The sequence below is a fragment of the Lutjanus erythropterus genome, chromosome 8 (genome assembly GCF_056507025.1).
Source record: "Lutjanus erythropterus isolate fLutEry1 chromosome 8, fLutEry1.hap2, whole genome shotgun sequence".
NCBI lineage: Eukaryota > Metazoa > Chordata > Actinopteri > Lutjaniformes > Lutjanidae > Lutjanus > Lutjanus erythropterus.
The window spans coordinates 2,068,953-2,357,310 of record NC_139324.1 but is presented as its reverse complement, the minus strand read 5'-3'; the positions used below and the strand labels follow the sequence as shown (position 1 = coordinate 2,357,310).

The 288,358-nt window shown below is 38.7% G+C and overlaps 2 protein-coding genes and 1 long non-coding RNA gene across 6 annotated transcripts; 2 read left to right on the top strand and 1 right to left on the bottom strand.

Annotated features, from left to right (window-relative positions):
- The first annotated feature begins 54,977 nt into the window (after window positions 1-54,977).
- gulp1a (GULP PTB domain containing engulfment adaptor 1a) lies at window positions 54,978-191,957 on the top strand. 4 transcript variants are annotated; one of them, XM_084724233.1, is made up of 13 exons: window positions 54,978-55,144; window positions 111,420-111,505; window positions 146,218-146,298; window positions 166,345-166,406; window positions 175,351-175,422; window positions 180,659-180,757; window positions 180,908-181,045; window positions 181,218-181,334; window positions 182,513-182,599; window positions 184,634-184,864; window positions 185,910-186,048; window positions 187,063-187,157; window positions 191,474-191,957. In XM_084724233.1, exons 3-13 carry the CDS (start codon window positions 146,271-146,273, stop codon window positions 191,543-191,545), a joined length of 1,140 nt encoding a protein of 379 aa, XP_084580359.1. In that variant the 5' UTR covers window positions 54,978-55,144; window positions 111,420-111,505; window positions 146,218-146,270; the 3' UTR covers window positions 191,546-191,957. The 4 variants fall into 4 exon arrangements, with proteins under 4 accessions (XP_084580359.1, XP_084580361.1, XP_084580362.1 ...); XM_084724235.1 differs by lacking the exon at window positions 184,634-184,864 and having other exon boundaries at window positions 54,991-55,144; XM_084724236.1 differs by lacking the exons at window positions 54,978-55,144; window positions 111,420-111,505 and adding an exon at window positions 139,252-139,426.
- A 2,498-nt stretch (window positions 191,958-194,455) lies between these two features.
- col5a2a (collagen, type V, alpha 2a) lies at window positions 194,456-268,642 on the bottom strand. Its single transcript, XM_084724232.1, has 54 exons — window positions 268,384-268,642; window positions 234,911-235,171; window positions 233,367-233,386; window positions 233,233-233,265; window positions 233,097-233,129; window positions 232,787-232,840; window positions 230,442-230,534; window positions 229,988-230,059; window positions 227,525-227,569; window positions 227,332-227,385; window positions 227,082-227,135; window positions 226,511-226,564; window positions 226,324-226,377; window positions 225,857-225,910; window positions 223,008-223,052; window positions 222,675-222,728; window positions 222,476-222,520; window positions 221,824-221,877; window positions 220,616-220,714; window positions 220,358-220,402; window positions 220,174-220,272; window positions 220,011-220,064; window positions 219,700-219,807; window positions 217,981-218,034; window positions 217,678-217,776; window positions 217,511-217,564; window positions 217,298-217,396; window positions 217,153-217,206; window positions 215,667-215,720; window positions 215,524-215,577; window positions 215,323-215,376; window positions 214,467-214,511; window positions 214,278-214,376; window positions 212,697-212,804; window positions 212,308-212,361; window positions 212,010-212,063; window positions 210,788-210,841; window positions 210,621-210,674; window positions 210,406-210,513; window positions 209,715-209,768; window positions 209,500-209,553; window positions 208,450-208,611; window positions 205,464-205,571; window positions 205,195-205,302; window positions 203,418-203,471; window positions 203,230-203,337; window positions 202,925-202,978; window positions 202,666-202,773; window positions 200,911-200,964; window positions 200,602-200,709; window positions 200,086-200,395; window positions 198,603-198,784; window positions 198,079-198,321; window positions 194,456-195,674 (listed from the first exon to the last, which is right to left on the bottom strand). Exons 1-54 carry the CDS (start codon window positions 268,472-268,474, stop codon window positions 195,528-195,530), a joined length of 4,527 nt encoding a protein of 1,508 aa, XP_084580358.1. The 5' UTR covers window positions 268,475-268,642; the 3' UTR covers window positions 194,456-195,527.
- A 3,284-nt stretch (window positions 268,643-271,926) lies between these two features.
- Window positions 271,927-272,676, top strand: LOC146322291 (uncharacterized). The gene is made up of 2 exons (XR_014771260.1): window positions 271,927-272,157; window positions 272,521-272,676. It is a non-coding gene; the product is annotated as an uncharacterized LOC146322291 (long non-coding RNA).
- Window positions 272,677-288,358: the final 15,682 nt, after the last annotated feature.

The following is a 288,358-nucleotide window of genomic DNA, read 5'->3' as shown; positions in this document are numbered from 1 at the left end:
ATGCAGCCAGCAGAGTCTTTTAGTTCAATTATTAAACCCTGATTCGGGCCACATTGAGGCCAGTTTCTCTGCAGTTTGTCAATAGTTTTCACTTTGTGCTGTACTGCAGATCGATGGAAATTCCAAACCTGAGCGATTTGCCTTTTAAAACACAAAAATGCAGTTACTTGTTTTTGACTTTGCACAGCAGCGCCTTGCTCTGTCTGCCATATGTTTGTCTTTGTAGTTCCGCACAATCAAATCGAAGGGTTCCCTCAAACATATTTATTTGCTGAGTGGCTCTCTTCATTTATTCATCATATGTCAAGTAAAAACAGTTCACCGTCTTTGTTGTCTCAGGCTTGCCAGTAACAACAAAGAAGACCTTATTCCCTCAGAAGAATCTGTCTGGAATCAGGGTGTGCCCCAAGTGGCTTATGACAACACTTTGAATACCTGCTCGTCAGCTCAGGATACAGAATGCTCTTGTCAAAAAGATGACAATAGAAGATGTCACAGCATACAGTCGCAGTGTTTAGTACGGCACGCCAACGTACCTGCTGCCCAAGGCAAGACAGAGACGCAGGGGGGAGACGGGGAGAAAAAGACTTGGCATGGAAATCTTACCAGATGCTCTGGCTCTGTGTGGCAGTGGCAGTCGGCTCTGCAGGCAGGCTGCAGGGAGGGAGGTATTGTTTTTATATATTTATTCATTTATATAGGTGTAGGGGTGGGCGATATGGCAAAAATATCATATCACGATTTTTTTGTTATAAAATCACGATTTCGATTTTATCACGATCTTACATGTATTTATATTATGTATTATGCTATGTATTTAGATTTACATTTACTGTTTTTACTTTACTTTCTACTTTTCTTTTCAAGCACAAAGGTAAAAGTAAAGGTAGTAATGTCTGCAGAAACCACAAACAGAAGATGTTACTAACTCTTTTAACTGAAATAGTCACCAGAATGTTTTGTTCACATGTTAAAATCACAACATTTTTCTTCTGGAGCAGGACAGACACTCCCAGACCCCCAACAGGGGATTGGTTTACCAACATGCCACCTTTTTCTCCTCTTATGAGTTTGCAGGTCTATATTTAGTCATCAAAAATACCAACAAGAATACCATTAAAGCACAACAACAGCAATAAAAATGTTAATTTTTCAAACAAGGAAACAATAACATGCAAGATTTTTAAACTGTAATTAAGTAAAAACACTAATACCACAATGTAAAAATACCTAAGTAAAGAATGTGAGTATTTTTTCCATCACAGCAGGTCAGTGATCAGTGTTTCAGTGACTCTCTGTGGATCAGTGAATAGTGTTTTATTTATGGCGGCCCGCCACATTAAAAACATCGACACCACGACATGATTTTCTATTTTTGGAGCTGCGCACCTTTTTCAGTCGTGTCTAGAAGGTAACTCTTTATTTGCGCAACTCTTGCGAGATTTGTGTTTGTTATTTTTTACTAAAATAATCAAACTCGCGCGATCTTTCGCAGGTCTAGGGTTCCCTTCTAGACACGACCCTCTCTGTCTCTCTGTCAAACTACAGACAGCAGACTGTCTGTAAACAGCATGATGTTACACTCTGCAGTGTTTCACACAGACTTTATTTGTGTGGACATCCAGGTTTGGTTTGTCACCAATTTTGGCATTTTTATTTTTTTATAATCAGTCCGAGAGGACGACGGTATCAGTGATTGATTAGTGATCAGTCTGCCCTCCTCTCCTCCCTCACCTGTTCACTCTGCTGTGAGAAGATCTGAAAGTTTCTCACAGAGAAACAGACTCTCCTGTTTTACGTTAAGGCCTCCTTATACAGTTGTTTCATTTTATAAGTGCATCTGGTTGGTGATGATGTCATTAACCATCACGTTAGTTTGTGTTGTAATAAACTCCGTCATTAACAACAGTCTCCTCCACACGCAGCTTCTCTGCAGTTGGTCTGTGCATATCTGATCAGATAAACCAGCGCCGGAAAGACTAGAAAAGTTGCGCCAGTTAAAATAGAAGCGTCCCGTCAAAATTTAAAATCTCTTAATAATTTATTGGTTATAGGTCCAGGTCCGTATAGGACGGCGTGTGGGTCCAAACTCGGACACCTGACCTAGACGATCCATACGATCTCCTCACTTTGGCAGATCGTCTACACATTCTAATCCTTCACGATCTAATATCGTCATATCGTACACCCCTATATAGGTGGATATCGGGTGCATTGGACTGCAGTCGTGCTTATTACCCCTGAGTCTATGGATTTTGTTACAATGCAAAAACACCCTATGAATATACCTACACCACAGAATACATATTGCAGAACCTATCTTTATACTGCACTCAATATAGCAAACATTTTAGCTCGTGCTCACCAGACAAAATGCTCTATTGCTTGTCCATGCAAACAGCCAATTACAACCCATAGTTAGGTTTATTTTCAGGCATCAATCTCTAGTGGCCATCATGACAGGACCAGTACAAAAAGAGATAAAGTCAATGTATGGACAAAGAGGGGTGGATGGATGACTCAAACAAACACAGGGAGACTGCAGCTCACATCTAATGCGGACTTATGTTAAGTTTTCAGTCATACGTGAACTTCATCATTTACATCACGACTTGCGTAACATAACTGTTGTTACTGTTCAGAATACTGAACAATAGCTTTTAAATGTATGTGAGATTCTGTTGTTACTTATTGATGTTTTCACTCTATGCTGCTTATGCATTTATGTAGTGTTCTTATTTATGAGTTTTAAGGGCTGAGAGAGAGCCAGGGCAGAATGCATTTCATTGCATTGATTGTACACTGTAGTTTTAATGTGTGTGACAATAAATTTGAACTTGAACTTAACTCAAAGGGATAGTTGACCTAAAAATGAAAATTCAGTCATTATCTGCTCACTGTCGTGGCGATTGTGGGTTGGATTTATTTTGTTAATTGGTAAAACACTGCTGGAGTTTCACAGGAAAACAGTGTTGCAGAATCTCCCAAACAATGGAAGTGAATGGTGACCAATTTTCACACGTAAGAAACAACTGGAAAAAAAAAAAAGATGAAATGTCTCTATACTGCCTCTCTGGCATGATTCAAGTCTTCTTAAGTCCTGACATGTCATTTGCACACCGTCACAACACGCACAATAACATTTTTTTCAGTCAAAGTCAAACTGGCATGTTGGGGCTTTAGGAGACAAGCAGTATTGAGGCATTTTATGTTTCATGTGAACTTTCTTGCTCTTTTTACTTCTGTCATAATTACTTCACCACTAAAGGTCACCACCAAACAATAAACTTAAATATTTGTCGTAATAAGCTTGCACAGACAACCTGCACATTCATTTTTTGTTTTGTTTTTTTGTGAGGACGAGCTGAGTTTGTTTGTCCGTCTTTCAATACTTTCTGATTTCCCAAGCCTGTCTGTGGCATTCACCACCAGTTACTCAAACTAGAGTAAACAGTGCATTTGTTGGGGGACTATTTTCAGCTGTGGGGTGTATTTATAGCGGCAGGGCCTTGTATGAGAGGTTTACTCAGAATAAACTACAGTGTGTGTTTGTTCATGGTAATGATGGAACATGTCACCCAGTGCAACAGTGTGGCTCATTGATGTGTTTTTAGTAGTTCAGGACAACAGTGGAGCTCTGTGGTACAGAAGAAGGGAATACATCAGGCTTTGGATACACACACCATCAGGCTTGGGGAGTAACAGAATTTTGTAAACTGGATACAAAAAAGGTAAAGAGGTAATCAGATTACAGATACATGTAGATAAAAGGGGGATTATTTGTGGATTACAATTTTTAAATAAACAACAATACAATACATAGTGCATACACAGTTGCCAATTCATTATCATGACCTTTAATGGAAAAAAAAATGCATCAGTGGGTGGACATTTCACCATTTTTGTCTTTAAATCAGTCAATCAATCAATAGCAGAGAAACAGCTGGACAAACTACTAAACCTTACAATGATCATAAAACACTTAGAGTCACAATGATGCATCTGTTATTGTTCAACTATTAATTAATCTGCATCTATCACTGGAACAATCCGTAGTGGCTCTCCGCTTCAAATACGTGCCGAGTCTATTTTTGATAGATGCTGCGTCAGTTAGCACAGAGCAGATCGAACGGGAAGGAGGTCAAACACAGAAAAGGCAGGGAGAATCTGGTTCATTTTCAAAATAAAAGACCCCACGCAGACTCACAATCATCAAGACAGACAGAAAAGAAACCATTTAACCATGTAGTCTGCTTAACCATGGTAGAAGCACAAAGAGCAAGGAAAGGACCTAATCAGCAAAATCTGAGATAGTAAACATAATCAGACGGGCAAAACACTCCACCTCTGAAACGCTTCTGAAACACTGCTGGTGGGGTTTGCAGCCGGGCAGAGGATGGATCAGAACTGTGGTGCAGATGCGCTGTGTTTGGTGGAATCAACTGGTTCTTCCTCCATGACAGTAAACTGAATATTTTTTAGTTGTGGACAAAACAGAGTTTGGGAAACACTGATCAACTTTTTTCACTGACTAATTAACTTATGGAGAAAACGATCAACAGATTAATCAATAATGAAAATTATCATTACAGGAAAGACTTGAAAAATAGGTCCATACATATGGAGCTGCATGTTTGAGCCTATTTATCTACTGACAAGGTTGTGACAGGATAAATTAATCCATAATCTTTTATTTCAATTTTTTAATATAAAAAAGTCCAAATTCTCTGATTTTAGCTTCTTAAATGTGAATATTTTCTGGTTTCTTTACTCCTCACTGATAGTAAACTGAATATCTTTGGACAAAACAAGACATTTGAGGACGTCATCTTGAGCTACAACTAATCGATTACTTGAAAAAATATGAAAATAATTGATGATTGCAGCCCTAAAAACACTATTTTAAGCTAAACAATTTCATCATATTTTATACTGAGTTAATCCAAAAGTAATGAAAAGTAGTCAAGTTTTCAGGTACTTGGATTAGGTTACTGATTCCATTTTTAACAGATAATTAGTAACTGCATTGGAATACATTTTAAAAGTAACCCTGTCAACCATGCGCACACAATACATAGTAGTAGGATACATTCATTTTTAGATTGGGTCGTTTCATGGGATTCTTTGATAATAAAAAAAAAATCTTCAGTTTAAGTGTAAAAGATTTCGACATAAATTCATGTGTATTATTTGATGGAGCTGAAGAGCAATTTTAGATTTAATCAAGCAGCATGATAATAAAAGGATTACTGAATGTGCATTTTGAATCACATTAATCATGTCCTGCAAAGCGATGAGATGCATCTCAGCTCTGTGTAGAGCCCCTAATGAGCGGCCCGCCACTGTGTCCTCACTGAGAATGCATGCACTGTGTATCATTTCCAGCCGTGCACACTGATAATAAGCACTGTGCTTTTCACTTGAGGCGTGGAGAGGGGGCTGATTGCTGGACCACACTAAAACCCTGAATGCTTCATTCACCCAGACCACGTTGGCCTAAAAAAAAAAAACAAAAAAACAAAAAAACAAAACTGGACCTTGCACTGGACTGCTCGGCTTTGGAGAGAAGGAAACAGACAGATCACCACTCTTTTGTTCCGTTAGTGGGTCGTTCCACCGGGGACATGCTCGGCTGGTGGGTTGCCATGATTCATTAAAGCCCTGCCCCACATTCTTGCATATTCTTTTGAACATTAGCAGCTTTGTTTTTGTTTAGCACGTTTGTTCTTTTCCTCTCTTTTATCTTCATCAGCTCCTCTCGGCCTTCATCAGGCTCTTTCTTTCCATCTCTCTTTGCAGCTAACGTGCTCTCTGACACTTAGGCCAAAGGATGTGGTCTCAGCACATTGAAAAATGGAGGAAGTGTTGATAGAGCAGAAAATTGCCCTTGTTGGTCCCTTAAGTGAAGCTGCGAAATTAGGTAGCCATGGTGATATACCTCCATAGCTGCCACAGAGCCTCCATTTAGCAGCTTACCACACTGGGCAGGTATCGACCATTCCCCTTTGGGCACCAGACGCACCTCAGCCTCTGCCTTCTGATAAAAAAATCAAAATGCATTAGGGCTCAGGGCATAATAGGGGGTAAGCAGTGGGCCAAATCCAGCAGGACTCTGGAAGAATGAATGACAGCTGTGATAAGTGTTTTTCTATTTGTTTTCTAACCACTTTTTCAAGTTTTCGCTGACATAGCCATAGGGTGAAAAACCCTCACTGAGGAAATATGTTGAAAAATATCTCTAGATGTGTTCTTCATCCACTGCATTGTCATTTCATTCCCCCGAAAGCTGTGTTTCCGCTGGCCAGTGTGATATTGCTGCAGGCCACTTCCACTCGTACTGAACAGCTTGGGCTGGCTTTCCAACAGTATGATGGGCTGTCACAGAGTCGTCACTATCACGGAGCTTAGACTGTCCAGTATGTTGTTTAGCCAACAAAGCCATTATTTTTTCACCCATTTTTCAAAGCACTTATATCTAGAGATGGGGACTCAAGTCCCCAGGAAATAATCAAGGAAATTATTGTTTTATTATAATTGTTATCATGTTTAACTTAATGGATCTAAGCTGCAGTATCATCACATAGCAAGGATGCCTGCAGCTGCTGTGCCATCTGTCACAGCCTTTGACTTTAATAAGTTTGCACAAGGCTCAAACAAAAGAATCACTAAATGCAACTTCTGCTGGGAAAAAGTCTGCAAGATCAACCAAATCAAACTTTATCAGGCTCCTGGAAACTCATCTGGACAGATGAGTCACTTTGTAACTTAATGTGAAAGCGTACATTAGCGAGGGTGATTAGCAACTCAGTAACAGGCTGGTGATGGGGAAAAAAATGTCCATCAACTCATCAAAGCATCATCATTAATGTAAACACAACGGTCCCCCTTCCCCTTGTCCTTCCAGAATCTTATGTGTTGCATCCTCTCAGCTCAGAGTACGATCCCCCTGTCAAGTGCAACAGCTTGATCCATGATTTTGTGGAGCAGTTCTATCTGTCTGCCCACAACAGTCTCTGTTTTCCCGTTGTTTGGCGTGCCTGAGACCCATTTCTTTTTCCTAATCAGACATTAGCGAGGAGCACCTCCTCTCCTCCTGTGGTGGTCCGCATCTGTGCAACCAACTGGTCATTTTCAACTGGATTTGCAGTCATCTCTGGGTCCGCTGCTCTTTAATCCAAACTTCATGCTTGTTTTTCCCAATGATTATGAGTGTATTTCTGACATAGGTGGTATGTTTTCAGCAATAAAACAAAAAAAAAAAATCAAAAAGTAAAAAAGTAAAAAAAAAAAAAAAGTAGCAAAGCTTGAAGGAACTACTGTCTGGACCATCTACATGCACAGTCATTGCCAGAACAAATCTGAAAATATTTAACTTATTGTGGAGTTCCTCCCCCAATGGGTTGAAGAGAACTGATTCATTTTGCTTTTTTAACGTTTTAACTACTGTGTAGTTGCCTTGTGGCATTAACTCAGCATCAACTATCTAATGCCACACTTCATATAGAATGCTGTTATGTAAAATAATTTAATCTTCCACAGCTTTGCAGTTTCTTAGTCTTCTCTGTGCTCTTTCACTAACTTTTATCTGTGGTATGACTTCAGTTTTTCTGTTGCACACTCTGTACAGAATGTTTTGTGATTGAGATGATTTGGTTGTGCACTCTCCCTCCTGCCTCTCAGCACACAGAGAGCTGTGTTTCTCCCTCATATAAAATTTGACAAACAGATAAACTCTGTTGTGAAGGGTTGTTTTTTCCAGCTCCGAAATATTGCCAAAATCAAGCCATTTCTCTCCTTCAATTGTTACGGTTTACTTAGGAGGAGGACCCAAATGCAGACACAGGAGGCAGAGGGTAGAGTTCAAAAGGTATTTAATTAACAAAAAGACCCAAAAACGAAACTTACGAGTGACGAGGGAGAATCCAAAAACAGGCAGGGAGAAAAAAACAAAAATCCACATACAGGAGAACACTAGGAAACACTGACCAAGACGGAGACGAGACGAGAGAGTGAGAGTGAATGAACCAACAAAGGAAAGAGGACAAGACACAGGATTAAATACACTAGGAAGGGGAAGGAAAACAAGACACAGGTGAGGGCAGTCAGACAGGTGAAAATCATTAGTGAACACAAAGGGCGGGAAAACAGAACAAAGACAGGAAGTAAAAACAGGACACATGAGGGAGGACTAGAAACTACCAAAATAAAACAGGAAATAAACCAACAAAATCCAACACCGTGACATCAATAACCTCATGATAGTCACAAATTCCTTAATTTCGTCTCGACAGTAAAATACAGAATAGATTTTAAGGTTCTCCTATTTGTGTTTAGAGCTCTGCATGGTCTGGCACCCCTTTACTTGTCCGAGCTCCTCTGCCCCCTTTCCAACCCCAAATCACTCAGATCCTCGGACCAGCTGCTTCTAGCTGTCCCGTATTCTGGACTGAAGGGGAAAGGTGATCAGGCTTTTGCTATAGCTGCCCCAAAGCTCTGGAACAGCCTACCCTTTTCAATAAAGTGTTCCCCCTCTGTTGATATTTTCAAAGCAAAACCTAAGACTCACATGTTCTGTCAGGCTTTTGAGTGAGAGAGTTGTACTCTTACTTTTATTTATGCATTTTTATTTTATTATTACCATCATTATTATGATTATTATTTTCTGTTTATTTGTGTTTCATATTTTATCTGTTCCTCTATTTATCTACTTGTGTCTGGGTGGCATTTTTATGTCATTTCTGCTGCCCTTGTTGTTTTTACCATTTGTATTTCTTATATTCCTTATTTCATCGTAATGCACTTTGGTCAGCCTCAGTTGTTTTTAATGTGCTTTATAAATAAACTTACTTGACTTGACTTGATATTCTCTTTGCTGGACGTAACCACAGTTTCCTTTTTCTCAGAGTTATATGCTTTATTTGTTCCCAGGAGAACGTTAGTGACATTATGTTAGATATTCTACTTTGCTGCATGACGAGGACACATTTCATTGCTGTGATGCGTCATTATGCAAGACGCTGTGGCTGGGCACAATATCATCCTGGAATGCAATAGCCTGTGTAAATCAATGCTAATATTGTATGCTAATATAGTGGTTCTCAACCTTTTTGAGTTGCAACCCCCCAGAATAATCAGGTTGGTCATTACAACCATCACCCCTGTCTGCCGGAGAAACTCAAACACAAAGACCATTGCTTTTACTCTAACAGACACATTATCTATATAAAATCTATTCTAAGGCAAATGATACCATTGGTACAGCCACCAGTGTAAAACAGGCCACATTTCCCATCATGCTTAGTGCTGGATAGAGTAGTTTGTCAAATTTTTCTATTTTATGTTACAAAATGCAAATGTTACTTTTTATTAGTGTCTGTGTCTGTTCAGAAATTCAATAATTGTCAGCTTTTTGCTGGTTTATAGTTTTAACTATTACTGAGGTGGCTGTTAGATTTTTTGAGTCAGGTGTGTTTTCCATGTTTTTGAGTGCTTGTCCTTTACGCTGAGTGACTTCAAGAGGGTGATATCAGAGTTGCTTCCTGGCTCTTATTCTGTGCTGCTTGCCACAATGTTATTTTATTTTTTCACCACAGCCATCTGGCAACATCCAAAAATGATCTTGCAACCCCCTGGGGGGTCCCGACCCCCGGTTTGAGAACCACAGTGCTAGATAAAGGAATGATGATATTCCAGTATGTTCTGAATTCCTAAGCAGATGGGACAGCATGCAGCAGACGACACAACACTCATTACAAGTAGAGACTTGAGACGTGACCTGGACTTGTGACCAAAGACTTGTGACTTGACTTGCACTTGCAAAAAATTATTTGTGAGCATCTCTGCATGAAACTCGACAACATTTGGCAAAGAAAACATCCTTCATTCTCCTGCGGTCTTCCTCTCTCTGCTGATAGTGCTTTAAAAATACTCAAGTGAATTAATTGCTGCACACACACTTACACACACACACACACACACACACACATGCATCACAAGCTCATTGACCTGAAATAATATGCATCAAATAAACATTTTGGCTGCTTCATCACACTTCATAAATTGGGTGACAGGTGGGAAACATAATGTAATTTTATTATGCTGATTCTATTGAGCGCGTCTGATGGCGGCGACCAACAGATATGTGTGTTCACTGAAAAGCCGCTTTATGTATTTTATGCACTTTTCCCCACCAGAGGGAATCTTAATGATCTGACTGCAAATTTGGTTTTGATGAAGTCTTATATGGTGTGATTACTCTTAATGAGCCAATCTGCTGGCACCCTGCTGTAAAATCTTGCTCATGATAGTGTTAACGTGTCCTAATACGGACCACATTGCTTCTCACCTTGTGTGAGACCACACTACAAAATAAGAGCCCCTAATGGAGCCCTGATACGATATGGCTAATGATATGGCTCTTCTGAATTCTGCACGGTTTGGGTTTTGATTGATTAAGCTGTGATATATTTTGGAATTTCACAGTCACGGCTATATGTGGATAGATTCCAAAAGAGCAGAATTGCACATGATGTATGAGCTGTTTTATTTCTAGAAATTTCAGGATATTTATTGCACTTGTTGCAGTCTAGGAAAAATACCCAACACAGCCTCTTTGAAATAAGCAAAGACCAAAAGTTCCTCATATTAAGGCCAGCAATGTTTAGGAGAGCCAACTCTCTTTGCCTCCGAGCACAAAGTATTGTCATGATAAAATGTCCTTCAAGTTCCCTCTGAATGCTGGCAATCTATCTTGAAAGCTGTTCATATTTTTTTTTCTAGGCGGGAGAAAAATCAATGGCTAAGCTAAGTAATGAATTCCTATTGGCCTGAAGCAGTGAATGCACTGGCACTGCCTGCTGTGCATCTTGGGTAGTGAGTGTCTCCAAATAAGAGACTCCAAATAATGTGCAGGAAAACAATTTCACTTCTCACGGATGAGCCATAATTCACCCTTTAAAGACCCCTCTCACCATGACATCCTTATCAATACAAGCATGCTCCCACTGGCTAATGCCTGCCTGATTTGGCTCTGGACAAATTAATTTTTCTTGCAGTGCAATTCATCATTTCCTCTGCAGCATCACAGGGAAACATTTCACCACTGACAAGAGGAACACATTCTTTCCTGAGACACACTCTCAACTGTCGCCCTGTTTACTTTGTCTTATACACAGCCTTTTCTTAACCCTCCGTTTTCAGATATTATTTAAGGGCTGTTAAGTAAAGTATTGAGCTGGTTCCTCTGATTGGGTAATTCTTAAAGTTTTTTGAAGCCAGTGATCTATGATCTTGATCTAACCTTTTAAAACAGGAAAGTCACGTAATATCAAAGACGACCTGACTGATCAAAGCAGCAATAGACCATCAACTCTTGTGTTCTCTGTGTTAAAATGATTGTTTCTGTCTGGTTGCTTTGGAAGTTGCAACATAATGGCTTATTTAATGGTGGTTTCCCGTGTGAAAAGGCCATCTGACAAGCAAGCAAGGCGGCAAAGTTTTTTTTTTTAAATATAACATACATTTACATTTATGGTGGCTAAAATAGGTTTTGCTGCTGACCCTGTCAGTTGCAAGACCTACAGTTCATTGCTTAGCTTCCATACTGGTACTCGTCTCTGCTTCTCCAAACTGGGACCCATCGAGCACTATCCACTATGGGTAAAGCACTACAAAAAAGGTACATCATCCAACCCCACTTCAAAAAAGCCAAACTATCCCTTTAACCAACACAAAAAGCAAAACAAAAAGCACACAAGCAGTTTTGTGCACAACTGTGATTCTGTCGATGTCGGAAGCCAACACAGCAAGCAGCCAAGTCTTACCCTGACTCTGGGCACACAGCTTGCAAGCCAAGGAACAGGAACCTGCAGCCCAGACCAATCAAATTCAGTCACAGTAGTAGCCAGTAACTCAACTTGCCAGGAATTCATTTCAAATTCATTTTTCCTATTGAAATCTTTTTTTTATTTGTTGTTTTTGAAGGGAAATATGTCCTCCTATCCTTCTTTTGTTCATTTGGCATGAATGCAGTTTGTCACAGTGCATAACAATGCAGTTTGCCATATTGTTCTACTAGAACTATCTTAAAGTAACTTCTAATTCAAGTTTCAGATTTTCATTTTTAGTCAGAAATGTGTTTGTATGCCCTCTGAACATTCAAATTAGCAAATGCATGGCATTACCATTGTTTTGGTGCCTTTTGGCACAGACAAAGTTGGGGACCAACTGCTGGAGCATTGAGCTGCACAGGAGTTAGTGCAGACCAAAACAGACAGAGGAGTGAACTTGCTCTCATCGGGTGGAAACTCCTCATGAATTCCCACATTGCTGTGTGCCTGCCTTTATACAATTGTTTACCATTAATCAAGGAATCAAGGTAATTTATTTTCATTATACAACACAGGGTTGTACGACGAAATTAGAATTATGGCTCCTTTGTGCTACACACAAAATGTAATATATAGATATAGAACGTTTTTGATAAATAATTAAAATAAAATTTCAGAATGGAATAGGATAAAATGTAAATCCAAATGTAACAATATGTACAGTTATTTACAACCAGGAAATAATTGTGTAATGGACTTTTTAAATTTTAAATCAGGTTGAATGTGAACAGCAGAAAAAAGACAATGAAGAATTATGGTCAACACATTAAAAGTTTGACATCTTGGAAACTCTGTTTCAGCTCAACTCAACTGAGTTTAAGTACAGGCGCAACAGCTTGATCCGCAATGTTGTGTTTAACCAGCCTGAATCCCATTTTGACATTCCGTTTCTTCCCATTTCAGCCTCCAGTCCCAGCTATAGCATGGCTCTTATCCCCGCTCACCTCCTCTCCTCCTGGGGTTGTCCACAGCGGTGTGTCCAGCTGTTCTGACTGCATGTTCGAAAGATGCCGACTGCTTTTTGTTGATCGTCTCTGGGTCCACTGCTCTTTAATACAATCCCCATGCTTCATTTTCCAATGACAAGGAGTGTATTTCTGTTGTAGGTGATGCGCATTTTGGCAATAAAAATGAAAAAATAACAGTAAAGTAGCAAAGTTACAAAGAGCTATGAGCCACTGCATCTGCATGTGCAGCTGTTGCCATAGCAAATTTGAAAATGTTGTGGTTGTTTTGGAGCTCTGCCCTTAATGGGCCGAAGAGAACTGATTATTCTGCTTTTTTCACTTTTTTTAACCATACTGTAGTTGCCTTGTGGCATTACATGTTAAACATATTGAATATTTGAGTGCAATCTATGGTGTTGCACAAACAGGTGTTAACTGCAATGATTAGAAAATGAGACACACAAAATTGCCAGGGTAAGTAACTCATATGCCATTCAAAGCACAGATAACACAGCACTCAGCTCATCCACAGAACACAAGCCAAGCAGCAGGCAGCATCACCCACACCACAATTTATGGACACAGTGCTGTGGCTTGGCTGTAATCATGTAGCTGGGACAGTTTGTCATGAACAATGATGATGGAGGGAAACCATCTGCAATCCTCTCCCACTTTGCAGATCATGGACCTGAAACAGCAGCTAGGAGGTAGGAGGGCAAAATCTTGGCAATCTTGTTTTATTTTGGTGCAATATTTCAGCGCGCAGTGTTTATTTTCAAACTAAATAGGATTTGTTGTGTTGCATATGCAGCTCTACTCACTTTCCAACTGCAGCCCAATCCTTGCCCTGAAAGGCGGAAAAATGTTGAGGTGTGAAATTGGGAATCACTTGGAGCGCTATGCGCTCATCTCTCTTATCAGCTGACCTATTTTTAATGGGATTTCCAATTCCATGTGTTCTGTGCTTGTGGGTGCCATTCTGTGTGGTGAAAACATTTGGTCATTGCCCACTGAGAGAGAGATTTAAGGCTCACATCAGCCCACCATCCACACACATATTCATTTCTGCTATGCATGTGTACATATATAACCAACAAAAACACAACATCTACACATGTAGATGCGGATATTAATTCTCTATAACAGTCAGTAGATGCCAATTTATAGATGTGCCTGTGGAAAATTGTCATTATCAGCCTAAGATGGATGAGAAAATGCACAGACACACACATACACACACTCAAGATGTGCATGTCATAACTTTAATTTACAAGATGCACAAGCAATATCATATTTTTTATTCCATCAACAATTCTCATTATCTCATTGCAACATACTTTGTCATTATAATTAACATGGCCAGTGTCAGGCACTCCCTGAACGTCAGCAAGCTACCAACACGGTGTGAATAAGGGACTACTTCCCTGAGCATCCTCAGTGGCAGTGGTGTCTGCACAACACAGAGTACAGTGGTTTCAGACTACACTATGTGGGCCACTTTCTTGTAATTAAAGACACCCACTGCAATGGTATGGCTTGTTAATATGTATTTGACCAGTTTCATAAAACAAAAGGTTTTTCTGATGCCAGCTTTTTCCTCACAGTTTTTGGTTGTGTATTTTGTGTTGTCCTAAGCTAGTGCAAGCCAGGAGCTCAGTGTGGATAAGCTGAGGTCATGTACATCCTGAGCTATGTTTCAATTTTGCATAACATGATTGTATTTCATTGTATGTCCATATATGTATACAGTAAAATTCTTCTCTGTCAAACTGTCATCTTTTGTGGATATAACCTCAATTACTACTGGACCAATCAGGCTAATTTACTGTGATTGAGAACTCTGGAGAAACTTTGAAAAAACCTTTTTAGTATTCAGCGTCAGTAACAGCTGTGGCCAGAGGCATTATGTGCTTGGGTCATCCCATTCAGGTGAACATGACATCTCAAGAACACCTTGAATTTCTTCAAACTTGGTACAAATGACTACTTGAATGCAAGGATGAGCTGATTCGATTTTGGTGGTCGAAAGTCAAAGGTGATAGTGACCACACTAAATACATTTTTGGGTAGGGACAACATATGTGGAGATCATGTTAATGCCGGCGGAACTTTGCAAGTCTTTGATGGTTGCATCTGGCACTTGTGGTGGCACTGCAGTATGTGACATCCCGGGGTTTGGTGCAACCTCTCTAAGGCCTCTTGACTTTGAGCATGGTGTGCTGAAACTTTATTATGTCAAACCAGAACTTGAGCAAAAACATGAGAAAAGATTTCTGCTCTGGTCACTTTGGGTCAATTTTGGAATCCCAAAGGTTGAATTAACTGTGTGAACTGTGTGACGTAATAGTAATGGTACACAAGGGATGTGCATATGAATGTCTTATGCTTTGACACATTATAATTAGTGAATAGTTACTGTCAAATTTTAAACACAATAAAGGATCAATCAGTTTTGAAATACTCAAATGCCTGTGTGATGACTGGGATGGGAGACAGAGGAGCCGGCTTGATTGTCTGGTTCCATTTTCCTGTCATTTTGCATGAATGACGTGTTTTGATGTAACTGGACACATCACTGTTCACCCGAGGGCAAAAGAAATGCTTGCAATTTGTGCAACTTACAGACCCTCAAATGCCCCAACTAATTGTGCAACGCTCTCGGGATCTCTTCACGAAATGTGGACGAGATGATAACTTGGAAAAGCAGGATTACTTACAAAATTTTACCCATGTGGCACCCAATTTCTCACCAAAAACCCGTCCTGAAGCAAATACCCCTGCAAGGCGGTCTTCACATTAACATCTGAAAGCACTCTGTCAAACACCTCACTAAGCATAGGATCAGTCCACAGCTCTGCTTCCAGGTCAAGAAACAGACAAGAGAGAGTCAGGTACAGACGCAGAAAAAGCCCCACCCTGCCCTGTGCTATTCTGCTCAAGTTCAGGTTCTGCCTTCTCAAAGCTGAAAAGCTGTGAAAACCCCAGGAAAACACTGTGTACTCTCATCAGGCAACTCAGTAACAAAGGGTGAGGATGTTACCTCAATATCAGCCCACACATGGCTGCCAGCCACATCGCGCTCCAGGATGACATCCAGGCTTTGGACTGGTAGTACAAGATTCACGCCCGTGGCCAGCTCGCCTTAGACATGGTCAAGCTCCAATTTGTGCACTGGAACAGGCAACACATTTAAACTGTTTACTGAGATAATAAATCAAGTGAGAAGTAGGGTCATTCTGACATAGACTTTAATGCATTCAGACTTCTTTTTGAAACCAGTGGAGTCGCCCCCTGCTGGCAATTAGAAAGAATACAGATTTAAGGCACTTCTGCATTGGCTTCACTTTTCAGATACAGTCTATGGTTTCCAGTGCTTCCCTGTCTGTCTCTCTCTGTGTATGTGTCTGCAGATGTATGGGCATGGTCCATCCTTGTCTATCCACCCACCTGCCTTTGATCACATTATCTACCTGCAGTATATTCAAGGATTGAAGGTCATTTATCCTCATTATGCAACACACGGTTCATTTATTCATTATCTGTAACCACCGATCCTTAAAGGGTGATGGGGAACTTAGGTATATCCCAGACGATGTTGGGCAAGAGGTGGGGTACACCCTGAGCAAGTCACTAGTTCATCACAGGGCTGATCACAAGGTTGTACAACAAAATTAGAGGTGCAGTTCCATTCACATAAGTAGATAAATTCAGAATGGATTAGGATAAAATGCTTAAAAGATAAAATAAAACATGCCTCTAATGTAAAGAGCAACAAGATGGTGATGACAGCATTGACAATATCTCCATTTTCATGTGAGAAGTTGCGAAGCATCATCAGTGGTAACCCAGTCCTTCTTCCCTTGTTCCCCTTGAGTCTTGCGTGTTGCTTCTTGTCAGTTTGGATGCCATCCTCCTGCAACACCTTGCTCCTGGATGTTGTGAAGCACGGCGGCCTCTGGTTTCCGGTTTGCTTGACCAGCTCAGCCATTTTATTTTCCTGACCAGACACTATCCAGGAACAGCCTCAAGTCCCAGCTCTAGAATGGTAGTGGTGCGTCCCTCCCCATGCTTAATTTCCTAAATACCTACAAGCCGAAAAACAGTTTAAAAGAGAAAAGTAGCAGAGCTGGAAGACGCTACAGGCTGCTGCATTTAGCCATTGCCAACTTGACTACAGCCACTTTTGTTTGTTGTTTCAGCCTCAGTGGAGGCTACCCTCTTGGCTTACGCAGTTTTCAAGTCTGTGGTACCTCGGTTTCTTTCTATTTCATGCCTCTGTCTCCAGCCACTTCCTAGCCTCCACGCTGATCCCTGCCAGCCACACTTCGCCTCAATCCCTCTGCCCACACCAGCCGCACCATCTCCGTACTCACTCGTACTGTCATTGGATCCCCTTTCCCATGGTCATCTCCTCAGAGACAACAAGGACTCTTTTCTTATCACCGTCACTCTGTTCGTGTTCTGCGTTTGGGTCCCACCTGAGTTTGTAACAATAATGTGCGCTTGCTTGTAATTAACTGGCCAGTGTCTTACCAGATGATGCTGTGCTGCAGCAAAAGTTCAGCCAGGTTAAATTCTTTAGCCAGGTGACCCTTCTGGCACCTGGCCAACTGCATGGCTCCAGGGCTTCATGTTTTCATGCAGGGTTCAAGTTGCTCTGAGCACAGTCTATAACTATTAGCTAACCTTTTGACCTGCAGTGTACTTACTAACTTTTCTATTAACTCAACAAAAGCCCACAACCTATCATCATGCTTTCTTCTATCACCTTTCTAACCTTGTGATTACTATTGATTTACTATTTACTTTTCAACGTCTATATGACAACAACCTTTATTGTAATATTGACTTGGAGTTTGGTTTATTGAGCCTCATGCAAGAACATGTCATATTCTTATCTTAACTTTCTCTTACCTTTTTCATATGGTGGGCTTTTACAAGTGTTAGCAAATGCTCCTTACTTCAAATAACTGTGTAAATGACACATGTAATCATGATGAATTTGATGTATTTGAGCACTCGTTCATGAAAATTGTAAATGAGCATAATTAACAACCCAGTGATATAATTTAAGCATATGTGTGCTGCTTCATATGTCAGAGGTGTTTGTTCATAAAAATGGCATCAAAAAGTAAAAAGAGAGAGAGGTCATGCTTTAAGAGATCCGTAAAAGAGATCCCTAAAAGAAGGCCTGTTATTTTAGCAGCGTTAGCAGTAGAAGTACTGATGCTAAAGCCAAGGAATGGGAAAAAATAACAAGCAATGTTAATGCCATGCCTGAGAGTCAATATGAAAATGGCTTAAAAAAAAAGTCTCACCACAGCAAGGCGATCAATGACTGCAACAGGGGGAGGGGGTCAAGGGGAAGTCTCCATCATGGAGATGGATTACAGAATACGTGCCATAATAGATGAGGTTGCACTGTCAGGCAATTGCAACAGAAGATGTTCCTCAGGACTGCGACTTGCATAAACCTGCATGTGAAGATTAGGCCAATATACCTGACAGTAATGGTTAAATTCCTATTTAAATTAATGATGGTATTATTATGCTATGTGAACAAATTTTTGATTTATTTTATAATTATAACTGAGAGAACTGCAGAGTCAAACAAGAACATATAAACTCAAATTTGCAAAAAAATTATGAAATATACAAACCTAGGTTTGGATAACAGTGGACTAACTGCATATGACTCTTACAACAGGTCTGAATCACTTGTATATTGTGTTTGTGAATAAGAGAAAAATCCAAATACAAGAATATTGCTTAATATAGCAAACTCTCCTGAATCACTCAGAAAAAAACACTTCTTGAATATATTTATGTTAATAAATCATAAAATACCATGATGTGTCATCAGAGATCAAGGAAACATCCATCCATTGTCTGTAACCGCTTATCCTGACGGGTCGCAGGCAGCCTGGAGTCTATCCCAGCTGACATTGGCCGAGAGGCGGGGTACAACCTGGACAAGTTGCCAGTTTATCACAGGGCTGACACATAGACAGTCAACCATTCACTCTCACATTCACACCTATGGGCAACTTAGAGTTTACCAATTAACCTATTATACTGCATGTCTTGGGACTGTGGGAGGAAGCTGGAGTACCCGGAAAGAACCCACATGGACAAGCAGAGAACATGCAAATTCTGCAGAGAAAGGTCCTTCCTAAGCCACAAACTCCCCAGCCCCACAGCTGGCTGGGAGATTCGAATTCAGAACCTTCTCGCAACAGTGCTTACCACTGCACCACCATGCCACCCTTCAAGGAAACATGTTAAGTTGAAATACTTGCTTCTCTGACAACGTCACAACCACAGTGTTCCCATTTGAAATTTCTATTCCAGGCCGAAACAACTGTTTTATTTTGCTCATTTCATGTTAATTAGAGTTCTAATTAATGCAAAATGTTTCCAGAATGAATTAGTGTCTATTTATGAGTTGTAAGAAATAATTAATAATCTTTTAGAAGGAGTAGATGTCTATAACGGTTAAATTGAGCAAAATGTTAATGGAGTCTGGCAGGCAGTGACACAGGCAGCCACTTAACTGCAGTCAAGAGTGTGTATTTTCAGAGCAGTGGGCGTTTGTTTTCAGGATAACAGGCTTAACTTGAAATTAACAGACAACTGACAGTTATAAACAGTTGATCGACAACAGGGGGCGACTCATGAGGAGGGCGCAGGAGAAGCTTCAGCCTACTTAATATAAAGTTTATGGCTCAAACTTGGTATTTAGGCTAACAAACTTATTGTTATGTATTGCTTCTTTAAAAACAAATCTGTACAGTTGGTTCTTGCTTGAGGCCCGTTGTCAGTTAGAATAGAATCGAAATAGAATAGAAATTAGAATCACTTTTGTTAAAGTTACAAATGGAACAATCACACACACACACACACACACACACACACACACACACACACACACACACACAAGTATAAACCTCTCCTTTGTGATGTACCCAAGGAGTAAGTGCTAAATGTTGTGTCTTAAATCATTGATTCTACAGTCGCCTACATCTATAAACTCCACACTCTTATATTTTATTTAAGGCTTTCCTGGGTGAAAATAAACCATGCAGGAGTGTTCAGCGTGCACACACACACGCACACTCCGATGCTGACTCTGTAGCAGCTACTCACCATTACCAAGATGAAAAGTCGTCTCTTTGTGGCCTTTGATCTTCTGTTCTCCACATCCTGTTGGTGCACAGGGCTGGATAATGAATCAGCGACGACACTCTTGAATAATATATCTTTGCATGGATTCAATCATTTTATTTCAAAGCAATGCCTCGGATTCGTCACACAAACAACAAGCCGCGGCAGCCAGGTTGAAACGGCTTGACCGATGGATCTGCGACTGCATTTGTGTATAAATCAGCTTCAAAGTCACCACTGGGCTCCACATATGACCTTGTTAGTGAAATCAAGCCATGCAGAAACACATTTTATACACCATGACTGAGATAATTCAGTTTACCAAGAAAGTCACGGTCAGTGCAGTGTTAACATAGCTGTGTACATTGCAGCGTGATGCTATAGATGACATTAAGTGGACAGTGAGAGACTGAACAGTGCAGTGGTAGCTTATAGGCTGTCATAAGGCAACGAACCATGATGCCCTTCAGGCTGATCCCAGTGGAGTACTTTACTCTCTAGAGTGGGCAGTATACCAGAGAAAAGTAGCAAAGCATAGCAAAGTGCTATAGAGGTACAGCAATATTCAAGTTCTTCATCCTATACTTTTTCCATAATACAGCAAGAAAAGGCAAAATTGGAAATGCTTCCACAATCCCTTCCAGGCATTGTGAGTATGCAACCAGACCTTTGAAACTGATGTTTATGAGAAACCAAGACACTCATTTAAAGGTCATACGTGTAAAGCAACAATAAATGTGTGTTCAGAGTTTATCACACCACAGAAATATGTTATTACTATACTGGGGGCATGTCCACTCTGCTGTCTCAGTGTCAAACACGACGGCAACCTGAAAACAACCTGAAACACGGACAGTCCATCTAGCAGTCATGTTGGACATGTCCAGACATGTTTGAGCCACCAGAGCCAGAGGACGGTGACAGGATGGTTTTCTTTTTTGTTTGTTTGTTTGTTTGTTTATCACCAAAGGTACGTTCTTAACTGATCATTGGGAGGGTGAAGGGAGGGGAAGGTGGTGTCATTTGCATGTCAGTTTGTTGGACTTATATAGTGTTGGGTAGGGGTGTGTATCTCACTGACTGAGACGATTTGATATAAATTCTCAATGCATGTTCAACGATATATATCTTAGAAATTTTGAAATTAGAACTTAGTGTTTCTCATCTTTCTTATAAAACCCAAAACTTATTCTACACTTGCGCATTATGAAGGTTTGGTGGTGCAACATCAGTTCTTTCACTGTCTGCTTTGAGGAAATGAAGGGGAGAGACATGAGAGGAGGCAGGGAGCGCTTGTTTTGTGTGAGCGAGGCAGCAGGTGTTCAAGAGCGGTGCAGGCAGAGGCTGGGGGGAGAGAGAAAATGGAGGAAAGTTACAGTGGCAGTTCATCAATGCCAAAAATGAAACATATGTGCGTTCACATGAGTTGTATCGATACGCTAGTGCTGCATTGATTTCTGATTCACGTTCAGCTTTTTACTGATACAGGCCGTCTGAACCTGCACTTGTATCTCACACATTAAAGCCCGATGCATCGGATGCATGAGTGAATCGTTACACACCTAGCGTTGGGGGACTATGGCTCCAATACATATTTCAGGTCGGCCCAAAAAATCCTGAACATCAGACAATGGTCTAACTCCACACTTCAGTATTACAGTTATCAGTCTTTTTTCATGTGCTGCTGTGGCTGCAACTGTAACTAGAGCTACTAGAGCTTTGTTGTTGCTGAAGCCACCTTCAACCGCCGCGAGGTCCTGTGGCAGATTTGATTTTGACGCCTCTGACAGCATTCAAGGCAATTATTATCCAGCTGCTATGAGTCCTGAGCTGCACTACTGCACTGAGAATCAAAGGAAACACAGTTTGCTGCTGAATATCACAAGAGACAAGCTGTAACGAGTGGGAAAGCAGTCAGCGTGGACAGGAAAATCAAGACCTGTATCGATGAAGACATCCCACTCCACCCACACACACACACACACACAGACACACACCATACCCTGCCCAGTATCACTCCAGTCAGTAATCAGATTTATTTTCTAATTACACTTCTAGTTTCCTATTAGACCTTTGAAACATATGAAATGTTGTCATAATTACCGTATTAAGTCTTGCGCTATAGCCAAAAACGTGTTTTGTGAGGTGACAGAGACCTTTGATTACCAAAATCTAATCAGTTCATTCTTGAGTCTAAGTGGATATTTGTGCAAAGTTTAAAGAAATTCCCTCAAGGAGTTCTTGAGATATCACATTCACAAGAATTCCAGTGCCTGAAATGGGCAAAAATGTGGAGCTGAGTCAGCTGAATGAAACAGCTGCCATCTATGAAAATTATATAAAAATTCACCTCCCATACACCTGGGAAATTAACTGTAGAGCCCCAAACCATTTTTATACCAGGCTGTAAACATGATTATTTCTGCTTTAAATACATTTTAATGTGTGGGTCTGTGAGGACTTACTTGCTTTTGGAGTCGCCCCCCCAGTGGCCAGTGGAGGAACTGCAGTTGTTAGCTTCATTTTTCAGAGCTGGAGGATGGCCTGGAGGCAATTACCTTAGTTTCTTACCTCGCAGCTGTTTGCCAAGAAATACAAAACATGTAACTGCTCAGAAATATGTTGTTGTTTTTGTCTGTGTAGAGTTAAAAGATAAATTAGATAAAAGAGAGGTTTAAATGTGTACTTTGGAACTTTAGATAGAGCCATGCTAGTGCCTTTGCTTCCGGTGTTTATGCTAAACTAAGCTAATCGCTTCTTTGCTTGAAGCTTCATGCTTATCACAGAAACATAGCAGGGATATTGAACCTCATGTCTAACTCTTGGCAAATGCTGATATTATGAAGCATTCTAAGCCAGCACCAACACATTTTGCGCATTTTACATCCTTCCATTGTTCAAGTTTGTCACAGAAACTTAAACTGATGGGGTCATGTTAAGTTATTAGTAACGCTGAATTAATTTTATCTGACATTAGCTAAAAACATGTCAGACGCAGAAAGATCAAGAGATGCGGCATCAAATCAGGAGCTGACTTAGAAGACACTAGAGCAAAACATGCTTTTTCACCACAGGGATTTCATGGATATGATTCGACAGGGCAAGTTTCTCATTTATCAACAGATTTCCTGGCTTCTATCTTTTCAATTCCAGACCACAGCAATTAGCTCACTTTTCCACCACATTGCTCCAGAGAATAGAAAAAAAGGGTTCTCCAAATATACTCTTAAAGGTTGCAGTCACAGCTGGATGCTTTAGTTCTTCAGTAAAATGGTGTCACGTGGCCACACAGAGCTGCAAGGACTCAAAGCTGTTGCTGCTGGGATCAAGAACAGAACCTGGTACACGCACCGAAACAAAATGACAGTGAGCTCCTCTAATCCTCTGCTCTAATCCACTTCTACTAAAGGCAACTTGCCCGCTTTTAGCAGAGGTGCACTGCTCGCCAGAACACCTGATTCAGCAGGCACGGTAGCCAAATGGCTGAAATCTACAGAATACAATTTGGGGAACATCCTATTATCATAATGTGATAATAAAAGAAAGAAACTGGTTCCAGGAGCATGCACACATGCTCTGTGTTCAGTGACAGCTTTGTGGGCCATTTTTAGTCGCATCAGACTGTTCAGAATATCTCTATTTTCTGTGGAATTTGTTCTGTGGTAAAGCAAATATTTGTGCTCACAGTTTTCGCTAGAGCACCGTAAAGGCTTTATATACAGGTCACAAAATGTCATAGCCAGTGTTCTGTTTTAGCAGTCTTTTTCACTGTCTGCCTCCTCTTTTTCCCACTTGACATTTCAGCACTACATCCCAATTACAGGTGGGGAGTGAATCAGTTTTCCATTCAGCGACATAATCTCTGCTCTAAATGTATTGCATGTTTGGGATTATCTTAGATTTACTTATTACATTCGGTTTTTATTCCCAGCATTATCGTGCTGACTGATGGAGAACGGTCTCACTCTCCTGAGGAAAGTCTCGGGCCTGCAGGCCTCTGATAACAAGAGCGCAAATTGGCAATGTCTTTAAACAGAGTCGATTGAAATTAAGGGATGGGTATTCTAAATTAGTCTCTGGGAGAGAGGGCTTGTAATTTGATTGATGGCTTTCGCTGAATGTCTAGTTATGACTCATTTGTGTAGACATAATCTGTCATCTGAAGTGTAACAAAGCAGATCCTTACAAAAGAAAGCTAAAAAATAGGATCAGGACATGTCTTTTCTTTTTTTAAAAAAGCATTTGATATGATGAAAAATAACATGAGCTGAGCATAAATCTGTCTGCCTGTCTGATCTTAAAGACGTTAAATTGGAATGGTGCACGTGGGACCTTTGCTTGGGATTATAAATTGAAGTCTACAGAGTGCACTGTAAAAAAAAATCATATAGGGTATACCGAATTTGAGAGATCTTCAAACTGAGAAAATATAAAAGGAAATCCAATTAGTTTATAATGTTTGTCAGTGTGACGGAAGAGCTGTTGTTTCAACCTGATACTGCTGCTTTGTTCCAAGGCGTCCCCCAGGTGTCAGTGCTTGGTCCTCTCCTTCATCGTCCACATCCTTCCTCTTATCATACGCCATCATGGTCTCCGCTTTCACTGCTACGCTAATGATGTCAAGCTCTACCTCTCCACCAAATCCATCACAATCAACCTTTCGCTAAGCCCCACCTCCAACAGCAACTGTCCAATCATAGCTTAGCATCTGTAACTAGAGCTGACAAGCTTTCCATTTCTCTGCATATTGACGTGGTGAACAGGAGGCTCAGAGAGGACACTCAGTGTTTCATGAGTTTGGAGGGTGACGTCTTTTCTGTAGTCTCTCAAAAACATGAAACACAAGAACACACGTGTGGTAAATGGATTAAACTCTGTATTCATCTGCTCTAACATAAAGCTGCAAACTTTAGCATGTCCAGCTAACTAAGACGAGCTTACTAGCTGTAGTAACTTTACCTCCAGCCACCCTTGTTAGATACCACTGCTTGTGCTTTTGTTATGTGAGAGTTTGAGTAGGAAGATGTGGGCTGATGTGGAAACAAAAGTCTAAGCCAAGTTAGCTTAGCTCCTAGTCCTAGCTTCTCAGTCTTTTAGCGCTAACATTATACCATGTGCACAGCTCTCAGGTAACTTTACATTTACACACCGCGTTCTTGTTTTAAAATGTGTCAAATGTAAAAACAGACTGATTAAAACTTTTTGGCTGAGTCAAGGAGTTAGCAGTGGCTCACATCAGCCAGGTACACTTATGAAATCTGCTTATGAGTCATTATTTTAGCTAACAAAGTTCATTGTTGTTAGCTAGAAATGAGAAGCTGCTTTTGTTTACATCTCTGAGTACTCAAAGACCTTGTGTTTCAACAGTTACCCCCAATTTTGATGTCATATCTGCCAGCATTTTCACTATAAACTGCATAAATGGAGCAAGAGAATAGAAAGTATGACAGGCGTAGCAACAGTAATTAAGTAGGGTGGAGCTTAACAAAGGGTCAGTTGCAGTTCACTGCACACTGACCAACTGTCTCACCCAAATTAAATCATGGAGGCAAGCAAACTTCCTCCAACTCAACTGTGACAAATCTGACATCATCATCAGCCCCACCCCACACCATCGATAACTCCAGTCTGTTTTGATCCACAAAAGTCTGCAGCCTCTGGAGTAACCGCTCCTTCAAACACCACATTAATCAGATCACCAAAACTGCATTTTCCCTCCCTAAAAAACATAGCTTGTCTCCGTCCATCTCTCTTCCGCTGAAATTGATCGATGCCTTTATTGCATTAAGAATCGATTACAGCAATAGCATTCTCTACAGCACATCATCCAAAGTCCTCAATAAGCTCTCAATAAAATCTGCTGCTCGCCTGCTCACTCACACCTGCTCCCATGACCATATCACCCCTGTCCTCCAGAACCTCCACTGGCCCCCTGTCCCACATCGGATCCAATTCAAAATCCTCCTCCTTACTCGCAAAGCCCTCCATAACCTGGCCCCCTCCTGCCTCACTAACACGCTCCACTCCACATTCCCTCCCTCTGCTCCTCTGGAACCTTCTCTCTACACCACACAAGGACTAGGCACCTGACCTGGGGAGGCAGAGATCCTACGCCACAGCTGCCCCCTCCGTCTGTAAATCTCTCCTTCAAACAACTCAGAGACTGCACAAACCTGTGCACTTTCAAATCACTGCTCAAAACTCACCTATTCAGAATTACTATTATTATCTTGAGGTTATTGATGTTTTCTCCAGTCCAACTGAATTAATATCAAGTTTGTTTGACTTGAAATCTTTTCAAATTAAGTCGCCTTACAAATTTAAGGCAGCTGAGATACTACATTCTTAAAGTTAAAATAAATATTTTCTTTTTACAGTGTTGCTCGCCTTTTACCAATGACTATTTTCAGTCCCCCATTTAAAGAGGTTCACTACATCTGACACATTGGCTTTGGCTGTTACGTCAGACAGAAAATAAGATTCAAAAGCTCCAGCTTGTTCCCTTTTGCACAATAATGAGGGTAATAACATCTGCAACACATGGACTCTTCAACTCGGTAATGGAGATTTGATTTACTTGTATCTGCCCTCTGGGTCTGAGTTGCCTGAGGCTGCAATCACGCTCAAAGCTTTCATCCTCAGCTCTGCAAATGGCTTCTCACATCTCTTTTAGTATTTTATTGTGTTTTTGGTTGGCTGTAAATTTCTATTACTTGACGTAACATGTATTGAATACATTCTTGCACCAAACTGCACAGGGGAACGTAATTACTGTTTATTTATGAGACCTGTTGATAAGAGTAAGGGGAAACTAGGTCATTTTTAAGATATCAGCTTGCATACTGCAAATTTGATGAGATGAGCCCGAGATCAGAATTGAAAATGCATGACTCTGTGCAGCTCTGACTGCTCAGACAGATTAGACAACTGTGGTCATCATGTGTCAAAGTAAAAACTCAAGAAACTTCTGGCCGCAGTGTGAACACAACCTAAAATAACTCACCATCGGCACCTTCGAGGGGGATGCTGGAGTTAGGAGTGCAAAGAGAAACTCTTTCTTATGTGGACTGTTGCAACGGCATATTAGACCATCGTAGAGGGAAAAAGTACAGTGTCAATATTATGAAAAATATTTCCAAGATTAAAGTTGTAAATTTAGGAGAAAAAAACTTGGATGTTCTCTGAGATTAAAGTGGTAAATTCATGAGAAAAAAATCACAAGTTTACTAGAAGTTTGTCACTTTGCAAGATTTTGGTCCGACCTTAATAGTACCTGGTGCGACCTTATGGCTTGCGGATGCGTGTCAAGCTGCACAGAGCAGATCAAGCAGACAGGAAGTCAATCACTGAAACACGATGGAAGATCCGGTCAGTTTTCAAAATAAAAGACCCTGTGCAGAGTCACAATCATAAAGAGGGACAAAAAATAAACTATTTAATAACTACTTTGCCTATTTCCCCATGGTAGAAGAACAAAAAGCAAAGAAAGAGGCCCAAATCAACAAAATCTGAGCAACTCAACATAATCAGGCAGGAGAGGCATTTCTGAAATGCTGCTGCAGACGTGTGGAGGATGGATCAAAACCGTGGTGTAGACCCACGTACAGTGGAATCAACAGGTTAGTAATTCTTGATATCACCTCATCCAAATCAGTATCTTGTTTTGCATGTAGCACAGCTGATTTGGATGTGGTGATAACTGTATTGCATCAGGAACTAAAACACAATGGACAAATGCACATATGTTGTTAATAACTAGTACATATAAGTTATTCTGGCCCTGACAAAAGATGATGTATAAATAAAGGGTTTTCTCATATTTTTGCCACTTTAATCTCAGAAATTGTTTTTTTTTTTGTCCCCTTCCAAGCTCTGTTTTTTTCACTTAATAACCCTAATATGCTGTCATAAGGCTGCAGTCTTGCACTGTTATGAATTAGCTACTACATGTGGCTGGATTGACTCTGCTGTCTTTCATAAGGTCTTTGGCCAAGAAACTATACAAGCACCGCCATCTTACACTGGTGACATCTTTAGGATTCATAGTCTGCTCAGAAGTGGCCAGTGATGAAATTCCTGCCCACATTGCTCAATTTAACTAAATAAGGTATTAAACCATTTTTAGGGCATCAAATAACTAATTAAAACAGTGTCATCAGAAAAAAATAAAAAAATAAAAAAATAAATTTATATATTTATATATATATATATATATATATATATATATATATATATATATACACACACATATATATATATATATATATATATATAATTCATTTTTATTTATTTATTTTTTCCAATGTGTGTGTGATTTTTGATTTTTGATCTATACTGCAGCCCACCATCAGGGGGCGATCAATATGTTTTGGCTTCAATTTTAGGGAGCTGTCATGTTGTCCATTTTTATGTTGTTTTGGCTGAAACTGAGTCATGCCCCCAGAGATACAGAGACACAACAGCCTCAGTTTTGTGGTGTAAAGTAGGAAAATCCCAGCATTGTTTTGCAACAAACGATGCAACAACTGTCACTTCCTCAAAAGAAACAATAACAGACAAATGGGCTACTTTTGTTAGCAAAGAAAATTAAAGAAAATACAAATCTTTGCCAAACACTGACAGCAGATTATTATAATGCCAGATAGTAGCTCAACAAAAAGTTGCTCCTGATAGTGTCAGTTTCTTTTAGACCATGACCATGACTGTGCTGCAAACTTAACCAAGTAGTTATTTTAACCCCAAACCATGATCTTCACTCATCACAGCCAGGTCACCTAACAAAAACTAAACCATGGCCGTGTCAGATTAGGAAAGAGGAGTGATTTGCTGGAGTGTCTGATCAGAGAGGTGTCTGATCAGAAAATACTGAGTTGATTTTGCTTAGTTATTTGTAATCTGTTGTCAGTTGCTAGGAAGAGATCATTCAGTGTGCTGTCTGTGTGCGCTTGACAGATGGTGTTAGAGCAGCAAGGTTACTATAGTTCACTAGTACTAAACTAAAAACTAAAACTAGGTGTGGAAACACAAAAGCATTTAGTTGGACTGGCAACTTGTCCAGGGTGTACCCCACCTCTTGCCCAGTGTTAGCTGAGAAAGGTTCCAGCCTGCATGTGACCCGTCAATATAAGCAGTCACAGACAATAAATGGATGGACTTAACTATAATACAAATAAAACCTAGACTTGACTTGAGAAAACTATGAAAAACAACTGGAAATAATACAGTATTGTGTTGTTGCAAAACTTTCTAAAATAAAATGTTCATATGCAGCAAATGTCTTTGGTTAGTTAGTACAGCTGTTCTTTTAAATGGCAGAACGCACACTAAAAGCATTTTGAGGTGTGTCAAACTATCTTGACGCCTCGACTCCGACCTTGTTTTGATTTTGGAGCATCAAATGAGGACCAGAGCTTTTTCCTGCAGCTGCGGCACCTGTTTAGAGACAGCTAAAAGGAATAAAGAAAAGACATCAACATGAGAAGTGGGTGCTGACAGGGTTGCAGCACCAACTAAAACCAGGTTAAAAAATAGGCCTGTAAACATACAAAGAGAGGGAGGGAATGTGTGTGAATATGCAAAGGTATGGTGATGTGATATAAAAACTTTTTATGATAATGAATCCTGTTACTGTGCAGTTCTGTGGTATGTGATTTTGTTTTTCCCAAATCCTATTTGTGTACTTTTAAATACTCAAATGCTTCATGCTAATTCATCAGAAATAATTGCAAAGGAAGAGAGAAAGGCAGGAGAGGGAGGCAGTGTGTGTGTGATGTGTCAACATGGTAAAAAAAACTTTTTTTGCACTCATGAATCCTGATGTTACTGTACAGCTGTGTGGTTAATACACTGCAGACTAGAGTCTCTGGGCCCTATCTCACGCTGATCTAAAGCGCAAGTGGAAAGCGTGAGGCGTAATGGATTTAATTTATTCAAGGTGTGTCCAAATCCACCTTTGCCGTCCTGTGCCAGTGATATTTTGCCCTGTCCTGCCCTTTGCGCTACCAGCACAAAGCAGGATACACCAATCAGATGTGCCCAAGTGCCCTCATTAATTCACGGGTGAGTTTAGGTCAAACATGCAATAAACCAATCAGAAAGTCAGCTCTCATCACCTTTAAGAGGCAGGTGTGCAAGCTGTGCAAGCGGAGGCAGCATGACGGCGGATTTACCAGGAGGAAACAAAGAGAAAAGATTTTTAAAGTGAGAAGACAAATCTCCTGGTTCAAGGAGTGAAAGAGTGGAAGTGCGCAATATATGGAGACAGCAGGACGTCTCCAAAACAGCTTCATGTCGAAATACATTACTGCCTGAAAAAACCAATACAATAAATGAACCGCAAATGTCATGGAGATATGTAACTGCTTATATTTTAAGCTGAAGCACGTTGAAAGTATGTTGTATTTAATTTGTTTATAATTAATTATTAGCATCATCATCATTATTAATTTTACTGGCTGAGGAGAGGGGAGAGAGATGGTGCAGTAGAGAGGGGAGGCGAACAGATCCAGTCTAGCCGCAAAACTGCCCGGTTCCGCTGGCCCACCTGAGCCAGGTGGAGGAGCAGATACACGGCTGTCCGTGCTCCTCCTTCTTCTCCTCTCCCACCTAATCATCTCCTCCTCCCATCCTCACTCCTCTGTCCTGCTGTGAAATAATCAGAAATGAGCTTCTGAAGTTTGCAGTGCGCAAAATTACACACAGATATATCCAACTAGCTATGATAGAAGCACACATAACTTTTTCTCTCTGGGTCAGGTCGGACTCGTTCAGTCAAATATAGTGTCTTGTATATTTTATGTTATAGATCATAATTGTTTAAACATTGTTTTTCTGGATCATAACAAACATGCAGACACAAACACTACAGCTGCTCCACCTGTCATGCTGACTCATCTGATAAAGACGATCTGACAGCTGTGATCCCGTCCTGTGTGCACTTTGCAGGTCTGTTTAGATTTATTAGGCTTTATAATCAAAAAATAATTTCCTCTTCCTTATTAGTGAGTTTATTTTCAAAGACACACATGCGCACACAGCTGTTTAACATTAATTAAAAGTTTTCTGTGATTGTGGGGACGTGCGCCTCAGCCAAGAGTGAGACACACACACACACTTTTAACTTCAATATTTACACTTTATTGCTGATAGAAAATATGTTCAAATAACACTTAACTAATCCACACTCTGAGGAAGAGAATGACCATAAATTAGGTTTGTTGTGATTGTGAAGACGTGTGTGTTTCAGCCAAGCCCACTGGGTGCTATCTTGTGCTTTGCACTTCAACCAGGTTTTAAAACACAGCGCAAGCAGTTTTACTCCGATAAGATAGCAAATGCGCCGAGCCACGCCTTCGTTTTGCCTTCATGTTTAGACCTCCCACCCACAGCGGCACAGACCAGGCGCATGACATGACAAAAAGACAGACAAACATGGCAAAAATAGTACTTGCGCTGGTGTAAGCTAGCAAAATCACTTGTGCCAGCAGTGCAACAGCTTTGCGCCAGGTGTAAGATAGGGCTGTCTGTCTCAGTGACAAACAGACAAAGGCTCTACTCGTCCATGAAACGTCTGCATTATTGGAAGTCATGATGAACTAAACTATCCAGGTGCTGTCTCTCCCTCTTCAGTTACTCAGTGTATGTTGATGTTGAAGTTTGCTGTCTGCTGCAATGTAAAATGTCTTCACTGATCTCAGAGTCAGAGTGAAACTGATGTAAAATATCCTGGCTGACCTAACATAAAAACACAAATATCACACACCATTTAGATATTATATACACTGAACTGAAAATATTTTAGTAAAGAAATAAACTTTTATTATTATTAATAATTGTATTTAATTATATAATTGCTACTTTTCCCAGAGTACTGCTGGTTCTGTGCTGTTGTTATTTCAAATCCGATGCCTGCAGTGCACCAAAGGAGCACCAACTGGTGCATAATTATGGCTTTTAGTGTGTTTGGGCCTTTAGTCTTTGTCAATTTGGTGAAATTTGTCAACACAACAAGCAAGAAAAGGCGTTCACATTGCCTTCACAATTTGTGTGGTGTTGTCACACCACATAAATTTATTTAAGGTAAAAGAAGGGCACGCCCTGGTAGCAATTGGCAAGTGGCCCATGTACAGTGGCTGTCAGTCTTTAGCAGTAGCCAAAGGTTTCAAAATCCCACCTGTGGCCCTTTGCTGCACCTCTTCCTGTCTGTATCAAGCCGTTCTGTCAATAAAGGCTTAAAAGCCAAAAAAATGATCTAAAAAGTAAAAAAGGGTAAAAGAAGAGTGCCTAACTGAAATGCCTAACATTAGTGGCAGTGCAATATGACATCAGAGGGAGTGCTGTTGTTCTGAATATCATCACAGCTGTGATTTGGTCGTAGATATGAGGCATTTTTGAAAGCAAACGACCCAGAGGATTTTACAATAGCAGGTATGTTATTCTATCTGATTTAAGAAGCTAAACTACTAATAAATGTATCTGTTGATCAAGAAAATTGTGCAAGGAACAATCTTAAAATGTATGTGTTTTAGTCATGTACAGACTATGTCTATGCAAATCACTTCATAACAATGGTAACACATATGCACATAAGCGTGGGAATTTTCCCTGATCAAAAAATTTTTAAACTGCTGTTTTTGTTTCCTACTCTGTGTACTTGGTCAGATTAAACATTGTGTGACAGTGAGCCCACAATAATAAACCCTTGATCGTGCACCAGACGCCTCCTGTCTCCTCCTGTCTCTATGGTCTGTGTCTGTTCATCATTGTAACATCAGTGTTATTAGAACACTGTAAAGCGGAGAGATTAAAAATCCCAGTGCTCTGTGTCAGCACTCATGGAATGTCTCTTGTCTAATCAAATTTCTTTTAACTATTTGATGTATAATATTGGTTTTCAAACAATGATAATACTTATTACCTGACAAAATTAACTTTTTTATGTATTTCTGAGGTCTTCTGCCAAATTCAGTGCTGACTTAATAAAGCAGCTGTAATAAAATTGTGTTATCTGGGAAACATAACATTTATTCACTCTGCATGGAGCTAAAATTAAAACAGAATTATATTGAATATCATATTAATCTGAGGGGTGGAAGTAACAAAAGTTAATTGAAAAAATGGTGATGAAGATGCATGTGAACAGAAAACAGAAGGGTAAAATGGAGGTGAAGTGAAAAATGGAGTAGTAAATTATCGAGTGATTTGATTAAATTGAAGCTGATTTGATTAAAACTGTCGTGTTATGATGAAAACAGAGTCATATTTCATCATTACCCCTATCTTACATTCACAAGACAAAAGTCCCATTTATCATTTAAGGTAAGAGTCCTAAGGGATGGAAGTGAGAAAATAATTGAAAAAAAAAAAGGAACTGATGAAAATGTTAATAAATTAAAGCTGCACTGCCACTTAAAAATATTTTTTGCCACTTTATAGCATTTTGTGACTCGTCACTGAGGTTTAAAAAATAAACTCCATCCCTGTTTGATAAAACAAACAGTCTTTATAGAGATGCTGTCAAGAAGAAGGACATCTAGGATTCAGTCAGAGTCAACCTTAGAACCACTGACAGGAGATGAAGAGAGAAATAGCTAACGCTAGCTCCTCATGTAATAAGTATTACATCAGGAAGCTAATGACAACTGTCTCATCACCTTTGAGGAGAATTAACCCAAAGTTGCTATATTAATTTTCCAACAATATTTCTTAAATCATACACAGGTGAAAACAAATACAAAGCACTTGCATTATACCAGTGTTAACTGGACTAGCCAGGGTTTCATTTCTAATGGCTTTGCTGATGGCACTCTAATCATTCTTCAGTGGACCTGGCGTGTACAGAGAGTGCAGCCGTGCCCACATGGCATCACAATATTTCTTCTGTTCCTGTTCCCTCAGTGGCTGATTCAAGCTGTCTGAGGGGCTGAAGCGAAAAAATAAAAATGGCTCCAGCTGCATGTGTTGGCTCACCACTGCAGCAATGGGCGTGATTTATTTATGGTGACACTTCCAGTCCCTAGTTTGGTGAAATTGTTTTATTACATGACTAAAGGTCCCGACACATGATCAGCAGTAAAAACGCTTTGCGCTGGCTGTCCCATTGTTTTCCTGTGGAGAGAGGGGTGTTGCTACCCACAGTGTGGCGCACCGCTCAGATCTGCCACTGACCGCTGCACACAAAGTACAAATACCTCATTTGACCTTTCATAGCACAACCAATGAGATAACAGCTGAACATGATGGCGCAGGCAGAAGAGAACGCAAATGTGTTGACGTGACACAAGACAGTGACTGATGGTCGAGTCTTGACAGGAACCCCAGAACCGTGGAAGATCTCGCCAGAGTGATCATTGTAACATTACAATGAAGGGATGACACTTTGCAAATCAAGGGTTTCCTTCCAGACACGACCTAATAAAAGTGTTTCAGGGCTCCCCAAACTCTGTAACACAACTTTAAAAACAGACTATGATCTCGCCAGTAAACGCTTGGCGAAACGTAAACAGTCAGGTTGGGTTATAGGATTTCTGAATCATATAGTTTATGAACTTAGCTACATCCCGAGATAAAGTTAGCGCAGCCGTTTGTATACCAGGCAGACAGCCTCTCTGCGCCCTTCCTCACAGTGAGTCCAGAACAAATTTCTTATCATGTGAAGGCCCCTTAAGAGTACAACTACTACACCTCTGTAATAAAAACACAAAGAAGTAAATATTTAACTGTCCTGCCCCTCATCTGAGTCTACGAGTGAATCCCCTGTTGCTAAGTACATAAGAAGAAAAGTAATGTTAGTTTGCAGCTGACTATTTTGTTTCATTAACCTTTTGTAATATTATTCAACTGAATTTAGTAATCATTAATTCCGCCTGTCCAGATTGATTGATTAATTAACCCCCAGAGTTGTTCATGTCATGTCCCATTAATTTATGTGAAAATACCACCTTCTGACCTCTACATGGTGCATGTTACTGCAGAATATGATTTAAACAAAGATCAGGTTCAGTCCAGATCTTCTGGAGTGACAGTGTTCAGTTAGGATGCTGTGACGGGTGTTCTTGGGACCCAATAGCAGTATGCAGAAAACCTGGGGCAGTTGGAATGACCTTTATTTTAACAGAACAGGAACTCAAGCAGACGAGGAAACACAGGAAACAGTAGTTCTTCAGGCTTGGGGCCCACACAAAGTCTCTGGGTTTCAGGATCGGGGATTGGGTCGAGCTGAGCCTGAACGCGGAACCGAGGGGGAGGACGTGAACCCTTGGACCCATACAGTTCCGTAACACAGCAGGCAGGAGTGACAGAGAGGGGCTTACAAGAGACGAGGTCGACAAGCCGAGGAGTCCAGAACCAGAAGTGCAGGCTGAGATGCAGCAGAGCAGACTGGGGATGAGCAGCAGGGAAGTTGGAACCAGGTGGAGAAGTAATGACAGGCGGACTCACCAGCAGCCACAGGGACAGGCAGGCAAAACAAGGAACGTAGAGACAGATCTCACAGTCAGGAACAGAAGGCTGTGGTGAATATCTGGGAACCAGGCAAGGCAGGAGAGTCAGGCAGGCAGGGTAAGCAAACCAGAAAACCATCCAGAAGAAAGGGCTGGAGAGTCTTACAGGGGATATTGAAGAACAGTCTGGCAAAGAGTGAGAGTGCAGGAGAGGCTTATAAGCTGGGCTGATTGTGGATGAGCTGCAGCCATGCCAGCAGGTGAGTGGAGTTGAGCTGATGAGGTGGGAGTGGCTGACAGGTAGAGTGGAGCAGAGGCAGAGAGAGTGGAAATCCACCGGGGCAGAGGGACAGGAGGGAAACTGGGAGAAAGGGGAACAGGTCAAGGGAAACTGGGCAGAACTGTGACAGGATGCCATCGAGGAGCTTGATTTCAGGGACATTTTTCTACAAAGTTATGTTGCAGCAGTGCTTATAATATTGGTTTATGACTGTAATCTAATTGATGGATGGTCTAACACATTACACCAAAGAGCATTTAATCTGAGACATGGTGCTGAACAGTCTTTGGTACTGATGGGGTCTGTCCTTACTGATGTCCTCTTCCATGATCATCACAACATCATCAAACTGGTGTTGACTCATACAAAAGTATGAACAAAATTTGTCTTCAAAAGATGATAGTGTTGGATTCTCCCGACTTCTCTCATCTTTGAAGAATTTTGTGGACACGTGTTTTTGTTTTTTTCTTTCTGAATACTGATTCATTTTCCTAAGCTGCCAACACAGCTGGAGTCCGTTCATCAGTGTGGACATTCACATCGTTAAAGTTATTGTTCTTGGTGTATTTCTTGGAAAATATGACATCTCACTCCGCTGTTATACAGACAATACACAAGTCTACCTGCATTTTTCACCGGAAGGCAAAGATGCAAACTCTGTAGCCAGTGTCGGACAACAAAGCTTGGATGGCTGTAAACATTTTAATCTTTATTGAGAGTAAAACTGAAGTCCTTATATTTGAACCATGTGATGTCCCTCATATTGACATGTGTTCCCTGAAACCATAATAGATACTGCTAAAAATCTGTGTGTGATTTTAAATTGGACAAGCAGTTAAACTCAGTAATAAGATCTAGCTTTTTCAAGTTTAGTGATTTTACATGCTTTTATCTCAACCCAACTTGACTACAGTGTAATGTACTTTATGATGATGTTAAACAGGCCTCCATTTCACACGCAGCTCTCCTTTTAACAGGTAAACACAGGTGAGGGCACATTTCCATTGCGCTTAAGTATCTCTCTGCACATTTTCATTTGATTTTAAAATTCTGTTGTTGTCCTAGTAATCATTACATGGGTTACTTACTTACTACATCCTATCTCTCTAACCTTTAACAAACTCTTTGTCGTTCCACAATCAAGGCTGCAGCAGAGAGGAGATAGTCCCAGTTGTTTCCTCTGCATGTCAGGCTGACCCCAGCACTGCCTTTTTGTAAATCCTCTCTTAAAACAGATCTTTACTACGTTTTATGGTTTTGGTTTTATAGATTTTATTGTCTTTGTTGTGCTGTTTTATGATTCTACTTTTAATGGTTTTTATGTTTGTTTTTATCGTGTTATTTTAATGTGTTGTTTTTATGGTTTTTATTTTAGATTTTATTGTACAGCAGGTGGTCGACTTTTTAAAAATGTGTTCTTTTAAATAATTTGGATTGGATTATTGGTGCTTAGTATATAAATATGTTGTGTATTAGTATTAGCAGGGTATCTGCAGGGTCTTCTAAGTATTTAAAAAGTATTCAATTTAATAATCTAAACTTAAGGCCTTAAAAGTGTTGAATTTCATTTACAAAGTCTTGAATCTCATAAACAAAGGTTTTAATTTTTCTTGTCCTTTCATAGGATTTTATAACTGTAACATCATAAACTAGAAGAGAGCACTCAGTAGAGTCAAATTTGATCATTTCTAGTAAAGTGAGCTGTGTATGAGACAAAGCTGCCCCTCCTCTCTCTGCCAGCAGTACCTGCAGGCAGTGAATCACATCAGAGGAGGACAGAGGACAGAGGACAGTGACTGATGTCTGTGTTCTTCATTCTTTATAAACTTCACTCAGTATTTTGATTTCAAGATTATGATTTATTTTATTAACATGTTAGATTTGTTTCCAAATCGTTGAATACCAAATTGTTCTTTGAGATATATTGACTTTATATATAGACTTTTCTGTGGTAAACATTACTGTTATTACTGCTCTAGAAACAAAATTTAGTTACATTTGAAATATTCACTTCTAATCTTATTCTGAATGTATATTTCTTGAAAACAAAACATGTTTTAAAACATAATTATTTTGTAATGAAAAAGAACTGGCTAAATTTCGGGGTGTGCAGCTGTGCAGAGGATGGATCAGAACAGTGGCACAGACGTGCTGTGCTTGGTGAAATCAAAAATGCTTTTTAAAATGTGGCAGCAGAATCCAAAATATGAGTAACTTAAGCCTATTCCAGGCAATATGAATGTATTATGTATTATAATCATTTACTTTTACTTTATATAATGATTTACTTTTGATTTTCCATTATATCTGTAATACTTCAGCCAGTGTGGTCTTAAAGTTAGCATTATATTTCAGTCCAAGTGGTATTAAAAAGGTCTTAAAAAGTCTTGAATTTGACTTGGAGAACCTTGGAGGTACCCTGATTAGGAAGCTGGATGTTTTCTGTATTTAACCATGACAATCATCTTTCCCTGACCTTAGCCAAGCGCTGAGAGTTGATATGACCAAAGTTTAATAATGCAGTAGTCACTGCAGGCAGATACTGAATTGCAATATCAGAAATGTTTGGGAGAAAAAAAAGGAAATAGCCATGTTGTCAGTGAACATTTCACTAATACATAATACATTGTGTGTTGGCACTAGCTGAAGCAGCTGATCACTTGCCATCAAACCTCTGACCAAAATCATCCTTCATCCTTGAGTCCAAGTGAATATTTGTGACAAATTTGAAGAAATTCCCTCAAGGCATTTTTGAGATATGGTGTTCATAAGAATGAAATGTCCTGAAAACATAATGCTTGTGTCCCTGGCTGTCACCAGTGTGGAGCCATATAAAAGGTCTCTCAAGGTTTTTCAAAAATTGTCAATCACAGAGGTCCTTCAGCATACAGTCATGAAAGAGCACAAAAAGATTTAGGCTGATCGGTCCAGTAGTATTCAAGAATAGCCGCAAACAAGCTGCAGGTCTGTTGATCACACATGCACACACACAAGCGATGGCATGATGGGATATTAACTGAAAATGGCACAGCCATGCCCGTGACACCTGTGAGTCAGCTGCAGAGGGTCAGAAAGCCTGCATAAAAAGTGTGATTTTAGACTCTCAGAAGCTTTCAAATATTCTGAAAATATGCATGAATTTGAACAAATGATTGACCCTGAGAATAATTTCTTCAACAACATAAACAATAAAGACTGTTACTTCACAGTTTAACATGAAGGTTAGGCCATTATTCACTTTAATAGTAGAAGTTCATAGTACAAACATTCAAAAATTCAAAGAATGTTTAAGAGAGACTGAGTCAACTCTTTGAGTTGTGTGGATTTAGGGTTGAATGGATGTCGATGAGTTACATGAATGGCAAACAAAAGTGGAATGGCTCTGTATGTGGATAAAAGCTTGAATTATGACATACTATTGATGATGTGCTGGAATGTATCATCATTGAAATCTGTGTGGAAAAAAGAAAAATTGAACTGTTAGAACACCTGAATCTAATTTGAGGATATTTTGGAAGAAATGTTTGCCAGGATAAATCAGAGAGTTATGTTCATTTCTGGGCATTTAAATATAGATCTGTTAAATCCTAATAAAAGTATAGAAAGCAGAAAATGATTAATGAGCTTCTTGATTCTATTGATAATATGAGCTTGTATGGATGACTTTAGCGACCATTTGCGTTTTTGTTTTTGTGATCCACGACTGTGATTATGGGAGTTATAATGCTGCCAATAAATTTAAATACAGGTGAGTGGGAACAGAAAATCCATGAAGGCATTTAGACATTAATCAGTAACCAAAAACTGGGAAAGAGCATATAAAAATATGATGTTGACTCATCCGATGAATCCTTCCTTAAACATTAAAATTACTATATGACAAGAACTGACTGACTGAATATAATAATACAATAGAAAGCAAAATTATTCAGATATGCTATGGATCACAAAGGTACAAGAAAACATCATCAAATATAGAAGAAAATGTAAATGGCTCAGAAAGAAACCTCAGCATTTAATTGACAACAACAAGAATATAAACAATATAAATGATGTGGGAAAAATTATATATAATGATATGAGTTTTTAAATGTACAGAGATGAAGAAGAAAAGTGCAACACAGGTTGACAATGTTGTTGAATTGTGTTATTTTATTATATTAATTGTGTTATTTGCTCTCTCTGTACTGGAATATGCTGGATGGATAAATACATGTTTATTATGTATGCATAAAGAGGATAAACATAGAGTATGTAAACATAAACTAGCTGCACATAGAGTATGTATGCATAAATAGGATGCTCATATATGTATGTATGAAGCGGATGGACATAGAAGTAATTATTCAAGTTGTGTATGATGGACACTGGGGTAGGTGTAAGGAATATTTATGGCAAACAGTAAGGGCCCTTTTGAGATGATCTATAGCATGTGGACCAAAGTGCATGGTACACATGCATTTCAGGCATGACCAACTCCATTTCCCTATGTAAACAGGCCATAATCTGGGCACTAAGTAAGGTGCAAGATGCAAAGGAATGGTATTTAGTCTCTTAATTAATCATAGGTGTGTTTTGGGCAGAGAAAATGCCTCTGGCGCATTGCTATTTAAATAATTGGGCTCAGCAAGTTGGAGAGGCAAACAGAGATTTTGAAAGACTGACCCACTTGTAGAAATGCAGGCACTGTGGTTAACCTGTGGGTCAGGTGGGCAGGATCATAAATTAGTTACCATTGTGATTAATAAAGGATGGGTTGCAGGTGGGTGCAAACAGAGTGAAGCATTTCCCTGTGTCCTAACTGTGTCATCTCCACCAAGACAGTCTCCACTGCCACCCACTCAACCCTGACAAACTGCGTCACTGAAATAAAATCCTGACTTCAAACCAGTTTCCTCAAACTAAACTGCAAACTAAGTCAGAAATGTTCATCACTGGACCAACCAGCACTCACCAAATCCACCCATAACTTCACTCTCAACATCGACGGCTCTTTAGTTTCAACCTCCCTTCACATCCGAAATCTTGGCGTCATTCTCGATCAAACCCTCTCCCTCGACCAGCATATTAAACACATCACCAAAATGGCCTTCTTTCACCTCGCCTCCATCCATCCCTCTCCTCCACAGCTGCAGAAACCCTCATCCACACCTTCATCACCTCCTGTCTGGACTCCTGCAACAGTCTCCTCTATGGCTCACCATCAAAACCTCTCGATCAGCTCCAGTACACCCAGAACTCTGCTGCCCGACTACTCACACGCTCGCACCAATGTCCACATCACCCCCGTCCTCCATAAACTTCACTGGCTCCCCATCCCCCAGAGAATTAATTACAAAATCCTCCTCATCACATACAAAGCCCTAAATAACCTGGCCCCACCCTACCTGTCTGAACTCCTTCATCAACACACTCCCACCCACACACTCCACTCTGCTGACGCTTATACGATTTATACAGCTGCTCTTATCCAGTTTCAACTTATGAACTTTGACTGTGTGTAAGACATGTCGGATATGAAAAAGGACACAGAGCATTAATTAATGTTAGATCTTGACCGATTCTGTCTGAAGTTACAGCTGCTGTGCGTAAATATTCACAGCATCTCTATGACACACACACACACCATCGTCTTATTTCAGGCACCTGCAATCACTTTTAATCAGAATGTTAATTTTTGTGACCCGTGGATTAACTGCAGTCCTCTAAAGCTCTATGTGCAGGCACATCTTTCTATCTAATTAATGTGTCATTTAAATAGCAGAAAAAAAGGGTGTGCTGCTGACTTTAGACAAGGTTTTTGTTGGTCACCATCACTTTCTGCTGCCTCAAGATAGCACTGCACGTAACCACGCCTCATTTTAAGACCAACCAACCTGTTCTCCCAAGTTGTCATATTCCAAAAAAAAAATGTCACTGCCCCCTGGTACCCTTTGGCTGCTATATCTCTCACAGACACAAAACAGTTTGTTAACATATCTTTAATACTGTGAAATGGTCGCAGTTTGGTTAGTTTTAGGATAAAGTCATGTTTGGGGTAACCATGAAGATGAAAGTCTGATAAAATTTTGGACACGTACCCTGGTCTTCTGGGTCAAAGCCCCCCCTCCCAACTTGCTCCATGTTTCTCTTTTTGTACTACATCAACTGCCTCGGGGCGTCTTATACAGCAGCGGATGGGTTGACATTAGAGTCACTTGAAAATGAATGAAATGAAACTGGCCATTCTGAGCAGTGAATACTTTTACTTTTGGTATCTTGAGTATACTCTGATGCTAACAGTTTACTTTTATATTGCTGCTTTTAAGCTCAGATCACTTCTTCCACCACTGGGCAGCACCATTAGCACCATCACTTCAGACTGTCGTCCCCTAAGACAGCTTCAACGTTGTGTCTTTGTGATGAACCTTGCTTGCATCATAATGGTCTGAAAAACAACCATTTCTGTATGATTTAGTTAAACCATAGGAGAAAAACAGAACTGAAAATGGCTGATAATGATGATGACTTAATCACGTGATGGTATTGCATCACAGAGCTACATGTTCATGCAATAACACTGATTGTGACACACAGTGAAGAAACCTGCTAGTTGGGTACTGAGTTTTATGATGCTGTTTACCCAGCTTCCATCAAATGTCCTCAGTCTTCTATTTTGTTGCTGCCATTGTGTTCTAACTCTCCTTTCTTTAATGATTCATAAGAGCCCATTTCCTTGCCTACTGAAGCTATTATGGATTTTGCCACCAGGCTGGGTATGTGGCTCTACACTTGTCTTGCTGTCTATAAAGAGACTCATATTACCACCTCTGATTTTAATAACTCTGATCAGCAAATTTGCAGCACAGGGTGAAGTCTAACCTGCAGCTCCAGACTGAAGAGAGCATGATGTGAATTCCCATCATGTTGAGATTTCATTATTGCAGTGATAGCCATTTATATTCGAGACGTCTTTAACAGTTGCCATGCTGTGACTATTTATAAATGCTTCTGTATTATTGTCAGATTTGCTCCCAGACTCACCCCTCTGTCTGGATCCTGAACACCCAGAGAGGGAACAGAGAAGAGGGAGTAATTGATGGGAGTTAGGCATGACAATGCATGCAATCCTGGTTGAAATTTTTAGCCAATAACAACACACAAAAGCGGGTACAGACTGCCGAAGCACAGTTCTCTAATGGCTGCTTTATATGACATCAATACTCTCATCTTCTCATGAGATCGGATATACAGGGTTTAACGCTCTACTTTTGAAACAACCCCGAGCTCACAATGCTGTCGCATGGATTTCAAATCCAATTATTACCGCAGCAGATCACAGGACAGCTGAATCTGAAATACCCTGAGCATAAAATGTAGAGGTGACTCGGTGTACTTCTGGTACAATGCACAGGAAGAAGAGCTGCAGAAAAGTACTTTTTGTTCTTTTTAACAATTTTAAAGGGATAGTACCACACATTTCTGCATCGTGTGTGACCATAGATGGGCAGTATTTCAATTAAATGTATTTAAAATATGTATTTAATTACTTTTTAGTATTTTGTAATTTGAATATTTCTGATTAGAGGAGAATAAGTACATGTATTTTTGTATCAGGATACTAAAAAAATACATTTTTATTATTGCATTTTATTCTCAGATAAGACACATTTTTATCCTCAGGTTCAGTGGGAAAAACATTGTGCAACTAGAGAAACATTTTGGTTGGTTACATATTTTTTGTCAGTAATTGTAACAGATTAAGGTTACTTTTATTTTGTAATTTATTATATGTATGGTGAGGTCACAATGACCTGTGACCTTGAGTCCAAGTGGTCATTTGTGCCAAGTCTGAGGAAATGTCCCCGCTACCAGGTATCGCGTTAATGCCTTTGGCCACAGCTGTGGTCAGTGTGGAGGCATAATTTTTTTTTTTTCAAATTCTGAATCACAGCATACCGTCATGAATGTGCACAAGATTTGATGCGGACAAGCTCCAGGTCCATTGATCACGCACATGCAAGTGATCGCATGATCCCATCCAAGCTTACACCTGGCAGAGATAACAGTTAGCCTGGCCTACAGTCTTTGGCTAAATGCAAGTGCCCACATGACATGTCTTGTCAGGTCCAGCAATGCGCTCATTGTGAACAACCATATGTCATTTGTGTTACTTGTGACCAGAGCTTGAGGAAAGAAGCTGCTTTGATGTTTGGTGCAAATTTCACAGATCAGATAAAGGTATGTAAACTCTAATCAAATATTGTATGCTAAGCCAGGCTTACTGAATGACACTAAAATACAACAGGAGAAAGAGACAATCAGCAAACATGTGCTCTAGAACTGACAAATATAGTACTTAAAAGTGGGTTTCTGCACTGTAGATGTCTGTATGGTTGCCCTCTGATGGTACTGCTTTTTATCATTGTGCTTATGAAGTTGGTGATCTTATAAATTTACTTTCTGCACTGCACTTACATTCATCACTCTTGAAAAAGGGATCTGCTAAATGTCCAGTCTTACTGTCAGAAAGAACTGGTGCATGCAATATAGCCTAACTGTTCAGTCAGTGGTGACTTTGACTGACAGAAAGCACCCAGCATGCCCAATTTACCCTCCAATAGCCAATATAATCTGACCGGTCACTTAAAATCTGGGAAATTACAAGAGCTCATCAGGGAGTTAAAGGTGCAGTAGGTAAGAATTGGCCAATTGTCAAACTCATACTGCAGGAGGGCAGCGTATCACCAGAGTAACAGCTAACTGTAGCTGCCAGCTAGTAGATTCAGCAGCATACCACTGAGTGCAGTTGGACCAGGACCGAACAAAGCGTCCAAGACTGACAGAGGCCAGTTTAACAGGTGGAAATACAGTACAGAACTCTGACTCTCTGGACTCTGGACTGTGTTTGACGCATAAGTCTTTGGTATTGAAAGCAAATCTTTCACTGTGTCATACCAGAAGAATTTACAGAAACACTTTGAAGTTCTTTGAAGACAATGAGAGTCTCTCTCAATCAAAAAAAGCATATATGTTCAAGGATCTAAGCAATATAGGAACTCAGTAAACAAAGCACTCTCATTCAAAGAGACATCAAGGAGACACAGAAACAAAACCTGCATACCAGATAGAACTGAAGCCTTCAAATGTTGTGCTATGCCACTGAAGTGGATGTTAGTGTGAATGCTGGCAATTAGGGCTCTCATTTTCTTCATTTTAATTCCAATAAAACAGATCATTTTCTTATCATCTGGTTTTTATATTGAAAAGAAAGCACGGCATGTCTCTGCTTGTGCACCTTTTTGCATTAATCATTCCTGTCCTGACGGCCGTGCTGATGACCTGCAACGATGATGGATATGTAGATCTGTCTTTAGCTCTGCTCTAAATGTGCGGCCTCATCTCGCCGGCCGAAAATGGAAAGATCTGAGGTGTTGATGATGAGCGTTTTCTGAAAGGAGACCCCCGTTATGGACTGAGAATGGGATCGCAAATTGCATTATGAACTAGAGGTAGCTCGAAAAAGGTGAGGCAGCGCAGACCCCCACTTTCATATCTCTGTCTGTATCAGAATTAATGCGCAGCACGGAGATGGTGTGAATTTCCACTCTTTACCTGTGAATAGCTGTGAAGCTGACTGTACACAAAAACATGTCAAAAACAATCAACCAGCAGGGTTCTGCACGCAGCTAAAAATCAGCAGGCTTTGACATTATACAGAGGAGACAGCATCTCTAATGCAGGGAGCTCTTTTGAAAACGCATATTCTCTCTTCCACACACTGTGGAACAGGTAAGCTAGCTGACGAAAAGAACAGTAAATTGGGAGAAAGTGGATGATGCTGTTTCCAGCTTTGCCCCGCAAATCAGCAGCACTGGGTGTTTTCTCTACATCACTCTACCTACAGCGGTATACTACATGACTGCAAGTGCCACCAGCCTATATCACTTATAAATAAGCCGGATCTCTAATTTACATGCCTAATATAGTATAGCATATGTGGGTATTTGCCTGCCTTGGGGCTTTGTTCTCGGAATATATTGTTGGAGGCAGCTGCGGGGTGGCAGCAGATCTCTCAATCAGACAAAGACACTTTTGCCATAGTAATAAGGAGTCACTAACCTAAAAAAAAAAAAAAAAAAATCTTGTTGTTTGATTGTTGTTTGTTGATTACCCTTTGATCTCCATAGACATGTATTCTGCATCCTGATCAAAAGCACAAAGGACCAAAGCTTGTTATCCAAACCAGAAATCTCCTTTTTATATCAGTAATTGGCAATGTCCTCTGAACTACATTTTTTAATTATACCATTACATAACATAAAGAGGAACTGTCAAGTCACGAAAGTTACATGCTGCTTGCAACTTATATAACATCTTAAAAAAAAAAAGTCAGCACTGATATTTTTCACAGGGGACATGAATCCAAGTGTCCTGGGTGTATGCAGCCTTTCTCAATCTATATACTATGTCAATTCACTTCATCAAAACTTGCGTCAGAGTTTGAAGCACAGGGGCACTGATCAAGTTGCAAAGCAGCAGCCAGCTCACAGTTAAATGTAAGCTGTATTGCTACCAGTTCACACTCTGCCAGCACGTGATACGGTTGTTGGAAGTGACTGAATTTCCATCATCAGTTCCCGGCTGGATGACTGCCGTCTCCAGCGGGCAGTGGTAGACTCGAAGAGAGGGTGGGGATTCTTTGAAGAAATGCCACAAAAATGCTCTCATCGATGCCCCTATGGTAGATAAAACATGATACAGTGCCTTTGAGAGTAGCCATGCAGATGAAATATGGTAAAGTGCCCTCTAGAGCAGTGTTTCCTAAACTTTTTTTTTTTTTTTTCTGGGGACCCACTTTTTAAAAACGACAAACCATTGCAACCCAAGTTACAATAAGGCTTATCAGTGAATTATGAATGAAGACTTAATTTGTGCATACTGTAAATAAACATTCCTGACAATTTTCTGCCATTTCTGCATCACTCTGTATCATCTTGATGCTTCATAAACATGATAAAAATTTAGAAATGAGAAATATATTCATGTAACTGAATAAACAGGCCATCTCATTTATTTCCTCTTATCAGGAAAACAACATAGGAAATTTTAAATGTTTTATAAAAAAGGTGTACTGCAAATATAACCCTTAAATTTGCAGAGTTTCTACCACAGTCTATTATTTATTTGGGGAACCAAATAAAATCTCCCATGACCCACTTGTGGGTCTTTGGGAACGACTGCTCTAGAGTGGCCATCCACTGAACGAAACGTGATAAAGTGCCCTTTAGAGTTCTCCTTCCACTGGATGCAACATGATAAAGTCCCCTCCAGGGAGCCCTTCCACTGGACAAAAGGTGGTAAAGTGCATCATGACTTTCAGTGCACAGGTGGCATTATTATTTTTTCATCCCTGCCCCTCTGACAGGCCTGAGAACTGGCTGCTTTGGGTTGCATTATGCTTGTTAAAATGGGCTTGGGCGGGTGGATTAAACTTGGGCTGGTTTTACCGTGAGCTGCCACATTTTTAAATGCATTAAAAATAACTGTATATTAAAAATATATTCATAAATTGTTTTCTGTTATTTGAACACATCCAGTCCCTCATCATGACTTTGATTTGACATAAATCTTATTTATTCTGCAGAGAGGAGATCTGTGGCTATCAAATTTGCATATTCATTACAACAGAAACTGCTTGCAAAATTACAACCTCATTATTTATTTCGCTTTTTGACATCATGGGATTCGCGTGTACTTTTCTTTCACCCTCTTCATGCATGCGTACATGTGGGTACACTTTAATTTGACCAAGTTAGATCACACTTATTTTTTTTGTTATTTCAGCTGTCCCTTTATTTTTTCTTTATTTTTAGTGCAGAGGACAGAATGTAACCTATCTGCGTTCTAGCCTACTTGTGAGCACTTTAAATGTTACTTAAATATAAAGTCATCTTGAAAAATTGTTACAAACTACAATGCTATTGCTATTGTTTATGGATTCATTTGTATTGTTGATTCTAGGTCATTTTTGGACAGTTTTTCATCAATTTTGGTGGATTTTGAGCAATTACTGGGCTGGAAGACATTAAACCAAATCTGGTCACACTGTCCCCAAACAGCCATGCTCCTTCCCCATGCTGGGAGATGTATATATATACAGTCTGTGCAGTTAAAGGGAGGCTTTAACGAAGACTTAACAACACTTATGCAAGATAGGAATGCTAATTAAAGGAAGGCCATCTATAAAATATAATTCAGACATTCATATTATGTATCATCATGGACAGTTTAATCCATCATTGTAGGATGGGAGAACATTGTGGTCCCTAACCTAAAATCTGGAAGCCACGGCACATACTGTATCTGCAATGTCATCAAAAGAGCCTCTGAAGTTGGTCAGAGAGGGAGAGACTGTAAATACTGTGACAGCACCTGGGGTGATTCTGCTGTGATATTGATACTTTTTTAGCAAACGGGAGACAGGGAAAGTCATTTGAATCTGAGTGTCTGCCAACTCCTTTGAGATCAGGCTCCATAATCCTCTGTGAAATATCTGAGCCAGACTGGCTGACATGAAATAAACTTAATTTTCTTGCAAACGCTTCAAACAAGAGCCTACATTTGGAATTGCAAAGCCAATCACTCTGTCATCGTGACCTATTTGGATTTTATTTTGGGCATTATTGCCTTAGAATCCTTTAGAAATGGGTTTAAATTTTTGTGTAGTGCAATATGTCACTGATCCTTGTAATATATTGTCTTTTTGCATTCCTCAAAGGCTCAAGCTGTCGATTATAATTATTATATAACAAGAAAAAGTATTGTTATAACAAGCAAGATTTCTTGTTACAAAATGATAACTTTGTTGTCACAATAACATGAAAATATCTTGTTACACCCATACACTTTCCACATTGTATTTTTGTAAAACTGCAGTATATAATAGTTTGGGTATGTCTAATTTACTAATGCAGACATTACCAGTTGCTCAACTATTAGTGATGCAATGTGTGTTCCTGTTTTCAAAACTCACAGTACTTCTCACTTCACCTACTTATGTTTCTCCATTTTTGTCTAGTGTGAGTGGATGAACGTGTGTTTGGGGAACACTGAACTCGTCAGACCTGCAGTTAGGGTATAGTGTGTGTAGCACACAAAGTGCTCTCTTGGATGTTCCTATAGAAGATAAAACACGATGAATGCCCTCCAGAGTGGACCAGTGTCCAAATTAATGTGATAAAATGCCCTCTAAGGTGACAAAAGACAGTGAAGTGCTCCCTGGAGTGCCCTTACAGTGGAGAAAATGTGGTAAAGCAGCCTCTAGAGTGGCATTCCTGTCGATGGAAGGTGTAAAGTGCCTCCTAAAGTGCCGTTCCTGTAGATGAAACACAGTAAAGTGCCCTCGAATGTGACCTTCCAGTGGATGAAATGTGATAAAGTGCCCTCTAGAGTGCCATAGAAATGGAGGAAATACAGTAAAGTGCCCTTTAGAGTGCCCTTACAGTGGACAAAATGTGGTAAAATGCCCCCCGGAGTGCCTTTTCAATGGATGAAATGCAGTAAAGTGCCCTCTAGTGTGTCCTTCCAGTGGACAAAAAGTGGTAAAATGCCCCCTAGAGTGCCCTTCCAGTAGATGAAATGTAGTAAAATGTCCTCTAGAGTGCCCTCCCAGTCGACAAAATGTGGTAAAATGCCCCTTAGAGTGCCCTTCCAGTAGATGAAATGCAGTAAAGTGTTCTCTGGTGTGCCCTTCCAGTGGGTGAAACCTGGTAAAGTGACTAAATGTGTTGAAGTGGCCTCCAGAGTGGCCTTCTTTTCAATGAAAGGTGGTAAAATGCCCCCTATAGTGTCCTTCCAGTCGACAAAATGTGGTAAAGTGCATCATGACTTGCAACGTGCTGGTGCCACAGGGCATACATTTCTTGACCCTGCCCCTCAGACAGCCTGAGTCCGCCACTGTGTGGCATTCAAATAAAAAAGACACCTTTTTGTCACATAGCTGTTTATATAGTGAGGCAGCACTGGAGTCATAAATAATGATTTGATCAGCTCTCTGTAGCCTACATTGCTGGTTTATTGGTATTAATTATAACACAGAGAGTAGGTTAGAAGAGACACCTCGTTGTGGGTGTCGTCCCACTTACAGGCCACCAACAGATCTTCATGGACTGATGTTTTTTCTCATCCAGTTTATTAGATAAAAGCTATGCTTCTTTCAAAGTAACCCTTCCCTTCATTTATAAACTTCTAAAACAAAATGCATAACTACACAGTAACTGCTTTCTGACTTTAAGTGGTTAAAGTCAAAAGTACACTGTTACAGAATAAGAGTCTCATCCCTTTCAGGCCAAATGACATTGAAATATAGCTCTTACTGTTCCACCTTTCTAACTAATGTATCAATAGGCTAAGTCACACAAGGCCACAGTGACTTCACAGAGCTAGAAGCAGCATGTGTTCTGCCACAATGTCTTGCTTTATACTTCACCTAGATGTCACAGTAACACTCAAGTACTACGCAAAGACTCATAATTGATTAGAAAATTACACAATAAGCATCGTGACTTTGAGTGTGTGAGATGCTAGTAGCTCTGAACAGCAGCAACAGATGTAGGTGTTAAGGCTGTGGCTCCATCACAAGAAAATTACTTAGCAAAGATCCTCATGTTTTTCACTTCGTTCCAATCTTGGTTCAGCTGCCATTACCAACATTCATACACACCCCAAGGTCTCAGTTTCTCAAACTGTGGTTACAACTTACAACCCCTATTCCCAAAAGCTGTGTAAATATGAATAAAACAATGCAATGATTTGCACAAAAGATATTTAACAATACAAGATATTTAATGTTCAAACTGATTAACTATTGGTGTTGTAAATGTATACTCATTCCAATTACAATTTAAACATTGAAACAGGTCTGGACTGCAGGCAGGTCAGTCTAGGACCTGAACTCTTGTACTACAAAGCCACGATGTTGTACCACTCGCAGAATGTTTCTTAGCACCATCTTGCTGAAATAAGCAGGGACCTCTCTGACAAAGACGTCTGGATGGCAGCATGTTGCTCCAAAACCTGTATGTACCTTTCAGCATTAATGGGGTCTTCAACATATGTGACAGTTACCCATGATGCCATGAACACTAACACACCTTCATATCATCACGTTTAGCTCTGGTAACAATATTCACTTCTTTCCTCTTTAGCCTGGAGGACTCAAAATCCATGATTTCTGAAAACAATCTGAAATCTGGACTCATCAGGCAACAGAACACCTTTTCACTTTGTGTCAGTCCATCTCAGATGATCCTGGGGCCCCAATATATAGGGTATATGGCTTATTTTTGCGTGGTAGAATCTTTACTTGCATTTGTAGATGCAGGAACAAACTGTGTTTACTGACAGTTTCCCAAAGTGTTCCCAAGCCCATGTAGCTTTATACAGTTATGTAGGTGTTTAATGTGGTGCCATCTGGGGGGGGGTGGGGGGGGGTCAAAGGTCACAGACATTCAGTGTTGGGAAACGATGCACCCATTACCAGTTAACCTGTTTACCTTTTGACTGTTCCAAACTGATGCTTTTTGAGCATTCGACAGCTGTCCCAGTCTTTTGTTGCCCCTGTCCCAACTTTTTTGAAATATGTTGCAGGTATCAAATTCAGAATGAGTGTTGACAATTTATCAGCTTAAACATTAAATACCTTGTTCTTTTCCTGTCTGCAACAAAAACTGAAGTCGAAAATTATTTGAAAATCATTGCATTCTGTTTTTATTTGCATTTTACACAATGTCTCAACTTTTTTGGAACTGAGGTTGTAGTTGCACCCACACTAACTGATCCTACAATGTCTTTGTGGGCATAAACAGCTTTAAATAAGGATTTAACTACCTTTATAGTAAGAAATAGTTTAATCTTTTGCAAAACTTTGTAATGAGTGTGGGCTGTACACCCGTTTCATTTTTCTAGATTACACAAATCAGTCCCTTGATTTTGCCACTCTCACTCAAGTTTTGTGTGGAAAGGAGAACTTGGCATCAAAAGAGTAAATGACAAATGAGAACATATGCTCCACTTAGAGTACTCTTTTTCAGCACTGAATGATAAGATTTAATCTAAAATTTGTTACTCCAATGCCAAATTGGAAAAAAAAGTCTCTTAATCATGACAATGCTTGTATCAGATGCAACAGCTCCATCACCAATGCACTTGCTTGGGTCAGGTCAGCAATTATTTGACTATTGGACCAAAGACATTTGAAATGTTGGCAAATTCTTTTAACACAATTATTTACGTATAACCCAACAATTATTCACAACCCGTTTACAGCAATCCTGGCATTCCCCATGATTTTAACCTTACTGTTACATTGCAATAGGTCTCAGCTTTCACCACTGTAAAGACGGCTGGACATTGTGTCATTTTGAAATTGAAATATGCTTCACCTCCTAAATTTGAAGGTCAAATTCAGATTTAGTCCACTGAACTATAACAACCTTCTCAAAATGAGATACTTTACTGTGAACTTTCCATACAAGTTGGAGATATGAAAAACAGATACTTTATAGGACCTTCGTGTAGGATTTTGTGGCATCTAACAGTGATTAGTGTATAATCACTCGAAAATAAGAAGTGTGTTTTCATTCCTTTGTAATGAGCCCTTTATATCAACAGAGGGAGCAGGTCTTCTTCCACAGAGTCCGCCATGTTGCACCCTGAACACTGGCTCTAGATATGGCCCTTCGCATTTTGCATAAATTTGCGACCACCATAGGTTCTGCGATGGGCTTGGAAGGGGAGGGTGAGGCAAACGGTAAGTTGGTTTCCAATATACAACCTCACTGCTAGATGGTCCAATCTGGTGGACTCAGGGAGGTGGCATTACCCCCCTAGTGCCAAATGGCTGCCCTATATGCTAGAAATTTAGCTGCATCGAAATGATTAACTTGTTAGCTCCCTATATATTTTCATTACAAAAGTGTAGTCATACTTTAAATCTGAGTCACATAATGAAAATTTAATGTTAACCAGGCTTTGGAAGTGTTTTACCATAAATGCATTAAGACTTTTTGTGCACTTGTGCTGCCCCGCATACAGCTGGTGCCCTTTATATTTTTTTTTTACCCCTGCCCCTCAGACAGCCTGAATCCAACCTGGAGTGGTCATAGTTTTTGATTTCAGATCCCAAATTAATTTTTGTCTCATGATAATGGGTAAATTATCTTGCTTTCTCTATATATTGAAAATGACATTGAAATGTGGAAGTATGGCCATTCTAAAGCTAAAATACAATAAAATAATAATAATGAAATATAAATAGATAAAACGAGACAAAACAAAATATATTTTTTTATTATTTTCATTTAGTTGGGGGGTAACTAATTACAAATACTCAAATTACTGTAATTAAGTAATTTCTTGGATATTGTACTTTTATGAGTAGATTTTCAAGTCTGTACATTTACTGGTACTTAAGTATGCACTGCAAGATGTAATCAACTTAGTTTCTTTTAAAATCATAGTGGTATACTGAGTACAATTTGAATTAATGTCAAAACCTTTTATCTGGATTTTAGTAGCCAATAAAGTGATCTGATCACAAACAAGCCAATGAAAACAAAGACTGTGGCAGCACACATTTGAAGTAAGGATGTTAATGATTAAGTATTAATTAATTACTTGCTGTTAAAAATTTGACCAATTAAAAATGTATTCATGGATATTTAGTCACTTGACATGGCAGTAATGGCACCATTGCACCCATTCTTAGAAAAAAATGACAAAAAATGACCAAAAAAAAAAACCCAGAACAAAACTGAAAATGGGAAATGTTGTTGTCGTTGTTGTTTTATTTTGTATTTTATACATTATTGATGATTAATAAATTATCAGCCTTTTCAACTATTGGTTAATGAAAATGTACAAAACACAACCCTAGTTTGGAGAGGTGACTGTGATGTCAACAATTAAAAGTAACAAATTCTCTGTGTAATTTTTACATCGAATACTTTGTACTTAAGTATTTTTCTAACATCAGTAATTTTACTTGGTATCTTAGTAATGTTAAAGCACTTGTACTTGAGTACAGATTTTCAGTACTCTTTCTACCACTGGAAATTCATGTTTCACATGACAATATGCATGGATTTCACATATTACATCACAAAAATGTTCCAAAACCATGTTTCCCATGTGCAAAGACAACATTTAACATGTCAATAATACATGGTCCACATGAATTTCACATGCAATTTTTCACATGTGAAATTCATGTGTTTTTTCTGTAAGAGAATTAATATTTTAATTTTAAAATCTAAAACAGTTCATAGATTAGGGTCTAATCACCCTATGGCAGAGGTGGGCAATTATTTTTCATGGGGGGTCACATGGGAAGATGATCAGGCTGCTGTGGGACAGACATGAATGATGTAAGGTCCAAATAATGGCCAAATCTCTAATAATGGATTGGTCTATACAGGGGCATTCTAATGTTGGTCACCCTTTCTGAACTGCCATGTGATGAATTGTGGGCTAAATTTTGTCCAAAACCTGATGCTTTACAGTGGACCATGCATGCTGCAAACAGGTCGCAACAACAGCAGCAAAAGTAGAAGAACAACATAAACAACATGGATTTACAACACAAATGAATAATAATAATAACAATAATAATAATAATGATAATTATAATAATAATGTTTTCTAATAATAAAAAAATGTTCTTTTTAAGATATTTTAATAGACCAATTTTAAGTGTTTATATATATATATATACATATATTCCATATTATTTAAAATAATTAGAATCCACATTTTATTTTCTGTATGTACTAAGTGAGAGACAGACTCTTTGTATTAGTTCAAGTGAGACAAAATACGTCAAATGACTGCAGAGGACATATATGATGGGGGTCCTCGGTATGTTACTTAAAGACAGCCTCTGCCTCTGTCTAAACAGGCAAAGAGGCTGCCTGCCCCGTAACTTTCTTTAGCAGGGCAAAGATTTGTGTGTCAATGAGATTTACTTACTCTTTTTTTAAGTCTTCATGGAAATGTATGCATTATGTCGACTCAATTCAGATTTTTTTCTTCTCCTTATTAAAAAAAATGAAAGTACCCATTGTCGTGAAAGGGTAGCCTCTAATGTGGTCCCTGCCTCCCCGATTCTTTCCGCTCGCGTCTGGTCTCTCCCCTCCTCTTCCATGTATTATTCAAGTTGCGACCACAGAGCTCCGCCGGTTGAGACCGAGTGCTTGTTGACGTCAGCAAACTTCTCCAGCAGCTGTAGAGGCGGCGAGCTGAGGAGGAGGAGGAGGAGGAGGAGGAGGAGAGGGAATGAAGACTGCTGGATGTGGAGCTCTGGCTGTCTGTGGAGCGCTGAGGACCGTGTACCTGCTTTTTTTCTTGCTACGGGACCGTTCGGACTTCTTCTTCTTCTTCTTCAGTGTGAGTAAAGGCGTTAGTCTTTTTCTTTCCTGCTCGAGTGTGTGTGTGTGTGTGTGTGTGTGTGTGCAGAGTTAGCTGTGGACTTTCTCGGCTTTCTTTTGTGTAACGGTGCAGCCGTGCTCACCCGAGCGATGTGTTGTCTGCCGAAGTTGACATCGCTGCTGTGTGGAACTTAGCGGAGTGTTTACATGTTGTATGAAGTTAGCAAACATGCTACATTTGTGTTTCCGTGTTGAAAACACTCCTGACCTAACGGGAAACTTTGTTGCGCAAGTCCGTGCAAGGTGGTCGAGTACGTCCGTTCCTCGATCTTTCTTGGTCGAAAATCTTTTTCTTTTTTTTCCAGTTGTCACTTTTAAGCAAAAACACGGTGAATATTTGGGTGCTATCTCCTCATTTTGACCTCGTTGTTGTCAGTCGTCTCTTTTTTAGCGTTTCGTGTCTAAAACTAGCGCTGTCATTTTTATTTTGCTGACGTTTAAGGTATTTTTAATCAGTGATGGAGGTGCAATAAGATATATCTACTTCTTACACTGTCTACATCGAGAAAGCACTTCAAAAACATCTATTTTCAGATGTGACCAAATATAAAATGTCCTCTGAGGCACTATTTCGGAGTTTTGCTCATTTTCTGTGTATATCTGTAGCCTTCATTTGGATTTTGCACGCGTGTGTCGCTTTTATTATGTTCTCAGACGGAGCATACTGAGATGAGTGACACTCAACCTTCACAATGAACAATGATCTACAAATGGCATTTACCTTTCATCCTCACTTGTCAGATATTCTGCCCACGCTGTTATTTTCCATTGTGTGCTGTGACTGTGAGATATTAACAACTTAAAGGGATAGTTCACCCAAAAATGAAAATTCAGCCATTATCTACTCACCCTCCTGTCGATTGAAGGTTGGATTTTATTCATTTTTTTTAGTCCCCAAAACACTGCTGGTATTTAACAGGTAAACCTCCAAAACAATTTGAGTGACTGGTGACCAGTTTTCAAGCAAAAATAAAAAACAAAAATCACACAATGCTTCCATATATCTCATTTGGTATAACCCAAGTCTCCTAAAGCCATTTCATTTACACCATGATTTTTAGCTAAAATTCTCACCGTAGATCCTTAGCTTGGTGCATGGCAAGTGAACAGCATGTTGGGAGACTTGGATTACTCCAGATAAGCAGTATAGATGCATTTAATGTTTTTTTTGGCTGTTTTTTTATGTTCTCAAACCATTCACTTCAATTGTTTGTTTCTGCAATGCTGCTTTCCTGTGAAACTGCAGTAGTGTTTTATAGACTAAAAAACTAAATCCGACCTTAAATCAGCATAAGGACTAATATGAATATGAGTAGATAATGACTGAATCTTCATGTTTGGGTGAACTATCCCTTTAATGATGGAGATACAATAAGAAATATCTACTTCTTAGACTGACATAAATGAGAAAGCACAACTCAGGTGGAGTTGCTTCACATCAGAAACATCTATTTTTAGGCAGTGACCAAATATAAAATGTCTTCTCAGGCACTGTTTCAGACTTTAGCTTATTTTCTGAATGAAGTCTTCATGTGGAACGTGCATGCGTGTGTGGCGCTTTTATTATTTTCTCTGAGGGAGTATACTAAGATGAGTGACACTCAACTTTTACAATGAACAAGGATCTACAAATGACATTAGGGCTGCACAGTTTATCTCAATCACAATAAAATCACAATATGGCCAAGAGTAATATCTGAAGTGTAAATTACATTTTTTTGGAAAAGGAAAAAATGTACGAGAAAATGGCATCACAATAATGCACTGTAATGCTACTAAAAATCTTGTTCTCTGATGAAAGAAAACATGTTTATTTGGTACAGACCTCAAACAATATCACATCATCACATAGTTTTTTTTTAGTGAATATGAAAATCGTATTACAAAACTGATCATTTCCACAAATTGTATCACAATTTCAGCAAAAATAATCACAACTTTTTTACCAAATCATGCAGTCTTAGCTGGCATTTATCTTTCATACTTACTCGTCAGATATTCTGCCCATATTATTGTTTTCCATCATGTTCCATCTGCGACTGTGAGATATTAATAACTTAAAATACCGGATGCACCCATTATTACCTCGAGGATGGATAAGCATCTTACTACTTCTAGTTTCTGTCTTACACTTCTCATTTCATGGCTGAGGACTCACCATTTTCTGTGGTTGTGAAATAGAGGCTTTTGCAGACTTGTTGTAGTCAGCGATAACCGTTATTTCACAAATGCTCATTTCAAATTTCCAGCCTGCCTTTTTAACAGGTTGATGGTGTAACCTCCACAGAACGAGCTCTGGATGTTTTGTAGCCGCTGGTAGCAGTAATTGAATAGCTGCTCTGCAAGTGGCTCATATGGTATGCTGTGAAAATCAGCATGAATTAGCCTTGAGGCTTTGACAAATTGCAATTCAGGACAGCAGTTTTTCATACTCCAAGTAGTCTGCCAGGACTATAACAAGGTGGTCATGGAGATCTGATTTCAATCAGAGTTAAATAAAGGTCGTTTAAATTAAATGACAGTAGTTATTAAACAGTCTTGGGCCCCTCCTTGAGTTTTACTGTGCTTGATGAGTTTTCTTCCCACCATAAAGCATTAGAATGTGGTTGAAATACATCAGCAGTGTGATATTGACTTTTTTGTAAACAAGTCTGCTGTCATTTTGGTCCAGATGCCATCAATCCAGGTGCATTTGAAAGATTGTGCACCTGCTGCTTCATTGTAGAGCTGAACAGTGCTCCAGATACTAAAACTGGGAATTGCTGGCAATGTTTTAACGCTGGGAATGCTCAAGAAGCAGTAAAAATATCTCCTGCCAAATTCCTGTAAGTCACCATTGTTTGAGAATAATAATAAACACAAACAGCACAGGTTTAGATTTCACAGTATGCTGTTGCAGTGGTGCAGATACTAGTGGAAAGGGACATATTTTTGGTCCATTTAAGGTCCCTCTGGTATCAGTCGCAATATTGTGTTTTGTTGTAACGTACTGATTCTCAAAAACACTGTGTGTGATATCATGATATGTGCAAAGATTGGTGGCAGTGGTTCATTCTATATTATGTTTAAACCCTTGACCACTAGGTAGCAGTGTTGTTATCTAGCTTCACTGTTCTGATTGCATAAAAAAGTAAGCTTTTTCAGCTCAAATATAATGTGCGTGGCATTTTGTTCTGTATAGGATGACAGTTTGCCTAAAATCAGATTAAAAAACAGCAATATTTCACCTTGCTTACAGTACTGCAGTATATTGCAATATATTTAATCGGGACCTCTAGTCTAGAGCTGCAACTATTTTCATAGTTGATCATTTTCTCGATTAATCCATTACTGGTTGTTTGCCTATAAAATATCAGAAAATGGTGAAAAGTGTTCATCAGTATTTTCCAAAGCGATGTCCTGAAATATGTTGTTTAGCCAACAACCCTGAAAATAATCTCAGAAAAAACTCAAACAGATTAAGTGATCATCAGAAAAGTTGGCGATTAATTTAGTAATTGTTCAACAATTGATTAAGTGCTGCAGCTCTAGTAACCTCTGTATCATGATATGTGTCATATTGCAAGATTCTTGACATACACAGCCCCAGTGTAAGATGATTGTTAACCCTTTGAACTTCAGTTTTGTCTTTATTAATTCACAGGCTTTTGGCATTGTGAAAAAAGGTCTTTGCTAAACATGTCAAATATTGTTATTTTCAGCCATCATTTAGTTTGTTAATGGCACTTGATATATTCTGGGATTGTCCACAGTTTGAAATTATTTGGATTGTTTTTTGCTTCTGAAGATTTTCAATACATGATTAATCTGTATTGAATGGAGCAGAGTTTCAGTGATCAAGGGATTTAAGAACCATTTTTGATGGGGCATTCTGTGCTTTAGTGTTGCCAAATTGTGCTAATATTGTATGTACAATTCAGAGCAGGAATTTCACTGTGCTCCCGACGGCTGTGGCTACTGTGCCCTCTCACTTTGGCCTTATGCCCCACAAAAAAATTGTATGCCCTGTGGTGACAGTGGCCTTGATGCACCACCTGCACTGCTCCAGCTGATTTCACCGTTTTCAGCTCAGCCTCTTTCTTGTCAATATGGTCTTTTGTTGAGATTCTGATGCAACATCAAGTGAAAGGCTGCACAGATAACCAGTGGTGGGTTAGATTTTAAGCCTGCAGTGTTTCCCCTAGCCTTTTTGCTCTGGCAGGGGTCCCTGGGCTGGAATGAGCGTGGACCCTCTCGCCAAAGGACCCCATTGCCGCGTGCTCTCTCTCTCCTGTTAAAAGTCATTGTAGCTCACCCATTATTCTGATCGCTTAGTTTCTCTCTCTTCTTACAATCAATTTAAAGAGTAATCCAGCCAGATCAAATGAAAATGCATTAAAAGGAATAAAATGACAGTTTTCTTAATGAATTGATATACTGATCCATAGTGAAAACTTAGATAAGGAGATATTCTGTGCCATTTGAAATAAATATAAACTGCAGACTGAAACTGTTCAAAAGATTTTAAAAGTGTCATAATCAACTGGAAGTGCTCGTCGCCATCCACAGTATGATACCAGTGATTTTTGTTAAAGTGAGATTATCAGTTGGAAACAGTGTTAACTTTTGTAATTAAAAGGCCCATCCGAAGTTACCGTGGCCCACCCAAAATTAAAATCCTGGCGCCGTGCTGCCATCCATCCATCCATCCATCCATCCATCCATCCATCATCCATCCATCCACATTAATCAATGGACTCACCAAGTTCGCTCTTGTACAGCCATGCGGAGTATCTACAGTCTGACAGCCATGCTGGATCAAAGCCAGACTGACGGTGGTGACCCGTCTGCAGCTTTTTACTGCGTGCTTCGGTTGGAGGGCTGAACAGGTGTGTTTGGGTCTAGTTGTGGTGACGTTAACAGGGGCAGGAGATTAACAAGTGCTGTGGTTGGGGCTGGGAGAGATGCTCTCATTTTGGCTAACACTGGCTGCAGAGCTACCTGTGCTCCCCGCCTCACCATGTATGGTTCGTTTAAAAAAATGCCGATATTTTTGCGAACATTTGGGGAACCTCCAGTCGTCCATTTACAATTTTTGTTTGTTTGTTGGTGTTTTTTTACCTTAACGATCTGAAACTCTCTCTCCTCCGCTCTCTGAGTGTGGGTGGGTGTGTCTGTTCCAGTGCATCGGTGTGTGCTGTGAGAGAGGAGCGAGGGGGGTGACCCGCCCGGAGAAATGCGTTGTAATGAATGTAATGAAACAATAGTAACGCATCCGACTCTGAAATTGCACAAATTAGAGTTAGCTTTTTTATTTGATAAAAAGAACACAAGTTATAGGTCCTTTTAAAATATAAATTAAACAATGGAATTAAAAAAAAATCTACAGCTTGAATTTCTGTGTGGGCGTCACGTTGGCAGGGCGGGGGCGTCTGTTGGGAGGGCGGGGCGCTCTGCCAAATACACTATAGGGGAAACACTGGCCTGGTATAGACTGCTGGAAAACTGTGTTGTCTAAGTGTGATGACTCGCAGAATGACAGCAGAAAGAGAGAAATCTAATGGTACTCTACAGTTTATCCATTTCTCTACAATTTACTGGCCAGCATCACATTTCTGATTCTGTACCAATCAAATTCACACACATGCTATGCTCGATGGTCACCTCATGCACGCAGCGACACAGACAGTAACATCGCTGGTCACAGACACACACACACACACTCAGATGCTTGCTTGCATGAAGTCGGCATTATTGATAGATTCCAAGAACAGGACAAAGAGAAGACAGACGATATACAAAAAGCTGAGCAGCTGACAGTGTCTTCCAACAATGGTAAACTTCCTACCCCCTCAGGCTAATGTTAGCCAGCAGCAGACAGTTAAAATCTCACCTCCTGTTCTGGCTCAAGAATAAACAACCCTCAAACATTTTCTCATCCAGACTCATTTAGCTTCTGCTTCTGTTTTTCTCACCGCAAGGCTTTACTACAACAAACTGTTGCACCATACTTGTCTTCTACCTGCTACCACATGAGATCACGTGAAATCATGTTCACTCTGAGATCTTGTGCGATCATGCTCCCTCTGGTACATATTCTTAATACAATAATAATATAATAATAATAATAAGGTCTGGCTGTAACCTAGAACACTTCTGCAGAAAATGTAAAAGTTATTTGCCAGTGTTTTATTATGAACCTTGAATTTAATTTTCCATTAAAGAAATGTTAGAAAAAAGTTTGTATATTCTGTCAATTCTAGTTCTTAAAAAGACTAAAAATCTGAATCTTTTAATGTACAAACATGTACAAACAGGATTACTTTTGATTTTGATTTCATCAGAGTACTGCAAAGAACAAGAGAGTAGGTTGTGAGTCCACGTGTGTTCTTATATTTGACCACATTATGACCTGGAGGACAGGAGGTGCACAGTGTATCTGTATGTCTTTGACAGACATGTGTACACAGATTCTGGCTTAAAGTGACATGTAGTAGGAATTCTCCCAGGAAATTGGTTATTGGAGGTGTTGAACACAATCAGTCACCTGCTGAGCTGAATCAGACACATACTGACACGTCTTGTTATCAGTGTTGGTACTGGATGATGCTTTGAATAAGAGCCTCTCTCATTAATTACTGTGGCCTTTGCCATGTGATGTAGTGTCTGTTATTTTTCCTGAAGCTTAATAAGTGTATTATTTAGAGCAAAAACCAGTAGTCGATTAATGAATCTGTTTCGATAATATTTCAATCATTTTTCAAGCAACAAATAGTGAAAAAAGCCATAAATTCTGTAGGTTTAATTTGTGAGATTCAAGGATTTGCTGACATTTTAAACAGTTATTCCCTTCATTGAAAATTTAATTATTAATTAATCATAATTAATAGATCCATTCTGATATTAATTTCTGCAGACACAACTGGAGGTTATTTCAGGCAAGGCAGGGTACGTCCACTATAAGATGCTGCAGGAAATTTTGTGTTACACACCTGGATGAAGTGTGCTCCTACAAGGGAGAGGGGTTGAACATGATTGTTCAAAGGCTATTATGGTGTGTTTATTTGTGCTGGACTGTCACAGTGCAGTACACATAACCGCACACAGACTACAAGGTATGTAGATTAGATTAATCTCTGTGGTTCAAGGTTGCTGTTTGTACTTTCAGGTATGTGCCTGTCTTGCGTTAGCTTTTAGCTAATAGGAGTCGTGTAAAGTTACCATTGATGAAAACAACATTTCCTGATTTTGCTGCTTCGTAATAATATACATCATTCAGTGGCTTGTCTAAATACGAGCCCTTCCTCAGTAAATAGACACCTTCAAGCAGCTGTAAACTCTGTACTGTACTGAGCTGCAGCACTGAGTCAAACTGAGTCAAGCAGCAGATGAAAAAAAGAGCAGAAGAGGTGACAAGCCTTAACTGCTGAAAATGGATGAAAATAGTGTGCCCATCCGAGTGTCTTGTTAACATTCCTGCCGATTGGAGCTGGAGACGATAAGTACCAGCGTCATCTGCAGAGTCATTTGACCTGGGACTGAATGCCGATTGTCCCCTTTGCCTTTGACGAAAAGATGTGAGCAGGCGGTGGTGGGTTTTTTTGTCTTGTGTAAAAGGGGCTCAAGGGTGAAGGGAAGAATTGATTCTTAAATGTATTGCAATTCTCTCTTGAAAGATTATGAACTGATGCAGAAAAGTCAGTAATTGGGAATATAAAACCCAATTCGCTAATGTAATGTAATGTAATAATTGGCTGTATGTTCCTTACTGCTGTGAAATGTAACAGACATAAACATGTGCCATGTTTTCACATTCATCTTTTGAGTTTTGATGAAGATGGCTGCACATGCTCAAATGTCAGTCTGACCATCTTAACATTTAATTGCGTCAAGATGCATTGATAATAATTTTCTAATCTGATCGTACCCCTCAGAATTGGAATCCAATCGTGAGGTGAGAGATTCCCACCCCCTAGTGATTACAATAATGAAGTTCACACTAGGGTTGGATGATGAATGGATGATGCTGTCGTCCATTGCAGATGGCTGACAGTCATGGATCACTGAGCCTTCTACCATCCTAACATCACGTAATTTAAAAGCCTTCCATATTTCAGGTAGTGTGTCCCCTCAGAGTCACAAGGCAGGAGTTTAGTTCCATTTTTGACATGTGGGAGAGTAAATAAAAAGAAGCTGCTGCTGATGATTATTTTCCGCTTCCTATTATTTTTTAGGAGAACCCAAACCAGTTACATTAATTGGCAGCTGGGTTTATTTTCTGCAGGTGACTGTTAGTGTGTTTCTTTCAGTCATGCTGCTGTTATTTGTTGGAAGTTGCCATTGTAGCAATGGTGCAGTGTCTGGCGAGCAAGTTGGCTTTCTGCTGTGGGGCACCCCCCCACCCACAAAACCCCAGTAATATCATAATCCATCTGTGATGTATCACTGTGGACATCATTATGAGCAATTTTGGTAGACATTGACTAACTCTGCTTCACACAGTGATGGATGATATCTGAGAAATTACTTTATTTCAGCACATTAGGTAGGTAGTTAAGAAAATCAGCCTTTTGCTACGGTAATGTTGACAGCTCTCATGTTTACCACTCACTGACTGCCTTCAGACGGCTCAGCAGACACTTCATCTATCAGTGCTAGATCACACAGTGACTGATAACATCATTACTATCAGTCCATGCTCCCCGTTCCTCACTGTCACCAAAAACTCTATTACAACAAGCCCATCTTTCCACCCAGAGCTGCTTGTTGTCAGATTGCTGGAAAGCTTAAGTGACTTCAGCCTCATACCTGGAAACATCAAACAGCTTTTCATCCACCAGGACTATTGCCGCTGTTACCTCTGGAATCAAAACTGAGCAGGAAGATTACGTGGCTGCTTATTGCTGGCTCAGTTTTCTTATCATCATCATGTCTGTGTCAAAACAAAATCCTTCTTATAGGTTAAAACCACACCAGTGACTCGCCTAAGTCAAGATAATTGATATTTTTGTCTTGCTTGGCTAAGGTGTTGACTCCCACAAATGTCAAAGCCTTCTGTCTCGCCATCTCTGTGATGGAATTAATCCTCTCAGCATTTATTATACATCTCAATTAATCATGGGCTTTTGCAAATGAGACAGCTGAGGGAGCCTTGGGTCTGTGCATGTAACTGCCTGTTTTCCATACACGTGCCTCACTTCTTTTGTCTTGTTCTTTCTTGGAGGAGACTGGTTTTGTCTCGTTAAATAGAGGCTCCTTTCTAGTGCTAATGGATCCTCTTTGTTGCACATATCATGTGCCACTCTCAAAGTATGTTAAGACACGTAAAGAGAAAAAAAATAATTAAAATAGCCACTGGCGCTTAAAAAGGTATATTTTACATCCAGTGCTTTGATGTTTGAGATGAGAATAACACTTCAGGGCCACTTTCTTCTTTCTTTCAAAACACTCACACAGCAAACTTAAAAGATATTGTAGTAATGCATGATGGCTGAACATTTTTTTAAGCATTACTGGACAGTTGATTCAGTTCTATTTCAATAGACTGTACAATGCAGTGTGTAGCTGTATAAATGAATCTAAACACTTTTATTTATTGACCTAACATTTAGTTTGAATTCTTTTGACAAACAGACAAAGCACACAAGACCTGAAACATAGTCTATTAGTTGGGATGTACTGACACCAAGTCCCAGTCCAATAATAGTACTATACTTTTTGCTAAATTTCCAACACTTTATACCTCCCAGTGTGGAACTAATTGGATATATATAAAGTTGGCAAAGTTGGCAGCCCAATATGACTAAATGAATGTATACTAACAGATAGCAGAAACACTGAATTTTGCAATAACACTGCAAAGAAAAAAAAAAAACTCCCATCATTGACTCATCATTATGAAGTTAGAGTCGATTGCACAGTGAGATATATAATAATACCATCCACATTTAGATTGGTTCCCAATAAGCCTAACTTTTACTGTGTAATTCTTTCAGGCACAATATTCCCTGAGAAAATGATGTCTCCATTAAAGACTAAATGAATGAATGAAGTCACGCTTTTTCTCTTGATGTTTTACTCTCCCCTCCACTCCGATGCTGTTTGCATGAAACTATAGAGGTTACTCAAACTATGTTACTGCTGTGCAGTGCACATCAGTACACTAACTTATGCCTGTTCCCAAATTAAATTCTGTATTTGTGTGATCGGTGCACCTCTGTCTATATTTAGTTGATCAACATAAACTGATTTTGAAATTATTTTGATAATTGACCAAAAATCCCAACATTAACTAGAGCAACCTTCTAAATTGTGTCATGCTTTTTTTTGTTCATGTAATTGTTAACTGAATATCTTCGGGTTTTGGTCCATAAGTTGGATAAAACAAGCTGTTTAAAGTTGTCATCTTCAGCTTTAGGAAATTTTAATCTTTTCTTTATTTCCTGAGATTTGATGGAGCAAATTAAATAAAATATTAGTTTAGACCCTGAAGTAGTTCAGCATAGTCTTAATTTAGTCTAGTTTTTGAGATGGGCAAGATACAGGGACTTCTGCTGTGTTTTCATGGGCTAACTGTACATTTACTGCCACTCAACAACTTTATTGTGCAACCATGTACACCATGTTGATGGAAAAATTGATCAGGAATATTCAGGAAAACTGTATATTGTTTGGCTGCTCCTTTGCTGCTGGACGCTTTGAAATGCGTGTAAAATATGAAGCCCACATAGATGGACGCTTCTATGTGGTGTGAACGCTGTCGTCACAAGAGCGTGACGCTGACTTGACATTTGCAGTCTAGTCAAGGGGTCAGTCACGGACAAAGTATTGGACAAAGCACACCCCCATGGAAGGTGCGACGGCTCTATCAAAGTAAGTGAAGTGTTTTCTGTAGTCCTTTAAAAACTGGTAGGCCTGTTATCTCAATACAAGGTTGATGTCCACTTATAGAAAATGGGAATGCATAAAATATACCTGAAGACAAGATAAAGTGATGCTGTGTCATGGGCGTTTTCTTGTCTGGACAGACTGTTTACAGCAGTTGGACCTCCTCCTTTAAAAAGCCAAATGAGTCAAAGGTAAATAAATCTGCCGAATAAGTGAATGGAACAAGGCGCTGGTCCTAATGAAAACTTTCAGGTTGATAAATGAACCGCCTTATTGGCCTTGCTCCTTGGATGCCACATTACGGACCAGGATGGAAATGGCTTTTCTGTAAAATACTCCCGATAGTTGTGGTTAAAGTGTACAGGATCAGCATATACTTCCTCAGTAATTAAATACCACTCCAGCAGTGTTTCCGATATGTTTTTAGAGTTTTGATCCAATTGATTTCTTCACAGTTCCTGCTTCCTAAAATATTCAGTCAGTCTCATTGAAAGGAATTTGAAAGGTTGCTGTGAATATGGTCAAAGTTGAAATATGCTGGGTGGCAAACTGAATCCTCAAGGGTAGTGCTGACACAAAGGTAGACAGCAGCCTTGGGGGAAGTGCGGATGTGTTTTGCCATTGATCAGGTGTCCAAGCCTTCACAGACATATGCTTGATAGAGAGTGTCTTCAATGTGTAATGTGGGGGAACTCACTTGTTTACATAGATTTGAACAAAGCTGTTAGTTACACATATTGATTTTCTGAAATCAAACTGTCAGAGCAGTCTTCTAATCACGGACTGATGCACAGTTATATTAATCTAAGTTTGAAAGGCAATCTATGAATGATTTATTTAACACACTGCATCTGACCTTACAGTGTTAATATTTTTAAGTAATGTATTGGTGTACAAAAAGATACTAAGCCATTTTATTTGTAAGATGTTTGAGCATGGCCTCTGTGGCCTGTTGCCAAACCCCCCCTGGGATTTTACTGTGGTTATACTTATGAACTATGTTGACACAAGGAATCACTTTCCATGCGTTTTGTTGTTGTTCTCTGTGAGTGGAGGGAAAAGGCTGGCAAACATCATTAAGCTGAAACAACGTCTGAACCCATTACCAGCTTTGCTTGCATCTTGTCACCCTCCATGTACACACAAGTTGAGACATGCATGCCAGATACACAACAATGCCACAATGAATAAACCTTATTGCAGGAGAATAGCAGTTGAATTGTGCCTGCAGTTTTTTTCATGGATTTGTAAAGCACGTCTGCATGCAGTGTTAATTCACTTGTATGGTCTTCCTTGTGCGGTGATATTGATAATATGGCTGCACAATTAATTGAAATATAATTGAAACTGCAATATGGCCAAGTGTATTATCCAAGAATAAAAAGGTGTGGGGGGTCAGGGAGGGATAGAGCCACTGCACGAAGGCCATAGAGCGAAGCAAAATTAAATGAACATGATTTATGTAGGGTAAATAAACAAATGAGTTTGCTGATGCTGTAATGCTCACCTTTATTTCACTACAGTTCAGCTGCTTCCCCAGTTACTGTGAATGATCGATAATAACTGTGGGGTGGTGGGGGAGCGTGAACTTCTTCGGCTTTGGCGTGTCAGAAACCTATATGGGCCTGGTCACACATGCGCAATGTTGCTTCCTTTCTTTGTGTCGAGTTCAACTTTGGTGAGTTTTTAGAGGGTGGAGTCACAGCCTTAACCAATAGGAAAGAAGTGTGTGTCATTGGCCACTGCTCTTAATTCATGTTGATATGTTTAGCCTATCTTATGAAATAATGGTAAGAAAACAAAACACCTAATACAGTCTTTTGGCTAGACCACAGAAAAATGGGGCATGTAGTTGCTGGAGTTGCACTGAGTGAATGAATAAGTTTCAGCATTGGTCTGTCAAGTGATAGAGTTTCTCCATTGGCCCTTGATTATTCATGTAACTAACAGTTAGTGAAGAGCGCTATCTGTTATCATATTCTCTCAAACACCAGGAGGCATACAAACAAAACATTCAGGGAAGCAAAAAGAAGCAAAAAGTAAATGAATGTTGTCATTTTAATCAATGCATCCTTTTTTAGAACTGTCAAAAATAGACAAATGCCATCATTTATTGATTTATTTTTTTAAACCAAAGTGACAAAAGTCAGTATTCTTTACCAGAAGACTCTGATGATGTAGATGGTGCCATTTCTGGAGAAATAACAAGCAACTACATGACTGGGATGAAAATTACCTTCCTATTGGTCAAGCGATTGCCCAGTCATTTCACACTTCAACATTGTTAGAATGCAGCTAATGTTACCCGGCCAGTCAGCATCACATATCTGATTCTTTGCCGGTCATATTCACACACATGTTCTGCACGATGGTCACATCATGCATGCAACAGACAAACTGACCATAACGTCACACACACAACAGCGCTGATCACAGACACACACACTTAGACACATGCTTGCATGAAGTCGGTGTTAGTGACCGATTCCAACAACAGGAAAAAGACAAAACAGACTGTCTACAAGGAGACGCAGCAGCTGAGCAAGTAGCAAGCATTGCCAAACAGCAATAAACTTTATAGCTGTTCAGGCTAATGTTAGCCAGCAGCAGTCTGCTAAAATAAAATCTCACCTCCTGTTCTGGCTGAAGAATAAATAACCCATGTTCATGTGTCTCCTCAAACATTTCATTTCACATTCTGCTTCTGTTTTTCTCAATGCAAAGGTTTACTACAGCAAACTGTTGCACCACGTCTGTCTGCTTCCACATGAGATCATGTGAAATCACATCCCATGAAATTCTGCGAGACCTTGAGATCTTAATATAATACTACCATAAGGCCTGGCTGTAACCTGGAGGACTTCTGGAGAATATATGTAAAATAGTATTTAATAAATGTTTTATCATTTTAGTGTTTAATTATGAACATCCAATTTATTTTTACAAGAAAAGTTGCAAAAAGGTTTTTGAATGCTGTCAATTATGGGTCTTGGAAAAACTGAAAATCGGAATCAGCCAAAATTGGAATTGGCAGATTAGACCCTTACAAAAATTGGAATTGGCCAAGAAAATTGGAATCGGTGCATCTCTATTTATTATAGATCTGCCCATTAATATTTGGGCTTATAAGATGTCAGAAAATAATAAAGTTGTGCCCACCACAGGTTCATAGAGCCCATGGTGGTGGTGTCTTCAAATTGCACCTTTTGTATATTCAGTTTTGAATGATATAAAACAAAGAAAGGCATCAGTTAATGTAAGAAAGAAACAAACAACCCAGGAATGTTTGTATCTTACCTTTGTCATAGGAGTACTTGTTTATTGTTGCAGATGGGTTTTCTGATGAATTGGCTGTTTTACTTTGAAATTTCAAACTGGTATTTGGAAGTAATTTAGAATAAAACATGATTCAGCATCTATAATCATTCCCACAGCTCTTTAAATGTTAGTTGCTCAGACAGACAAGAAAAGGTGAATGAATACAAAAAGGTGCTTTTGTATTCCTCACCATCTGTTGTCCATTGACATTTTGGAGGAAATGTCTTTCACTGTCTCTGGGATAGGTCAGATTGATCTCATAAGTAAATTACAACTGAGACAAGGGAAGCCGATGACGACGGAGGAAAATGAGCGGGCGGGCTTGATGAGGAGAAAGCTGCCATCAGCCTCATTATATTATTGCTTTCACACTGTGACTTTAGACTTCCTTTGATTTGAGGCAAATCACAACTGCTGATTTGATTTAATGTGGTCTACATCTTTGGCTCTGTGTGCGGCACCACTTGCTGTGTGCTGTATCTGTCTCTCTCTGTTAGACTTTCATCCCTTTAACATCTGAATCCAGTGCATGGCATTTGTAAAGCTGAAATGCCCTCATCCATTTGCAAATATTTCTATTTATTCTCATTATTCTCATAGCATGTAATTCCGCTGTTCATTTTTTGAAGAGTGCGTGTCTTTGTTGACACTGTGATGTTTAAATTTAGATGAACTTGTGACCATGTTTTTGTGTCATTGAGGGATAGGTCACAGCTGAATGTCAATGAGGATTGCTTGTCATAGCACATTTTGATTAATGAAAGTCTCTCTGCAATGTAATTTCCTGATGAATGTGCGTATGACTTTGTAAGAGATAAGCTAATGGGATGGGAAACATGGCCTCTCACAATTAGCGCTCATAGCCATCAAAATTTGATAGCAATGGCAACTGTAGCTAGACACAGCAGACACGTGGACTGAATGCCAAACTGTTTTGCAGTTTTGAATCATTCCTCACACCTCCGTCCTTTTCTTGACAGTGAGCTCCCATACATGTTCCCAGGACATGACCTTTAATTTGTTGGGGGAATCGAAGTTGTTAAACTCACCACAGGGTGATGCATATTGTTCCTTAGCAGTAAATTTGTATTCCTGCAGTTCTGTGTGCAATCAAGACCCCATGGCAGCTTATTTGACTCACGGCTTACCCATACTATAGTGCAGAATAAGTGCTCCACTCAGACGAGAAAGACCAACGCCACTCTTCCACTTTGCTCAAATATTCAATGAAAACACTTGCTGGCTAAAAAGAAAACACACTGCCAAGTAAGTAAGTAAAAACCATTTAAAATGAAAGGGCTGCACAAAACATATGAAGAACAACTATGATATATCCAGTTAGCATTTAAGCTACCAACATTTTTTTTTTGTCATTACTCAGTTGTCAGCACACACACACAGGACAGTACTCCATCAGAAAGCTAAAGCTTACCCTACAGCTGTAATGAAGTAGGCTACATATAGAAAGTATCCCAGACTCCCATTCTCTTTATTTATGTGGTTTTAGAAGGTTTTAGCACAGGGGTCTGCAACCTTTATTATCAAAGGGGCCATTTTTGGCCAAAAAAGAAAAAAAAGCCTGTCTGGAGCCACAACTATAAAATCCTCTATTTTGCTCTGAGACTTTTCTTTTTTGGGATCTGGCATCCATAGCTAGACTAGGAAGACTCAAGAATAGCCACCAGCCACCAGGAAAAGTAAACAACCTAACTTTGCACAATACTCCAGAATTCAGAAATGTCTTGAAGAAAAGCTAAAATTCTTTTTCATATATGGAGCATATGTGCACATGAGAGTATAAGGATGTCCTAAACTTGTCACAGTACTGTTACAATATTTAAATATTATATTAGGACTTAGAGATATATCACTTATATTTGAGTATGTATTAAGATATAGCAGATAACCATATTCATTCAAGTTTTCAGTGTTTCCTCTGGTAGCTGCTGAGGGGCAGTAACTTCAAAAATCCTGAAAGTATGTAGATCAACTCAGATCGTGGTGTAACAGTTACTGAAAGGCTGTGTGTTGCGTTTGCGGCAACAGAATAGAAATTAAGAAGTACCTGTTTATGTAACGTTACTACTAGTTAGCAGCAGCAATTGTGATTTGGAGGACCTCCAATTTTAGGCTGTTTAATTGTCTTTAGCCTGGCTCATAGCAGCTAACTAGCTAGCTCACTTCCTTAAACGGGAAGGCTTGGCTGGTAACACACAGGTTCAGTGGGTGCATAATTGAAGTCCAATATTTAAGCACCCCACACTGAAAATACTTCACTACAAGTAAAAGTTCTGGATTCTTAAATTTGCTAAGGAAAAAGTTTGTAAGTATTACAGCAAAATTTACTGAAAGTGTTGCAGTGCTCTACTATTATTTCTGGTGTTTTTGGATTAATATTACTGCTGTGTATATATATTGAGATATATAAATATTATATTATATATCACGAAATAGCCTAAAAATATCAACATATATTATTTTCAAGCCATATCACCCAGCCCTTTATCATATCACATATAATTAATCTACTTGTGTTAAAAATGATCCATGCTCTATTTAAAGACTGTTTTGCAGCCATACAGCAGGGGTTATTGCTTACTACCAGAACTGCTGTCCTAGACAGAAGTTGTGCCAAGCGAGGACAGTGTTCGCCCTTAACCCAGCTGTACCTCCACTTTGATTGACTCAGTGTGTGGTAATCAGGCAACTAGAGTATCAAGAACAAGACTGCTGACTGTGTTCAGCTTTCAGAAGTGAAACCAGAGAGTCGCTGTGTTTCTGCCCTCACCTCCATCTAACAGACGGCATCCTCACTGTTGTCTGTGTTCCTCTGCTGGAACTCTGACAAAGTCTGTTGCTGTGTTTTTAGCTGTAATGTGAAACAAACACCTTCTGCTGCTTTTCATGTGAAATGTAGGCCTTAACCAACGCATGCAGCAATATTATCTGTTAAATGCATTAAAAATATGTTGGACGTCATTTAGAAACAGTGTTGCCATCACACATTCAGTTGATCAGCTCTGACAGGTTTATTTTTCAACTTTAAACAGTCTAACATCCTTTCTGATTTGCTGTTTAAGTCAGATGGCATAGTATAAAAAGTGAGAAAATCTGCATATGGAGGACGTGGGGAGGATGGATGGGTCGAACAAACACAGGACTTTCACCCGTAAGATCGGGGTCATGTCCTGTGTGAAACATTGACTTCTTTTTAACTAGTAACTTACATAACTTTCGTACATAACATACATTAACTTACTTTAACTTTCTTAAACTACATCATGTCCATTAACTTAGATAGCTAATTTACTTTTTTTTAATAATCTTTTCCTGAAGCTAACCAAGTAGTTTTGGCATTGTGTTTAGTTATGCTCCTGCAAAACTGACATGACAGGGGTACATAACAGCATCATAGTTTGAAGTGTTGGGCCACTGACCAAGTTGCTGTGTTTGATGAGTTGGGAGTTATTTTTAACATGTTGACTCATAAATCATCAGTGTGGAAGATGAATAAAGGGCACTTGTAATGTGGATGTCCAGTCTCCTGCTCGCAGTGCCTACATGTACCAGGATGCATTGCACGTAAGCCTCTGAAACCAGCTCTCATGTAGCCATATCTCACTGTCCTAGCCTATAGCTTTTAGTTGATCCGCCATAGCATAGTGTTAGATGACAGAAATACTCATTAGCACATCCTCTGGCTACCCAGGGGCAGAGACTAGTAATCCAAGCTGATAAAGCCTGTGGTTCTTCCTTAACATGAACAACATCACTGTGACATCTCTGGATGCAGTAAGAACATCAAATTTTACACCAGAAGAACTCACCTTTCTCTGTCTGTATATCACACTGAAAAATTTACTGCTTCAATTAAATATGAATCAACTAGAGATGCAGTGATTGGAATTTTCTTGGTCCATTCCAATCTCTGATATTTTGAAAGTCTGACCTGCAGATTCTGATTTAGAATAACTATAATTGGCACAATACACTAACATTTTAGTAACATTCCTTTAATGGAAAATTAAATTGTATGTTCATGATAAAAGACAGACTATTGAACAACTTTTACATTTTCTCCAAAAGTGCTGAGGTTACTGCAAGGCATTATTATATTATGAAGAGTATGTACCAGAGGGAGCATGCATGTAAATCTGACCTTCACAGATCCAGATATGTGACACTGATCATGGCCTCTCAAACTGATTTTTCAACCGATTTCGGTCTTAGGTTGGTCCATCAGTGCATCCAGATTGGCAACACTCACTGGACACCCACATGAAAAGTGCAGAATTTTTCCTTTAGTTTATATGCCTCATATTGAAACAAAGTGTCTCACAGTTCAAGAGAAAATGAAAGAAGATGATAGAATTCATCACTCATATGTAATTTAAAAGTTTAGAAAAGTACCTCTGAGTAACATTTTACAGAATTAATGTTTTGCGAACAACATTATATTTGATGACCATCTCATCATTATCACCTACCATTATCACCAGCTATATGTTAAAAATCATGTGTATGCCTTGCCTGAAGCATGTGCAAGTCATTCTTCTTTTATAAATATCAGTCTATGTGTGGGAACTGGCTTATGCATGGTGTCTGTGTGTGCACATATTTCAGTTTCCGTTATAGTGTATTTGGGAGGGCGCCCCCGCCCCCCCCAACAGACGCCCCCGCCCTGCCAACAGGACCCCCACCCAGAAATTCAAGTTGTAGATTTTTTTTAAATTCCACTATTTAATTTTTTTTTTAATTAAAAGGGCCTATAACAGGTGTTCTTTTTTATCAAATGAAAAAAGCTAACTCTAATTTGTGCAATTTCAGAGTCGGATGCGTTGCTGTCATTCCATTACATTCATTACAATGCATTTCTCCTCTCCTCTGCGACGGGCGGGTCTCCCCCCTCGCTCCTCATCCATGCACCGGAGCAGACGCACCCACCCACACTCAGAGAGCGGAGGAGAGAGAGTTTCCGACCGTTATGGTAAAAAAACAACAACAAATAAACAAAAATTGTAAATGGAGGTTCCCCAACCGTTTGCCCTGGCAAGCAAAAATATCGGCGTACATGGCGAGGCGGGAAGCACAGGTAGCTCTGCAGCCAGTGTTAGCCAAAATGAGAGCATCTCTCCCAGCCCTGACCACAGCGCTTGCCAATCTCCTGCCCCTGTTAACGTCGCCACGACTAGACCCAAACACACCTGTTCAGCTGTTAACACTGTTTCCAACTGATAATCTCACTTTAACAAAAATCACTGGTATCATACTGTGGATGGCGACTTGCACTTCCAGTTGATTATGACACTTTTAAAATCTTTTGAACAGTTTCAGTCTGCAGTTTATATTTATTTGAGACGGCACAGGATATCTCCTTATCTATGTTTTCACTATGGATCAAGTAGATCAGTATATCAGTTCATTAAGAAAACTGTCATTTTAATGCATTTTCATTTGATCTGTCTGGATTACTCTTTAAATTGATTGTAAGAAGAGAGAGAAACTAAGCGATCAGAATAATGGGTGACTTACAATGACTTTTAACAGGAGAGAGAGCGTGGTGTGATGCGCTGTTCATTCATAAACTTAACTATCTGTGCTGTGAAGGTCATCTGAAGACATCAAGTCAAGCAGCAATATTCAGCTCTACCTCCTGTATCGTCTACATTTTATTGACGTTCTAGTTTTGATGAAAAATGCATCTGCAGGTATAAAATAAAACAATGATAAGCTTTCCTCAGTACACCGATCATCACTTCTGCTGAACAACCGCCATAGTGTGACATGCATGTACAAGTGTAACATATCCATAATCTCAAAAGATCATGCAGGGCAGCGGAAAGAAAGTGGAGAAAAACAAGACTAGAGGTCCATCATATCATCTACAAAGAATGCATGGTAACTTACAATAGCACTGTTCGCACTGCCAGAAGGGCGTACTTCTCCAAGATCATCACTGAAAACAAAAATAACTCTAGAACACTCTTTTCCACTATTGACAGACTATTAAATCCGGCACCCAGCACTGACTTCCTAAGCCATGCCTCCACTTCAAAATGTGAGGAATTTGCAAGGTTCTTCAACAATAAAATCTCAGCAATCAGAGCCAGTATTCCTAGAACTCCAGCTTACCCCATCATTCAACCTCAGGAAAATTGGGCAACCATGTGCAACTTCAACAGCATATCAATCACCAACCTCTGTAAGATTGTCACCCAGAGCAAACCATCGTCCTGTTGCCTTGACCCAGCCCCCTCCTCACTCCTTAAGAGTGCTTTCAACAGTATGTCAAAGTCTGTTCTCAAAATTATTAACACATCCCTTGAGACTGGAATCTGCCCTGAGGCTTTTAAAACTGCTGTTGTGAAACCTCTACTGAAAAAGCCTAATCTAGATCCTACTGTGCTGAGCAATTACAGGCCCATATCAAATCTTCCATTCCTAAGCAAGGTTCTAGAAAAAGTTGTTTTCCACCAGATTAATAACTTTCTTAACGAACACAATATTTTAGAGGAATTTCAGTCAGGTTTAAAAACTAACCATAGTACAGAAACTGCCCTTACAAAGTTAGTCAGTGACCTGAGACTTAGTGCCGATGCTGGCAAGGTCTCAGTCCTAGTTCTCCTTGATCTAAGCACTGCATTTGACACAGTTGACCAGAAAATTCTCATAAACCGCCTTGAGCACTATGTTGGACTCTCTAATTCGGTCTTAATCTGGCTCCGAACATACATTACAGGAAGAAAATTTTTCGTTTGTCTTGGGAACCATTCATCAGGGAGTTAAGACATAACTTCTGGTGTTGCACAAGGAAGCTGCCTCGGCCCTCTGCTGTTCTCCCTATACATGCTCCCTCTCGGTAATATCATTAGGAAATACAATGTTGATTTTCAAAACTACGCTGATGACACACAACTGTATATATCTGTAGAGCCAAATGACATAGATGCTGTACGCTCCCTCACTACCTGCCTCTCAGCAATAAATAACTGGATGAGCAATAATTTTCTAAAATTAAATGAGGACAAGACAGAAATTCTATTAGTCGGCCCCTTATCAAAAAGGAAGGACTTGCTGGAAAAAACTGGCCATTTGTCCTCCTGGGTAAAACCAGAAGTAACGAGTCTGGGGGTTATCTTAGACTCTGAACTAAGTTTTACCCCCCACATAAATAAACTGACCAAGGTGGCATTCTTCCACCTCAGAAACATTGCCAAGGTACGGCCATTCCTGAGTCAGCAAGATACTGAAAAACTAATCCATGCTTTTGTGTCAAGCAGATTGGACTATTGCAACGCACTATTTACTGGTCTTCCAAAAAAGTCCATTGACAGGCTACAACTAATTCAAAATTCGGCTGCTAGATTACTGACCAAAACAAAGAAGAGAGAACATATTTTACAGTTCTAGCCACATTGCACTGGCTTCCTGTGTCTGCCAGAATTGACTTTAAAGTGTCCCTGCTTGTATACAAAGCTCTCAATGGCCTAGGACCATCCTACATTAGAGACTCTCTGCTGTTCTATGCTCCATTAAGACCTCTCAGGTCCTCCACTGCTGGGTTTTTAGACACCCAAAACTATAACAAAAAGAAAATTGGAGATGCAGCTTTTTTCAGCTATGCTCCCAAACTGTGGAACAACCTACCCAAACACATCAGAGAGGCAGGCTCTGTTGAGATGTTCAAACGGCAGCTAAAGACACATCTTTTCAACCTAGCCTTCACAGTAGTTTGAAAGTAGTAGAAAGGCTAAGTTAGTTAGTTCCTCTCTTCTTTTTTTTTTTTTTTTTTTTTAAATTTATTTATTTTATTTTATTTTTACTCCATGCCCGATGGCTTTTTCTAAATTGTCATTTTATACTATCTTTAGTATCATCATTATGTGTATGTTGTATGTATGCATTGCATATGTGTGTATGTGTGTGTATATATGTATATATGTATATATATGCACATATATATTCTTTTTAATCTTCTTCAAATTGTGCTATTCTTGCTAAATTTTTATTGTATGTATATACATATATTTGTATTTTTTACTCCTATTCTTCATAGTCTCTATTATGTGAAGCACTTTGAGCTGCATGCTTTGTATGAAAGGTGCTATATAAATAAAGCTTATTATTATTATATTATTATTATATCTGGTGCAACGAATTATGGCCCATTGTGATTGTTTCAGACCTCATGTGATAATAGCCGAATAAATGTTGTCTTTTTGTCAAATGGAAACTTTTTTGTCTTAAGGCTGTATTAAAATGCAGATTTTAATAATTAAAAATAAAAGTTAAGAAAATATATGTTCTCCCAGGCATTTAAGGTGGGCCAGTTGTATAAGTGGGTGGGCCCAGGCCTGTTAGGCCCACCCATAACACCACGACTGATGGATAGATGCATAAATAAAAGAATTAATAAATGAATAAATAAATAAAAACAGTGTTCCATTCCATCATAAAAAAATGTGAACACAAATCATTGTTAACTGTTTATTCAGGTCCAAATGCTCTGTAATCATGGTAATGGGGTCCTTTGACGAGAGGGCCCAGGCACACCCCCTCCCTCCCAAAGCAAAAAAGCTAGGGGAAACACTGCATTTCATACATATAACTGGGCCCTGGTTGAAGTAGATGATCAGAATCAAAACGTGGAGATTTTCTGTACACTCTGTTGACAGTGGACCAGATTTAAATATTGCAAGACTGGAATGCACAAGCAGATGCTGCCACAGCGAACTGGATAGATGAAGAGTTGAAGGTGACAGGCACATAATGCATTTTATGCAAACATTATCTGGTGACATTTCTGTTTTATGAAGAAGCACTTGGGCACAAAGCCTGGGTATCTCAACCATATAGATGTTTTGGCACATCTGGCCCCTGCATGCGCTGCCCTGCCTCTCTTGTTCGGTCCCATTACTGAAAAGCACAGTGCAGATGCACAGTGCAGATGAAGGCATCAGATATCTGCACTTCATCCTATCATCACGGATTGTGTTCAGCATTTACGGAGCTGACAAACGGCATTTAGAGCTGATGGCTCAGAGCAAATCAGACAGGGTGACAGACTAACACTGTCGCTATTGGTGTTCCAATTTGGCCGAGGCTTTAGAACGCATGTCTGCTTGATCCAACACCTCCAAAGAAATCACTGGCATACGCCTGTCCAAGTCGTCCCCAGTTAATTCAAGAAGTCATCCCGTTGTGGGCGAAAACAGACCGCTTTTTATGGCTCTTTTATTTCTTCATGAGTGCCATTAATTTCAATGGGCAGGCCTCAGTGCTTTGCAGCTGCCTTTTTTTTATCCGCTTGAGACAACATGACTGCATTATCCTCCTTGTGGTAATGAATTGGCAGGAGTTATGTGTGTTTTATTGGTATTGTTTAGCACTTTAGTTGGGAGGCTGATTTCTCTGTTCATTCTCTGAGTATACTACATATCTCATCCTTGCAGGCCTGAACGGCTATTTATGTGTGGTAGATGTTTTGCCAAGGCTGCAGTCTGAAGTAAATACTTATCCTTCTCAAGTACATTATTTATTTTCTTCCACACTATCAGCCTGGAAGCTTCCTCCATAAAGATCACTCACATTAAAACTAATTAGATTTATTTGGGCTCATTACAATGCTGCCTGCCTGTGCAAACAGTCGGGATTTCAGTGTTGTTCTACTGCTGTTGTTTGTGCTCTAAGTTGACTACAGCATAAACCTTTTTTTAATCACTTTGACATATACTTGGCTGTCTCAGCTCATTCACTTCCCAGCATTATTGCAGTTTGTTCACAGAAACAAAAAAAAGCAAAGAATTGTTTTACCATGTCAGATCTATGTACAGTTTTTCTTCGCAGGAGTGAAACAGCAGTTCTCTGAAAACAATCTTCCCCTCAATTTTGTAAATAGCCTCTTTTAGTTCTTCTCCCATTTAAGTCCTTTCATTTCTACATTTTTTATAGCCAAAACACAATTAGAAGAAGAAAAAAACATCAGCACCCATGTGCTACCCAATGAGCTGAACCAATATTAACCATCTAATAAAATATATCCTCTTTGGGCTTGCATCTAAAGCAAACAAGCAAAAACTGAGATAACTTTGAAACAGAATTATCACATCTTCGGCACAAGTTCAACCAGTTGCTTCTCATAACTTGTTCTTCCGGAATTTTGTTGAGGACAGTATGGTTGAGCACTGTTTTAAGTGGGTTACAGCCTTTTGTTTTACTGTCAATTAAAACTTTACACAACAAGGCCTGCGGGCTGAATACGGCTTAGGACCTTTGTATTTTGCAGCCTGCAAGAGTGAGCAAAGAATATGATTTGCACCATACAGTTCTGTGTCCATAAACTACATGTCCCAGAATGCAACCTGATTTTTTTGTCTGTGCACTGAAGATGTTTAGCTGCTAGATGTAATGATATGCTAGATAGCGTCTCAATATCAAATAGTTGTTTCCAGCAGTGGTACTCTAGCCAAGTGGTTTTAGGTAGTAGCATGAAACTAGCAGTCTAGAAAAATGTCCAAGAAAAGAAAAGTTGACACAAAGGAAAGCAGATTAATGTGTGAAATCAAATACATTTTTGTGCTTAATGGATTGTTTGGGATTTATCTGATACCAGTATTAAAATGATTCTTTTAAAATGGTAACAGTGTCCCAAATGGTGCCTGTCTTGATGCTTTTTTTAAAAAGAAGCACAGAATGACGGCCAATGACATTAAAGAACTTTTCAAATTGCTAAGATGACTTTAGACTTGAAATTGACCAATATATTAACTATTAACAGTTCAGTTAAATATATATAAATATAAATACATAAAAATGTATATAATAAATAAAACCGAACTTACTATAACTCACAGTTGCAGCACTAATAAGAGCAAAATAAATAAAAACTCCAGCTTCAGACTTTAACAGTGTTTTTGCAGAAATCTAGTCATATTTGCTAAACTGAGGAAGGGCTGTTGTTGTCATCATCAGTGGTCTCCACATTGTAGGCAGAAATGTTGAGTCATTATTACACATCACTTGTTTTATTCCACTGCTCCTTATTCTCGGGGCCAGGGACTCCAACACTGTCAGCTGATGCGTTTGGCATGGGGTCACACAAGCAGTAGTCTGGCATAGCCAGGCCCATCTTCACGGTGCTCACACAAGCAGTCGGGCACTTTGCACCCCTCTACTGTCAGGTGCACTCCCGTACCCCCCCCTTCACACACAGTTGTGAATCCCACCCAGGGATTGGAATCCTTTCAAGTGAAATATAGCTAGCAAAAGGCAAGCTGCTGCCAGAGCTGTGTACTGTGTGCGTTTAGTGATATATCTTTAACATTCACCACAGAGGGCAACCATTTCAATCAACAGCTCTGGCGTGTGGCACCATAATTTCTGTTGTGATTCGGTCCAGTAGGTACTGGACATACATGAACCAGTGCCATTTTGGTAGCGGGTCTCAGTACCCAACCCTAGAGACAAGCCGGTATAACTTTTTTTTTTTTGGCTTCTTTTAATTTTTTGATAAGTTGTATGAGACTAGACTTCTGCTTTCAGAGCTACTTATCAATTATTAAGTTGTTACGAAAACCAATAATAATTTAATGCAGAGGAAATAATGTGATATGACAGCCATAATGCTGATGCAGCCCAGGATGAAATTGACTTTCACACTCCTGCTTCATACAGTCTAAATGTGTCCAACTTTACCAGGATGACACTAGGCTGAGATAAGATGTATTCTGAATTTCTCCCAATCAGGTCTGCAGATTTGACTGCTGGCCACCAGTTAGACTTAGGTCCTTTGAATGATGCAAATCATTTATGGCACAGGCATGACCAGAGCTCATGATTAATGTTGACATGGAAATATTTTTGTCACACAGCACATTTCATGTTACTGACAAAACCACAAGTTTCATATTTACTGTGTATAGAGTACAGTACTTCTCTGGTAAATTATGAAGAAGTGATGATGGACACCAGCACAGTGTTCTGGAATGTGTCTTTAAACCTGCATTTACTGACTTTTTGTGGGAGAAGGAAGGGCTGCACAGCTCTGATGTCTGATCTGACAAGTGCTCTTTAGCGAGGCAGCTAAAAGTACAAAAAGACGACAAGGTCCAGGAAGTGCTGCTGAATGTTAAAGTGTGCAGACAACCTTGGAGGAAAAAACTAAGGCACTTTGTCTTCTGGTGAAATTATACTTGAAATTTACTCCTCAAGCAAAAGCAAATAAACAGACCTTTGCATGTTGACTCTAGGTCTTCATCAGGGCAAGGACTTCTTGTGACCATGGTGACAGCAGAAACATACTACAAACACAAAACGGACAGTCCTTTATTGAACTTGGTAGCAAACAGTTGCACATTTACACATCTAACAGACACAGCAACATAAACATTCATTTGATCTTGTGTTTGGCTCTCAGTCCACTTTTAACTTTCCTTTTAGCTCTGCTGTTACCGTTACCAATTCCTTAGGGAAATATCGGTCTCTTTAGACTGCTCAATATTCACCAGCTTGTCGCTAACTTCTTCTGTCCGCTGTTTGATGCAGGGCAGGTAGTGAACAGTGTGTTTTTGGAGAGTACTGGTAGTAGTATTTAAATGAGGCTGAAACTGAACTTCAGTCTGGAAAGCTTGTGTCATTTGTGTAATGTAACTTATATAATGCCGTCTTTCAAGTCATTAAAGGGCGCTGTAGAACTCTGGCATGTGATATTCACATGTACAGAGAGACAGCCCTCACTTGCATAATTCCCCATGATGCATTGCTCTGAGTTTAAATTTCCTCTTTATGTTTCAAAATGCAAATGTTACTGTTTGTTAGTGTTTTAATGTGTTTATAGTGCATTTGTCAGAACATGGTGGCTTACGTTGGTAATTGTCATTTTTGTGTGGGTTTATTATTACACTGAGTGAGGTCGACAGTACATTTCTTCACTCAAGCTGTTTTGTACCATACTAATCTCAGTTTGCACTGCTAAGGGTTGGGTTTACAAATAGATAACACATGGAATGTTGAATTTGGATTGGAATGTGGATTCAGTTTTGTGAGTCTGATACTCGATGACTGCCTTATGTCAATAAACAAAAACAATGAGCTCTAAGACATTTTAAAGTTCAGCTGAGCAGAGTTGAGTGATAAACCTCTGTGGGTTCATCATGTTTGTGATGTACTGTCATAGCAAACTACTACATTGTGTTTTTCAGCAGTGCACCTAAAAATACTGCAGCAATACTGTACATCCATAAAACCAGCATGAATATGAGTAGCAAAACCTCAACAGTCCCTGTGAGAAAATTAAACAGCATGACCTCTCAGTACCTTATTAGTGGCAATCAAATGCATAATTTACCAAAAATGAATAAGAATCTGTAATTATTTGAAAATAATATTGTAAATTGGAGAAGCACAATGCAAAAATCAAGCCTGTCCAGAGTCAAGAGCTCCTCAGCCAGTTTCAGCTAAAGAGCCCAGCTAATGTGGGATTCATCCAGAGTAACACAATTACTAATAAAACATTTAAATCTTAACATCATCAGTTCAGAGTCTATTTTTTAGGATAATGGACAAAGTGAGTCATACTTTATGACAGTGTGTCTGTAGGCCCATTTTAATTCCCCACACATCTTCAAAGAAACCAGCATCCCCTGTTTTAAACAGCGATTGTCTTCAGTCTCTTCCCAGTCATTTCTTGCTGTATCCAGATCACCAGCTTGGTTGGTGGTTGCTTGGAAAGCTTGTCTGGCAGTATGGCCAAAAAATTAGGCCAGTGAGGAAATCTAGTGTGTAATTGCGGGACTAACAGCAGTCCAGGTTAGCTCTTTGTGCAGGGGCTGAGATACAGACCTGGAGGGTGACTCTTCAGAGACTGTTGATGCAAGCTTGGCTGGAGAGAGACTCTGTGGCCCTCCGCCACAGCAGCTTTAAGACCATTCTCCAGAAAGAATTATAAAATGAAATTTGTGACTGAATTATGTGCTTTGCCTCCCTCACACTCTCGACTCAAGATATAATTACTTCTCCCCTGTTCGATTTTGTCTCCATCTTAGTCAGTGCTCACCTAATTCAAGCTACCAGTCTTTTTTTCTGAGAGAAGAGACTGTGCTGCAAACTGTGCGTCAGCCATAATCATCGCTTCCATGGAGCCCTGTCAGATCAAACTTCCACACTTGGCCTCTGCACAATTTTGTCTGTTATAGATCCACAGCGAGCAGCTGATAGTGTGTTAACAGAGCATCATTGTCGGGCAGAAACATGACCAAAACTGCTACTTTTCAGGGATTGGAAAAAAAAGTAAGTTGTAAGTTGGTTGTAGTTTACTTGTGCAGTGTATAAGTATATAAAAAAGACAATAATATAATACAAATTTAGAGCATTGTGCAGCAGAGGTTGGAAGCCAGAAAAGGCTTATGAAAATACTTTCCCTGTATAAATAACAGTAGTCATACTCAAAGTGTCAAGACTTTGCATTAAAGCAATTACACACCACATTGCCAAAGTTGGTATTATTTTTTAAATATTTTTCATTGATTAGACAGATGTAAAGGGTGACCAGTAGCACTGGTTTATGCAACAAGATGAAAGGTTTCCACCCAACAGTGACAACTAATAGTGTATGTAATGATGTGTGTTATTTGGCAGCTTTTTGACAACTGTATCTAAATCTCTCAACAACATATTTGCTATCATTTGTCATCTTGAACCTTGCATCTATATGTATGTGTTGTCATTAGACAGCTGTCATTTTTCAAAGTAGATTTATTGTTCCTCCTGTGCCAGAGTTCATGTTCACATCTTAAATAGCCAGCCCTATCTCCACTGTTATAGAGCTATGTCAGGGCAGGAGACAGGGGGAAGAAATGCTTGTTTGTATTTTTATAAACTGAGGGTTCTCGAAGTTTCGATGACCTAGCTCCAAGTTTTGATGACAGAGTGCCAATTTAGGGAGACAGCATATGACAGAGGGCCACACAGGAAAACCCATGACCTCTCATAATGGCACAGGGTTGAAGAACAACTGATTAATCATCAGTTATTAGATATCATTTTTTTGTTTCTATTTTTTTTCCCTCGTTTTCATTTTTGCTCATTTTAAGTTTAAGTTTCCTCATTCAACAAATAGCTCTGTCAGACAAAACAGTGTCAAATGAGGCACAATTACTACCATTCCAATACTATTGATTAATTAACAATCAATGTACATTTTACAAACAGTTAAATGCTTAACAGTAATTAATTGTTTAATGATTAATCATTAACACTTTAAATTTGTTGGCAACAGGCTTCACCTGTTTGCAGATGTAGCAGATCACTGTATCTGTCTCCTGAGGTGTGAAGAAAGAGTTGGTCCATTTTTCCTGAAACTTCCATTTAGCCTCAACCACCACGGCACAGTTTGACACAGTACCAAGTAGTGTATTAATAGCAAGCTAGTATTGAAATGGCCTGATTAAATATAATGCATGCATTTCATGTCACATTTTTGTGAGTGCTGCCACTTTGAGAATCTTTTCTTTAAGCTTGTCACAGTCACAATCTTGGGCGGCAATAAGATGCAGCAATGATGATCACACAAAATAGTCTCAGGGGAAACTTGTTTTGGTGCAAAATTTGCACATGGGAGATTAGAATGGTTAAATCTCTCTGAAGGAACTAAGCAGACCTGTCTTACTGCAAGATCCAAATCTTCATCAAAGCTGGCTATTTTCAGCATAATCAGAATAATGCAGATTGAAATAGTCGGCCAATGACAGGCTTATACCAGCAGCCTACTTCCTGTGTGTCAGACTAACATGCATATGACTGTACAAATAATTTTCACCTGCTTCTGCAGACCTCTAGATGCTCTTGTTCAAGTGCCACTACACCATCTCTTTGTTCATTATTCACATAATAATTTCTGTCATTTTTTTTGTGTACTAATGCATGTAACCCCAGGCCTCTGTGGAGAGACTGCCTTGTTGTTGTCCCTCTCTATGAAAGCTGGCTTTTCACCTTGCCTTTGTTGTAAATTATAGTGTGGTGTGTGCAGTTCACATTAGATCATCCTCATAATTAGTTTTTTGGATTGAGGTCACTGTTGTGTGCAAACATAACATTGCACATAGATGATGCTAATCCACATACTGTGGATTGGACTCATCAACATGCAAGTAAATACACTTTACGGCAGATGGAAGAGAAAGAAATGTCAGTCAGCAGACAGGAAAAGAGACAACAGAACAGTGTTCCTATTTTACTGGCCGTTCATGTCTGATGCTATTGAACCACTGTAGCCAACTTTGTTGGCTTGTGCAATTGTATTTTAAATTGAGAAACCTCACATGTGCTGTGCTTCCTTTCCTTCATTTTGGGGGGTTGACCCCCCATATTATTTTATTTTATGTTGTGAATTCTTGTTCAGAGACTTTTAATTCTGAAATTTTACTTCAGAAGTGTGTGTTTGTTTCTGCTTCCTGTCGCTATGTTTCTGCCTTTGATGTGGAGCAGAAATGTGCTGTCAGGCTGATGTGGAACAATAACTCTCTCTCAGTTGTCTATGATGTTGCACTGTCTAGTTGATGTCAATTGTGTTCATGGTCCTGCCGTAATATCGGTAAAGACTTATTTCAGTAATTTGCCTGTTAAAACATTGGCCTCAACAAGTGATAAGCTAACCAGCTTGCCAGCAGGATCACAAGTTTCCTGGTCTGACTCACTGGATGCACACTGCAGGTATAAGTGCTGTCTTTTGTCACTTGCTTCAAGCGGCATCTTGGCATCCACTATCTATGTTTTCAAAGTCCCCGGGACTCAAGAACAACCTCCAGTCTGCGATCTACATGCTGAAAATGGCAAATTAGCACCTGGGATACTAATAGTACAAATGTAATCAAGCTAACAGATGTTACCTTTTCTTTTGCAGTGATGTAGTCATGTAGTCAGTTATGCCAGAGTTCGCCTCCCAACATGCAAACAAGTTCCTCGTCCACACTATTTATGCCCCCGCCTGCCGAAGGTGCCGGGCCGGAGGCATACTGTTCTCCGGTTGTCCGGCTGTATGTGAGTCCATGAGTCCGTGCGTCTGTCCTTCTGTCCGTCAGTCCGTCTTTCCATCTGTCCGTCACAGATTTTTGTTTGTGCGATAGCTTTTGAACGCACCAAATCTTGTGTGCTAACACTCTATAACAGGTACATGAACTGATTAAATTTTGGAGACCAACGCTTTCAAGATGGCCGCAAAATGGCCGCCTGACAGACCTGTCTCCAAAAACACACTTATGCCAATAACTTGGTCAATTTTTTACATTTGATATATTTTTGAGTGTTGGATACTATTAGGTAATAAAGGTAATAGCTCTTTCCTTGCAATCTTTTCTCATTAACTGTATACTGTATCAATAGAAACATAATTCTCAAACTCCTGGGACACTTGCAAATAGGATTTATAATGAATAAATGGTTTCAGTCAGGTGTAGGGAACACAAAAAGTCACAGTTGTATGAAACTGTTGCAGGCGGAGGCATCAGAATCAGCGCTTTAGCGTCAACTTCTACCCGTTTTCATTTGCAGCAGCACTGTTGAGGCATGCTGGATTTAGCACCGCCCAAGATGTTTGTGATTGGTTTAAAGATATGTAAAGATAGCAGAATGTGTATGTGTGGAGCCAGACGCTGAGCGCTGTGGAGGGAAGTCTAGCTATGCAAGACTCCAACTCCCCAAAAGTGAATCCAAAGCATCTCTGTTGCCCCCTGGTGGTTGGCTGCAGTACAAGTCATAAATCCTGCCTCCCAGTGTTAATAGGTGGGACATGGGCCAAGCTAAAACATCAAAGGACATGTCAAATAAAATATTCCAAATATGGTTTCTGTCAATTTAGCTTGTTCTTATCACATTAATGTAAAAAAACAACCTGTTTTTAATATCTTCAGACAGCTAAGCTCTGCTCATGATTGATTCCGCAGGACAGGAGCTCGATACTGGCTCCAACACTGGTCACTACTGTGCACACTCTCGCTCCAGATGATGTCAGCAGTGCAAGATGGCAGCGCTCGTATCTGGGATATTTTGGCTACAGCTTTGTACAATGGGAGGAAGTGGAGAAGTGTTGTCCATCTTTATTTATAGTCATTGGAACACACAGTTAATGTGGTTACTGCAGCATTTGTTTAATATTCACACAGTCCAGCAGAGAGTACGTTGACCTTTTTTTTTTTACAGTGCTTTTACTTAATGCTGGATATCAGTAACACATCATATAGCAGTATAGACTGCATATATGTTGAGCTGAAATCCAACTGATGACTGTGTTCTCTGAGCCATGTGGTGGTCAACCCCTTTCCACCACCTTGCAGCATTTCATTGTAATACGATACATAAATCGTATCAAGGTTTGTAGTAGGCAACTGGACTTGATAGAGTTCTTGAAGACGTTTCGCCTCTCATCCAAGAAGCTTCTCCAGGTGGAGGTTAATACCTGTACTCCCAAACCAGTTAGTCAGAACTGAAGAGGCTTTTTGGATGAGAGGCGAAACGTCTTCAAGAACTCTATCAAGTCCAGTTGCCTACTACAAACCTTGATACGAATACCATGACCTGGATTATTGAGAATGTTCACAGACATACCATATATAACAAAAACATATTGGAGAAGTACCTAATTTTGGTAAACTGAGCAGTACTTCTTGATAACATGACATAATAGAAGAATATTTTGGGTAGATCAAACACACTGTAAGCTTTTTATATTGCCACTGTTACTTTGACTTGTAATTCTTAATTACATACTGGCAGAGTAGTCGGTTTCAGCGAATGAAAAAAGGGCAACAGTAACAAATGGAGCGCTTGCAGTTTTTGTCTTTTTATAATGGACTGTCATTTACCAGAAGCAGCCCAGCCTTTAAATCACTTTAGAAACCCCAAAAACACTGCCTTGAAACTTCCATTATCATAAGGGAAAATTAGAAGTGAGAAATTCCAGACACTTAGCTGAGGCCTTTTAGTCACACTATTGTGACCAAAGGAGTGCCGCAACTTGGGAGGGAAACAAAATATGAGGGAATGGGTACGCTCTGCAGCCCTGCTTTCAGTGCAAATGCCCTCTATTTGCATTGGCATATTGTTTGATAACTCTGCTGACCGTGCTGTTGTTCTTCTGTCACATTTAGATGCATTGTAGTCCGTGTTAAGATGTGGGGATGCCCTCCAGACTGATGTTTGTCTTCACTGACAGATTATCATAATAAGCCTATATTAAAATTCCTCCTGTACCATACAGTCCACGGGTTTTACTAATGCACCTGCTCAAGCTCTCCCGCACACAAACAATTGGTACTCAGACTTCTGTCATCCTCACAAAGCACACATTTTTCCCATCCTCTTCTTGACCTTTAAAAGTCGATGTCCCAACTTTGTCATTCATTTCACCGGAGCCAGGCTCATGTCCTCCTCCCTCCCAGGCTTCTTTCTCCTGCCATGCTTTGCTGTTTCACCCCTGATTGTGCCTCCTTCATCTGTCACAGCTCTCTCGCTGTCTGAGAGGAACCGACAGTGATGGATGCTAATCACTTTGCCTGTGTGCCCGTCCACCCCACCTCCTCGACAACAAGCTCAGCCAAGGCTTTCCCCCTTCTAGCCTATGAATAAATGAGCAGCCTTCCTCCTTTCTAACACTATTGACACTTTCACAAATATACCTGTACCCCTTTATTGATCAATAATAATAATGCACACATTAACATGTGAAAGAGATGTCATGTTTAACATGTATTCCTACATTTTCTAAGTCACAACCTGAAACTCCTCAAACTAAAAATGCATATTTATTGTATTCCTTGAGCTATTTCTCTGATGTAAAATACTAAGTGAACTTTCACTGGCCCCTTATCTGCTTCACTGTTCATAAAAGTCTTAGTAAAAAGCAGGAAATGAAACACTTTACAGAGCCGAGACAGTCAGAAATATCCAACATTTACGTTTTTTGGCTTGGAACCATTTATTTCCTTAGCTTCTAGATGAGGTGCTGGCTAGGAGAGGTCTCCCGATAAAGCTACCTCAAAATAACCACTTTGATCACGGCAGGCCTCATGTCATGTTTGTTTGCACAGATGGCTTTGTTGTGTTTATTGCTGTGGTTTGTTGCTTATGATAATGGTTTGGAATATTTCTTGGCGGATGATTATAATTCATTTCATTTCATTCATTTCACAACTGTTGAAATTGGATCCACCTAACCCCCGATTCACAGCACCTTCTGTAACATTAACTTAGGATCATTTGGTGAAAGTACCTGATTTCCGGTATGGCATGCTGGATCCTGAGTGTATCTCTGAAATGTTAATGTTGACATTTGCTTTGTGGTGTCCTTGGCAAAATCCTAAACAGGAGCAAGCTTGTTTCACACTCTTAAACAATATGTTGTGTTTGAGAAGTTCTCTTGTGCTGGTTTGAAATTCAGAAATCCATTTCCAGTAATGAGCTGCTGAAGTCCTTTGTCAGGAAATATTTCAAGCAATTAAATATTGATGGAAATCACCCACATGGCAGTATATGAAGGAGAACATCAACGCTCTCAATGATGACTGATTGCCATAGTCTTGAGGAAACTTTGTGGAAATACAAAGTGAGGCAACAAGATTTGTCCTCTTATTCTTAAAGACCAAAACAATTCTCCTGAGTGGTGGTGAGTTCCAAAACCTTTCACATTTTTTGTTCAGCCTGTCCTCACCAGAAAAATGGTCATATTGTGTTGTCTGTGCAAGCAGCTTTTTACAGCCCATACTTATATTTATTATTGAGTGGCAATCTCTAGTTATGAGAGAGAAGTATAAAGAGCGAGACTGTCCGCCTGTGGAGTTGAAGTGGATGAAAGGGTCAAATGGGACAAATCACAAGACTTTCACCCAGGAGGCTGCAGTTAATGTCCAGTGTGAAACCCAAAGTTAAAGTTGACTTGTTTAAAGTTTTAAGTTTTGTAAGAGGTGTAAGGGGTGAAAATATTGATAAACTTGAGTATCCCAATATTATGTATGGTCATACTATTGATTCTCAGAATCACAATAGCATGACACATGAAATAGGGTTGTGCCAATGGATGATGCCATGGCTATATAGGAGTGTTGTTCTAGGTCTTCACTGTTCTGATGGCATAAAAAAGAAATATTACTTTAACACAAACCATGGTGTTTTCTTAAACCTAACAAAGGAGGTTTGTTGCCCAAGTCTAGACTGCAACCATTTTTAAAATGTTAGCCACATGTTAAACACTAACCCAGACAGACAAGCAAGTCATTTGACTTATGTAATATAATATACTTATTTTAGCTTTAACCACAGTCTCTAGCCAAAGCTTAACTCAGTAGTTTTGAAGCCTTATTCTAACCAAATTGTGACTGAACATCATGTGATTATGTAAAATGGTCCAGTACTGCCTGTCTACAAAGGTCTAATGTTGTTTTGGAGATCATTATTAATGAATCTGCTGTTATCTTAATTAATCACTTCTTCTATAAAATGGGCAGTGAAACAGTGAAAAATGCAATTTTATAGTTTCCTAAATCCCAAGATGGTGTCAGACATTTGATAGTGAATCTGTCCGTATTTAATATCATACAAGACATTAAATGTGGCTGATCCTCCCATTTAAGAAACAGGAGTATTTAACATCTTTTTGCTGGTAAAAAAAAAATAAGACAGATTTTACCACCTTACTCCACCCCTAGAGCAACTGACATGTCCATAATGGATTAGTGTATATTTAGAGGCTGTGAGGTATACAGTTATGCCCCACACATTTGTTTGGAGTTGTGGTTGGTTACGACATATTTAGTCCCTGAACTGTGTGAACTGTGGCTTGTGTCTTGTCTTTTTTCAGGAGCCATGAGTTGGCAAATGTGGAGCTCACTGAGTCTGATGGTGACCAGGTTTACAGTGAAGGCAGTGAAGTGTACTGACCTGAAACTTACTCTATAGTAGAGCTTCACATGGATTCAGTGGGCACCACCCTTGTGGAAAAGTGCCACTGTTACTTGCAATCTTTTATTCCTGAAGGCTGATTCATTTTGGCCTCAAAATGAAAAGTGATGTATATGATGTGGCAGCGCTGTAAAACGGCTTTGGCTTTTTTAAATTTGTTTTTATGTTGATTGGACTAGAATAATGTTAAAACTGTAATGAGTTTGCCACACATTTTTTTAAATAGAGGGCACTTTTAAGTCACAATGTGAACAACCACATTATTCTCACAAGCGCATTCAGTTATCTGTATTATCTACCACCAATGTAACACTTGTCAGAAACACACAAGTCAAGATTTTCTATTTCGGGAGACTCTTGCCTAAAGGGGTCTTAACTACCATGCTGTCTTCACTAAAATAGCCATATAGGTCATCTGTGCAAGCAGCTTATTATGACCCATATTTACATTGATTGTTAGGCGGTGACCTCTAGTGGCTGTAGTAATTATGACGAGAGCAAAAGAGGAAGTTAGGTCAAAGTCTGCCTAGAGAGGAGCTTGGGAGTTTGATGCATAGGTCAAAGACACCCAGACTTTCATGAAGGAGACCATGTTCATGTTCCACATGAGAAGTGATAAGTCACTGATGACTTATTTTAAGTTACAGAAGTAAGTTTCATGGAACACTTAACTTAAATCATACATAATAAGTTATGTAATTAACCTACTTATTTTAACCCAAACTATAAACTTGTCTTAAACCTAACTGAGAAGCTTTGGTGCCTAAACCTCATCAAGCAGTTTTGGTACCTGAACTAGAGATGCACTGATCGACTGGCCAGAGACAGTGTCACATATCCGATTCTGTGCCCGTCATTGCCACACACAAGTTCTGCATGATGGTCACGTCATGTGTGCAGCAGACAAACTGACCGTGATATCAACATAGCGCTGATAACAGCTACACACACTCTGACACATGCTTGCTTGAAGGTGGTGTTAGCTACAGATTCCAAGAACAGAATAAAGAGAAGACAGACAGTCTACAACGAGACAGAGCAGCTGACAATGTCGCAGAACAGCCATAAACTTGTAGCTCTTCAGGCTAATGTTAGCCAGCAGCAGACTGCTGTTCACAGAGGGACAGTCAAAATCTCACCTCCTGTTCTGGCTGAAGAAAAAACAACCTGTGTTGATGTGTCTCCTCAAACATTTTCTCACCCAGACTCGTTTAACTTCTGTGTCTGTTTTTCACACGGCAAAGTTTTACTGCAGCAAACTGTTGCACAGTGTCCGTCTCTGGTTTGTTTACATCTGCTTCCACAGGAGATCACCTGAAATCACGTCCTGCGAAATCCCGCAACATTCCATGATCTTGCGAGATCACATTCAGCTGATTCATAATCTTAACGTAAAACTATAATAAGCCCTGGCTGTAACCTGGAGGACTTTGGAGAAAATTTAAATAGTATTTAATGAATATTTATTAGTCAGTGTCTTATTATGAACATCTAATTTAATTTTTACAAGAAAAGTTGCAGAAATGTTTGTGAATGCTGTCAATTACAGTTCTTGGAAAGACTGAAAATCAGAATCGACCAAAATCGGAATCGGCTGGTCAGACCCTTATAAAAATCGGAAATCGGAATCAGCTAAGAAAATTGCAATCGCTGCATCTCTAACCTAACCTAAACCTAACCTACTTGTTTTGCTACTTTAAACCTAACCAACTAGCTTTGGTGCCTAAACCTAACTTTCTAGTTTAGCTACCCAAACCTAACCTACTAGGTCTGGTGCCTAAACCTAACTTACTAGTTTTGGTACCTACACCAAACCGACTTGTTTTGGTGCTTATAACTTAACCTACTACATTTGATGCCTAAACCTAGCCAACTAGTTTTGTTACTTAAACATAACCTACTAGTTTTGGTACCTAAACTAACATATTAGGTTTAGTGCCTAAACCCAGCCAACTAGTTTTGATGTCTAAACCCTATCAATCAGTCTTGGTGTATAAACTTAATCAAACAAGTAAGTCATGCTGATTAATAACAAAAGTGAGAATGTATTTTAAATGATCTCTGTTATAAAGCTATGAAATGTTTTGCAAAAACAGAAATATGTCATTTTGTTATCGAGTTTCCTGCCATGACATTGCACATTTAATTAGCTGCTCACCTGAAAGGCCCAGTGGGGAGGCTACATTTAGTGCAAGGACACAAAATCTGTTCAGTTTTTTCAGTTTTCTGATCACAGCTACTGTACACTGTTAGTTGGGCAGCTGTCCTTTACAGACTGTGGCAAGGTTATCTAGAGTGTGATAAATACTGTGTATCATAATGAATTATGTAGTCAACCCACCTATGCTTAATGCTTGCATGCACCAGAAAAAATATGTGTGCAAGAGATAACAATTTCTTCCCAAGTGGGATTTTAATATTCGCTCAATGGTGGAAGAATCATTTTCACTTGGTTTAGATGCTCTTATTCTGCCCCACAGGGAATTTGAGCTCCCCATAAGAACTGAGGAATCCTGACCTCTGAGCTGAACTGCTAAATCAAGATGAGCTGGAAGAAGTCTGAAGATGTGTTTCGCTTGCTTAGTTACCCTCAAGGCTATTTCCTGTCACAGCTACTCTGTACACTGACAGAGAAGGATAGCCCCTTGGCAGATTGTTTTGGCCACTGGCCCATACATGCATTGAACTTTAAAAGTTGGCATCAGGTCTGTCTTTCTTTGTGTGTGAGTGGAATCCACTCCAGTGAAGCTCAGTTCATGAGCCTTCCATGCTGGGTGGAAATATACTAAATATATAAGCTGATAATATGATGTTTTCAACCCTGTAATTTAAATCATGTCAGTATATTTAGACAGACTAATTGTAGCTAACCCCTTTTATGCACCTGAGTGTAGAGCAACCAGTCACATCTAATCCACAGTGCAAACTGCTATCACTGTCAGTCAACATGTTATTAACTTTAGTTTCCAGTCTATCTTGAAACAGAGAAGATGACTCAAATGCCAAAGAAACTACAGGTGGGGTTTAGGTAAACTTGACACACAAAATAATTAAGCTTAATACAGATATAAGGTAAAGGCAAGAAATTACTCAGTTGACCAGGACAATATTCAGACAAAGCTCTCTATTGCTTTAGTGTTTGCTAACAACAAACCATAACCTAAAATAGCTCCCAGATGGAATAAATGAAGCATTTATGGTATTATTGTAATATTCTTAAATATTTTAATTTAAGTCGACAATAAATTTTGTATTTGCAGAAAGTGTGACACACTGTTCACTATGTTTCTTCTATTGTAGCACACAAATGCCTTAAGGGTTCTTGGCCTCACCAGAGCGCATTTGTATGGTAGTGAACTTCTAGTGGCTATAATAATTATGATGGGAGCAAGTGGGGACATTAGAATATATAATATAAAGTATATATCAGGGGAGGAGGTCAGTGTGGATAGATGGGTCCAAGGTGGATCAAACACACCCACACTTTTAACCAGGAGACCACTGTGACAGTGTAACAGTGTGCAATGAGAAGACAGTGTAGTAGGTTTGGTGCCTAAACCTTAGCAAGTAGTTTTGATGCCTAAAGTTGACCAAACAGTCTTGGTGCCTAAACTTAAGCAAGTAGTTTCGGTGCTTGAACCCAACCTTCTAGATTTGGTGCCTAGATCTGACTAAGTAATCTCAGTGCCTAAACTTAACCAAGTAGTTTTGGTGTCTAAACCTAACCTACTAGTTTTGTTCCCCAGACCTAACTATATAGTGTTGGTACTTAGACTTAACCAAGTAGTTTAGGTGCCTAAACCTAACCCATGAGGTCTGATGCCTAGGCCTAACTAAGTAGCCTTGTTGCCTAAACTTCACCAAAGTTGTCTCTTGATTTTGATGCTTAAAGCTAAACAAGTAGTTTTGGTGCCTAAACCTAAACTAGTAGTTTCTGTAACCTAAACCTGACCTATTAGATTTGATGCTCAAACATAAACAGGTTGTTTTGATAACCTAAACCTAACTAACTAGTTCTGGGTGTGCAGCAATGCTGTGTCTGTTTTGAGTCTTAGATGTTGTTTTGGAAGTCATTCTTAAACAACCTATTCTGGAAGCAGTTTAGTAAAAATACCAAAGTACTGTAATCCATCTTATCATCTTCCCTTGTCCCACTTCTGAGTTTCCACACACTTGTGTTGCATCCGTAGTCTACAGTAATAGAGTTGCTCTGCATAATTTCCCATTGTCATCTATCTTTAGAGTGGCACACTTTACACCGTCCTGCTCTCTCCTACAGTGTCAACAGCACAGATAATGAAAAGTTATGATTCCCCATCACAGTGGCTTAGACCTATCATCTAACACGTTCTTGTCAAATCCAAAATCAAAACTGAAGTCGGCTGTCAACAAATCACAGCAGCTGCAATGCTCACAAAGGTCATCGGATTGAAAAGGTCACTTTTCCCAGAATAGGTTTTGAATATTTTGAGTAAAAGCAGTTTAACCTCAAGAGGGACCAGTAAGTGTAAATGTAGAAGTCTTCAGAGTGAATAATGCGAGGGTGTTAAAAATGCAGCTTAGCCTCTCTGTGACACTGTGCTGATTCGACTCACTGAAGTGTACTTTTCACTTTTTTTATAGCAAGTTTATAGCACTAAATTGAGTCAAAACACTGTGGGGTTTTGTGAAGATAAAATAATGAAATGAATATGTATATTTTAGTTTCACAGATCTCATGATTTAGGTTGTCTTAAGCAACTGTGACATTTTCCCTGAGTGCTTCTAAGAGAGCAGGTAACATTAGCGGACCTGTCTGACTCTTGGGCATCACCAATTCTGAGTTTCCCTCCAGTCTTTTGAAGTGATCAAATCTTCCACTTTACATTGCTCAATATCAGAAGTATGCTGCCATCAACGATCAATAATTCAACAAACCTTTATTGAAACAAGTATAAAATCCCATTCATAAAGCTGGGAGACTGTTGCACAGGAGTGCTGCAAAAGAATGTTCTGGGCTGAGCTGAGAGGATTTTCAGGAAGCAGGGATGACCATAGTAGAACCCTTGAGGTGCTGGATTGGCCACCGGACCCCAGGAGACATGTGGGGAAATGGAGAGACTTTGACTTAAAGACATGCTAAGTCCAGCAGCAGCAGAAGTGTACGATTTTTCAATCCAATTCAGTGCAAAAGAACGTGTTAGCATAGAGGCATTTGATTAGTATGTGAGCATGAGTGCAAGCAAATCTTCATGTATAAAGTACACTTTTTTCAAGAGAAATGCAACTTCACAGAAAAGTACAGACTGTGTTTTTTTGTGCTAATTAAACCAACCAAGTAAAAACAATAAAACACATCCAGCACAAAACAAAGTTAATGAAATGTGCTGGAGAAAAAAAAGAAAGTGAGGTTTAGTTTTGCTTTTAGTTTGCTTTTAAACTATGTTAACTTCAGAGCAAGTGTAATTCACATTTAATATACATCTAATTTAGCGGAGTATACCAACAACTAAGGCCATTAAAAGTAAAAGCAGCTTTGCTGACTTTTGATGAAACCCTCTAAACACTCGAAACACTTGAAAATCCTGTCCTAGAAGATCTAAGAGGTCTGACTCATCTCTGAGAAGCCTATCTGAGATACTATGGTGCAAGGCCTTGCAAGGCTTTTTGGAATCAATTTTAAAATTACCAGGCAGTCAGTGCCATGATCTGAGGCCAGGTTTGACGTACTCAGATGATGATTTCCTTCTTGTTAAACCTCTGGCCGTGGCATTCTGAATTAACTCATCACCCAGACTTTTTGAAGGAGAGAGAGTGCAGTGTGGAGGACATGACAATAATCTAATCTACTAGAGATGAATGCGTGTTCCTGTTTTTTTTTGTTTTTGTTGTATTTTCTCCGCAGCCACTGAGAACAGGGCTGATTTTCGCACAGCCAGTCCTCTGAGCAGGAATTGGGCAACATAAACTAAATAAATGTTCCTGGCTCAAAATTGTCTCAGCTAGAGTCTCAAAATCCTGTCAGAGCTCAACGGATTATCTAAGACTTTGGTTGTTAGCACCTACATAGACAATTACATCATGGGCAGCTGGATGGCTTTTGTAAGCCTCAGACCAGACTGAATAGCCAATCAGCAGTGACTCACCTAACTGTCCTGTCAATGTAATTTTCAGTCAGTATATGCAGTTAGTAGTAGGGGCAGACAGAGCAATCACTGTTGAGGAAATTGCAGATTTAATAGTTGTTATCTCTGGAGGTCGACTTGTGTAGCTCTGCAAATCTCACCCATGCTTGTTACCATGTTTGAATATTAATACTTTTGCTCTGGCGCATGAAGATGACACATTCAATGGATGAATGGATCAGGCTTGATTCTGGAGATATCAGACTCACAGGCCATTGTGGTAAAATCATGAATGTAACTCTAACTATGAATAGACGCCTGAGCAAACAAGCAAACCAACCAGTGACAGATGCACATGGGTTTTTTGTGTGTTTCCATGGAAGACGTGATGATTCAGAAGCAAGTTGCACCGAGACTTTCTCCTGTCTCTGTGAACCATTAGTATGAATAAAAAACACCTTTTGGTTTTTCAGTTTTTATATTTTACAGTCCAGAAAACTAAAAGACTCATGCATCTTCAATTAACCTTAAACTGACAAACCAAAAAGAAATGATCAAATTGATTCAAATAAAAATACTAGTTTGTAATCTGATAAGTATTCCACAGACATGTAAACTCTGATGCTTTTTTTAATATAAAGAAAATCTTGTTGAGAATACACGGGACAGATTGTAAAGGTATATGATAATGTCAGTGCAAAAGAAAGACACTGAAAAAGAAGCCCCCTCAAAAAAAAAAAACAAGACAAAACAAAACCTAAAGAAAACCTATACCAAACTAGTACCAGTTCCTGTACTCAGATATTGATAAGCTCCTGGACAAAAAATACTGCTATCAGTATTTATGTAATGTGACATTAACAGCTGACTGAGCAAAATGTTCAAAAGTGAAATGAAAATGCAGCTAAACACAACAACTTGGGAAACATTTTATCTTATTTCTGCAAAAAAGTTCTGATAAAATAATTTTCCATGTATTTCCATGTCAAGTCTTTATGTTTTGCATCCAGTAATTGTGAATAGTATTGGGAAGAGTATCAATAAGTATCGGTTCCAAAATTGGTATCAATTAAATCTAAGTGATACCCTAGACCAACTGATTTCAAATTGTCTGATCCATTGGAATCATATGACTCTGACCTTGTCATTTCCTTTTATAGCTGCTGGCATGTTTTTCTGAAAACTGTGCCATGCAAAATAGTAATGTCAAACTCATGCATCTATGTATGAGTTTCAACAGCAACAGGAAGGAATCATGGCAGAGAGAAATACATGGTCAAAAAGTGTGGCTTAATTTCATGAAGAACTATGTCAACAATATGAATGTCTGAAACATTAAAATTTCAGGTAAGCAAATATGGGCTTAAATTCTTGGAAGGCCAGGTATTTGACACTCCATGCACGAGTGCCACTGCTTCCCAACCGAGCAGCACAATCTGTTACAGAGGGTAAATATAATAACATTAGGCAGGCTTTGCAGATTTTTGTCTTCGACTAGGAAAACCTAAATGAAAATGAATTCTGTACAGACATTCTCTGACTTTATTCATTTCAGATGATGACAGACAGACAGTTGCTACAACTCGCTCTCTGAGAACTGGTTCCAAATCAAACAGGGAGTAACCACAGAGCTTTAGCACACCTTTTGCACATGTGTACCTTTTTTTCTATACAAACTCAGACACAATGGTGCTGAAGACCTGTGCAGGCCTCCTTTTTTTCCACACAGAGGACTGATCGGGAATCAATAAGGGAATCTATAAAGACTCTGATGAATAATCAGAATTGATAATGGCATTGGTATCAGTAAAATCCTATCAATTCCCATCCCTACTTTCCTGTTGTTTTGACTTGTTCAGGTATCTGCTTGAGCAAGAGTCAACACTAGGACAAAAAAGGAGAAAATCTCTCCTCAGCTTTGAGTGTAATGCTCAGCCGGGGGTATTTGTTATCTGTTGAAACTCTCAAACCACATGAGAAAACAGTAGAATTCCCTTACACACTTTGGAAGTAAAATGTTTATTGTACATGGTTAGCCTGGCTCAGCAGAACAGCAAGAACCAGGGATTGTGAAGTGTTTTTGTGTTTATTCCAGAAATCGAGGAGGTGTGCTGGTAATGTTTCATCAATAATACAAGTCCCCTTGTTGCATTTGCTTGTCAGCCAGCGGTCTTGGTGTGTGCACACTGGGGGGGACCTGATTAATTCTGCCTCACTCACATGGAATTACAGTTCAACCTAGCTTGACTGAAGTTGACATGGAATATCAGTTAGTGTTTAAACTGGGTTGGGTTGTACATTAAAGTTCCATTTTCTTTTAAAGCGCAGCAAAGGTGATGCAGTAAGGTTTTGCTGCATCGTATTCTCTGTAGTGTGTGCGGGTGTGTCTGTTGGGTGTATTGCTGGCAGTATTTCTAGTCTTCTGAGCTGCAGTTTATGACATGAGAATAAATGGTGTTTGCACTTCCTACATATTCCTCAGCTTTTCAATAGACTTTTTCAGACCTTATTTTATTCATTAGATGTCCAACTCCATTTTCCTCCCTCTGTGCTTATAGACTGAAGGACGCCTGCCTCTCAGCTCCAAACTCTCATTTTTAAAAAATGTTTTTGCAGTCTGTCTAAGAACATTTTTGTCAAAATCTGTATTGCTGGGATCTGGAGATGCAGACAAATAGCAAAAGTTGACAAAAATGATTTTTAAACCACAACACAGGGATTAAGGAATGGTGCTATTCAAAATATATAGTGTCTCTTTGAGTCTCCTCTCAGACCTCATACTGGATATTATAACTTTAAAATATAGACCAAAATCTCTCATAGTTTATATTAAATGACCGCCAGGAAAAGCCCTGTGGAAAGGCCAAGTATTATTTTCTTGTCTGTGTCAGACTTCTCATTTACAAACAGAGTTACTTGCTCTGTCTTGGCTCGTCAGAGTCCTTGACCTGTTCAGAATTAACCTGTTCTCTATAATATTAATTCTCTTCTATGTTTGTTTGTGTTGCCTAAATGAAAGTTTACCTGTCTGCATCCATGTCATGTTAAAGAACGCAAAGCATGACAAAAAATAATGCCACTTGTAACACAGTGAAATAAACAATTGAGCATAATATGAAACAGTAGATGTTTTTCTATTTTCAGATGGCATATATGCGTTCATGCTTTCACCTCTGAACATCTGGGTACATAGATACATGTTTGCAATGTGCAGGATGTTGGTTTGCAGAGTGTATTATCTGCAGATGCTTAAGTGCAAATAATTACTGTATGTAAAATGCCTGCTGCACACATGACTGCCTACTAGTGTCATAGTTCTACAATGTGAAAAAAAAAACGACACAGCTTACATATAACGTGGCTCTTGTCCAGTTCGCTTCCACCATCGATGTTGTAGAAGCCGAAGTGTTTCCACACATCTGCTTTTAAATTAGAAGGAGCTGTTCGTATCTCATGGTGAGGTGGCTGGCGGTCAGCCATGTTTGTTTTCTTCTGTGTGCGTGTCGGCGTGTCTGCTCCAGGTGTGCATCCCAAAGTGTCCCGGAGATGACGCGTACCGTGCTTCTTAGTTCCGCATTATCTTGAACCTTCTGTATTACTTTAATTAACATATTTTAATAATCGAAATTTGGACGTTTGTGAATCAATTCAGATTCGTCCACATCCGAATGGTGGTGCATCTAAGAATCGGAAATTTCCCCCACCCCTAGTTGTTGCAGAGGATTTGTAACAAAAGTGTATTATTCCTCTCACCTTTAGATCTATTTATTAGAGCTGCACCATATGGTAAAAAAAAGTCATATATATTATATTATTACAAGATTAATAATATTATAACTATTAAAATCATGATGAAGTGAAATTTATTGAGATCTGTACTGTAGATGTTTTTCTTTCATCTGGATTTTTAGATTTTTAGGCCAGGTCATCTGTTCAGCACTACAGTGCCTCATTGTGATGCTGTTTTTTTGCATACATTTTTCCTTTTTCAAAAAACTGCAATGTGGTTCAGGCTCTGCATTTGGCCATGTTTCGATTTTATTGCCAAGGCAATTAATTGTGCAGCCCTACTATTTATTTGTCTAGATTGCTGAATTTTGGAGATATCTGTCATAGAGATGTCTGCCTTCTCTTTAGTATAATGGAACTAGAGTGCCAAGATAATCCACTGATCTTGTTGTGAAGAACTATTTTTCATTCAAGGACTCAACCATTTATTGCAACAAATGGAAATACGATTATGCTTTGTATTGATTGCTCCTCTCCTCAGAATCTCCTCGGATTAGCAAAGCAGCATGCTAAACCAAAACACAACGCAAAACCTCCCTAGATAAGCAAGACATGAACACATTTTAATCTTTGAGCCATGTTAGGACTCAACTAGAACCACACAGAAGGAAGTGTGCATCTGCTCATGGACAAGAGGCTCATGCTCGTGACAGGATGTAAACATTAATGGTGTCCTACTCGATTGAGGGGTAACCTCTTGTCCCTGAGTAGATGCACGCTTCTTTCTGTCTGGTGATACAGTTGGTAGGTGTAGTTAGGGGGAAAGAAAATAGTTCTTACGTACTCACAACAAAGTCTGGGGATTACCTTGAGTAACTGGGTCATGATTTCTGGAAAAAGAGTTTTTGAAACATATTTATTTTGGTGCATTGAGCACCACAAGCCAAGTCCCATTTAATCCCATTATATCAGAGAAAAGGCTGACAACTCACAACTCAAAACAAAATAATCTAAATGGATAAGTAGCTCTTCAGATTAGAGGGAAAAATCAGCATTTTGAACGTATTGTACTCTTAAGGGTTACTATAATTTTCTGTGATTTCACCTTAGTTTTTAATTGTACTTAAGAGGTCCTGATGAGGATATGTCTGACTGTTCCTGTTGCTTCTCCACTTCACAAGTGAATCCAGCAGAGTTACTACACCCACAAATGTCAGCTATAAATCCAATTAATAAAACAGTCAACATGAATGATGGGCCAATTAAAAGAAAGGGAAAAAAAAGATCCAGGTAATATTCCATTTCTAGGAATATCAGTGATAGAGTAGTTAAAGTTTAAAAATAAGAGTTATTATTAGGTTTAAATCTCCAGTACAAGATTCCTCAAAAGCTGCACTTGATATACTGTACAATTCAGGGTGGTGTTATTTAAAGCACACATGTATAATCTTTCCCCATTGTCATTTAATGCTGTAAGAGCACTAATGTACCATGAAGGATGAGCTATTTAGGAAGCCAAGGAGTCACAAAGTCTCTGCTTGTTATTTTGAGCAGCCCGTGTTCTCAGATATTTCAAAGCTGATGTATTTTGTCAGTGTAGGTCAGGACACTGCAGGTTTTAAGATGCCAGCTTGTACCTTCTGTACACAGAACTCGACATCTGCCCGATGCAGGCAGAGTCCCCCCCCCCCCCCCCGAGGAAGCAAGATGGGTCGGAGCCAGACTGGCGCTATCTGTGTGTCCCCTGCCTCTTATCTACCGCTGCCAGCATGTTACGTACTGGATGTGTGCTGCTGCCCACATCATGGTGTTTTGTTATCAGGAAACTCATGCCTTAGAGCCCGGGGGTGAAGTTAAAGGTTCAAGATCTTTGGAAAACTTCATTTTTTTAATGAGGATTATGATATGAGACAGTGTGATGGAAGGTTGTGCCCATCATGACCTCATCCATTAAAACTCATTTAACTCCTCACAACCGCTCCATCCACCGATTCTACCCTTTGACCTCTGCTTTGTGGACCTGAAGCATTGTAAAGAACTGATTTCAGTATGTGCTTCCTTCATTGAACGTATATCTTGGACTGATGTCTAATATTAGATTCACTACATTAGTATTTGACTAGGACTGGGCAAAATGGACAAAATCAAATATCACATTTACTTTGACAAATATTGATATTCATCAACATCATGACAATATTGAAGAGGTGACTATTGGTGCTTTATCAAAACATTGCCACAGTGAGATTTTTAATGAATAATATTCAGTAATGTGGATAGGATGACTAAGTGGGTACAGGCAAATAACACAACAGCTAAAACAGTCTGATAAGTTTGGAAAATAACATCATTTTAGTGAAATGCATCCTTTAAAACCAGGAAAAGACAACAGTTGGAGGCAAACAAAGGATAAACTGGAGGCAAACATGAATCAGCTGAGACTACTAGGACACATAACCACTGGAAAATGTCATCTTGTTGTGTTGTTGGGTGCCAGAATCGAGTAGTGATGTCTCAAAAAATGAAGTTTTATCGCATACCAGCTGCCGCTAGTGACAAAACTGAAGACTGAAGACACTGGTTGAATGCGATAAGATGAAGGCTGGGAGACATGTGTGAGGCATGAGAAAACAAACAAAATGAACCCACATCGTTTAAACTCGACAAACAGAAACATAATAAAACTCACCAGAATTGTTTTGTCCAGCTTTTCCACCATTATAACAATCACCAAGTCTGGTTTGGCAGAAATAAAACCTTAATTGACCGTGTTAGATGTGAAAATTGTCTGGCTTTACAAGCTGTTTTCCTCTCACTTGTCCTGTGACCAGCCGGGTGCACTGTCCTGAGCTGGAGCACCACCTGTCACTCTGCAGACCATTAAATTAGCTAAATAAAATCTGGGCTTGTGTTTTGGGCCCTTCAAGTTATATTTGATACTGGGCCACACAAATGAACCCGACTTGACTGGGAATACCACATCAAGGCCCGTTTCTTTGAGTTTGTTTTGGAGTCGACTTTCTTACTGCCTAGCTGTCACAACTTGCCTAAGAAGATTAATCCAGTAGACCTCCTGCCTTCGTAGTAACCCACCCCTGTCCCAGGGACTTCAAGCTTCTCATTGCCAGTGTATCTTAATTATGAGTTTTGGGTGATTGGCTTCCACTAATGAGGAGGAACAGGATAAATTAATTTCAACTGAATGGTGCTGTGATCCCCTGACATTTTCTTTCACATGTTCTTCCAACGTGCAGTTATAACAGGGATAAGTAATGCACCATAAATTGAAGCCTTTTACAGAGGGGTTGGTTTCTCATAGACCAAACTATTTTCTTCCATGGTTTTTATATTACCACTAATTTAAATAATGGAATTGTTAACATTTAAACCCTGTAATGAGATTATGTTTCTCAATGTGCATAGCATCCCTAACACCTGTTTTCCTTTTCAGATTCAGCTCTCTATTTTGTAAAACCACATTTTGAAACCTAAACTCATTGCTTGAGGGGAGATTAAAATGACAGTTGCTTGTTTATCTATTCTCCTACATTATTCACTATAATATATGTGAGGAGATGCCAAAAAGCACCCACTTGAACACATCTAAGCCTTAGAGAAAATCCATTCTACATAATTCCTCAGCTGGAGATAGATGGCAGAAATTTTATCATGTCAGCTTTGTTTTTGCTGAGATTGAAATTACATTATAGGAAAGGACATGATTTGAGTTTTGGAGGATATTTATTCTCAAGAAATAATAAAAAAGTAGGTTCAGTATTCTAGATTTGCATTAGTATGGCTTAATTGAGAACAGCTGGCCTTACAGCAATTACTTTTTAATGCTGTCGTCTCGATCATGAGCTTTGTTGTCTTGATATAACAAGATAATCAACCCATTATCTTGGGAAAACAAAAGGTTATTTTTTCTTATTACTAATTATGTTATCAGAGATCAGGAGTACCATGCTGACATGCAGACTGCATCTTGACATCTGTAACAACAGATCTAAGGTGAAAATGTCAGATCAAGGAGCACCTTGATCATTATCATTAATCAACGCATCAGGCTGCTCTACAATTTTGGCATTAACTACAGCCCATCGTCCCGTTGTCATGACAAAAAGTCTCAGAATTTAGGCCAGTGTGGTCTGGACTTAAAGCCACAACACTTTATTTAGCTTGCTGGGAAAATCAATCATCAAACGTATTTCAAAGTCCAAACCAGCATCTAAGAAAGTATCACTGGGGAGAGACAAGTTCTGCCATACAAAGTTTATTGATCTCTGATTTAACAAAAATCAATAAGCTTGAGTCAATCCTGGGGTTAGACTGATTAAAGGGACTCTATGCACCTTGTTTTATACTATTTGGAGACTCTAGATAGTCTCCTCCTTCTTTTGATATTTCAGCTCACATCCAAACATACCTGTGTATCGTTTTCCTCTGTCCCTTAGCCTTCTCATAGTCTACAGTACAGCAAAAATCTACTTCCCTTAAGTTTGTGTGGTTTAATTAACTCTTTTTTAAGAATAATATAAATCAAATGCCTCATAAGGTTGTTCAACAAATTCCCCCAAGCAGTCGGCTTCCTGTGTGCCACCTGATCCTGCTTTAGGTTTTGCTGAATGTGTCCAGTTGAAAATACCCAGATGTAGGGCTGCACGGTATACACGGTATGACGGTAGAAACAATATAAATTTGGCCATGGTAGAGATTTGTGCTCTGCCGTCATACCGTCGATGACGTCATCGCACCTGCCTCTGTGTAAGAATGCCTGCAAGCACAGTAACAGTGGAGAAGAAGGGGCTGGTAAAAAAAATAAAAAATAAAAAAAAATGGTGTTACATCCATGATTTGGACGTGGTTCGGGTTTTTAAAGTTGGATGTTGAGTAGAAAAATGTCATCTGCAAGATGTGTGGAGTAACTGTGACCGCCAACAAAGCTAACATGAGCAATTTATTTTCTCATTTCAAATCAAAACATGTACTCGAGTATGCAGAGAGCCAGAGCCTGCGCTCGGCTCAAACACCGGCTCAGTCTACGACAGGGGTCCCTAACAGGCGGACCGCGGTCTGAGTCCGGACCCAGACGCTGTCCTATATGGACCCAGACCTATAACCAATAAATTATTATTAGATTTTATTTTAGATAGATTTTAATAGCTTCTATTTTAACTGGCACAACTTTTCTAGTCTTTCTGCCGCTGGTTTAGCTGATGAGGAAACGCACAGACCAACTGCAGAGAAGCCGCGTGTGGAGGAGACTGTTGTTAATGACGGAGTTTATTACAACAGAAACTAACGTGATGGTTAATGACATCGACACCAACCAGATGCACTTATGAAATTAAACAACTGTATAAGGAGGCCTATACGTAAAACAGGAGAGTCTGTGTTTCTCTGTGAGAAACTTTCAGACCTTCTCACAGCAGTGAACAGGTGAGGGAGGAGAGGAGGGCAGACTGATCACTAATCAATCACTGATACCGTCGTCCTCTCAGACTGATTAAAAAAAATAAAAATCCCAAAATTGGTGACAAACCAAACCTGGGTGTCCACACAAATCAAGTCTTTGTGTGAAACACTGCAGAGTGTAACATCGTGCTGTTTACAGACAGTCTGCTGTCATTAGTTTGACAGAGACAAATCTCGCGAGAGTTGTGCAAATAAAGAGTTACCTTCTAGACACGACCGAAAAAGGTGTGACCACTGAATATTCCATGTAAGTTGCATCCCCATACTGCAAGTCCTCACCAACACAATGGTAGCCATCTGTTAGTAGTTTAGCTCAACATTCTATGAAAGCAGCAGTATTCGACGGTACAGTACTGATGTCATGGCAACTGAAGTATGGGTTTACTAAGTGAACTCAAACTGCTAATGCAGTCCTAACAGAATAACCAGAAACTCAAAAGGCAGACAATAAAAGCAGACAACAGAAACAAAGATGTTTAAGTGGCTAGAATGTGTCACATCTATGGATAAACTGCAGTGTGTGCAGCCAGCTTCCTCAATTAGTTAAGAAGTGTGGCTCGACTTGCATTGGAAACAAGGCCTTGAGGAAACACCACATCTCACATCAAAAGTGGAGAACACAATTGTTGCAGTTAAGGAAGGCTGTGTTGCATTGCTTTATCTTTTCTGCACAGTTTTTACTCAAGTTTACATTTGGGCCACCAAAAATTTACTTGAGCCACCAAATTTAGGGGCTTGGTGGCTCATGGGGCAAGTGCTTTGAAATTTTAGCATCTATCCCTGAAGTGCATTGTTATTTCTGATAGAGAGAACATTCAGATCAGTCCTTATCATTTAAGGAGAAAACTAGCCTGGCTGCAGCGTGCTTTAGTGATTGTTGTCTTGTGATAAGTTATCTCAAGAAATTTGCCCCACAATATAATGAGATAAAATAACCCATTGTCACAAGAAAACAAGCTTTGTTATCTTAAGATAAAAATAATTAAGTTATGATCTTGAGATAACAGGGCTCGGCTTCCGGAGAATTAAAAATAGTTACTTAACACACTTATCGTTATTAACTCTGCCAAGGTTTTTGGTGCTGTTTGTTTCTGTTTGTCTTTCAGCAGGAAAAAAAAAAATTACTTGCGTGATTTTCATGAAACTAGGTGGACGGATGTTACATGGGCCAAAGAAGAACACATTACAGTTTGGAGCAGATCGGAATCCCAGGGCTGGTACACAAGTTATTTTTCACTTTCATTAACATTTCAAGATCGGGCATTTGGCCTTGACGGACATCTGTGCTCTCTGAGTGCCCCTCTAGTTTTATGATAAATTTCATTGTCCCTTTCCACACAGTTGCTGTACAACTGTAACCTTGCACTGCTAATAGTGTTTTCTTTGGATGCTAGTATCAGACTCCAGTTTGACTATTTTAAAGGTCCAGTGTGTCAGATTCATGGGAATTTGTTGGCAGACAATGCCAGAAATTTAATATAATAGTCATAAGTATGTTTTCATTACCACCATAGGTTCTTCTAAATACTCGTAAGGGGAGATTGAGTAGATGTTGACAATCTGAAAGCTCACTACAAGATGCCACTAAATCCTACACTCTGGTCCTTACTAGTACCATGAACCTGCAGGTCAAAGCAAAAAAAAAAAAAATCATTAACTCAAAATCCCTGTGAACTCTGCACTGACAACTTTTGTGTACGTTATCGTTTGTTTTCTCTAATGCCTCGCATTTTAAAAATTCATGATTTGTGTGTGGGGGGTTGATATTCAGCAGAGTATATCGACAAAATCTTGCATAGCCCACAGTCCGTACTCAGCCCTTATTAATGCACACTCTCTACCCTTTACATCTATCTCTGAATGTCATTTCCCACTAATTCCTCAGGCAGCCACTCTCATGATAACTATGTAACACTACAGGGCAACACGTAATAGAAAACTTTGGCCCTCATTTATCAAGTGAGCACAACCACTTTAATCTAGACAGGAGGGTTTCCTTTTTTAAAGTATGAACTTAAACCAAGAGTCATGTGGGTAGAAACCTTGAGGGGCTGAAGGTCTAATAAAGACAAAAGAGACATAAGGTTCTAGGAAATGGGCCTGAATGCTTTTTGATTTCAGATTTGCCAGAGAAGCATTTCATTGATTTTGCAACATTGTGTTTTTGAGTTTTTGATTGATCAGTGTGTTTGTTTGCTTTCTTTAAACCATTAATAAACACTGACAGCTCACAAATCTATCTGACACTGTGCTATAAATTTCATAGCTTATATGAGTGAAAACACTATAGAGCATTGGACAGAAGGCACAGTTTATGATGCGTGATAAAAAAAAGTTTGTGTGTCGTCAAGTTTTTCATTTTCTTCAGCCATCAAGAACACACTGGTTGAATATATTCTTAGTGTATTGTTTTTCACACAAAGGACCTCATTCACCATCATCACTTTTACTTTTGTAAGTATTTTCTTAAATTTGTTCTTGAGGAAGGTCCTAAGAAAAGTCTGTCAGATTCATTGTGTGTTCTTAAACCGAAATTGTTCAAGTTTTTATAATCATGAATTTCATTGTCATTAAAATTGGCAGTATGTTGTCCCTAATTAGCATGGCTAAACCCCCCACCAATCTCCATATAAGGTCATGAGACTACAGGACCGTTTGCACATGCAGAAACCACACACAGAAATGATAAAGAAAAGTTCAGAGACAGGTCAAGAAATCCCAAATGAAAATCTAAAGGGTGGAGCACCAACCTCCAAATGTAAGAAAAAACTGCAGTAGATCTGAAGTGGAGTCTCTGCTGCTGGAAACAAACAGCAAACAAGCTGTCATATTTAGTATCATGAGTGGTGGTTATGAAATAACAACAACAAAAAAAAAAAAAAAATGTCTCTCACTTCCTCTCCTCGTGGGGTGGTCAGCAGATCTCACTGCGTATTTGAAACATGCCGACTGTATTGGTTGATGGTCTCAGGGTTTGCTGCTCTTTAATCCAAACCTCATGCTTCCTTTTTCCAGTGACAATGAGTGTTTTATTGTCATAGGTGATACATGTTTAAGCAAGAAAACAGGAAAAAGTAACAGTCTAAATGAGTAAATGTAGCATTTGTAGCGGAGTTTGAATTAGTTACCAGCCACTGTATCTAAATGGGGAGCTGTATTATGGTCAAAGGGCATAATATAATATAAGATAAGGTGACTAATAAAATGATCAGAAATGATGATGATGACGTATATTATTATATTTTAAGTCCTCAAATACTATACAACTATAAAATTGAAGAAAATTCAATAATTACTTACTTATAACTTACTAGGGATTAATATTTTTCCTGAAAATTAGACTTTTTCTATCCCAGGAAATAAAGCCAGTTTTCCTGGGAATTCGGGGAAGTAAACTTTTTTTTGTTTGTTTTTTGTTTTTGTTTTTTTGTTTATTTTTTAAAGGCATAACTTAAGCTAAGCCCTCGTCATTTCAAGCAACACAAAAAGCAACAACAAGAATTTCGCCTATATATGTTCCTAACCTGACCTTTTTTGTGTATTATTTTGATCATTATTGAGGCAAAAGTTTATGTTCACCAACGTTAGAGTTTATAAAAGTTTTGCATCCAGCTTGAACTTCATTAAATCTGCTGCTCAACTGCAACTGCCAGAATTTTGAAATGCCAAGTTTATTGTCTGTGATTTATCTTCTGAGAATAACAACCTCATGAAATTGATATTTTAGAGATCTTCATTATATAAACAAAAACAAAATTCATTAAAGCAAGTTTTTTGGTGTTTTCTAATCCATGCGAGTGTGACCTACCTGCAACAGATGAATTCAGTGAGCCAACCATATTAACTATGGTACTGGTGCAAGCACAAGAGGTCGGCCTGCAATAGAATGAATCTGATGGGCCAAAAGTGGTTACCGTACTTCTTACAATAGAGGGGCAATCCCACAAGGTCAGACTCGGAACATGCATGTGCTTTTTAATCATAGCACTTTGTGTTAATTAATAGGCTGTCTTGTGTTTTACCAGCGCACTGCACACACACACACACACACACTGATATCTGCTGCATGTTTTATGACTGTAAACTGTCGGCCTGCATTTTTCTGAATATATTTTAATATGTTCTGTGTTTAAAAAAGATAAATAAATAAAACATTTTTTTCCCCATTTCCTGTCATTGTATTTCCCAGGAAACAGGAAGTGGTCTTGATTAGATTTCCCAGGAATCCCTGCAATTAAACCCTAGTTCTTACCCAAGAATAGATCCCAAATTAGAGGACTTTGAGGAACGTCAGAAATGTCTTGAAAAAGTAGCGTAAGCAGGTTTTGAGAAGAAATTCGTTCTGATGAATAGATGAGGCTCAATGTTCATCTGCGCATGGTACACTTTTGTACTCTTGAAGTCTGTTGACGGGATTGACAGGGGATGTGTATCACCTAGTAAGCTTAGACCTCCCCCTTCTTCCACTTATCAGTCTGAGGTCGACATAGCTGAGTAGAGAAATCTCTGTATATCGCTCTGATGGTGTAAACACAGAAAAACCAAAAACCTGCTTTTCATTTTGCAGCCTATTTGTCACAGCCTTAAAGATGACTGAAAGACTTTAAATCAAACAAATGAATTTTCTCACACTAAATGAAATTAATAAATAGCTTTTAGACAGATAAATAACTGTGCAGATTGTATTGAATTGCTTTGTGTAATCACTACAGAGCGTAGACGTGCATTAGTGCTCATTCAGCTCTAAAAGCTTCATTGTTAAGTGTCTTTTCTTTTCTCGTCTTTTCCTGCCCACAGAAGATGCAGCACTAATGAGCAGCCAGCTGCCTTTAGATGAGTGAGGCACAACAAAGAAACCTGAACATCAACAGTCCACAGTGACAGTAAGGCTCCATATCTTCTTTTTTACACACTCCAGAGATGTCTGTGAAGTCATCATTATATATCATTATCATCATTATATAGTTAGACCTCCTACTTCAGATCCCCCGCAAGCCAAGAATCTCCTAATGCATATCAACCTGCTTATTGTTGCGAGGAGTGTTTAAGGGAGCAGCTAGTGGAAACATCTCTACCACAATATTCAGCTGTTTATTAATGTCAGGGTTTCTTTGCTTTGTCATATACCACTGACAGGAGGGAGGTGACATTTTGATGCCATCCTGTTTATTTATTATACAGCACTGGTAAATATCACAGCACATAAAAGACACTTTAATTCTGTTTTCAATATGCCTTCAGTCAGTGATTCCCAAGCCATGAAGCACCATCTTTGTGAGTTTGTTTACATCACAGCACCCCTCCATTTTCATCTCTACACATCATATGTCAGATAGGATACATGTGAACTAATATCAATATTAAAGGGACAGCTCACCCCAAAATATAAAGTACATATTTTTCCCCTGGTCTGTCTTGCTATTCATCTGTTGAAATTTTATTGGTGTGAGTTGCAGAGTTTTGGCGTTATCAGCTGTAGGAATGTTTGCCTTCTCTCCAATATAAGGGGACAAATTGACTCTGGTTGTTGCGCTTAAAGCACCAAAGAAATGCAGTTGTCAAATTCAAAACTGATGTCATTTCAAAAAATCATGACCCAGTTACTCAAGGTAGTCCAGACACCTTGTTCCAGGTAGTTTCATGTAGGAACTACTTTATTTCTAGTAAAAAGAAAGTTTTCGTGGTAGATTCTTCTGCAGAAAGAAAGTAATTTTCACATGAAGCTACTCACATTATCCTGAGTAACTGGGTTATAGTCTCTGATTTTGAATTTTTCAAATATATATATATATATATTGGTGCTTTGAGCACCACAGGCTGAGTGCCATTTAGTTCCATTATACTGGAGAGAATGTAGAATTCTCTATGGCTGATATCGCCAAAACTTAACAACCAAATAAATCCAGATGGATAAATAGCATTACAAGCCAGAGTGGAAATGTGTATTTTTGATTTTGATGTGAACTGTCCCTTTAAGTGAAATAACAGGCATATTCTGAATCAAAAAATGAATTGGTTGTTTTATGTTTCTGTGCTGATTTGCAGATAATTATTCAACTTAAAATAAACACTGAATAAAGATTATCTATGCTAATTGATAAAATACTGTTGTTCAGCTCAAATGTGAAATTAGCTCACATTTCCAGCTTTCAAGGACAAAAAACATTCATACATGCCAGCATCATGCATCTACTCTTCACTCATTTCACTGATTAAAATATTCAATATCTTTGCAGGCTAAAGGGGTCTCAACATGTCTCTTGAGCTTTAACAGCATCATTGTTTCATTGGATAGCTTTTCCCTGCCAATGAGCCATTCCAGTGTTGGACAACTTGACAGCTGCCCCTGTCCACACAGATCCATGAGTAGCTCTCACTGCCAGCTAACGTTTGGGTACATCAGACTGTGTTGAGGGCTGAGATGTACCTGTTTCTTTGAATTCTGTTTACAAAGACAGATATTTCCGTCACTTGTTCACTTGTCACTATTTCTGGCTGCTGTGCACCTGGAAAACTCATATGCCAGAAATGTCTTGAGTTACCATGACAACTGGCAACAATGAGCTGTTGTCACCAGTTTCAGTTGCAGCATAACTGCCATCTTAACAATTTTTAATATGATGTTTTGTGATTATTGCAAATTTCTTTGATATTGATAGGTGTGAAAATGTAATAAAAAAAAAAAAAGGTGGACGGAGCTTTAGGATCTGAAAAGTGAAGCCAATGCTGAAGTGCCTTTAACCTGCGTTCTTTCTAATGGACAGCAGGGGGCGACTCCACTGGTTGCCTGAAGAAGTGAGATTGTATGTACCCTTATGATAAAATTACCCTACTTCTCATTTGATTTATGACCTCAGTAAACAGTTTCGTAATGAGTTTATGGTCTCAATCGCTAGTTTCAAGTCGTCGTCTATACAGCATGATGTCCATTTTGTATATCATGCTCCCATTTAAAGTAAAACAGACAATAACACAGGGTATGTTTTAGGACGGGGCTACAGTGTGACTGACAAACGATTCTCTGAGAGTCCCCAGTGAAACACACAGGGCTCATGATACTCAAATCAAACTGTCAAACTAGACAGGGCTGGTCAAATATGAATCGAGATTCTGTAATTGTCTATTTCTCACTTAACTGTTTTTAGAAACATTTTAATGTACTGTATAGCTGTTGGTGTTTCCAGTATACAATGGAGCCTCCCAAAACTCAGATCAAACTGTAAAAGTGCTGAAAATGTTTTCATGTTTTAGTGGTGCCGTTTTGTGTTTTGTTTAGCTGTAATGTGAGAAAGATCAAAATCTTACCAACAGCCATTATTTCCTGCTGAACAGATGTTGTTCCAGTACCCATCCTGCCATACTGTTTAGTGTGCCAGAAAAATATTTAGCGTGTCTCGATACGTAGTATGTCAAAGACCAGGATATCCTACTGCATCTGGTCAAATTTTGCAGTATGCAATCCAGCATGCTTTTTTGGCTGTTCTCACCAACAAGCCTTTGTGATGGGTGTATGAGCAAAGTTCAAGGTGCACTGTTATGAGGAGGTAGTAGTAGTGTCGCCTAATTGCACACATACTGCATGCAACAGTACATATTTTGTACGGGCAGCCACAGTACATACTAAAAGTAAAAAGAACAAGGATGCAGTGTGGTGTCTGGCTGCAATACACCAAGATGGCAACTCCTGTAATGGCACCCTTGCTCTGTCCTTTATGTTGAGCAGCCTGTTGAACCAGCTGTGTGTAATTTCTTAGTCTACTTATAATGTAAATCATTAGTAAGTTGTAATTAAATAAACATAAAAATGGTTGAGATAAATTATAGCTTAAGTCTAAGTAACAACTAAATAGTTAAGCATGCTCCTAGGATAATTGTAAATCATAAAATACTACTTTTTTTTCATTAATAGACCTTTACTGATATTATATTTCAATATCGATCAAGTTTTTTATGATGTGCTGCGATGCCAAGTGGCCTGTGGCAGCCAGAAAGCTAATGTGCATGGTAATCATGACAGTGGAACTCTATAATTGATCGGCCACTTAGTTCTGAGTTAAGACGGCTGCTGTGAATATTTATTTTTTTTTTATTATTATTATTTTTTTTAAAACACAGCAGCTACAGTGATATGAAATATCAAAGTAGATTAAAATATCAAATCAAAAAATTAGCAAGGTGCAAAATGACATGACTGAGTTTGCAAATTTTGGCTGCAGCCCCCCACTTTAAATCATGGACGTAGGTTATGCTCCAGAAGTTACCAGGGTGCAAGCAATATTAGTCAAGATTTAGTTAGACACTAACAACAAGCCTTGAGTGGCGACTTAACACCCTAACTTGTGCATCACAGTGCAGGTGTCATGGTTTCAGGTGCTCTATATCACAGGTTCTTAATTTTTTTTTTCAGCCAAGGATACCTTATAAGAAAGAAAATGTATATTTGACCCCCTGGTGTTGTTACAATGGTTCAGGAATAGTCAGGGTTGGACCCAAATGCAGACCATGCAGACAGAGGGTAGCAGTTCAAAAAGATATTTAATAAACAAAGAGAACAACAGAAGCTTACATGGATAATGCAGGTGAGTCCTAAATCCAGGGGAGGACCAAAAATCCATCCAAGGGAGAACCAAAAACACGAGGAAACAGAATACCAGGAAGAAACACTGAGAAAAGATGCGTTTGAACCAACAACTAAGGAGGACAAGACACAGGATTAAATACACTGGGGAGGGGGAAGATAACAAGGCACAGGTGAGGGCAGTCAGTGACAGGTGAAAATAGTTAGTGATCAAAAAGTGCAGGGAAACAGACAAAGACAGGAAGTAAAAACAAAACACACAAGGGAGAACCAAGACTACAAAATAAAACAGGAAGTGACCAACAAAATTACCAAACCATAACAGGTGTCTGTGCCTTGGGATAATTTAAGACTTTTATTTACATGTGTAGTTAGTTATGTGAAAGAACAACACAGGAGAAATGTATAAGAGATTAAACATTTATTAAAATCACAGAATACCTATAAAAAACATTTATTAAGAGTTATAGATTGTGATATTAGAAAGAAATCTGTGAACTATTTCAGATTTATAAAGATATTTTTTGAACTTGAAACCTTTTTTAGAATAAATATAATTTTAGCATTGTAATAATTTAAACGAATGAATTCACAGACCCCTTGGAAGAGTGCCATGGATCCCTGGGGGTCCCCGGACCCTTGTTTGAGAAACACTGCTCTCTGTTTTATCATATAGGCATAAATAAGTTAAAGAGATACTGATTTTAATACTTCAGGAAGACAGTTTGTTAAAATGTGTCTGTTGCATATCATCGAACCACTCTAAATTTGGTGATTTTGATTTTTTTGATATAACTGAAGGAAGGAGTGCTCTTGTATGAGCAGAGACAATTCTCCCATTTCACAAACAAACCATTTACAAGGCTGCCTGATCATATGAAAAAAGCACTGCCTCAAAGCTGAAAACATGGCTTTCTTAGCTCTTGGAAGATGGGTGATGAAAAGGAAAACATCACATGTCACGGTCCAAACTTCTTCACTCTTTGTGTCCTAGTTTATAAAGACATGTTTTTTGTTTTTTTTTTCAGGCAGAAAGTCCAAATGACATAATGCGCGCGCATGCATGTGTGTGTGTCTGTCTGTCGTCTTCAATTTGAGGCATTATTTCAGAGGCGCAGTCGGGACAGAGAGTGATAAAGAGGCGGAGAAAAGGAGAGCTGCATGCTCTAAAGTTGAAGCTTTGATCACATTTTCTACGACACCACCATTCTCAATGCAAGAAAACATCAAAGTTCTTTTTTTTCTTCTTCTTCTTTTGGCTGGACTTCAGATAGAGTTTTGTGCTTCTGTAGCAGCACCTTGCTTACCATTTGAAGGAGAGCAGTTTGTATGGCAGCAGGGGGTCTTTTATCATGCAAGTCCCATCTGAGCTTCTGTGGACCTTTTGGGCTTTTGAGCGCCTTGTCTGCTTCTCAAGCACTTCATGTATAATTGAGTGTCAGTAAGAGTAAACATGACCTGAAAAGTCTTTTTATAGTAGTTTGAAAATAGAGCTCGCCAGTGTAGTCAGAACTGTACATGTAAAACAGTCGCTGACAGTAAAATATGGCCTCGTGTAAATGGCTTTGGCCGGATTTTATGTTGAAGCTAGGGGATGTCTTATCATGCAGAAACAGGAGTGTAGATTGGAAGTAAATTATTAAGGTAGATTTGGGTCATAAATGGACCATTGAAATCTTCCTTTAAGATTTATGAGAGTGTTACTTCAGTTAAAGCTGCATTTTTATTCCCCATGAAACATGTCCACAATCCTGAAGCAATTACAAATGTAATAAGCACCTGCTATCATGCACTTTATTACACAGTTTTGATTTCTGTCTTACTGATGCTAAAGGTTTTCATTCCTTTTCTTTTTAGAAACTACCCTGTCTACAACTTGAATCCTTAGTGTGTTATGCCTCCGTTGTGGCTGGAGACATTATGTTTTTGGGTTGTCTGTCTGGCTGTTCTTGTGAATGAGATATTTCAGGAATGTCATGAGGGAATTTCTTAAAACTTTCCAAAATGTCCTTTTGGACTCAAGAATTAACTGATTAATATGGTAATTCTGACAAGATTTCACACACACACACACACACACACACACACACACACACACACACACACACACACACACACACACACACACTATCTGCACATCTAATAGGATAAAATGATGAAGTGATGACATTTTTGATGCAAAAGGTCAATGATCAACTGTGATATAATATTCTGCAAAAACACTAATATTATTATTATTATTCAACACCATAACTCGGGAACAGAAGCAGCAATTGTGAACAGATTACACACTTGGTTAGATACTGAATTGACGACACTAATAGAGTGGTGTAAAACTATGCATGTATAGATCATCTGTGCTGCCAGGTTGTAGATGAAGTATCTACATTTTAGAATTTGTAACGTCCATATATAAAGCATTGTAGTCCACCCAACACATCCTCATCCCAGCTCTTCACATAACAATGATTTGTCATCACCCACTGCCATCTGATACTGAAGCTAAAGGTATGGGCTTTCGGGGCTGCATCCGACATGGGCAGAAAACCTTTTTAATATGCAGTTAATGCTGTGAAACAGCCTTTTAACATGTGAGTAATACTGCAAAAGGTCACAGTTTGGTTAGACTTAGACTAAGGTTGCAAATTGTAAATATTTTCCTCAAAAGATCATTGGTAACATTAACAATCATTTTAATTGTATTTTTAAGAAACAACATGAAGAAATTCCTTATAGGGATGCACCAATCAACCGGCCAAAGACTGGAATCGGTCAGTTTTCAGCGTGACGGGCCCTGATCGGTGACCAGTTAGCATTACATATCCGATTCTTTGCTGGCCATATTCACACACATGCTCTGCACGATGGTCACATCATGGGTGCAGCACACTCTGACCTAACGTAACACCCACAAAAGCTCTGATCACAGCAACACACACTCTCTCAGTGTTAGTGACAGATTCCAAGAACAGGATAAAGAGGAGACGCAACAGCTGAGCAGCCGCAAACTTTCTAGCCCTTCATGCTAATGTTAGCCAGCAGCAGACTGCTGTTCACAGAGGGACAGTTCAAATCTCACCTCCTGTTCTGGCTGAAGATTAAACAACCTGTGTTGATGCGTCTCCTCAAACATTTTCTCATCCAGACTCGTTTAACTTTAAATTCTGTTTTACTCACTGCAAAGCCATTACGGCAAACTGCTGCATTTGTTTACATCTGCTTCCACATGAAATCACAGGAAATTGTGTCCCGTGAAATCCCGCAAGGTTCCATAATATCTCACAAGACTGTGCTCCCTCTAGTACATAATCTTAATATAATAATATAATAAGGCCTGGCTGCAACCTAGAGGAATTTTGGAGAAAGAAAGAAAGAATCAGAAGAATCACATGACAAAAGTCGTGTGTCACTGAAGCAACCCATTAAAGGAAAGTCATGTGATGCACCTAACATTACATACCTTACAAATTTAAATAAGGTTTTGGTTTCACACAGGACATTAACCCCAGTCGCCTGGGTGAAAGTCCTGATTTTGTTTGAGCCATCCATCCATGCCACATCCTCCATGTGTGGACTTTCTCCCTCTTTTTAGTACATGTGCAGCCTGGGGCGTCTTATACAGCTGCAGAGGGGTTTACACTGAAGTCGCTTGAAAAGCCTGGTGCATCTCTGTCAGATCCAAACAGGTAACATCTGTGTCTGTTTGAGTCGTGGAGGGACGATGACAAATTGTTGGTATGTGAAGAGTTGGGATGGCTCGCCAGATGCCACAAGTAGGCGGGGTGGAGAGAAAAACAAATACTGGGAAAACTGCTGATGTTGCCATTCATTTCTTGAAATTGAAAGCTTATTTCAATCGATTTTTGATTTAATATTGAAATTGTGACACCCCCACTGCACATATTAAGCGAGTCTGGGCAGACATGGATGGACATGGAATTGACTGTTTGGCACAAAGCACTAATTCTAGTTTAATGAGTTTCACAGTCATAAATGGTTTATTCTTGAGGGATTCAAGGAGAAATCACTTATAAATAACAGTGGTTTTGAGAGGGTACTGGGCATATTTGTTGCTGGCTGCAATCCAGCATCCATTCATAATGGCTTTAGATGATGGCCCTTGACAAATCTGAGCAGTCTTTATCCAAACACTTTGGAGAAGCTGCCGTGCCCCTCCAGATATGCTGTGCTTGGTCAGCTGTTTCCTCCCTCTCCAGGAATTCATATGGTTCCGTCCAGAACCAGACTTCTCCATCACAACTTCATCTGGACTACTGTGACACTAATGATGAGTCTCGTACCCAAATCAGTGATGCATTATTTTATGAAAAGAGACTCTCTCGTGTTGACCGCTGACTTGTAAGTTATGCATGTGTTCTTAAAAGAAGAAGGAAAGAATCTTACCTATTTGCCTGGTCGAGGTTTTTCAATTTTATGCTTCACAAACACAGTGAGGTTAAACAAAAAAAAAAAAACAGTAGTGTCTTGGTAGACACATTTTTAGGAAATAGTTTCAGCCTCATGTAATTGCCAAATAATGTTTAGCCTTGCAGTTAAGATTCCACTTATTAGGGTTGGGATGCTTTGAATGTGGAAACCACACCACTGAAAAGGTCTTTATTGCAGTAACTGTAATGGGATTTCTCTTTATGAAGCCTTCTTCCAGTTCTCCTCTTCTTTTTCTCAATAGTATTCTTTATTTTTTTTCCTCTTGATTGAGGTACTTATCTTAATTGGGTTTTGGTGGCAGATTCTCCGGAGACTCTGAGGCTGTTTTTTCAAAATTTCAGTATTGTGAGGCCGTCTTAGCCTGTGAATGTGATCGGGAGGAGGATAAATAAGCTTGAGTCATTATGTTTTGGTTTAAGATTCATCAGCGTGTAGTAACTGTCTTTATGAAGTTGTCAAGATTCAACATTGTCCAATGGTATATACCATGGGGCAAAATAGAGGAGTTACCTGTGAGGAAAATGAGATGTGTAACATTGGGTTGTCTTGTTTTTAGGGATCCTTTGTCCAAAAAAAGAGAGAAAAAAAAAACAAAAGAAACAACCTTGCTTGCTTACATGCACATATGTTGTTGTTGTGTACACACATATATATATATTTTATATCAGTGCGTATTGGACAGCATATATGCCAATACCGATGTAGACGGATATAACTATGATAGACCAATGTCGGGCTGAATATCTATGTGTAATATAGAGGAAAGTGGGACCAGTGAACACAGTTTTAGTGCAACCAAACTGGCAGTTAGTGGTTTAGCTCTACAACCCAGACAACTGAAGGACATGTCCACTTCCATGCTGCCATCAGAACACATTTGTTACAAGCTGGTCTGGTTCAGATTAAGATTTTACAAGACGAAGGAAATCGCTTGAGACTTTGGTGTAGTATTCTATGAGAGATAAAAGAAAAGTTATGACCTATATGGATGCTGCTTGCAAATACAGTGGGTGGAAATTCAGTTTATACACAGATCTGTGGCAGTATCACACTTTTGCCTCAAATGTTTGTGACTGCAGCTCCCTGGTACTTGCTGGTAAATGATAAATCTCTTCAGGATATGTGATGCAAGTCTGAACATTTCAAAGATCGCAGCACTTTAGTGCATCCTTCAGATGCTTCTCCAGATGGAGGGGCATCAGCAGGGGTAGAAATGTCTTTTGAGTGGCACACATGAAATATGTTTCAGCCTGTTCTCACTGACATGTTTACCCCGATGGGATCTTTGTGTAGTCTTGTTTTCAAGTGCTTAGTCATTTTTATGGTAGTTATTATTACAAGCATGCATCGCACCACAGGCTCTGCCTAATCAATTCTCTTTCACAGTCCGTAGTTAAAAATCATATGCAGCCAAACCTTGAACAGCATATGAATTGTGGTGCACCTTACTTCTATTAGCAGAGGAAAATTCTCCCACAGCAAGCGTTTATTCAGCAGTTTTTAAACCTTACAGAGGGATTCTTTCATTTAATGCTTAAAATTACTTTAATCTGTTTTTAATATCGCATTCTGATTTCCATACTTGTAAGATATATCAGAACAGTCCCGAGGAACTGTGCTGAAAGTTGTGCTAAAAATAGTCCCAGTTATTAGAACTGACACCTTGTAGTCGGTTGGTCGATTGGTTGGTTGTTATGCTCTTATGTACTGGCTCCACACATGCACACACACACACACACACACACACACACACACACATATCGTGATATATAGCTCTACTGTATCTGTGTGTTTTTATAGTTACTTGTAGTTCAAGAATGATAGCAACTATTTCATCATGGTTGGCAGAATGCTCTCACTTCACCCCTCCGAAACGTCTGATTTTGTGCATGACTGATTTTAGAGTGTTTCACAAGTGGATCATTCAGTCAGAGAAAGCAGAGATTCAGAAAAGAGATGTGTGGAAATTAATCTTTTAACCATGAAGTTTTGTGTAACAAAAATAATAATAATAATAATAATAATGATAATAATAATAATAATAATAATAATAATAATAATAATAATAATAATAATAATTCAAACACATTTACTTCACTTTTGGTTGTCTGTTTTTTAATTCTCTCTCCCACATACCACACACACACACACACACACACACACACACAACCAGTCAAGCAGTGGTGCAGTGTAGTCTGTAGATCCATTTTAAGTCAGAACTCAAAGTTCTGAGTTAACGTCTGATGTTAGAACACTAACCATCTAACAAAAAGTACAGGGAGCTCTCAGCGGTATTTTTTTATATATATATAGTTATATAAATATTTCTCATAGTTATAGTTGTTTCTTATAGTTACATTAATTTAACTGGAAATTTAAATAGATAAACAAAAGAGCTGACCAAAGTTTTATTTATTAAAAATAAATGAAACTTGTAAAGCAAAGTCCTCAGTTAGTAGTTGGGTTTCATCAGCAGTGGGTTTGTGGTACAGACAGCAAAGCTGCTCTGCAGCTGCAGTGAGACTGATTCTGTTCTTTTCATAAATTGCAGAAACTTCACTGAAGACATGTTCACTCAGAACAGATAAAGGACATTAATTAACTGTATATCGCTGTGACAAAGTACATTATTGTATTTAATGTATGTCACTGCAACACAATGCATTGAGTGAAGGACTGAGTGAAATCCTGTAGGCTGTAGGAATTTTCAGCTGTGTAACTGGGAAACTGTGCATGCTGTCTAGATGCGATTTCAGACAACGCGATCACGTGATCGCCAAAGCCGCGGTTTTTTGCAGTGCTCCTGAGGGCTGTACTACGAAGCAAGCTCAACACAGAGCACAACTCACTTTCTTAATCCAGGCTTTCGTCTTCAAACTCTGTGCGCGCTCACATAAAAGGGGCGTTTGTTGCGTCATTTCACTCTTCTTCCGCATGAAATGAAGCGATCGCGAGCCACTTACTTGAAGCAAAATGATCAAGTTGTTATAATTACGAGCTGTGGAAAGTATACTAAATACATTACGGCAAAAAGCAACATTGTTGCTGCAAATAAAGCAGGAGAAGAAGAATGATGTCAGAAAATTACTGATGGACTAAATGTGGTCTTAATGCTGCGGTTTATTCTAACATGAAAACTGCTTATTAAACAATAAAACTCCATACAGCAGATTTAAACATGATAAAGTCTGTCTGACACTGTCCTATGATGACAGAGACGTGGACATCACTTAAGTTTTTGGCTAAACGAACGTAAAATGAGTGTAACTGATTTAAGATTGTCCGTGATAAATGATGATGAATTTTCTTATCAGTGATCTGAGCTGCAATATCACGGAGACAAAACAGATAACAGTAAAAAGTATTCAAAGTGTCTGTAGTTGTTTCATCATTATTTTAGTGTGTGGATTTTATACGATGTCAATTTAAAGTGTTAATATGATCTGGAGCAAACGGGAATAATGACTCTGCATCACCAAACGGAGGTTACCATCATGACAGCGCGCTGCAGACAGTTTGTGCCGCTGTTTCATTTTTACATTATATGGGTTCGTTCGGTGATATAACGAACATACAGCTCAGCAGCTTTTCATTTTTACATTATATGGGTTCGTTCGGTGATATTACAAACATACAGCTCAGCAGCTTTTCATTTTTAATGTCTTCCCTCAGTTTAAAAGCTATATCGCTCATAAACAACCTTGTTAGGACAATTATAAGTTAAAGAACGGCGCGTTTTACAGACGATTTAATCTGAAACTCTTAACATAACCTGCTGCCGACCAGGTTATGAGTTTAGCATAAATTACCACGGTGATCTAGCAGGTTAAAAGAGAGCCACTTTCGTGACACTGAAAACCCTGGATTTAGACTCAACATAGCTCGCTAACACATTTATCTCGCTTCGTAGTTACACTCCTCTGACGTGCATCATAACCAACAATGCAGCAAACATCATATGGAACTTAATGAATGGACCAGAACTGTGTGTGTGTGTGTGTGTGTGCGTGTGCACACACACACACACAGTCAGTAGTCAGTAGTTTTTCTCTTAATGTTATTTTTCTTTAAGCCCTCACAAATACCTAGTTTGAATAATTAATAATGATTGTAAATGTTACTATACATTGTGAATATTGCACTGAAGCTTGATTTGAAGAAAAAAAATCGTGAATCGAATTGAAATCGCAATATCTGCCAGAAAAATCACAATTAGATCTTTTCCTAAAATCGTTCAGCCCTAATGCTGTCATCATAGAAATAATAATAAACATATGATTTTGACATTTATTGTATCTGTCGGCTTTCCCTCGACACAGCTAAAGCCTGGTCACCAGAGTAGCTCCAGTTTCTGGGGACCCGCCATGTCTGTTCGCCTGTCTGTTACACAGCAGCCTTCACTGTTGATTGGCTGTTACTGTTGTGTAACCAATCAAATTATGCCATGGGTGGGACATTGAGCATGCTAGTCACAATCAGACAGACAGGGCTACATAAAGCCATAGTGGTGCATTTAAAATGAATATGTTTTATCGCTCCTCTTTGTTTACCCACCACTGTGGCAAGTAGGTTGACCACCTGATAGGCTCAAAAATTCACCCACGTTTAGGGATGGCGGGTTTTAATTTCCAGCCCTGTTTGAGACACTTCATGAGCATTTCAACAACACATCTTCCATTGAAAAGTATAGATTATTGACAGCCACACACAATTTTTCATGACTTTCCTTGCTCTCCAGTTGTGCTGACCAATATACTTTGTTTTCATCATCATTGCAATTAGTCTGGGCAGTAAACACATTACAAAAGATTGCTCAAAATCTAATGAATGAGAAGAATCTTTGTTTTTGATTTACACATGGCTTACATTCACACTTGCATGCAAATATTTGACCTATCAGATGAAGTCCTGGATTCACGGGCTATGCATCCAAACCATTTGGCTAATCAGTTGAACCCTCAGCTAGCCATCAACTTTATTTATTATTATTATTTATTGATGTGAATTTGATGGTAACTGTGAGGTTGGCTAGCATGATGGCTGAGGAAGGAGAGACAAGCGGAGAAAATTTGGTTTTAAATAGACAGCACTTGTGCTGTTTATGAATTATTTTGAATTCAGGAGAGACAACATGTTACAAACACAGGTACTGTGTAAAACTTGAACTGTTGTTGCAACTTTCAGAAACAAACTGTGCACAGTGACATTATTATTGCTTTAATCGTCTCAATATAATATTATCTCCCAATTAAGTTTGGATTTAAAGAAATTTTAAAATGTCTGAAGCATAGATTTATGTATTTCTGTGTGTGTATATAAGCATGTATCCATGCACATGTGTCTAAATGTATGTAATCTATATACTGTGGGCATCTGTTCACTATTGTTTCTGCAGCCTTTTAAGTCAGACATTGTATCATAACTCTTTTAGTTTTCATGTAATTTGGATTAATCAATTACAATTCTCTGTTTTCCTTTATGAAGTTACACTGATCATCCTTAAGGGTTTAATACTACTGCATATAAACAATGAAATGAACATGAAGCTGATGCTCTTTAAAGATATGGCACCTTGTTAGAATAGTGAACCCATTATCCTGAGACCAACAACATGATGATAGTAGTCTGGTGTTGGTAGTCTTCTCTGGAAAGAGAGTCAGTGTTTAAATGTCCAAAGTACAGATTTGCTTTTCACACCATGCTGGCAGGTTTCTGATCTGTGAATTCAACATATTGCAATAAACTGCAATCCTGTTAGCATGGTGATATATTGCTGTGTCTCTGTTTATCTAATTTTAGGAAAACTGTCATAGTAGAAAGAACCCACCACCATATGTATAAAAGTTAAAAAAGTTTACTTTTTCAATCAGAACAACAAAGATAGATAAGAACGCTACTATCTATTTTGTGGCTCAGGTTTTAAACAACACAAAATGAACCACTGCAAAGAATCTTTGTATGTATCACATTACAGTGTTTTTGAGAATCAATACAGTATCACAATACATAATGTAGTCATACTCAAGTGTATTGGTATTTTCTTACACCCCTAATATTGAGTAACTGCAGTATTTCCTTCAGAGCATAAATACATGTTTCAATGCCATGTTTTCTTTTAAAGCCATACTGATAATGGGTGGTGAGAACCAACATTTCCAGCCTTGTTAGTATGAGTGTTTCCAGCACTTTAGAGAGAATACTGGCAAGGGCAGTAGGTCTATAATTATCCATGCTATCTAGTTTACCAGCCTTGTCATTAATGACAAGGTGCTAATGATGCAGAGGTGATAGAATCTGGAAGGTCACAATGAAGTAAAAAACATGTAAAACACAAAGCAGAGGACAAAATCTATGACTGGCAGTCTTTAAGTTTTCTGCAGTAATATAATCCACACTGTGCCTCAAGCCTCATTATCATCTAGCATCAGAATCTCATCATTTACAATTACAATTAACACTTCATCTCGAATCATCCGCATGGACTCCAATTTTTTCAGAAAGATCACAGTTTTCAAATACATGTACACTGCATTTTTTCCACAGTGCACATGCAACATCTCAGCTGTTTTGTCTGCGACACATGCACCCTCAGTATTGGATTGTAAGGAGGTTTTACAGTCATTCATAACTCTGACCTCTCTTCAGAGCTGTGTTATACACACACACACAGGGTTTTGATGGAATCAGGAAGAATCTTTTCCATTGTAACTCGAAATATAGATCTGCTTTGTGCAAATACCACAGAAATATGTCATCCACATTCAAGATGGTAAACATCGAACTCATCAGCTGAAATGACCACTGCAGATTTTTTTAAGTTGTAGTTCATTAATACTAATTCTGTGAGTTGACTAAACTACAAAACTGATCTCTTTGCTAAATGTAGAGACAGTGTGCATCATATGTACTTGGCCAAGAAGATTTCCCAGAGAAACATCACAAAGCCTTGACATTTAAAACGTTAGAGAATATGTTCTAACTAAATCTGCTGGCCTTTAAACTCATTCCGATGTTTGACTCGTGCTTTATGGCTGAACACATGGACTGAGCCAGCAAGCGCACCCTGCAGAGGCCTTGAACCATCTGATAATGCTCTGAGCTTCTGTTCCATTGACTGGGGTAAAATGTGGGAGTATTTGAAGAAAAGATGATGTGGATTCAGAAGACCTCAGTGCATCAGGTGGGTTAAACTTCAAAGATAAATGCCGGTTTTTCTTTGGCTGCAAAAACATGTTTGTTTTAATCCTTGGAAATGTATGTAATGAATGCTGAGGGAAGTCTGGACCTCGCTGAAATATTCAAGGCTTTACAGCAAGAGAAATTTAAAAACTGTATTGTTGTATCTTGTATTTTTGGTTAGAATATCAGCTATAGAGCAAGGCTGCATTTTATGAGGGATCTAAGATGTGAGATCTGTTAAGCTACAACTGTAAGATACAGCAGCTCACAGCAACTTGACAGGACAACATAGTTTAACAAAAAAGCAATAAACAGCTCTGATAACCCCATTAAGACCCATCAGTATCAAGTTTGCTGTGGCCACAACTTATTAGGGATTTAAATGGCTGTATTTTCTTTGAAATCCTGATGGGCAATTACTGTATGGCCTTTTTTCCTCTTCTTTATGATTATTGTTCGGGCTCTTTAGCCTTTATTCAATATGACAGCTCCAGACAGGAAAATGGGGAGAGTGGGAGGAAGACAGGCGGCATAGTGCCACCAGCTGGAATCTAAACCACAGCTGCTGCTGAGGACTCTGTTCATGGCCACACTGTCTACCGAGTGAGCTACCGTGGTGCCCAACAATTATTCTATGACCTTTCATAAACAAGTTTTGTCTCATTCTACGCAGAGGCTTTTAAAAGCTTTGCCAGAAAAAAATGGAAAATTGAAGCTGAATTAATTGGTTTTGTTAACATGCATAAAGACACTAAGAACACAACATAATTATCTTGCAAAACCACAGAGCAGCATGTCATGGTCGTGTCCACCTGATGAATGTAACTTATTATATTTATTCTCTTTTAGCTCTGTTTTTGGTCTCTACCATCTCCTGAGGGAAATGTTAGCTGTTTAGCTGCTAGATACTCCGCTGTGTTCACCAGCTATACAAGGCTGGTAAAAGCTTTACGGGAAGAGAAAATTAAAACATTGAACTTAAAGAGGATGAAGCATTCTGTGAACTGCAGAACTGAAAAGAGGATAAAGAGTTTTTTGACTGTTACAAAATTAACTGCACCAAGTAGGCTGACATGATACAAGACATTTAGTAGTTGATACCATTGAATTTCCGTCCATCTATCCATTGTCTGTAACCGCGTATCCTGACAGGTTGCAGGCAGCCTGGGGTCTATCCCAGCTGACATTGGGCGAGAGGTGGGGTACAACGTGTACAAGTCGCCAGTTCATCGCAGGGCTGACAAATAGAGACAGACAACCATTCACTCTCACACCTAAGGGCATTTTAGAGTCACCATTTAACCTATTATGCTGCATGTCTTTGGACTGTGGGAGGAAGCCGGAGTAGCCGGAGAGAACCCATGCTGAGAACATGCAGACTCCGCTCAGAAAGGCCCTGCCACAGTCACGCAAACTCCCCGGCCCCCGAGCCGGCTGGGGGATTCGAACTCAGGACCATGCTGTCCTAATAGTTGATACCTTTGAATTTCCATGATTCTCAATAGCCAGCCTGAGAGCACAGTCAAAAAAACTCAAAGAAGAGTCATAAAATTCAGCCTTTTTTTGCCATCTGAAAAAAAAAAACAAAACAAAAAAAAACTCTTTTGAGATTCTAGGACAAAAGACTGAGTGGGATATTTACCAGGCCTGATGCATCAGGGAAGCAGGTTGCCTGTGTCTGGAAAGTAATGCAGAAGAGCAAAAGTGATTTTCTTCTTGAGTCCACAGTTGGAGTATTTTAACTGTTTTGTTGCCCTTTGAGACCGATCAGGTGTGCACTGGATGCACTGCTGTGTGCATCGGTGAAGGCAGCACGTATATGTGTGAGAAAGAGGGAGACAGAAAGGGATGAATGAAGGTGGAAGGAGGACTACTAAATACAATGTTTCTGGGTGTCTTTGATACTTACCACATACCACTGCTTTGCCTCTTGACTTTTCTAGACAGTGGATCGAAACCTGCCTGCCCGATGGGCAAACCAACCCACTTGTAAACACATATACTGTCCCTGTTATGTCCAGGAGAATTGCATCTCTGGGACCTTAAAAAAAATGAGTACTGCCACATTTTCAAAATTTTGGCATTGTCTTGTTACCAATGTATCAGTTTTCCTGATATCCCTAAAGAGGACTAGTCAAGTTTTGATTAATTCCAGCCACTTATTAAAAATAAATCAAATGAAAGAACAAGAGAAAAAAAGACAACACAGGCAATTTATTGCAAAACTGAAACAGTTCAACTCTTTAATAATGGAATAATTATTTCAGTAATTTTCAAGCAAAATATGTCTTAAATAACCTTACATTAAAGTAAATGTTTGAGTCTTGGGTATTTGGACTGTTGGTTGAACAAAACAACCAATATAAATATGCCATTTTGGGTTCTGGGAAATAGGGATAAGCATGTTTTGCCTTTTTATAGACTAAATGACTCATCAAGTAATCGTGTAAATAATTAGTAGCTTATTCCATAGCAAAAATAATAATTAGTTGCAGCTGTAATCCATCATGGACATGAATCTTCCTGAAAATACTGTTCTGCACTCTCTCACAACCAAACTGAGTAGCCTACCTACACTTTAGAGTTCCTAATTCCCTCTGAGCCTGAGATTCCTGCTGCTGAGACAGAAGGTGAATTACGACAACAGCTGAATGAAAACAGGAAAAGTTCATTTATTCATATCAGTAGTACAGTGTAACAGCAGACATAACATGACCTTTTGAGCCGTCCAAAGCAAGTGTGTAGCTCTGCTCTGACAAGGGGAACATTAGCAGTAGACACCTTCCTGCTTTTACCATGTAGTCATGATATTGCATGGCTTGTCTCTTTTAATTAGCTTCCTGGTGTAGATTCAGCAGAAAAAAGGTCAGTTCACGACCCTATTGAGTTTGCCTGTTGTACAGTTTGCACCTTTTTTTCCTTTGGAATGTTAATGCACTTTGAGGTTTGCTATTGCCTCCCAACAACTTTTGGTATGATACTTTAATTTGACAAAGTACACAGACTATGATACAAACACTTAAGTTTTAACAGTCTCTGATCTGTTAATCAGGGAAATACACACACTTAGGTTCATATGTGTGACCATTGTTACAACATAATTTGCAGTAATATACACATTGCTTGTATGATGGCTTCCTGAATAGATTTCACTATCAGCAGATGGATTTATTAATAGTTCAGCTTTTAAAAACCTGCCAAAGTCACATATCTGTCATCATAAAATTCTGTGGTCTGTAAATTTGCTTTTAGACCACAAACAAACTGCATCAGAGTCCTCTCGGAAGCAGACCGAGTGTGACCTTTTCAGGTGGCCTTGATCTGGTTGTTTGGTCCATGTCTGAAAAATATCCATATGGACATTCAGTCAAAAATAGTGAGGTGAATACAGTCTTGAGGCAGTTTAATGGATCCATCCGATAACTAAAGGGGAAATCTGTTGCAGCCTTGTGCCTACAGTCAAATCACAGCTGTGCTGATATTCAGTACAACAGCACTCCCTCTATTGTGATATTGCTTTAATATATATTTCTCATACTTCACACATAAAAAAACATTTGCTGACTGGGAAACATTGTGCATCAGTTTTAACTTTTGAACACCAAGCATCATCAGTCTAAACACAGAGTCCTCCTCCCCTTGTCTTGTCGGAGTCTTGCATATTGCGTCCCATCAACTCAGAACTGGTCCGCCTGTGAAGTGCCAACAGCTTGGTCAGGGATTTTGTTGTAGAGCAGGTCTCTGTGTGTGCAGTCACAGTCTCTGATTTCCTGTTGCTTGACGAACCTGAATCCCATTTTGTCCATTTCAAGCTAGGTTAACTTAGCTCTTGTCTTCAGCAATGCATGCAGCTGATCTGGCTGGTGTTTGAAAGATGCAATGCAGTGTTGGGCAAGTTACTCAGGAAGTGTAATAAGTTACTTATTACTCCTATGAAAAGTAATACTATTAATTTTTAAAAGGTGCTTGTTATGAAATGTAATTTGTTATAGTACTTGTTTAATACTGTATTACCTTTATACCTTGTTTGCAGCCTTGTTGCACTCCAAAGTTGTACTGCTGATCCAGTGAACTGTGAACACCCAGGCAGTTTTTGTTGTTGGCTGTCCAGATGTCAGCTGTCGTGGAAACAAAGTGAGTCTGTCTTTCAGATGAGACTCCATCACCCCATACTCTGTCTTGAGGAGCCAAACAAACTCAAAGCAATGACAATACTTCTACCCGTGTTTGCCCCTCTCCCTCATGCTGCATCCTTTGTTTTTTAGCTAGCAGCTGACGTGACCTGCCCAGACTACCACATGTACATGCCATCGTAAGATAGTTTACCCATGACAAAGAGTAACTCAGTAGAGTTACTTAGATTAGTGACTGTGCTATAATTACTGTTTTGGAAACTGTAATCCCTTACACTACTACATAAAAATAACAGATTAAAACAGAAGTGTAGCTACTGATCAATGCGTGCCCCACTGTTGCCATGGAGATTAAATAGATGATTTAATAGATCAGACATAACTTGCTAAGGGGGCATGGTAGTTTATATTGTTGCAGTTGTAACTCACATGTGAGAGTGTGTACTTGTAGGCTTACTACACTTGTACCTGCAGGCAGCCCCTTGATGTACATATACGGCTCCTCCCACTCTCACCACAGAGGCATGATAAACATCCATGAAAAGAGGTCATGTGGAACCATCTGCATGAAGATTGAATGGATGGAGTATGCTTGTATAAGGAGCTGCTTTATTCATTATGAGCCCAACACATGCCTACTTTCTAGCTGGCTCTGCATCACCACATGTTACTAAGGTTTCCAGCAAGTAGCTGCTGTCTAACCATATGTGCAATTGCAAAGAAATTGCTTTTTCACTACTAAATATTTAAGATCCAGCTTGATTGAATATTCTAGTTGTTTCAGTTGCAGCTGAGAGTGTGGCATCTTGTACAATTTTTTTATTGGCTTTGTATTTTTAAAAAAAAAGAATTTGGGGGCGCTTTTAAATTACTTCAATCCAATATACAATCTTGTAACCCTCTAGTGGCTGTCAGAGGGACTACAGACACATGTGTGCATCTTCCACTCTTAGTTTCTTTTTCAAAAAATGCCAAACATTCACTGGTTCTAGCATTTTATTTTGCCTTATTTGACAGGAAGCTGAATATTTTTAGGTTTTGGAGCATTGGTCTAGGGAGCATTTTCACAAGATTCTGCTGTTTTATAGACTAGTATTATTGATTAATCGAGACACTAAACAGCAGATTAATCAGTAATAAAAATCATCTGTACTTGCAGCCCAAAAAGAAACCAGCCAAAGTACTCTGCAGATGTTTCTTTCTACAGTTACCAAACTGTTAAAAATAATGTGAGAGGTTACATCATGCAAATACAGAGAGGTAATGTCAGGAGTCTGTCACTTGCCCAGGCAGCTCTCTGCAGCATAGAGCTGACACTTGGTGACAGTAATAATAAATAATAAATGCAATTTATTTCTGTAAATTTAGTGCACTTAAACACTGTCATAAAGTCAGAGGATGGTTATTATAGTAGGTTGCACTTACAGTTTTTTTTTCATTACTGGTACCTGGAGGAGGAATAAGGATGAATTTTGGAACAGGTAATTACAGCTGTGGTGTGAACGCAGTACAAATTTGAAAAGAAAAAAGAAAAAAGGCTGATATGCCAAAATGATAAAGCAGTGATAAACATATAACATAACATATAACATAAACATAAATAATAATAATAATTTACAGTGACTTTTTGTCCTGCAGTTCTCATAGGCTGCCATCAATTCTGACATTTTAGCATCAGTTATGAAATATCTCAACAACGACTGGACAGATTGCCATTCTGTGCACTCGTTCCCCAGACGATGAATCCATAATGAAAACCACAATTGTCACAGAAGTAGTAATAAAGCATTTCAGTAATTAATAACTAATTTTACAATAAATTACATTTACAAGAAATTATTATTGTTGTTGTTGTTGTTGTTAATAATAAATAAACTAAATTACAATATTTTAATGGGCAATAATAAGTGGAATTATAAAAAGTATTTATAACTGTACAAAATTAATACTATGCTACAATATTAATTTATCAGTAATATTTCAAATTTAAGAAAATTGTTTAAAATACATGAGTGAATTCATTGCTGAATATTTGAACTGAAAAATCTATTTGAAAATGCAGTTTAAAAGAGAAATAAATAACTGGATTTCCAAATTAAATCAAGAGTATAGGTTTTAATTAAGCATTCATACAGGCAATTTCCTTTTACCATTTGCATTTCCATTTCCCCACTGCTTTTTCTTTTCTTATTATTGATTCGATTCATCATTTAGCTTCTCTGTTTAGCCTTTCAGTGATAATTCTTTTTATAATTCCTCTTGTATTGCCTATTAAAATAGCAAAAAAAAAAATTAGATTTCAATACATTCATTTGTAAACAGTTGTATTAAGTCTTCTTTCACTTTTTGATTTTATTATACAGTTAGTCATTATTCAATGAAATACTTAATTGGTATTTCCCTGACATTTGTGGTCCTCTAGTCCATCATTAGGTCAAAATTTCAATTTATAAAACTTTCTTTAATTAGTAAACCTGAAAAACATTAACATTCCCATCAGCCTCAGCTGTACTTTGTGATTGGTGCTAATTATCAACTGTTAGCATGCTAACAGGCTAAACTGAGACAGTGGCTGTGGAGAGCATTACACCCACTAAACATATTCATGTTAACATTGTCAGTGTGTGCATGTTGATACACCACAGCCTCGCAGAGCTGATAGTCCTGTTTATGTTGAATGGGACTGGCAGTTACTTACAAATCCTGCCTTTATATTTGAATTTGATAATCTCAGGTTTGAATGATTTGATAACAAGCTTTGAGAGACCACTTATCCGGGGATTACACTGCTTGTTTTCCGCCATATTACAAAAATTCACCGCCTGTGTTGATGTTGATTCATGTAAGAGGACAGCGCTTCTGAAGCTTTCATGTCTGGTTTTTAAAAACTTGCTGCTGCTATGTTTATGCTATTGGCCAACTAAAACATCAGTTCTCCTTTAATTTTGCAGTCTAGCCAAAAACCCATTTCCTGACTGCGATATTAGGCTTCAAATCAAGGACAGGTTGGACATAAATCATTTCAACTTGAAATCTGCTGGTGTTAATGTTGGTAAGATTGGGCGCTGTGCAGTAGCTGTGGATGGAAATGATTGCTTTCATCCTTGGCTGTAGTCATCATAATTTCTGGTGCGGCGAATGGTACAGGACCGTCCACCAGCCATGTCAACAGAAAATACACAGCGCCGCCATCACACACTTCTACTTTGCATTACTGCTTAGATGGAACACAAATCATGTGGAGGCTGCAAATCTCAATGAAAATCCACTGAGATGCTTCTCATTGAGATGCACATTCCTGCATCTCCACCCACTCCCCACTCCCACAAACACACACACATCCCAAGCGAGGAGTGAAATAATTGGACTCTGAACGTGTATAAACCATAAGGACTGTAAACAGTGGTGCTGAAAAAGTTGTCAGCAAGATGAAGAGGATTTAAACCCTGTGTATATGTAGTTGTTATGCTGTTTACTTTTGTCCAACAGGATTTTTCTTTTTGTGCATTTTGGTACTGAACGTGAAATGTGGAAGAAAAAAAAGGTATGCGTGCAGCAGCCTAGTTACTAAACAAAATCTGAAAAGATGACTCATTGGTATTGTTTTCAACCGCTGACCTAGATGCATTTGAGTTGTTGTGTCTGTCATGCTTCTTTGCTGCTTTGTTGAACTTCTTTGCTTCTCAACATGGTTACGTTTCATCAAAATGATCACAGAGTTCTTTTTTTAAAACAAGCATTCTGGCCTCTTCTGAACATGCTCTAGCAAGTGAATTTTCCCTCTTGCCGTCAGGGTGCCATTGTATTTTACCTACCTGTAAAAATAACTGCTATAAATCATTCATTACCTCTGTAATCTGATTACTAAATGCTCTGTAGGTCTTTTAACCATTGTCATAGTTGTTAGATGCTATTAGATATAAATTATCTTGGACTCGATTAAAAAATATATAACTGGACAGACAAATATCAGGCCAATAATTATCAGCTCCAATATTCCCTACATTTTGCTCATAAATTTAATCTTGGACTATTAACCCCCTCCTTCTATTGACCCCAATACAACTTTATAAGAAAAGTCTTTGTAAAGTTTTTTTTTTTCCAATTGTTTCTTTATTTATTTTTATAATTTAACAAACATACCAGAACAATATATGTTCATAAGGTCCATATCCCTGATGTGCTGATACGGTAATATATCAAGAGGCAAAATGCACATCTTTGCTATATGTTATGGTATGATGTAGCATTATGCCAGTCCTCTTCACAGACATGGGGTTCAACGTCCTGTCCTGAGAGCCACCGTACTGATGTATTGTCCAGCGTAATTTCCAAAATCCAGGCATTCAAGTCAGTATCCCCTTCCAAAAGTGTTTTAATTTTTTGTATTTTTTTTAGAAAATATGGATGATTGTTCCTGTACATGTATCATGACAATGACGTGGTGAATATAAGTTAGGATACATCTGCATCCTGTGCATGAATTTATAATTCTGTTAAATTATTTAATCATAAGACAGTGATGTAAAAACATTCTGACATGGCGTCCCACTGGTCATCACTAAAATTGCATCACAGGTCTTTTTGCCATGCATTCTTAAGTGTGGTCAACAGAGCACTGCAGATCAAAGAGAGTGTCCCTGTCAATGATGTGGTATCCTGTTTGTTTCAGAGTAGTAATTACTTTAACGTTTTTCAAGTATTTGTAAAGTTATTTGATGAACTTAACTACAAAAACAAATGATTGCTTAAAGAGTCAGAATTTCTTTTTTTTATTTTTTTATTTTGTTGTAATAATGGTGTAATAGTTTGGTCAGATCTGTGGAATATTACTACATCACTATATCTGAGCCTTTTTTACTCCGAGATGTGAATAAGCAGGTAATTATCAATGATTTTATTGGTTGAAAAAATCCATCTTGTGCATCCTTAGGGTTTTTTTTTTTTTTTTTTTTTTTTTGTGACTGTTTATCCAGCTGGTCCAGCAACTTTATGCCAGAGGGATTAATACAATTGTATTGTATTGCTGTATCATTGTATAGACATGAGTGGAAAAGAAAAGTGTTAGAAATAACATCAATTATAGCTTCAACCTTTCCATTACATCTGTATAATGGAGCATTTTTCCGTACAGATTTACATGAGCCTGTGTAGCATAAAGGGCCCCACTTTCCTGGAAAGTGTCTGGCCCAGCCACTTCCCTTACCCCACCACAGCTGTTCACACAAGATGCTAACATGAAATGATACAGGGCAGAGCAAAGAAAAACCCTAGAAAAATAAAGTGTGAACAGAACAGCCCAAATCCTGAGACCCTCCCTGTTTTAAATGCTCTCTCAGGCAGAAACCAAAGGTCTGCCGGCCAGCAAAAACACACCACCACCCAAGGCCCTGACCGAGCTGAATCTCTAACCAGATACCATTAAAAGAACAAGAAATGCCTTCCATGAATTTGAGTGACCTTTGTAAATTGGCTGGCAAGTGTTTGTGACCTTTTTTAGTCTTTTGATTTGTGTTTTTTTTAATGCTGATTATTTTCCAAAACATAGATCCTCCAAAGCTACTTTTCCTCTGAGTTGCTACGCAACATTTTACAGCAGCTCTTTGAAGTCTGTGTGCAACGCGCACTTATGCATTCACATCAGTGCTAATACAGTCATGAATTCATCTGGGTCCAAAGTAAACTCATTATATTTGGATGAATGTCTCCATTGTTGTGAAAGCAGCTAAAGCCCAATATTTAAAATTCACTTTAGCTCTTCACCACTGACAGCTGTGCATCTTTGACATTTTAATAAAGACATGATCAATTTCTGTATTAGAGTTTACATTAATTTCCTTTTCATCTTTTCTTAAAGTGGACTTATTATGCATTTTTTTTTATTTTGTTACATATATAATGTTACAACATTGGATGTTCATATTAAACATGACCAAAGTGTCAAATAATGAGGTAAACATATGTAGAAGTAATTCCTGTGAGCCAAACACTCAGGTTTCAGACTGGTCATTGTTAGGTTTTCAACAGTTTTTTCTTCTTTTGGCAACCGACTGATGTTGGCTCGCTGTGTATGTCACCTGCTTCTGTTCTCCAAGTTTTTGACGTCTGCTTTGGAGTCCTGTTCAGTTTGTCTCACAGAAAGGGCTTTTTCAGTTGTCAGTTTTTTCTCTGATGCCATGCTACTGCTCAAGGGCTAGGGTTAGGGTTAGTGTTAGGGTTAGGGTTGGAGTTAGTTAGCCTGCGCTCCCCTGGTGTTTTCAGCTCCCAGTGTGAGCAGAGTCAATTGCATGTAGGCTAACTGAGATAACTAGCAGTTAACTGTTGAAGTAGCTAACCGCTAACGACAAGTAAGCCTGTGCTCATCAAGAAACTCACTGAAAGCTGAGGCGGAGCAGCCGGAGGACATCATAGGGAAATCCATAAAATATGATTCACTTTCACCAAAATTGGTGAATAAAGCTGTGTTTGTGTACAGTAATCAGTCCTTAGAAACACTCAGCTCTGGCTGCCTCTGTTGATTTTCCAATCTAATCCTTGTCTCATTTGTGGTCTCATAAAAAGTAAATGAATCGAATTATTTCCCCTCTGTCCCTATTTTCCATGCCGAGGTTGTGCTCAGAAGCACTGGGTGTTGTAGTTTCACATAACCAGACCTATCTCAGAGCTGCCTAGGCAACTAGCAGCTAAAGTAAAATGTGTAAAACTTGTCTAACAATCAGAAAACTTTGTAACATAAATTGCCCAAAGTTGAGGCAGAGCAGCCAGAGGACATCATAGGGAAGACCAGGAAATATGTTCTCTATGAAATATACTTCAGTTTCACCAAATGCAGTGAATGATGTTGTGTTTTGTACAGTAGTTAGTGAGGGTCAGCAACCTACACTCTGCTATGCGGTGTCTGTCGCTCACATGGCTCATGAGCGGAGGGTCCTGTCCCTGCCTGTGTAAAATATTTACTAAATAACAAAGTACTAGTATTGCAAAACTAGCATGTTACATTGCTCGTTACAGCAAAAAAGTCTGTGTATAAAAAAATCTGTCATTTTAAATGTATGCTATATTTACAATATTTTACCCACTGCACTGTGACGTCAATCAGCCTTTCAGAACAGGAGACCATTTCTTTACAAGCTAAATATCACTCAACCAAACTCCTTAAGGAAAATCAGTAATTTTATCTCACAGAACATGCAGGTTGATGCCTCAATCAGTTAGTGAGTTTGTGTTATTGTGCAACTTGTGTTTAAAAGGTTGTTCAGATTTACCAAAGTCACACACACAAACAACGTAACCTTTCAAGGCAGTGGTAGACCAGCAACTCTGTGTTCTGCAAGGTAAAATTACTGTTTTTCCTTGAGGATAGAGCAATATGTTATTTATTCTTTTTTTTTTTTTGTAAAATGGCAGGTTCCCATCGAAAAAGGCTGTCTGACTGCAAGAAAAAAATAATTAAAATATTCTAAATATAGTGTACATTTGAAGAGATATTGATTTTTTTGGATGGCTAAAATATGTTTTGCTGCTGACCCTGTCTACAGCAGAACATAGCCTTGCCTCCGTGCTGGTACTCCTCTTGGCTTCTCAGAACTATCCCTTGAAGTAGTAGTTCTTTATTGAGCACACTAAAGATGCTGCAAAGAATGCCGTATCAGACAGACACTTTCCTGATCAGACCCCAAGGAGACGACATGTGAATGAGGTTTCAGGTGCAGAGAAAAATGAAACGAACATGCGTCTCTTTGCCGCGCTCTCAACAAGCAGAGTAATTGGGCTTCTCTTTCAGGTGTTTGTCAGGTTTGTGCTTTTTTGAGCTCTGCCTGCCTTCTGCTCTTTACTTTGAGGCTATCACAGACCGCTCATCTCTATGTGATAAAAAAAGCACAATCGAATTTTAAACACAATTTCAGCTGCCAGGATTCACACCTTTTGAGCCTTAAATGTTTCTGGAGTGCGGTAGAAAAAGGAAAGGGTATTATTAAGTTGACATAATCTCACTGGGAGGCTTTTAGGGCTTTGTGTTGGAAAAATACTTTGACTTTTACTTCATAATGTTTTGGCCATACTGCTGTTTTGATCGATGCCAAGGTGTTGACCTGAGGCCGTTGCCAGTGCACATAGTGAGGTGATGAATCACATGCTGCAGCAAAAGGGTCAGACTGCAGCCTCTTGCATGTTGGCTTTTATAGGTCATCCGTGGTATGCCACGATGCATCACTGTGAAACCATTCCCGTCGAAAGGGGTCTCTTTTTTGCACTCCTAAAGGATCCTTTTGGACAAACTGTGGGCGGAGGAAGTTTGGTTTGAATGTCAAGTATCGTGTGTCTAGGCAAACGCTTCTTGTTGAGTTTGCAAACCCCATCATCTCTCCTTACTGCAGCCTTTAGTGTACCACCATCTGGCCCACAGCTGAAAACTATTAAGATCTGCTGGAACTTCCTCCTCACTATTCCTCCCCAGTTTGAAGGCAAGTAAGCAGCTTTTATCTCAGCTCTCTTGTTGTTTGCATGTTTCTCTCCATAGATCTTTTTTTTCTTCTTCTTTTTCTTCTCCCTGAAAAAGTAGCGTTGCTTTTCCTTGATAAACTGTGTCAGGGTGCTGCATTTGATCCACAGGAGTTAAAGTGCCTGGCTGTGAGAGAGCAAGCCTGGATTTTAGATTAGACACCAAGACACCACGGCTGATTCAACCGAGGAATTCTGGGACTAAATTCATAAACAGATTGTAGTTGCGATGCTGTATGTGCTGCGCTTAGCCAGCAAGATTCCAGAGCTGGGGTGAGAGCAAAGTGAGCAAAACAAAGGATCTTTGTTGATTTTCTTTTCCGAGGCATTATGTTGGGACCACAGTGCATGCTCTGCTTCTAGTCAATGTTAAAAGCCTGCTGCCTTTTTAGTGCATATGGGTCACATTAGTGCCTGGCTGAGAGGCATTCATAAATGGGACATCAACTTTGCTTTCTTTCTTTCTTTTGTTCTTTCTTTTTTTCCTTTTAAATCAGTGTTTTTTAACCTTTTGTCAAACTTCTGCATCTGGATTCATTTTTTAGTTTGTTGTTTAGGATCGAGAGAGGAGTCCACAGGGTCAAAGTAGGTCGCACTTCTTCCAGAAAGAGTCTTTCCCAAGTTAAATTCCAAATGTTTGAGTCACTTGAAGGTGAATTGTTAGGCTCTGGACATGGTTTTTGCCGTCTGTTTTGGAGGATGATAATCTGAGTAAGTGAAGTGTTGGCTCACATTTTCCACTGTTTTTACAACAAGTTCAGAAACTCACTTCAGACTATATATTGTCTATATAAAAGAGATTTATATTCATTGTGTGTGTTTTTGAAATACTTTCATGAGTAGGCTTTTCTTTTTAGTCTCTTGGTCAGACTGTGTCTAAGACTGTAACTGCATTATGTAATTTTAATTACCATTTAATTGAGGTTGTGTTGTGTTGTGTGGTCATTTACTTTTGGTACAAGGCCTAATTATGTTGGAGTATTCATAACAATGGAACATGAATGTGATAGTCAGTCAATTAAGTATTCTGCAAGACAGATATGTGCTTGTGTGCAGTATATGCGTGTGTTCTTGCATGTAGGGCTGCAACTAACAATTATTTTCATTAACAATTAATCTGCAGACTATTTTCAAAATGCTTATCACAATTTCCAAAAGCCCAAAGTGACATTTTCAAATAGCTCTTCTGTCAAAGCAACAGTCCAAAACCCAAATGCTCTTCATTTATTGGCATAAATGACAAAGGAAAGCAGAAAATCACTGGCTGGAACCAGCAAATGTTTGACATTTTTGCTTGGAAAAATTAATCGGCCATCAAAATTGTTGGCAACTAATTTTCGTTCGATTGACACATCGATTAATCGACTAATCATTGCAGCTCTACTTGCACATCTGCCTGAAGACACACACTCTCATGGTCCTGGTGAGGATATGAGCAGATTTTACCTGCGGCTTCCACTGCAGCTGGTAAACATCGAAGAGAGACTGAGGAAGTTTGCAGCTCAGTGTTAAATCTGTGTGTGTGCGTGTGTGTGCGTGTGTCTCAGGGTCGACATTTCTCCCAAGGGGGTGCTGTTGAATCACCAGACAGGAAGCTATTAAATCAGGCCGAACACTGCAGCTGTCAATCAAAATGAGTGACATCACAGTCAGGTGTCAGGCAAGGCATCGAATTACACTTCTATATGTCACAAACAAACAAAAAGGTAGCCAGGCTTTGTCTGCTGCCAGACCTTCTCCTCAGACCAGTTTTTGCTTTAAGAATTTAAAGCTCTCAATAGTGAGAGCCAACCCACAGGATCAGGACTCAAGCCAATTTAGGCATTATCAGTATGGGATATAAAAAAGTCTGATCAATTTCCAATCCCTTGTTTGTTGTCACCCATTTTACTGTGAGAGTGCCAGCTGTCAACCATACCTCATTGTCCTTTTTTAGAAACAGTGGAACATAGTTCCAGCAGGATTTCATTTTAAACAGATCTATTTTACCACCTTCCTCAGGTATACCGTACCTCTAGAGGGCTGAGTTTGGTTAAAAAAAATGTTTTATGTTCTTAATGGGAGCTGTCAAAATCACCTCCATATTTTCTGCCACAAAAGATCCCCACTGACGCATCTCCCTCCCCAAACACAATGATTTCATACAAAAAGCCAGAAACCATTAAAAGGAAGCTGTATTTTCTTAATGCACTGCTATTTTGCAGAAAAAAAAAATATCTAACTTGCTTTGAGGAAGTACGGCTACCATGCACTTAAATCTAAAAGGCTTGTTCTCTGAAATTTTAAGATTAAAGATAACCTCCACACAACACTGCATTTTTCTAATGTGTATGTCGCCTACAATGTCTGACCTTGACTAAACTGAGTTGTATCTATGCAAAGTTTGCATAGATGCAACACAAGAGAGGTGTTTTCACATTCCTCTGCTAAAGGGGGAGCTGTCTGTACACTTTCGTAACATTGGAGAGCCATACATACTGTGGGCGAGTTAGATTTGGTAACAAACCCAATCTCTGTCTAATATACTTTATTCAGGAAAAGAAACCAGCCCATTCTCAAGTCGTCTAACAGACGTTTTGTCACAGCTTCAGGTGACTCATTCAAGCAGCTGTATGAGATGCACTGGGCTCTCAGGTTTGTCAGTGCAGAGAGTGAGAGTTAGCATTAGCGTGTCAGCTTACAAGCTAACAAACAACATAAACCATTCTGATATGTCTGTTGTGAGTTGTAGATTTTGCTTACACTGTGTAACACTCTTTTACAGATCAACTTCCCACATGCAAGGCGCAAGGCTAGAACCAGAATTTTTCAGTAAGGGGAAAAAGAATAGTTGTGCCTCCAGCACCTTTTCAGAGTTTTAAAGAACTTTGTAAGCGGTAAACAAAATATTAATCATGGCATAAAGTAGAATACTTAAAAGCTTGTCTGGAGGTGAACTTTGAGTACCAAGGCCACCACTGCCAAGGTTTTCATTTAGCGACCCAGATACTGCAGAATTGTCTGATGTTGACATCTGCAGAATCTGCTCTTCCTGTCTTTGGCGAAATGTAAACAGTAGTAGCGTCCTTGGTCATTTGCCCACGAGATGTTTTCAACATCGACCTACTAGACCTGTAAAAAAGGTCAAAACAAGTTGTCTTTTTCAGCTGCAAAGATATTCTGTTTTGCAGACTGAGGAATGTCCCAGTCCCCACCCTGAAGCTTGTTCCATTTAAAATTTCTCCAGCCCTTTCCTGGGCCTCTGTTGCAGTAAAATATCCCCTTACTGTGAGAACCCACATACATTGTATTTGCCTCTGCAAGCTAGAGTTCCCTCAATTATATACCGTATATCATTATGTGCCTTTATTATGTACAGTCTGCAGCTAAGGGCTTTTCATTTTTCTGTTTAAGGAGACAGTTGCTTATCACCGCAGAGTCTTCTCAATGCAAATTTGGTAATAATTGGAGCTCTGTCATAGATGTGTCTTTTTTAAGGATGCTGTTTTTGTTTGTCACCAGCTCCTCCCAGCAGCAGTAAAGCATAACTCCATCATTTAGCAGCGGCACCTTACTGCTATTTAGTCAAAGCTAATGACCCATTAACCTCCCATGTTACAGTGATCGATTTGTTTTCACATAGTTCAGTTTTTATCTTATTTCTCAGCCCCAAGGCGTCCTGATTGATAGTGTCTTTTACATAAAAGTTCATTTTCTGAATGGCATCATTTGTGTCAGACTAATAATTGGTGTTTGTGGTTAATACAAGGTAATACACAGCCAAACAAGCCAACAGCATGAAAGTGCTGAGATGTGTAGTAGATATGTGTAATAGAAGTCATGGAGGTCATATACACTACAGTGCACATAAGCAGGGGTCTTCACGGGTCCTCCTAGTGACTAAGACCTGACGTGGTACCACAGTTGGACTGAATCCAAAGTATATTCACTTAAATCTGGTCAGGTGCCATCCTGCTGTATTGTTCCAGGTCTCAGGTGTGTGCATCAATATGTGTAATACCTGAGGTTATCTGAGCTGTGATCACGTGGTGTCTGAAAGTCATTACAGATGAAAAATGACTGTCTCTACTCTTTCGACCCTGGCTGCTTGTTAATTTGTATCACGTCAAAACGCTGCAAGAGTTTTAAGGTGTCGACCACATCAGCATCGATCAGGTCTCATTGTCCTCAGGTGTGAGGTCTGGCTGGCCTTGGGTATGCTTAATTGGATTATGAAAATTAATGCATGCTCACAAAGTTTACTTTGTTTTTTTCTCTGCTGTATTTCAGATGAGGCCCCAGATTTTGAGTTGATGATGACCTCTTATCCATGCATGCCTTTGTTGTTGTGAAGCTGTCATGATTTCTGTATGCAGAATGTATCTCCCTTGCTACAGCTTTTACTTTTTAAATAACCTGGTACATGGTATATTGTTGGCATAATTACATAGGGCAGAAATATTTACTTACTTATATTTTTTTCTGTGACTACTCAGATTCAATCATCCCGATGTTCCTATATAGCTATCATAGTCCCAACACATCCTCATACCTCAACGATGGAGTAGGTCCAATGACTCCCAAGACAACGTATATGAACAATGTAAAGTACCAGCGAAATTGACCTGTAGAGGACATTGATAATACATTGAAAAATGTATGGAAAACATCAGCCATGCAGCTTTCATCTTTTTATCCAAGGTGCCTGGGATGTTAAATGTCTTTTGTGCCTGCCTGGTATGCATACACTGGTGAGAATTATGATGATAGGCCAGCAAGCACAACAGTGCATCATAACGCTCACCAGCTGTCAAAAGTTCTGAGCTGATATATCTCCAGGCATTGTTCCTTCTTTTGCTGTAAGAACTTGAAGGGTGGTACAGCTCCAAGTATCCCTGAACTACATTAGTTAGCTGTTCTTCCATCTTCAGTTTGGCTGGAAAGGGTAAAGCAAATTCTGTGGGGCTGATTGGTTAATTCTTGTCACATGACCTGTGGTGCATTTAATAAATTCAAAAAGGGTGAGATTTTTCCATCTCTGTGTGTTTAGGATGTACCAGAAAAGAACAAGCGTGTCGCAATGAGCATGTGGCACAACTGCATCACTATAGGTTTTGACTGCCCTGGTCACGTCTCAGTTTGAATTAATGGATGTGGCAGAATACAACATCAGAATGGCCCCTAAATGTGTTACTTAACTTCAAGTCATACAACATTAAACATGTAGTTAGCTAGTGAAACAGCAGCAGTTTGGTTAAATATAGGAAAAGACAGGGTTTTAAGTCAAAATAAGCGATGAAAGTTCCAAAAGTCATGGGATGGAGGTTTCAGGATGGAACAGAACAGAATGCAAGTGTTTTACCATCCATCCAACCCAACCCCTTCCTTATACAGACTTTCTGGCTCTTTATATTACATCACCTGACTTCCTCCTTTGCTCCTGTCAAACTAAACAAGCTAGAAGTTGCTGCCTAACAATAAATGTGGATATGGCTCGTAATAAGTTGCCAGTACAGACGATCTATACTGCTGTTGTTCTGGTAAGGACGGGCTGTAGTTTTCATACATCAGACCTTGTTCTAAAATTGTAGCAATTTGTTGTAGGATACAGTATGTTAGAAGTTTGGTTCCAATGCTTGAGAAAGATTTATTTTTCCCTTCACTAAAAACTTATAATAGCTCAGGCTTTCCTCAATAAATGGAAAATGCCCAAGAAGGAAAAATTCAATTCATTTTCTAAATTGCCCAAGCACAAGTTAATTTGCTTGCAAAGGCAAGGATTGAAATGGCTGTTATGCGGCAGGCCTTGCATATTTTCCCACAGTAAAAGAGTAAAGAATATTGATTGTGCAGCAGGCTGACAGCTACCTAGTCCTGGGCTGTTTGTCCTTGCAGTCCTCTAGATTGCTGAGCTCTCATGGGGAATTGATGCAAAGGTCTGAAAGCAGTCAAGGCAAAGTGTCAGACTTTAGGAACACTGGACGTTTGCATTTATAAAAGAAATGACTGCTTTTTCTGTAACACATTAATGCACCGTACCGGTTTGTGTGTTTGGGTATAACTTGGCTGCACTGCTACGACTACAGCAAGTTTCAAGGAAAGAAGAAAACAACCCACATTCATCTCCAGACTAAATCGGTACAAGCGGAATAATGATATATACCCGTGCTGTTTTTTGTATGATGATTTTATTACTGAGACAAATATGGAGATGATTAGAAACTGAAGGTCTATGCTGGAATCTCTCTTGATGACTAAGCTTCATGGATTTAGTTTCAGGTTTTGTGAGTGTTGTGTGTGTAGCTGAATGTGTGCTGGTGATACAGTTGGACGCATAGCACATAGAGAGAAAAATATGCCCTAGTTCTGTTGGAAAGATTAGGAAATAATGCCAGGGACTTCAGCCGGGGATCATTGTAAACAATGCTACATTTTATTGTGCAGCACTAATACTTGCCTTTGATAGAAAATCACCATTCTTAGAGACATTCAGTGCTGTAGGACACTAAGTGTGTTATTATCAACCCCACAAGATTAGAATTACGGCCTCCTCATAATGATGAATATGATGTGGCCCAGTGGTAGACAAATGTAATGCAGATGGACTGGGTTTTCAATTTAAACATATTCTGACAGCTAAACATTGCCTCACTCTCAGTGGGTGGGGATTTTTTGCAGAAAAAAAAAAGAGTGTTTGTTTTCAGGCTTTCTGCTTTTTAGTGAAGGCTTGAGGTCGAAGCCATTTTTAACTCACTTCTCCCTGCTGCTTTTCCAGGTGGAATATTGTCAGATACTCAGGAGGGACCTTGGAAACGCACATTTTCCACTATGAACCGCGCCTTCAACAGGAAAAAAGGTGAGCAAAAAACATGCTCAAGTAGCTTATGGACTGTAGTGAAGCCAATTTTAGCTACAATGGTGCCACAGGCTGCACAGACGTTTTTTTTTAATGTCTGAGAGAGGAACACAGTTGTGTTGGAGGACCCAGATCTCTCAATGTCATGGGACCTTTTGACTGTTACAACACAAGAATGATCTGAAGTTACTTTATCACTTAGGAAGTGTTTGTACAAATCTTTAAACTTTGAGAAATGCTTAATTTTAGTTATCAGGGTTAGTAATGTAATTCAATTAGAATATTCATTCATTCATTTTCTGTAACTGTTTATTCCGTAAGGGTCGCGGGCTGCTGGAGCCTATCCCAGCTGACATTGGGCGAGAGGCGGGGTTCACAAGTTGCCAGTTCATCACAGGGCTGACACATAGAGACAAACAACCACTGACACTCACATTCACACCTACAGGCAATTTAGAATCACCAGTTAACCTAGCATGCATGTCTTTGGACTGTGGGAGGAAGCCGGAGAAGCCGGAGAGAACCCACGCAGACACAAGGAGAACATGCAAACTCCACACAGAAAGGCCCTGCCCCAGCAAGCCGGGGGATCAAACTCAGGACCTTCTTGCTGTGAGGTGGCATTGCTAACCACTGCACCACCATCCCGCCCTCAATTTTCACCATATATGGTGTTTCTTTACACCATCACTTTAGCTCGATAGCTTTATGGTTACTTGTTAGTGAAGGAGCTAACTGTAGCTGTTAGCTGGCATTAGCAGGCAAAGGAACCAGACTCAGGAGCCTCACAGGCTTAACATGGTTGCCCAGGACCAAACAAAACCTCGAGCCTGAGAGGGAATACAGTACAGTCATTAACAGAGTTTCCTGATGAAAAGATAGCTTTACATGTTGCTAACATAAACTTAGCTTACTGTTAATGAGATAACAGCATTTGCCATCAGCTCCACCGTGACTCAGCCACAGGGTGCCATGAGCCAAACCAAAAAAAAAAAAAATAAAAAATAGAATGCTCAGGACTGTAGCCTTTTCACTGTCAATCCACTGGTCTCAGAGTTATTTTTGAGTTAGCTGGTAGGACTGTTCTCCTACATCCATGGATCACTACAGATAGTAGGGGTCAGGGTAGCCAACATCACATTCAGCTGTATTGTATAAGCAATAAGCAGTCTGCTTGCTGTTTCATGGAAACATTAAATAATCATGATCAAAACACAGAATGAAAGTTATTACGAGAAGCTCGTAAAATAAACAAAGTGACATTATATATGTATATTGTTATGGGTATTAAAAAAAAAAATGTTGTTTTTATAGAAATAATTTAGATGTGATTATTAACCTTCAAAGAGTCTGGAAATTTTCAGTTTAGTTACCTTGAAAGTGCTTGAATAGGTCTTAAATTTTACTCATAAAAAGCTGTAAGAACCCTGCCCGGCCACTTTTTGCTGGGCTTGAACAACCATGGACACTCCTACGTAGTAGATACTACAGTTCTACCTCATACGTATCAGTTTAAAGGGGTGCTTCAGCTTATTTGAAGTGAGGGTGTATGAGGGTATCTATAGTCAGTGGGTTACATACAGTAGATGGTGACGGCTCACACCCAGTTTGGAGAAGCAGAGAGGTGGACCAGTAGCAAAATGTGTATTATCCACTTAAAAAGATCAATATCGCTTTGAGTGTATGTTTTCACCATTTTTCCTTGCTGTCAGACAGACTTTTCCGATGGAATGAGTAATTTAACCATCTGAACTTTAAAGTCACACAATAACACAAACAAACTAACAGATGGAGGTAATAGTTGACCAGCAACTCATCTGTTCTGTGAGGTAAAATGACTGATTTTGCCAGAGGAGTCTGGTTGAGCAAGAGAGCATTATTTGACTTACATAACAGTGGTTGCTCATCAGAAATGACAAAGCAATGATAATTATCTAACTATAGCGTACGTTTCAACATATAGGTGTACCTAGATGGCTAAAATATGTTTTGCAGCTGCAGTACACTGCTTAGCTTACTCCTCTGCTTCTCTAAACAGGGGTCATGTCAGCCACCATCTATTGTAGGTAATACACTACTACACTAATACACAGTGGATAAATACCTCATACAACCTCACACATTAATTATAGTTTTCTTGTCACTTGTCACACTGTGTTACTGGGGCACCCCTTAAGATATTTTTATTTCTGACCACAAACTTGTAAAGAAATTAGGTGAAATGTCAGTACATGTCAGGGCAAAGAGAGAGGGCGACATGTCTGAAGAACCTTGTTTGGATAAATCCCTGCTGGTATTCTCATATCCTCATCAAGATTAGTTTTGTTTTGTTTCCTTAGAAAAGTGTACATATCTTTTTACTTTTTATGTTTTATGAATCTGCCACATGTGCTCGAGGACTGGAATTCAGATGCACATTCATTAATTTGGCAGAACTATAAAGTGTTCACCTATGAAAGCTCCAAGTGATAAACAAAAAAAAAAAACAAAAAAACTCTGTGATGTTTATTATTTTCACTCATGAAAGGATTCTGTTTTTTTAGATTAAAAAAAAAAAAAAACTCTTCTGATGCAATTCCAGAGACTGTTTGACTGGCACTGGTCACATCATAACAGCCCAAATATGAAATTATTCATTCCCATAAAGCTATGGAGGGCAACAAAACTGTATATACAGAATACAGTAGGCAGCCGCAACAGTATATACAGCCTTCCATGCATTGAAGTGAGTGAGATGGTGAAGGTGGTTGTGCACCAGTCTTGAGGTGACCCTTACCTAATGCCGAGGAAGGGATATTTGAGCGTGCAGTTTGCAAAACAGCTTGATGTGTTTACCACCATCTGTCCAACTCCCTCTGGTGTGAATCAGCAGACCTGAAGAAGCCTCGGACAGTGTTGGGGAGAGTGTCCGGGGCCCAGGTGGTGCGCCGGGCTTTAATGATATTTGGGTGTTATAATTCACTTTTTTCCCATTAGGTCTGCTATGTTAGGAGCTTAAGATGGTAATCAGGGAGGGCAGCGCCTCACATTAAATTCCCCCTTGGACATTCAGCTCCATTCCTTTCATTTTAACTGGGATTTCATTTCTTTGAATTTCTGCTGTACTTGAGCATGTGCCCATGCCGGGGCCTATACTGTGGGGGCATGATGGAAAAAGTAAATTACAGCTGAAACAAGGCACAATCTTACAGTTGGCTGTGGCAGCAGACAGATAATGACAGCCCTGTCAAAAAGCACAGTTAAACAGACAGTAAACAAATGCCCCCGGACAGGCTAGCACACACTGTCCGTTTCTTTGCAGCTGTGAGGAATTGCAGACGGTGCATCCAGCCACCCATCTGCCATACAGGCTTTTTCACCGAGCGAAGGACAACAGTTTCCTGAAATCTAGCATGTGCCGTCACATCTAAACGCCACCAGACGTCTGACCCTTAGGCTACTCTCTAGATTTCATTTCTGCAAATGTTCCAGTCAGTCTGTGGCAAATGGTGCCAAAAGCACCACAACAGATAGTATATTAAAAGCCTTTTCCTCCCAGAAGAATAAAACCTTTTTATTTGAGAGCATGAACCATCACATAGAAGAATACGTGGAACCATTCATGTGTATATAGACTGTATTTTGCTATTTGCATACATGCTCAGTGGAGCTCAATATTCCAAGTTTCCTGTTGCAAAACATAGTGAATGTTGATGAACAGATTAAATGTCCCTTCAGAGTTTATCCACCGGAGATTTTAATACAAAAGTCTGAATGAAGGCCTTTATATGAGGTTTGAATTGCTGTTAGAATTAGCCAGTATTTTGAACTGTTTTTAATGAAAATGCTATCATGAGGGAAGATAAGGAGACACACAGTGCATTATTGCTCCTCTGGGTTAGACTGTGAACCATATACAAACAGATTTAGACCAGCCTTGTCTCATTCTGCAGCGATTTGATTGTTTTGAAAACATGACTTTTTTCAATTTCTTACCAAATTTGACTTTAGTTGTGGATGAAATGTCCCCATCAATTGGAAAAAGCTATCTGATAAGAAACATTTCATTTGCAGCTCCAGCCTCCCACATGGGTTGAACAAAGGTTTACTTGCCAATGATTTCACATCAGAGTCAGCCTCAGCCTTTGCTGAGCTCCTAATATGTCTAAAAGAAGATAATTGCCTTGTGTTGCTGATGTTGTCAACATTACTCCCTTTAATTACCAGTTTGAAACTTAGTTGATTTATGTCCGTACACAAGGGTGTTTTTGAACAGGCCACAGGATGGTTAAAGCTTGTCTCTCATGGTTTTCTGTGACTTCTTAATTGAAAATTATTATACTTTAGGGTGTAATTCTGGTATTTTTACAGATGGGCCCTATTCTTTTATATATACTGGGGTAGAGCTGCACAATATATCATTTGAGCATTGTCATTGCAATGTACGTGTGCGCAATAGTCACATTGCAGGTCCTGCAATGTAGGAGGCAAATGAACTAAACGTGTTCTCATCTAATGTCAAGGGTACCTGACACACACTGCGTGCAGCGATCCAACAATCACAAGCGTTCTTAATCAGTTTGCCAAAGCAGACCACGCCCCTGTATATGGAGTGAGTTGCAAGATCAGTGCAGATTAACTGTCCACAAGATGGCAGCAGAAACATAAAGTGCTGTTCAAGTCATCTGGTGAAAATTCCTGTATTTTTTCATATCGCAATATATATCGCAGGGTTAAAAAAAATCGCAATGTCAGTTTTTTTCCAATATCATGCAGCCCTATACTGGGGCCTAAATGTAGCCTGGAAACCAGACAAATCTGCTGAGTTCATGTTTTCATTTGCTCTGGCAGAAATCTCCTGCCTCCCCCTTTCATATTCAGACAGAATTCCACCAGGCTCAGATCTGGTTGGGCTAATCACAGCTGTGTGTTCAATATTGGGTGGGTTCTATACAATGACTGACAGGGAAGCGTCACATCACGTCACATGTTTTGATTGGTTGTAGGTCTTTCCAGTTGCATCCAGGCAGCAGGTCCATCCAGCACAAGACCTCGGGCTCCCGAAACACAGATCAAACTCTAAAAATAGGCAGTGCAGATCAAATGTGAAACAAGATTATGTCACTACATTGCCTATTTCTTGCCTCAGATGTTTTTAGAAACTATTTTAGTGCTCTGTTTAGCTAACTTTGAAGTTAGTAGTAGTAGGAAATAGTAGTAGCAAGACTACTTTATCACCCTACACAGGTTTCAGACTTAAACGTTTTTTTTTCTTTTTTTGAAATCAACAGCCTCTAAATGGACATATACATGGCTCATTTTAACAGATGACAATAAATAAATAAGTGAATAAATAAATAAATAAAAAGGCTTAGTGGAGGTCATGTTTTGTTGCTCTGATTGGTTGTAGGTCTGTCAAATTGCATCCAGACACATTTTGAGTACTGTCTGTTGAAAGTGCCGCTTGGAAATCAAAAATGAACTGAAAGGCTAGTCTGAATGACTAATGGTACAAAAATGTTGGAATTTGTCCAGCAGATGGCCTTAGCTGGCAGCAGCAACATGGACTGTGATGGCTACAGCATAATCCATGGGAGCAAATTAACTTGTCAAAATACATCCACAAAAAGTGCTTGTTTTTGCCACCGACAGGCTCAGATTTATATTCTAAGTGTCTCGCACATCAGAGAACCAATTCCAAAACTTTAATTTATCATTTAGACTCCAAAATATCTAAAAATGTGGCCCCGTTTTAAAAAATACTGCAGTTACCATTTAAAGAGCCATCTGCATAGTAGAGAAAGAGTCCAACATGTTTATAAGTTTTCTTTCTGTGTAATTTTTTTGTACCTGCTTCTGCTTCTTTTGGCTGCGAGAGTGACGGCTGGCACTGACAAGCAGCCCACTCCACTGATTTACCTCGCCCCTTTATCTCTGGCTCTGGCTGTGTTTTGTGGACTTGATCACGTCTAGCAGGTAATGCCAACAGGGATCTTGATCATTTTTATCTTCTATGTTTATTGCCCCGTGCTCTTGGACGTGACCGGCACTAAATAGCTGGACTCTACAGAATTCATGTGCACCTTTTCGGTGAGCCACAGAGCAGCAGTTTAGAAAACATAACTCATCCAACGTATTATGTACCGTATCAGTAATGTAACCTATGCTGACTGACCTTGGGAATACTCTACAGCGTTTACACTCAGTTGCCAGTTTATTATGTATATCAGCAAAAGCTGCAATCTAAGAAAACAGTCCTGCAGTAAATCCTTCCTCCATGAAGGTTATCATGTTCCCTTTCTGTTTTAGTGAGGTGTTCATTCAACTTAATAGTAATTTTGTAGGCTGTAGTTTGTGGTGCCACTGAACTGTATTGAGTTATAATTAGGTTTGAAGAATGATTTAAAGTATAAGGCTGCATTAGGAGTACCTCATAATCTGGTAACTGAGTGTATTTCATTATTTCCAGCCCTTGTTCCACTCTGACTGACTCACAATGTTACCTTGACTCAAATAGCAAATATACTGTATTTTTCTGTTGTACCTACAAAGCATCAACAGTCCTACATTTGTAAGATTGTCTTTGTATGGTCTAGATTTGCTTACTTATCAGCTAAACATCGAAATACCAATGAAATCACCACGAACGACAAAACGACCAATGGAAGTGGAGAAGAGTGACAGAAACAAAGTGCAGGCAATGTGAGGTGAAGTGAGGTGAGGTCGTGAGGTGTTGTCAGAAACTTCACACCTGACTGTGTGAAAATCGAATGTTTTCCCATCAAAGAAAGTCTTACTGGTAATTCACAGCCACGTAGGCTGATGCAGGAGTTTACTGCGTGGTACTGACCTGGAAAGAAAGAACAAACTGTCAAATGTTCGTATTGTATGGCCAAATCTGATTTGACCAGAGAGACTCTTAGTCGGGGACAGCCCTGAGGTGATCTGCGAATAAGCTCACTCAGAACCCCCCCTACCTAGTGGATGAACGTGAAAACAGCCCGGTCATGTCAAACTCTGCACAGACGTCATTTATCACAGTGAGGTCAAACGTCCATGTACAAAAATACAAAGCAAAGTGAGCGAAGGGGACATTGACAATATAGCAATTATACCATGTTTAGAGCTGCATTTCCCAAACTTAGAGTTGTGACCAAAAATGGGTCATGGGCATGATTATACTGTCATAAACTGTCAGAGTAAAATGTGTACCGTATTTCCTCAAATAGTGACAGGGGCAACTATTTACCTCAGCTAAAAAAATGTAACATGCCTTTAACTGAAGGAGACTTGTATTAGAAGCAGACATTTATTTCTAAATTCTGCTGTTAAATACGTGTAATTACTATGATTGTGGCAGACAGGAAGTAGCTCTCAGCAGTGTCAACCCTCTTGACATTCAAAACAGGGAACGGGAACTCTAAATTACAAATCCAGCTGAGGTCAAGAAACAGAATAGCCACGTCACTAATGGTTAAAACTATAAACCCACACAAAAAATGACAATCAGGCTACTAACATAAACCACCAGGTTCAGAGCAGACACATTACAAACTTTAACAAAAAATGTACATTTTGGAACATAAAACACCTAACCTGACAGACTACTCAGTCCTGGCATGATGGGAAATGTGGCCATCACTATGATATTTGAGTATGTGGTTTAGTTTAGTATGCCTCAATGTGACCTTCTCACTATTACCCTGTTAGTTAGTGCTTTATGCTGTTAATTAACTCCATACTTCCTGTATCAAATTAAAAGCCCTCTAGCATTACAGTGGACAGTGCAAATTTGTTATGAGGAGGTGAGAAACTTTAGTTATTACTTTGATGTACTTTACAATGAAATAAAGACATTTCATGATAATTTTATTGTTCTTCATCAGTTTATAAATGTAGATGTATATTATCTTGTATGTTTTTTCCCTGAGTGGCCACTACGTTTCTCTTTTGGCTCTCAGGCTGAAAAAGCTTTGGATCCCTGGTGCCAACGATCAAAGGTTACAGAGTAGCTGCAGACCTTTACAGTTAGAAAATGAATGAACTAACATTTGTTACAGTGTCACAATGTCCTGGTGATATATTAACAAACTCACAGTCGTATTCATTTCAGCAGCGATTGGAAACACACGCACACATGCTGAATCAACAGTGTGAGTTTTGAATCTGGGTTAATACTGCAGGTCACTGTAATGTGCTGCATCATGTCTGAGCTGATTGACTGCAGTATTCAATATATTACAATTTTTCCATACCAACAGATGGTAGCTGAAGATTAGTCATGTCCATGCAAAAGAATAATGGTCCAATACACTGTGATTATACAGTAGATGAGGACAGGACATCGTTTGCCCCAGATTTTCTTACAGCAGTGGGAAGCAGAGCTGCTAAGGTATTTTGGTGACACACATTTTCTCAAGTTTACTTATAATTATACGTACAGTCTTGGTGAATCTGTCTTTATTTTTGTGTGTTTCAACTGCTGGAACAAAATAAAGGGCAGATTCTCCATCTTGATTTTCTCAAATCTAACACCAAATAGGATCTGTGTCTGGACACGTTTACTGGATAATAAATGATCCAATCTTGGCTTTGCGTTTAGACATGGTATGTTTAATGTGTTCCCGTTATCCTCATTGAGATAGAGAGTCAAGGCCATGCCACTTCTGCTCGAAAACCATGGGACCTTACTTCAGAAAAAACATGAACTGTAGTCAGCAGTGGTGGAAAGAGTACTGAAAATCTGTACTCAAGTACAAGTACTGCTACATTGCTAACAAGTTACAAGTAAAAGTAGAAATATACTTAAGTAAAAATACAAAAACTGCTCATAATATTAGTTACTTTTAGCCATTTATGTCACTGTCACCTCTTCAAACTAGGGTTGCAAATTTTGTGTGTTTTCTTTGAAGTTGAAAATTCTAACAATTAATTAATAATGATTATGGAAAATTATTATTTTCAGTTTTTCATTTGCATGTCATTGTTTTCATTGGCCAATTTGTGATCAGATCACCTTATTGGCTACTAAAATGCAGATGAAAGGTTTGGATATTAATTCAAATTGTACTCAGTACTCAACTATAATTTTAAAAGTAACTAAGTGTATTTTATCTTGTAATGAATACTTAGGTAGAAATAAAAGTGCAGACTTGAAAATGTGCTGTATCCCAAAAAACTAGTTGATTACAGTAATTTGAGTATTTATAATTAGTTACTTCCACCCCTGATAGTCGGTGGCGAGAAACAAATTATTTTTGTCAAAGTCAAAAAAGTTGCTTTTTGTCATAAAAGTGTTGAAATACAAGATGGTGAAGATGGATCAAAAGATCTGATTGTAGATCTGTTTTAGGCACTTAAATATCTCAACTGTCATATTCACAACATTTTGAAAGAAGAAATAATTAACCCTGACAGCAAGCATTTAAAATAGTTACTGCAATCCAAATTCAAAGTATTGGCGAGAGCTGTCTCCCTCCGCCCATCTTCCCCAGACCTGAAGCTCGGGCTAGCTGCCAGGGACACTGAACTAAGACAAGCGCAAGATGAGGTCAACGTTATTAAGCGACAACAAGACCCGGGGCCTCATTTATAAAAAAATGTTATTTAATTTGTACTTGAACGACTCTTAGGATATTTTCTGACAGTGAGCTTAAATTCAATTCATAAAAGATACTGAGCATAAAAAACCTTGCTTACGCAGGTTCTTAGAAATAAAAACTGACGTCATATGCCTTACAATCAGTGACTTCCTCTTATATAATACAGCACAAATGAGAGCTTCGTCAGGAATTGCTGTGGACCAATAGAGAAAAGAAAACCTTTAAGGAGACAAGATCATGGCAGTGTTACAGGAGATTGAAGCCAGGCAACACACATTATTCAGAGGATTAAATAGCGGATTGACAAACTAAGACAAACACGTAGCTTGGGAGTGTGTTTCTATTGATTCCTCACACCTTTAACTGATAATTCCTATCACATTCATAAAGCTGATGCAAAGTTCACCACAGGCTTGAGTGCTTATGTGTCCTAAACTGCAACACCCCAACATAACTAGCAGGAAACTCTTTTAAGTCAAGTCTAGACTTTGCATAGAGATAAGATTAATTTAATTCTGTTTTTTTTCAATAACTACTTATATGTGGTTTTCTGCTTAAGTCATGCTTAAAATCAAATTGATCAAAAGTTTATAAATGAGGCCTTTGCACTGTAGTTTGATCAGCTAATGTATATGTTTGCAATTTATGTATTGTTTCCAAGTTATAAATCAGCTCATGTGGATTTTTTTTATACCTGTGTCAGTTTTCTGCCAATGTAACGCTAAGACAGTTACCCTGGAAACAAAAGCCCACTGCTTTGGAGTTGGAGTTCAGTGACTGTACGCCTTACTACTTTCCAGACTCTGCCAATGTAACACATACTCCATTCAGCAAACATTTATCATAATTTGGTGTTATTTTGCTTCACTTAAAGTGAATAAATCTCAAACAGCCAGTGTGGGTAATCACTCAGGCCAAAACAAAAACAGACTTTCCACACAGAAAAGGAGAACATGCTGGCAGAGAAACATGTCTTCCATTCATCTCTGATGACATATCGTGGTCATTTTATGATACAATACAGTAAATATATTACTTAATTCCCCTTTAAGTGGTTGCTTTAATCATTGAGGTCAGATGTCCTCTACCCATCATTATGATTTAATCAACAAGAAGCATTCATACAGAAAATTAAATACTGAAGACACAAAAGCTTTATAATTTTCATGGCCATGTTGGCTGAATTACTGGTGAATATAAACACCACTCCAACATAAGTGATGCTCTGTTCAGACGTGTCCTGGAATGATTACACAAGCCGTCATTATTAATGGTTTGTAATATGATCGGAGAACAAATACATGTAATTGATGCAAGTCTGGTCCTCTTGTACTGGAAGGACACAGTGATGCAAAAGTTCAGAGCTTTACAGCATGTGTCATTGCCTCATTGCCCGCGCTGACCATGACGGTTTATAAAGCCATATGACCATGTCCATGATCCTTAAGCATTTCCTTTTTTGGCTCGATGTAATCCGTATTGACCCTGAATGGACTCTGAATTTCTTGCAGCAGTATTTTCTGCATTTGACATTCACATTACAGAGAGTGAACCCTTTCAAGGGCTTTTTTGTCGTAATATAATAGCATTACATAAAAATACAAGCATATGACACATAAAAAGTATGAATATTTGTGCAGTATTTAATTAAATGCATTAACCCAGCGATCAGCACTACTATCGTTAACCTTGCAATATTCAGTTTTTACTGTCAGAGAGGCTCAATCTGTCAGGCAGTACATGTAGATTGTTTTGTATTGAATTGCTCTAAATCATAAGGAGCTTGTAATATTTTTTGTCCTTTTCCCCCAATGTACTGCATGTGTTGCAGACAAAACCTCAAGTGAGACTCCCTCAAAGGACACACTGTCACTATTTCTGTCATTGCAACGTTTTGCTCAGCCTTCTGTGCTTTTCAGCCCGGTGTCATCCTTTATGTGAAACAGCTTCTGACGTATGGAGCCAGACAGATTTTTGTGCCCAGGCGGCCGCACAGTTTAAAATACTTTATCTCAAAGTAACACTGTCCTACTGGGGCTCGGCGGAGGTGTGGTTTAGGTCCTCTCTGCTTGGAAGCCATTTGAAGTTGTCTTTTGCATGATGGAGAACTGTGCATACCCAGCAAATTCATTGTGTGTCATTGATTGAGCACTGCAGTGAATTAGGCTATTGCCTGCCCACTGCTTGTGGTCCTATAGAAAAATTGTGCACTTACAGCGCGGCACTCAAGCTCTAAAAGGCTTGGAGGATGTTAAGGAGGGATGACTGCAACACTTGACTCCAACAATATGGGTTAAAAAAAGATAACGTTCTTGTGTACATAACAGTCCTGTCTGCTGTAACCTTTACTTGTTTAGCTTTTGTTGCTTTTTTTTTTCTTAGCTCTGATGTCTATTCTATTCCTGTGTGAGAACACTGACAGCAGTGGAAGTGGAAATTCATTGTATCTGTACACATACTACTGAAAATACCATTATAGGTTGTATGTTTACAACTTCTATTGTTAAATCATCCTCTGTGCAATACAGTATCAAACAGTAAATCATCACTGTGGGATTTTTGCTGCCTATATTCTGTGCAATCCAATCTGTTTCTCTATAAAATCTTCCTTTACAAGGCAACACAGTATTTTTCTCTTAATTATAATGCTACACACCATGTGTATATTACAACTTGCAATGAGCTCTTGTCCTGTACAGTTATCCATATATACCCCTATATCCAAAAATCTCCATATACCCGCATAAGTGAAAGTATTCCATTATCACTCACCCCTTTTTCTACCTGTACTTTTTGAGCTGCTGTAACATGAATTTCCCCAGTGTGGGATAAATACATCTTATCTTATCTTATCCCTCGTCTCGTCTCGTCTGCTTCTGACAATATTTTCCTTTCCTTTCCTTATTGTTTTTGTCAGTAGTGGTAGTCAACATAATAATATTATATTACTATTAATACAGTGGAAACCTCCTGTAACAATAATGTCTGGCTTGGTCAAATTAATCACTATAAGCAGATGTTTACTACAACCGAAATGTTTCCTTGGCAGATCACCATCTAGTTGACACTTATGTATTTATCACATGAATATAAAGGAACTAAACAGACAGCTTGACTATTTTTCCATCACCAAAAGGCTAGCTCAAGTGGCTGAAAAGTCAGCCACTTTTCTGTCTCCATCAGTAGCACATGGTTTCTTCTTGTTAAGAGACTCCAGGTAGTCTGTGGAACACAGGTTTCCCTGCTGAACTGGTTCATTTTTGTGAGTTTGTCATAAGCTTCAAGAAGAGTATGTTTCTCAAGAGAAAATGACTCTTTTTCCCGTCATGATTTTCAGTGCCCACCCGCTACCAGCCCCAGGTAGCCAGCTGGAAGGAGACAAGTTTCTCTGAGGCAAATTATCATGGGAGTAAAGTTTAAAAAAGTGCACTTACTGTAGTTTTCAAATTGTTTTCCATATGTTATGTATGAAAAGACCCAAAATGGACACTATAAATGGACTACTTCATTACTGCAAGCAAATTATTTGAACGGCATTTGTAGGAATTATGTAAGCAGCTTTATTTGTACTTCATCTATATTCTTTGTATTGTTTTTCACAAGTGCTGTACATAATGAGGTAAAAAACTGCAAAGTGCTACATGGAAAGCAGCCACAAATGGAAAACATGAGGCAGTAGACAAAAAAGTTGTTTTAATTTGGTTGTTAATTTAGAGGATGCCAAACACTTTTCCTTACAGCAGGCAATTAGTTGCAAAATGTAGCTGCTCTGAGAGCACAGGTGCTCATGTCCTGTCTTGTCTTCTGGCTTCTTCTATTTATTTATTTATTTATTTATTTCATCTTTGTTGCATGTTTTATAGAAAAAAAATCTCCTTAACCTTACTTACAATATATCTAAAGGTGAAGGATATGATAAAGTGGAGGACTTTAGAAAACTGTTCTCCAGTTTTCTTTGAATGTACACAATATCTCCTTAACATCAAAGCCTGTGAAGAGCCTTTATCAGCCCAGTGGCTGGATTCACACAAGGAAAAGAAGAGATAAAGAAGAGTGAGATAAAAGGAAATACATCTGTTAGCTTGTAGATAAGGAGAGATAGTTTGTGATAAAGGTCTAATAGATCAGGCCATCAATAAATCCACACATTACCACAGTGTGCTGGACATTTGTCTGTGCATAATGCTGGGCCCTTTTCCTCCAGTGCTCTCCAATACAAATTACAGAATAATATTTGGTCTGTAATGCTGTTTTTTACACTACAAAATGTTCATTTAAAAGAAACAGTATCGAAGGCAGCATTGCCAGTGTCTGAGTCATAACTTCAACTTACTTAATTTTGTAATTAGCTGCTCATATGGACTGCTCGCCATGAGATGTGAATTCAGTAATGTGTTACAGCTTTTGTTTAATCTGCAGCTGAGGCAGATAAGAGCCAACACTTCTCCAGAGACTTTTTTTTATTTGTATTGCTGACGAGTGAGGCAATATTCTTAACTAAAGGTACACATTGTTTCTTTTTCTTTCTTTTTCTGTTCTCCCATGCCAAACGATTAACCATTTATATCTGTCTACTCTCTTTAATTAGAGCAGGTATCTTTGGGCTGTGGTCCACACACTTGCCAATAGATCAGGTTGCATTTTAAATGAGGCAAATGTTACGATTCAAGCTGGAAAACAAGAGCATAGTGTTAAACATCAGAATCTAACCCTGCCTCCTAGAAATTATGTTTATATTTTACTAAATTTACTAAACTTTTCTTTAAAGGTGGTGCTTACGGGCAGGAATTGGATACCGCAGCCCGGGGTTCACATCCAAACTCCTGCAACAAAAGCACTGTAAGGTTAGGAAAAGATGGTCATTTCAGTTAAATATGACTTGGAAAGAATCTCCACAAGTTTATCAACTCAATTCAGACATTTAAATAATGTTTTAATCATTAGGAATGTGCTTGGTTATTTGACTGTATGATTAATTGTCGCCACCCTCACCAGCTGGTACCAGAAATACTAGTCAGTTAACCCATTTATTGATATTTTTAAGTTAACTTGTGCCACTAAAATGTTGTGCTGCTGCCCATCGAAGCTGTAGCCCCATTGAACGGCAGCCCTTGCTAATGCCTGTTTGGCGTGTGTAACCACATTCTGCACAGATGTGGACATTTTCCTGCAAGAAGAGCAGGCTGCTGTTGCTGCACTGCTAACGTTACCGGGTAAACACTGTTGTTTTTCAAAGCTCAGGTTGAAAAGATAATGCATTTAGTGATTTGTCGTCATGTTTTGTAAGATAATTTGTGATGTTCATAATGCACGATGTACAGTGACACATTTCAGCAGCATTTTTAATACAATTTGGTTACTAAAAAAAGCCATTAATGCCTTCAAATCAATCTCAGTACATGCAATATTTTTGGGGGGCAGTGCAAAATAAATGGTGCTCAGTTTTAATTTTTAAGGTTTTGTGGGCATTTTCTTACTTTTAGGCCAGTCGACTTGCCTAGATTAAAATTTATTCTTGATCAACAGGGGAATTAGTCACCAAGAACATCCCTAATAGTCACTACAACTCAATAGTGTATTGCAATATTGCCTGTTGTGGGGGAAAACGTTGTCAGTGAACACAACTGATGCGTTCAGTATTTGCCTTTTTGAGACTTGTCATTCATAGAATTTAACAAAATTTCCTCATTATGTGAAAACGTATTTCAGTCGGCATTATGTAATTTGTAGGAGACAGGGCTGCAGGATCAATATTAGATGACTTTTGGGTTGAGGGGTGCTTTGCCTCAATGCTTTGTAATCAAGACCCAACCCTGATGTGACAGGAGAAATATGAAGGCAGCTTTTGCTATTAGTTGCTGGAGTGTAACATGCATGAAGGACTCATGACCTTTATAATTTCACATGTGCTAAGCACTTCTGCAAGAGACCGAAAAGCACTGAGAGGCAAAGCACTGTCTGTCTCCAGAGAGCAGTATGCAGTAGACTGCAGTGTGACAGAGATGCATTGACACTTTTCAGGCTGTCATCTCTTGAATCTTCATCCAACACCTGACAACTCAACCACACAGAATGACCTTCAGACATCACATCTCATCCTCACACCCCAACAGTTAATCCTCCCTTTTTGCAACCCGCAAAGCCACTTTTTGCCACTTTTGGTGTGCTCACGTAGTTGCCATTTTATCCAGCAAAGAGAAAGAAAGAAGCATGCCCCCCCACCTTCCCTCGTTTAATCAGAACAGTGTGTGCTGACGCCTTGAAAAAATGTCAGCCTACCTGCCATGCCGCTGTGTCAGCCCTCACCTCCTCCTTCCTTCCTCCTTCCAGTCCTTCTTGAAATTTACAGTCTCTAACCCTCCTTAGCTGCGCAAGGAAGGAGCAGATACATTGTCCTTTTATCAACTTTCATTCAAGAGTCCCACCAGGAAATTGATTGCACTTTGGAGGAGACTGTTGCAAGGTGCAAGCAGGGGATAATCTCATTGCGCAGCTGTTGAGTAAACTTAAAAGGAGGACAATTTAAGTAGAGGGAAAGTCTGCACTTTAGTATGCAGTGTCTGAAAACTTTCTCTGCATCATTTATTTATTATTAAGTCAAGAACTGGTTTCCATGTAAGTAATAAGGTAGATTAGCAAATATAAGCAATCACAATTAAACAAATGCTGGAGAACCAAATTACACTAATTAGAATAGACTTTGAATTCATCAAGCCACTTAACCAGCAACATCAATGTAAACAAAGTCATTAGCATACTTATGCAGAGGACATGCTAAAGTAGATTCATGTCGTTTGCACCTTGCATGTCTTGATTAACGCAATCAGTCTTCAGAAGTTGAGTGCCCCAAGGTCACAGTCATGCATCTTTTGTCACAGGATTCATTAACAGGGTGATAAGCCGTTTATGAATGGGAAATGAAGAAAGAAAAGGATCCTTAATCAGCGGATGATTAAGAAATGCTGAAAACCATCAATGAACGGGTCATTGATCTCTGATCCACTGCTCATTTTGTGTTGGTGTATTCGTCAAAGGCTGTCTCTAATTTTTATTAAGTTATTAACCAGACATTCAGCAATGTGTGATATATTTAAAATATGTTATCTCTGATTATATTAATTCTGTGAAAAAGTTTTGAAAAACCTCTTGTCTGCCATTGTTATTTTATCAGTTTTAACAGTAAAGTCAACTAATCGGGGTCCTCTAAGATCCAAAGTCTACTAACTCTAGATCTGATAGGCCGACATTAGCCAATTCAATTTAAATGTGTTTGATTAATAGTCCTGCAATAAAATAATGAAGCCCGCATAAAATTAGTGGACCGTCTTTAATTTTCTGCAAGAAAAACTGCATCTGACAGATGCACTTTAAAAGCCATCTGTTAAACAGAGCTTAAAAACAGCTACAAAAAGGTTCTAAATCTACTCTTAATTACGCTTTCTGTCACTGGATTAATTGTGTATGTGTATCGATTTTAACAGCTGAGGGCTGTTTGTTTTATCAATGGTACAGTTTACACGCTGATGACAATGGCAGCTGTTATAGCTGAAACTCATTAAGTTAAGTTTGTGCAAGCAGCTTATTACAACCCATGTTTACATTTATTGTTAGGAGGTGACTTCTAGTGGCAGTAGAAATAATGACAGGATGAGTATGAAGAGCGACAGTCTGCACAGAGAGGGAGTTGAGGTGAATAGATGTTGTCTAGTGGTAGTGAATGTACAGTTTGCACATGAATAAACACTGCAGAAGAAGTCCACGAAGTTCCTGTCTTGCGTCTTAGCTGCTGGGTGAAGTGACGGCAGAGTCTGTGGCATTAAACCAGAGCAGAGTGAGCTGGAGCACACTCTGCTTCACCTAAGTTACAAAATGTGGATAAAAGACATTTTCAGTGCCTTTTTATTTTCCACCATTCTTGCCTTTGTGCATGTATTTTTCAAAAAAATTAAATTTGGGTCATGTTTATGCTCGTCAGATGCAGCTGGGACACGAGACGCACAGAGCTGGTGTGGACAGCTGCATAGATCAAAATGAGAGTGTTTCTGTTGTGTGAGCAACTTGCAAGTGAAAAATGCGTCTGGCTCGCTAGCGGTCTAGACAGGGGGTTAGTCTCCATTTATTACGTACAAATTTTACTGCTAGACTCTGTGCAATAAGTGTGTGTTAGCTGTAATCAGTCGGTGTTACTGTATGTCTTTCTAATCAGGCATCCATGCTGAATTATAGCTGCCCCAAAAGGTTTTATTAGACTAAAGAAGGTGATAACCTGCTGGAGTTAGAATTTGTTGTTGCCTTACACCTGACCTGAGCAGAGAATGGGATGTGCACATTACCACCTCCCTGTGTGTTTGTGTGACAACTCAGATTCTCACTGATCTCAAAACTTTCTAGGGAGCTCAGTCCAGCCTTTGTTATTCTTTTTTCTTTTGTCAGCCTTTTGATTTTGAGTTTTCATCTCCACCTTAAAGTTGCCCTGTTTGAGTTTTCTTTTAAATAAAACAAAGTCAGTTTACAGTGTTTCTTACCAAAAACATCCACAAACATGTTGAGTTCCTTACTTATAAAATCTCTTCTTTTTTTTTTTGAATACTTCAAATTTTGCAATATGGTGTTTTTCTCTCTCTCTTGGCCTAATTTTTGAAAGAATCTTAACATTCTCTAAATTGTGCAATTGTCACAGCTGTTTCATGGGACATCACAACTCTGTTCACCCAAAATGTTTCATCAATGCTTCAAAATCTAGTTTTTATGTCTGTAAATTAATTAATCTTTCAAATCTTTCAAATTAATCTTTTGTTGTTACTGTGTGAGCTGTACTGCCCAAAATGTTTAGGTGTTTTTTCACCAACTCAACTCTGGAAATGTTTCTTATATACACAGTTTTGTTCTACTTTTTTGTTGACACTGCTTCCTGTGCTATACAAGAATGTCAGTCGGCTGAATTCCTGTTGTGAATCACGCTGAGCTTTTTAAATTCAGATTTCAAGGAAAAAGTTTACTGAGGAAAGTCAACGTTGCACAATACTGTAGCACACAGAAAACTGACATGCACGCTTGTATATCTGCGAAGGAATGTGCTACATGTACTGTAAACAGAAAGTCACTTTTTCATGTTTTCTTATATGTAAAGTCACATATAGAAAAATTGCCACAAAATGCACCCATGTGATTCCTAGTTCATTACTGTCATCTGGCAGGTCAATTTAGCAGACATCAGAAACTTCAGGCATTTGTGGAATATACATGTATTCTGACAGATTGTGATAACTGAATGGATCATTTTGCATGTGATGGCTCAAACAATGAAGGAACGTTTAGAAGTTGTGAAGATTTTGACAATTTCAGTGAGAATAGACTCATCAGTTTTGATCAGCAAATCATGTGCAAGTGTGTAAACTGTAAACAATTTTTTGCACTCCTGTGTCAAAACACGTGCGGCTGACCCTTTCCAAGTCCCGCCTCTTTTCTCTCTATGCTCCAGTGACAGCTGAGCAAGCTTGGTACATCAGTCAACTTTTCCCCTTCCTTTTTTGTCTTCGCTATGTGCTCGGATCTTTAATGTTGGAAAGAAAAACAAATTTTGAAGGTGGTTCAAAGATGTTGTATTGGGACCTGTAAAAGCAACATATATTCACATCTTAAATTAGCTGATTTTAGCATAATGCAAGCTAACTAGATAGCTAATCAGTATCAGTCATTAGGTTCCAAGTTTGCCCACCTGTTATTTATTAGAACACATAGAACAAAAAGAGGCGGCACTTAGGAAGGGTCAGTTTGCTTGAATGAATGAGAAATTCGAATCTGTTGCAAGTGAATTGTTCAGAGATTTGACTTAATGATGTAGTTCTCATCTAAGAACTGAGCTAAAGTGAATGAGCGAAAACTACAATAGCTTGCAGACTTCTTTTTCACTACCTTTGTGGAGTCATTGTCATGCTTCTTTGCATGTCACTGCCACCAACTGTCAATCAGTGGAATTGCGCTGCATGTGTCATTGTGCATGTGCAATCTTTTTATTCTCAAATTTGTCCTGCACTCAGCCTGATTACACTTTTAGACAAGTGGACTCGTGACTACAAGGCCACAGGTTCAATTACTGGACCTGTATGATAAATATAGGTGAAGAAGTGACATTGCCCTTGTGTACGGACCTCCAGCTGTTCCAGTCGAGCTGCTCAGTGACCAACAAGTCAGACTGTGGTTGTATAAAAAATGCTTTGATCAAACCAAATGTGATCTGTCTCCTTGGTTCTTGATCCAAATTCATGTGGCTGTTTTTATATCGAGCTCTTCCTTTTTCTGTGATGTCAAAGTTTAGTTCTTTGTTGTGTATTTTCACTCCTCACACTTTCACTTGTGAGAGATTTAACCACCTTTGTAGTTGCTTGTACCTCTGCCGTACTTAATTGTGTGAAACCATTGATTTAGAATCTTTTTATTGAGTGAGGTGTTTGTGTCATTTCAGATAAATCATGGATGCACACCCCGGAGGCACTGGCCAAGCATTACATACCCTACAACGCCAAGGTATGTTTCACCATCACACTGTTGTGTTGCAGGGACCATAGTGTCCAAACTGACACAGAAATAAAACAAAATCCCTCCTTCTGTGGTCGGGCCTAACAAACCGACACCTCCAGGCCAGGCGTTCCATGATGCATTTCTCCCGAGACAGCCAGGCCTTTCACTGAGGGCAGTGTTTTGTTTTTCCTGTTTGCACATGATGAAGCCACCAGCATTGCCCCAACACCTTCTACCCCTTTACATCATCCATTTTATTTTCCAAGTCACCTCATTTCAAGGGATGGTTCAGATGATTTGAAAAGGGTCAGATTCAGCAGCAAAACATATTTTACCTATTTAATAAAAGAGGCACCCAAAAATTTATAATATAAATTTAGAATATTTTCACCACTTTACTTTGCCATCAAACAGTCTTTTACCTTTTCTTTTTTTCCTTTTCCTGATGGAAATCTGAGCCAAATATTGCTCTCTCAAGAGTAACTTTAAGAGTGACTCCTTTACCACACAGAATACAGTAGTTGGGCATCCAATGCAGTCCTCAGTCTGTTAGTTTGTTATATCATTGTGTGAATGCTGTGAATCCAAACTATACTTTTATAACCCGGAAAGCACACAACAATGCAAACAAAGATCAAGGCAGCATTGGACCAGCAACTCCTGAGGTGTCAGAGGTAAAATTACTGGTTTCTTTGGAGAGAGCAATATAACAAAGCCCTGACAGCTAAAATCTGTTTTGATGCAGACCCCGTCCACAGCAGGATATTGCTTAGCTTCCTACATCGATAGTCGTGCTGCTTCCCTAAATTGGATGCATGTTTACTGCTTATTGATAAGTACCTCCCACAACCTCACTTTAAATAATCCAAACTATCCCTTTAAGAAGTACATGTCAACAGTAATTTGGATATTTAATGGTGGATGATTTAATTTGAATGTCACGACAGCTTCGATATGAACTGACAATCTACTCTATGTATATTCTAGTATTTATCTTCCTGAGCAGCTGTTTTCCCTCAGTGCTGTGATGGGGGGAGATCTTCCTCGTCAAACTTTAATTTGAAAGTTTTCTTGCTGTGTTTTAGCCTTCCTGATTTCTTCATTCATTAATGAGTGTTTATGTAAAGTGACTCGTGCGTCTGTCGAAACCAGCAGAAGCTCCTGGCCCTGACTAAGAATAATTTAAAGAGGTTTTCCAGAGATTTTCTTTCATTTTGTGTTCCAGAGAGATTATTGAGGTCCTCCAAATATTCCTTATGTGTCCCATAAAAGTACTGTGGGGCTGCCTTCATTTTGCCTTTCTGCTCCTAAACTTTAGGAGAATGTGTCAAACTCAAGGCCTCAAGATTCAATTATATACAGCCCGCGAGATAATTTCATGTGTCTATTATGAATGGCCCATTCGTAAATAGCACTCCCACCACTCACTCAGTCCCACAATGCACTGCGTCAGCTGCCGCGCAACTCGAGAAATAAATCAGCTCGCAGTCGTGAAGACACGAGCTTCTGTCAAACGACAATGTAAACAGGTTTGTCTGTTTAGGCAACTGACTCAGTGCAAAGAAACACAAGTATATGAGGAGGGAGATGAGCTGCAGCTCCACCTGAAACCAGGTAAAAATAAAAATAAGACTGACCCACAGCAGAGAGAGAGAGAGAGAGAGAGAGAGAGAGAGAGAGAGAGAGGGAGAGAGAGAGAGAGAGAGATAAAAAACTTTATGATCATGAATCATAATATTAATGTACACTTCTGTGGTGCACGACTTTTTTACTCCAAGTCTGATTTGTGTACTTTTAAATACTTAATTGCTGCATTATTGTAAGTCATGATGAAGAGTCCAGACTCTGTCTCTCCTCTTCATCTCCTCAGTGTGTCAGTGTGCAGTTTAACCTTTTCCTAAAATACTGCTGGTTCTGTGGTGTTACATTTTAAATCTGAAGCCTGCAGTGCACCATAGAAGCTACAGTTGACTTTTCTGTTGAAGATCTCAGTGTGTTTTGGCCTTAATGTTAAATTCAGCAGGTTAATATGTTCATCTGTACCTGATGGGCTGATGGGTTTGTAATATTATTATATGAGCATATAATGCAGTGCCATTGAGGGTTTGCATGATTAAAGTGTGCGATATCTTGTGTGCAGACAAAAAGAAAGCATTTTGAAATGTAACCCCCACCTGGATATATGAGTTTAAATATTCTGAGCTGAAATATTCTCGTTTTCTTTTGTTATTGTTGAAGGAAAAAAAAATATTTTAAATCTTATTTATTTTATTGAGGAAAACGTTGTTGCAGTCTGGCTGTTCAAATTCATATTTCTGAATAAAACATAGTCAGTTTTAGACAGTTTAATAAATGTTAATCCTGTTTGGCCCGTGACTGTATTACATTTTGGCCCCTTCTGTGATTGAGTTTGACACCCCTGTCCTAAAGTACAGAACTAACTGCTTCTGGGTATTATTATTTTTAAAAGGAAATTCAAGACCTGTCTTTTTAATCTGTCTTTTAAGTTGGAGTAATGTTATAAGCTTAGATTTTAAGTTTTAATCTTTTTTTTTTTTTTACACTACCTTCTCCCTGTTGTTGATTTTATTTTATTGTATCGACTTTTTATTGATTTTTAAGATATTATTGTTTTATTTTTAGTCCTTTTTTTAATTTATTTTTTAAAGATGAGATAAGATAAGATGAACTTTATTGATCCCACACCAGGGAAATTCACTTGTCACAGTAGCTCAAGCAGTACAGATAGAAAGTGACAATAAATACTTATAAAAATTAAGATAAAAAGTAGAAAATATGTATATACATATCAGATTAAGAAAATATAAAATCTAAGGAATATAAAATGTAAAGAACTAAATACAGGGCTGTACACACAAGACTATTTTCAATATATACACCTTTCACTTGGATATATTCTCTTTACTTTTTTCTTTGTTGTTTAAAATTTTGCTATGTTAGGCACTTTAGGCTGCACATGTGTATGAAAGGTGCAGAATAAAAAGTGCTGCTGACTTAAGATGAAAAAGAAATGGTGCATTTGGTCCTGGCTTTAAAATACTTCCCAAAAAAAAAGTCCAAACAAACACATCTTGCAGGAGGACTGTCTCACTCAGGGAGCACCTCCCTGTCAGACTCGTTTTCTCTTCCTCTGCTCTGAAGCACTGAATGTGTCAGCCTGCATCCTGAGCTTCAGAAATGTAAGGATGAAACTGAGGTGGAACTCCGAAAACTACCACATCCTCCAAACCGCTGAAGTTCCCTCACTGTAACGCAGCAGAGAGAGCGGGGGATGTGACAGAGAACACTTCTCTAAAATCAAAGCATATTGTCAGCTTTCACTGATGAGTTGCCTGTCTGGCTGAATTTGCTGAGATCCGAGTGCACCGCTCATCACTGAAGGAATTGGAGGGAATGAGACAGCCAAAGTGCTGAGACTGTTCTTGGCTTATTCTCCCTGGTTTAAAGGGCTCAGAATTGTTGAAAATCAACTCAGTTGGCAATTTACTGTACAACCTTCTAGCTAGTCAGAATAGAGGATCCCTTTTTTGCCTCAAAAGTACTAGATTTAATTTTTTGATCCATTGATTCAACAAGATCATAAAATAGTATGTGCCTTAAAACATTTTGGTTTGCAGGACTAAACCATGTGCAATATTTTCTTTATTTTCTTGAGCCCAAGTTTTTCGCTCCAGGCTTTTCTATGACAGAGTACAGTCCTATAGTAGGAAGCAGGGCTTGGGCTGTTGCAGCTATTGAGAAGCTAAGCTCTTGTCTTTTCTATTTTTTATTTTTATTTGTTGCCAACTTGGGTACAATCTACAGTTAAAACTTTCTATTTATGTTTAGACTTGTCTTGTGTAACTTTGACTTCTTCCAAACCATCCAGAACAAGACACAAGCAAAGCATTCAGTCTTTCAAAACTAGTTTTATTCATATAAACAGCTTGTTCTCACGTTAGGAAGTTCAGCTTTTAGGACAACAATTTATGATTGTTTCATTACAGGTTAATCTGGGAATTATTTTATCAATTAACTAATTCATTATTTAGTCTGTAAATGTCAGAGCCCAGGGTGATGTCTTGTTTCTGAGAAAAGACATGAATCATGACAGATGTTGCAATTTTTGGACAATCACAGAAAGAACTGTGTAATTGAGGGAACAGAGAGTTACAATTCTGAGACTTTTATTTTTGTCTGAGTTCATAAAAAGTTATTGATTTCCTTTCCTTGAAAGAACAGCTCCATTATAAATTAAACCTGCGGGAAATGTAATTCAGCTGAATAAATCATATACTGTATGAAAGATAAAAAAAAAACTGGAGTGGTTTGAATGTGGGGACTGTCGACATCAGTACTTATCATTTATAATCTTTGCCATTGCTCTGCTTCAGAGTGTCTCTTTCACAGAGAATAGATTATCCAGGTGCCCTGCTGTGATGCTACAGTGATACTAAAGCTGCTACAGTTAGTTCATTAATTGATTACTCTACTGACAGAAAATTATTTGGCAGCTCTTTTGATAACTGTTTAATCATTTTACATGCAAATTTGCCAAACATTCTCTGGTGTCATCTTCTCAAATGTGAAGATTTGCTGCTTCTCTTTGTCATATATGATAATATACTGAATATCTTTGTTCTTGCAGTGTAAGTCAACAAAACAAACAATTTCAAGATGTCACCTTGGGCTCTGGGAAACTATAATGAGTGTTTTTCACTACTTTCTGACTTTTATAGACTAAACTACTAATTGATTAAAGCTTCAACAAGGAACTTGTTGAAGGCAGTGTTTCCACCATTATAACCAAAAACTATGAAGTTAAAGATAAAAATCTCCTCCTGTTTCTTTTTAACTGGCTAACCTACTACTGTCTGTAACTTTGCCTTTGAAAATGTAAACACAGGCTCGTTTCATCTGATTTCACAGAGAATCCAACTTATTGGAAATCATTCACAGTAACTATATAGAAGTAGCCAATCTTCTCACGGATGGTCTGGTTAACTTATGTAAGTCATATAGAGGTATCAGAAATACATTCAGATAGTTTCAAAATCACTTAAAAATTCATTGCAGCCACAGATTAAAGGTAGTAGGATTTTTCCAAGCTGTTTGCATCAGGACATCAAATACCAACATTTTGGGTTGGTGAAATGTCCCGAGCACAACAAAACAATAAGGAAATTCAGACAGAGAGCTTTTAATAAAATAAAATAAACTATTTGAATACCTTTCTATGGGCTGTGAGGAATTCTAACAGGCATTTTTCACCATTTATTAACATTTTATCAACAAAACGATGAGAGCTGCAACGATTTATCAATTATTAATCAATTATTAAATTAATCACCAACTAATTGATAATCAGTCAAATCAAAATTCTTAAATGTGAATATTTTATATAATTTTGTAATTATATGGTTTCTTCTCCTTTATGACAATAAACTGAATATCTTTGGGCTTCAGGAAAAACAACTCATTTGAGGATCATCTCAGACTTTGGGAAACACTGATCAACAATTTTCTGATATTTTATAGACCAGAGAACTAATGGATTAATCAAGAAAATAATCAACAGATTATTCAACAATGAAAAAATGCAGCCCAAAAAATAATTGTTTGTTGCAGCTCAGATTTTAAACATGACAGCATACTTGTGTATCAAGAAACTTTCTAACACCACCAGCCTGTACATTCACTGAAGCAAGACAGATGTGCAGTTTAATGTCGATGCCAAATTTTTACCGTGTTGTCAACAAGTCACCACAGCAATCAGGATTTGTCAGTCCAGGCGGCATTTTCCTGTTTTGAATTTGATTATCTTTATATTCTGTTGACATGACAATAGACACCGTCCGCTGCTTCTGCGTCCCATCTGTTTCAGTGCTCCATCACTTCTCTTCACTTGCTCTGAGATGTCAACTTGCCTTTGGCTGTTGTGAAAAGCTGCTATTGGTGCTTTTATGGGTGCAGCTTCAATGAGTCTCTGCTGACTCCTGTAATCAACAAGTGTCATTGATCTATGGACTGCAGAAAGCAAGAAAACATTGAGCGGTGCACGCCAGAGCTGCCGGGTTCATCTTGTCTGACATCAACAATCATATCACATTCAGAAGCCACCTAAATTGCTCATGACACACATCCTGCCCTTTCTAGATTTGACTGCAGCTTTCACTCGTGTCATCTCAGTGAACTTTTCAGAGCTGCCAGGGGGTTGAAATATTTGTGCATATTTTGTTTGATTTTTGCATTTGGGTGTGCACAGTCCCTTTAAGCTTAAGGGCGAACCCTCACCGTGGGGAATGAGGGGCAGGGGTGGTTCGTTTTTCAGCTGCATGCACCAGTTGATGGATGAGCCTCCAGGCTTGGTCTGCTCTGTGAAACCTCCCCAGTCGCAGCCCAGAATGCACTGGTCAGGAACAAGAGCTTCTCCATTCTATTCTGGGCATCTGTCAGCGGTGCTCTCAGACATGTCCTTAAGTGTGTAGAGTACATTTGTCACACCAGCACAGAGTGCTGACACATCCATATGAAGCCTCAGTCTGTTTTCTGACTTAACTGAGAAGTGCCATTTTGGTATTTTTCATTTAGACACTAGACTGTTTTAATATTTGTAAAAAAAAAAATTGCATGTTTAATTTCTTACATGTGTTAAATATAAACTAATTTTATTCTTTAACTGTTTTTATATTTCTTTTAAAGATTATTAAAGTGATTTTTTAATATAGCATGAATGAGAATAGCATCAGAATAATCATAACCAATTACCAAGTCCATTTAAAGGTGCAGTAAGCAGTTCTGGAGAAAGTTAGTTGATTGCTGAATTTCAATCCCTTGGATCGCCACCAACCCAAAGCATCAGTATTTGCTGACCTGGGAATAAGACTCAACAATCCATTATCTTACTGACCTGTGATTGGCCAAAGTTTCCTGTCACGGGCTAGATTATATAACGCCTGAAATCAGAGAAAAGAGGAGGAGCAGAAGTCTAGTTTTCTCTCAGACCACTTGGATTGTCAGACTAAAGGTTCCATTAAGAACAATTTTCATCCAAAGAACCCTTTTGGGACGAAGAATTCTTCAATAATTGTTGAAATCCTTTGTACTGTAATATAAAAGGGTTCTAGATAAAACCTTTTGAATATAAAAAGGTTCTTGGTACAACCCTCCGGGTGGGTTCTTATTCATACCCTTAGAAGGTGGAAACATTCTTGATGTAACTCTGGGCCTTTTTCCACCACATGGAACCACCTTTGTTCTGTGAAAGCACCTACTTTTGAACCACACTGAGCATTTCCACAAAGAAACTGGTTCAGAACCTAAAAGGTTGGTTGCCAGTTGGAACCAAAAACAGTTTTCCTTGTTAACCAATATGACCATGTCATATTCTACAGGTTGTTTTGCATCGTGTTCTCTTTAAGAACCTCTCATTGGGTGCTCTAGGTGAAATCTTTCACTCATAGTTCCTGATATAACTCTTTATGTTGGACTCTAGGTAGAACTCTCTGAAAGGGTACCGAGTGGCAAGGTTCTACCGAGACCCACAAGCTTCATGATTCTAGTTATCACTTTTATTTCTAAGAGTGCATATAAGCTACAAGGACAGCAGATATTGTCAAAAGTCAAGTCATGGAAAGCTCCTCACAGATTTTGTGTCATGGAGACAATCCATGTCTGTCTGAGCTGTCTGCTGGGTTCCAGTGGGAGACGTTGTTATTTTGTTTTTTCCAACCTTTAAGAAGCTGACACCAGTGTTTATGAAGTCTGATATTGGAACAGGCTACACACATTAAGCTCCGGAGGCACTGGAGCAGTGTGTGTGACTGGAACAATTACTGCTGCTGCTGCCAGATGGAAAACACCATGTTCAGGCACAAAGGTTAATGGCTCCATCTGTTGGAGAACGGCAGAAGTGCCGGCACAAATGTGTGCATGTCTGTCTATGTGTTTGTTTGTGCATTTCATTAATCACATTCCACACATGCATAAGGCGAGGGAAATTGTATAAGATGGTATGTCTCTAAAAGATGTGAGCATGAACAATTTGATCATAATGATATCGAAATTCATTTAAACTTTGAATAATAAATGCCAGATGATATTATCGCAAATGTCACCTGTGATTGGTATGTTAATATGAAGGAGTTCATTCTTCATGCAGATAGAAATCTGCTCATCTACACTTTAAAACCAAAGGACTCTTCCACAGTTTACTCCAAGTGGCCTGGTGTATGAAATAATTGTGATTGCACTTTATTGTAAATTCCAGTAGTAAAACACAACAAGCTGTATTTTGTTTCAAATTAGACAAAAACTAGAAATTGTATGTTCTTTATTAGACAGTACACCATAAGTAGACACCATATACTTAATGATATGCTGCATAACTGTACTGTAAACTTAAGTGTATCATTTCCGACTGATAGACCCTTATTAGAGTGTGCAGTCACCCACAGACAAAATATTCTTCTACCTCTAAAACTTTGGCTTTTATTTAGCAGAACTGGTTTGATGTTGTTTTTAAATGGAAAAGTAGCCGATGTGTCACTTCACTTTGCAGAGTTACGGTACAGATCTGTTGTAATGTGTCCCTGAATATCCTACAACAAAGTCTTATAAGGGTCTAACAGTGGGAAACAATACACTTACAGTTCTGTTGTAATGTGTCCCTAATTATCCTCATATAAAGTCTAATTAGAGCCTAACAGCTGAAAACAACACACTTAAGTTTACGATACAATTCTGCTGTAATGTGTCCCAAATTAAGGAGCTAATAAAGGACCTAATACTGTCTAATAAAGAATAGATTATTATTAATTTTTGTCTAATTTGATATAAAGTACAGCTTGTTGTGTCTTGTTACACTTGCTTATATACAGTGTATTGTATGTCTCTGTTGTGTTACTGTCAAATCACTGATGTGTGCTTGCCCTCTTTTGTTCTCTTTCAGTTCCTTGGCAACACAGAGGTTGAAGGCCCAAAAGGCACGGAAGTTGTAAAGGATGCAGTCAGAAAGCTCAAGGTAAATCCAGTCCTCAGAGTAAGCTGTAGCCTGAAGGATAGAAGAATGTTCTTGAGTGACTGGATTGGATTAGATACTCGGAGCAAGGCGGGGTGGGAGTGAGTGACAATGCTCCCCTCCCTCATCAGTTACCAGCAAGGTGCCCTTGGAGTTTTTCAGCTCCCGAGCGTGGATGCCTATAACTGCTGGATAAGCACAGCAGTTTGCTCAGTCAACCCTTCACCGGGTAGATGTACAATTCAATAAACCGGATATTTATCTGCTGTGGAACCTGTTGTTTTCTTACCCCGAGCTCGAATCCTCCAACCATAACATTTTTTAAAATACAGACACACCATTTTTTTTTAAGAAGTCACTTTATTAAAGCACAGGTGCTTTAATAACCCAGACAGAACTCAGTGACACATCATAAAAACCTTAACTTAATATTCTCCACCACTGGCTCCTCGTATGAAGTACATGATCTAATTAGCTGCTGCAGTCTAAGTTTGCATATTAATAAGGGGGATAAAAGATTTCTTGAAACAATATAATTCTTTAATATAAAGTTACACTGTTAGTGTTAATGCCATTCAAACAAACACAAATATGCAATAATAAGATTTGTTAATTAATGCGTTGAGTAAAGCCCACTAATCATGTATTAACATTGGTTTAAATTGCTATACGTGGTGTAAAAAGTGCTGTTTGTAGTAACTAACTTACAGAGAATCATCACCATCTCTGTAGTTCCACACAACCCTGTGGAGTGTTTTAGGCTTTTGGTCTTTTGGCCCTCAGATTCCTCTTTCATAACCTGTGTTTCCTGCACTGAAGCCCCAATAACCCTAACTGCACGCTACAGAGCTGAAAGGAGTGAATATTTAATAGAAACTTAAAATGAATGCTGATGTTCCTCTGTTTGCTATAGCAACCCAAATGGCCATAAAATGAATTATTGCAGTTTTTACTTTGCTTCAGACTTGCATTAATTGATTTTTTTGGTCACTTGGCAGTGTAACAATCTGTGAACACTTACATGTTATCACATTACAACGCTGATGGGGAGAAACTTGTCAGCCAACTCTGCTTTTACCTCTGTTTTGGTCTCCACCAACTCCTGAGGGAAATACCTGGCTCTTTGGCAGATAAATGTTCCACTGTGTTCACCAGCAACTTCGTCTGCCATTTAGTGCTGACTGGTTAGGTGCTTTCACATCAGGGACCTGGGCCCAGATCCATGAACACTTGACCCCAGAGTTCAGTTTGTTTGATTGGTGTGAACAGTGTGTATCGGGTCCACTTGAAAAGGTGGTCTTGAGTATAGTTCCTCAAATCAGGTGTGAAAACTGCACTACCAAAACAAGGAAGCAGAGTGCTAATGGGATTTTATGACTGGTAGACTTTATACACTATAGCAACAACATACTGTAAAAAAAAGGTGCAGAATAATAATATGAAAGCTGAACAGCAGGGCAATGATTTCACAACATTAAGACATAACAACAACATTTCACAGCATGTAGACAAAGATATTTAGATCAAGTTCCCAAGCTCCCATGGCTCTACTGTATAATCCATCCATGATCTGATGTAACTCCCCTCACATTAATACATGAAACTAACAGTCTGTTTTTTGACTTTTTGAGGTTCTTCTAATCCTATATTGTTGCGCCCACTTCTTCTGCAATTTTACAATGTTTTTTTCCGACTGGACTGTTGGCACCACATACTGCTTAGCGGACAGAAACATTCATTTGCATTCTCTTTTGCAGATTTATTTGAAAGTGTTTTAGCATTTGCAGTATATTTGGATATTCAGTATCACTTGCATCCAGCATACCATGAATAAAAAATGTTACATGCTTACATAACTCAGGTCTCTAGTGACTAGAACATAGTTAAAATCAAATATGACAGAGCTGAGTAACTGAAAGAAGTGAATTTGACAGATGTAATATAGTTAAGCTTATAGTCAAAGGCAAAGGGGGCACAAAGGGTTTCGGCACCAGAGACCAGGATTCATGTTCCACTGCATTACCAGCAATCAGTGTTGTTTTTCTTCAACCAGGACAAAGATCTTTCCTTAACTAAGTCTGCCAGAAAATGCTCAGTGGGTCATTTTGGAAAGCTCTGACAAACAGGCTTATTTGTTTTTTAGGCTCAAGTTTTTTTTTATATAATCAGGCACAGTTTCATTAAACTTCCACAGTGAATGACACTTAACCTGAGTTCCCTCTTCAACATTCATCAAGTTTAACTTAACTAGCAGCGCTAGTCTTTATGCATGGGAAACACAACCCAGAGAAGCTCTGCTTTCTCACAGCTTCTTGGTAATGTGGCTGTGCTCGCTGCCTGCTGGCCTCTCCTCTGTCTTCTCCTGCCAAGAGTTGAATCTGTGAGGCCACTTGTAGGGGAGGACTGTTTTCCCAAACCCATACCTCTAATGTTACGTTACATTTAATCTTGAAAGCCTGTTTGGAGTCCAAGGCTCCATGGTTACTCTCCTAGATACAGTGGAAATTCGGACAGGATTGTGGTTCCAAAGGAAAAGAAATTGTTGGTTGTGCAAAAATGAGGATTGAGAGGCTGTCCTGGAAGGCCCACAGTTTAGGTCAAATACTATACTCTCACATCAGTTAGAACATAAATGCCTGCATCTTTTTACTCAAGCAAGATAAATCTCCCCGTAACTCACACTGACTGTTGTCTCTCCCGGTCTATTCATGCTCGTGTCTGCAGGCTCCTGAAAAGTAAATGTCTTAAATTTTAGAAGCTTTACTCAAGGACTTACAAGGGCTTGATTACAGCTGAATGTTTCATTTAAGTGCCATAATGTAGAGGCTATAAAAATACTGTGGTATCTTGTAGGCATACTGATACACACACTGTCTTGGTCTTTACAAGGTTTCACATTGGAGAGTGAAATTGGATAAACGATGGGACTGTAGTATCAATCTTCTCTTATTCTTATAGCTATAGTGGACACTTCCTAAACATTTATAGTGTACTGCACAGTGGTATCAGCTTCCTGCACATGTCCTTACAAGTAATAATACAGTGTCTCCTCAGCCAACAGTATTCACTTCCCTTTTAGCAGACATTTTCTTGGTCATTGACCTAAATGCACTGCCAAGTCAGTTAATTTTTATGTAACTTGGCAAAATAACTGTGAAAGACTGAAATTGTTTTTTGGCAGTGCTTGAAAGAGTGACACATTGGATGAATCACAGATTTGTTTAATGTCCTCTTTAATCTTCTGTAAAACACTTAACCTTAAGGGTAATAATTTCTTAAACAAATCCTCATCTGCTTTTAAAGATAACCAACTCATTCTCATCCCAGGTCATCAGGTACCAACATGTTTGTCACAGCCCTCAGTGTCTCATACAGATGCACCTATAAGGTGTTGCCAGAAAGCCATTTCAAAATATAGTTAACATTGTGAAATAGGCTTGGGCAGTATGTTAAAATTTTCCAGCCAACCATCATCAGCCCATCCATTGGCGATCGCCGATATCTTGATGGAACCGTTGATGGATTCAGCCCATCGTCGATAGGCAATAGATTCATCCAGTTGTCCAACCCTATTGTGATACAGTCACAGTTTGGTCAGTTTTTGGAAAATATCATGGTCTGGGTTAAAATAAGTATGTTACATTACGTATATCACATTACTTAAGTGAAGTAAGTCATGTGATGCATATGAAGTTGAGTTAAATGCTCTACGTCACCTGACATAGATGAGTTTACATTGAAGGTACTTGAAAGCTCAGTGAATGTTATACAGATGCTAAGAGGTAAATTGTGTGATTGTATGAGACCCTGTGGGGTGTGACATAGACTCACAGGTTAGTCTCTAAACACACTTAAGCCCTAAACACTTTGCTCAATAGAGACTGAGAGCAATCTCACAGTTTTCATTGTTAAAACTGGGTGGAACAATTAAGAGAGTCAAAAAAACAAAAACTTCCATTGTCGAATCAAGCCTTTAGAGCTGCCCTTCATATTGGGGTGGTGACATTGTGTACTTGCTACTGAGGAAAATGGGGAGAATGCATCATGTCCGGTAAAGTGTGTCCTTCAAAAAATATAAGTGGTGTAGGTTTGTTAGCACTTGTACTTCAAGCAGCTACCTTGCATTGAGAGATCCCCAGACAATCGGGAGACGGCGAGATCTCTGATTGTCTGGCATTATGAAACTAGCCACGGCAAAACTTTGATATCTGACAACCTGGAAATGAGAACAGTCTTTAATAACATGCTGCTGTTTTATTCCCACGAATGTCTGTCTGTGTCTGGAACTTTTTAAATTTTTATTGTAGCAAATCTAACCTCAAGGTGCAAAATGTAATTACATTACAGTAGCATTTTCAACTGCAGCAGGCAGCTGTTTTCACTGCAAAAAGCTGCAATGAACCTGCTTCACATTACCTGCTCAGCATCAAATAGCAGGCAGACAACACAAGTGACTATCTGGTGAACATATCGGAGCACTTAGCAGCTAAAGAACCAGATATTTTTCACAGGAGATGGTGGAGACCAAAACAGAGCTAAATGAAGAGTGAGTAATGGACTTGCTTTTTGATTGCTGGTGCATTCATTATAACAACTTTATGAAGTGACAATATTGTGTTACTCCTTGAAAATTAGCAGCTTTTAAGGGTGTGTACAACCGGAATTCCAAAAAATAATAATAATATGATAATAAAGCTTGATAATTCAGTTGATTATAGTACAGAGACAAGATATTAGTGTTCAAAGTGTTAAACTTTATTGTTTTGTTGTAAATAAACACTTATACCACTTATACCGTATACCACTTTATCTACTGTTGCCTGAGGCTGAGGGTTGATGTATCAGTCTATGTTAGGTCGGGGTGAGAAAGGAGTATTCTAACTTCCTGTCTTATAATCTGTTACATTAGGATTATAAAAACAGAAAGGAATTTATAGAATAAAATTTATTTAGATATGATTGTTATACATAATCAATATTATTTCAAACACAATATAGCCTGTCACTCAAAAATGAAATACATCAGGTCTGCATGTGTCCCTCCTGCCTCCCAGGATAATAGATTAAGAAGCTCTTTTCTCCTTGTGTTAGCACCACCAGCAATTGTCCAATCAGTGAGAAATTGGTCAGACAAGAGCATATCGACCAACCAGCTGAGCCCAGATGGGGTTGGACCTGTTTTTTACTGTTGTATGTCAGTGCATTATTTTTTCTTTTGGTGATTTCTCTTATTTGGCAGTTTCAGAGACACATCAAGAAGTCAGAGGGACAGAAGATCCCGAAGGTGGAGTTGCAGATCTCCATTTATGGTGTGAAGATACTAGACCCCAAGACAAAAGTGAGTCCAAATCGTTGAATTTTCTTGTTCAGCAGGTGTGCTGAAACTGCAGCTACATGACACCTGTGGTTATCCTGATAACAAACACCGTGTAGACAAAGAATGGTTTTGAAGTCAGTAAATAATGAATGTATTGTGTTTGTTTTCCAGGATGTGCAGCATAACTGTCAGTTACACCGGATATCCTTCTGTGCAGATGACAAGACAGATAAAAGGATATTCACTTTTATCTGCAAAGACTCGGAATCCAACAAACACCTCTGCTATGTGTTTGACAGTGAAAAGTGTGTAAGTGTCATCTGCTTCCTTGTCTTCTGTGAAACAAACACATTAGGCAGAATGTAGAATCACTGTATATGTTTTATATATTGATACTGTGCTTTAATTGCTCTCATTGTGATTGGTATTCTTATATCTTTTATATAATTATGATGATTAAGTCTTTCCTCCTGTGCTGCAGGCAGAAGAGATAACTCTAACGATTGGTCAGGCCTTTGACTTGGCCTACAAGAAGTTCCTGGAGTCTGGAGGCAAAGACGTGGAAACCAGGAAACAGATTGGGAGCCTACAGAAAAGAGTACGTCTCACATCCAGTTGATTCAGCTTGTTTACCTTAACAAAGACTTTAATTTACTTTGAAAACTTGTACCACCATGCTGACACATTGGTATTTTTTATTAATTAATGCAGAGCTTGTTTCTATTGATTGTTTTAAATGATCCAGTGTGGACAATTAAGCCATGTTGATGAAAAATGTCAGTAATGAATATTAATGATAGTAAGCACTATTGGTACAGAACCAATTTTAAATTGAATTATTATTCATCCTACCGAAACTGTGGTGCTTTCCCAGTGGTTTTATTTAAATAGTGACTTATTAAGACATTATTATGAAATTGATTAAATGACTGACAGGGTGTGGTGGCTAACCACCAGTGTGACATGTAATCACAATAATCTTAAAGTGTAATGACTGGAGACTTTGGTCAATCGCAGGTCAGAAAGACTTCTATTTGGTGTTTTAGGTAACTTAACACATTTCAAAGGATGTGTATAACACTTTTTGACAGGTGAATGTTTATTACTGTTGTCATTCGGACAGTTCTGTCATTTTTCATGCACAATTGAAATTGTATGAGATGTCAGCCTCTAGAAGGTATAATGGTCTCATGATAACCAGTGTCAAAACCAACCAGATATGACTGTTCAGTGTAATCTTGACACATAGAGCTCAGTAGTTTCTTTAAGCTTGAGATGTAGGCCTGCTATGGCATATTTATATTGTCATAACATAGACATTAATATGTTGTGTTGACAGGTTATGTTGTGTTGGCTTATGTCAAGTCATCATAACAAGAACATTGACAGGTTATGTCAGTATCCAGTCCAGTGACAACCGTGTCTGATGAAGGATTAAACATTCATTCATGGTGTTAGAAAATCCCATAACTTCTGGACCTGAACAAACCATTTAAACACAAATTAGATGATCTTAAAAAAGAGTATCATCATAAATCTGAAAACAGACCTGTTATATTATCAAATAATTTTTGGATTCTTGGTTTTCACAGGATATTGAAAATAGAAGATAGAGTATCATGTCAAAATGTTGCCTGTCTTCATAATTGTCATAATTTCTTTAAAATTCCGCAGTTAATTTGGTTGTTCATGGTATCAGACACCGTACTGCAGTTGATTTGGCTTTGATTGACTGCTGGTATGTAAAATGACTGAACTGCTCTTGCTTTTCTGCAGATTCAAGAACTGGAAACGGAAAACTCTGAGCTAAAGCAACAACTTCAAGATCTTGAAGAACAGCTGATGATCGCTCATGTGCCACCAGTAAGAACACACACCTCCTCAATGTAGAGATTGAAATGATTGAAAATTTGGATTCTTCATATTAAAGCAAGTTTATGCAACTTCTTCAATAGCAGCTACTGTGGCCACAATTGAGGGAAAATGTTATATACTTAAACATTAGGTGACATCAGCCATCATAAGCTGCTGGTCTGTCCAGATCAAACATGGCTGAAGCAGCAGAACCCTTTAGTGTACTGAATTGAGCAAGTGTGTGTTTAATTGATTATGAATTAAGCTTTTTTATTGAACTTTTTATTGATTAAGATTTGTTTCTGATCTCAGAAATCAGTCTTACTTTAACTGCAACTTCAGCAAAAAACTAAAACAGCTTGTCATGTAATGTGACGCTCAAACCATTTGGAATCAATTTATCACCACAACCATCTTTAAATTAGAAAAGATGATCACATTTAAAGGGTAACTTTGTTATTTTTCAGCCTGTGCCATATTTTCCAATGCCTTTGTGTCTAAGTGAGTAATAGGGACAACAATTTTTTTTTTAAATTGGTTCAGTGTTGAGCGAAACCGCTGAGGCTGTCAGCTGTGAAATAGGCTGCAAAGTAATCCTTATGGCCAATTGTGCACCGTCGATGGATGTCCAGTAAAATTGCTTGTTTTTGCCACTGACAGGCACAGATTGTTATTCTAAGTGTCTCACAAAATTATAGAAATGATCTCTACAGAGATAGACCTTTTTGTTTAAGAAGGAAATATGTTTTGTTTAACCAGTAACAGCTGTTTTATCATGCTCGCCAAAGCCACCAGGCTCCATTTACAGAAACATCAAAAAACACACTTAATTCAAACCTGACAGCAACAAAATAAAACGCACCAGAACAAGCTTGGTTTGTTTAGGAGTGGGACAGAAGAACTATTCTTTTTTTATGATTTCTGAGTCGATTTTTACACACACACACATATATAAAATTAACTAGCACTTAGTCTACTAATTATATGCTAACACATCATAGAAATTCCCATTGACATGCTAATAGAAATTAGCATTATGATCATTGTAATATTATCAAAACAAACGGATCCATTTTACTACACATGCTTATCATAAACAGGCATGTGCTTATACCTTCAGCCATGTATTTTCTTTGCTGCATTAAAACAAATTAATAACGATAATGATGACTCCTCATTGCTAACTCAGTCTATTACTGTGGCTTGAACACTACACACTGACCAGTTACAGCAACCTGAAGGGGTCAAAACTTCCAGCCATTTTGGCCTAACATCTTATTTTACATAGGCTTTATCAGATAAATATATCACTTAACTTCAAAAGTGTTTAATTTATTACTTTTATGAGCTGTAAAGCAATGATGCTGCTGATAAAAAATGCAAAGACTGACTGTCATGTAATGAGGGTTGTTTTTGGAAGTATTAGTCCTGATATACGGTGTACTAATACATATTGAATCAGCACCCAGGTATTGTGTTTGTATAAAATTGGGAGGTAAGTTTATCATCCCAGCCTTAGGTTTGTCTTTCCATTGCTCCAACAATCACTAACTCTAGTTTATTCAAAATAAAATAAAATAGAATATATTAAATTACTCATTAAAATCCTTAAAACATTGTGTCCTGTTGCCAGGTGCAGCGCTCTTGCTCAATTCTGGACCGGTTTCAAAAATTGTTGTCCCCATTAGTCCAGATTAAAAAAATATTGAAGTTTCCCTTTAAGCTTCCAACTTTTTAAACAGTTTTTAAGGACAGCTGGGTTTGCTGATTCTGCTTCTGTGATTAAATGCATGACCTCAACCTCCAGTTTGGAATGACCAAACCTATCTGGAAGGAGTTGTGGAGTTCTAAGCTGTGTCTGAAGCGAAGCAATTACACACCTGATTGGTCTGATGAGGAATGTGATACATTCACCATCTAATTGGGCCAAATGCCAGTACCTGTGACAGCCTCCTGTGCATGCAATTACCCACACCTCTCCAGCTATACAAGGCTGAATAATATTGTCTCTCTGGTCATTTTCTGTCTGCGATCTCTTCTCAGCCGCTGCACATAAACGCAGCTAATGAAGCGTACATGCTGCAGAGGCCCTCCTCTCTCTTCTGGTGTCACAGCATCAAGTCGCTCTCCTGTCTGGAAATCTCCTCTGTCACGCTCACTCCTATGAGCTCGCCGGAGTCCAACCTGTCTGCCGGGCTACTAACTCCTCCGCCTGCCAAACCCGCTCTCCTTCCTCCTAAGCCTACTGAGGGATGCAGCATCCCGCGGCCTCGCGTAAACACTCTATGCTTTTTTCTTTCTTTTCTGCTTTGTGCTCTGTTGCTGCCCCTGAGGCCTCACTATCTTCTGCTTTTGTCTTTCTGCTGTTTGTGCTTCTTCTATTGCTTTTGTATAAAAATAGTTGTGTAATTTGTCTGTGTGAAAGCTTACACAAGTCTGACTTTGGCTTAAAGGGATAGTATGGATTATTTGAAGAGGGTTATATGAGCTACTTATCTGTAGTCAGTGTGTTAATTACAGTAGATGTTGGTCGGCACGCTGCCAGTTTGGAGAAGCAGTAGGATTACTGGTGTAGGAAACTATGCAGCAAAGCAGCAAAACTTATTTTAGCCCCCTAAAAAACATCAATGTAAGTGTAACAACAGCTGTACATTATATTTACATATGTACATTATAACTAGATTTAGATATTTTCACCACTTTACTTTGCTGTCAAACAGCTTTTTCTGATGGGAAACCACCAGTATTAAGCCAAATGATGCTCTCATCAAACCATCCAGACTCCGTTTGGAGTCAAAACCATTCACTGAATTTATTGGTTTGTTTATGTTATTGTATGACTTAAGTGTTTTAAAGGGATAGTTCGGGTTCACCAAAATCACATAATAGCACAACCTAACTGATCAAGGCAACAATAATCCAGCAACTGTTCTGTAAGGTAAAATTACTTATTTTGCCTTTGGAGTTTGGTTGGTTTTGAGACAGAGATATTGGCTACTATGACATCAGTTTCCCTTTGAAAAAGGCTGCTTGATCGCAAAGTGAAGCACTGGAAATATTGTAAAGACAAGCAAACACTTCACCTGATTTGATTCGGGTTTTTCTTAGGTGGCTAAAATACATTTTGTTGCTAACCCTGTCTACAGCAGTACATTAGCTTAGCGTCTGTGCTGGTACTCCTATCTGCTTCTCCAAAATAGGGGCGTGCTGATCAACATCTACTGTAGTTAATACATTGACCATGGATAAGTACTTAATGCGGCCCCATATCAAATAATCCAAACTTCACTTTTAAGAATTTCCACCATTTCATATACAGGCTGGGAGCATCTCCATGAAACCACAGTCTACAGATGTTTTCGACATGGTTCCCTTCTCCCCTGTGACACCGCTGGTGCCCACACAGGCCAGTAATGGCTGCCCACCACCACCACCAACCACATTACCACCAGATATAAGTAAGTAGTCCTCTTTTTACATCACTTTCAGAACACAAAATATATGTAGGATTGAGTCAATAAATTTGGGCTTAGGTTATACATATTGTATGGATATTTTCATTTGTCGCTTTTGCCCACATAATGCACATCTCCAGAAAAAGGAAAAATCTATAATTTGTTCACAATCACTCCAGAAATCTATTTGCACATCTCATGAATGAAAAGGAAAGGAGTTAAATCTTATTTGACCTGCTGAAATAAAAGGACAATTCTGACATGACAACAAAGTCCTGAAACAGCATTCAGCACTTTTCTTCTCCTATTTTTTATCTTTAAGATCTAGAAAATGCCATCACAGAAAAAAAACATCAGCACAGGCACTTGGGAAATATTTGTATTGCAGATGAAAGTATCAAAACACCTTTGTATTCATAAAAATAAACACATCTCAAAAACTAGAAACTTATGGAGTATTAAGAAATATTTTATTCATGTTTCTGGATTTAGAAACCTTTTGGATCAATCATTTTTGAGTGTTTATTTAGTAAAATCTGATGAAAAAACATGTACGATGTTTGTATATTTTAAATTTATGACACAATGTCACTACTATAGCATAGACTGTACAGATGTTAAAGATATGAAGCACTTTAGGATAATCTTGGAAATGTCTGAATGAAACTATCAAAATGTCTTTGCACTCTGATCATTAAAATGAACACATCTCAGAAAAAAAACATGTCCAATATTTGTATTTTTTCTAATTTATGATCATTTCAATACTTTTAACAATTATGATGTTTTACTGACATATAAAATCCTAGCTTAGGTTGTTCAGATTGAGTGATATTAATCATTTGAAGATACTCAAATAAAAAACATGACAAAAATACTAATAATGAGGCATTGATGGATCATTTCTATTGCAGAGTTCAGTTGATAGCCATGGTATAATACTTTACTACACTGCCTGGTGAAGCTGTTTTCTTCTCTTCAGTCGGTGTGATGTTTGTCTGCTGTCTGTGTTTATAGGGAAAGACCTGTTTGGTGCTGAGCCATTTGATCCGTTCACCTGCGGGGCAGCTGACTTCCCTCCAGACATTCAGTCAAAGCTGGATGAGATGCAGGTGAGCGCCCGTTGCTGTCTTATTCCTCTGCTCCGTGTTTGAAAGAACTGCAGGGATGCGGGTTAAACTGTGAAACCCAGCCTGTCTTATTATCAGCATCAGCACTTTGAAGGTTCAAATTTCCTCTAGTTTGTCTGAACAAAGGCTTCGTGCATCATGGGTGATGCCTCAGAGGTGGGCTGAATCCTTACTGGACAGTTTGGTCCTAATTGACCTGTAAGCAAGCTCTAACAGCCAGTTATTAAAATGATTCATTTTAGAATAGTTCTAGTTTGTTGTAGAATCGTGCACAAACAGGAAAACAAGCAGATGTGAGGGATTACCTAATTCTATATTTCTGTTTATGTTCTGTCTGAAAAAGCTGAGCACAGAGGATTTTAATGAAGTCCTCAGCTGACTCAGTGGTGAACATGACTCACTTCTTTATATAAATGTATCAGGGACAACAAACGTTGAAGTTCCACATTCATTTAGAAACACATAATAAAAAAGTCTTCTGTCTCTCACTTTCTGGTTTCATGTTCCTTTATGCATTTCAAATGAAAAGAAATAACGTGAAAACTTTTTAATATTGCAGTGAAACAGTTTTATGTAAGCGTATTTGAGGTCTGGTGGAGCAGTAAATGTACTGAGGAGTTTAACTTTTTATTCATTATAAGGAAATAATAGAAAATGAATGGTTGTGGCTTTTAAATAATTCATAATTAGCCCCTGCTGTCTGGAATGAAAAGTCAATCAATAGTATTTCACTGTGGTGACTCATCCATCTTTCTCTACTGCCGTCAGATATCATTGCTGAGTCTGTAGCTCAGTGGTGCTCAAGCTGGGGGGCTGGTCTGTCTGGGGGGGATGTCAGGTCATTGCAAAGGGGCCGAAGGAAATGTCACAAAATGTTGAAATAAAGATAATCCAATGAATGTGGTCAGAACAATCAAACAGAAGTTCATGACGAGGCTATCATGATAACGAGTAAGACATATAGAAGTCAAGGTTAATAAAGTTTGAGGAATGTTCTCATGTTGCTCTCAGATTCTTTCTTTTGGCAGCTTGGACTATATTTACTCAACAGAAACTCCTAGTCAGCTGAATAGAATGAAATAATTTTCAGCAGGAGTTGTTTTGTTATACTGTGAAACATTTTTAGCAGATTCAACTTAAAAATATAAGTTCTCCTGCTCAGTTAACTGAGTTAAAGCTACTACAAGGAACTTTCATGTTTTGTTGAACAATAACATCAAAAATACAGTGATCATAGAAAGAATATCCTCCTCCTTCATTTAACTGGTTAACTTACCACTCTCTGTAGCTGTACCTGGGAAAATGTAAACAGAGGCTGTCTCATCTGATAGATGGAGAATCCAACCCGGTGGCAGCCATTAAGAACGACTTCACAGAAATATTATAATAAATATAAATCTTCTTGCTGATGGTCTCATTAATTTATGTGGGTTGTACAGAGGCATGAGTAATAAATTGAGACTGTTTCATGATCAGTTAAAATCTCCTTGGAGTAGCTTTAAATTTTTTATAATGTAAAACTAACTGATGTAAATTAACATCTAATTAACCACACTGGCACACAGCTAATTTGACTTATCATTTAGATTTTCTGAAGTTTTAAGTGGCAGCTACTAACACTTTATAGCTGCGGCTGCTGCTTTTGGTCACTGACCTTGTTAAAGGGACAGTTCACCGCAAAATCAAAAATGTATATTTTCCTCTGGTCTGTACTTTTTACCCATCTAGATAGTTTTGGTGTGAGTTGAAGGCTTTTGGAGATATCACCCACAGAGATGTCTGCCTTCTCTCCAGAATAATGGGACTAAATGGCACTTGGCTAGTGGTGCTCAAAGCACCAAAAATACACTTGAGAAACTCATCAGCAGTGTCTCTTTCCAGAAATCATGACTTGGTTGCTCCTGATAATCCACAGACCTTGTTGTGAGCAGTTTCATAAACCTTCCATCAGAATTAACTACATGAAACTGCCCACAACAAGGTCTGTGTCTTAAGTAACCGTGTCATGATTTCTTAGAGTGAAAAAATATGTGTTTTGGATTTTGGGGTGAACTGTCCCTTTAAATTAAGTATTCAATAGTAGGTTATTAATAAATGTCAATTACATTAGATTCCTGTAGGATTTTTTACAGTGCACTAATTGACAAATGTTGTGAATGGTTGAGAAGAGGTTAGGTTGGTATTAAAGAACGTAGCTTTTTCTTTCTGATTCTTAAAGGGAGTTAGTGCTCCACTGCTGGAGCTTGACTTGACTTGCACACAAATCATCAGACAAATCATTACAGTTTTTCCATATCTACAGCAGCCACTCCTCTGTGAGTCTGTGTAAAACATTAAATTGCAAGGTTTTGAATTACAGTATGAACAGAAAATAATGAGTTCTGGAACTGAAAATCAGCTGCAGCGTCTGTCTTTCTGTCTGCAGAATAACTGCTGAGCTTTAGCAGGGAGCTGCCAGTAGGAGGCGATGTTGCACCAACTCGCTTTAGTTTTTAGTGCACTTAAACTTCCTCAGCTTCCTCTTCTTCTCAATTATTAACATCTGGATTCATCTCTTGTCTTTCCCTCTTGTAGCGTCAGAGATGGTTTGTACTTTTTGTTAGCTCCTCTGTCTGTGGTGTGTCTGTGGTTTGCATGTCTGGAGGATGTTGCATGCTCTCACAAATCCAGTGTGATTTTATTTTAACTTTTCCATCCTATCTGGAAAATTTTCTCTCAGAAGGTATCAATTGAAAATTAATACATAAGTCATTACTGATGCGTCATTATTGGTTTTCATAATGTTTATTACTGACAAAGCAGACTTTTTGTATACTACTGAGGTCTTTTGCTAAATTTGGCATCAAGTTTCACTCGTTAAAGCTTTGATTTAAGGCAGGGTGAGCTCAGTATGCTGTCAAAAAAAAATCTGACTTTCTCTTTTCTTTGTTCTCTTTGAAATTTAATTTGAAAACCTTTGCAAACCTATAATCTTTAGTTTTCTTCTTCAACTTGAATGATTGTGTTTTATTTATTTTGGTTACAGTGTGCTGTGAACCTTATTTGACTTTGAGTGTCTGAAAATTAAATGTTTTTTGTTGAAAATATTAAATCACTTCTTCTCTGCCAGGCGACCTGAAAAGAATATTTGGATGCAACCTCTTTGTAATCCCCAACATTTTGATTAGTATCTGTAATTTAATTACATCGATTTTTTATCAGTAACTGTAACAGATTAGTGACTTGTATTTCGTAATTTAATTACATGCAGCTAGTTACTCTCCAAGGCTGCCAGTAGGCAAGCTTTGGTTGCTGTTGTTAATGATGTGCAGCCTCTACCGACTTGTTAGGAGGAATGAGGAGTCAGCAGTCAGCACAGGTTATATACAGTTTTGAAAAATGTTTTTGAATTTTTCTCAAAAAAAGACCACCGCAATCGCAAGAGCTCTTTGAGCATGCAGTCATAAATGTGAACAAAAACATTTTAGACTGAGGGCTCCAGTATGTCAGAGCTTACCCGGCAGAGATGATGAATCAGCAGTTCTAAAAGTGTGTAAACTGCATCGTCAAGTGAAGGCAGACGAGCATTAAGTGGGAGATATCACATGTATTTACTCTATATGGAACCCTGAATTTCTGTTTTGTCTGTTTTCATGATTGAGAGTCTACACAGGGTCTTTTATATTGACAGATTCTCTCTGCTGTTTCTCAGTCTGACTTCCTGCCCTCTTGATCTGCTCTGTTCACACTGACACAGAATCCTTCAAAAATAGACTTGGTACATTTTCTCCACCCAGCAAAGCAGAGGGGTGTTTTTGGGACGCGCTGCAGTGCTGCTGGTGGAATCACAGGCACTGTGTGGAATGGCTGACAACTATTCGGTCTTGTCTTACTACTCATCAGGGCATAACGAACAGAGATTTGGTCGGAATTTGTGTTGTCAGTTTTTTTAAATTTACCTCTTGGTCACAATTATGCAACAAGTCATGACATGAAAGGGCAAGAAATACTTGTCATCAAATTTCTTTAAACAAAATTAACACTAAGAACAGTAGAGCTAAATTTTCACCAGATATTCACAGTGAAAATTAAAATTGTGCTTTCTGCTGTGCTTCTCCCATTAGTTGCATGCCTTGTTACTGCTTGACTTTATGATCTTCCACTTAATGTATGTTGGAACATCTGTGTTTTGTTTAGCATTTCATTCTTTTTCACCCTCAAAAAGACTTTTTCCCCATTGCCTCTAATCTAAACATCTCTCCAAACTTTTGTTCATCCAGCAACATGTAATCTCTGGTGTCCTCTGGCTTGTCTTCCAGGAGGGGTTCAAAATGGGACTAACCTTAGAGGGCACCGTCTTCTCTCTGGACCCGCTAGACAGCCGCTGCTGATGCCAAGAAGATGCTCTTTGTCGCGTACTTTTAACTCGTTTGTATGAAGAAGTGCCAAAACCCACTCCACGGTCGAGTCAAGATGTCACACTTTTCATCTTGAGGTTTATATGCATTTGCATTTAGATTGGTTTTTCGATATTTCAAGGTAAACTCAGATCCATTATAGAGAAGAGCTATTTTTGTAAAAGAAAACAAAACTTATGGAAGGAGTTGTTTTGAGTACCTTTGCTTGCACAGGCAATGAGAGATGTAAATAGTCGAATATGTCCAATGGTACACAGAATTTTCATATGAGACAGTTTGTGTGTATGCACCATTTGAATTCTGTATTGTTAACACATTCCTGTTTGTATGCCAAACACAAGCTGGCGAAGAAAATAAATGGAATCTGTAGCGTATCATTAACTCAGCTTGCCCATAACATCATATAGCTTATTTTACTCATAATTTTTTCACACATGAATTAATCCAGTCTATTTTTGTGGCTTTTACTTTTTCTGTTTTCGACATTGAGTTGTTTATTTTGTTTTTTGCATTTCATGTGTTTTATTTGCCATTTCAGTATTTACTTGTCATATTTTTACTTTGTCATCATTTTAGTCTGCTTTTCTTGCACCAGAGGGCACTTTGTTTGGACAGCCTCTGTCCATTAACAGTACAGTACTATTTCCTTTATGTTACTTTTGGTTGCATTGACTTTGCTGTTACAGTTATTAAAGAAAATCTTAACTGCAGAACTTATTGATTCTGTTAGCTTTTGTGTGTAGTTGTTGTGTTTGAAATGTTTTCTCTTCAAGTCAAAGATTTTATTATTATTAGTTGCGCTGTTTGCTCTGTGGATGAGAGCTTTGATCAATTGGTCCACTTTGGTCCAGACTGAATATATTTGAACATATTTTGTGAACAATTATGGGATGTATAGGTATGAAATCTGGTGCACACACATATGTTACCCCCCAAGATGAATTCTAATAACTTTGTGGATGCTGTGACTTTTTATCAACTTTTTATCATTTGGTCAAAAATTAAATTTTTTCACTACTTCGGTTTAGGAACAAATAGCAGGTTTTACACCTGTAATCAGTGTTGCCAGGTAGAAAATAGAATATCATACTGTTATTAATAATTACTTATCAATTTATTATTTTCAAATAATTATAGCGACAAAAACTAACTATCTAGGTCTATACTGATCCAACCTGAGAAGGGGCCTGGACACATTGAATGGCAAAATGATGCCATGTGCCACATGCATCTCTGCTTCACCAACTACTGATCAGGGTGGTGCTGATATGATGGTGAGTTCTGAGGCGACTGGTTGCTCTCAAATCACAAACAAGGTTGAAGGTTGATTGAACAAGGTTGACTGAAGTGTCAAAATGATCATACATGTGGTTTTATTCAGAATTATTGATTATGTAATCATCCAGTTGTTAGAATTATGGTACGCATACAGTAATTATCGCAAATGTGACTTCACTGCCTGTAATGCGTTTTTTTGTATAGTTTTTGTTGTTATTTTTTGGTTTGATGAAGTAGTTTGTCCCCCACTGAGTTTTTTGCAAAGGCCTGTTTATTTTGGGGAAAGTTTTGGGTGACCTTTCTGACTGGTTTACAGTGCAAAAATCGGTAAAAGAAGTTGCAGCAACTCTCAATACATCACCGAACAAGGACCACCGGACCACAGTGGATCATCAAACAGTGAGTACAAACCAAAGGACAGAGCGTTGATCACGTGCATGGTGTCTGTGGATGGCTTGTTTAACATTAGGAATACTCATGTTAGCATGTCGTTCAAAGCATTGTTATGCAGCTTTATAGAGGTGCTAACACGGCTGCACTGACGTGGGTCTTGAACAGGGGGCCCTCAGAGTTCAAGCCAAGTTATTGTTTGACAATTACTGTTTATACAGGGTTTTTTTGTTTGTTTGTTTAAAAATGAATATATGTCTAAAAATATACATGAACATTTTTTTTTGGCAAAGATAAATCGGCCTAAAAAATTTCATTTATAAAGCGCTGACAAAAGGGTCCTGAATCTTTCATGAGAGCAAGCTAACCAACTAAATTGCTGTGGCATTGTTCCATAAGAACAAACCATTTAGCTACTTATTACTGAAATATTTTGGCCAATTAGTTTTATTATTATTGTTCCAAATGTATTGATACTCAGACTCTGACTTATCCTCCACCTTAGAAACCACCAGAGAAAGTGCAGAAGGTGAAGCTAACGCGGCTAACATTAGCCATGCTGCAACTGCGGCTGACTCAGCAGGTATTGGTGAGAGCAAATGAGTGAAAAAGAAGTAAAACTAGTAGTAGTAGTAGTAGTAAAGTTTCAGGAGCAGGTCACTCTGCCATTGTCCTACTTCATTAGTTACATGTGAGTTAACTTTGTAGTCTGATGTCACATTTTCCTGCCTTCATCTCATAATTTTTCTGTTTTGTTTTTTTTTGCCTCTGGATTTCACACCCTCATGAGGCTGAAATGAATCGTTCATGGTACAAAGTTTTTAAGGGAGCGGAAGAACTTCTAAAAAAACAGGCAGAGAGAAGTATTTTCAATATTTATTTTCAAAGGATGAAACGCATCTGCTTCCAGTGTGGAAAGCCCCTTCTCCTCCTCCTCCTCCTCCTCCTCCTCCTCCTCTCTGCCTTGGGGGTGTTAGCAGGCAGCCGAGCCTTGCAAAACTCACAAATCTATAATAAATATACTCAAATATGAACCAAACGGTCACAACAGAATTACTTGAAGGCACATTCATGAAAATTGTAAACAAACAGCTTATATTTGAAACAACTGAATGTTAAATACATAAATGATTTTTAAACTACAAAATGTCTAAAAAAAACAGTCTGTGTGAAACATAAAGGACCTAACTACACCTGAATTAATATGACAACAGCTTGGGGGGATTAACAAGCAGTTTGTTTAATTTGTTGCATAGCAAGAAATACAAAGCAAACAGGCACTCACAGCCACCTTATTTCTATAAAAGTGAGTATAAAAAGGATTTCAAGAGCATATAAGTCCAGGATACTGAAAAGGGGGAACTGACATGCATAAAAATAGAATATGCTGTGCTACTTTTTTATTGTATTGAAATTGAAGGGAAAAAAAAGTTACAAATCACCACACACCACTCACACAACACCTCATTCATCTCTCCATCGTTGACAGAAAGATCTTTATTGGTATCCCCAAACCCTGCCCTACCGCACCGCACAGCCGGGAGAAGTGCACAAGGATCACACTACTTACAAAACAGCACCTGTGAAAACAAGATTTACATGTAGTGTCATCGTTTTCTCAGTTCCGGTGACGAGGTAGCTAACACTGAGGAAATCGACAGTCTTAATGTGTCTTTAATGTTTGTACGTGATCGGTACAGAGTTTAAAATAACTGGATACAGACATTGTTTCATCAGAACTGTCTTGAGAAAATACCTGCGCCGGCAAACACGTCATCGGCTGTATTTGTTTCCTCAATAGCACCACAATGTTGTTTTATATTCAAACACTTAAAACAAAGAAATGAATAGACAAATCTGTAAAAAATAGTAGTGGAAGGACATTTGATGTAGCTTCAGTGGGATTTTTCTGGGCCTATAAACAGCAGTTATAATAACTTTAAAGCTTTCATATTAATAAATCTTTGGCAATTTTGTGAAATAAAATTAAAGATCTTTGGAAGAAACTACACCGCAGCGTGCCTCGAAATGCACCGAGCTTTGAGTCAAACATACACAAGACAGAGGAATGATTCAGATTTTTAACCAATTTCTTTTTATGCAAATTCCAAACATTCATTCTAACTTACAAATCTTCGATGTCTTAAACTGGGTCGAAAGGCACAATAAATATCTTGCCACAGGGCCACAATAGTCCTCAGTACTCGTTATGTACAATGTGGCTGATCGTGTCAGCTGTCAGTTCAATAGTCTCGGGATTCTCCCCGATGCATCCCTGCTGACGGTTTTACAAGAAGCACACGGGCCCGATGTCGATGCCGAACTCTTGATCTGGGCCACCAATGTCCACAGGGGCAATGTCCACAATAGGAAGTCTTGCTGTTTTCTGTGTCCTGTACTCAAACACTGTCTTGCCCCAGTTGCCATTTGGTTGCTGTAAAAGAAAGACAAATAGGTCAGTGAGTAACTTCATGTTTCTCTACAATGAAAGTCTTTTAATGACTTTGGTATGTGCTGTTTTCAGGGGACACTTCAACCCAAAATCAAAAATACATTCCCCCTGGCCTGATGTTCTGTTTGTCCGGCTAGATTTTTTTGGTGTGAGTTGCAGAGTTTTGGAGATATCAGCTGTAGAGATGTCTGCCCTTTCTCAAGTATAATGGGACTAAATGGCACCTGTCTTGTGCTGCTCAAAGCAACAAAAGAATACATTTGAAAAATTCAAAACCAGCGTCTTTTTCAAAGAATCATGACCCACTTACATAAGAGAATTCATCAATGTGTTGCAGTTTCATTTTGGAACTATTTTTTTCTATCAGAAAGAAAGTAGTTCCAGTAGATTGTACTGCAGAAAGAAAATAGTTCCTGCATAAAAACTGCTCACAACAAGGTCTTGGGATTATTTGGAGCAACTGGGTAATGATTTCTGACAAGAGGCATTGCTGTTCAGTTTTTCAGATTTATTTTTTGTCACTTTGAGCACCACAGGACTAGCGCCAGCCATCTAGTTCCATTATATTGTCCCTTTAACGTCATCTTGGCACTGACTTCAGAGATCAGTCAACATTTGTTTTATATTTTTATTCTTGTAGTCAACAAATGCAACGAAAATGCCAAAACCAGTAATGAAGTGATCCTACTAACAAGTATAATTTGTGTATCAAAGCCAGATAGATCTTCCTCTGTGCCGTGGAGCTCCACTGTTGTCCAAAAACACATCAGTGAACCACACTGTTGCACTGGGTGACCCGTTCCTTCATTAACATGAACACACACTGTAGTGTAATTTGACTCAGTGCCACGTACACTGTCCCGCTACTAAAACCGCTCAGTAGTCCACCAAGTATGTATTATTCCACAGCTGAAAATATTTCCCTATGCACAAGGCTGCATGGCCATTTGGGGGCAGCACAACTAGCTGCAAACACTGACATCACCTAATTAAGTCGTTGTGAGGGACTTCTTAAAGGGACAGTTCACTCCAAAACAAAAAGCACTTTTTTCTCTGGCCTGTAGTGGTTTATCCATCTACAGTGTTTTGGTGTGAGTTACAGAATTTTTGAGATATCAGCCGTCGGCCATGGACCCATTGATATGTACATCCTGCGCTGTCACGAGCATAAGCCAGTAGATGCACGCTTCATTCTGCACAATCATTGGCAAACAGTAGAAAGAAAATAGTTATTTCATGAAACAGCTCACAACAAGGTCTGTGAAATATCTTGAGTAAAGGGGTCATGACTTCTGGAAGGGGACACTGCTGCTGAGAAGGTAGACAGCTCTTTGGCCAATATCTCCAAAACTCATACCAAAAAGAATAGATGGATAATTAGCACTACAGGAAAAATGTGTACGTTTGATTCATTTAATTGAACTGTCCCTTTAACAAATATCCAGCATCCAGCAGACACAGACAACATTGATCACATTCAAACACAACTTCTGTAAGTGTTGAATGTAATTACAAGATTCACTCCCCTTTTGAAGGAAACGTCTGGCTCTCACTATGTTCACCGGCTAATTGCCAACTTTGCTGCCTGCCATTTAGTGCTGGTAAGGTAGGGTACAGTCAGTTCATCATATTTTTTTGTTTCTTAAAATAACTGCTCACTGCTGGAAATAATGCCAGTGAGAGTGGTGAGAGAAAACAGCAACGCTGTGGGCCATAAAATCAAAACAATGAACTAAAAGATGCTAAATGCATCGTAGAGCTGAGAAGAACTACAGTTCACTACGCTGCCTCAGTTGGTCATATTGTTTGCATTATTGTGTTTTAAAAGGATAGTTTGGATTCACCAAAGTCACACAATAACACAAACACACTAAGAGATTGAGGCAGCTATAGACCTGCAACTCCTGCTTCATGCAAGGTAAAATTACTGCTTTCACCTATGGAGTTTGGTAGATTTGGAGAGAGCGACATTTGGCTTTTATAACGGCAGTTCCCCATCAGAAAAGGCTGTCTGATGGCAAAGCAAAGCAGAAGAGATATTCTAAACATAGTGTACACTCAAATGGATTTTGATTTTGTATTTTCATGCTGGCCCTTTCCACAGCAGTTCATTGCTTAGTTTCCATGCTCATATGACCCCACTTCAAATAAAGCAAACTATCCCTTTAACCCTGTTAATGTCAAAAAAATATTCAAGGAGCTTTGATGGCTAAATCCTACATCCATGATTTACATTTTGGAAGGTCTTGAGGAACAGACTAACTCATTGTTGGTTTTGGTCATTTCATAGGATTTGCTGAGAGTAAGAAAAACATAGAATAATGCTAGCCTTTGATAGAGTTATAATTAATGACTATGTAAGAGCTGTCAAAATGTGGGAACTTACTGAGCAGGAGTCCTCCACCACTGTGTATCTGAAGCGGTTGTTTCCCTCTGCTTTGAGTTCCAGATCGTTGGAGCCTTTGAGGATCACAGCTTTCTTATAGTTGCCCAGCCTCTCGTCCTTGTAGCCCACAGAGTTCTTGCAGTGGTAGGTGATGGTCTGGGAGGCCTCTTTGGAGAGCAGGCGGATGAAAGTCATCTGAACTGTGACGGAGTTTGCCGGCTGATCTTTGTTGCCATAAGCAAACTAAAGAAACAAATAAAGGATTTAATACAGAGGCTCAAAAAGACTCAGTCAGTCAGTCAGTCAGTAAGCTGAGATGCACAACTAAAAAATTGTTTTTTTCCACGAACACTTGGTATTTCTAAACCCTTTTTGAAAACATCTTTCTCTCTCAGTCTGTAGTCGTTTTATTCTTTCAATTCCAAGAACATATTCTTTACAAGATTCTTTCTCTATAAATTCTTAAACAACTTCTCCTTTCCTGCTTCCCTCCTCCTGCCATCATCAAAAATGTAACTGCTCACATGTGTTCCTCGGTTGATGTCGGCTCCAAACCACACAGGTTTGTTCCTGGAAGAGCTCCACCACGCTTTACGAGGTATGCTGGACGGGTTGGCAGAGATGCAGGTCTCTCCGGTGTCCATGTTGCAGTGTACTTTAATGGCGTCCTCCACACTGCCTTGGTTTGGATCCACCCAGTACTCCCCTACACAACAAAATGATCAGGAGGTGATTGATTTATTCTACAGCTGCTAGAACAGTAAAAAAAAAATCTGTTATACTGCGTGCGAGCAGGTTTGGTTCATCATGTTCTGACAATATTTGTAGATTAATCATGTTAGAGAGAAGTACTGTGAAGATGAACAGGAAACAACTAAGATAAGAGCATAATAAACTAGAGGACAAAAAGAAGAAAGATGTAGTCTGTGCAAAATATTGTCCTGACAAACATTTTTATGACACTTTGCATTGTAGGTAAAATAAAATAAATAAATAAATCTGGATTTCCAAGATAAAAGTTACAATCTTTTAGAAAGATTGATATTTTCTGAGATTCCAGTGTTAAATTAATGTAATATTCTCTCCATTATAAAGTCAAGAACTGTGAGATATACTTTGACATAAAAGTGGTAGATTTATGAGAGAAAGAAATGAATATTCCCTGAGATTATAAAGTCAAAAATTTGCAGGAAGAATTTAGATATTCTCTGAGATCAAAGTCACAAATTTGTGAGGAAAAAATTCACAAATGTACAAGCAAAAACTTTAATATTCTCTGAGACTATTAAATAACAGATTTATGAGAAAAATACTCACAAAATTAAAGGAAAACCCAGCAATATTTTCTGACTTGAGAACACTCAAGTCAGATTTTATGAGGAAAAAAGACAAATTTACAAGAAAAAAATGTAATATTCTCTGATATTGTGAAGTCCCAAATTTAAGAGAAAAGAACAGCAGTATTCTCTGGGATTATAAAGTCATAAATTTGTAAGAAAACCATTATTTTATGGGAAAAACCTCACAAATTTATGATAAAAAACAGCAATGTTCTTTGGGATTATAATTCATAAAGTTGTGAGACAACACTCAGAAATTCTCTGAGATTAAAGTCACAAATTTACAAGAAAAAACTCACAAATTTACGAGACAAAAAATATTCTCTAGGATTATAAAATCACACCTTTACGAGAAAAACTTGACAGGATTTGTTTTGTTTTGTTTTATGTCAAGGAACAATGTCGCTTAACTTTATCATCTCAGACAATATCCAAGTTTTTTTCTCATAAATGTGTGATTTTTTTTGTCTCGTTAACATTATCTCTTTAACATCAGAGAATATCCCTTTTTTCCCAGAAATTAGTTTTTTTTCTGTTACTATAACCTCTCTTCCTCAGCTCTGTATTTTTTTCAGCCTACAATGACCCTAATAACCGTTATCCATTTTCCGCTTCTTGCAGCTGTGTAAAATCTTCCTCTCACTCAGCAATTTTCCTCGACACTCACCACTCTTCTTCAAGGGGTAGCATCTCTTCAGGTCGTCACAGGTGCGGGCAGGATGTTTTCTGCTGCCGTCGGGGCTCTTCATGCTGTCAATCTGGCTGCTGAGGGCCTTCAGGGTGGCCTGGACGCTGGGGTCCACTGGCACGATGGTGGACGCATTGCTGTTGGGCAGAGCCTCGTCCTCACTAAACTCTGGAGGAGGAGGAGGGCCGGAGTCGTAATCCTGAGGGCCGCCGAAGAGGTCATCCATAGCAGCCATGGGAGGACCTGGGGGACCTGGTAGGCCTGGGGGTCCAGGCTCTCCTGGAGGGCCCTATGGATTTAGGAATGGTGTTTTTATCTACATTTTTTTGTGTGTGTTTTTATTTAAATCATAAGTCCCGTGTTTCCCACTAAACAAACATCTGCTGAAAACATGTCTGTTTAACAGCTGGCTGTTTTAACCACATTTGCTGTAATCTTTTTATTAGTTCAACTGGCTTACAGTAAGAACTTCCTCTTTGTATAACGAGACAATACCTCTGGTCCAATTTCTCCACTGAGTCCACGAGTTCCAGGAGGTCCCATCGGTCCTGGCTGTCCAATGTATCCTTCCTTTCCAGAGGGCCCAATAGGTCCAGGAGGCCCCTGAATCACATTCCAGTAAAGACAGTTAGCCTCAAACCTTAAAGTTTAAGAGTTTGGGTCAAAACTGAATGCTGGCATGAAATTAAATGAATACTGTATTGTGTTTCTTCCCTGACAAGCTCATTATATTTTTACAAAAGACAAAAGAAAGTTCAGGAAGCCATGTTTTCCTCCTGAAACAAATGGAACTGTAGCATTTACCCTTGGTCCGCTTGGTCCAATGATTCCTGGAGCTCCCTGCTCACCTGTTGTACCCTAAAAGCAGGAGGCAAATAACAATAACATCTTAATAATTTACACATTAAATGTCAGATTTTTCCAGAATACACAGATGCACCTGTGCCTGATGGCTGTGACCCTCTGGATGATACTGAAGTATCTGTACTTCTACTTGAGTAAATGCATGTACTTTTTGCACCGGTGCTATTAATTCTTTTTAAACCAGATATTTCTGCACAGTTTCAAATCCAAATTAGGCTACACTAATATTATTATTATTACACTCTGTGTAGACTTCAGTTCCAGTGGTGGCTGTGTAGGATTGTTTTAGACTCATGAGCCAAACATTTCCAATAACTCCAGAGTACTGTCAGGTCCAAAAGTCAAAATTTATTGAGAAAAGACAGACAATGAGCTGCTTTTATCTAACAAAATATTCTGTTTCAATCCATATCTGTTGATGTTCAGCCTTTCAAACACAATATTTTCACTGTGGTCAAAAAACCGTTTGCTTTCCTGCTTGTTTCACACAAAAACAGGTATGTGCCTTCTTTAACAGGGCAGCAAGCAGCAGTCTAAAAGTTCCATAAATTACACTTATGTTGACAAAACAGAAGATGATATTCATTAAAGAAAGTTGATTTTTTTTAAAGGACATGAATCACTTTAATCATATTGGGGATTTTGTTAGAGGATTTTTTAGGGTGATGACTTAAAATTTGACAACAATTGAAGCTTTGTGCAAAAAATTTTAATAGTAGCTAAGAATGTAAAAAAATGAAATTTGGCACAACACTAACATAATGTGTTTTCTCTTCTATTTATCAAAACGAAAAGACCAGTTTTGAGAATGACACAAACCCTTTTTTCCAGTTTGGAGGAGAGATAATGCATGTCCCAAAATGTTTTGTGACCAGGTTAAAGGAGCAATGTGTAACAATTGTGTGTCCAAAAAGCACTGCAGTCCAAATAGCAAGTTGGAACCGTAGACAGTGTTTTTAATGAGCTGAAATCCTGTTTAACATACCGTCTATGATTGAAGCAAATTGTTTCCCTCCACCCCCTCCTCCATAGACTGAAGTTCATGCTGGCTGCAGGAACTTTGCAGGAGTGCAAGACGAGTCTAACATTGTACACTGACAATAACAAGCTACGACGAGTCCTCCACTGTGAGTTGATCAGCTGTTTATAACTGTCACTAGTCTGTCAATGTAAAGCTAAGTCTGTTATCCTGCAAACAAAAGCCCACAGCTCTGAAAATACACACTCTGGACTTTGAGTTAAGTGGCTGCCTGCCTCCCTGCCTGCCAAACTCCATTAAAATATTGCTGAATTTAACCATTATAAACATCTACACCTTCTGAGAGTTTATTAATGATCTCTCATGACTCATAAACGACACCAACTTGTTTGTCGGAACATTCGGCATAAATTTGAACTCTAATTAGTGTAAAACAGACACACAACAACACAAATTTTGTGTCAGAATAGAAATAAGCATGTTTCCTTAATCTCTGTTGACATATTGTGGTCATTTTATGATTTATTTCAGTAAATATAAAACACATTCCACCTTGAAAAGAACTAGAAAACATTAATACTTATGTGAATGCTTTTCCTATTTGCACTTTTAGAACAGTGTTGGCCAAAGTGAATTTGAATAATATAGTAAAACAGAGTGTATTACTCACTGGGCTTAAAGGACTGATTGGATTACTGAACACCACTTTGACTTACTGGAGGTCCAGGGAGACCCTGCAAACCAGTGAATCCTCGATGTCCCTTCTGTCCTCTCTCTCCATGATCACCCAGGTCACCCTTATCTCCTCTTGGTCCTTGGGGTCCCTGAATTAGAGCGATTTAACACATTTCATGAGAACTGGAGCTGAGATTGTGGTTCTGGGCTTATATCAGCTGTAATGTTTGACTAAATCTATCAGAAAAAGTGAGCTGCAAAAATCTAAACTGTGTCAGTGGACTGTATAAGGAGACTCACCACTAATCCTCTCTTTCCAGCTGAGCCAGGCGGGCCAACAGGTCCTCTTGATCCCTGAAAATAGGTCAAATCGTCAGAGGGCCCTCAGGGAATACAGACCTCTGCCAGCACTGCAAAACTCTCCAACTTCTTGTTACACCCAAACACATCGTTGCTCTCATCTAATATTAACTCCACTCACGCTCTGATATGCCCTCTGGCTTTAAATCAAATCATATGTTCATGTGAGAATCTGTCAGCACAGGCTTGCACCCTGCTGATGGACTGACAGACACATAGAACAGTGATTAAAAATGTCCACTCACAGCGTCTCCTCTCCTTCCAGCACCACCCGGAGCACCAACAGGACCTGGAGGGCCAGGAAGTCCCTGAGGACCAACCAAACCCTCTGGGCCAGGGTCTCCTCTGTCTCCCTAGAAAAGTAACACCCGTCAGTCACTTTCAACATGTAAAACAACACATAGGTCAAGTGTTCATTGTCTTTGTCTCTCACCCTCTGTCCAAGAAGACCGTCTTTGCCTGGTGGGCCGTCAGATCCTGCAGGGCCCTGAGGACCACAAAGAGAACATTAAGAACTGTAAACAGTGGAGACACACTTGAACAATATCTTTAAAGGAGAAATATGCAAGACTCTAGTGTTCAAAAATTAGCACTGAAGACCAAATAGTGAATTGGAGCCATAAAAGGTATGTTAAGTAGGTTGAATCCCCAACCCCAAAATCAAAAACATATATATATATATATATATATATATATATATATATATATATGTGTGTGTGTGTGTGTGCTATTTATGAATACAACAGGACAAGATGGTACTCGGTTTGTGGTGCTTAAAGTACCAAAAATTATATTTGAAAAACTGAACAGTACAACAACAACAATAATTATTACTAATATTATAATAAAGATGCTAATATACTGCCAGGCCAAAAAAAGTCACCACCTGGATTTAACTAAGCAAATAGTTAAGAGCCTTCCATTGGATAATTCCTGCAGTGATTAATATGTTTCAGCTGGTAAAAGTTATTTAACTGATGCAGTGAGCAGCTTCTCATTTCTTAAACAACCATGTCAGAAGACATTTCCTGTGGTCGTGGAAAAGATGTTATTCTGTTTCAAAAGGGTCAAATTATTGACCTGCATCAAGCAAAGAAAACAACTGAGGAGATTGATGAAACTATTAAAACTGAGTTAAGAACTGTCCAACACATTAATAAAACCTGGAAGTAGAGTGGTGAAGCATCATCCTCAAGGAAGAAAAGTGGTCGGAAAAAAATCTTGAATATCATGATCAGAGATCAATTAAAGGTTTGGTGAAATCAAATCAGAAAAAAATCAACAGTAGAACTCACAGCTATGTTTAATAGTGAAAGTAAGAACATTTCCACACAATGAGAAGAGAACTCAAGGGATTGGGACTAAACAGCTGCGTAGGACTGTGGATCAATGGAAAAAGTTCATGTGGTCTGATGAGTCCAGATTTACCCTGTTCCAGAGTGATGGGGGCATCAGGGTAAGAAGAGAGGCAGATGAAGTGATGCTCCCATCATGCCTAGTGCCTACAGTACAAGCCTGTGGGGACAGTGTTATGATCTGGGGTTGCTTCAGTTGCTCAGGTCGAGGTTCAGAGACGTTATGTGTCCAAAAACTGAGGTCAGCTCACTACCTGAATATACTGAATGAACAGGTTTTTACATCAATGGATTTTTTTCTTCCCTGATGACACGAACATATTCCAAGATGATAATGTCAGGATTCATGGAGCTCAGATAGTGAAAGAGTGGTTCAGGGAGCAGGAGACATCATTTTCACACCACAGAGTCCAGACCTTAACCCCACTGAGAATCTTTGGGATGTGCTGAAGAAGACTTTACACAGCGGTCTGACTCTCCCATCATCAATACAAGATCCTGGTGAAGAACTAATGCAACTCTGGACAGAATAAATGTTGTGACATTGCACAAGCTTATTGAAATGATGCCATGGTGAATGTGTGCCATAATCAAAGCTAAGAGCGGTCCAACGAAAAATTGGAGTGTGTGACTTTTTTTTGGCCAGGCAGTGTAGTAATAAAAAAAATAATGATGGCATCCTCCTCAGCTGAGCTGTAACCTCTCACCCATGCTTCCTTGTGCAGTGATAAGGTTGGTGGGCGTTCAGAAAAAAAGAAAATAGTTTCAACATGAGACTGGAAAAATATGTATTTTTGATTTTGGGGATGAACTGTCCCATTAAAGAACTACAAACAATATAGAAATTGTACTTACATCAGGACCAGGATCACCACGAGGTCCGTTAGCACCAGGAACACCGACAGGACCTGGCGGGCCTTTATCTCCAGGTTGTCCTGCGGACCCCTGTTTTCCTGGTGGACCCTAAAAGAAAAAAAAAGGAAACAGGCAACTCACAATGCAGCACTAAAGGACCATCAACGATCGACAGTGTCGAAGCAGTGAAACAAACTTACTGATTAAAGAAGTTACAGGTTTAATGTGATTCAGTTTCAAACTCTCAGGCTGATATTAATGATACAGACCGCAGGTCCTGGAAGGCCTGGCATCCCGCGCTCTCCCCTCTGACCAGGAAGACCCACAATGCCTCTCTGTCCTGTAGTTCCAGCTGGGCCTGGAGGACCATCAGGACCCTAAATCCAACAACACCACACACAGGAAATGAATATCACAACTACTCCCATTACTGTAATTAAGTCTTTTCAGGGGGTGTACTTATTCTTTCATGAGTATTTTTTTCAAGTCTGTAATTTTATCTTACTTAATTAAGCATTACATTATGTAATCTACTCACTTACTACTTTTGAAATCATCATTAACAACTGAGCAAGCCTACAATTTGAACTAATATCCAAACATTTCATCTGCATTTTTGTCACCAGTAAGGCTATCAAATTGCAAATGGACCAGAGAAAACCATGACATACAGATGAAAAAAAAGAGCTCTGCAGCAGGCGCAGGTCTGGAGAAGTGAAGTGAGCGTGAGCACTGAGCAGAGCAGCTCAGGAGTTCATTAGCAGTTGATTAGTTGGGAGTAATAAAGACTGAAGGTTTGCAGATTTGGATTGAATGGATGCATTAAGCATCAACAGATAAAGGTGACTAATAGTCCCAGTTGTGTTTGAGAAGAATACTTGGTAACACTTTACATTTCTGGTCCACTGATATACATTAATTAATGCTTAACTAATGCACTGATCACCATGAGTTAAAGTATGACTCATAAAGAACTAAGATATGCATTACTATTCACTGTATCAGCAACTAATAAAGAATCTATATGATTAACTGAGTCATATATGAATTACTATTAATTACATATGTCAGCATGTATGTATTCCCAATAAACATTTAGTATTCATTATACTGTTAATTCATGTGTCAGTTACTACATAACCATATTTTTGTTGCTATCATGATCAGCATCTGTTTTTATTGAATCACTAGATATGATTTGTGAAGACATCATTATGTTATGATTTAACTTGGTGAGGCACATGACTATTAACCAGTTATTAAGTGTGTATGTGGTTATGGTTGTTGGTACTGCCTGACAGGCCACACATCCACAGTCATGTCTGAGGTCTGCTGGCCTGCTGCAGGGTTGAATCCTGGACCACAAGCCTCAACCAGTCCCATGAACAGCAAGGCATTAATAAATAAATGCTGCTACAGTGACATTCAGATTGTGGAGAGCTGGAAGCTGATGTGTGTGTCTTAGTTGTTCATGAGTCATTCATTAACTTATGATGATCTGTGCATTAATGAATCATTAATAAGTACATTAGTGGAGCAGTATTGTAAAGTCTCACCTAATAGTTTGTATTTTAACTTTTTTTTAACATCAGTAGTTTTATTTGCAGTTGACTAATATTTCTGTAAAGCAACAGTAAAGCAACTTCTACATACTTCATCTAAAATATGTAGTATGTCTCAATATGTCAAATACAGTATGCCAAAAATACCAGGATGTCCTACTGCATCCGGTTGCTTTTTGCGGTATGCAAGACAGCATGCATCTCTAGGCATTCTGACCCACAATTCTTTGAGCAGCGAAAAGATGCAACACATCAACTAAGTCACCAAGAAAGTACAGACAGATGACATTTCGTTAACAGCATTCTAAATCCCATACTTTTTATTTTGACTTTAAATTTCACGCTACAGACAATGACAGATGTATGTCCCAACTGACCTTCACAGCAGCCATTTTGACATGAAATAGTAGGTAAACACAGGTTTTAGCAATGATACTAATTAAGGATACCAATCTGTGTCCCCAGTATAAAGTAAAAATACTGTATGTTAAATATATCCGCATTTTATTAACCTCTCAACAGATCTGCATCTTGTTAGTTCCTATTCATTTTCAATTTATTTCACTAGTATGTGACCCTTCTCTCCCAACTGCATGCTTGGTTGCACCCATGGACTTAGCCAATCAGAACGCATGCCTGCAACCCTGACAGGCAGGACAGCATACATTGCTAGTAAGATACTGAGTGACAGTGTAGAGAGAAGAGCTGTAGCTGAACAGCAAAAATATAACTCAAAACAGTAAAAACACAATTTAACCGTTGTCAAATTAGAACCTTAACAGCCTGTACTTTGTTGTACATTGATTTTTTGTTGTTGTTGTTGTTGTTTTCTTAAGTCACTAACCAGGGCTCGACATTAACTTTTTTCATCAACTGTTGCAAATTCTACTTTCAACTGTTCCAGACTTCACAAATAAATAGAACAAAGATGGAACAAACACAAGTGACCCCTACATTTTTGTAATGATAAGTTTCTCCACTGCCACTTTTTGGCCTTTATTTTATTTTTACAACAGGACATCCTTCATTTTCAGTGCTGTCCCTAACAGCCCTGCCAAATGGATCCCCCCCTTAGTGTCTGACTGGTTTCACCCTTGTTATTGTGCATATTTGACTCACTGGAAAGGCTCTGCTACACTAACTGGAATGGGACCTTAATTAGAGTTATGGATAATACAAGGTCTGTAGAAAGGTCTGTAGTATGCGTGCTGCTTGCAACAGTACATACTTTGAAAGGGCAGCTGTAGTACATACTCAGAATAAAAAGAATAAGTATGTGATTTTGAACACAGCTTTAAATGAAATAGTGAGGGAGACGCCTGTGTAACTCAATTTGATGTAATATGTCTGGCTGGCCAACAACCATGCAACTTATTTTAAATCAATCTGTGCTTGAGAGGAGTCAATGGACCCAATAGCTGTGATCAGGCACCTAAATTACAAAAGTGAGCTGGGAACAATAAAGAAAGCAATATAAGTTTAACTGAAGCACTTTCTCCTGTTTTCATTATAACATTGTTCTTTTATGTTGTTTTACCACAACAGCTGCACAGCAATATGGTTTCATGAATTCAACTTTTGCTACTGAAAAACAAATTGCAATTTTAGCAATTTTACTGCACATACTGTTTGATTATAGTTCAGTATGTGGTTTGTGGTCCAACGTAAGGTCATAACAGTGACATCAGTTTACCGTGGGTCCGTCCTCTCCAGAGTCCCCTTTGTCTCCTGGGCTGCCGGGTGGTCCTGCTGGCCCTCGCTCTCCTTGTTTTCCAGGGGGTCCGTGGTCTCCACGAAGACCACCAGGACCCTCTTTTCCAGGAGGCCCAATTGGTCCAGGTTCTCCAACTGGACCCTAGCAGGAATGAAGGTGTCATGAGGTATAAGTATGCAGTTGTGCAGCATTAAAGTTTCAGCATGTTTCAAATGAACTATTCTATACAACACACTGTCCTACCACACAAAGTGCTAAGACCAGGGGCCTCAATACAGAAATGTCACTGTTTTATCTTAGTTTAGGATGAGATTTGAGGTTTTGGTTTTACAGAAACATGATTCCTGGCTTAATTTAGAAAAAAATTCTCATCTTATCCTAGGATAGGAAATGAACTATTATAGAACTGAAGAATTTCCTCAGATGGCATAGACCTGGTCCCACATTCAAAATAACTGCGTCAAATAGCAGCACCACTGCTGTTAGGTCCTTTAAGTTAAGATAAGATACAAGATAGAATGAGACACAGAGTCTGGAATGGCTTCTGTAAAAGGAAGATGGTATCTTTACCATCCTTGAAAACTTAATTTTTGATGGGACAATGAGTTTCTGTAAGAAGGCTCCTTTCACACTTCTGCACACCTGCTGTCTAAAGTGTCCGTGAATGTTGGATTGTTTGTTTTGGAAAGTAAAAGAAACTGTCAGATGTAACCTTTCCCCACCCAATGAACGATACTGAAGACAATGTTCACAACCCTTTGTCATCCTTTCCATTCAAAAGTTATCTATATATCTATCATTTTACTATCGAGATAGATTTTTAGATTTCTGTGTTAGTCACGATTAGGTTGGCTTCACAAACAATACAGCAGTTGAGTAGCACTGAGTTAAACAGGAAAACAGGTGTGAATCTTCACTGTTCTATCAGGAGATTTTGGTCACAAGTTTGTTTGACACTGGTGACCCTTAAAGTCATGCGCTGTTTTTACTCTAACTGTGTTTTAATACAAACTGAGGGGGAGTACTTACAGTTGGGCCTGGTGGTCCAACTCTGCCTGCAGATCCAGGGAAACCAGTGGGGCCCTGGAAGCAAACAATGACACAAAGTCCTCAAATTCTGCTCCACAAAGTGGCATGACAGAATATACAACTCTGCAGAAGATGGATTGCGTCAGTAGTGATACAGCTTCCTGGGTTCATGAAAACCTTATCATTTGACTTTTAAAGTTATAAAATGATCTTACAGGTGCGCCCTGTGTTCCTCTTCCACCCTTCAGTCCAGCAACACCAATTGGCCCCTAAAAAAAACAAATTTTATTAGAACGGCATTTATGAACAGTGTTTGTATGAAGTAAAAGGTAACCCTTTCCAGGAACTTTGAAGATATACAGAACACACATAATAAATGGGTTTGCAGGCATTAAACCTAACAAACTGTAGCTGCAATTATTAGCTGCAACTAACAGTTATTTTCATTATCTATTAATCTGTTGATCATTTTCTCAATTAATCGATTAGTTGCTTGGTCCATAAAATGTCAGAAAATGGTGAAAAATGTTGATCATTGTCCAAGGTGACGTCCTCAAATGTCTTGTTTTGTCCCCAATCCAAGGACATTCAGTTTACTGTCATAAAGTATAAAACCAGAAAATATTCACATTTCAGAAAAAAGGAATCAGAGAATTTGAATGTTTTTTTCTTAAATAATGACTCAAAACAATTAATCAGTTATCAGTTATCAATAGTTGACAATTCATTTAATAGTGCAACTAATCAATTGGCTGACTAACTGTTGAAGCTCTAATTGGATCTGATTAAAAGTACAGAGACAACTGATTGCATGGTGTAGAACACCAAGTTGTAGCCTACAATTACTTTTGAATTAATTTCTCAGGAACATTGTGTATTGAGTATAACTCATTGAGCACAACTCACAGGAGGTCCGTGAGCACCAGCCAAGCCCTGAGGTCCTGGGGATCCAGCATCTCCTTTCTGGCCTGGCTCACCAACTTCTCCCTTGACTCCAGGTTGGCCATCAGGACCCTGTAAAGTGTTGGTAATATTATGAATAATACATGAAAACTACCTGTCATCACTTTCACACTTGGAGCATCACAGAGACATAATTAAGACAAAGAATGAGTACTTACAGGAGGTCCAGCAAATCCAACAGGACCGATTGGGCCAGGGTCACCTCTTGATCCCTGTCAAAAGAGGTCAGTTATTATACTGAAGCACGCTAATAATGTAGACTCATCACTACTGTGTTCTAAATATACTTCATGAATCAGCTGAAAACACTGAACAGGTCACTCACAGGCACTCCTCTGGATCCTGGGGGTCCATATGGTCCCTTGGGTCCAGGTTCTCCCTGCAAAGATGTCACAAGTTTCCTGTCAATAATTTCTTCAACCTTCAATGAGCCTGTGCTGTCCTGTAAAACTGGTATTCTTGTGTTTGCTGAGGCAATCCTGCCAGGATTCAAGTGTGTGCAGGAAATGAAAACTCAGCCTGGACAGGAAGGCCCGCCCTGAGCTAAGTGATTGACAGCTTGGTCCATAAAGCAACAGCAAAAGCAAAAGGGAAAACAATGAGGAAAAATAAAGTAGAAAAACAAAGTTGACATAGAAAATAAATATATGACATATTAAAAAAATATACAAATAAAAACACAGAATAATTTATATACAAAAATATCTTTTTAAAAGTATATAAATAAATATATACAGAAATATAGATAATAAAGATATAAAAATGTAGATGTAAAAAAAATGAAAATGCTTAAAATTATTCTTTCATATTTGTTATTTGTCCACATTTCTACATTTATTTATTCTCAGGCTGCAATCATACTGCAATTATTTTGACATATTATGATCTTAATTTTCAGAGAAAAAAATAAATAAAAACTAAAATCACAATGATGTGACATTTTTCTTGGTCTGAACTAAAGCTTATATCCATATTTAAGTTTGTTTGTTTGTTTTTTTCTAATATGGGTTGCAGCATCTGCACCAAAACTGCAGTATCAGGCCATCAGGGTCAGATCGTAGTCTGTACCAAATAAACATTTTTTATTACATGTGGAGAACAAGCATCTTACATGTAGGCCAGGGTAACTCCATGGCACTTCAGTACTTCATCACAGTGCTAATTTGTGACACATTTTTCCATTATTAAACAACTGCAGCTTCTGTGATTTGGATATTACACTTGGCTGTATAGTAATTTCATAACATTTTGATGCCTTAATATACTCTTTCATTGATTTTTCTGTATTATTCCATATTTATTTTCTTAGTCTTTTACAAATATATTCTCCTTTAATGGCACTGTTATGACTCCATAGTAGATTGTCCTTCACTACGTGGACAACGCTTTCAGATGCATTCTTAAAATAAGAAGCAGAAGGATCACCAGCATACTGGGCATCATGGGAGCTGAAGTTTCCCTAAAGCAGAACTTGTCATAACCTTGAATCACTGTCATTAACAACAGCCTCTTAGTGTGTGTTGAAAAAAAACCAAAAAAGACTGTACCTTCTCACCACTGGGTCCTGCAGGTCCTAGCGGGCCAACAGGACCTGGGGCTCCCTGTGAACAGAAAATAAATCCTGTTGGGGATCTGCGCTCATCACTGTAACAGTAACCTATGCAGTCGAGACAGTGGACACATTTCTTCTTGAACAAGCTTTGACAAGTCTTGGATTTGCATTACACATACATCACATACATCAACACTTTATTTTTCTGTCTCTGAAGTGTCAGTTTGACTTCCTTGTTCGTTTTTTGACTGAGTCAGAAAGTGTTTGCAGTGACTGAAAGGTGTTTTACTTACTCTTGCACCATCATTTCCAGCTGTACCTTCTGATCCTTTCTCACCAACTGTGCCCTACACAAAAGACAACAATATTAAAGTTAAAATGTGTAAGGCTCCTTTATTTAGTGTCACTGGCAGACATCAGCACTCAAGTTGGGAACATACTCTGTACTGACAGTCTGAAATCAGACATGCATTTGATTGACAACTTAAACTGACTGCAAGATCTATTTTCCGTAGATTATTAGAGCACATTTCCCCTAAACAAATTCATTTTGCAATCATCCATAAATAAACCCATTTTTAGTCAAGTACATTTGTTTAACTGTTGTATTATTTTTTGTGTACTGTAAAATATTATTATATGTACAAATTTATTACATTAAAAAAGAAAATTATGGACTTACTCTGTCACCCTTAGGCCCAGGAGGGCCAGAGATACCCCTCTCTCCTGGCATTCCCTGAAGGCCTGGAGGACCCACATCACCCAGTGCACCAGGGGGACCAGGGCTACCCTGCAGTGACAAAACACCAAGGTTATATACAAACATTAAATATGTATTAAGAAAAGAAAAGAAAAGACTTTTCTCAAAAATTGCAGTGAAGAGTAATACAACATGATATTGAAAAGTAAAGGTACACATCATGTTGAAAAACGTAATATTGCAGAGGGGAAGAGTTTTATAGTTTGATTGCTACTGGCAGAGACTGCAAGACTGTGGTGCTCTGCGGTGCACTTCTGTGATCTCAGTCTATAGCAGAAAGTGCCATAGACCCTAAATTTCTTTTACAAACTTTTGCATCTTCTTCTTTTCATTTTCTTCAGAACTCCATCTATGTGTATGCTGGTATAACACTGTTGTGATAACAGTGTGAGAACAAGCTTTCTGTCACTTCAACACCAAACACCACTACATTACATTACAATGCAAATAACCATTGGGTCATATAATTTGATAATATCTCTTTATAGTTTCAAATATAAACCCAGGTCTTTAAAGGGATAGTTCAGATTATTTGAAGTCGGGTTGTATGAGGCACATATCCATAGCCAGTGTATTACCTACAGTTTGGAGAAGCAGCAGGAGTACCAGGGATGTACTGCTTTGTAAGTTTAAGTGTACACTATGTTTAAAATATTTTCACCAGTTTACCTTGCAGAGAACAGAGAACCTGTTCGGATCAGAAACCACTGTTACATAAGCTGAATATTACTGTCTCCAAACCAACCAAACTCCATTGGTGAAATCAGTAATTTTACTTCAAAGAACATGAGAGTTGCCGGTCATCCGCTGCCCTTATCAGTTAGTTTGTTTGTGTTCTTGTGTGACTTCTGTGTTTTAAACCAGGGGTTCCCAAATCTTTTCATGTCAAGGACCCCATCAATAGATGCATATTAGACCACAGATCCAAGTGGGATCACTATCAATCAAAACGGCTAACTCCATTTCTTCCCTTGTTGTTACAACTTCCTTTTTTTGCTGCGGATCCCCCACAACCCACTCAAGGACCCCTGTTGTCCCTGTACCCAAGTTTGAAAACCACTGTTGTAGTTATTTAGGATTCACCTAAGTCACATAACAACACAAACTAACCAATCAAGGCAGTGGTAGATCAGCAACTCCTGTGTTCTGTGAGTTAGGTTTTGTGAATAGATTTTGGTTGAGCAAGACAGCAATATTCAACTTAAATAACAGCAGTTTTCAGTTGGAAATGTCTGAAAGGCAAAGTAAAGCAGTGAAAATATTCTACATATATCATACACTGCATGTGTCAATGTGTCATTGATTATTTTAGGTGTCTAAAATATGTTTTTGTGTTGACCCTGCCCACAGCAGTACTTTGCATGACTTCCGACACTGGTACTCCTGCTGCTTCTCCAAACTGGGGGTGTGCCAACTATCATCCACTGTACGTAATACACTGACTACTGTACCTCATACAACTCCACTTCAAATAATCATGCAGGTGATTCCTCTGCATCGTACCTTTGGCCCATCCGGACCAGGTGCACCAGGGATACCCTTAGGTCCCTGCAGACCATTTGGACCCAGCTCTCCTCTCTCTCCGGGAATTCCTCGCTCTCCCTGGAGAAGAAAAAGCATCCATGTCAGTCTGACGCCGGTATTAAACTTTATAGGCCGCCTAAATAATTAAAAACCGTGAAATTCACCTACCCTTGGTCCAATCTGTCCCACAGAACCGAGTTCTCCAGGAATACCCTGAAGGACACAAACAGTGGTTTAATTTATGCTGAGTCACAACTGAATCCTGATCACTATCAAGCTCTTATTATGACAAGTCACATGATTTACAGAAAGAATGCAACAATAGTGACAGTTAGTTGAGAGGAATGTGCTTCAGTCGAGGAGAATTTGGACCAATGTCGCTTTTGGCCTGGGGCTCAAGCTCAAATTGGTTTGGGGCCACTGATAGTATAGTGATCTCATAGTGGGGGCCACATCAACTTTCAAGTACCGCAAGAGCGTAATATTTCTGAAAATGTTATTTTTTGTTTCCATTGCCAACATATTTTTAACCATGCTAAACAAAAAAATGCAAACATCAGATTCTATATAATTGACATACATTAGTTAGCCGTGCCTTGGACATTGTTTCATCAAATGCCACACAGTACGTTGTAAAAACTCTTGCTTTATAATGTAACTGATCATAACTGTCAGGTGATAAGTTGCTAATCTGCTCTGCCACTGTGTTTGCTGATAAAAAAAAATATTGTTGAACAAGGTATTCTTTTCAGGACATAGAATATCAGCGAATTGCAACATATAGTCCTTCAGAAATACAGAAATACAATACAGTTTTAATAGAATTGTGTTTTATTTCAAATGTATTCAATTGAAGAGTAGTTTAAATTGGTGTGAAATAACTACAAAAAAATAATGAAATAAAATACTTTTGCAGGCGGGATTATATTCAATCTTTGACATGATGTCGTGATGAAGGGGAAGAGAGGGCCAGAAATGGCCCCTGGGCCAGTCTGATAACTTTTATAAGTTTTGTTGCACTTACCACATCGCCTGGTTTCCCAGATTCTCCAGGAGGTCCTTGATTTCCAGGCAAACCCTAAGAACACAAGACAGTCAAACATGAACATCAGAGAACTTCTTCAATCTGCACAGACTGAAGTCTGATCATTTTCAATATCACTGCGTCTCTTCACATGTACTGTATCAAATTCTTATGTACTACCAACAACAAACGGTTACCCACCTGGAATCCATTTACACCCGGAGGTCCCTGTTCTCCTCTGTCTCCTGCAACACCCTGTGAGAGGACGTGGTAATGTCTGTCATTTGTGATATCAGTGTTAAAAAAATGCTATTAATGCAACAACAGAGAAATGAGACACTTACAGGTGGGCCAGGGGGGCCAGCGGGGCCGACTTCTCCGTCTTTTCCGGGAGGTCCCTGAAGACAAAGTGACAATTAACAAACCTGCCTGTTACACATCTGGTGGGGACCGATACGCAATTTCCTGAAGGTGTGGGAGGTTTTTGGGTAAATTTTGACCACCTAATGAATGATTTCTGTGGATCATTGTGGAATCGAATAAAAAGAAAAAGAAAACAACAAACAACAAACAAACAATGTAGTAAGTGCAACATATTGAAGCATATTGAAAAGACAAAACATGCTGCTGGTTCGTGGAGTTTTTTTTAATATTCTAATATGTTTTATATTCTTTTGACAGATCTATGAATCCAAGGGCGCAGGTTTTCTTTCAACATCAGGAGCCATTAAATGTGGGTCTGGGGGTCCTCCCTCTGGAAATTTTAAACATCAAGTGCTTTATTTCCTGCAGTCTTTTATGACACAGTATGTGCCTTTTCTTCACTTATTTATATAAAACAACAGGTGACTCTATATTATGTTTAAATTAAATTTACTGTCTGTTAGATCACCCTCTAGCATATTGATTGATTGATTGATTGATTGTTGGCAATTTATCTGCTGCAGTTCTTTTGATTGTCTTTGGGGAGCTGCTGTGTAGCTAATGCTAAATAATGGTATCTGCTGCTAGCTTAGCTAGCTAACAAGCTTTAATTTTGGACAGCAAACATCAGCTACTTCAAAATTAGCAAACTAGCAAAAATCACTTCTGAAAGTAAGGTTGAAAAATATCAAGTAGCTCATTAGCTGCCATCACAGCTACAACTTGAGCTTTGTTTCCACCCAGAGTATCCAGAACCCAGGAACTATTTTTCAAAGAACTAAAAGGTTCCTTCAGCCGATAGTTGTCTGCATTTCCCCATGGTGTACAGACCCGCAGAGAGTAGGCAAATATGTTTGCTGTATTAAAAAAAACATTTTTACACATCATTTTTGTAACTACAGTTATGATGAATTCACTTTATCAGAGCAGGTCACCATTTTTATTTGTTCTCAGCATAAATGCTCAGTAGGGCCTGGACCCTTTCACCAGGCCATCTGTCCTTTGCTCAAGAAAGAAAATGATTTGCGGCTACAGCTTTTAAAAATGGTGGCTAAAATAAAATGTTGCAAGTAGTCAACCAATCAGAAAAGGTCAGAGCTTCCCCAAGCAGGGGGGCTTCTTGAGGTGGTAAAATAATAACCACAGAACTTAATTTAGACCCTGGTCTCTGCAGTGGAAACACACTGAGTTACTCCAAAGGTTCCTAGTCCCTGGGGAATGTTCCTGCAGTGGAAACGTGGCTGAAGCCCACCTAGTACATATTTACTCCTTTTTTCCATTTTATGGCAGACTGCCATTGAATCCCCTGCATGTTTATTATGTGAGAGAAGTTTCCTCCCATTTCTTTCCATTCTGATGACAAAACAAAGTGCAGCACACAATTTTACATTCATAAACAGTACTCACTCTTTGACCTGGCACCCCTGGAGATCCTTGTTCACCTGTCTTTCCTGGGTCACCCTTTCAATGTACACAAAAAAATGTCTGAATTAGAAACAGAACAGGAGATAAACAGACTGATCTGATGGACTGAGTGGCACTGCAGCCTTACGTTGAAGCCTTTAGGCCCTGACACTCCCATGATTCCTGCAGGCCCTCTGTTTCCAATGGACCCTGCAGGGCCTGGACGACCATCTTCACCTGGGGCACCCTTAACAAAGGAAACCACACTTTGACTCAGTCATTATTCATAATTTATCACCTTGAAGCAAAGTCAGCAAACTCTAGTGTTTAACTGTGAATGTGATCGAGTACTTTAACATACCAGTGGTCCTGGCTTGCCTTCTGCTCCCTGGACTCCAGGGGTACCAGTCAGACCCTTTGATACAGAGATAAAAAAAATATGAGCAATGGAGATATGGACATAAACATAGTGGGTGCACTGGTATGGTAGATATAGTAAAACTGGAATGCTAAGCTCTTCAGTGTTACCCTTGCACCTGGCAGACCAGGTTCTCCTGTACGGCCAGGGTCTCCTAAAGAACCTTTTGGCCCTGGTGGTCCAGATGTTCCACGATCTCCTTGAGCACCCTTTAGAAAAGAGAAATGATGAGAACTCTTTCAGTTTACTGCCTCAAACATGTGAGTTCCAAACAAAACACCCACATCATAAACTCAGCTAACATCTGGCAAGAAACCACAAATATTAGCTAGAATGGTGCTATAAACATATCTCAACATCATATCTCTGTACTGTTGATATTGTAGAGACACTGTATGTAAAATATACTATACCTTAGGTCCTGGCAGCCCATCAGCACCAGGGAATCCTCTGTTACCAGGAGATCCCTGAAAGGCAGATCATGAGTTAGATTCTATACCATGTTCATTCTCACACAAAGGTTGGGTGACAATTATGTAAAAGAAGATGCAGTGTTGGGGTGTAGTGAACTACATGTAATTAGATCAGCAGCTTAACTACATTTTCCAGTAACTTGCTGGTAGTTCAACTGCATAGATATCTGCATAATGGTTTAAGTAATTTAATAGTTTTCCCCCCTATTTTTGTGTAGTTGACTACTGAAACTACAACCAATTTTGGGCCATAAAAGGAAATGAATGATTTAAAAAAAATTAATTTACCATTTCTTCTCTACTGAAATTTAACCACGTTTGACCAGCTCCACCCCTTTTGTCTTTCATCCTGACACTGAAAGCATGCCAAGGCAGCCAACAGCACACATTTGACTTTTGTATCGTGCATGAACAAAAGCCAGGGCGGGCAATGAAGGGTGTTTACACAGGGAGAGGGGATAACAATAATCAATTCTTAGATGCATCACCATTCTCTCTTGACAGAATATGAATCAGTGAAGAAAGTCAATAATTGGGAATTTAAAACCCAGTTCTTGACATTATGATTACCTGTAACAATTTTGATCGGCACCCCAACTTAGAAGCTTAAAATTTTGATGCGTCAATAATCCTTTTATAGTAGCATTGTATCCCTCTGAATCGGAATCAAATCATGAGGTGCCAAGAGATCCCCACCCCCAGTTCAAACTGTCTCAAAGGTACAAGTTGATCTGTTTTAGTTGATAAGATTGCACTAGTCAGATGTTACAAAACTGATGGGTAAAAAAGACATCGAGGTTTTTCAGAACAGCTATCAAATCAGGTCTAAAAGATCTTATTATTTGCTATTTAAGTAAATAATAAATAGTAAAGTAGTAGATTATACAAAATCCAGACTTCTTCACAATAAAAATATAGTGGTACAATATTGTCCTTGCAAAGCTCAAATGGAATGTTTAGGACAGGTTTAGGTCTTAGTGATGCTTTCATAGTAGCTTCCCCAACAGTGACATGAGGAATGGAGTCAACAAATCATGAAGAAATCCTGTACCACTGCTCCTAAGGAATTTCCTGATGCATCTTGATGTTTTTACCAAATACAACAGGGAAAACCACCATTCATTCATCTTCTACACTGGGTCATCGTGGAGGGAACACCCGCCTGTCTTTGGGCAATTAAGATCCTCCCGTTCACCTAACTTTCAGACTGTGGCAGGAAATCGGACCACCGAGAAGAAACTATGGAAGCTCATTTCCTCCAGTGTGATGGAAAAAATTCAATTTACAATAATGGCTTATCAGAAAATAATAACTAGGAATATGAAATAATGAGAAACTGTCTCAAAATATTGCTTATTATTGAAAAAAATAAGTTACTGTCTCAAAATAGGCATTTTTTTTATTTTTATATCACAGTGGCTGAAATGGGCAAAGATGTTAATCATTTGCCACTTTCCATGAGTCACTATATTTCCTGTATACATGGGAGAACTGCCAATTTCACACACTAATTTAGCAAGAGTGAGTCATTGTGTACCTCATTTTTTTTTTCCCCAAAATGATGACTCCTCTTTCTCTCGTACTGAGATGATGCCTGTCCTTTATGGTACCGCTCTGTGAGGGGTGAAAGTTACATTTGGAGGCTGGATGCTGACTTACCCTCTCGCCGACGGGACCGGGAGGGCCGACAGAGCCGGAGTCTCCGCGTGGTCCTCGCTTTCCCTCTTCACCCTGAGGTCCAATCACGCCCTGGGAGCCTGGTGGACCCTGGAGGATTTCAGCACAAACCACAAAATGCAATGAAGCCAAGTCTTACCTACTGCTATAGATTTAAATAGCATGTCCTAAAAAATTACATGAATTTTGCTTTTATTCAACTACGAATGCATATTCAATCCAACATACAAATCTTTGCCTCATAGAGCATTATTAAATTCAATTATTTCTATCAAATGTAACAAAAAGCTTACAGGTTCTCCTTTGGGTCCAGCCTCTCCTTTAAATCCTGGCACACCAACATCTCCCTGTAAAACAAAAATGCAAAAACGTCATGCATGCCAAGCTATTGTCACTGTTTAAATGAATCCAGCAATCAAAAGCCATAATTTATGAAAAACCTTAAAGTCAGTTTACCAGTTGTCCTTTGATACCAGGCTGACCAGTGCTTCCCTGAGGTCCCGGTGGGCCAGGGGGTCCAATATGGCCGCCCTGGCCTTGTGGACCAAGATGACCCTGAGAAGAGTCAAAACAGTCAGTTACCCTGTGACCTTCTGGTTTCCTCATCATAAAAAGTGAATGTTTCTTTAAATGTACATACCACTGGTCCTTTGGTACCTGGACCACCATCTGTACCCATGGGTCCCTTTGAACACAAAATGTTTCTAGTTAGATCACAGAGCAGTGCACCGAAGGGCATGCTGACATGTTTAACTTAGTGATAACCTTGTTATCCTGCTAAACTATTCCATTCAACTGTGAGGATGCGTTCAATCACAGCTGATCAAGAGCAGCCTCATTAATACCTATCTATTGATCGTAAGCTGTCTGTCATGTGTAAGTAAAATAAGACATTCACCCTGAGGCCGACTGGTCCAGATCTGCCCATGTGACCAGTCTCTCCTCTCTGTCCCTGAGGGCCCTCAGGACCTCGGACTCCTGTGGGGCCAGGTTGTCCCTGTGGAAGACAATTACCAAGTACAGTTAATGTGGTGTTTTAGAGCAGTTTTTGACCATTTTTATTGTTTCCTGAGTGGTCAAACATAAAATAAATCTGTGCATTACATGGTAAAAAGACAAACCTATGATTTATGAGACATGATAAAGCAGGGGAACAGTCATCATATATGTCCATCATAATACTCAAAGCCCTTATACCCTCTAAACCACATGTGCCAAATCCAGCCCCACTCCTCATTTTTTGTGCCCCACAAGAGCTTACAAAGAATAGAATACAAATCTAAACTGTGTTACAGAGGGTACAGCGTCCATACACTTAATTACTGTCGCAGAATGCGGCCCAGTGTTGTTATCTGGGCACTGAAGGCATATACTAGATAGTGTCTCAGTATCATATGGTTGTTTCCAGATGTGGCAACTTAGCCAAGTGGTTGTAGCTAGTAAAGTTAGCAGTAACAGCCTAGCAAAATATCATAATTTTATTTGAAAGAATTTTTGTATTTGGAGTTGCTTGTAAGCAACACAAACTAAAAGAACTAAAACATTTCAGTTTTTACCATCCTTCTATTCACTTATATAGGCCTACTCTTACATTCAAAAAGCTGATGTGTCCCAGGATGAAAATGAGTTTGACACCAGCTGCTCTCAACTTTCAAAACTTGAATAGGTGCTTAAGGCAGAATTATGACAAGAAAAACTTTACACATATCAAATTAATTTTCAGGTTCCAAGCTTTCAGCTAATGTTTCCCTCATATATGCTGCATACACCCAGCATTTCCCCCTAAAGATACCCCCCCCCCCCCCACTCAAAAGCAGACAAAAATAGGTCTATATAGCTGGATATAGGGGTGGAGTAAATGAGGTTAATATACACAAATGTGACACTGATTGCAGGTTACTCTACAGCACACAAACAAATCAGATAATGGTAATGTGTAATATGACAGAAGATAGTAACAGCAGATAAGACAACTAAAAGTGAATGATAGATGTTTTTCATAAGTAAATAATTCACTTTGCATTAAAAAGCCATTAAAGAGCCCATTAACATGAGCTTATAGCTAAATGAAGGGTACCTTCTTGTCAGGTGTTTTACTGTATTTACCTTCATTCCTGGGGTTCCTGGATATCCAGGTGGGCCACTGAGACCCAAGGGACCCTGTTAAACCAACAACAGTTATAATTATTAGTAATGAACATTGCAAACATTTGTTATTGCTTTCACACCAAATGTACAAACATTTTGAAAGAAATACGCACAGTTTAAGCATCTTTTTTCCATTCAAATTCACCTTTACATGAGTGTCTATGTTAAACTATGAGTGAGTTTACATGCGCTCTAGTTTCCTGGTTATGTTTGCACATGTAAATGTCAAATCCTGATTTCAGGAACCTAGATACAGCCTTATTCCAGGTTTAAGAAACCTGAAAATGCTACCTGGAGTACTCCTGCAGAAACCAGGATACTGTGACATGTAAACACTTCATCCTGTTTTCTGAACATACGGAACAGAGTGGTCAAGATGTTAGAAATCAAGACACATCTCCAGGTAGGTGATCAGAAACCTGGACGCTGTTATGATCGTGTAAACAGAGATATGAATATCTATGTTTTTCATGTTCCATGTAAACCTCCTGTCCAGAATATGATCACAAACAGGATAAGGCTCAAACACTGGATACTCACATACGTGTAAATGCAAGACAGTCACAGAACTGTACTGTAAATCCACAATCTAAAGTAAATTCTGACTCACCATTGGACCAGGTTTCCCAATGTTACCGGGGGAACCACGTTTACCCTGAAAGGCAAAATCGCATCTTTTACAAATAAATACAAATACATGACACTGAATTATCAGTAAGATATACCCGTTATTTTTAAAATCTGGTGACAGAGAGAAACACTTCATCATGGTAGCAGATGTTTCTGAGGCATGGTGATATTTTCCTTACCGCTATACCGCCGGGTCCTGAACGTCCCCTCTCTCCAGGCATGCCAGCAGGACCCTGTTACACACAGGCAGTGATAAATTACAGCTGTCCTCCATTCAATGCAAAAGTTTAAAGTTGGGAAGTTCAGAGGGTTATTTACAGCCCATTCGATATATAACCTTGGTTCAATTCAAGACAAGAGCAGACAGCTAAATCAGAATGGTGTGTGTACTGCAGTCTGTGCACGCTCATGAGCGTTATAAACTATATAATCTGTACGGGCTGCTCCAGGCCTTTTATGAGAGTCAAGCAATCATACTGTAGCTCCATGGAGAATTTGACAAAATAACTTACCATGGGTCCAGGTGCTCCCATTGGACCAGACGGGCCTGTAGCACCCTAGAAAAACCAGAGAATAGCACTTGTTTAGGTGTAATATAGAACTGCTACATGGCAAGTACAGTTGGGTCTAAGGTGACCTGACATACTGAAAAATTCAGAACAGACCTGAATTTTGAGCAACAAATTCTGTGCTGTCTGTTCCCAAAATTAACTGTTAGCCTAAAGTAACAGATAATATGAACAAGTTAAAACAAGAGCTGTCTCTGTGTTGTGTTAAATTACTTATGTAGGCAATAATTCCTGCCTTTAGTTAATAAAAATTTATTATTTTTTTTGCACTATTGATGTGTTTTCGCTTGTCTGTTGCAGTGTTTCCCAACCTTTTTGACTGGAGACCCACAAACCACTGCGACCCAATTCGAATAGGCCTTATCAATAAATCTTCGTTCATAAAATAATCATAAATGAATGTTCCTGACCATTTTTACTGCCATTTCTGCATCACCTTGTATTATCTTACTATCACTGAAATCATATATATTTTATATACTTTAGAAATGAAAAATAAATGTATTTAAAGAGATAATGAGTTTTTATAGAATTTAGCCTAATTCATGAATGAGACAAAATAAGGGTATTTTGGCAAATTTAACAGGCTCTAATTTTTTCCTCTCATCAGTGAAACAATATGCACATTAAATTTAATCTTAAATTTGCAGAATTTTGAGTGACTGGTCTGTAGCACTGATTAGGTTATCATAAATAACAGATTTTTGAGGTCATTTGATCTGTTTTAATGCTAGAAGTGCCAGAATTCCATAACTACTACATAACTACTAACTGCTACTAATCTTGTAGAATTAATTTATTATTTATCAATATGTATGTCATCGTGTGTAGTAATTCGTAAATTGCATGGATTCACAGCAGTAATATTCTGTAGGATAATAACCAACAGTGATACGATTCAGATTTTAGATTAATGTAGAATTACTCAGAGTGAAAAACAGTAAAATGTATTTAATAGGATTATAAAAATGTTATTTTCATTATTTTCACATTGATAATAAATTTCCACCCAGAACCTTCACAAAAAATAATCACAGCTGATGGAAAGAGGCTGGAAATGAGTACAAAAATAAAACCAAAAAAGGTAGGAAACACTGCTATTTGTAATAAGTAAGGGTCTTTTGTTTTAAAATTTGAGAGCTTTAACACAAAAATTGAGTGAGTTATAGTGACTGAAACAATAACTGTTACAAACGTATTACGTACGTATTATTATTATTATAATTATAAATGTATTATTTATTTGTATTTTAATGTCACTTAAAAAAAAAAAAAAGCAATAGTGGCAATTTCCATGTGGTCAGCATGACTATCTATGACTGAAAAAGGTAGAAATGATCACGTTTTCTTTTCCTTTTGTGTAATTTATACAAAAAACATTTTAAATACAAATATAGACACTTTTAGGAAAAGTCTGGTACCAGCAGCATTGTATATTTAAATCAAACTGGCCACATTCGCTGTCCTAGTGTTGAACCTGAGGACCTGAGTGCAGCCTGTGGGTGGAATTTGGGATAAAAAAAAATCTTTAAAAATGTGTTTTGAAGTTCCCAGAGTTCCATCTTGATTCAGTAGCACACAATAAAATCAGCCTTTCCCAAACTTAAGAATGCCAAGGCCCAGTTTGAAATCTGAACATCTTTTTGGGGCCCACCCAAGTCTTAAATCACAACACCAACCAACATATGAGACTAATAATGATAAGATATGGTCTGGTGTTAATGTGACAGGGCACCAAATATGGTTTAACACCTCTTAACTTGGTCAGATAAATGAAAAATACGACATCATTTAAATTCCATGGCTCTGATTTATTAGTTTTGATTACTTTTTAAAATGAATCATAAATGTTTTACAGTACTTTCAAATGAATTAAACTGAAACTTAAAAGCATTTAATTAATTTCTTTTTCATGACAACTCAAGGCCCACCAATGGGCCCTGGCCCACACTTTTGAAACTCACTGCAATAGACTATGACGATTATGGATTAATACTGAACTGTATGATTGGGTTTGCTGTGTAAAAAGGAAAAAAAAAGCTCAAAAAAGAATTGCCTTCATCCCTGGGAAACAAAAACAACAGTCCTCAAGATAGCAACCTACACACTGAAAATGGCAAGTTAGCGCCAGTGTCGCTAACAGTAATGAATTTAAACAAGCTAGCAGCTGTTGCCCTTTACAATGATGCAGTCATTTTAATATCAGGTCTCGCTCCCCCACATGTAAATGTCCCACTTAAACACTATTCTGCAGGGGCTCCCTCGCTGCATCATGAGTTTAGCTCTGCCCAAGATGCTTGTGATTGGTTTAGAGAAATATAAACAAGCCATAGTTTTTCCCTACAGTAGAATGAGGTCTGGCTATTCAAGAATATATACCACCTAAATCTACATACTGACTTTTCTTGGGCGCAGCAAAGACAGTAACATGTTAACCTGCACTTGGCCCATGTGTGCACAATTTGAGATCAAACGCAGCCCCATGATGAGAGCATTCCCTGCTTTCTTCACAGCCATTGGACAAAAAACAGATTTTAGAAAAGCATCTTTTCTGCAGCATTTTGACTTTTGCCAATCAAAATTCAGAATATCATCTCAATATGTGGACCACTTGACAAGGGATAGCAATGCTGTGTAGTCCCACATAAACTGGGACACCTGGTCACCCCCAAGTGATCAAGTATCAGGTATTGGATCGGAACTGAAAAAAAATGTAGATCAGTGCATCTTTAATAACAAGATGTTTTACAAGTTAAATTTTAAAAGCATGTTTTATTTCATTTAATTTATACCTTAGATCCAACAGCTCCAGTTTCACCTTTTTGGCCTATTGGTCCACCATGACCCTGTTAACAAAAACACAACAACAAAAGAACCATTCATAAACTCTGTTCATCATCAAGCATAAAGAGAAGGACTAACAGAACAGATTTATGAGAGGGACATCTGATGATGCTAAGCTAGCTACTATTGCCATGTTGTCATTAGCATAATGTTTTCAGTGAAATGCAATTTAACATCTTAAGCTTAAACAGCATTTACAAAGTTTCAGTTTAGATACATCATCCATACTCTATATTGCAACTCAGTTATTAGCATGCTAGCATTAGCTTTGCCAGGTACCTACACAACACTTAGTTTAGGATTTCAAAATCTAAAAGTTTTCCTTTGGAAATACGTACACTTTTACATCATGCTAGTAAAGTCATCTGAATTCGAAAAAGACAGTGTTAAAGCTTATATAAGAATTTATACTCACCCTGTGACCCTTCAGTCCTGGAGGCCCTGGTGTACCTGGAAATCCTCTGGAGCCCTGAAAGTCATTGAACAGCATTGTCAGTAAGATGTCATGAAGATGTCCTAACAACATAGTGTAATTTGAATGAGAGGAAGAAGATACAGCGTGTGCAGTTCAGTGATGGAGGTATAGAGATCTAGAGATGTACCGCTGATCCAGGGAATCCAACTTCTCCCGAGTTTCCTGATCTGCCTGGTTCTCCCTGTGTGAGCACATGACATTACACATTGCAAACTGATTTGGCTGCAAAAAGTTTGAGGGTGAAAGTTAAATAAATGCCACCAAATGACACATCAGTTTTCTTCTCTCTGTTGTTGTATTTCACAAAACGGAGTCTCTAATCACAGAGCCTGTCACAGGGTTATGTAGAACTTTGATTTAGGTTTGGAAACATAGACACATATTGCTGGCTTCTTGTAGGAACTAAATGCTTTCATTATGCCATTTTTGATGACATGGCCACTGACATGTAGTCTTTTATTTTGTCCATGAAAAGAAAACAGAAAAATTAATCTAAAGGGAGACCCAACCTGCTGTCGACCTGCATGGACAACAAAGTGTCTGCAGCTCACTGGCTACACTATGTATGTCACCATGACGATGGAGGTCACCTGACTATTGTTACAACATCCAAAACTCATAAAATGCACCGGAATATACACCATTGTCATGCAGCTGTCAGTGAGACAAAATGTGATTTTGTCCTGGAGATGACTTACATCTTCACCTGGTTTTCCTGCGGGGCCCTCAGGTCCTCTTTGTCCAGATGGACCCTGAAAAACAGAGTCAGACAGTCAACATCCAGCCACAACCCATCCATCTGAAATCCACCACAGTGCCATTTAAATGTATTCAGGCTGACTTAAGTGTGTGTACACATCAACATCATGCAAATCCCATACAAAACCAGGCCAAGTGAATTGGTGATTTGGCTGTACACACAAAATAAACAGAGAAATAATTTTATACCATTTGACCTGGATCACCAACATCTCCAGGAGCTCCTTGTGGTCCAGCTTGACCCTTAGAGGAGTGAGGAAAGATGACAAGACATTTAAATGATAAACAGGAAGCAAAACATTAGAATTAAATGTCACTGAAGTATTATCAGTGTTTGTTGCACAGTGTCAGCAGAAGCTTTTTGAAGATGCTCCAGACTTACAGGTGAGCCGTTTGGCCCAGGAGGTCCTCTTGTTCCAGCCTCCCCCTGAAACAAACAGGATGCAAAATGAAACGATGAACAGAAGGCAGCATAATCCACATAAAAGGCCAGAAATAATTACATGTGCTCACCGGGGTTAGAGCAACAATATGAGAACAACACAGGGAAGAACTCAGCTCATTTATAATCTCTAAGACACTGAATGGATGAATGGATTCAGTTTTGCTGGAAAAACTCAATGGATTCATGTGAAAATGTCTGTCAAAGCACAGACAATGTCTTTTTCCCCACCTGACTGATGTTCAAGCTCACGTCTACTTTAGCAAATGTTAAATGAAGCTCATTAAGTGTAAAATACCCATTCTTGAGAATTGAGACAAATCATGTCCTAGCAAGATGTCAACTCCATTGGACGTAATTAAAGAACAATTTAAACCCCCTCACAATTCTCAAGAATGAATGAAAATCAAACCAAAAACTGTTCCATGTCCAACTGTTTGTTTAAACTCAGTCAAACAAATAAAACCAGATTATTGATCTCTTCTTGTCTTTGTGTCCATTACTCTGCTTCATGTCAATGAGATTAGAAGCAGGGACACGTTTCAAATATCTGCCAAAGTGCTGCGGTTGTTTACTCACTAATTAAAATGTATAATATACTTTCTAATTAAAGCAAGAGTAAATTTATCCTAATCTGAAGTTACTAGCTGACAAGCAATAAAACTTTAAATAAGATGAATGTGTTTATGCTTGATGTTCCATCTAGCCCTGAGCAATAAACCCAAAATTATTTTCAGTTTTTATAGAATGATCCTTTCAATAATTACAAACTGTGAAATTTAAGCTTTGTTTTTTCTCTGTGACATTTATGGTTTGAAAGTTTGTCTTGCATAACAATATTCAACGACAGTGTTTTCACACATTTTGTACATTTCATACATTTGATTTAAAAAGTCTGCTGAGTGAGTTAATCTATGTGACAAGAGGCTCCAACTGTATAATCTTTTGCATAATATTCATGTTGCAAACAACTCCGCAATTTAAAATATATAAGTGTTGTTTACTTGTCATGAGGAGTATTGTTCAAACTGTGAAAGTTGTTTAATGTCTTCTTTAGCTCTTGAAGAAGCGATGAAAAAATAACCCTGCCGTAGGCTTACAGATAGCATTGTTACAACAGACAGCCTGCGTTATATACTGAGCAGAATTGTGACATCCCACCTGGTGAACATGGGTGTTTATGAGACACAGAGGAGTGAACAAAAGATGCATCAAACTGTATTATGGGAACTGTATATGTGTCCGTATGTCATGGCCTCTGCACCAGTTTTGACCACTCTTTTAAAAATGGTCACTCTTAAGTTGTTAAACTTTATAAAAGTGCAATACTAATAATAATACTAATGCTGGAGTACCCTGATAAACAGCTCTGTAAAAGTCATCAGTCCTAGCGGCTTATTACGACCCATATTTCAGTTTATTGTTAGACAGTCATCTCTAATGGCCAGGAGACCAGGGTACATGTCCCATGTGAAACCAAAGTTGTCATAAGATACATAATGTCACATGACATAACGTATTGTAATGTAACGTACCATAACGTAACATAGCACCAACGGCATGGAGCAGAACAAAATGTACTTCTTTTTACCCAAATTATGATATTTTCCTAAAACTAATCAAGTAGTTTTGATGCCTAAACCTAACCAAACTGCCACCATTTCACAACTTTAATGTCACATGGTGTACAGTAATGTAACATAACATCTATGATGTCAGGTAACATCACATCAAAAAGGCTGCATAACGTAAAATAATAAGATGTGACATAATGCAACACAATGCAACATAACGTAACATAACATTACGTAGTGTGAGATAACTTAACATAACATTATGTATCATAACATTACACAACTGGTATAATGCAATGCAAGGCAATGCAGTGCAACATACTTATTTTAACCCAAACCACGAGATTTGTCTAAACTAGGCAAGTTGTTTTATTGCCTATCCCGAACCAAACTGCCACCTTTTTACAACTTTAACCACAAGCTTAGCATCACCAGACTTATGAAACATAACATAACATCCTGCTTTGATATGAGGATGTGTTCATACTAGATGAAAGATTAAATGTGCTGATAATCAGAATCAGAATTATTAAGCCTCACAGAGATGGTGGTTTGCTAACAGATTTGATTTCAAGAACTGAGAAACTTGTTAAGTCAGCTTAGTCAGTTTATCTGTATAGCACAAAATTACAAAATCGTTTCAGAGTGCTTTACCATCTGTGCAATATATCATCCTCCTGTATTTTAAGCATTGGTTGAAAATCATTTTCCAATACTGAATCAAACCTTATTTTAAAAGATAAATAGTGCATTAGTCTTCTTTATGTCTCATGAGTTCAAGAAGCACCGACAGATTGGTCTAGTTCGTAGTTTGAGAACATCTTCTTACCCTTGAGCCGCTTAACATGGCTTGAGGTCCTGTTTTTGGATCAAACCCTCCAGCCATCTGGGCTCCCAGACCCTGCAGGTGATGCAGACATTCTCTGGTTCAGGTTCACTGCATTTAATCAGTGTGTATTTGCCACTCATCAGTATGATAAATAGGCACAAATGAAAAGCAAATCTGTATTCAAATGATACACAACAAAACACACAAAGGGCAAGTAGAATTATGGGAAAATCATTAAAACTGCACCTGTGTAAAGTACATGATGTGAGTGCAAAAACAGGTTCATGCAGCTTATTATTTAACCTCTTGTTCATGAATTTGGGATGTGTATTGTCTGTTCTGTTACTTATGATTTGGCAAATACATCCCAAGATGTACAAAGGTGGCTCTTCCTGTGCATGTTAGCATTATGCATGTAGGTGTAGGTGTACAAATGTGTGTTTGCACAACTCACTCCTGGGTGCGCTGGCTGTCCTGGAGGTCCTGGCTCACCAGGCTGTCCTGGCACACCGGGTTCTCCATCATAACCAGCAGATCCCCGCAGTCCCTAGAGAGCAGAGAGAGAGATGCTGTTTCACTCGTTTAAAAAACATTTTATAACTTCCCTCAGTCTGACAGTGATTCATTATATTGTGGATTTGAGGACTGAAATATATATTGATCAATCAATCAATTGGTGTATATGTCCAGTGGAACCTGTTATTCCATTTTTAAACAAATGATGCAGTTTAATTTCTCTGTGTTTATATGAACCATTTGCTGTAAAGTGCAGTAGGAAAAATATTGGTTACGTACTAATAAATCACCCTCAAAACGCTGCCCTCGACTGGATTGTAACTCCACCAACTGGAGCACATTCATTCATCAAACTGCTACATTTTTGCTTGCAAAGCACATTGCATCAACTTGCCACATTACATTATAGTCTGACAGTCTCTTGCCCTTGAGCTGAAAATATACAGAATTCATACTGTATATATATACTGCAGTTTTCTTTTATTTTGCTCCCTTTGGCTAGTTTGACAGAAGAGGGATTAATCAAGAGTCGTTCTCATGACCCCAGTGAGAAACAAGTCAAGTCAAGACGTCATGGGATGCTATTTTTAAGAGCTCAGAGTGAGCTTCCACTGGGTTAGGTAGACATGATGATTAGGCATTTAATTAATCTATTTAGATGTATAAAATAAGTATAAATATGTCAAGCTAAATAACAATAAGAAACATAGTAAGAATTAATACAGAAGGCTAAGAAACCCTGTCCCACAACACTGCTGCTGAAGCCAAATAGACAGAAAAACTTCCACAGAGAGATTAAGACACAAGTTCATATGGGAGTGCATATCTGTCACTGTCATGAAAAAAGATCCCATAAGCTATTATCGTCAGGAACTTTCTAAATAATGATTTAGTATCTCAGAATAACAAAAAAAAAAAAAAAAAAAAAAAAAAAACAGAAATAATAAGAAACTTTCTCAAAATAATGAGAGAGCTTCTCAGAATGATAAGAAACTTTCTCAAAATATTGAGAAACTTTCTAAAAATAATGAAGACCTTTCTTAAATTTTAAGAAAGGTCTTCATTGGGTAAGTTCCTCTAAATAATAAGGAACTTTCTCAAAATGTTGAAGAACTTTCTCAAACTATTACAAAACTCTCTAAAAATAATGACAAACTCTCTCAAACTATCAAGAAACTTTCTCAAAATAATATGGAACTTTCTAAAAATATTGAGAAACTTTCCCAAAATAATAACTTAGCATCTCTAAATAACGAGAAAGTTTCTCACAATAATGATAAACTTTCTAAAAAATAATGACTCAGTATCTACATGACTCAGGGGCCTCAAGGGCCAATACAGAGGCCAGTTTGACCATCAGGAATACAGTACGGAGGTGATTAATCGGTTCTGACTTCAGGGACAATGATGACATGGCGGGTTCGGGCGTGGAAAGGCAGCTTGAAGAGTTGGAGGAGCGAATTTGTAACATTACTATGTTAATTTGTAAGTATGCATCATCAATTGTGTTGATACTATTTGTTACTGTATAGCTGGAAGTTGTTTATTCCTGTAATTTGAACACAACTTGTGTGAGGTTATACAGTACTGTGTTAAAGTAAATGTTCACTTTCCTTGCTTCTTGTTCTGACACATTCAGAATCATTACTGCTTTTGCTGTTAGCATTTAACTGGCAGCTCACTTTGTGCACCAAAAACATGTATTTAAATAATTAAATCAACATCATTAATGTGCAACAACTAGCCAACTATTAGCTTTAACTAACGACTACAAGAGGACAAAGAATATCTTAAGTCGGGGGCACCCAACAAGAAACTTTCTCAAAATAACGAGTTAACATCTGAAAATAATGACTTATCTTGAAATAATGACTTCCTCAAAATAGTTGTTATTATCATTATAAAGTCATTGTTTGAAGTCATTATTTTGAGTAGGTTTCTTGTTACAATGATTAACAGGATCTTTTTTTGACACATTGGTGGTAACAGGCCTGTACAAGTTTATGATTGTACTATATCTGAGGTAATAAAACTGAAATGTTACCTCCTCATTAATGTATACTGCTTCATATGGTTTATCACATTGTGTGCTGCTTTATGGTCTCTGGAAACAATATTGGAAACAATATGACGTTTGTTTGTTTGTTTTCATTTTTGATATTTCTGATAAGCAAAATGAGGTGAGAGGATAAAATCTCCACTTAACAATGAATGGAGGAGGCCTATAACCTAATGACACTTCTTGTGTGTTGTGCTTTCAGATATTTTGTTTGTGTTACGTACAGGCCTTCCTTTGTTTCCACGAGGTCCTCTTTCTCCTGCAGTGCCGGGTGGTCCCTGTTGTGATAAACAAAACACGCCAATGAAAACATCTGAGAGCAACAATATTGCAATCACACAGACATGTCAAAGGGGCGTTTAAAATGTCACAATGACTCAGAGGAGAAAAGCAGGAGTCCTTTTAAGGTGAAGTTATGCAGGAGGTAACTGTCCTCTTATGCCATCTAGTGTCAGTCCAGGTAGCTCAACATTCATGCAGAAGAAGCTCCATAAAATTCAGTTTAGAGGTAAAACAGACAACCAAGACACTCACCATAGGTCCAGGGCGTCCTCTGATACCAGTTACCTGCAGGGATATCATCAAACAGAGTTATAACCTGAAAATAGACTGTACCTTTTTAATAATACCGTATCCCTGTTTGAAAATTTTATACTAAACAAACACTCACAATTGGGACATCTCCAGGTTCTCCCTTCTGACCCTGAAATAAACAAAGAGACAAAACCATTTAAATTCACTCTCCATCATGGTGATAACATCAACAAACATATGACAAATGATATGATAAAAACTGTGGCTTACCTTATAGATCCTGCCCCCACCTACAATGAGGGAAAAGCATAAAACATCACTTGTTTGCTTATTTCATTCTGCTGTAATACTTTGAGCCTGTCTTGAATCAGTTCTACGGAGATTCATTTGTCATCATTACAGCAAGCAGGTCAGTCAGGGTAAACAAATGAACAACAGTCAATTAATACAATCAGCCTGATGTCACTCATTCTTAGCATGAGTCTTGATGTGCAGCAGCTCAGTGATGGCGGTCATTTGTTCATTGTTTCTAACAGATAAATAGATTATTTCACCGGTGACAAAGGGAGCTGACAAAACCAAAACATATTTCATGGTGACGAGATCATTAATATTAGCTTATTAGTTTCCCACTGCGAACATTACTTTTCATTGTTGCTAATTGGGTCTCTTGGTTGGTATTGAAACTTGGCTGTGTGAAGCTCTTAGGCCAGATAACTGTGCTTCTATTATTTATATATTGTGATATATACTTGAATTCAGTAGAATAATCAAATATACATAACATGTTTATTTAATATATATTTAATTATATATTTTGAAAATAACTAAAAGCACAATCTGCATCATGTCTTATTAATATAAATATATATTAATATAAATAAAATAATATTGACACATATCAGAATATGTACTGATACTGATAATGACCAATATATCTGGGATAATTTAATATTGGGTCAATAATAAGGAGCCAAAAAAATCTGGCCAATAATACTAACACATATCGGACAACATATACTCTGATACCAATATTGGCTGACAGCTATTATAATTTAGTATAAGGCCAATAATATTGAGCTGAGAATATCAAGCTGATAAAATCAGGGCAATAATATTGACACATATTGGACAGCATATACACTGATACTGTAATAGACCGATATATCTGTGATAATCTAATACTGGGTCAATAAAATCAGGCCAATGATACTGACACATATTGGACAACATTCATACATGTATACCCCGATACCAATATAAGCCAATATAGCTATTAGAATTTAATATAGGCCAATAATATCAAGCTGTGAATATCAGGGTAATAATATTGACACGTCAGACAGCATTAACGCGGATACCGATATAGACTGATATAGCTGTGATAGTCTAATATTGGGTCAATAATATTGAGCCAAATTTGTTGAGCTGATAAAAGCAGGCCTATAATATTGACACATATCGGACAACATATACACTGATACTGATATAGACTGGTATAGTTGTGATATTCTAATATTACGACAATAATATGGAACTGATGATATGGAGCCAGTAAAATCAGGCCGATAGTACTGACAATTATTGGACAACGTACACACCAGTGCCGATATATATAAACCGATACCGATATAGATGTGATAATCTAATATACATCTGTCTGCCTCTATAATATAAATGTGCAATGTGCATGTCCATTTCAAATAAATAAATAAACCAAATAAATAAATAAACATTCAGTCAAAAAAGTCTAAAAAAGACATTTTTCACTTCTTGACTCAACAAATGACCACAGAGAGTGGCTGCTAACTTACCACCAAAACTGCCCTGTCCACCGCCACCACCACCACCGCCACCGCCGCCACCGCCGCCGCCGTCGGATGAACCACTCTGACAAATGGGGCAGCACTCGCCCTCGGGGATGATCATCTTCTCACAGTTAGTCAGATCATCGCACTGGATTTCGTCGCAGAGGACCTGACCGTTGTCACAAACACAGATCCGGCATGGTTCTGGCTTCCAGATGTCCCTGTTAGTGTACACCTGGCCATCCGCCGTGCAGCCCACGTCATCTCCTGGAACACACAGAGGTGGAGGACACTCTCAGTTGTGTTGATTTAATTAAAAGCAAAAGCAGCCAGTGATCTGATTATCTAAACCTTTGTTTCTCCACTAAAGGTTTGCCAAACACACCTGTTCTTTATTATGACTGTGGTGAGACTAATTTACAGAGACTGCAGACACGACAAAATGTACCGTTTCTCAAAGGGACAATTAACCACAAAATTAATAGTACTTCCTTCACAAGCTTCCTTCTGTGAAGTGATGTGGTTGGTTCGTGTAGTTCGGTTCAAAGAAAATCCTGCATGAAATTGCTCACAACATGGTCTGTGGATTATCTTGAGTAACCGGGTCATGATTTCTTGAAAGAGACGTCGCTGTTGAGTTTTTCAATTCACAATCTAGTTCTGTTTTATTCAAAAGAAGGCAGACATCTCTCCAAAAACAATTAAGGCCAGAAAATACAGATATATTTTGGATTTTGGGATGAACTGACATTTTAAAGTGTTTATGCATAGCTGGTGTCATGAATGACACAAGGAGAAATGAAGAAATGTTCTTGAGCTATTCAACCAGGTAAACAGATCGTGAACATCCGTTCATCCTCTCTTTGTGTTAAGGCTCACGTTGGGGCTGAGACCTATCCCAGCATGCACTGCACAGAAAGTTAAGGTTGTAAGGTTATCACATTCCCCATAATACTTTTAAGAAAAGCCTCTCCCAGTGAGTGCCTTCTCTCTGTGAGGCAACAGGACAAACCACTAAGCCACCATCGTGCCTGAAATGCACATATTCCTCCTCAGAGCAGCTGCCTCAGGGTAAAGCTGCTGAGTTACTCTCCTGTTTGAAAACACTGCAGGGTGTTTTTACTGCCAAAGAAATCATGATACATTTTTAAAGCCGATAAAGTCATAATCTCTCTGCTCTGCTCTTAACTTCAGGAAACAAATCATACAAACAAACAACTGAAAAAAGTTATAGACTCTTAGATATACGTAATAGTGCCGATTCCCTATAGGAGAACCCTGAATGGTTTCTGTTAGAACCCTGTATGAAGGTTCCACCTAGAACCTTTTCAGGGGGTTCAATATAGAACCCAACATAAAGGGTTATATGTAGAACTATCTGTAAAAAGTTCCACCCAGCACCCCCCAATGAAAGGTTCTTCATAGACCCTTTCCAATCTGTAGTGGTACCACCCACAATGCTCTGTGGGGGTTCTATCCAGAATATTTCCCCCTTATAAGGATGCTAACAATAACCCACGCAGGGGTTCTACCAGAAACCCTTTTATATTATGAGGGTTTCATCTAGAACCCATCCAATTGGTTTTTACAAAGAACTCCTTTATAATCCAAGGCTTTCATCTAGAGCAAGCCCTGGACTTTCCACCGAGAACCCTGTTATATTTCAAGGGTTTTTTCTAGTACAACCCCTTTGGGTTCTACCAAGAACCCTTTTATATTCTCAGGGTTTCATCTAGAACCCACCAAGGTGGAACTAAAAACACCTTTAATAAGATTTCACATATAATCCTCTTGTCTTAACCGCCATGCCTTTAACAATCAAAGAAAAATAAAGAAAAGAAAAGTCCAAAACGGGTTCTTTGTATTCTTTGTATTAGTATTCTACAAAAGCAAGTGGTTCTGGGTAAAACCACAGCCATTCAGGGAGAACTATTTTTTAAGGCATGTACACAATCCTCCCACACAGCAACACTCCCACAACAACATTTCTCTTTGCCGTTCAATTAGTTTTACAGTGTAATGTGGAACAAGGTTTTCCACCATATTCCGCGCTCACTGTCAGACAGAAAAACGGTCTGGAAAAGGTTTGTTGTAGTGAAGTCTGCAGCCGTTAGACATGACATCATTTCCTCCTGAGGCAGCGTCTCAGAAACATGACTCACTTTCAAAGGAGCAAACCTGCAGCCAGAGGCAACTGTTGAAAGGTGACTTTTGATTTCTAATCTGTACTTCACAAATAACTGAACAAACAATAATGTGCACAATATCTTGCACTGTATTCACAATTCTGTTCACAACAACACTAAAAATATTCATAAATAAAGCAAAATGCATCTTGTCCAGAGTAAATGGTCGTGAATAAGATATGAATGTAGAGGTAGGTCCCATGCAGGTGTGGTTAGGGCCATGCCTGGCTTTAACAAGAATCCTGTAATGTGAGCCCTCCTCTTCTCTCAGGTCAGCAGACACAAGGCTCTGAGTCCTTTACCTGTTCCTGATATAAACAGCAGGTGGCAGCTCTGAGCTTCAGACTGCAGGTAAGTCAGGTTACCCAGCTGCAGGAAAAAGGGAAGTTGCAAAAAAGAAATCCAAAGTGATGATAAAGATTCATGTCATTTAGTTTGAGAGGGGAGAGTATGATCTCAAACCTGCAGATTCTGGGCAATTCCAAAAAGGATAAAGTCAGAGAGCAGCGAGAATCAGGTGAAAGTGTACATCTGTGTGTACTGAGGCCTTCTGCAACATGTTTTAACACGGCTCAATCCCATATTTATATTTGTGTTAGACATGCCTGGGACAGGAGGAGCTGTGGCAGCTGTTTACATTTCATTTGTGAGCCGGATTAAAAGAGCTGAGTGCAAGAGGACAATTCTGAAAGTCAGTTCAGTTATCAAAACACAGAATTCGGACAATAAGTCAACTGCAACAAGAAACTGAAAACCTTAAAATGTTTAAGCAGTGATCAGAATTAGTTTTTTGGCCATGTTTGTTACAAGCTACTCCACAATGAAAAATAGTTCCACTACATCCCAACCACTTCAGCCTGTCAAACTTAAACTACTTTCAAAAAGCAGTTTGGCTACATTAGGTCATGTAAACTTTATTTATATAGCAACAAATTATGACAGAGCACTTTTCATAAAGAGCAGGTCTAGACTGTAATATTATTCACTGAGACCAAACCCAATTATCACAATCTCAGTCTGCAATCTCATATTGTTGATTTAGGCAGGCCAGTCTTGAGCCCAAGGATATGTTATAAGGAGAGAATTGAGCAGTTGGTGAGGTGGAATGAGGAAAATGCACAATTTCTAGGAAAATTCATAATATTCAATCACAGGCAACTTGGTTGCAAACCACATGTGATTTTATTGAAATAGCAGGTGACTGCCGTTAAATAACAACCCTAGCAAATGAGCTGTGGTACTGTGCCATATTGTATTGCAAAACACTTCTTTAAAATCCTATGAATATTTAGTTTATGATTACCTATTTAAACTATATCACAGCAAGTAATTAACTACTGAAAAAGCTACTGAGATTCAAATGTAGTTAAACAACCACCGGTTGTTGGCGACTGGTTGGTTATGCTCACGTCTGACCAGATTCTCATTGGCTGGAACTTGGATTAGCACCTGTATGGCTACCACTCAGTGCACTGTGCCCACTCTGCTCATTTAATTAAACCAGAGATAACATGCAGTTTTCTTTAATTTTTTTTCCGTTGTCTAATTAGTTGGTTGAAAAAAACTTTGACCAAGTTTTCTTTGGTTGACTACAGCTCTACACCAAACTACTGCAAAGTGTAGTTCAACTGGTAACTGAACTACACGTAGTTAATTACACCCAAACACTGACTGACACAATAAAGGAATATAAATCAGCTTTTCAGGCGCTCTCAGCATAGCTATACAGACTGCTTTGGACAGACGTATCTATACAGCAGGAGTGGGCAATTATTTTTCAGGGAAGAAGCCAAGTGAATGAAGTTACCATTAAACAGAAAACAGAAAATAAAAGTCTGATGATGGTTTAATGGTAAGCAAAATATTGTTGATGACCGAGTTTGCAAAGTTTTTGGTATTTCCATGCTGGCCTTGTGGGCCTCATGAAACCTTTCAGTGGGCTGCATCAGGCCCACAGGCCACATTTTGCCCAGGTCTACAAATAAATTTAGCTAACCAATATTTACTTTAATAGATCACATAGAGGGTTATTATTTACAGTATGTATTATTTAGCCATGTTCCTAGTTGCTCTCTGTGCTATGTAACATTTTTATAAATATTACTGTTCTGAACTTCTTTAGCTATAACTGTATAGCTTCACTATACTACAGGGATATAAATCCATAAAAATAACAAAAAAAGAACTGGCAGACTCTTAATTAAAACATGGAAATTTTGTGTTAGTTACCCACCCACACCCCCACCCTGTTTGGTGGTAGCAAAAAAGACACTGTGTCAAACAGCAAAACATCTTTAACCACCCACTCAGAAACTTCACCACGTGATTCTGAAGACTCATTCCTATTTTAGCCACCTGGGCCATAGATCTAATATTCAGAGCTGCACGTACAATCTGATAAAACAGATCAAATACATCAAGACTCCCGGAACAAGTCCACAGAAAGCTAACACTGAGATAACTTGTGATATGAGAGATACATTACATCGAAACATGCCTTAACAAGACATCATGGGACCTCAGAAATGCCTCCATTTAAGTCAAAGCTTGGATGCTGTACAAATGCACCATGTAATCAGACACTCTTAAGCTCATTACATCTAATCTTACCAGTATAAGTAGCTGTGATTTGGGTAATACCTCAGACAGTAGCATGAAATGTACATGTACACAAAAATGCTGGATTTACTTTTATTTTTAATGTGGTGTTTCTTGTTTTCTGAATTTTCTGCCTTAATATGTTATTAATTTTTATTTCTCCTGTTAGTTTTGTTCATTTATTTTCTTTTTTTTTTTCTCGTTCATGATCAAATAAACAAATACTGCTAAGAATGCCAGAATTTCACATGTAAGCAAGTGTAAATCTGTTATGCACTCTTGCAAAAGTGCTAAAATGCAAATAAAACACTTTAAATATACTAATAAAGCTGAGAATTAGCAATAACATTTCTGTTTAAACTTCATCGGGACTTCTTATGCGTTGCTGGGCAACCTGTCCATTTTAGAAATGTGTGATTATATTGAATTTTAAAGCATTCACAGTCACATTCACTCACACAGAAGGCCACAACTGCAAGTGACCTTGTGACATACCACAGCAGTCAGACTCTTTACAGTACCTCCAGTCCATACGCCTCCCCACCAGCTGTGTTGTTTGAGGACTGCAACTTATGTCTGTGTATATTTTAGAAGATCAGCGCACCAAGGAGCAAACAAAACCCCACAGGTATACTTTCTCAGCCTTCCTTGTTCTGTCAGCCACAAAGTATTTGAAGACATTAAATGGACAACATATTTCAGCAATGACATTTCCTGCCTTTTAACAACCAGTAATATCTCACTGTCCGTGAAGCTGTGGCCTGAAATGAAAACCAGTGCTAAGTTCATTTCTCTTCATTTGTGGGAACACTTGGCGTCACTTTGGCCATGAATCTTAATTTTCGGAAAGTGAACTCATTCTTTACTAGTATTATCTGTTAATTCTCTTTCATAAGAAGGAGGTTAGCTGTTTCCAGAAATACTGCTGTATTTATGATTGACTAGATTTGAATTCTTGTTAAAGGGATAGTACAGATTTTTGCTAAGTGTTATTGTGTGACTTCGGTGAATCCAAACTAACTCCTTAAAACACAGAAGTCACACATTAACACAGGCAAACTATCCAACCAAGGTAGTGATGTGCGACATCTGTGTTCTGTGAGAAAAGAATTGCAGTTTTTGCGTAAGGATTCTGGTTGCTTTGTACAGAGTGATTATCTGGCTTACATAACAGCAGTTTCCTGTCAGAAAAAGTCTAACGGCAAGGTAAAACACTGAAAATTTTACATGTAGCATTGGAGGTGCCCACAGCAGTACATTGCTTAAAGGAGAAATCTGTAACATATTTAATGCAATAAGTAATCAAATGACCACAGTGTGCCATCAGAGAATCAGTTCAAATTAATGTGGAATGAGTAAGCGTCTGTTTATGAGTCCTAAAACACTGACAGACAACTGACAGTTATAAACAGCTGATCAACTTACAGTATGGAACTTGTTGTTGCACACATCCTGTGCTCTTGCAAAGCTCCTGTAGCCTGCAGGGCTTCTCCGAGTCTGTACTCGTTTTTGCATGAACAATTGCTCCATATAATCCCTTTAAGGAGTCTGGTTGCTTTGGAGAGAGTGATATTTGGCTTATATAATGGCAGTTAAAGCAGTGACATTATTTGATGTGTAGCCTACACTTAAGTCATTTTTTATTGGGTCTTTTTAGGTGACCCTGTCTACAGCAGTCCAGTACTTCAGCTTCTGTGCTGTTGCTCCTGGCTGCTTCTCCAGCGTGGGAATGTGCTAACCACTATCTACTTTAAGTAATACACCAACTAATGGATAAGTGCCTCATACAGCCTCACTTTAAAAAGTCTGAACTAGCCCTTAAATATGTCCTCAAGCACACTGCATTATCTCTTGTTGGAATCTCATTCAGGTACGGATTATCTTTACAGGAGGTAAACTGTGTGTAGCTTCAGTCCTTTTCACTGCTCAAGCATAAAAAGCATCACACAAGGGATGTCTGGCTGAGCTGTCTGCCACAGAGCTGGAGAGCGATTTTTCCTGTTGGGTTTCAGAGATTTCAAACACTGCGTGTTGGGTGAGTTTGAAATTCACTGAGAGAGAAGTGTGGTTTTCAGAGCGATCCTAAAAAACACACCGCAGGCCTGGAGGAGGAGGAGGAGGGGGAGGAGGGGGAGGAGAGGAGGGACGTTCACTTTTTCCCTCCTCTCAGCTAATTCATTGCAGGTCCCACACTTTTCCGCAGACGCCGTAAAAGCGCAGTTTAACCGTGACTATGGTGAAATGGCATGCTCCCTACCGACGGTGACTGCTTGATCTGGATTTTCCACTAGTCAGCTAAGGGGGGCAGACGGTTTCCTCTCCTGGTTTCAAACATAGAGTCTGGAGCTCTTCAACATGACTCACGTGTCTGCTCTCCACCTATCATTTACCAGACATCAGCCAGATAACAAAAAACTCAACATCCTCACTCTTCAGTCCTGGCAAACATCCCAACCATGGGGAAAAACCTGGGAAACCTACTGCTGCTTTGCCACAAGAGAAGAGAGACAAAAAAAAAGTAGATAGTTTATGGATTTTCCTTGGCTAATATGGAAATACTCATAACACACTGTCTACAGGGAGAATCTGTTGCAGCCACAAGTCGAGGGGTTAGAAAATGACCTTATGGAAACAATGAGTCACATAAAACTGGATTTCTCATTTCCCTTTAGAAGAAAAAAAAGAAAAAAATAGATAAGTGGGTCCAAGTGGAGGCCCCAAACTGATCTTCAGAAAGATCAACACAGTCTCATGTCAGTTTGTGAAATAGTCACCAAATTTAATCTGCTTCGTGTACATGGACACAAATTCTCCACTATGTTGATGACACTCAGCACGACACTCTTTAATGGGTAGTGTGCTGCAGGAATGAGTCCTAAAACCTGGAAATGAGTTAGTATGTTAGCATCCCCTTTTCCCTCAGTAGGTTTTCTGAATAGATTTCTGGTTCAATGACTGAAATACGGTCTGTGGTTAACACAAGCTGAAGAGATTTTCACATTTTGTTCTACAGGAAATACATCAGTAAATACCACACTTGTGCGTTTTTAAGTGTTTACATATCTTAATAAAGCCAATTGTTAACAATTGGCTAAATGAGACTACAGAGGTTGCTCAGTGGTGGTGACTAGAGCCAGACAGATATATCAGTTGGACAATATTATTGGGCTGATATTGGACGATCACAGCTGGACTGGTCCATATTGATATCAGCATATATGTTGCCTAATATGTTTTTGCAGACCAGCTAGCAGCATTTTATGTAAATTTGATCATTTTTCCTAATTTAAGTTGTTCTTTTTGTGTTCAGTTATCTGATGTAATTTTCGAGTTTATATATATTAATAAAGAATATCAACTGATATATTAATCGTAATATTTTTTACTCCCAAATATCGGTATTGAGTATCAGTCGGGCTCTAATGGTGATGCTAAAGTAATGTGACCGTCACTTAGTTTGTTTAAAACATTAGGACCAAAACTACATTGGGTTAGGTTTTGTAAAAGATCATGGTTTGGGTAAAAATAACTACTTTCGTGAAACAATCCACACCGACTATCTCAAAAGAACTGAACCCCAGTCACTCATCCAGCTGTCCTTGTCCTTATTACTTTGAAAGTAGGGCTGACTGTCACAAAAAAAGTATTGACAATTAGTGTCCATGGAAACAAAACTATAGGTTACATTTCCTGACTATTTCATGAACTGCCGTGATTCAGGCCTGGAAAGATAGTTTCCACTTGGAAAAGGATTTGACATTAACCTAGAATCTATGAAAAAAAGAAGAAACAGCAATGAAAATTCAGGAGTGAAATCAAGCAGGAGTTTAAAGAAAGGGTCACATCACATTCATGGGAAAAGTGGACACCACGTGTCCCAGTTAAGGAAGGTTGTGTTAAGTTGTGTAAAATTGCCTCTTCTGTAGTTTTTACCAGATTTAGGGGCTTGGTGGTGCCACTGGTTTATAATATTCCTATCCCTATGGATGATAAGTCCATGAAACCATGTCTGGCGTTTGTTTCCTTTTGTGTTGTGAACAAGTTCTCCATGGCAGCGAGAGGAACTTGCTCTAGCTGACACGGTTAATACTGAGAGGAGCGTAGCCTGATTCCTAGTCCAGATGCAGATGAGTTACAGCTGCTGAGGGGTGGCTCTGCAGCAGCTGTGCTTTCCTGCTCTGAAACACTCGGTGTCAAGGCCAAACATAAATCTTCCCTCTGTAAAGGACCTTTAGCTTGACCTGCTATTGGTCCACTTAAGCTGTCCATAAAAGCAGCCATTCCACAAGCATCAGTCGAGGTCATACTGACCCAAAGCCAGAGCTGCGATGGTTTAAAAAACAAGTCAACAAGCTGTTTGCTCCAAAGCCAATCAACACCCACTGATCTGCTTTTTTAATGACTGGCGCAAAGATGTTCATACATCAAACAAAAAGCATGTCTGTTTAATATTGTGATGCATGGAGGATTTGCTGTATTGTGTTGACAGGGCTTGAAAATCTGTAATAACGCTCTAGTTTGAACATGCTCCTCAACGCTGGTTTCCACAAACACAGCTCAGTATCTCGAGGGAGGGGTAGCGAGCCCGGGCCAGGAAAGTTGAAATGAATAAGTTGCCTGCTGATTACATGTCTAGGCTTTTCCATCAACAGGCCCTGTCTCCACCGGGTCGTCCTGCAACCGCAGATATGAGCTGTTCCCATCCCGTGTTCAGCCCCCCCAACCTCTTTATCTGTTTGGCTGACTGACTTCTTCCTTTCTGTTGCCTTGGGTTTGATTCACTTCCATCATCTAACTCATCCATTCTTGAGAAATGTACAAATCATGTCCTATCAAAAAACACATTTAAAACTGACTAATACCAACACACTAATTCCATTTTTTGTGAAAATATATTCTTTAAGGATTTACAGATGTTGACCTTTGTTACCCTTTGAAGACCCTTGTCAGAGACAAAAATTCACAACTTCAAACAATTTAAACATGTCTTAAAAGCCTTGGAAATCTAAAACTAACAATACTCACTGATAACACAGGCATAAAAACGTGCTATTATAGTCGTCTTTGTTTTTTATGAAATTGTTGGCCCTGTAAAGTTATGTTCCAGACTTCCATCAGTTCTGTCAAATTTTTACAAAAACATGATTTAATTAGGCATCAAAAGGGTCAGCTATACCCTAAAGGCCCCTGTCTCATTTCCGGGTTTAAAAAGGCAGGAATACTGCAGTGGTAAACTTTCTATTTTTCCACAAATTCATTAAATAATATTGCAATCATATGTGTCTCAACCATAACATGTCAACTCTGTAGCCCTTTTAATCAAAGCAAAGTAAGTTATTGATTAATTAAATTAAATTAAATTAATTATGGTTTAAAAGTCTGCATTTTGATCAGCATTAAGAGAACTCTGATCAACTTTAAAAATTAAATGGCTACTATGACTTCATCAGGTCCATAAGACGTCATAATAAAGCGTAATCACTAGCAGGTTGGCCCATTACAAGGTTTAATAGCCAAGAGTCTGATCTTTTAAAATATAGTTTCCCAAAATAATTGAAGAGTAAAAATCTAGAGTGTACGCTTCAGAGCAGAACTGACTATTGTGATCTGAATCAGCATTTTCATATGAAATAATCCTTTTTAAGATCAAATAAATTACTGTGAGAGGCAAAAACAAGCATTTAGAAGATGGACTGTGCATGTGTGTGGCCTCGTCTCTCAAACATTCTTTACTTTCACTCTCATGAAATATTGTGATAGCAACAACTGACAGAAAGTCCTTAATACTAACAGTTGTACCAATAAATAGGTCCTGTCTCTTCACGCCATATGGAAACTGCAATTAGCTGCACATGAGTGTACTCATTATGAACTAAACTTGCTGTGCGACAGATGGCAGGCTCTAAAATGAACAATTTGCTGTAATCAGGGAATTAGAAAACACAAGCTGTTGAAATGAAAATTCAATGTTCACCAACATCACACTCAATGTTTCACTGCAAACACATAGAGGGCTGGAGCCTCTTCGGCCTGATCTGAGGCTGTCGCCCCGGTCAGAGCATCAAATGTACTCACAATAAACTGTGTACTGCAGAGAAGACGAGGTCCACGCACACACAGAATGTGACTTCATGTGGATTACAACCCTGGTTTCTGTTTGTTTTCTACACTGTGGCTTTATGTTGAATAATTTTGGGGTTACACTGTGACCACATATGTTCTTTATGTTTATTTTCTTTTCTCTGCAGTTTTGCATCAAATACGTTGCAGACGTGACTGCAGAAGACAGTGTTGTTTAGGAAATGTCATATACTTTGCAGTACTTCATAACAAACGTGCAATATAAACATTTGTATTTAAACTTCATGACCCCTCTTTATGTTCTAGCTCTGAGCAACTATGTTAAAGTATACTTAAAGGGCTATTCTGGAATTTTTTTTTTTTTTTTTTTTTTTTTTTTTTTTTGGGTTCTATTTTTTATTTTACATATTTTGGGGTCTCAATGACAAGTAGACACAAAAGGTTTTAATTTTTTGTTTAATGTTTAGTTTAAAAGGTAGTTTTAAATGTTTAGTTTATATCGAAAATAACAAACAAATCAATGGAGGCAGTGGTGGACCAGCAACTCCAATGTCCTGCAAAGTAAAATTACTGTTTTTGTCAATGGGATCTGGTGGCTTTGAAGAGAGATGTATAATAAATAAAAATGCTGTCAGAAACTGAGAATAACAGTCATCAGTGGGAAAAACAAGCACTTTTAGTGGACATATTTTGGTGGGTGCATTTGCCCCCAAGGGTTATGTTGCAGTCATTGCAGCACGTTTTGCATCTGCCAGCTTAGGCAATCTCCTGGAACAATTCCAAAACTTTTTGTACCTGTTTGTCCAGCCTGTCCTCACCAGAAACATATGCATTTGTAGGTCGAATGCACAAGCAGCTTATTCCAATCCATATTTCCAATTATTGTTAGGTGGCCACAGTAGGTTAGTGGGCATAGTATGACAGGAAAAGTATAAATAGCGAAGAAAATCTGCAAATGGAGGAGGTGGGTCGGTCAGACAAACAGGACTTTCACCCAGGAGACTGGGGTTCATGTACTGTGTGAAATTAAAAGTCAGTGTGAGTTATTTTAAGTCACTTAAGGTTTGTTTTTTGTCACTTCCATTTAAACCCCGACCACAATCTTATTGTAAACCTATTTAATTATTTTTTATGGATTAATCTAATCAAACTGCAACCATTTTACATGTTATCCATGTCTGTAATGTGATGTGTGTCATGTGACTTAGATAATGAAGGATGCGTTGTACTAGTCAGTTATATTAGTCATCAGATTACAAAATTTAAGAAAACAGATTAATTAAATTACACATGATAAAATGAAAAGATGAGACTTGATCCATGCCATGAGACAATCAAACAGCCTGGCATTGAAAATGCAGTGTTCAAACTGAAACAGTCCAAATCTGTGGAAAACAGATATGGTATTTTGCTTGTATCTTAGTGTAAAATTGCCTCTGAGTCTAAAACTGTTTGATTTGAAAACAAATCTTACACAAAGTCGCGGTAAACTGTCAAACATGTGTTTTTCATATCCTCTGGAGCTAGCACCAGTGCACATTGATCAAGCTAAATAACACACACTGACACACTGTACTAAATGTGAACAATGTGTTGCACTGCCTGTCTAACCTTTACTTTATTCAAAAAGCAGTGCTGGTCTTGTGAAAATTGACATGAAACTACTGAATCAGTCAGTATAGATACTGGCCTGGCCATCAGGTCTGATTCTAACACATAAAACATGCAACATTTTCTGTTAGTGCTCCTGAGAAAACACAGGAGATGATGTTAGGATGTCAGGAGGTGGTTTTAGTGCAATAACTGATAATTCTTCATAATAACTGGAGCATACACAATCATTATCTAATCTCCACTGACACATTTGTAAAGTTCCAATAAATTTTTTAAATGTGTTACCATCAATTATCAATATTAGATTTGGCCGGTCCATGTAAAAGCAGATATGAAGCAAAGGAAAATGGGTGACGTCAAACATTCCAGTTTAGCAGAGCAGAGCTTTAATATATACACGGGGTCAGAGCGCCCTGGTGTTTTACACCAACTGAGCACATAGCCAGATGTGAAAGAATAAACTGTGGATCCTGTATGCTGAGGAACTCGTCTCCAGTGCAATATGCTCTGGCTGCGTGACTAAAACACAAAGAAACCCAGTGATGACGAGCGTTTCTGGCCTTTACATTTAAAGAAAACAAATGGAGGTGAAATATAACATCTGGAAATAAAGCAAGATTCTGCAGATGTATCTGGAGTGAAATGGTACGAGCATTATAGTGTTTATACGTCTTCTTAACACATCATCTGCATCTTAGCCTTGTTACACCGACACTGCAGTACATCTGTTATAGCTTGTGAATTCATTCTCAACCTAATTTGAGAAAAAATAAAGTCTAATTATCAGTATTATTTGAAAAAAAATCTTTTATTGAAATGATTTGCACTGCTCAACTTTGATGAATTGGTACTATAACATGTGTCAGCTCTGTTTCAATGTGGATTAGTGTCAAACCACTTTTTACACCACAGAAGTTTTAGATCTGCAGAAAGTACAACATACTGTGCTGTAAACTGATATGTTTCAGTCTGGTACTGTCAGTACAAGGAGTTGTAATGCTTACATTATGTTAACGCTAATCCTGAATGTAATTTAATTCCTTGGTGTTAAAAGTATTAAAGGGTCACTTAAGACAAATCACAAAAAAAAAAAAATAAAAAAAAAAAAATCACATACCCCTATTGGTATAAGTCACGTAGATCATTTTATATCAATATTTCAAGATATTGCCCCTTACACATCTGTTGCCATCCCATTAACAATAGAGATTAATCAGATGTTTCTTGCAGTATTTAAATCATCAGAAAGTGACATTTGTAATATTCAAAAGAAGGAAAGGAGCAGTGTCTGGGTTAGGGCTGATGATCCACAGACCTCACTAGCAGCAGTTTTGATTTGAGCTACTTTCCATGAAGAAATGGTCCCCATTAATACTGGTGACAGCGTACTCTGCAGATTATCCTCAGCAGTAACTGTTGGAAAGAAAGTTTCCGGAGAATTTTTGACACTTTGAGCACAAATAAAATTCCTTTTGTCATCATTTTATCAGGCTCAAGGCAGAAATCTCAGAGACTAAATACGACATTCACATGGCAGCTTTGTGAAATAGTCACAACACTTCATCTATTAGATTCATGTGCATGGACACAAATTTTCCATTTTTTTTTTCATGACACTGACCAACACTTCCAAACTAATGTGTTATCCACAGTTCTCTTTCCACAGTCCAGTTAACAATAATAAATACCCAGCATCTGGGTACACTTTCAAAATAAAGGTCTTGAGTATGTTTAGGCACCAAAGCTACTTCGTTGTTTTTAAGAAAAGATCATGGTTTGGGTAAAAATTACTACCTCCTTTAAACAATAAATATGCAACGTCCAGGTACACTTTCAAAATAAAGGTCTTGAGTAGGTTTAGGCATCAAAACTACTTTGTTATTTTCAGGAAAAGACCATGATTTCGGTTAAAATAACTACTTCCATAAAACAATAAATATGTGACATCCAGTTACACTTTCAAAATAAATGTTTTGGATAGGTTTAGGAAACAAAACTACCTGGTGAGGTTTAGGAAAAAATATGGTTTGGCTTACACCGTGCATGCCTCAATAGTTAAAGGGCTAAATGGGAAAATATGTTTTATGAGTGTTATTTTGCAGTTTAAAGCATTAAAAAATGCATTCCCTGCACTGTTAACCACACTGTCTGCAGCTGACATCTGTGCTAAACACATCTGTTGGCCTTCCCAAGTGCTTAGACTGGGGTGATGGAACAAAATGTCTGTTCCTCTCTGTCTGTGTTTGACTTTGAATCACAGGTGGTTGCATTAAAATCTTGTTGATCATTTTCCCTGTGCACCAACATCACACTCAAGGGACAATGCTGTTGCACACAAGTTGCAGCTCAGCACACAGAAATCCAACAAGTGCAAAACAATCGACTGTACACAAAGTATACAGTGAGTTCAACATATAACCTAAACAGTAACAGAGACTTTTCATTTTGAAACATCTCTGAAGATTTAAATGCTGGCTTGTAAAAGCCGAATGATGATGCACAGATGCTAAACCTATCATTCTTCAGGTGGGGTGGGGTTTTAAGTTGTTTTATGAGGTGTCCTATATTAGTGGTGAGGAGACCCCAAAGGCAACAGAGACTTATTGCCTCCACATTTTGTCTGACCTCAGCGCTACAGCAGAACGCTGCATCCTCTCCTCAAACCCAAATGGCTGCCCGAGGCTCCTCTTTAAATCCCACTTTTTCTTTCGCATTAGCCTGTGTTTTCTCATATCCCCGTCAAGCCCTCCAATCTCCCTTTCCCTCTTCTTATCCCTATCAAAGCACGCTGCTCCTTTTGGACTTTTCCTCCACACTTCTCTATGTTTTTTTTTTCCTTTTTCTGCTCTGTTCTGAATCTTTTCTGGGTACTGTCTTATTTTTTTTATTTTTTTTTTTGTCTCCATTTTGTTGTTCTAAAAGGTCAGAGAAATGATGCAACTGCTGGGCCACGACACAAGCAATCTCTGTATCATGTGCACAGCCCCTCTTCAGGCAAAGGATGTTTTGGGCAAATATTTACATTTTCAGCTGGGCTGCACAGTGTCAAGTCACAAGCTTGACACTATTTATATTTAGATTAGATTGTGAGTTTTAGCTGATACATCTTGTCTAAAATGTACGGAGGCCCTGAGGAGCAAATGAGAAAAACTATTCTGGTGATCAATTTTCTGAGTCTGATCAAAACTGATAAGCTTTCTAAGTTCCTTATTTTTAGTTGTTCATCTTCTGTGAGGGAAAAAAAGGTTTAAAGTAAAGTTTTTAACTTTATTTTCATCTGTAAAAATGTGAAAACAGGTTAAAAAAAATGGGGAAAGGGGGTCTTACCAGGATAACTTTTCTAAGTTCCTTCATTTTTTTGTCTTCATTCAAATTGGTAAGAAAACAACTTTGCCATTAAAAAAAGTTTTGTTTTTTTGTTTTTTTTAAAAAGCCAGGTTAAAAAGAAAACAGTTTTGTAAGTTACTCTATTTTTTTATTTTCATCTGTGAAAGTGTGAAAATAGGTTACAAAAGCTTAAGAATTATTTATTTTTTTGTTTTGTTTTGTTTCTTTTTTTTAAAGTGTTTGTTGTTGTATACCCATTTCACCCACTACCAAGCACCAAGAGGTGAAAAATGAAGCCAGTGTGGAAGTGCCAAAAAGTGCAGTTCCTTCCATGGCCACTAAGGCTTGAGGTGAGTCAATCCACATAGATCCCCATATTGAAATGCTCAAATATACAGCCGAAATAAACCTGTGTACAGTCTGGTACAAAACATGGTTTTGTAAATTAAATTTTGCACAGTTAAGGATGTGTGCTGGGTGACAGTTGGGATAGGTGGCTAGTTGCTAGCCACCATACTCGAAACAGGACTGAAAACATTCATGTTTTCCTCCAGGTGAATTTTAATTTTTCCATGCACTCTAAACACAAGGTATGTATATAATGTGTTAACAAGTTAAGTTCATGTTAGTAACATCTTTATTTTGGCCACTAATTCTTGGTGCTAATTAATTAAAATTTTTAGCCAAAAGAAAAATGTGACTGTGATCCAAAAAAGCAACTTAGAACAATGATCTTGGCCAAGCCTTTTCCAACATCTGTTCGTAAGTCATAAATACAGTAGAAAAAAAATAGATTTATATATTTTTTAAATTTTTTTTCCCCAAAAATTTGCCTCTCAGGGCTTCCATACCTTCTGGTTAAGACAATCAGCAAATACTCACTCTATCTCATGTAAATGAGATGAAGGTGAATGAAGGTTGTGACCTCACACTTTACAGTAAAGCTGAAAATGTGAATGTCTATCATAAAAAAAGGATCACCAGATTTTTTTTTTCCTTACTTGCCTTTCAGGGCTTTCATAATAACACCTATAATGTCAAAGAGAATAAATAAAATTTCCAACAGTGACTATGTTAAAAATAGTTAGGACCACTGCAGGACCAACTCCCCTTAAACAAGCTAAAGAACGCCTCCATCATCTTTTTGATATGGCCACAGCCCTTCATATAAACAGGCCCCTTACATTATCCTTAATATAGGAGCACTAATAAATCTTTTAATCTTTAATTATTCTTTGTCGGTTTCACCCTAACTTCTTAAAGTTTATTTATGTTGAGTGAGTGCAGGGTTTAATTCTAAAACAAAAGTTTTTCAATGTAGAAAATTGCATCACTGGAAGATCCTTGTTTGAAACTTATGTGTATTTACAGAGATGCAATTTCAGAAATGGGTTGCAGTCCTGAAACTGCAACACAAAGCCAATGTTATGGAGAGGCTTTTGGAAGCAGAGATTGAATCTGTAAAGAAAACAGTGCCTGAGCAGATGGTTTAGGCCAAAAATTCCTCAAAACATCATGAGATATGCTTGATTTGGCATTAGTCCACTATCATTTCTGAAATGGAAACCATGACTTAATTCCAGGTAAACTACATCAACTGTTCCAAATTTTTCAAACAGTTCCAGGAGATGTCTATTATTACTTTGCAGCCGTTAAAGTCTGCAGAGCTTCAGTGAAACACAGAGGGATAACAGCTTGGGCTGACTGCCTCTCTACAGGTACAAACCACCTGGACTGTCACTGTTGTACAAAACTCATCTTTATTTAAAGATAAATAATGCAGTGGCTCTGCTGTCCAGTAGCCAGAGGGGTTCCAAACTGTGAGGCCCCTCACTGTGATGACATCACTCAGGCTGAAGCCCCGGGGGACACTGGGAATTTATCACTTTCTCTTTATTGCTAAATGGAGCCCTTGAAGTTTACTGCAGCCCGCATTTTTGTCAATGCTGGAGACAGAAACAGACAGGGAGAGGTGATGAGGTCAGAAGGTCACTGTTATGATGCGTTTTACTTTAGGTCACTGAGGTCACCGAGGCCCGGCAAAGTAATGGCCACATGGATCTCTTTTGAAAAGGTTGAATGTGAAGCAGAAACAGCGTCTCTGTTACATAGTTTTTTCCACCAGAGACCACTTATAACATGTTCCACTTGGTCACATGAATAACAACATTAAAGTGAAAATAAAATCCATCATCATTAAGCTCCAAAGCTCACAAGAATTACTTTGCCCACAAGAAAGAAGCAAAAAGAAAGAGGCACATTTTTTTTTATTTAAAGTTACAACAAGGAGTTTGTAAGTGGTTATGAAACTCAGTTTAACACTGATGCCTTTATATGGCCTACATAAGATTGGCTATTGTCATTCTTGATTGTTATTCTTAATGGCTGCCAAGGGGTCAGATTATCCTTGAATTCAGATGAAACAAACCTGCGTTTCTGTTTTTCCAGGCACAGTTACAGTGAGTAGCATGTTAGCCAGTTAAAGCAGGATGAGATTTTTATATAATAAAAATTATATATACATATTATATATTATTTTCTATAATTTTATTTTTTTAGATTAAATTTTATAGTTGTGGCAATGGAGGTACTACCACTTTTGTCCACAGGGGCCTCCAAAATCAACAAAATATGAAAGTCCCTTGTAGTAGCTTTAAAAGAGGTAGTTACTAAAATTACACGTACATGGTGCTGTTGCCAAGTGCCAAATTCCAGGGCTTAATAATGAGGCCAGTACAGTGCAAGTGCTAAAAACTACAGTTCTTCAAATAGCCACTAGAGGCTGGCTCCAAAAGTGAGTCAATCCCCATAGACTCAATTATTAAAAATTCAAACTTTACAGCAGAAATAAACATATTTACAGCCTGGTACAAAACATCATTTTAGTCTCTATAGCAAATTTCCCTGTTCATAACTGTGTCGCTGAATTTTTATATAACTATTAAGTTATATTAAGGCTTAAAGTTATAGTGGAGTATAGTTAGGCCTATGGTAAATTGAGTTAGTTTACTAAAGCTGTGTCAGACAGTATTAGTGTCAACAAACTGCAGCAATGACAGTGGTGAATGAAACATTATCGTTACCAGTGACAATGACTTTCTTTAATTGGTCCAAACATTGAGTAAGAAAGTAGTAAATCTCAGCACATGATACACTCGGGGTTACTAACCTACATACAATTCATAGGGAGCCTCCGTTAGACTCAGTTATTCTGCAATTGTGTTATATTTATTACTTAAATTGACTACCTTGTGAGCTGAATTTTGCTGCCATCATTTTATTAGTCAGTGGTGTATCAATATGATCTTGGTCAGTTGCAGGGATGCAGCTGCACATAATTTGGGCGTGCTTGCACATGGATGTCTTCCCAAATAAAATATATGACAGTAACAGAATGGCACATTTAAAATGATCTATTGATCTAAATCCCGCCTCTTTTCACCTTGTGCTCCAATGACAGTTGAGCAAGCTCTGTACCTCGGTCAAAAGAATTTGCTGAGGGACCTGTAAAAGCAACATATATTCACATCTGAAGTTTGCAAATGTAGAATAATCATAGGCCAGCTAGTCAGCTAGCATTTTGCTAATGTTAGATAGCTACTTAGCTAATGTTTTGCTAACATTAGATAATTTAATATTCGACCCTGTATGTGTCTTTTACAGGAAAAGAGGAAAAATGACCGAGGTACCGTTCTTGCTCAACTGTCATTGGAGCACAGAGCAAGAAGTGGTGGAAGTTAGGGTTAGGGTTAATATTCACACATATGTTTTCATTTGTGTACATTTGTGTACGTTGCACCATCAAGTTTCTACTGTAACCCAGAAAGGATAAACGTAACACTGGCTCTAGATACAGCATTTTGCATTTTTCACAAGTTTTGTGGCTATCATATGTTCTCCTACATGCTTGGAAGGGGAGGGTGAGTCAGGCAGTACTAGATGCCACTAAATCCTACACACTGGCCCTTTCAATCAAGGGTGGGCAATTATTTTTCCTAAGGGGCCACATGAGAAGCCCTGATTGTTGCCGGGGGACACACAAATTTTTGTCACACTCTACCTCAATTTTATTGTTAAGATTAAATATAGAAAACATACTGTAAACTTACTCTTAGTCTTCAGTATTTATTATACTGAAAATCATTCCAAACAGCATCTTATTAAGAACATTTAATTATGTAGGAGTCTTTGAAAATACTGTACAGGTAATCTAAAGCAGCACACCAGGGATGCTGCAGATACAACCCATCCCATATACCTGTTTTATCTTTGGCAAGAACTGTTAGCTGCATAACAGCCAGATATAAAAAATACCAAAAGAAAAATGCACAAATGACTGTCTTCAGATGAGAACATTAGTTTGTTTTTGAATAATCCACTGTGGATTCTCAGTGCCAAAAACAAATAGCATGACAAAATAATACTGTTTCGTACACACAGAACAAACACGTGATGCTTGGACACAACTCATCATGAACTCCTGTTTGCTTCTTTGACAAGAACTGTTGAGCAACAAAACAAACCTGATGGGAAAAAATCCAAAACAGTACATAAACACATGTGTAGGTTACTTTTTTCAATGTATGAGAACAGGAGTACTTTTGTTTTGTTTTTTGAATGATTCAGTGTGGATGTTAATGCCAATAAAATAAAAATCTTGACAAAAAATAATACTATTTTCTACACAGCAACATGTTCGTTGCAAACTAAGCACACAGCCTTATTGCTGATCTCCGTGAAAAAAAACTTAACAGTCCATGACTTATTAAACACTCGACATTCAGCATTAACCTTACGCTTTTTAGTGCTCATTTGGTGACTCCAGTGTTGTCCTCCTGTGTTCCACAAACAAAATGAAAATCCCTATTCGCTCAACCTGCCGTGGGCATGTCTCAATCACCTCAGCAGAAGATGCAGCGACTGCAAACATCGCTCACATTGATCAATAGATTTAGATAATTTCATTCGTCTCTTTAGCCTCTTAAGTAAAATGGCATGGTTTGCCTTCAACATCGCGGGCCAGATAGAACCATCATGTGGGCTGGATCCGGCCCACGGGCGTACAATGCCCAGGTCTGCTTTAAATATTTATATATATGAATATATAGTCTGCCGAATTAAAACATAAAGCTCCATACTAGTTAATAAAATTTCATGTTTTGTGAAGGAAATTAAATCAAAATGTATCTGTAGTTAAATCTACTTATGAGTAAATGCTGTCACTCTCTCTCACACACAGACACACACACAGTGACCTCTATTCCTCTAATGAGAGAAGTATGAGGGCAATATTCCCACCCATGTCCTTGTGACATTATGGCAGAACACCAAACTTCATGAACCAACGAGGCACTATTTTACAGGCCTCTCGAGTCTGTTCCTGCGATGTCATCAGTGCCAAGCAGAGGATTACTTGTTGGCAGATGTGCGGCAGTTTGTTTGCTGAGCCTCCTCCCTTCTATCAGTAACAGTTGCATTCTTTATTCAACAGGTCATCAACAGCTGTGTGAGCCTCAGTCTTCCCAAAAGACACACTCCAACCAGAGAAGAGGCCATGGTTACAGTTGTCTTCATTTCTAAAGAGCTAACAAATCGCCAACTGACCTAGTTTTCCTAGTTACAAAAAATAAAACAGCCATTTGCAAATATTTCAACACCTCAATGCTGGAAACGGTGCACATTTTATTTACTTTTGCCCATAACATTCCCATAAAGGAACAGTTCACCCCCAAATTCAAAAATGTTTTATCCTCTGGTCTGTGTTGCTAGAATTTTTCGGTGTAAGTTGCAGAGTTTTGGAGATGGAGGATGTAGAGTGTCTGCCTTATCTCAATTATCATGAGACATAAATGGCACTTGGTTTATGGTGCTCAAAGCACCAAAAACTACATTTGAAAAACTGCATTCAGCATCGCTTTCCAAAAATCATGACCTGGTTACACAAGATAATCCATAGACACTGATGCATAGGAACTACTTTCTTTTCATTAGAAATAAAGTAGTTCCTGTAGAAAGTAGTTTCTGCATGAAACTGCTCACAACAATGTGTGTGGATTATCTCAAGTGAGCCGGTCATGATTTCTGAAAAGAAACGCTGGTTTTGAATTTTTCAAATGTATTTTTTGTCCCATTATATTCGAGATTATAAGGCTGACATCTCTATGGCCAAAATCTCAAACACTCTGCAACCCACTCACAAAACAATCTAGATGGATAAATAGCACTAAAAGCCAAAGATATGCAAAATATGCAAATATGCAGTTTTTGATATGTGGGTGAAATGTCCCTTTAACTATGATTTGATCATGTTTTTTAATCTTTTGACCATGAATCACAATAGTCAACAACAACCAGAGCAGAAACACGAGCTCTTCCAGAGGAAATTCCAAATTGATATGACTTCCTGTGTTGGAGTCGGACCAGCCTATTGCAGTCCAGTAATTGGGGGGAGGGTGAGATTAGAGAGAAATATTTGCCTTTAATGACATGATGCAAACAATCCTCTGGGCTTCCCTCGTTGTCACTTCTTCCACATCACACTCTCACTCTTGTTCTCATTAGAGATTCCCACTTCTGTCCCTGCCTTGACTCCTCTCTGTCCTCTTCCTCCTGCTTTCTCTTTCAGCCCCTCTGTTCTTTCTCTCCCTCCTCCCTTCCCTCTGATAGTTATGGAATTATGATGAAATTAAGTTTCCTCCTCTCCAGTCTTATCCCACGTTTAAAGCTTATCCCCTTTAAATGCCAGGCCACATCAGAGACAGGTTTATAAAACAGAGGGACCATGAAGTTAAATAGACGACTCAAAGCCTGTAGTTGGAGCTCTAATTGAGCCCAGGTAAATGAAGAGTGGCGTGACGTACAGCACAGTCCTAGCTGCATAAACCTGAGGCACTGGAGTGGCTGATGAAGTGAAGCCTGAGCCTGAATGTCTATACACCACAGCAATTACCATGTTATTCTGCAGGATACGGTTTCTGTAGGAAAAACCATGTGGCTTTTCCTTAACTCTGAAGTATATTTACAGAAACACAAAGTGCTGGTATTTCACGTCATTCATATGGATATCATTTTAAGACTGGTGGACTTTAAATTACCATGCCAGCATTTGGATTTGTTACTCTCTAACTTCCCACAATGTACTGTAAACAGTTAAAAGCTAACATTGCTTGATGTGTGAAGCCTGCTAGCTGACAATCTGAATGCAAGCTAAATTATATGATATTTAACACTTTTACCAGTAGAAGAACATTATTTTGTCCTCCAATATGATCTAAAAGTTGTCCACCACAAGTAAAAGTCCTGCATTCAAACTTCCAAATAAGTTTTATCTGCAAAATGGCCTTAAAGTCTGCCATGCCAGACAAAGAAAAACAGATCATTTTCACATTATAACGTCAAATAAGGTTATTGTTATAAAAAGATTAACATTATAACAAAACATATTCATATTATGACATACAAACGTATCATGCTGTAACAAGAAACTGTTCTTGTTATGACAATATACCATTTCTCTTGTGACAACATGAAAATATCTTGTTATGAAAACCATTTCCACATTATAACATGATAACTTATATTGTTATAACCATTAGTTAAACAAAATGAATAGTATATTGTTATAATACAAACAGTTTCTAAGCAACAGCAAGCGCCTTGAACCCATGGTGTTGGTTCGTAAAATGTTTGCTTGTGTTGAGCGGCTGCTTTTTGTGACGTGGTATTGCAGTAGTTTTATGAGTATGAGTACAAGTACGTGAGAACAGTATCAGACTGATACCTGATGTTGGTATCAGTCCTGGTGCATCCCTAGATATAACATGAAAAATAATATGTTGTTAATTGTATATTCTTCTAACAAGAGTTTATTGTTATAACATGGTAACTATATAGGTTATCAAATTATAACATGAAACGTTTTATATTGTATAAATAGCAAGAAAGTTGTTGTAATGTGAGGTCTGTATGTTGTAATAACATGAAAATATCTTCTTGCATCATACTGATTTTTTTTTTCTGGCATGGCAGAGATATGCTGCCATACTTTAGTATCAGAAGTAAAAGTATTTATTTTGCAGTAAAATTACCACTGAGAGTGATGTGTCAAAGCACATTTACTGTTTCACTATTTTATTTGCAGCTGGTTGAGTTGTAAGTGTTTTTTTTAACTACTTTACATACATTAAACTTTGTCCACTGGTTACCAACATAGGGCTTGGGCCTCCTCCAGAGGGTCACAAGATAAATCAGAGGGGTCGTGAGACGACTAATGGGGCAGTGAATGTGAAAGAAATAAGTAAAAAGAAAATGTTATGCTACACAAATCTGCATTCAGTTTTTGGATGTTTCTGGCCTAAAAATGTTATTTAAATGAAACCAGCCAACAACTCAGATATCTGAAACATAACAAGGCGCCTCAACTGTACACTGTTCTTTGTTTTTCACAAGCCAAAAATGTTGGGAAACACTGGTTGGATTTATTATACTGCAATGTGTTTTTTAATTCAAAATAATCTGAAAAGTATGGAGGCACTCCGGGTAGCAAATACAAGTAGTGGAGTTAAAAGTCCAAGATTTCCCTATGAGGAATAGAAGTATAAAGTAGCCTCATGCAAAATGGAAATACTCAAGTACCTGACAGGAGTACAGTATTTAAGTAAATGTAGGCCACTTTAGTAAATTTCCACCACTGACTTTAACTCATTCTCAAAACTTCTGTCTCTCTCCTCCACTTCTCTGCAGCTGCATTTTTACCCATGTGGTGAAATCATTGAGGTTAAATGGTAGCCATGAGTCACCGACTACAAGCAGACATTTCCACATCTCACTGGTCTGGCTCTGTGTGAGAAGTGTTTGTCCGGGAACACTGACTGGACATCTCGGCCACCAGGCAAAGGGCAGCACAGACTCACATTGTATGAGAAGAATGCACCCTTCTCTCTACTGAATAACTTCCTTACTGGACATGTTTGGAGTCAGTGTCTATTTTGATGCATCAGACCATAATCCGATGAAAAAAAAACCCAAAAAACTCCTTAGTCTTACTTTTTATGGCTCACAGAACTGATGATGTTCCCAGCGAATACATGCATCTGCTTTGCGCACAATGGTGAATTTAACAGTAGATGACATTTCAAGAAACATTATATCCTCTGCAGAGATCTGGCAGTGTTGCATACTAAAGACTCCAGCACTATGTGTGTTGGAAGTCTACTAAAAGCTAATATTTTTCCTCCTGAACAAGAGCCTCTTGGAGAACATCTACCATTGAAGAACACTCTACATTCCTTTTAATGATTGATTTTTGCAGGGGGATCCTCTCTGTTTTAAGACAGTATTCCACTGACCCGGTATAGAAAAATGAAGTATGAAAGTCATCAAACAAGTCTTGACAGTGAACAGGAATTCCAAAATATCTGGTCCAACTCAGTCAAGGCATCCATCGCGTTCAACATGAAGTCAAAGAAATCCACTCTTTTACTTGTTTCAAAGAACGACCTTGATATGGCATGCCTGAGCTTGCGGATCATGATGCAACACCTTTAGCTGGAGTCTTACACCTTACAGTGGTTCACCTAGGTATTGGGGCTGAACGATTAAAAAAAGAAACCTAATAGTGATTATTTTGACATACATTGAAATGATTATAGTGTGATTTTTCAGGGGATCTGTACCAAACAAAGATATTTTCTTAATTAAGTCTGTAGATTATGAAGTGTAGGCCATATTGTGATTTCAATAAAATTTTGAGTAATTGTTCAGCGCTACTAGAAATCCATCACTTGGAAAACAATATAGGCCTACAATTTATTATTTTTAAATGCATGATATGTAAATCCTGCCACTAGACGTCTCTATCATCAAAATAACAGGCTCGTTTGAGATGAACTGTGCCTCACCTGGAGAGTAGACAAGATCAGGCGGCTGCAGCAGGAGGCGGTGACAAAAAGCTACAGTCAAGTTGGACAGTTTCTAGCAGACTTCAGAGAATATACAGGAAATGACACAAACATCCTGTTAGATCACCTGTTGGCTACCTGTAGTTTGCAGATCACGTTCATAACTGAAGCGATAAAATGTGTCCTTGATTGCTGATTGAAGATGAAATAGAAGAGATCCCCCTTCTGTTACATGTAACATCTGTTCTTTTGTCTGCCTTGTAAAGCAGTTTGTAACTGTTCGTTTGACTATATAGAACCTTTATCATTATTATCAGCCAAGATATATGCTTGTCAACAGATCCTGTCAGCTCATCGATCAGGTGATAATGAGGCAATTGCAGTATGTGGGGAGCAACTGCGGCACCTGGCTCTAAAAACTGTGGCTGCCTCGATCTTGTGAGGTTATTGTTACCCACGTGTGCATGATGTCAGAGCAAGTCAGGATCAAGTCAGACACAAATCTAACCAGCATGCATTGTGAAGCAATTGCCGGTGATCAATTCTGTGCAGGCTCATACAGAGAGACTCGGGAGTGTTGGCAAGTCAGCTGGGACATATCATCTCATGTAATAGATTTCTCTGAGTTTGAACATTGTTTATGACATTTGGGATAATGTAAGAACACAGCTCAACAAAATATATAACATTGTCTAGTCATTTTTAGACATTTTAATGTGGGGATGTTTTATATCTTTAACAGACTGCGGCAATGTGATTCCCATTGCTTCAGCTTCAGAAGACCACCCGGATTCAAAAGGACCTCCAGGCGTTTCACCGCACTTATATGAGGCATTTCACCATCAAGTCAATCAGCTGTCCAACAAGTTGTTAAGTGCCTAAACATAACTCAGGCCACATTGCTAACCCTTGTCACCCACCAACACCCATGTTGCTCTACTTGTTCACCCTCTCCAGTTGTAATATACACAGCTGAGCTACCACTTAGAATTTAGGTTGAACCACAACCTGCAATTATGGCTGACAGTCGCCATTTTGTGGCATTTAAACAAGTAAGCTTTAGTGCCTAAGACGCTGGCAGACAATATTACCACATTTTAAAGAATGTGGAATGTTTAAAGAAAGGTACATCTAAAATTATTAGTGTTGCTTGTAATTAAAATTGCATCAAATTAAATCAAAATATGCTTCTACAGTCTTTCTAAAGCTTATCTTTGACTTATACATGCATTTCCTATTATGTCAATTACTGACAATGAGACACATCTTTGCTTAATTAGAAAATTCACTCAAGAGCAACTTTAATCTGATTTTGCAGAATTGTTACCTGGCCTGAAGCACTTCACCACAGACAGAGAAAGGTTCCCAGATGGGACATCAGATGAAATTGGAAGATTGAAAGCAATTACAGCAACCTTTGAAACAGTCACCAGGGGAGAGACGGAGAACATGTTCAGGGGGGAAGTGCTATATTACACTAAGACCTGCCAACCTACAGAGGATAAGATCCAAAGGGCAAAAGTCCTCCTGATCTCCAGGAAAAACTACAACCAGCTGTATCAACACTCACTGTACAAAACAGACAGACTGCGCTGTGCACCGGTACCACGGATGGCTTTCTCAAAGGCATTAACATGACAGTTATGTTTGTTTTCTTGGCATTTGTGTGTGGACAACATTACTTTTTAATTGTTGAAAAAGACTATGTCTGAGTTAGATGACAAATGATCACCATCTATTTTCAAAATAAGTATATTTTTGTGAAAAATTAAAGAAGTGTCCCACCAATTTAGTATTGCACATTAGTCAAAATGGAAGTAGCAGAGGCAGAGAAATCCTTTTCCCACAATGCAACAAGATAGCATCTTATTTTTCATTAATTTGGTGTAAGAATAGTCAGAAAAATGAGTTCCTGGCTGTAAAAAAATTTATGGTAATGCCCCCTAAAGAGGGGCTGTTATCATATACGCAGAAGCATAGTGGATGGAAGTATGTTGGAAGTTGAAAATGTTTTAGTAATTTACAAACTGCATGTCAGTTTGTTGCTCAGATGTAATTTATAATGTGGAGACATTATTCAACTGTTTTCTCAGCGTTCTCCTGAGGTTTTGACCCCCCCCCCTCCCCAATTAAAGGTTTTTCCTTATCCAGATTGAGAGTCTAAGGATAGAGGGTGTGATATATGGTGAAGATCAACCATTCTTCACCAAAATAAATAAATAAATAAATGAATAAATAAAAAAATGGGCATAGGTCTGTAGGTCATTTTTGGAAGCAGTTTTTCATGACCCACATTTATTGCTAGGTCAATACCAATACCAGTATCCCTTGCTGTAGTAATAATAAGTGTCCAATGAGTCCAATGTGAAACCATGTGACTTACATAGGTCCCATGATGTGACATACATGATGTACTTGTTTTATCCCAAAATCCTAATTCTAACCACGACCCAAACCACAATCCTTTCATAAACCTATCCATGTAGTTAAGCACGCCTAAATCTAATTAAACTGCTGCTACTTCACAGTGTTAACTATGTGTTTTACACCACATCACTGACATTACGTACTTAAAGGGACAGTTCACTCCAAAATCAGAAGTGCAGAATTTTCCACTGACCTGTGGTGCTATTTATTTATCAATACAGTTTTGGTGTAGACCTGTAGAGATGTCAGCCAATAAGTGTCAGATATAATGGGACTAAAGGGCACTTGGCTTGTGGCACTCAAAGCACAAAAAAAAATATTACAGAACTACTTTCTTTCTACTAGAAAGTAGTTCCTATGTGAAACTACTCACAACAAGGTCTGTGAATTAACTTGAATCTTGATTTGTGGAATGAAACACTAATTTAAATTTTTTTCAAATGCATTTTTTGGTGTTTTGAGCATTACAAGCTGAGTGTCATTTAGTCCCATTACATTGGAGAGAAGGCAGACGGCCAATATCTCCAAAACTTTGGAGCTCACACCAAAAAGATCTAGATGGATAAATAGTACTACAGACCAGGGGTAAAATACGTATTTTTGATTTTGGGGTGAACGGTGCCTTTAAGATCCTGTACTCCTTTTACTGGTATCCTCCAGTTTGTCATATATGTAATTTTGGGAGCCATTGATAATCAACCTATTCTGATGGTTAGATATGAGCATGTGTTGGTAGAAATTGTAAAAGCTAAAAAGATAAATGTGTGACTTTTTGACATTGGGCTATATATACATATATAATTGAATTGACTTGACTCTTGATGGGTAAACAGAACCTTATGTGTGAAATTGGCAGTCTAATTTTGAACTTTTTTTTCCTAGATTGGGATACAGCACACAGCACAAATATCAACCTGATATTTGTTTTAATTGCTCAATTAGGACACGTCACATGTGAATTCAGTGGGCGAGCTCTTGCTGTATGAGCAACAGTTTGGCACATTTTTAATTAGAATGAAATTGAGACAATTACAGCCCGTTGTGTGTTTACGTTTTGTCCTGTCATCCTCCCACATGGACAGGCTGAGAGGATCACAGAGCAGATTGGTGAGTAGGTGCCAATCAAGGCCCAGAAGATCTGTTAGGGGGGAGGGCCCTAATTGCATGGCTTTAGAACAAATAGTTACTTTAACTTGAACCTGCGGAGGTGTTCTGAGTGAAGATAAGAGAGACGTGACATCCCCTGAAAGCATTTAGGAAACCATGAGCCAGGAAGTTCCATGCTCAAGTCACCCTAAAACAATATTGACACGTTATGTCTTACATCAGCCATTTAATGTCCTCCCCTTCCAACTATCTCTAAGGCTAAGACTTTTAAAAAAATATATTTTCCAAATGCAGCCAAAGCGAGTCTTTCAACATCTGGAAGTCATCCCCCCACCCCAAGCCTCCATTTGCTGACTGCAATAATTTGGTTTATAAGTAGTTCCCATGGAGAAGTCCTCATAGGCACAGGCTGCATTAAAAATCTATCAGCTCCATCGTCTGTGCCACTGAGACGCCCCAGGTTCGCCGCCAGACGCCGCACATCAGGCGACTGATAAAACTTCTCGAAGAGGTGTAACTCGACACAATGCACAATCTACAGAGGCCGACCCCCTTACGCTGGAAGAAAAGAGGCGTGTAATCAAGTCATAGCTCAAAAATGCAGCATGTGTTTCTAATCAAAGCCGTCTGTGGACCTGGTTGAATTCACATGTTTGGACATTTCAGCTTTGGTAGAAAACAGCCCATTTGTTGCGATGTCAGTGATGTGGCAACAACAACTGGAACCAATTTGGAAGACAGAGTGACCTCATGTAGGTTTTGTTGATTTGGAATACAGATTTTTGAGCTTTCTGCTCATGTGTTTCTCTCAGAGAGGGAAATAAAAACGTTCTGAGCTGAATTGCGTTTTGGCGGCGATGAGCACCAGAAACCTGGTGATGATGAGACAAATGGAACAAACTGAATCCACTGGTTTCACAGAGCCTGAGTGTTGGGTCTCTTTGATGTAAGGCGCTAAGTGGCATCTTTGAAGATGTTTTACAGCTATGTCAGCGTCTGGGAGGAGTGATGTTCAGACTCACACACACACACACACACACACACACACACACATGCAGAGGCTTGATTCTCTCTCAGGCTAAAACTGTGGGCACTCCTGTTTTCTGTTATTGGAATCAGTCTTCTATTGCTGTTTTTTTTTCCTTTTTCCATGTTCACATCCCTAAACTTTACTCCAAATATTATTCGAACACTTCTCCTGCTTCCAGTTCTTTTTGTGCGAGGTGATGTGCTATATTTTTATCCTGTTAATCTACGTCGGCGTCACCATTTCCAATTGTGAGCTTAAAGTCTGCTCCTTGATCTCATTTGCCAACTTTGCAAGCAAACTTTCCGCACATGTGCACACATATGACTTTCATCTAGGGCTGTATATCTGTATGGACTAAAAACTTTCAACATTTGTTTTAAACATGTTTTCAGTCTTCAAAGCACCATTTCAAAGTCTGGTTCCTCTGGAATCTCTCCAATAACCTCAGTGTCCTCAACATACATGTAGATGTTTGCTGACTTCTTTTCATTTTTCAGAAGAGGGTTTAAAAATCGGGCTGATAGTTTACTGAGAGAATGAGTCTGCTTGCAATTATGTAGTTTCATCAACATTTGACCGCACTCAATTTGAAGTTGCAATTTTCCATATAAAAGTCCAAATTAAACGGAGCAGCACTGGTAATTGTAGCCATGGCCTTTATACAATATCCAATGCTGCTAAATGTTTTAAGCACTGTGAGTGCTTTAGGTGTAGCATGATTTTGGGATGTAAGGAATTGATCTTTCCTGAGTCCCATGCCTTTTCATTCAAATGGCAGTTACTTGGTACATCGGTCAACTTTGTCCTGTCCTGTTTCCTGTTCTTACATATGCTAGGCTTTTATACGTTGAAAAGAAAACCAAAATTTGAAGATAGTTGAAAGTCGTTGCTGGAGGGACTATTCACATCTTGAAATAGCTAATGTTAGCAAAATGCTACCTACCTTGCTAGCTAATCTACATCAGTCATTAGCTAGTTAGTTAGCATTTAGCTAACATTAGCTAACTTAGGATGTGACCCCTGTATGTCACTTTTACAGGAAAAGGAGAAAGCTGACCAAGGTACCAGGTTTGCACAAATGCTATTGGAGCACAGAGCAAAAAAGGGTGGGAGTCAGTTGTCAAGTGTGTCTCATGCTCACACAGCCCCCTGTTAGTTAGCATCTTTCCTATTCATCCTAGACATACTAGCTAAGCAAATGCATAAACACATCTAAATTGAAGGCTAAGAGCAATGTCCAAATTGCAGAAGCTGCAATTATTGTCAATATAGGTAAATTGTGTGACAAATTAGAATTAGAATGAAGTACTGTAGTGCTGCAGAGATGCCCTGATTCTGTTCTCCAGATGTGGTTTGTTTGGTACAGACCCCAACAAATGTCTCATCAACATGATTTTAATAGTTTTTTTCAGTGAAGATGAAAATTGTGATGCAATAATGATCACAATGCCAACAAAGTAAAAACCGTTCCATACAATACTAACTGATCATTATGTCTTATGACCCCCCCTCACACACACACACACAAGTACATTGTCTCAAAGCGCTGGTGAACCACATTTTCCCTGAGTCTACAAAAACCCTGAACTTTCCACTGTTTTTATTTGGTCAAAATGCAATCGTCTCACCCACCACTATTCCATGGAAAGAGGCCTGCGAGATCACTGCGCTGTTTCACATGAACAAATATGGACAGAAACAGACCCTGGACATAGACGGAGACACTGTTTAAAACAGAGCCTCTAAGAGCTTTGAAAGCACATAAGACAGATTTACAAACACCATATTATCCATATTTTTATGTCTGGAGAGCAGAGGGCTATATAGAGCCTGCTTAATCAGATAAAGTAAAGTATCTCTTTTTAATCTCGATCCATATAATTCAGTTAAAATCAAGCTGATTGCAGTATTGCCATTATTATTGGTGTTAAATTGTGTCTTCAGCAGATAAAGCTTGCACAAAAAGTATGAGACATGTTTTGGGTATTATGCTGCTGTCACCACAGGGTGGTGCTATACCTGGTGTCACAGTATCACACAAAGGTCTGATGTGAAACCAAACTTAAAGACTAAAGCCAACTCATTTTAGTTAATGACATAATGAAAGAAAAACCTCAGTTATCCAGAGGGAGTGACAGCTTTTTAAAAAAATAAACAATACTGTCTGCACTGCACACTCTGTCAGGGGCCCATCAGACCAACTTTCCAGTGCTCAGAGTGGCCCATGACATCATGTGCAGGAACAACATGGTCCCTGTGACGACACGAGACATCAAACACACCAGCTGCAAAAAAAAAAAAAAGAAAGAAAAAGAAAAAAGGGGGAAGTGCAGTTCAAGTAAAACAAGAACATTCAGGTGTTCCAGCTCTCAATGTTGCCAGCTGAAGACATCAGCCGCCCCGCAGTTCACCGAGTGACTCACAGAATCCAACAGCATCTCTGCTCCTCATGTCTCCTCACATCTGCTCTGAATTAACATGCAGTCTGTGTTCCCTCAGAGGCGCGTGAGCTCTGGTGCTGAAATTCTTTTCGCAGATGTACAATGTAGTCCAAACGGGGAAAGGAAAACGGTTGTGGTAACACTTAATGAATGTTCCAAAAGTGCTGGAGCGGGCGCAGGAGTGCAATGCAAAACCACAAAGGTGCTCATTTCCCTCCTCTGCACATTTTCAGTGCCTGAGGGTGACATCACTTACAATCACTGACAGATGTCCACGGGACTGTTTCCTGACATGCACGGCTTGTTTTGCCAATTGCAGATAATCCACACTAGAATTGCTCTCATCCCTTTTAAATCTTCTCAGAGATAGACGGAGTGTCTGATAACCACATCATGTTTGTCTCAATCATTCACACATGTTGCATGTTGTTATGACATTTCCAATAGAAAACTCTTTACAGGGAAAACGAACAAATGAAGTTGTCATGTACAAGGAGAATTAACTCTGGCACAAGAAATACAACAGAGAACAGAATAGTTTCTAAAATAACTTTCCCCTTTAATCAAGAGTGCACTTAAAGGAGTTTCTGCAGCCAAAATAATGAATTTGTCCAACTTTGTACAACTAAACTCCACTGCTTGTACAAGCCCAAATATAATAAAGTCCAAGCTAACTTTCAGTCGGTTAAAAGGCAACCATCAGCCACCTTCACACATTATAACCAACAGCAATTAGGTGTTAAAATAAACAGCAGAGGGGTTCACTTACCACTCGTCCCGTCTTGACATGTAACAATCAAAACCTGGGCTACGGAGACTAGCAGAAAAAAGAAAGTCCTTAAATGCACAAAGCTCATCATGTCTATAAGAAAGACATGAGCCTTCCTGTGCACAAAGCGAGGGGAAAAAGGATGAAAAGAAAAAAAAATGCTCAGGTTATCACTGCACCACCATGAATTCAAGAGTACCCCTCCTTGTAAGCAGCAAGCAGACCCAGCCCAGACTGCGTGAGTGCTTTTTTGTGTAGTTACAGCTTTAAATGAGAAGAATGCTGGCGAGCCTAATTTTCCTCCCCCTTTTGTCAGCCCTCTCCCATAACCATCCTCTCACAGGCTTTTGTGGCTGTGGGAGAACTACACCCATGTTCACAAGTTCTCATACTTTCCAGTGATTCTTTCTGTCTGTCAGGCTATCTTAGAATGCAATCGTCTTAACTTTGGCTCACATTAAAAGATGCCAGGGACCAGATAAGGAAAAATTACGTTGCTTGTTTGATGGTGTCACTCAGATTTTTGTCTCTCTTCAGAAGTGGTTGCTAAGCAAGATCATAAAACTGCTGTTTTATTGCTGTCTCTGGGGCACCAAACAAGACACACAGTAAGCTGAGAATCCCTTTTTACTGGGCAATTAAAGTAAGAATAGAGTTTATAACTGTATTGTTTTCTGAGGAGAAATTGTAGTTAAGAAGCAAATCGACGAGCACACAAGATTGCTTGTCGATATGTTTGCTCATAAAATCAGTGGTGTCACTTTAATTGCGCTGTCCTGAGTCAAAAGTATAGTAAGAGAGATAAATGCAAACTGAAACTGTGTGTGACAGTCACTGTGGGTGGTCATGATTGTAGGTGGTCATGATAGGGAATCCAGTGAGCAAATTTAGAGTGAAATCCTGAGGTCAAAACCTTTTGACTTATGGTGAGAACATGGAATCTACCTGCTAAGACATCTAATGAGAGAGCAACATGTGAGAAATGTATTTATGTTGTGACTTTAAAGTGAGAAATCTAATAATAAAATGTGAATTCTGAGTTTAAAGTTAGAATTCCAACCTTAATCCCACAATCCCACGAAACTCTAAGAATAAAGCAAGATTTCTGAGATATATTCAGAATTCTGACATTGCAATCAGGGTTTTGAGAGTAAAGTCAGAATTTTTATCCCAGAATTCTGAGTGAAAGACAAATTTTTGAGAATTAGAATGAGATTAAGGTAAGAATTTTAAGAAGTCAGAGTTCCAACTTTTCTCCCAGAATTCTCCCAGAGTTTAAATTCAAAACTCCAAGAATAAAGTCAGAATTCTGAATTCTGACTTTAGACTCGGAATTCTGAGAAGTCAGAATTCCAACCTTTCTACCAGAATTTTGAGTTTAAGGTCAGAATTCTGGGAATAAAATCTAAATTGTGACTTTATTCTCAGAATTCTGAGTTTAAAGTCAAAATTTTGAGAATAAAGCCAGGATTCCTACATTAAATTAATAAATCTAAGATTAAAGTTGGAAGTCTGGGAATAAAGCACAGTTCTGAAATGAAAGACAAAAATCTGAGAATCAGAAGTCTGAGATTAAGGTCAGAATTTTGAGAAGTCAGAATTCCAACCTTTCTCCCAGAATTTGGAGTTTAAAGTCAGAACTCCAAGAATAAAGTCAGACTTCTGAGATTTAATTCAGAATTCTGACACTGCAATCAGGATTCTAAGAATAAAGTCAGTATTGCGACATTAATTCAGAATTCTAAGAATAAAGTCAGAATTCTGAGTTTAAAATAAGTATTGTGAGAATAAATTCATTCATTCCAACTTTAGTCTCAGTATTTTGAATTCAAAGTCAGAATTCTGAAAATAAAGTCAGACAATAAAGTCAGAATTCTGAGTTTAATCTTAGAATTCTCACTGAATTCTCAAATAAACTGCATGTGGCCCTAAATCTCTTTTGTATGTCAGTCTGTGTCTTCTATGATGCTATAAAGTTCTTACTCTGGACCCTGAAATATAGTACAATAATACAAGATATATTTTTCACCACAGCAATCACTGACACAGAACATGTCATGTAGTCCCAAACTCAATATGACGCAAGATTAAACCACACACACATAAAGTTGAAACATTAAAGTCCTAATTTGACTCTGCGTCTGTCAAATGAGACTACTGGGAATGATGAGCCATTCCTTTCCTCCCAGAAGACATGAAGGAATCTGTTGTTGTTTAGTTCTCTAAGTCACTGAAATGGCTCTTAAAGAAGTCATTGATTCATCGTTGGAAAAATGACAGATGTAGAAGGGAAAAAAAGACCAGCAGGAGAATTCTCTGCAGAGCAGTTTTTCAACATTTTATTCAGTTGTGGTGAATCATGGTCAGGACCAATTGGTTCTGGATACAAGCATGACTGTACCATCAGCTAATATTTGTTAAGACAACTCTGAAATCTTCATAGAGATCATAAAACTAGAACAAGCAATGTGATAGTTTACAAGATATTTTTAGCTGTAAATTATAGTTCAACAAACTGGACAAAATTTACATTTTAAACTATTTGTAAATTCATTCCTAATAAGTTTTACTTTTATTCAACTCATTAAAATAACACCAATGTTTTTTTTTGCCCAATCTTTGCCACACACAACTAACTCTGAACCGTATGACAGGAAACAGCTGTGTACCATGTTCACAAGGTGCTAAAAGCATCAGGTGATTGGCTTTCCAACAGACAGGGTGTGTGAGTCTGTGTGTGTGTGGAGAGGGGGTGGGATGGGGGGGGCTCTAATGAGAAAGACAGCTGTTTTCTTGCTGGCCCTGCCCACAAAGCAGAGCAGCCAATTCAGAGTCTCTCTGCTAAAAGACTCACAAGAAGCATCAGTTGTATTTTCTGTGGAAACAGCAGAGAAAAAAAGGTAAACTTCAGCGCACTGCAAATACTGCCAGTTGTCGCCTGTTTGCCAAAGATTTTGTCATTATAGAGAATGTTGCCAACAGGAGGGAAGGGTGCTGGGAATCAATTTGTGTAAATCATGGTTTGTCTCCTGCTGGGCTGTATACAAGCTAGCTTTGCAACTGATTGGTTGGAAAGTCAACAGCGTTACTCCACATTCGGAATCAGTGTGCACACTGAGCGAGCTGCTGTATTTCTATTACAAAACATTTTAGTTTATTTACATTTTTATTAAGTGACAAGTCTGGTGCATATTTCATGTTTTTGCTACTGTCAAAAAAATCCATGAAAAGGATCCCAATGTGAGTTTTGATTCTGAAGAGGTTGAAAATGTGAAAATGTGTATTCACTTGAATATGATGGACCACAAGCTCGTGATCATGAGCCTACTAGGCTTCACGGAGATCAGGAACAGAACAGGGTGAGGAGAGAAAACAGTCACAGGACAGAGTTGACAGAATTGAATGAGGTGTGAGGAGAATCATTGGACAACCGGGAAGGTGTCTTAGTGAGTGAATGGCGTTAGCTAACAGTTAATACGGTGTTCACTTCACACCTTTATTAAGTTTGCACGCATATGTCTCACCAACGTTGGCCTCAGATCGTGCATCGGCATTCTCCTCCTGACGTCTGTAAATGCATCGGAGAAGCATCGGCCCATAGCAGGGACAGGGTTTGCCAGAGGGCGGGATTATGCGCGCCATTTCAAAGTCGACGATAGGTCGGCTGTGGATCGATACATTGCACGTTATCCAATTGGTGCCACTGTCAACGGAACTGAGAGCAGGCTTTGGAGACGGAGAGGCTACTTCATGTCATCCAGGACTAGTCTTCAGGTAAGCTCACTTAAAGTAAATATATAAAAAATAGCTGTTTTATAAATATGACATACAGGGTTAGCAAGATAAGTCGGGATTTAGCAACATAAGTTGTTAAGCCCTGACTGGGTACGCTAGCACAGGTGAAGAGCCCAGATGCCGACCAGCATAGGGCTAATACTATTAGCTACAGGTCTCTTATCAACTACGGTGGCTCTGTAAGGTCAGACAGCGGCCGGGAAAAAAGGCACAGCAACGTTTTCCTTCCTTGGTGTGTCTATTTGTACGTGTATATTTGTGAAGTATGGGTATAGTATTGTATAGTATAAGTTAATTGAACAACCTGGGCTCATGTGTTTTGTCTTTTTGTCCCCTTTGCAGGCTCATAAGTCTGCCAGCAGTCCAGACCGTGCTGTCCGTGTGCGTCTCCCGACCGGCCACCTGTATATTTTTATATGTTCTGTCTTGTTTATCTTTTCTGTGCTGGAGTTGTTTTGACTATGCAGTCCGAAATAAATGTATGATCATTAACTTGAATCGTTCGTGTCTCTTTATTTTATTCACACACTAAATTAGGAAGCTATTTTGATGGTCAAGCATATTGTTTTTTATTGTCATATTACCATATTCCTATCACATGTAAGATGAGATATTATGATAGATATTATGAGATATGAGATATTTGCTGATAGAATGATTCGACCTGAATAAATAAAGGTCATAGAAGCTGTAGAGAGGCTACGCTGTGCAGCTTTGATACATCGGCCAAAGTTGTCTGGAGAGCATTTTCGACCAAATGCCGACGTCTCGGAGACATCTTCCCAATGAGCAAACGCTCTCCATAAGATGTCGCAGCGATGTAACTTTATTCATCGTGCCGACGTCAGCAAGACGTAGGCGTGCTGTCTGGGATATCGGCATGATATAGCATATTAATTAATATTAATATTGGTTGTCTAATACTGACAGGAGTATTGATACCCATACAAAAATCTTTTCATTTTTTAGGTGCTTGTGTGGTCAGTACCAGCTGGCAGTCAGACCGCCGTATTAGTTACAGAGGCTGCAGTGAAGTCCCGCCTCTTCACCTGCATGAAACGCACCCAGGAGAAAGCTAGCACCCACTCTTCTCCTCTCAGGAAATCCATGAACTCGATGTCCTGACAGGCAGGAGTTTGTGCACCTCTAGCATATACAATAATTTGGCATGGTCACCAGAAGTGAGATGCACTGTGAAACTTAAAACTAAACAATACCAACTCACTGAAAGACAACCGCTCAGACTCAATACCACCTACTTCTATACGTTGGTCAGAGACAGGCTCAGGCACAGCGACTTCCTCTTCAAATGTAATAGGATGCTTAAGAGCCTTGCTCTAAAAGATTTTTGTCCGTATGTCCAAAATATCTTAAATTAAGTTTTAAAAAGGTCATTTTACATAGGATTACACATACATTTCATTGAAAAATTTAACCTGCAAGTTACACTTTCAAGCTGGCCTCACACTACAGGAGTTTTACAATCCTAACAGATTTTAAAATCTGGTTCCACCAAACAGGAGAAACTTGACAGATTCTCATTTCTCCAATCACAAACACCCACACGCTACAAAATTTGAAAATAACAGCACACCGCAGGATACTATCAAGATCATTGTGCTCCTCATGTGATTTAATGGGGAGCGTGATCTTGCATGATATCATGTGAAAGCAGTTGTTAATGGAGACAGACATGGCAGAACAACTTGTTGTACTATCGCTTTGCAGTGAGAAATAATAAAAGCAACACGGTCAACACTGCTGTCTATTTTTCAGTGAGAACTGTCAACAGCAGGGCACAAGCTAACAGTAGCCAGAAGGGCTACAGTTTACTGTTGCCTGGCAACACATCTCTTTCACTTCTGTACCAACGCAATCATCCAGATTTTATTTGAAACTGTCAGAGCGTCCACAATGATTCTAAGAGCACATTAGGGGTGTAAAGATGGATGAGTAATCGCTGCACAGATTCCCAGGAGGCCTCCATTTGGTCCAAAACTCTTGTAGTGTGGGACCAGTGTAAGATGTAAAAATGGGACACAAGTGTATTTTTATTTTTTAAAGGAGGCCTGTGGCCAGGCCCGGCAGCTTAAATTCTGTGGGCTCCAAGATCAATTTGAAAAATTTAGAAATTTAATTGAGTTAAAGCCAACAACGCCACCTAGGAATTTACAGAGCCTATAGGACCTTGAAACAGGCTCACAGGTTCTACTAGGGGAGCAGAGTTAAAAACCAAACAGGAAGGTAAAAGTCAATTAAAAGGTAATTTATTACAATAAAAAATAAACATTGATAGTACCAATCACTAGTGTTAAATTATAAAATCAACACTTAATAAATTACTAAAAAGAAGTATTACACTACACCTAAGGTTGCCAAAATACTAAAAACGGTTGTTCAGCAGTACGTAACCCTGTCCAGCAGTCCAATTCCAAGCAGCAACTCCTCCAGTGTTCACGTCCTTCCCCTCACCGTCATGTCAGCTCAGCCTTGCACGACTCCACGAAGCGTTCCACCTGTCAAATCTGCAGAAGAGCAGAGACACCAGGTGAGTAGTGTTCCCCCACCGCTACCCTAGCTCAAATCGTGTCAGTCCTGGCCTACCTCATTGTGTCCGCCTCACTATAAACACAAGGATACTCACAGTCTTCCTGGGCGACAGACTCCCCGCTGCCGACCCTCGCTGTGCTTCACGTGGTGTCACTAGTGGCTCTCAGAAGGGCTGCTTATCTGTCGGCTGCTTGGTGTGGCGTCTGCTGCAAACCGCATGCTGCTCATCCCTCTCTTCTTGTTTCACACTACCTCTATTAAAGTGCAGCCACTGGGAACCCCTGCACATGTCGCTTGTTGGTTAATTAGGTCGTGCCGGGTGTGGGTGTGTCTCTCAGGGTCACGAGGCTTCAGTTTGCCGTTTTAACAAATCAATTCAAAAAAGACTAACAAGAACTAAAACTAAAACAAGAAGGGGGATTAAAAATCACAGCAACCCAAGTGAAATCATAAAAACACAGTAAAACGAAGCACAGTACACCAAGAAAAACACACAAATCAGATCAAATATATAAAAGCACACAATGTAAAATAAAAGCACAGCAATAAAAAACATGCAAATAAATAACAGCAAAACATGGCACAGATGAATTTTTTACCCTGTCTATAAAAACTGGGTACTGCAGTTTTTAATAAACATCACTCAAACAGGTGTAAATAGTAGATATGTGGGGGACTATTTTCAGCTGTGTGTTAATCAGAGGTTATGCTAGACTTTTTCGTTGTCTGTCATTTTGACTGAAAGGGTCATAAAAATCCCGTCATAATCTATTTTTACCCGTCACTTTAATTTTTAAAATGATAATAATTACATATTCAATAGCATTTACTTTTCATTCATTTTTAATTAATATTCAGTCTGAACAAGCTGAACAGAGAATCCACACCGTACCTCTTTTATCAACACCATCATCGTTATTAGGCTTTCTCTTCAGCTGCTGACACTCAGCTGCCGTGACACTAGGTGCGTTCGAGATGAGCCACGCCTGTGCAGAATTGATCAGCGGTGATCGCCGCATAGTGCATGCCGGTTAGATTTGTGTCCAACTTGATCCCGACTTGCACTGACGTCATGCACATGTGGGCAATGATAACCTCACGAGATCGAGGCGGCCACAGTTTGTAGAGCCAGATGCCGCAGCTGCTCTCCACAAACCGCAAACGCCTGGCTGTCACCTGATTGACAAGCTGTCAGGCTCTGATTAGCTCCTAATTTTGACAACAAACACCACGTCATTTTCTGTATAATTGTAATATTCAATGCTGGACATATCAGTCTTCTGTTGTGCAATGAAGTTTTAATCTGTCAGCAAGCAGATATTTTGTCTGATAATAATAAGGGTTATATATATATATGACTTATCAAAAGAACAGTTTAGTGCTTTACAAGGCAGATAAAAGAACAGATGTTACATGCGTCAAAAGGAGGATCTCTTCTATTTTAACTTCAATCAGTGATCAAGAACGCACTTTATTTCTGCATGATCTGCAGACTACAGGTAACCTACAGGTGATCTAACAGGATATTCGTGTCTCTACTGAAAAGTGTCCGCATGCAGATGTAGCTTGTACTCTTTGACAACCGCCACTGCCTCATAACACAAAAGATGTTTTTTCTCCTTGAAGCACAAACATATATTCGCCTTCCCATCTTTCTTGAAACAGCCTGACATCTGCATCAATTTTTCTCTTCCTGGACATTTTGGGATCATTGTTTATATTTCTCAATTCCACTTGTTCGGAAAATGGCATTGATGAAGAAACACTGCAATCTATTGGCGGGATGCCGTCACTTCGCGGGTAACATCATTGGCATGCATTATGGGAAATGCAGTTTATGGTCAATGCACCCTTTTGACTTATTTATAAGACAATCAGACCTTTTAAGCTCTCGTGGGCCACATAAAATGATGTGGCGGGCCACATTTGACCCACGGGCCTTGAGTTTGACACATTTGGCCTACAGATTCTGCATTCATGTGCAGAAGAGAGAGAAGAGAGAGATTATGGTTGAGGAATATCTCTTGAGAATGTGTGCCACTATCCAACCTGAAAGATGTGTTCTATTCATGTTCTCTTGATGAAGTAAATAAAAAATGATAAATAACAACAAAACATTCTTAGACTAATGCAAATCTATCACTATGTGTGTGATTTTGTTGGTGTTCAGACAAGTGACCAGTTACTAAATCCCGTTATGTAAGTAGTAACAGCATTGTCACTATACAATAAAATGCAAAATGACAAATACATCAAATGTTGTTCATAATTCAACAGTTTTGCACACACAGTGTACATCTACTTCTTATGTGATTCCCATCTGAAAGGCAGCAGATCAATCTACAACTGCAGGTTTCCTTTTACATAAAGGCACAGTCACACACATTAGGCTGTCATCACTCACAGTAATTCAAAAGAGAGAAGGATTATTTTGATTCAGATTTCAGGGGCTTTAGAGATGATAATCCAGCTCTGCTTCCTGCCTTAATACATCACAAAAAGGTTGTTACCTTCTGTGACCTGGACTGTAAAATAAAACTCTCCTTTATTTTGTTGGGACTTAATGAAACAGTACAGGACAGACATGTGACAGTAGGTCAAGGTTATAAATGTCAGTGTGACCAGAAGGATGGACTGAAGCACTGTGTATCTGTGTGTTTCTACAGCGCATGGAAAGAGCTCAGTATTTATGTATTGATTTATGTCAGTTAATAAAAGAAGATACAGCCTACAGTCATATGGGTTTGAGAACACCAGCACATGCTTATATTGTAACCTTATATCGCTCCCTTTTAAACTTAGATAATTAAATTAGACTGTTTCTGAAGAAACATGAAACACTGGAGGGCCAGCACACTGAACGTCACAAAATTCACAACATAATATTCTCTTACATCAATCAAGCCAGCATGTTCTCACTCTCCCAACTTGTCAGTGGCAGCTTCATCAGTGGTCCTAGCTTTAAACTGTGATGCTGTAGCTATCACTCAAGCATCAGTTTGGCTCTTTGGTCAAATTTGCAATAATAAATATGTAAAGTCTAGACAGACTTTCAAAATAAATGCACAAAAACGGCTTGAACTGAAAAGATTGTGGTTTGGGTAAAGTAAAGTAAAGTAATGTAAAGTTAAGTAAAATAAAGTTCAGTCAAGTCAAGTTAGGTCATAGGTCAAGTTACATTATGTTACATAACAGCTATTACACAGAATTATCAGATTTTGTTGATTTTGGAGTCCCATGTGTAAAAACCACTAGCATTTCCATGTTTATAACAACAAAATCAAAGGTCAAAAATAAAATATCAAAATAAAAATCTCCTCCTGCTTCTTTTTAACTGGCTATTGTAAAACTCACTGTAACTTTGCCCATGAAAATGTAAACACAGGCTCATTTACTCTGATTTCAAGGAGGTTGGTTAGGTTAGGCACCAAAACTATTTAGTTAGGTTTGGGAAAAGATCATGGTCTGGCTTAAAATAACTGCATAACTGTACATTATGCAGATTAACAAATGCAATGCAACACAACACAATGCAATGAAACACAACACAACTCTTATGTTATGTAACCTAAGTACCTTAACTAATTTAAAAAGTCAGTGTTGACAATGCTTATTTTAATGCCATGGTAAAACATAACATTACAAGAATGCCTTCAGAATGACATTACAGAGTAAGTACAGCACTCTCAGTTATTTGCTGAAATTGTCAGTTTTTGCCTTGACTCATACACTGGCTTCCTCACAACTAGCACAATAATTCAATTTTTGATGCAGAAATCATAAGGAATCAATATGCAGTAAGCTTTTTTTGCAAGATAGCTACTTCAGATGCTTTCACTCAAGTGTGATAATTTAATATATTTGCTTGTACTGATTTATTGTATGCAATGTAGGAGCTTAACTTTTGCTTGGAACAAAATGTACAGGGTTGGGGTTTTTGTTTGAACTTGGGCTGATGAGGCTGCTGTGAAAGGAAGTAGTTAACAAAAACTCTGCTATGGTACAGCTGGCACCATCCTCCATTTCATTCCTCAGTCTCCTCCCAATGACTTAAACTCCTCCCATTGGCTCTTTTTTTTCTGTTCTAGGACTGTGCCTAAACTGCGTCACAGCATATTTCACACATTCTCCTCCTCTAATATGATGTGAAAATGGCTGCAGCTGCTGCACTGTTGTTGGATACAGATGGTTTAACATTTTAAGACAGGTTTAACTCTAAAACAGCATATTGGGCATTTCTGAAAGTTGTTTTAAGATGCATGTTGAAGATGCATGTTTTGTTCAGCAAAAAGACAAACTACGCAACAACTGTATAGTCTGTGCTCATTTTTCATGCATCCTTGGGCCACAGGGATCTGATGGTATTGACAGACTTGGGGGTGCTTCTTTGATGCGATCCCAAATAACCTTAGCTTTGGACTGAAGCAGAGAATGGAAATAATTAGCAGTGTCTAAGTCTCCAAGGCTACGCCTGCCAAAATATTGCAATAAACAGACCCTGCAGCCGCAGCTCACACACCATCAGCAAGCTCACCATTCCTCGGACGAAATGGCCTTCCATGACCAAGAACTAACATGGTTTCCACCTAAGGTTTTTCAAAGACCACATTTTCACCCACAAGTCACAATTCTTTTTACTTCTGTTATTTGCGTATAAACCAAACTATTGGATTGGACAGGAAGAATGTGGGAGCAGATGGAACGCACATGGAGCCTATTGTGAAAGGCAGCTCTCGATGTTTTATGTCAGAGTATATGATGCTGTCAAACATCAGACAAAGATAAAAGAAACTTCTAGATGACCTACATTTTTTATAAATATTTAACACAGCTGTACTCATACAGTACTATCATAATACCTTTATACAGCACTTTTCTAAGACTCCTTTTGAGACCATCGTAAAAAATGAAACAAAATGTAAAAAAGCACCAATAAGAAGAATATAAATAAGGCATAGAGCAATCAAATTTCTATATATATCTAAAAAAAAGACATGTTATGAGTAAAATAAGCTTTCAAGGGGGGGTTAAAAGTAAACAGTGGGTGCTTACCCTAAACCCCAACAGGGCTGGTTCCAATGTAAAAGTTTTTTTTGTTTGTTTTTTATGTCCAATGCCATTTTACATTACGAACAAATTTCAAGGCATTTCAGGCTGCAAATAGAGACGGAAATTACGGCTCTCTGATGGGAGCCAGATGTTATGGCCACGTTCTTTTCCTATAACAGCCCATCATTCTTTTATACTTTTTTTTCTGAGGGGGCAGGGGCTGCTAGGTTTATCTGCTAAATGTTTAAATTTTGTCATTTTATTGTATGCAGCTGCCTGCACCAGCTCCGTGCACGCTCACATCTCAGCTGTTTCATAGGCGTATATGTGACCTGAAGCGTATATAGCATCTATTAAGCATCTATTTTTTCAATAATACACACATAAATGCAAGGTTGATGCCCATCAAAGAGGTACTGAATAAATATATTCATGAATACACAGAGGAAAGGAAAAGTTCAAAATAAGATCACATCATTGTCTGGCCTGTGTCTCCTAGACATGAACGAGCTCAATTTAAGACTGTAATCATACTTAGGACAACTCTCATAATTCTTAAATTTGGCTCCTGAGAAATATTCTTTGCCTCGTCTCAGCCTGAGACTAATTTGAGCCCAACTGAACATCTTAAAATGTTCTTTTTTTTAATCTCACTGCACTGATTTTAATGTTTTTCTTAAATAATCAGCCCTTAAGAGAATATAAAAGAAAACTCTTAATTTTTCTTATTTGTGTTTGTGGTCAAATTAAAGTCTTGTTGCTCTCTACTGTTGTGAAGGTGCACCTCTGAGACACCTATGAGCTCAGGTTTTACTCCTTTTTTTCTCCTAAGGGAGAGGTCTGCTCAGCAGAGCAGAGTGTGCTCCTGAGGCAGAGAGCAGCTCTCCCACAGAATCCCTTCACTTCACCCAGCAGTTTTGGAACAAGACCTAGGAACCTCTTGAACTTCCTCTGCAGTTTTTATTCATGAGCAAACTGTTCATTTACTGCCACTAGACAATCTCACTGCTAAACTTTAATTCCTTTGCTTTGATCACAAACACCTGTCTGCTCTGAGCGCAGCCACTGGCACTTTTTCTCTCTTTTGCTGAAACATACTCACTACATACACATGCTTATGCCACAATGATATGCATCATGTTGAAATATAGCTCAGATATATTCACACATATCAAAGGAAAACTGCACAGAAAGTTTGGCTGTTCATTTGCTGCTGAATCCTTTGAAATACACAGACATGACAGAAACTGCATAAACAGATGTTTTATAAGGGGGTGACGGATCCCAAAACTCATAGTTTAGATCATATCTTGGTTTTGAGCCATGGGTTAGATCATTTTTTGGATCAGCAAAAAAATGAGAAAAAAGGTGGGGTTAGGATTAAATTAATTTGATTATGATAATAATAATAACAATAATAATAATAATAATAATAATAATAATAATAATAATAATAATAATAATAATAATTATAATAATAATATCCAGTACACTTCAAATACCATACTCCACTGTATTATAGTATACTATTATACATATGATAGATAATTATACACTATACAGTATAATAATGCTACACTCTTTAGTCTTGCTCAGTGTTCCGCCCATAGTACTGTCTGGTTGGTCACTCGCTCTTCCTTTTTTTTTTTATTCCATGCCACAGAGTGCCTCAGAGTAAATCACAGCATGTATTTGTCTTCACAATAACTCTGCACTGACATTTCTAGAATTATTAGCTGCTATGATAAACAGAACAACCCCGGCTGACAGCGACCTTTGTTGCGTCTCTCTCCATCTCTGTCATCATCTGTCATCTTTCTACTGCAGTGGTCTGGGGACCCCCAGGGGTTTGTGGCACACTGCCAGGGGGGGTCCGTGAAAAGTTTCATCATTAGATGCTAGATCAGCTCATTTTGTTATGTTATGTTAAGCACTTTAACTTTAAAATACACTCTGCTCCTGGAATGTTTTTGAGTAGACAGACTGTTATACCTCCACTTGAAAAGTAGGTGTTTTATGGTAGGGACATATTTTTTCACATGAAAAACTTTATTTACACCATCACTTTGACTTTTTTCAGATTCACTTTGATATACAGGCATAATCAATAGACATGTCATTTACTCAAGTAATGTCTTTAACTAACCTGAAATGCAGTGTTTGACACAGGCACAAAATACGTGCACTGATTGGCTCCAAGTGCTGATTTTCACCCCATGACTGGAAAGTGACGTATGCAGTTCATACCACTGATCGGGACAGAAAGAGGGGATACAAGCAAAACCTACAAGCTGCAAGGCACAAGTTAATGCTTTTTAGAAAATGGGGGGACTCAAACCCTCCACCCCCCTAAATCCACAGTCAAGGCCTTGGCTGAGAAAAGTTTGAGAACCTCTGCTCTACTGTCTGCTGTATAAAGGTATAAAATGCCTAAACAAATAACCTATAAAAAAGTAAAACCTGTATCCTCATTCTTATAGCTTCAGGCAGGGGGTTCCAAAGATTTGGATCTCTAAAAACAAAAGCATGATTACCTTTTGAATGTTTGAGAAGTTCTAGGAGACGTTTATTGGCAGACCTAAGGGTACATTCCAGAGTGTTAACAAGTCCAAAATGTAGGTTGGAGCAGAGCCATTAACCACTATGTATGTGATTAGTAAAATCTTATAGAATTAATTCCGAATTCAGCTGAAAATCTGTCTATCTTTGGCAAAGCTCAGAGCCTGGATGCTATGTTTTGGAGCAAGCTGTAAACAGAAGAGTTTTCCAGCTAATGCCAGAGTAAACAGAGCTGGTGTAGTTTAGGGGAGTTGAGATAAAAGCATGAATTACCTTTTCAGAGTTTGTAAAAGATAGGAAAGCTTTCATTGCACATATGTCATTGTGGATATATGTTTGTATTTTGAGTTTTGTTTTGTTAAATTTAATCCAGATGATGCCAGTCTTTGATAAAATCACACAAAACGTGTGCTTTGTTGCACTGAAAGTGAAACTCCTAAAAGAGCTGATTGGACAGGCAAAAAGCCTTGACAGAATTCTCTCGGGCAATGTAAGCCGTGAGTGGACTTCCTACAGTGGAAACCCCCCCCCCCCTGTGCTATCTCCTACTTGCACTTCAACAATCCTCCCTCCACACAAAACTACAGCCTCTGACTGCCAAGGCTGTGATGACTTTCCCCTCTTTCCTAACATGCAGTTTCGTGGTATTGGCTCGTCTGTTAAAGTCATCTCGTCCCAACCCCCCCCTCCCCTGAAACCCTCCTGCAAAACCCAGAAGACATTTGAGGCCAATAAAATAGAGACAATAACAGGAGACAACATGAAACAAGAAAATCTGATTTTCTTGGCAGAACGAAACACACGTCCAGGTACAAAATGTCCAACACAAACAAGGATTCACAATATTTACAGATTTTCTTCTTTAAAAATACTATCTGTTATAAATCTTTTCTGTTGAGCTATACAAACAGTGCATGCCTGTCATCAGAGGTTATATAATATCTTGTACTGTCAATCAGCCAGATTGAGACAGATCCATCCTCCTGATTCATGATCCATATCCTCTATTTTCAAGTGGGATTAATGACCCACTTGGGATCAATAACTATCACATTACAGAAGCTGAATTACTCCTTTAATTAAAATAAACATCTGCAGTGAGTCTTGAACATCAATTTGTTATTGGTCTTAAAGTCTTATTTCTTCACTTTAATTGAGGATGAAACTGTCTTCTCACCTAATTGGCTCCTCTGAACTTGTAATTCTACACTCATCTGGACAGCAGGGGCTTGTTGTTTTTAGCATGAGGCACATATCCGTCAAACATGTGCAAGGGAAACTTTGTAACCTACACCGGGGGCCCTCCTCACTGCCCACATATGAACGTCATATGCTGCAGTGACTTTCCTCGCCCCCAAAGAGAAATGAATTGTTTCCTCGGCCTTCCTGCTGAACTCTCGACGCGAGGGCAGGGTGTCATGGAGGAAACGGGTCGAGGGAACGCTTGGCAACGGGTGAATCATCACAGTAACTGCGTCTCAACTTCACTGTCAGTTGATAAAATGAGGAAATGAACTGTGTCCATAACAAAGAGGGGTTTCCAGTTTCAAAGGTTTCAAATTGTTTCAAAAATGTTTGATTTACTATTGTATGTGACTGTATATTCACTCACAATATTCTCTAGTTTAAAAGGTAACTTTATAGGATGAACTGGGGCTTAGTGGTATGGCTTAAAAATAATATCTCATTATTAAAATAACTAATACTTTAAACTCTCAAATAGTGCAAACATATGATGATCTTATATCTTGACCTTAATATGATGCATTGCGATAGATTAAACTACCCAACAGTATGTAAAGCAGCTAAAATGAGTGCAACCTCAAACATCTACTTAAATACTAAACACACATTAATGCAGCAGTAATATTAATCCAAAAACATCAGATATACTGTAATAGTAAAACACTGACAGTGACCGTTTTACTACACAATGAGTAAGGTTACATTTACTTTTGACACTTGGAGTAAATTTTGTTAGAATGCTGACATACATCACTTTAATTACATTTAGAATTTAGAGCTTTTACTTGTAGTGTAGTATTTTTAATGTGAGGTATTAGCTCATTTGCTTATGTAATTGACTTGAATTACACACCCACTACACCTGTGTTACCAACCAACCCCTTCCCCTTTAAAGAAGGTGGGCTTGTGGGTAACATGATGGAGGTGCAGAGGGGTTGGTTGTGAAAGTGAGCTAGCTAGTTAGCTGCTAAGATTCAGGCTAAAGAGAGTTAAAATAGCCTAAAACCAGAATTCTTCTGTGGGCAGAGTGGCAAACATGATCAGGTGATCAATCATGTTTTCCAATGTGATTTTTTTCTTCTTCACTGCAGTGAGAAAAAAAATACAATTTCTTGTAGCTGCTAACTGGCTTGGTTAGATTTTAGACGAAAAACCATAGTAACATAAACAGGGACATTTTATTTCTTTTCTGTGGCAGCAAACACAACACACAGCCTTTCAATAACCATTAGCCTAAACTGTGACCTGAGCTGATCTACACACTTCATGGTTGACTGAAGTAAAGTAACTGCCCTCCAGCTGTAACCAGCAGAAACACTGAAACCTTGACTATAAATTAATATAATATAAATATAATAAAAGATGCCAACTACACTTTCTACTCTGAGTTCTCCCACGTTGAAACAGTTGATCTGATTTGCTGAACTATGTAAAATCGTCAAACATGTTTAATTTCTACTGTTATTTTCAGACGTAATGTAAGGTTTAAGGACACATAGTTAAACACAGTGGTCTGACTTATCTGATGTTCCTGCTGTGCTTATTTTATGTTCTGTGTTGGTTTTCAAGCATCTTTCATTAACCAGCCAACAGCTACATCTCAGCGCCAGGTTGAATTAACTCTGCCCAAAATATCTGTGTAACCAGGCACTATCCAGGCGGAGGTCATGGACCAAACAGTAATACTCTGCTGTTTGTGTCCTGGCCTGGTTTATTTTGTGTACCCTGCAGTCTGGTAAATGTATCCATTCAAAGAAGCTTTCTTTGGTTTGTGTCCTTTTGGGAAAGGGAGATCACAACAGTGATTGAAGAGATGGACGGAAGTGCATTCAACATGTATGTTTGACCTCAAGGATACATACAGTGTGATTTGTCGAGTAACACTCCACAAGACACCTGTAATGGGGTGGACCTCTAAACTGGCTGAAGCAAAGTATACGTATGTTTCCATTTAACCTGTGTTTTCACTGCTCCCTTTTCCATTTCTCCTGACCACAGTGGTTCTGTCCTTGTAATGGTGATGAATGGCCTTGAGTAGACTGTTGTGGAGCTATCAGAACAAGTCCCAACAACCTTCTCAAACAGAGCAACACATAGGAATGTCGGGTGACAAATGATTAAACGAAGCCACAACAACAGTCATCAGTCATAGTCTGAGACAAGCTCCTCCAGGCGGACAGCGAGCAATCTGGGAAAGGGATTTCCTCAGTAATGTGGAAGGACTAAAGTAGGAAATAAGCAGAGGTTCTCATTTATGGGGAGTCTGGGTGTATATCACGTTATGTGGTGTAGATCATCATTGCAACCACATATTTATGATATTACATTGGGAGATAATGAAGAAACCTGCTTTCTATCTGCAAAAACGGATGAGTACTGCTTGTTTTGATGCTGAGAACATCTTCTAAACTGAATGTAGAAGTGATTTGGGCAGCAAGTTACAGTAAATCCTGATTATAGACAGATAAATTACATTATTATTCAGCCTGTCCTCACCAGAAAAACATACCTGTTAGTTGCAAGTGTAAGCAGCTTGTTCTGATTGAATTGTCTGTTTAATGTCAGGCGCCACCCCCCAGAGAGTCTGCATTTGGATGAGGTGGGGTGGGTGAATGGCTCAAATAAATGTAAACAAAATGTAAACACAGAGATATTTAAAGTTTTGACAAGCTTAAAATTTAGTTATGAGCATGACATCCATTATGTCACTTTCATCACACGAGACGTAGGTGAAATATTTATTTTAACCCAAACCAAAAACTTATCCTAAACTTAATTGAGTAGTTTTTTGTGCCTAAACCTAACCAAACTGTGACTTTTTTACAGTGTAAACGTGCATGTCATATGGGTTATGTCGTCTTGTTAGTGACATCACTTTCATCAGATGACATTTGTAACACAGTTATTTTAACCCAAACCACAAGCTTTTCCTAAACCTAACCAAGTTGTGTCATTGCCAAAACCTAACTGGTTGTTTTTTTTGTGCCTAAACCAAACTGCGACCATTTTACAATATAAATGACGTGACGTGAGTTTTTTGTAAAGTCATTTTAACCCAAAAGCACAAGCTTTTCCTAACCCTAACCAAGTACATTTTGGTCCTAAACCTAACCACACTATGGCCGTTTTACAAAGTAAACCACAAGTATAATGTCATGTGAGTTATGTCATGCAAATTACGTAACATAGTTAAGGTCCAGTGAGTTGCTGCCATTACTCTCCACCAGTAATATATGTGGTTTTGGGAGTAAATGACAATTAACCTTTTCTGTTATTGATATATGAGGATATGTTACAATTACAATCCCAATCACTTATTCCTTCAAATGTAATGGAGTATATCCTCATTCTCTTCTTCGTCTTTGCTTCTTTAAATTACCAGGAACAACCAGAGGACTGGAACAACCAGAGCAAATAAGTGGTCTGAAGGTTTTCAGAGTGGCCTAATGCCTAACCACATGTACATTTGGTTTTACATGGTTGTGGGGAAATGATTTGCACCTTGTGGAAAATGTGAGGAGGACTGAGGCCACTGAGCATGAGTCATTGGCCAGCTATCTTTGAGGGGGATGGAAGTCTTGCCTTTGAGTGCCGGACTCAGACATTTGTTTACTTTCCAGACAGAGGAGTTGAGAGGCACGAGAGGGGGAAAATGGTGGGCAGAAACATCACATAATATATTTTAGCGTTATATGCAATGGTTTTGATCACATATTCTTAAAATTACAGTGATTATTGACATGATTAAGGATTTAAAAGTTTCTTTTAATTTGCTCAATCTATAAAAGAAGCTGTAACACGTACACCGTGGCTGTCTACACGTGATCACTGGCAGACCTTCTCTGTGCTGGCTCAAGCCATTGTTTTCTTTTGAGGAGTGTTAGAACACTCATCCTTGTAGCAATGCTACTCTGGGCTTTGTGCACTGTTCAGACTTTATACATCATCACTGCACTCAAAGTTGAAATTCATTTGAACTTTGAAAGTGTTTTTAATCATATTACAGCAACAGTTCTTGTTATTTAACTTGTAAAATAATGACTTCTTAGCATTGATCCTTGACCTACCTCAAGAAGCTAGGGCAGTTCTTACTTTTTATCATGTGTTGAGAACCATAAAGAGATAGTTCAAGTTTTTTGAAGATTGTGTGAGGAACTTATCCATATTTGGTGTATTAGCTACAGCAGATGACAGTGGGCATGCCCCCAGTTTTGAGAAGCAGCAGGAGTGCTGGTAAAGGAAGCAGAGCAATATACTGCTGTGGACAGGGTCAGTATTATAACATATTTTAGCCACATAAAAAAAGCTCAATTTAAAAAATCAGTATCAGCGTAAGTGTATACTATATCCAGAATATTTTCACCATTTTACCTCACCAGCAGACAGCTCCTTCTGATGGTAAACCTGTATAAGCCAAATATCATGCTCTCCAAAGTTACCGAACTCCTTTAGCAAAAAAAGTCATTTTACCTGGCAGAATATGGGAGTTGCTGGTGAGATGATTTGTATTATTGTGTGACTTCAATGATTTAAAGCTGTATTTCTCAAACTCCTTGAGTTATAACCTCCCCACAAACTCACATTATATCACTGGTACAGGCGATATAATGTATAAAGCTGGCTCTCATGATATGTTGCTTTCCATAATATATTATTTCATTTTATTCTCCACAGCCATCTTAACCCAAGACACCAGATGGATGGTTTGTTACACAGTACCATCCTGGAAGGTGTCCAAACTGTTTGGAAAAGGGCAGGCACTTTCAAAAAAAAAAAA

Excerpts from the sequence above, each read along its gene's own strand:
- gulp1a (XM_084724236.1), top strand. The coding sequence starts at position 139,267 with ATGTCAAGTATCGTGTGTCTAGGCAAACGCTTCTTGTTGAGTTTGCAA. Across the intron at positions 181,335-182,512 it reads TTGGGAGCCTACAGAAAAGA|ATTCAAGAACTGGAAACGGA; the intron begins GTACGTCTCACA and ends GCTTTTCTGCAG. Across the intron at positions 187,158-191,473 it reads CAAAGCTGGATGAGATGCAG|GAGGGGTTCAAAATGGGACT; the intron begins GTGAGCGCCCGT and ends CTTGTCTTCCAG.
- col5a2a (XM_084724232.1), bottom strand. The coding sequence starts at position 268,474 with ATGATGAGCTTTGTGCATTTAAGGACTTTCTTTTTTCTGCTAGTCTCC. Across the intron at positions 233,387-234,910 it reads TGGACAGGGCAGTTTTGGTG|GTGGGGGCAGGATCTATAAG; the intron begins GTAAGTTAGCAG and ends CCCTCATTGTAG. Across the intron at positions 227,570-229,987 it reads CCATGTTAAGCGGCTCAAGG|GGGGAGGCTGGAACAAGAGG; the intron begins GTAAGAAGATGT and ends TGTTTGTTTCAG.